General features: G+C 36.0%; 3 protein-coding genes across 6 annotated transcripts in view; 1 reads left to right on the top strand and 2 right to left on the bottom strand.

Annotated features, from left to right (window-relative positions):
* LOC150090693 (ATP-dependent translocase ABCB1-like) overlaps positions 1-143784 on the top strand; it is a 390895-nt gene extending 247111 nt beyond the window's left edge. For all 4 annotated transcript variants that reach the window (XM_090372299.1, XM_090372310.1, XM_090372292.1 and 1 more), the window contains 15 exons: positions 7421-7591; positions 22268-22429; positions 39045-39191; positions 50264-50416; positions 66423-66527; positions 66695-66772; positions 75091-75174; positions 88458-88661; positions 98596-98696; positions 104170-104310; positions 111255-111411; positions 116769-116963; positions 126923-127129; positions 136314-136460; positions 143058-143784. In XM_090372299.1, the coding sequence (XP_090228425.1) occupies positions 7421-7591; positions 22268-22429; positions 39045-39191; positions 50264-50416; positions 66423-66527; positions 66695-66772; positions 75091-75174; positions 88458-88661; positions 98596-98696; positions 104170-104310; positions 111255-111411; positions 116769-116963; positions 126923-127129; positions 136314-136460; positions 143058-143258 (2253 nt within the window). In that variant the 3' untranslated portion in view covers positions 143259-143784. The remainder of the gene's footprint in view (positions 1-7420; positions 7592-22267; positions 22430-39044; positions 39192-50263; positions 50417-66422; positions 66528-66694; positions 66773-75090; positions 75175-88457; positions 88662-98595; positions 98697-104169; positions 104311-111254; positions 111412-116768; positions 116964-126922; positions 127130-136313; positions 136461-143057) is intronic.
* An 11805-nt stretch (positions 143785-155589) lies between these two features.
* Positions 155590-281138, bottom strand: LOC150090691 (ATP-dependent translocase ABCB1-like). The gene is made up of 27 exons (XM_090379448.1): positions 281080-281138; positions 238053-238244; positions 236411-236462; positions 233834-234009; positions 227796-228032; positions 221455-221626; positions 216716-216840; positions 212841-213030; positions 212588-212701; positions 211960-212070; positions 206225-206350; positions 199768-199971; positions 197323-197493; positions 197020-197181; positions 196184-196375; positions 186196-186360; positions 183659-183763; positions 175956-176033; positions 175773-175856; positions 173682-173885; positions 172238-172338; positions 169277-169417; positions 162822-162978; positions 161413-161607; positions 158011-158217; positions 157269-157415; positions 155590-155911 (listed from the first exon to the last, which is right to left on the bottom strand). Exons 2-27 carry the CDS (start codon positions 238223-238225, stop codon positions 155708-155710), a joined length of 3993 nt encoding a protein of 1330 aa, XP_090235574.1. The 5' UTR covers positions 238226-238244; positions 281080-281138; the 3' UTR covers positions 155590-155707.
* On the bottom strand, positions 241330-241779 carry LOC150090692 (general transcription factor II-I repeat domain-containing protein 2-like). Its single transcript, XM_090369058.1, has one exon. The coding sequence runs from the start codon at positions 241777-241779 to the stop codon at positions 241330-241332; it is 450 nt and encodes a 149-aa protein (XP_090225184.1).
* Positions 281139-288358: the final 7220 nt, after the last annotated feature.

The following is a 288358-nucleotide window of genomic DNA, read 5'->3' as shown; positions in this document are numbered from 1 at the left end:
TAGGAGTTTGCTTAGTATGGATAGAAGAGCAATGGGCCGGTATGACTCTAGAAGGTCTTGTGCTTTTGTCGGATTCTTGAGAAGAAGCCTTAATTTTGCAGATCTCCATACTGCTGGAAAATGGCCTGCTTCAAGGTAGTGGTTGAACAGGTTTAAGATCTCATTTGGGATGGTTTCAACAGCCTTCTTTATGATCTTGGGCACCAGTATTTCTTCTCCTGGAGAGTTCTTGTTTTTTATTTTTGCTGCAGCGGTGTCCAGTTTTTCCTTGGTGAAGCGGTCTTCCACTTGGGCCATAGGGTATGTGCTGTTTTCCTCATATAGTAGTATTTGCTGTGGGGTGCTTGGTGGCGTGTGTGGATGGAACATGGCGTCAAGGATGTTATTTATGGCATTAGCATTAGTAGAGGCATATGATGCAAGAAAGAAAGCTTATGCAGCATCAGCCAAAAAAAAAAAAACACTTCCACTTCACCCCTCCATTCGTTTGAAATACCTATCCAGCTGAGCCTTAAATTTATTTAGACTATCAACTTCCACAACAGGGGATGGAAGTCTGTTCCACCAACCAACTACCCGCTGGCTAAAGGCAAATTTCCACACATCTATCCTACATCTGTCTTTCCTCAATTTGAATTTATGCCCTCTCAGGTGATTATTCTGAGCAAGAGGAAGAATCCCATCAGCACTGAACCTGCTCAAACCATTCAAAACTTTATACACCTCTATCAGATCACCTTGCCGGTGCCTAGTCTCCAGACACTGTAATTTGCAAAACTTAAGCCTTTCTTCGTAAGGCTTAAGTTTTGCAAATTGTTCCATTCACTAATCTTATTGCCCTTCTCTGTACTTGTTCCAGCAGCTCTACATCCTTCTTGAAATAAGGCCTCCAGACCTGTATACAGTACTCAAGGTGTGGCCTGACCATTGCCTTATACAAGGGAATAATCACCTCCTTATCCCTGCTAGAAAATTTCATGTATATCATTGACAAGACACTATGGGCTACTCTTGCAGACCATCTGCACTGTTCAGAAAACTTCATATCTGCCTGCACAATTACCCCCAGATCCTTTTCGTTCTCTACCACTGTCAGTGTAGTACCACAGAGTTGATACGTCATGCTGGGGTTGCTGCTTCACCTATGTAGTACTTTACATTTGTCAATGTTAAACTTCATTTGCCACCTCTCAGCCCATCTGCTCAACTTTTCTAGATCCTGTTGCAGCAGCATACTGTCATTAGTGTCCTTAACAACCATGCCAACCTTCATATCGTCTGCAAACTTGGACATTAAGCTTGATATACCATCATCAGTATCATTTATAAATACAAAAACAACAGTGGACCCAATACTGAATCCTGAGGGACTTCACTAATAATATTAGTCCATGGTGAGCAGTGTCCATTGATTACCACTCTGTCTTCTCCCACTCAACCATCCCTTTATCCATAGCAGCAATTTGCCTCCAGTGCCATACTGCTCCAATTTGTTGAGCAGTCTTCCATGTGCAACAGTATCAAAGCCTTTCTAAGATCCAGATATATGATATTAAAGTTATTCCCTGCATCCAGTTCCTTTGTGACCACATTGTAGTATCCAATCAAATTGGTCAGGCAAGACTTTCCCTTAACAAAACCATGCTGTGTCCGAGCTATAACTGAAGTCTTGTCTAGATGATCCTGCAGTGCTTCTTTGACCAGTGCCTCCATTAATTCCTGGAACAGATGTTAAACTCACAGGTCTATAATTACTTGTGTCAGCCTTTGATCCTCCTTTGTGAATTGGGGTCACATTTGCACAACTCCAGTCTATGGGTACCTCCCCCGAGTCCAAAGAAGCTCTCATAATTATGGCTAAGGGTTTGCTTACTTCCTTTGCTGCCTCCTTTACTACAACTGCCTTTCTTGTGTTTATCTTCAACAATTTCTCCTCCACTTTACTCTCAGTTATTACAAGATTATCTAGCTTACTGCCAGAGTTGAATACACCTCTGGCATTCCCCTCGCTGAATAACTCCTCATGTGTGAATGTCGATGCAAAATATTCATTTAGTTTGTTAGCTATCTGAGCAGGATCATCAACAGTTGACCCATCGATATCAATTGGACCAATCTGATTCATCCCCTTCCTTCTAGAGTTTACATAAGTAAAGAACTCTTTGCTGTTTTTCTTCACATCCTTTGCAAAGGATTTCTCGTAATCTGCCTTCGCCTGCCTAACCTCCTTTGTAACTTGGTTACAGATCAACTTGTATCTATCATAGGCTTCTGTGTCACGTGTTAATTTGTATGTATCCCATGCATTTTTATTCTCTGCCATATGTCTCATTAGTTCATCTGACATCCATTTAGGCCTAAACCTTGAACAATATTTCTTAGTTGATTTGGACTGTGTCTTTGTATACTTGCCTTGTGGCATCTTGGTGGCTGGGATGACTTCTCCCCTGGGGAGTTCGTTTGTGATCACTCTGTAGACTATTCCCCAAGGAGCAGAATTTTCAACTGTGGAGACTAGGTGCTCCCAGGAACGCTTGTTCCTTTGTTTAATCAGGGCTATGTATTCATTTCTTGCCGTTCGGTACTGCTGCTTGAGATACTCTACTTCCGCTTCCAGCTATGTCCGCCTTGCACATTGAAAATTGTTTTGTCGGGTGTAAACCTCCCGTCGCAGTTGTTGGAGCTCTGGGCACCACCAACAGCTCCAAGAGAAAGTTTCTTCCTTTTAATAGAGTTAATTGAGCTTTCAGTGACCAGGCTTACAATTGCCTTGTGGTGCTGGTCCGCATCCAGTCCAGTCCAACTGTGCTGAGAGAGTTGGCGGCCATGATCAGTGAATCCTTAAATTGCTGCCAGTTTGCCTTGTCAATTGCAAATCTATGTAGAGTTTGCCTTATCGCAGGTTCGAATCTCGCCTTGGGCTTGGATCAGAGTAAAATGCAAAAACTTCGGGAGGTGCATTATGGCCACAGAAGCCGATGCACCAACAACTAACGGGGGGGGGGAACCACATTAGTGCATAATTTCTGTATATAGCCAACTATATAAGTAGTTATAAATTGGCATCCTTAAGTGTATTTCATATTGTGAATACCTTCACAACGAGTTGCCATGATATTGCACTACCTCGAATAAGTAATGTTTCACCATAGGAGAAAACTATTGTTATTTATTCTCAGTGAATACCATCACCCTTACAGCACCGTTTCGGAGCTTATTGGCTCCTCATCAGTGGGTGGGCAGGTACCCTGGTGTTGCAATGATAACAACCCAGTTGCAAAGTATAACTCCACAATATGAGAGATGCCTGATGGTGTGGGGTAATTTAGATTACAGAGTAGTTTAGGGTTAAAGCCTCTGGTTACAAAAGAAGTTCAACATGATCAGTATCATGACTTAGTTGACCATAATGATTAATTAATCCACATTTTTTGAAACAGTTGTTAATGCAGGTTTGAGAAACTTCATTCCAGACACTCAAATTCACTTTCTTTCTGTTTATTAACTTTTTTTTTTTCAGGTAGTAAAATTTAAAACACAGTAAAAAAACAAAGATAAGCATCGATCAATAACAAAGCATACAGCATATACAAATTGGAACTAACACGACACGTGCAACTTTTTACGGAGTAAAAGGTTGACGAAGTTTAGATATGGGAATGAAGAGCAGATTCTGAAAATTTATTTGTTTTTTATATGATTGAAGATTTCAGTGAAGGGGAAACACATTTCACTATAGTAACATAAAAACACAGAATTCCAGCTATCGGTATTATTGCAAATGCAATAAGATTGAGTTTACTCCCCATTTATAACGGATTGTACAAACAAAAAAGCCCAATAAACTGAAAACTGCAAATTTTTTTATTGTTTTATGATTGTAACCTCTAGAAATGTGATCTCCAGAAATGTGCTTTAGAAAAATATCACACAGGCATTCAAAATTGATTCTTATAACCGAAGATGTGATTCTAATAAACGTTCAAAGTATAGTGCATTTTATTGATTTGAATCGGTTCTTTGATTCTATAAAGCTGCTGATTCTAATAACCAGTGAACACTGTAACTGGCACTTACTGTATATATGACCTGAATAAATTGTCTTTCTTTTGTCATTTATATTTACTTTCTAATCACTAATTTTCTTGTAACCATAATCTGTTACAGTAAGTTTTTCAATGTTCTTAAGTGTCATAACAGACTTCTAATATATCTGCTGTGCATATATACAATGTCCTCCAACATGTATTTGGGACGATAATGAAAAATATATTGTTACAAAAAGAAATTTCTTATATCAAGTATAATCCTTGTATACTTTAATGACATCAGTAACCCTCTGGGCTTAGGCAGGGAAACATTTTGTACAAGATTTTGGTATGGAGACAGGAATCTTGCTTCATTCCTCTCATAAGGCAGTGGCTGCTTCTCTGCTAATCAAATATGAACACCTCTGGGATCTTTTAGAACAACAACTGAGAGCTAGAACAAGATATCCTAATCTTGTTCTATCTCTCAGTTGCTGCGCTAAAAGATCCCAGAGGTGTTCAGTTCGATTTGGATCTGGGTTGCAAGTGACATGTTAACCATATTTTAATCTGCTGTTGCACTGATCATGCTCTGTAACATGGAGAATTATCATGTTGATAGAATTACTGCCCCCTCTCCAAAGAACTGCTAATACAGGCAAGGCAGAATTCATTAGAATTACACAATAGTCTGTTGCATTCATTAGTATTACATATTACACAATAGTCTGTTGCATTCATTAGTATTAGTAGTGGCAGATGATGATGCAAGAAAGCAGTTGTCCAGTAATGGAAGTCAAACTTACCTTTAATAATTTGTCTAATTCTTCCTTAAATTTATTCAAACTACCCACATCCATAACACCAAATGGAAGGTTGTTCCAATAATCAATTACCCTCAGGCTGAAAGCAAATTTCTGCACATTCCTCAGTTTGTGAATTAACCATTGCCTTATACAGTGGAATAATTAACTTTATCTCTGCTGCCAAAATTCCTGTATATGTATGTCATTGACAAGACCCCATGATATGTTCCAAGAGCCTGTATGCACTGCTCAGAGAACTTCACATCTGACTGCATAATTATCCCTTTTTTATTATTATACTACCTTGAGTGTGGTACTACACAATTAGTATGTTATTCTGGATTACTGCTGCCCCCATATGCATTACCTTGCTTTTGTCAATGTTAAACTTCATTTGGCACTTTTCAGCCCATCTGCCTATTTCTGGATTTTGTGCAGTGGCATACTCCGCGTATTGTCATTATACAATCTGCCAGCCTTTATATCATCTGCAAACTTAGATATTAAGTTTGATATGTCTTCATCAATATAAATAATGAATAATGAAAACAACAATGGGCCAGCACTGAACTCTGGAGAACTCCACTAATAACATTAGTCCAAAAGAGCGGTGCCCATTGATAACCACTCTGTCTTCTCCCACTCAACTATCCCTTTATCCATAGTAATAACTTTCCTCATACTGCTCCAATTTGTACAGAAGTCGTTGGTGTGGAACAGCGTTAAAAGCTTTTCTGAAATCGAAGTATATGATATTATTTTTTTGCATCCAGTACTTTTATTACTCCATCATAATATCCAATCATATTGGTTAGACAAGATCATCCCTTAACAAATCCATGCTGTGATTGCTGTATAACTGCATTCCTGTCTAGATGGTTCTTCAATACTTCTATAACCAGTGACTCCATTATTTTTCGTGGAATGGAAATCAAGCTTACAAGTCTGTAATTTCTTGCTTCATCCACTGAGCCCTCTTTGTGAATTGGGAAGGTATTTGCACATCTCCAATCCATAGGGACCTCTTCTGAATCAAAGGATGGATGCATTTATAATTGTGGCTAAAGGTTTGCTTTCCTCTTTTGCTGCTTTTGTTAATATAACTGAATAGATTCCATCTTCCCCAGTTGCCTTAATTACTTTTAGCTCTTTCTCTTCCACTTTATTCTCAGTATTACAAAATCATTTAGTGCCCTGTTAGAATTTGATATATTTCAGGCATACTCATCCCAAAAAATTCTTAACATGTGAATGTAGATGCAAAATATCTATTTAGTTTGCAGCAACCTGAACAGGTTCATCAACAATTATGCCATTCATATATAGTGGATGAGTTACCAATATGACTCATCCCATTCCTTTTGGTGTTAACTTAAGCAGAGAATTTTTTGCATTCTTTGTTAGAGACTTTCATAATCTGCCTTAATTTGCCTAACCCCCTTCGTGACTTGATTGCAGACTAGTAGTTAGTATAGGTTTCTGTATCCCCTAATAATATATTTGCATCCCATATTTTTTTTTCTCTGACACTTCTTATTGGTTCATCTGAAATACATTTAGATCTAAACCTTTAATAGTAAAAAGCCTAGTAGCTTCTTTGAATGTGCCCCATTTAGAATTTTCGGTTCGTAACATCATAATGTTAGTTGTCCCACTGAATACAGTTTAAAATGTATCATATTGAACTTGTTGCTTCTCTAATGTGATGGTATAGAAACATCCAGCAAATCTACAAATGTCTTGCTATTGTGGGAGTGATCAATCTACAAATTCTAGTCAATACCTGGAAAGTTAAAATACTCCATTATAAGACATTGCGATTAACTAGCCCACTCTATTTGTCTGTTTTATCATGTTCCATCATTGACAAGTCTAAACCACACAAAACAAACCCATATCATTACTCTACCACCACCAAACTTCATTGTTCTGCAGCACAATCTGGGTTAAAATCTGGGTCTCTATAGTGTAATTTATTCCACATCATGTTCTGCTGCAGTGCCTGATGCTTCATTTCTCTGCACCAGGATATGGAGTGATAAATATTCCTTGGAGAATGCTTTGCTTAAGAGTAGCTGCACAACCATATTAACCGATTCTATGAAGTTTTTTTTTTTCCCTTTATGATTGTTGATGTCAACTGTCTCTTAAGTCAGATTATTAAGCGAGTGCCTTTGTGATTTCCTGTCGTTTCAACTGTTTTCGGGGGGGGGGGGGGTTAACAGCTATCTGCCTGACTTGAGATGAATGGTTATGCTTCTTTGGGTCTCTCATTAATGTACGATGTTTCCAACGGTTATTTTTCTCTTCTTACTGTCTGTTGAAAGGACATGTCTGCTGTTTGATAACCTACTGTCACATCTCTTGTGAAAGTATCTCAGTCTTTTCTCATCCATCTTGTTCTTTCTACAAATAATGGAATTTATATGCCTTTTATTCCCTACTTTTAACTGCCACTGCCACCTGCCTGTCATAACTGCTGGAATTAACCATTACTTCCATGGGGTGAGGGTCCCACTACATGCTGGATGATAGTTATATAGTCATATAATGAATTTATAACTGATACATTTCATATGATTATAGAAATATGAAACTCTAGTTGGACAGAGAGGTGCACAGCTAAGTGGTGGACAAAAACAAAGGATTGCAATTGCCAGGGCATTAGTACGTAATCCGAAGATATTATTACTCGATGAAGCCACATCAGCTTTAGATACAGAAAGTGAATCAATTGTGCAAGCTGCATTGGATCAGGTTTGTTGATTTTCATTTCACTCTTTATCTGTTGATTATTTAATGAGTTTGTATTACAAAGCATAGAAAGTTTCTTTAATAATATATATAAATTGAATCAAAAGTTGAAGTTAAATGCTAAAACTGTGGTTTTCATTATCATGTTTTCACTCTTAAGGTTTTTTTTTTTTTTTTTTAACAGAAATACAACTTTATAAGATGTCAACAACAGGTGTAATTTCCTAATTTTCTAAATAATTTCAAAAATTATAAATGTTTCTAAGAATTATCTATGCTAAAAAGATATTCTGCCAGGAAAGCAGACATAAGAAGACAGCTACACTATCCATAAAAATGCATAAGTAATAAATGTCAGTGCCAGCGGTAATGACTACATTTGTGTTATGTAGCATCCCATTCCAATTTTGTTGCAACGGGACGGTTATTACCCATGACTAATAACTAGTTATTATATTATATATGATGAATCATCATATATATAATATTACAAAATAGTCACATATTCAGTCTTTAAGAACTTGTTTGCTTCTGTAATTTCAGATTGGTACTGTATTATTCATTTAACAAAATGGTCATAAGTAGGTGTGAATTTGGAAATGATGGCCATTTCTTTTGACTGTAATATCATATCCTCTTAGAGATCAGTATCAAGAGTTGGTGAGATCTTATTTATAGTCTAGAAAAGTCTGAATCTCATAAAGTTGGTGCGTATGGCTCCAATAAATTTGAGGTGGCTGTAGTTAAACTGGCAGTTTGCTTAGCAACATTATTTGTTATAGCAGTCTTCTTTCCCCCTCCTGCAACACAACAAACAAGTGCTGAATTTAACCAGTGACTCATTGCCTCTGTTACACTCCCAGATGAAATCTTTTTAGTCTGTGAGTTTGACATGCTATTGACTGAAGCCAAATCATGCTGGAACATTTTTTTACAATATTTACAACAGTATAATCTGTAACTAATGCTTTCCCTTTCCTTGAAAGATAAAGACAAATGCAAGCTATTGTTAGTTGCCATAAGAAGCAATAAAACAGTAGTAACAATTGTTTCTGAAAGGCAAAAAGATCGTATTTCCTTTCTTCAATGTATATTGCACCTACTAGCAGACATTCAAGGAAATCCATCTATTGGAAGTCACGCTGGAAATGGGAAAAACTGGTGTAAAACTGCAATGTGCATTTGATAAAAACAAAAAAAAAAAAAAAAAAAGTTTGCTCTATTGTAATTATTTTTAGGGAACAATATCTGAACAGCAGTTTCCTGGATTTGATCTTCTAATGAAATAGGTGCCTCCGTAGCCAGGTGAGCAGGAGCAACAGTGCGTAGCACATGCTTCTTGATTAGACTGGGGTTTGAACCCGTGACCACCAAATACGGAGGATGCAGAAAGTTCAGGGAATGACCACCACATATCCCCGGAGCAATATGGCCTTAGTTGCTAATGTTCCTAAAAACGAAAAAACAAAATCTAACGAAATTTCAAGAAAATATTTCTATTTATAACTGCATTATACACTTCGAAAACTTGTGCGCAAAGAAGAGGAAAAAAAAAAAAAAATCATCCGCTATGAATAACGAATTGTGTTTTGAAATGTGTATTGTTCACAAAACTGCAATATTTTCAAATAATACAAAGATAATGGATTATGGCTAATGGGCTGCTCAAAAAGTATTGTAAAAAAATATTTAAATGATTTCCTTGGTATGCTTTGATGCTATCACAAAGGGAGAAATTCTGTTTTAGTACAGAAGCTGAATAAATTCACCCTCCATGGTCATATGCTGTTCTGAGCTGCAATAAAAAGATATACCTACTGAAAAATTGATTTACTCCCTATCTCTTCTTTTGTTTTACTGTGGTTTTTGGCAGATGTGCAATTTCACACAATCAAGCTTGTGACTGCTAAATGCGGTGCAGTTTCTTGTATTCTCTCTCTCTCTCTCTCTCTCTCTCTCTATCTCTATCTTGGGATCTCCTCTGACCATGTGGTCATCCTGGAGTATAAACAGAAATTTTTTTGTTTTTTGGAATGTTGCCCACCAATGGCACCAATTATCAACTCTTTTACTGTCCTTCTAATTTACATTGTGTTCAGATAATTTGCTTTGAGAGAATTCGAAAGTGCTACATCAGTTAGGAGCAAAAACCGTTTCCCCCAACATAACAAATTACTTTAGGTACTATAAAGGACTACTACTGATGATTTTACTGGAAGGAAGTATCCACAATAAAACATCTGTACAAGGCGAAAACATATGGTTACTTGAACTTGAAAGAAAGTAACCGTAGTCATTTGAGTTCAAGGACAAGAAGCTATACAGCAATGTTTGAAATTTATAATGCAATTCACTCCCTAATATTTGCAGAGAGTTTATTGCAAAATATTGTTCCCTAAAACAATTACAGTAAAGCAAAGTGGTTTTTTTATCAAATGCACACCGGACCAAAATCGGACTTATTAGAACTTCGACATCCTTTGTGAAACTAAATGCAATGAAGAAGTAGACTTATTCGAACTTCGGCATCTGTGATGAAAGTTACAGCTTTGAACCTTTGACAATCTCATGGCCTTCTCTCCACCAAAAGAGTTTTTTGTTTTATTTCTGTCTCTCTTTCCCTAGGGTCAGACTCTGTTGAAACATGTTGCTGTTTTCTACAGCAACATGTTCAAGAGGCAACCAGAGGAGGTAATACTCTTGATCTGATTATCAGCAGAAATTATTCATGCATTAAGAATTTGCAGATAAAGGAACCACTGGGTGACAGTGATCACAATGTACTGATGTGGGAATTACTTAAAGATGTAACTACCATCAAGACTAAAGGGAAGGGCTTTGCTTTCGTAAAGGTGACTACAGGGGTCTCAAACAGTTTTTAAGTTCTGTACAGTGGGAGCAACTGATTATTTTACCAATGTTGATTCCTAAATGAGAAGCCTTCAGGGACTTAATTTTGGAGGCTACTAGGCCTTTCATTCCAACTAAGAAATACTGTTCAAGGTTCGGGCCTAAATGGATGTCAGATGAATTAATGAGGCTCGTGGCAGAGAAGAAAAATGTATAGGATGCATATAAAGTATCGGATGACACAGAAGCCTACAACAGATATAAAGTAGTCTGTAATCAAGTCACAAAGGAGGTTAGGCAGGTGAAGACAGATTAAATCCTTGGCAAAGGATGCAAATAAAAACAGCAAAGAGTTCTTTACTTATGTAAACTCTAGAAGAAAAGGGATGAATCGGATTGGACCACTTAACATAGATTGGTTGACTATTGATGATCATGCTCAGGTAACTGATAAACTGAATGAGTATTTTGCATCTACATTACACATGAGCAGTTATTCATTGAGGGGAGTGCCAGAAGTTTATCAAACTCTAACAGGGATCTAAGTGATTTTGTAATAATTATGCCATAATTATGAGAGCTTCCTTGGACTCAGGGGAGGTCCCCATGGACTGGAGGTGTGCAAATGTATCACCAACTCACAAAGGAGGTTCAAAAGGTGACACAAGTAATTATAGACCTGTTAGTTTAACTTGTGTTCCGGGGAAAATAATGGAATCACTGGATAAAGAAGCATTGCAGGATCATCTAGACAAGACTGTAGTAATAGTTAGACACATGAGTTTGTTAAAGGGAGGTCTTGTCTGACCAATTTGACTGGATACTATGATGTGGTCACAAAAGAACTGAATGCCAAAAATAATTTTGATATCATATACTTGGATTTCAGAAAAGCTTTTGATACTGTTGCATATGGAAGCCTGCTGTACAAATTGGAGAGATATGGCATTAAGGGTAAGTTGCTACAATGGTTAAAGGGATGGTTGAGTGGGAGAAGACAGAGAATGGTAATCAGTGGACACTGCTCTTCGTCGACAAATGTTATTAGTGGAGTTCCCCAAGGTTCGGTGTTGGGCCCATTGTTGTTTTGTATATTTATCAATGATATTGACGAAGGTATATCAGGTTTAATGTCTAAGTTTGCCGATGATACAAAAGTTGACAGGGTTGTTAATGACAGTAAAGACAGTGTGCTACTCCAACTGCATCTAGATAAGTTGGGCAAATGGGCTGAGAAGTGGCAACTGAAGTCTAACATTGACAAATAAACCCAGGGGCTCACATCCGGTGAGTATGGGCTTGGCACACCCAGTGTCCTGAGCTGGATATCATCATTCTTCTCTTTCTTGGTGATTCCTTTCTACTTCTGACTCTTTCTCTCTCTCTCTCTCTCTCTCTCTCTCTCTCTCTCTCTCTCTCTCTCTCTCTCTCTCTCTCTCTCAGGGTTTTTTGATTGGTGCAGCATAAGCCTTAGACTTCCTTGCACTATATGGCTTATAATAATTAATAATAAATAATAAATGCAAAGTACTGCATATGGGTAGCAATAGCTGAAGAGAAATGTACCAACTGTGTGGTACTACACTCAGGAAAGTGAAAAAGACCTGGGGGTAATCGTGCAGTCGAATATGAATTTCGCTGAGCAGTACGGACAGGCTGCCAGGGTAGGTCATGGAGTTTTGTCAATGATATATACGAATTTTGCTAGCAGGGACAGGGAGATGATTATCCCATTATACAAGGCAGTGGTCAGGACACACCTAGAGTACTGTGTACAGGTCTGGAGGCCTCAATTTAGGAAGGATTTAGATTTGCTAGAATGAGTACAAAGAAGGGCCTCAAGATTGGTGCAGGGCTCTTACCAAGAAAGGCTTAAACTCTGTTGCAGTGCCCCTGGAGAGTATGCACCCGTGAAGTGATCTGATTGAGGTACATAAAGCCTTGAATGGGCTGAGCAAGCTGAATGCTGATGGGATTCTTCCTCTTGCTGAGATTAAGACCCTGAGAGGGCATATATTCAAATTGAGGAAAGGCAATTGTAGGATAAATGTGTGGAAATTTGTCTTTAGCCAGCGGGTAGTTGATTGGTGGAAGAGACTTTCATCTTTTGTTGTGGAAGTTGATAGCCTAAATAAATTTAAGGCTGAGCTGGACAGGCATTTGGAATGAATGGGGGGAGCTGGTGAAAGGGGTGTTTTTTTTTGCTGATGCTGCATAAGCTTGCTTTCTTGCATCGTATGCCTCTACTAATGCTAATGACAAAACACACAGTACATTTCTTTAGAGCATTTAGAGAAAACTTTAAATTCACATACTAATGAAGGAACGGAATTTAAAAGAAAAATTCAGGTATGTGTTAGTTTCAGGTCTGTGGTTGAGAATTTTTAGAGAACAATTAAGATCCAGGCTACCAGACTACAGTTGAAAATATTTTGGGAAAGTTCAAGAAATTGGGCTGCAACATGATTATCATGGTACATTTTTACACTTCCACATTTGGAAGTCTAAATGAAAAACAGGTGAGAGGTTTAAAGAGGACGTTAAATACATGGAGATGAGGTACCAAGGGAGTGGAAATGTCAACATCAGGGCTGATATGTGCTGGATACTGAAGAGGTACTGTACAGTAAAAGTATCTTCAAGAAAACGAAACAATAATAATGAAAGTTTGACCGAGTTTTTATAGTGAAAGGCAAGTATTTAGTGTACTTTTTAATATTCTGCCCTTTTCAGTAGTATTTTATAGAGATGACAATGAATTGTCCAAAAATTTTCGAGAAAATATCAGACAATAAAAATGACAACACACAAACTACATTTCTTTAGGGCAACTAGAGAAAAACTCTGCGACCAATTGCAAAATTTTCGCAGTGGGTACTGCTAGTAGTATTTATCATCTTCCGTGACCATAAAGTATTCAAATATATTAGACTTTATTCATTATTGAGGGCTTCCAGACAGTTGATATTTCTGAAAAAATAAAATGTGCATTATTCAAAAACCACTCACTGGTTTCGACATTAAAAAAAACATAGTAAACAAAAAGAACAGGGAAATGGAAACTACACCATGAAGCATCAAAGCTGCGACCCTCATGATTATGACTAATTAAGTTAGTTGGAGCCATGGATCCAGTTTTTTTTACTGGCTCCGGCTCCAAGCTCCGACTCCGGCTCTACAGCCATGCTGCTCAAGCAGGAAAATATACATCACTGCCAGATACCACCATGTCTTCAGAAGAATCTCTTAAGACCGCCTGCAGGAGTCCACCTTGTGCCTCCTGACTTGTCTCCTTTTCTGTTCAGACAATCTTGTTCTGTTGATTGAAAGTACTACAAGAGCAGCCCTGGAATCTCAAGCCAAACATGTGCTTACCATACTTGCCTCCTGAGAAAAGTTACACATTGTCCATTTCTACCAAAAGGATGAGGATCTTGATGCTTAAAGGGTCTAAAAAATTAGGATGGTAATGCTGAAAGGGAACTTTGATATGTACTGAGCCTCCCCATCACCACAAATGGTCATATCTCATTAACAACCTATGAATTCTCTGTGAAGTTCTTTGAAGTCCTCCTAAATTACAGATGATCCTTCCTGCCACACATCAGAATGATAATTTTACAATATATGTTGGGGGGGAGGGGAGACAAACCTAGTTTGATGTCTAAATTGGCAAAATTTTGAGAATATCATTTCTCCTTCCTGGTTTCCTTAAATGTATTCAGCAATTCTGCATAAAATTGTAGCCATTGGCAGATCATTTCTTAGTACTGTAAGGATTATCATGATAAAATTCTGATTGTTTGTGGCACAACAGTATTGTTTGTTCAGTGATTGAATCAGTCAGTTGTTTAATGATTTCTGTTTACTTTCTTTCTTTAAAGCTAGAAAAAAGTATATATTTTTTTAATGAGTATAATGCCATATTGGTTAGCACTAATTGGGATCATATAAATTCCAATTCATCACATAAGGATTATTATTATTATTGCTTTTATATTATTTCTCCCTGATTGGGGGTTCCACCTCGTGATGGGTATTGCTACCAAGTACACAGGGTGGTTGTTGTTATGTCTGGTGTTACTGTTGGTCGAGAAACTCTCTGACTATCCTACAGGTGTTCAGTATACCGCTTGTCTATCTTCCTTATTGCCTGCTGGAGTGCTGCTGTGTGTTTCTGGAAGTAATCCTTCAGTTTAACTACCGCTGTCTTCTGTTGCTCAATGAGGTCTACAGGCCCCTTCCTCCTTCTTTTTGGGCAATTGTCAGTCTCTCCGCAGCAGATTTCGGTGGAGTTGGTGGCTCTTGGTCGTCATTGTCCTTGTCTTTCTCATGATATCCTCCAGTCTATGACCCCGAAGGAGTATGTTAGCACTGGAACTGCATTAGTGTTTATGGCTTTAACTGTGTTCCCTCCATTCAGCTTTGCTTCAACAGGCTTCTGAGTCTGATATTTTTTGGTCAGGCACTTCTTGATTTCCTTGTGCTGTAACTTCTGAGCCTGCATCATCCTCAAGTATTTGTAGGCCTCTCCCTCTGCCATGGGTTCGATCTTTTTACCAGGCTGCAGTTTGTCTTGCATTTGTCTACATCAAATTCCATCCTAATATCATTGCTGAATTCTTCGGTGATCTGGAGTAGTTGCTGGAGTTGCTTCTCGGTTCCCACGTAGAACTTGATGTCATCCATGTGCATCAGGTGGGTGTGGGGGGGTGTATCCGTACTTGCTACTGTTGAGCATGGTGGATAGTGGGTTATGTGCTAGACAGAACCACAATGGGCTCGAGGCATCTCCCTGAAAGATTCCTCTCCTGATGGGGATTGGCCTGGTTGTGATGTTGTTGACCTTAATGGTGTACTCCATTTCGGCATCGTTTCTCCTAGGAAGTTTGTCACTATTGGATTGACTGTAGATGTTCAGCGCCTCTATTAGCCAGCTATGAGGCACAAAGTCGAAGGCCTTACGGTAATCGGTGTAGGCTGTGTACATGTTGCGGAACTTCTTGTATGCTTGCTCCATAACCGCAGCATCTATGGTTAATTGCTCCTTGCATCCTTTCTGCTGTTCAGCTATTATGTTCTGACTCTCAAAGTGGTCTGATATTTTCCTGGTTACGCAGCTGGTCAGGATCTTGTACATTGTTGGGAGGCAGGTGATTGGCCTATATTTCTCTGGATTTCTTCTATCTTTAGGCTTCAGATATGTGATTCCTTGAGTAAGAAAATTCAGGATTGTCTCTAGGTGCCTTATCATTCGGGTGAACTGCTCTGCCAGGTGCTTGTTTGTGCAATTGAGCTTCTTGTACCAGTAGTTGTGGACGTTATCTATTCCTGGAGTTCGCCAGTTGTGAGTTCTTGATTGTCTGTTTTAATTATGTCTGCCATGGGCAAAGGTTGATGATGTTGTAGAACAGATATCATCTTTTAAGGGCACAAAAGGTGATATAGTTGTACACATTGGCACTAATGATATTAAGAGTAGGAGACCGGCAGAATTACTTAACAAGTACAGGTCGCTGTTGAAAAAAAGCCATGAGTTAAGGTTGAATTTGAAAGTGTCTGCAATTCTGCCCAGACACGATAGGAGGAAGTATATGATGAGAACCTTGTCGATCAGTTCGGCCGTGGAAAGATTGTGCAAGGCTCGAGGGGTAGATTTTTTTCTGCCTGGTCTGTACTTGTTAACAGGAGAGACTACTTATATAGGGATAGGATACACTTAAATAGAAAGGGTGCAAGAATATTTGCTGATGCTATTGAGGCAGTGTTAGGTGGGTCGGAAAACTGCTAGCTTGGGGGGGATACAAAAACTAATAGATTAACAGTAGCCACTGGCAGAGGTGAAAGTGATTCTTGCACTGCTTCTATTGGAATGAGCAGAAGCCTGGAAAACAAGATGCAGGATGTTTCAGAGACTGCTGGGAGTCATTGTGGTACAAGTAAACACATGGGTTGTGTTAGGGTAGCTAAGAATAGGAACAGGTGCATGTATACTTGGGTGTACACCAATGCTAGGAGTTTGGTAAATAAATTTGATGAATTTGAGGTATTGCTCAAAGCATCAAAGGTGGATAATGTTGGGATATCAGAGATATAAGGAATGCAGAACTGTAATTTGGGGAGTACAACGTCTACAGAAAGGATAGACAGGATAGGAAGAGAGGAGGGGTTATGCTGTTAGTTAAGAAACATAAAATCCAAGTCGACATCAATAGACAGTGCAGTGTCGAGTCAGTGTGACATAAGCATTGGGAGATCAAAATTGAGAGTAGGAGTGTGTTATAGGCCTAATGACTCTGATGAGTATAATAAGAAAATGTACAGGGAAATAGAGTGGACCAGTAAATCAAGAGAGTCTTATAATGGGAGATTTTAATTTCCCAGATATTGACCTGAATTTGTGGGTTGGTTACTCATACTCTAGCAAGGCTTTGGGGATTTATTGGATGATTGTTTTCTACATCAGCATGTTCGGGAAGCAACTAGACTGAGTAATACTCTTGATCTGATTATCAGTAGTGATTCTTCATGCATTAAGATTCTGCAGATAAAGGAACCACTAGATGGCAGTGATCACTCTGTGCTGAAGTGGGATTTACTCAAAGAGGTAACTACCATCAGGGGTAAAGGAAAGGGTAATTGCTTTCGTAAAGGCGACTATGATGGTCTGAGACAATATATAAATTCTATACAGTGGGACCAACTGATGATGTTACCAATAGCAAATTCAGAATAGGAAGCATTCAAAGAACTTGTCTTGGAAGCTAGTACCCCTTACATACCAACTAAGAAATATTGTTCAATGTTTAGGCCTAAATGGATGTCAGATGAACTAATGAGACACATGGCAGAGGAAAAAAATGCATGGGATATGTATAAATTAACACTTGACACAGAAGCCTATGATAGATATAAGCTGGTCTGTAACCAAGTCACAAAGGAGGTTAGGCAGGCAAAGGCAGATTATGAGAAATCTTTGGCAAAGGATGCAAAGAAAAACAGAAAAGTGTTCTTTACTTATGTAAACTCTAGAAGGAAGAGGATGAATCAGATTGGTCCACTTGATATTGATGGTTCAACTGTTGATGATCCTGCTCAGGTAGCTAATAAACAAAATGAATATTTTGCATCGACATTCACGCATGAGGAGTTATTCAGCAAGGGGAATGCCAGAGGTGTATTCAACTCTGGCAGTAAGCTAGATAATCTTGTAATAACTGAGAGTAAAGTGGAGGAGAAATTGTTGAAGATAAACACAAGAAAGGCACCTGGGGTGGATGGGATCTATCCAGTTATATTAAAGGAGGCAGCAAAGGAAGCAAGCAAACTCTTAGCCATAATTATGAGAGCTTCCTTGGACTCAGGGGAGGTACCCATAGACTGGAGATGTGCAAATGTGACCCCAATTCACAAAGGAGGATCAAAGGCTGACACAAGTAATTATAGATCTGTAAGTTTAACTTCTGTTCCAGGAAAATTAATGGAGGCATTGGTTATTTTTTGGTCTCATGTTTGCTGTGGATGCTGTCTCTCTTGAGGGTACTCTTCTCTTTACCAATTAATTTCTTACTCCTATTGCCCTTTTGGCCTATCTTGACTCTTAATTCTTCTACCTTCTGCTGAAGACTTCTTTCCCGAGCTGGTGGTTCCCTCTGTTTTTGGTTCTTCTGCTGCTGCTGCTGGTCTCTCATTTCTCTTCCATTAATCCTTGTGGCTGCTACCGCAGCACAATACACAGCTGTGTGGATGGCCTCCAGTCTTGCACCATTGCTGTCGAGGTAATGTGGTCATCATCATCATCATCATCATCAGCCATTTTCAATCCACTGCAGGATGAAGGCCTCTCCAGCAACTTTCCAGTTCCTTCTGTTTTGAGCACTGGCCATCCATTTACTACCCAAAAACTCATGAATTTCATCTATCCATCTCCGACTTTGTCTTCCAGGTTTTCTTCTAGCTCCTCTTGGATACCATTCTGTTATTTTCTTAGTCCATCTGTCATCATGTCTTCGAGCTATGTGTCCTGCCCAAGACCATTTTAGTTCTTTAGTTTTGATAAGAATGTCCTTTACTTGAGTTTGCTGCCTAATCCATGTGTTTCTCTTCTTATCTAACAGTCTGATTCCCAATATAATTCGTTCCATTCTTCGCTGTGTAGTTCTCAGCTTCTCTTCCATTCTTTTGGTGAGTGCCCAAGTTTCACTTCCATAAGTCATGGTGGGGAGTATACATTGATTCATTATTTTACGTTTCAGACAAACTGGGATATTGCTCTTCAGTATGTGACTATATTTCCTGAATGCTATCCATCCAAAATTTATTCTTCTCTTGACTTCCAGCCATTTATCATTATTACAGCTAATAACTTGTCCCAGATAAGTATATGACTCCACCTTTTCAATTACTGCTCCTTCAATCATTATTTCCCTTTCCGTGGCATACTTGTTCATCATTACTTTTGTTTTAGCCATATTCATCTTTAGTCCAAAATCCTTACTAACTGTGCATAACTGATTAAGATTTTCCTCTAATTCTTTGGGATCGTGGCTTATAACCACAATGTCATCTGCAAATCGTAAATGGTTTAGGTACTCTCCGTTCACATTGACTCCTTTCTGCGACCAGTCTAATCTTCTGAAAGCTTCCTCAAGGGCAGCAGTAAACAGCTTCGGAGATATTGTGTCTCCTTGTCGAACTCCTTTCTCGATTTTAAATTTGCTACTGTCTTTGTCTAGTCTAATAAAGGAGGTAGCACTCTCATATATTTTCTTCAAAATCATAATATATGGGGTATCTATGCCTTGTCTTTCCAGTGCCCGAAACATTGCCTTATGCTGTATGGAGTCAAATGCCTTTTCATAATCCACAAAAGCCAGGCATAATGGTGTTTTATATTCATTTGCTTTCTCCATTAGCTGTGATATTACGTGAAGGTGATCCATAGTTGAGAATCCTGTCCTAAAGCCAGCTTGCTCTTTCGGTTGATTCTCATCAAGTATTCTTTCTAATCTGTTAGTAATGACCCTTGTGAACAACTTGTAGATGTGGGATAACAAGCTAATTGGTCTATAATTTCCAATTTCTGATTTATCTCCTTTCTTATGCAGCAAAACTATGATTGCATTATTCCACTGCTTAGGCGTCACACCTTTTCTAATGCACTTTGTGAAGAGCCTTGCCAGTTTTTGTGTTATGTCTCTTCCTCCTAGTTTTAACAACTCTACAGTAACTTCATCTTCCCCCGGGGCTTTCCGATTCTTCATTTTCTTCAATGCATGTTCTACCTCATCAGGAAGAATATCGGGTATGTCGTATGTGTTGCTACTTTGCAATCCATCTTCCCCAATGCTGGTATCAGACCCTCGCTCCTTGTATAATTCTCTATAGTAGTCTTCTGCTATTTGAATTATGCCTTCTCTGCTGTTTATAAGTACACCATCGCTATTCTTCAATTTCAGTATCATTTGTCTTTCTGTATTACTGCTCATGGCTGCTGATTTAAATCCTTTGTTTTCCCTTAATGCTTGTTCTACTTTTCTTGTGTTAAATCTTCTTATGTCCGCTCTGAGTCTCTTTCTAATGGCTTTGCATAACTCAGTATACTCAATTTTCTCCCTGTCAGTGTTTTTCTTGCTCTTCATTTGTCGTCTTCGGTTCATCATGACAAGCGTTTCTTGACTAATTTTTTCTTCTTTGGATTTCTGTTTCCCTATAGGTTTCTTGGGCTTTATCACTTTCAGAAAGTTGTAATATTCCTCGTCGATATCTTGGTCCTGAGCAGTCTGCAGAAGCTCAAACTTGTTTTTAAGTTCCAGTACATACTGCCTTTTCTCCTCCTCTGTTATCTCAAAGACCTTTGTATTATTTACTCGAGTCAGTTTTTTCCTTTCCTTTCCTACATCTATATCAAGTGTACATCTTACCATTCTGTGATCACTTTCAACATTTACCTTATTCAGGATGGTAACATCATTCACAATATATCTTCTGTTAGTGAGGATGAAGTCGATTTCATTAGTTGTTAATCCATTTGGACTCTTCCATGTCCACTTTCTGTTCACCCTTTTCTTGAAAAAAGTGTTCATTACTGACAGTCCTTGAGATTCTGCAAATTCCACAAGTCTTTCACCTCTTTTATTTCTTTCACCAATTCCAAAATTTCCTATAGTTCCTCTTTCTGCGCTGTTTTGCCTTTTTCCAACCTTAGCATTGAAGTCCCCCATAATAATAGTGTAGTGGGTTTTCTGCTCATCTAGAAGACTCTCAATTTCGGTGTACATTTCTTCAACCTCTTCATCATCATGGCTCGATGTTGGTGCATAAATCATTATAATCTTTAGCTTGTACCTCTTAGAAATCTTGAGTATTAGTCTTGACACCCTTGGTGATGTACTTTTGAATTCCAAAATGTTGTTTTTAAAATCTTTATGGACCAGAAACCCAACTCCACCTTCACTCCTTTCACTGTTTCCATTGGTGTACAGCAGATTTCCACTTGATAAACTTATAAGTGATTCATTTCTTCTTCTTGTTTCAGCCAAACCGATGATATTCCAATTGACATTTTCTAATTCCTTTTCCAGCTCTAATATCCTGTCTTCACCGATGAGTGATCGTACGTTATAACAGGCCAAGTTCATTTTCAATGTGGTATTATGTGCCAATTGAGGTGGTCTGTGACTCTCCAGGTAGTATTCTATTCAGCCTCTGCTTTGGTATCACATGAGGCTTTGTGGGGTACATTCCTTTGAATTCTGTTAGTGCCTTCTTCCGCTCATCCTTTATTCTAGATATCATGACCTCGTCTCTTTCCACTTCATCTGCTGTGGGTTGTATTTCTTCTTGCTCTTCCTCCTCTGGTTCGGTGGTGGTATGTTCTTCCTCCTCTGGTTCCGTATTCTTTATCCTTTGTAGTTGATTGCTGACGTCCTGCTTGACCTTTTCCAAGATTGCAGGAGATATCAGATTCTTCGTGACGATAGTCTTTCTCTGGTCTGCTATTTACTGTTCGGTGACCTGAATATCCAGAATCGTTCCAGCCACTCGGTATGTAGTCTCACCCTATAAGTTGTCATATCGGTCTCCAGCTTTGTAGTATGCTTGCATGATGTAAGTATTCATTTTGATGCTCCACTTCATGTGTTGGCGTTTTCTTCCTTCCTGGGTGGTCACTAGCGCAGTTGCACAGGAAGTACTTCCAGTTGGTGGGGCTGGATGGGCTTGCCCTTCTCTTGTGGTAGCCATACAGGGGACAGCACCACTTTCTCCACTGTCTTCCTTAGGAGACCATCTCAGATTTCTTGAACCGACCCCTCTGCCTAAGGCCTGAAAGTGAGTGACTTTATCCTGCGCCACACTCGATGCAGTATAATTAATATTTCTATGCAACATCATCCATCTATCGAGGTGGACTTGTTTAGCTTTGGCTTATGTCCAGTGGTAGTTCTTTGGAGTGACGCCAGATGGCATCACAATCTGCCTTAGTCACCACTCCAACCTTGGGGTGGGTAGGTTCCTTGGAACAACTTTCACAATGTTTATTTATTTATTAATTTTTTTATTACTATTAATTTATTTATTATTATTGTAATTTATTACTATTATCATACCGGTCACCCAGCAAGATGGAGCTGCATTCACTTCCGCCAAAGCGGTACCCGAACCCGGGTCCATCAGGCTGGTGGTGGTCCAGCGTAACCACTGGGCGATGGCCCAGTGGTTACAACACTTATTATTATTATTATTATTATTATTATTATTCCACGACTGTGTATATATCTGGTGATTATTATATTTTTTTAAATATCTAAAAAAAAACTTTTTTTTTAGGCTAGACAAGGTCGAACAACCTTAGTTGTAGCTCATCGTTTGTCTACCATACAAACAGCTGATAAGATAGTTGTGATTTCCCGTGGTGTGGTACAAGAAACTGGATCACATAGTCAACTGATGCAAAACAAAGAACTTTACTATCAGTTAGTAATTGCCCAGGTATGAGTGCAAGGTTAATTGTTTTACTTGACTTTCTTTCTTTGGTGTATATTTATAATGTAGTATTTTCGTTCAAACTGTTTGGATTTCTTTATTGATTTCTATAGATATTTTCTTATGTTTTTGAATGAATGATTTTCTTTGTGTTAGATCTATTAAGTAAGCTGGTGAAATTACCACCTATATTACAATCTTGATTATAAAGAAATTTTTTTTTCTTTTAAGAATTCTATTTCACTACCAGAATTAGTATTATTAGTGGCAAATGCTGCAAGGAAGCATGCAGCAAAAAAAAAAAAAAAAGCCACCTGTAATTTCTCTCTCACATTTTGCCAAGTCCTTCCTTAACTTTATTCAAATTATCTTCCACAACATTTCATGGAAATTTATTCCATCAATCAGTTACTCTCTGGCTAAAAGCAAATTTTCACTCTATCCTAAAACCATCCATTTTCAATTTAAATTTATGTCCCTTGTGTATGTGGTCTGAGAAAGAGTAATGATTGCATCATCACTTTGTTTATTCAGTGCATTTAAAGCCTTAATACTTTGATCAGGTCTTCTCACAGGTGCCTAGTTTTCAGGTGGCGCAAATTGAGAACTGAAGTCTTTCTTGGTAAGAGCACCCTTTTGTGTCCCTGAATAATCCTGTTGCTCTTATCCCAACAGCTATACAACCTTTCTAAATTGAGGCTTCCAAGCCTATTTGTATTACTCAAGATGTAGCATGATAATTGCCTTATACAGCAGAATATTTACTTCCTTATCCCTGCTGCAGAATTTGTGTATATCATCAAGAGACCCTGTTGAGCTGTCCTAGCAGCATATTGAACACTGCTTAGAGAACTTCATATCCGACTACACAATTACTACAGGTCATTTGTTTTCCACCCCTTGAGTGTGGTACTGCTCAAAGTATGTTATTAGTGCAAAGAAGCCGCAGGTTTTAGCTGCATTGGCCAAAAAAAAAAAAAAAAAAATCCAATAAGAAAATACAAATTATGCAATTCCCTCCTCACGTAGGTATCCCTTGTGGTAGCTATCCAGTTGATCTTTAAATTGTCAGGCTCAACTACCTGCAAAGGAAACTTGTTCCAGTAATCAGCAACTCACTAGCTAAAAGAAAACTTCCTACAATCTAATCTAAACCTCTTCCCCTGTAATTTGAATTTATGATCCCTAGTTCTGGAATTCTTTATAACAGTGAAAATTCTGCATTCATTCATTTTACTAACTCCTCTCAGACTTATAATTCCCATTCAGGTCCCCTCTAAGGTGCTTGGTTGCCAAGCTCTGTAGCCAGCATAATCAAAGTCTTCCTCATATGGTCATCTTTTTGCCAATTTCACCATTTGAGTTGCCATCTTTGGACCCTTTCAGGAAGCTCAGTGTCCTTTTTTTTTTTCCATTTGAGATCACCATACTTGAACACATTTATTCTAAATGTGGTCTTACAATTGCCTTATACACTGGGATAATGACCTTCCTGGCTACCTGCTCAGAAAACTTTATATCTGCTTATATCTCACAGATTCCTTTCTTCCCGTACTGTTTTTAATTCAATCCCCACCAAGTGTATAATTTATTTTGGGTTGCTATTCCTCAAGTGTAAGCCGTTGCATTTTTCTGCATGAAAATATAGTTGCCACTTTTCTGACCATTCTTGAAGCCTGTTCCAATCATCCTGAAGGAGCACTGCTGGACACTGAACATTAATGACTCTCCCATTCTTTATTTCATCTGTTAATTTTGACATAATGTCCTTTATCCCTGTGTCGGTGTTGTTTATGAAAATCAGACACAACAATGGTCCAAGAACTGATCCTTGAGGTTATCCACTTTTGACATTTTGCTGATCTGAAGAATAGTCATTAATCACAATCCTCTGCCTTCTGCAGTCCTGCAGCCACCCTGCAGTCCGTCTTAGAATCATTCCAGTAATCCCAACGTGTTCCAGCTTATACCTCTCATGATGGACTGAGTCAACTACCTTGCTAAAATCCAAATAAACTATGTCAAAATTGTTCTTACCTCCAGTTCATGAGTAATTGTGTCAAAATAGCTTACCAGGTTAGTTAAACATGATTCTGAACAAAACTATGTTGTACATCCTTCAGAATGCTGTTTTTATCTAAATTACCCTGGATTGCGCTCTTAATCATTGTCTTTAAGATTTTCTCTACCACTGAAGTCAACTAACTGGTCTATAGTTATTGACTTCAGTCTTAGAACCACCTTTTTGTGATATGTTGGCACTTCTCCAATCCAAAGGAATCTCTCCTGAGTCCAAAAATGCCCTCGTCATTAACTTCAGTGATCCATTCAATACACTCCCTGGCAACCTCCCTCAAAATTACTGGGTATAAACTTTCAGTTTATACCCAGTAATTTTGTTGAAAGTTTTTCTAATAAACAGTCATCTGTAATTTCAAAATCACTAATTTCATAAGGCTCAGTCTCACTCACGCAGCTTCTCCTCAGCCTAAATGGTGTTTTGTCAGTAAAGAGTGATGCAAAGTACCCATTCAATTCATCAGCAGTATCAGCTGGGTTATTTAAGACTTTCCCCAAACCTAATACACAAGTGTCCAATCTGATTAATTTTCTTTTTCTTTGTATTCATGTATATTAAACTTCTTTTCCCCATGCTCTTCTCTCTTAGCCAGTGCTTTCTCTACTCAGTCTTTGCCTCCTTAACCTTATCTGTGGTATTATTACAGATCAACTTGTAGCTGTTGTAGGCTTCAGTACTTTTCATCACTCTAACTTTCCCATGCTGTCTTTTTTTCTGTTAGACTGGCCAGTGCTGTATTCATCCATTCTAGTATCCTCCTTGTCCTCTGTTTTCTTAATGGTATATATGCATTCATGGCATCTGTGATTATTACTTTGAAGGTGTTCCATGACTCTAATGTATTCACCCTCTGGCATCCTCCTCATATTATATTTTCTTAATGGTATATACAGGGTAAATACAGGGTGATTCAGGAGGAATAGGAAATATTTTGGGAGGTTATAGTACCACTTATTCTGAGTAAAGCCTGTATACAAACCCAACAGTATACAAAGAAAAGGTGAATACAAGAGATATAAACATGTGTCCAATTCTCAATGGATACAGCTGTTTGAAACTGGCATGCACAGCTCCCTGAATCAGATGTGTCCAAGAAGCAGTTATAACCTGATGCTGTTTGGTGTTAGAAGTGTTTGCTGTTAAGAATGCCAAACACCTTCACACATGCGGAATATGCTGGTATAGTGTTTGTCTATGGTTTTTGTGGTGGAAGTGCTACTGCTGCTTGTAGAGAATACCATTTACAGTTTCCTAACTGCAGAATACCAGATTCAAGAGCATTTACTAGTGTTTACACCAAACTGCGTGAGACTGATATTTCTTCTGAACATGCAAATGAACAAAATGTGGATGAAATAGAACACAATTCTTCTGTTGGTAGAATGTAGTCCTACTGTTAGCACACGAAAAATTTCTGCGTATATTGGTGTTCACAGACAAGAGTATGGCACACATTACGGCTTGTATCCATTTCACATACAGCGGGTACAACACCTTCAACCAGGAGATTGGAATTTTGTCAGTGGGTAAATGCTAATCACTGATTAATTCCATTAATACTGTTCAGCGATGAAACTACTTTCACCTGTGATGGTATCAACAATAACTGTAACTCTCATAGGTGGTCAGACAAAAATCCATATGCCACTGTACAGAAAAAAATTTTCAACATCGCTTCTCTGTGGCGTGGCATCATCGACAATCAGTTGATTGGGCCTGTTGTGTTACAAAATCATCTTACAGGGCTCATTTACCTAGAATTCTGCAAAACAAACTTCCACTACTATTGGAGGATGTTGATGTTCCCTTGGCCACAAGGATTGGTATGTGTTTTCAGCATGACAGAGCTCCTGCACTTTATGCCCATTTGGTGGTACAGTATCTAAATTGAACTTTCCCTGAAAAATGGATCGACTGTGGTAGTCCTATTCATTGGCCACCAAGGTCTCCAGACCTCACTCTGTTAGATTTTTGTTTGTCGGGATGGAAGGTGCAGTATACAAAGAAAAGGTGAATACAAGAGACAAATTTCTCGCTTTCATTTTGGATACTTGCTGCCCTCAAAAAAAAAAAAAAGGAATGCCATGACTACCTCAGAAAAACAACACATGTTACCACAAGAGTTGCAAAGTGCATTGAGTTTGGCGGTGGGATTTACAAACATTTATTGTGAACTGTAAAAAAAATATGTCAATTATTTTTGTTTTGTGTCATTCAAAAAAGTCAATAAATACAAACAATAAGTCAGTTATTGTTCTTTAATATCTCATAATGGCTTTGTGTATGCCAGTTTCAAACAACTGTATCTCTGTATCCATTGAGAATTGGACACACGTTTATATGAAATTTTTTAACCAGACTAATTGATACTATAACCTCCCAAAATATTTATTATTCCTCCTGAATCACCCTGTATATGCATTCATGGCTTTTGTGATTATTATTGGTGCCTCTGTAGCCAGGTGGGCAGGAGCAGCAGTGTGTAACACACGCTTCTTGATTAGACCGGGGTTCGAGCCCGTGACCACCAAATACGGAGGATGCGGAAAGGTCAAGGAATGACCACGTATATCCCTGGAGCAATATGGCCTTAGTTGCTAATGCTACTAAAACCAAACAACAACAACAACTGTGATTATTAATTTGAGGGTATTCCACGATTCTAATGTATTTTCCCTTCTTCTGAAATTTGCCCAATTAATAAATGCATTGTAATGCCTTAAACTGCCATAGTCCCTTTTTCTGAAATTAAAACTCGTGCCTTTACCTTTAATTACTGCAACATCTTTCTCATCCTACAACTAATGATTGCGTGGTCACTACCTGCCAATTCTTCTGTTTTAAGCCCTGTGATATCATCTGATTTGTGAGTAATGATGAGGTCAAGAATATTTCTACCCTTAGTATTTTCTCATTTACATGCTGTTACAAATAATAATCATCTGATATGTTTAATTTTGTTCGCTGTGGTAAGCTTCCCTCCCATTTATTCCAATCAATTAGGGACAGATTGGAGTCCCCCATAAAAAGATATCCATACTTGCTTACCCATTTCATCTGCATGTAGAGACTCACATCATATGGTTCACAATCTTCTGGTCTCTAGATTGCTCCCACTCTCATTATATCTTTGCTTCTAATTCATACCACACAGATTCTATGCTGGTGTGCATAACTTCTGACTCAGCAAAAGCTCTTTTCATGTTCAGGCTGCTTTTGGTAAGAAACATAACCCCACCATCCCATCTGTCTTCCTTATCTTTCCTAAATACATTATACATACTGCAGCGAAACTAGTACTCATCATCCCCAATTTCCAGGTGACACTGCTTTTCTGTCGGCCCTATTATGTCAGCATTAGTTGTCCTAACCAGTTTGAATTCACTTATTTTATTGAAAACATTCCTGACATTACTGTAGACAAAGTTAAGACATAGTATTCTTCTATAGTTTACCACTCTGACACACCCCTTGAAGCTTGTTTCCCATTCATTTGGAATTGTTGCCATCCTTAGAATATCTTGTCAACATCAGCTGTTGTAGCAATAAACAAGAATTCTTGAGATATGTACAAGCATTACTTTGCCCCAGATAATCAGATAAATGCATGTCTATATTGCTCTTCTCCCACCCAACAGTTTTCCTGACTCCTTAAGGTATCCTGAGTGATACCTGCAAAAACCTTTGCACTATCTTTCTTCAAGCTAATAATGTCTCTAGAAAATATATTCCTTCTACCTACAAGTGTGGATCATGCTAATAAACCCTCCCACCCAAAAGCCTTGCAGATTCCCTCAAGCCTTGAGTTAATCCACAAGCATTTAATTCCCTCTATTTTATCTGGACAAGATTGCAGATGCATGCACATTCTGACCAAGCTCAAGACATTTTTTTGGCATGCTCCTATATTTATCAAACAAAATGTCAAGTCCTGTTTGTTTAATATCGTTAATCCTTTCACGAATAATAATGCTCTCTTTATCCCCTAAAAATCTGACAATCTGTCGGTAACATCATTAATTGTTGCTCCCAGCAAACACACCCTGCTCTGGTTCACCTGCCTTTATTACAAAAAAAGTTACCCATTTCTCTGACTATAGAATCTTGCAATAAAACTAAATCTCCTTCTACCAGAGCAATATGCACTTGACCAGCAGTTCTCAAATTGTGTACGTTGTGGGATATTTTAAATTTTCGAGAGAAACAGCAATACAGGTGACCTCCGCTTAACATTGCTAATTCGTTCCGGAAAAACAGAACGCTAAGTGAATCCGCTCTAAGCAAATGCCACATTCCCATAAGGTAACATATTTATTTGTGAGTTGCGGTCAGTGCCATAGGATATTTATTTATTTGTGAGTTGCGGTCAGTGCCTAATCAATAATAAATGGTAGTGAAAAGATGCACAAATGTCGGTCAAAATATTTAATATTCAAATATTTGTACATATAAAATATTCTGCATTACATACGTATATAATTATGTGGTAACTATTTACGTATCAAAATTAAACTTAAAATTCCAGTTAAAATCATGAATTTAATTGATCTAAATTGATTTAATTTAATTGATGAATTTAATCATGAAAAATGTGTCGATTTTGGGTTGAACTTGGCCCTCTTCCAAATAAACTAAAAGGGGTATTAATTTTAAATCCCCGCAGCATTACCACCCAACAATAAAGTCAATCGATCCTTCGCCACTTTGAAACCTGGCATGTTTTTTCTTCTTTCAATATGAAACTTCTTTTAGGCATTCGTTTCCATAAAAGTCCTGCTTCATCTATGTTAAAAACTTGTTGAGAAGTATAACACATAATACCCCTCTCCAATAATTTTATCAAGTTCTTTTTTGAAAGTTTTGGCTCCTTGATCTGCACTTGCAGCTTCTCCCTGGATTTTAAATCTATTCAACCAGCTCTTACTAGTTTTAAATGGTTCCACATTTTTTTTTTTTTTAGGTGAGTTTTCTTCAGATCATTATATTGGCTAATCTCTCTCTCTCTCTTTTTTTTTTTTTTTATAATATTTAACTTAACTGAATTGTGCATTGGATATTATCTTCAATAAAATTAGTTAGTCTTTCCATCTCAATCCTAATAGCCGGCCTAGCCCTAGTTGCTTGCAGTGGAACAGCTATCTTTCCCGTTGCTAAAATTAATGCTCAGACGTTGCTTTTTCATTCTTATCGGCCATTATTAACTCTTCGAAAATGTAACTGCATTGGTTGCATTAATTACGATACAATGTTCAAGTAAACTGTTCATTATGCACGATGTCTAATACTGTACTGAGTGATGACTAGACTTTGGATAAATGCATATAACGCAAATATTACAAGCAATATACTTGATTATTTTTTAAAATGTTGATCGCGGAACTACGTAACAAGTCACTGTACTGCAATTAAATTAGCGTGCGATAAAATTTCTCAAGTTGGTGTGGGAAACGTTTTAACTGTATTTTTATATTCGTTTTCAAGCTATCGACTCCATCAAATGAAACGATTTCATTAAATATGCCAAAAATGCAATCGGTAAAAGCGCGTTATAGTGATCTGTGACAGCGTTATAATCAGATACGGGTTATAATATAAGAACAGCGTTATAGCGAATCAGTGTAAAGCAAACCGCGTTATAATGGGGGCCTGCTGTACTTGACATCTGTTGGACACCGCGTGAACTACTAGCTCGAGCTAGTTCGTTCAACATTACTTATTAAGTTGTTCGGACCTAACTACTTAAACAGAACTGTTAGGTATTTCTTTTGGCCTAGGGGCACCGTGAAAAAATTACTGAGACACTAAGGGTGCTGTGAAGTGACAAAGTTTGGGAACCTCTGCACTTGACTTTTTGTGTTTTGGGATCCAAATTGGGGATGCATCACTTGGTGGGTCTTGAGGTACTTGAGTCATTGACAAGCTCCCAGTTACATTTATTTCTAGGGCAGCACCCATTTCTTCAGTTACTCAAATTCTTCTAGTAATGCACCACATTTTAATTTGAGATTGGTAGAGTTTTTACATCAGGTGCAAAGAAAAGAATAAGTCAGTTGAGCTTGGTTTGTTTCGAATACATGCCACGGGCTATACAAGCAATGAACTCACGGTTTACACCTGATATCCTTAGCTATTTCTGTCTATCATGACTTCCTTGTTTGATTTATCGAAAGTGGACCATTATTTAGGTAAAATGTAACTTAAAGGTTACATTTATCGAAAGTGGACCATTATTTAGGTAAAATGTAACTTAAAGGTTGCACAATTTAAATTTACAATGTATTACAGAAATTTAAATGAAGTATTACATAAATTGAACTGTTAACAAAACTTTATCCGATAGTGATGTTAAAATGAATCTACCGAAGTTACCAGGAAAAGGAAATATTTTAGAAAAGTTACAAAATATTGTCAAAATTAATTTCATAAAATTAATGATATAAAATATGCAAAATTGCTGAAATAAGATTTAAAAATTACAGAAATTTAATTTAAACAAATTAAAAAAAAAAAAAAAAATTGTTTTCCAGACACTTGTTAAGCTTAACAGCTTAACAAGAGTTAACCTGTTAAGCTGCCAGAGCCAACTTAAAACCTATCTTGCATAAATGCAAGATAGGTTTTAAATTGATAAGTTTGACTAAAAAATTATTAGCAAATGCTTAAAAAATGGTACTCACCTTGTATAAATCTGCAATAAATTTATTGGAAGATGATGGCTAAATTTAGGTTAGAAGATGCATTAAAAAGAACTAAGGCGGAGGAATTGGGTGAAAATTAGCATTAGTAGAGGCATATGATGCAAGAAAGCAAAAAAAAAAAAAAAAAAAAAAAAAAAACCACTTCCACTTCATCCCTCCATTTGTTCGAAATACCTGTCCAGCTGAGCCTTAAATTTATTTAGGCTATCAACTTCCACGACAAGGGATGGAAGTCTGTTCCACCAACCAACTACCTGCTGGCTAAAGGCAAATTTCTACACGTCTATCCTACATCTGTCTCTCCTCAATTTGAATTTATGCCCTCAGGTGATTATTCTGAGCAAGAGGAAGAATCCCATCAGCATTGAGCATGCTGAAACCATTCAAGGCTTTATACACCTCTATCAGATCACCTCACTGGTACCTAGTCTCCAGACACTGTAATTTGCAAAACTTAAGCCTTTCTTCGTAAGAGTACCCCTTTGTTCCATTCACTAATCTTGTTGCCCTTCTCTGTACTCGTTCCAGCAGTTCTACATCCTTCTTGAAATGAGGCCTCCAGACCTGTATACAGTACTCAAGGTGTGGCCTGACCATTGCCTTATACAAGGGAATAATCACCTCCTTATCCCTGCTAGAAAAATTCCATTATATCATCGACAAGACACCATGAGCTACTCTTGCAGCCCGTCTGCACTGCTCAGAGAACTTCATATCTGCCTGCACAACCACCCCCCAGGTCCTTTTCATTCTCTACCACTGTCAGTATAGTACCACAGAGTTGATACGTTGCTCTGGGGTTGCTGTTTCCCATATGTAGTACTTTACATTTGTCAATGTTAAACTTCATTTGCCACCTCTCGGCCCATCAGCTCAACCTTTCCAGATCCTGTTGCAGCAGCATAGTGTCAGTAGTGTCCTTGACAACTCTGCCAACCTTTGTATCGTCTGCAAACTTGGACATTAAGCTTGATATACCATCATCAGTATCATTTATAAATACAGAAAACAGTAATAGACCCAACACTGAACCCTGAGGGACTCCACTAATAACATTAGTCCATAATGAGCAGTGTCCATTGATTACCACTCTCTGTCTTCTCCCCCCTCAACCATCCCTTTATCCATAGCAGCAATTTGCCTCCAATGCCACACTGCTCCAGTTTGTGCAGCAGTCTTCCATGTGCAACAGTATCAAAAGCCTTTCTAAGATCCAAGTATATAATATCAAAATTATTCCCTACATCCAGTTCTTTTGTGACTGCATCATAGTATCCAATCAAATTGGTCAGGCAAGACTTTCCCATAACAAAACCATGCTGTGTCCAAGCTATAACTGACATTTTAAAAATATTTAAAAATAAATTATTTAATAAATAATTTATTAATAAAATTATTTAATTTTACACAGACTTTAAAATGAGCGCAAGGAAATAGAAGTACAGATCTCCAATCCTTGGTTATCATAAAGAGGTTAAAGGATGGTTTTTTTTTTTTTTTTTTTTTTTATGAAAACCCCAACCACGAAAGGTATCAAAACCTATAGTACTTAGTACCGTGCATGGGTTGAAGGAGAAGTATGGAGGGAGGGGGATGCTGGAAACTTTGCTCTAGAGACTAAACAAGGGTTTCACCACTTCAAGCCTCCAATAAGCAAAGTGGTGGTATTTCACCAGTTGATGAAAGTCATCTACCACCTAAAAAAAAAAAAAGACTGGGGATGCCAATAGTCGTCACGAGGGACGTTCGTTGAATAAACCGTCATCATTTGGCAAATGGGAGAGAAGTGAGTGCGTGTTGTATATAAAGTTTATCTATACTCTCGTGATGCTCTATTTGACATGTGGAAACTTTAGCTGCAAGAGGTTCCAAGCTGGTGAGAGGTTGAAGGGAAGTTTAGCGTTAATAATATTGAGATCGGAATGGTGTCGGTACCATTCGATGGTGAGGGCTTCACATTGAAGAATTCTTTAGCTCGATCTAAGTTTAATAATGGTAATGGCAGAGTCAACAAGGGAGGTGTTGTTGTGGGTCTGAGCGTGGATTGTTAACTCGGTACAGGATTGACTTGTCCTGCAACTGTTGAAGTGGTAGTATGCACAGGTATTGGAAGTTGTGGAGGACCGAATTTGGTGGTAGTGCTGCCAATGTAACAGGTGTCGCAGTTTGGTTGGCATTTTATGAGATATATTATATTATTGAGATTGTTGATGGGATATTTGTGTGTATCTTTATAAGAATTAAATAGGGAACCTAGTTTATTGTAAGTAGAGAAGGTTGAGGGAGATATCGGTATCTTTGAATATATGCCGGAATTGTGCTGCGAGTTCACTGTGATAAGGGAGAACTATGCGCATATTTGTCTTGATACTGTGTCTGGTGGGGTTATTAATACTGTTTTTAACAGTGGATATTATTGTATGTTGGATGAGTGGAGGGGGGGGTAGCTCCTGGCTATGATTTTATCGGTAAGGTATTGAAGTTCATTGTATAGATTGTTTTGTGAAGAGCTGAATTTGATAGCATTGTAGATTTGGTTGTGTAGGACAGCTTTTTTGGTACTAAGGGGATGATGTGAAGTGAAATGTAGATATTTACCGGTGTGTGTGTTTTTTCTGAAAATCTTTGTGTTTAAATTTGTGTCTGTTGTATAAATAGTGAGATTAAGAAAATTAATCTGGTTGTCCGTTGCAATTTCGAGGGTAAGGTTTAGCCTGTCATGTATTGTATTGAATTTTAAAAAGACATTGTCTGTGGTTGTTCTGTTGCCTATTATTAGGGTATCATTGGCGTAGCATATGTATAATTTAATTTCAGAAAGGAAAGGTTGTAAAATTTGATTTTCAATAGTGGTGAGATAAATTTCAGAAAGGGGGATAGAAATGCCTAAACCCATTGGTAAGCCGAATGTGTGTCAAGAAATTTTATTATTAAATCTAAAATATCTAGCGTCTAGTAAAAAAGTGGTGAGTTCAAGGATGTGGTCAACTGAAAGAGAGGTACGTTTCGTTAAAGTGTCATCAGCTGTTAGAAGTATGCATAATGCTTGTAGGGTGAAAGGAATATGCACATTAGTGTATAGGGATATGACGTCGAAAGAAGCTAATATGTCTCTGTCGGATATGGTGGTGTTGCTGATTTTTTGGAAGGCTTGGTTGGTATTATTAATTTTGAATGTGGAGAATCAAGTGAGTGGGGATATAATTTTGACAAGGAAGATGGATAAATTAGCAAAAGCTGATCTACTAAAAGAAACGATAGGTCTTAGTGAGTGGCCAGGTTTGTGTAACTTGGTTATTCTGAACATGTGGGGCAGAATGTTGTTTCGAATACCTGTCTGTTGTAATGTAAAGAGGTTGATTTCTTTGTTCTGTTTGAGTTTTCTAAGAATTGTATCAAGTTTATTTTTGAGTTTTGTAATGTTGCGGTTGCTGTCATTTGTATATGTATCTTGGTTGGTTAAAATTGTTAAGCATTTGCTAATCATTTTTTAGTCAGATTCATCACGGTATTATAAGATTACTATAATTTCACTGTTGATAAATTTATCAATGTTAAACCTCAACTGCCATTTTTCAACCCATCTACTTAATTTTTCTGGGCAGATCTGGTGAGAAGTCTTTTTATAGTAATTGGCAGAGGTTTAACCCTGCCATTAACCCTGCCAACCTTTGTATCAGTGAAAACATCACATTAAGTTTGTTATTATTCAATATTGTTAATATATATGTAAAATATAAAGAAGACCTAGCACTGAACCCTGAGGGACTTTGCAAATAACATTAGTCCAAGAAGAGTACTTATTAATAAGCACCCTGTGATTTTTGCCACTCAACCTTCCCTTCATCCATACAATAACTTTCCCCATGTCACACTGATCCAGTTTTTTTTTAAATAAGATGATCCTATATTACTTTTTCTGACCACTGACTCTATTTTCCCTAGAACAGACACCAAGCTTAGAAGTCTGTAATTATTTACTTTACCCTTTGATTTCCTTTCATGAACAGAAGAGACATTTGCACATCTTTAATTGTAGGGACCTCCTGTGAATTCGAAGATGCTCTCATAATTATAATAAGACATACAGGTAGCTCTCGTTTTGTGCTGCTCTGATTTGTGCTGATCACTGACCACAGTGGCATTTTTATTTATTTATTTTTGAAGGGTTTTTTTTTTTTTGCAATTTTTTTATAAATTGAAAGTTTAAAATCGTCAGACAAAATTTATTGGCATCGTACTGTGCTATGTATCATGCACTGTTCATGTGATTTAGGACAATCTGAGCCAATCAGCAATTAGCGCATCTGTAAAGGGATGTTTTTAAAACTGTATTTTACTTAAGGCTTCTGCCTTTCACTGCATTTCTTAATATAATAATTGAGTAGATTTCTTCCTTCTGAAACTTACCACCCTTTGCTAAAAAACTTCATGCATGAATAACATTGTTATACCATATTTGGCACTACTTCTGTTTTGGTGCAAAGAGGGTTATTTCTTCGGTTATACTATTTCTTCTTCTGCATTCAAAAACTAAGGCTTTCTCTTTATTCAGGTAAAAAATAATGTCAAGTATTATTTTTTACCTGAAGAGATGTGAACTCTACATATCTCAATTTGCCTTACCCTGGAATACTCATGATAGATCTGTGAGGGGGTATTACTGAAAGTTTGCAGTCAGACTTGTTTCAGTGTGTGTGTGTGTGTGTGTGTGTCTCTTTAAAGTTTTAAAAGAAAAGTTATATTTAGTGGGTTATAGTTGACTGTAAGGATGAAAAAGAAAAAAGATGATTGCTAGAAAAGACATATTGAAGATGTAATTCTTATAGAATTGCCTTAAAGTGTGAAGCAGCTTAAGAAGAATGTAATAAAAAGCTATGCAATTAAAATTGAATAAAATGAGAATTGTTAATGAGGTGTAATGGTCTTTGTATAGATTTCCAGCCCTGCTAGAAGTAGAGTTTAGTAAGACAAAATAAGGAAAAAAAAAAAAAAAAAAAAAGTATAAAAGCTTTGAGAAGACGAAAACTTTTTTGAAATTACTGTATTTAAATGTTATTAATACAGTGGACCCTCACTTTTTGATTGGTTCATTGTACAATCAAATCACTTTACAATAGACTCTCCATAAAATACCATTCACAATACGATATGTAGTAAGCACCGGTCATTGTGATCATGTTTGCGAATTGGATTTTAATTCTATTAAGTGGTTCTAATAATCAAAAATAGGAGGAATATTACCCACAGGCTATAAAAGTAAAGATATAAAGCACAAATTTACACTTTATTACCTTACCAATTAACAAAATTAAATGAGATTTAAAAATTGATGTGATATCAGAAAAATAGTTTCCACAGGTTAGCTGAGAACTGCATCGTTTAAGTATATCTTGTACTGTGAATATCTTCACAACGAGTTGCCATGATATTGCACCACTTCAAATAAGTAACGCTTGACCAATGGAGAAAACTACTGTTACTTATTCTCAGCAGATACCACAACCCAGATGGCACCATTTCAAGGCTATTTGGCTTTTCTTCAATGGGTAACCACCAGGTGACCCACCTGGTATGCATCACCAGGGTTCCTACCCACCAATGGAGGAAGGGCCAAATAGCCTTGAAACTGTGCTGTCTGGGTAGTGGTATCTGCTGAGAATAAGTAACAGTAGTTTTCTCCATTGGTCAAGCGTTACTTATAACGCTTGACCAATGGTGGTGCAATATCATGGCAACTTGTTGTGAAGATATTCACAGTATGAGATATACTTAAATGATGCCGTTCTCAGCTATTTTAGAGTTTATTGCATACTAACATGATGCTCTTGAACTAACTTGTATGTACATAGCTTAATTAATACTGTAATATGTACATACTAACTAATTGGTATTTCTGTTCACTGACATTTTTTTGGGGGTTGTAAAATTTTTAAAACAGTAAAAAAGATAAGCATTCAATAATAAAGAACACTGCACACACAAATCTCAACTAACACGATACATGCAAGTGAGATACGGAGTAACAAGTTTACAAAGCTTAAAAATAGGAATGAAAGAAGATTCTGAAAATTTATTTGTTTTTTATATGATTGAAGATTTCATGGATGGGGGAAACATTTCACCTTAATAACATAAAAAACCCACACAATTCCAGCCATCAGTATTATTGCAAATGCAATAAGATAGATAGTTTACTCCCCGTTTAAAATAGATTGCACTAACAGAAAAGCCCAATAAACAGGAAACCAAAAATTGTTTTTATTGTTTTATTGTAGTGACTTCCAGAAATATGCTTTAGAAAAATGTCACAAAGGCATTCAAAACTGATTTTTATAACCAAAGTGTAGTACATTTTAATGATTTGAAATTTAATTTTATAAAGTGGCTGATTCTACTAACCAGTAATCATGTTAACTGATTGTCAGGTTGGTGGAACAGACTTCCATCCCTTGTCGTGGAAGTTGATAGCCTAAATAAATTTAAGGCTGAGCTGGACAGGTACTTGGAACGAACAGAGGGGTGAAATGAGACCCTTTTTTTTTTTTTTTTTTGGCTAATGCTGCACAAGCTTGCTTTCTTGCGTCATATGCCTCTACTAATGCTAATGTTTCTGGAGCGGATTAATATCGTAAAGAGGGGGTTCACTGTAATTTCAAAAAATTTAATTTAAATATTATATTCATTATATTGTTATATTTTATATTATATTCATCATATGTTTTATTAAATGTTATATTAATTTAAATGTTATATACATTTAAAATGAGAATAAAATGCCACTAATGATTTTTTAAGAAAATAGATTAGCTATAAACTTGAAATAAATTGTGGATATTAATAATATCATATGCAAGATATTAAACAGAAGTTTTAATTGTAAAAATCAAAAAGGTTAGGAAAGAATGAGAGATAATATCAATATAAATTGAGTGGATAGATTATTACTGCCACCTGTTCATGGATCCACTGTTGTCACATTCTGTCTGAGACAGCAAGTGTTTTGAACTTTCAACAAATAAAAAGTGCCCTAGCCAACGTATGATATCAAGAAAAATATGGCTTTATATTTTGAAATAGAAACAGCATTAGTATGAAGGGCATTCCCAGTACTTTATTAAGCAATTGTAAATTTTAATTTATGTTATATCTTAGATTAGTTGATTAAATGTAAATATGGTAGATAATGAAACAGACGGAATTTAAAGGTATGGTGAGAAAAGGCAAAGAATATGGTTAGGGCAGCTTTTTCAAAATCATTAAGATAGAAAGTAGATTTACAATTTTCTCTATTTTTATCTGTGAGGAATACAATTTTATGATGTACATTTAATAGGATAATCTAAATTCATTGCATATTAACTCAAAAGCTATTTTGTTCTGGATAAATTTAACTCTGTGGTCCCTTGAAAATGATGGCAATAATAATCTTATTCACCAAATTTGTATTACTACAAATATTTAGGTTATTCCTCCTTTCCTAACCTTTTTTTCCTTGTAAAATTAAAATTTCTATTTAATACCTCCCCTATGGCCTCATTATTAGTATCCATAATTTATTTCTTATTTAATCATTAGCGGTATTTTATTTTTACTTTAAATGTATATAACATATATGTAAGAAAGTTTTCACCTTCCTGAAACTTTTACTACTCATCTTTTCTTATTTATTTTTGCTATCTTCTACTTCTTGTAGGACTGGCAATCTACACATTGACTATTACATCTTATCTATTAATATTTTCTAACTTGAGGATACTTAAATACTTTTAAAAAAATCTTAAGGATTAAAATAGGTCCTTCTCTATTAACAAAATAAATCTGCTTTCTATTGGTATTACAGAAAACAGTAACCGAAGAAGAAGCACAGGAAGACTTGGCTGATGAACAAAAGGATGGACTAGGCAGGCCAACTTTTGAACCCAGTTTGTCCTTTACTTCAAGTGATGCCCTGTCTGGCTACAAAGACGATTCGAAATTCAAACTCCCTGTAAGTTAAATGTGTTTAAATTGTCATGAGTTTTTTATGTTGCATGTATGTGGCCAACATGGCTACATATGTTGGTTACTTTATTTTTTGAGAAGCCGTGTTGCCCACATACGTGTGACGCTATTACGGCATATGTATGACGGTCGTTTGTCATTAGTTTATTGCACACGATAAAACTTTATTGCAGTATAACACTCGATACTGCAATAAAACTAATTACGATAAAATAAACTCTCAAAGATCGCAATAAGTTTTGTCAGTATTGTTAGAGATTTTGTGAAAACAAGTTCTTTAGCTGCTGTATTATCCATCATATTGTGCTGTGTTTTTCCGCAAGTTTGTATAAGTGTGTTGTAAAAAAAAAAAAAATCTAAAAAGGAATGGCTAAAAGAAAATTACTAAGATAAGAAGAACTGAGAGAAATTGCTGGAATTTACAATTAAGGAGAGTTAAACTTCTCACAGGCATACTGCTGTAGAGTTGTTTCAGAAGTTCAACTTTATCTGTTATGGACAATGTATGGTATTTGCCCTCTACACCAAAAGAGGCACTTCCTTTATGCATTGGAACTATGGCTGGGGTTAAATGTGAGCAGGTTATAATAATAAATGCAAAAATACAAGTGGGAATGGCTTGCCAGAGTTTACGAGTTCGTGCCAACAGCTGATGCTGCAGTCAATGCCACCAAAACAGTAGCAGCAGGTTGGTGCGCCGACCCGGGAAATTTGAAATTACGTTCGTGGAAATTATGTCCGAATCAGCGGTGGAACCAGATTACCAGTGGCCGGTTTAGTGATAGCTGACCTGTACTTAATCATCTCAAGCTTAACTTAACTTCCATGCTGGATATTACCTACCCTCTCTCCCTTTTGGAACTTTTAAAGGTGTAAGTTTTATTGCATGCTGTCTATCAGATATAACTGTACTCACTGCACCACACAATTACATGCTGTCTCATATATACCTAAGTGTATTGCAAATAAAAATAAATCATTGGGCATCGCAGTTAACGACATAAGACTTGAGCACAATAACAAACATGGCTGTCATATGTTTTGTTATACAGCAGATGTGTACATCATCCACAGTTGGGATGCACCACACTTTCTTTTACATTTGAAAGGTTGGGAAGCTTTGAGGGAAATAGACAGTTGTCAGGGATGTATGTGAAGGTGAGCCAAGCTCATGTAAATCAGGCAACAGGACATAAAAAAATCATAATTCATATAAAACTGAACTTGCATTGCATCAATATCTTGTAAATTAGGAATTTACAGTATAAGATTCTTAAAATTCTGAAACATAAACTCCATGTGCACAGCACTGACACAAAGCTGCTCTTTGATCCATTAGTCTTTCTTAAATTCTTATAAATATTCTTGTTTTTTACTGTGATGCTAAATTCTGCCTCTATTGAAATACAATATTAAGGTTTATATTATTCATAATTGTGGGAAGTTATTTCAATAAAATTATTTATAAAAATAACTTCTTTCGTCAATAGCATTATTTACTCATGAAAAAAATTCCGTATATGTAACTTTAACTACCATTAAAATATGTAATGTTTTATAGTCTTGTAGATAGATAGAAATTAAAAAAATCTGACATTTGAAAAGTTTAAATTATCAAAAATCCAGTATTTTCTACTAGTTTTCCAAGGATAGTCAACCATACAAGGGCAGAAGGAAAATAGGCTATTCAAACTTAAAAAAAAAAAAAAAAAAAAAACCTGTATATGCCAGATTTATGTATTATGTTTCATTAATAATTTCCAAAGACCAATTTCGTTTCTCTTTTACAAATTTCCTAGACTGTATGTCATTGTTACTGTGTATTTACAATGTATAAAATTATTGATTTTTACAATACATTCAATGCCAGCTTACAGAATAATACTGAATACCAAAGTAGTATGTTAGTTTTTAAGCTGATTTGATTGCTGAAATCATGTTGTTACTACTTATACCTCATTTTAAAAAATATTGGACAATACAATTGCAACTATTGTACTGGAGGCAGCATTCAGACCTGTGACCTTTATTCCTTAGGCAAGTGTATTACCCATTGGACTAATTTGAGAGAGAGAGAGAGAGAGAGAGAGAGAGAGAACATCTTTATTGCAACTAGATTAATACATATATAGATTTAAGTAAAGTTGCAATTGTCCCATCACGGCCAACGGCCAGGGGCTCACATCATTTGGCAGTGTGGGTTAACATTTTGTCTTAATACTGGAAACTGTTGTCCTGTGGAGATCATAGGGATCAGAGCTACTGTATTAGATAATAAAAATAACAAGTTACCTCTGAATACTTAGGCTTTTTGAATAACCTTCAAAAAATGGAATTTTCAAAAATCCAGCATGAGCTGGGTCCCGAGGAGGCCAAATTTATGAGGTTTTACTGGAGTTTAAAAGGCTGCTTGGTAAAGCATACCTTAAATTTCATAAAAATGAGTACTTGAATTTCTCACTTTCCTCCCCAAAAGTTTAAATTATTTATATATTAATGACAGAAGTATTGTAAATAAATTATATGAATTTGAGCTTTTGACTAGGTCAAAATCAAGGCTGATGTAATAGGACCAAAAGAGACATAGTGCCATCTGAGATAGGAGATGAAGAATTTAATTATAGTGAGTACAGTGTGTTCGGGAGGGCTAGGGAGGGGATAAGGTCAAGGTATGCTTGTTTTAATTGCAGTCTCCAAGGTTTCTCTTATATGCCACTGTAGCATCTGAAAAGGCATAAGGCCAAGGCCGACAAGTGTGTCGGCCTTGGCCTTATATAGGTGTGTAGTGTGTTGTTGTGCTGAGTGCCGGCACCTGGCGACTTCACAGCCAGGGACTACTTTTTATCTGAGACTCTTACTGAGGCTATCAGGCAACCCTGGAAGTCCCAAAGTGTTTATAGAAAGGAAGCGGAGATATGAATGTGAGAAGTATGGTATTTGGAAGGGAAGGGAAAGTTGGATAGAAGGTAAGGGGAAGAAGAAATAGACATCCTCTGAAATAGAAGAGAAAAGTATACAATAGTTTATAGAAAAAAAGTGTACAGTGAATACAATTAAACTCTAATCTTAAGTTTCTTAGGCATATTTGATTAGAGCTGCAGTGCAAAGCTAGCAACCAGACAGTATCAAATGAAAATTATTTACAAGTCCACAACCTATAGACAGCAAGTAACATAATAAAACCCGGTCTTGAAAAGAAAATGCTTAACAAGTTTTTGCTACCAATTTATCAATAGCTACTAATTATTTAAACACCAAAACCTTAACAATCTAACCATTCAGTTCTTCCCACCAAGACAATTGATTTCAGCCACATTTTCAAAGAATTAGAAGTGAAAGTTCTAGTGAACAAAAACTTATCTCAATTTACAATTTTAACAGTTACTTACAATGATTTCAGGATATAATTGCAAAACTTTGCAACCCAAACAGTTCAGTTATTTTTAGTTAAGACTGAAGAGCTGGCAGCCAAGAATCAACTTGTTCAACTCCATCCAGGAGAAATCCAAGAACAATTAGCCAACAGAAATCCAGCGATGTGCCTTTCTTGGGCAATCTAGCGATAATAATTTTAACTTTTAGTAAACCTATTTACAAAATATTTTGTTCAGACTTCAAACCAGAATAATAAGTAATATAACAAACTGCCACAATTTGTTTTAAAATAAGTATCTCATCAACACACTTCAACCTTAAGAAGTGAACATGTTAAAATAGAGTTAAATTTTTCTCCAACCTGAGATATCTGGACATCCAATTTTGTTTAGCTCTAACTTAGTCAAAAACTCTTTTGTTTAAGTTTCTACCAAAACCAGTTGTTGTTTGGTTTTTAGGAGCATTAGCAACTAAGGCCATATTGCTCCGGGAATATGTGGTGTTTGCATCCTCCGTATTTGGTGGTGACGGGCTCGAACCCCGGTCTAATCAAGAAGCATGTGCTATGCACTGTTGCTCCTTCCCACCTGGCTATGGAGGTGCCTCCAAAACCAGTGGCAACAGGTTGTTAAGAACAGTACCATCATGCATGAAGTAATCTGGAAGAAATTTAATTGTAGTAAGTTAGGTGTCACAAACAAGGTAATGAATCTCACAATCAGAGTACTGAGTGCCACAATCAAGGTAATGAGAGTGCCACAGTCAATTTGATTCTGGCACATGATGACATATGATAGAGGGAACATGATAGTTTGGTATAAAACTGCAGCCATTATCAATTCACTGCAAGATGGAAGCCTGCTCAACAATTCGTGTTGGTGTAAATTGACCTTAATCTGCCATGCTGATCCAGCACTGGTTGGCTGATTGACCGTATTTAGCAGTCAGGGGCTTGAACCCCAGTCTACTCAAAGAGCTTGTGCTATTGCATCCCACTTCTGACCACTCAGCTATGGAGGCCATAGTTTGGTATACTACAGACCAAATGATTTTGAGGATTTTAACAAATATCTCTATAGGAAACAAAAGTGAGCAGCCAAGTGTGATTGCCTCGTTATGGATGACTTTGATCTACCTCTTATAGACCTGTTAAATAACAATCATCTGGATGGTTGTTATTTAATCCAACATTCAGAGAAAGTACCAAGGATTATAATAACCTCACCAAGGATCCAAACCACAACCAAAATTTGACAATGAAGGAACCAATAATGAATAGTGATCACAATGTCATAAAATGGATAGTATCCAAAGAGATTTCTTTGGTCAAGGGACGATGAGAGGACTTCAATTTCAAGAGAGGCGGCTATAATCGATTAGGGTATTTCTTGGCCTCTGCTACTGGAGAGACAACTGTAAGCTGTTAAATATGAATTCATTTTGGGAAGTATTCAAGGAATTGAGGGGCTATCATTCATTTGTTCTAGTGCAAATTCTTTTGTGAAACTTCTAGCAGAAGTTTCCCAAAAGAAAAATTTTCAAGTGGATGACTAGAGAGGTTAAGGGTTTAATTGAACTAAAGAATAAAGTATGGGTTAGTTACAGACTGTTATGAGATACTGATTTTTACAAGTATTATAGTATTATCAAATATCGGTGTAAATACACCATAGATAGCTAAAAAATAAAAACTACAATGGTAGTGCAAAGGCATTGATTTAATTGTCTCTCATATTGTAACTACCTTCACAACGAGTTACCATGTATTGCACTACCTCGAGTAAGCAACGCTTCACTAATAGAGAAGAGTATTCTTACTTATTCTCAGCGGGCACAACCACCCAGACAGCACCACTTCAAGGCTTGTTGGCCTATCATTGGTGGGTGAGCAGGTACCCTGGCGTACCTGCTCCAATACAAGTATTTGTAAATGCAGATTGTAATAATACAAATACAAGTAGTTGTTGTTGTTGTTGTTGTTGTTATTTGGTTTTTAGGAGCATTAGCAACTAAGGCCATATCTCCGGGGATATGCAGTGGTCATTCCCTGACCTTTCCGCATCCTCCGTATTTGGTGGTTACAGACTCGAACCCCGGTCTAATCAAGAAGCATATGCTACACACTGCCGCTCCTGGCTACGGAGGCGCCACAAATACAAGTATTTATATTGTTACAATCTGCAGTTTCATTACATTCCATTGTTAGGTGCCTAGATGTTTACACATCAGTAATTTTCTGAATAGTGAAAGGGACTGAATGCCACACTATAGCCTTCGTAATTTGAATAAGCGTAATTTGTTCAATGATGCAGAAGTCAAGTGCGGAGAGTGTCGAGCAAGTCAACCTAAGAAAATAAAGATGGAGATAGCAATGAGTGTGCAAGAACAACAAAGGCTTTCAAGATTGTGTAAAAGACAAACAGAAAATCGAGCGTTGGATTTAGCAGTGCCTTCAACCAGAAATGCCACTCCATCTAACAACAATGTATCCAAAGTGAATATTAATTATGTACAGCAGAACAGTTCTCCAATTGCAGAGCAGATGATCAAGCTCCTTTTCTGTATACAGACTACTATTTACATAAGAATGCCCACCGAGAGTTTGAAAAGATATTTATGAAAAATGATTTCTGTTCTGTATGCTACATTTGTTCAAAAATGACACAAAGAAACCAACTGCTAAAGATGTAGTAGTAGTGGCATGTGATGAAAGCAAGTGTATGAGCTTGCAACATCAGCCAAAAAAAAAAAAAAAAAAATCACACCATTCCCTCCAAATGCCTGTCCAGTTCCTCCTTAAATTTATTCAACTTATCAACTTCCACAATGACAGATGGAAGTTTGTTTCAGCAATTAACCACCCGCTGGCTAAAGGCAAATTTCCACATATCTATTCTACATCTGTCCTTTCTTAATTGGAATTTATGCCCCCTTAGGTTCGTAATTTGAATAAGTGGAAGGATCCCATCAGAATTCAGTGTGCTTAACCCATTCAAGGCTTTATACACCTCAATCAGATCACCACGCAGGTGCCTAGTCTCCAGCCACTGCAATTTGCAGAACTTAAGCCTCTCTTGGTAAGAGGATCCCTTCATTCCTCTCACCAATCTTGTTGGCCTTCTCTGTACATGCTCAAGTAAATCTACATCCTTTCTAAAATGAGGCCTCCAGACCTGTACGCAGTACTCAAGACGTGGCCTGACCATTGCCTTATACAGAGGGATAATCACCTCCTTTTCCCTGATAGCAAAATTCCTATATATCATTGACAAAACCCCATGACCTGCCCTGGCAGCCTGTCTGCATTGCTCAGAAAACTTCATATCTGACTGCACAATTACTCCCAGGTCTTTTTCATTTTCTACCACCTTAAGTGTAGTACCACACAGTTGGTACGTTTCTCTGGGGTTACTTCTGCCCATATGCAGTACTTTGCATTTGTCAAGGTTAAACTTCAGTTGCCACTTCTTAGCCCATCTGCCCAAATTATCTAGATCCTGTTGCAGTAGCACACTGCCATGACTGTCATTAACAACCCTGCCAACCTTTGTATCATCTGCAAACTTCAACATTAAGCCTGATATACCTTCATCAATATCATTGATAAATATAAAAAACAACAGTGGAACCAACACTGAACCCTGTGGGACTCCACTAATAACATTAGTCCATGAAGAGCAGCACCCATTGATTACCATCTTCTGTCTTCTCCCACTTAACCATCCTTTTATCCATTGTGGCAACTTACCCTTAATACCATTCTGCTCCAATTTGTACAATAGTCTTTCATGCGCAACCATGTCAAAAGCTTTCCTGAAATCCAAATATATGATATCAAAATTATTTTTTGCATTCAGTTCCTTTGTAGCCACATAATAATATCCTGTCAAATTTGTCAGACAAGACTTTCCCTTAACAAACCCATGCTGTGTCTGAATTATTGCTGCAGTCTTGTCTAAATGATCCTGCAATGCATCTTTAACCAGCGACTCCATTATTTTACCCAGAACAAAAGGTAAACTAACTGGTCTGTAATTATTCATGTCACCCTTCGATCCCCCTTTGTGAACTGGGGATACATTTGCACATCTCCAGTCCATGGGAACCTCCCCTGAGTCCAAGGATGCTCTCATAATTATTGCTAAGGGTTTGCTTAGTTGCTTTGCCGCCTCCTTTAATATAACTGGATAGATCCCATCCACCCCAGGTGCTTTTCTTATGTTTAACTTCAACAATTTCTCCTCCACTTTGCTCTCAGTTATTACAAAATCATTAAGTATCCTGCTAACATTGATGCACACTGCATTTCCCAGTGTTCATGTCAATGGGATTATTGTGTAAGAGAATCACTTGAGAACTACACCATTCCAGTGCTATGTAAGTCGAACGGCTTTGACTACCCAGAAATTCGCATTTACCAAAGTTGGATTTAGTGACAGAGAGGCTTATTTCTTCTTGCTTACCGTTCATGCAAATAAGGTGCCTGAGACATGCATATGGACAATACGGCATTCTGGGTCAAGTGATCAGTATGCCTGTTTCAGTCAATACGATGGTCCACGCTTGCCAAGAGAGACTGATGACTATCATTGTATAAATGTGCATATAAAACGCAAGAAAATACACAAGTCCAGCTATTTGACATAAGCGAAGCAGTTCCAATTGAGGAGAGTCTCATCACCCAACAGCAAACATTGTGGAGCGATGATAAATATCTTTATCATTGCTCCACAATTACGATGAAAGTTAAGATTGTTTTGTTATATGTTTTCTAAACCCTTTACTTTACCCTAAATCTGATTCTCCTGCACCTACTAAGAAAAGGAAAACGATATCTTTGGAATGTAAACTTAACATTATCAAGGATTTTGATAGCAGAATGAAAATTTGTGAATTGGCAAAGAAGTTTGAGCTACCAGAAGCCACAGTAAGAACAATCATAAAAGAAAGAATTCTCGAAGCGGTGAAAAATGCTCAATCCCTGAACTCAAGCATAATTCGTAAACGTCATGGTATTATTGCTGAGATGGAAACAATGCTGAAATTATGGTGTGATAATTAAGTAAAAGTGAAGAATTGTCCAGTTGATCAGAACACTGTGTGCTATCAAGCTAAGCTGATTTTTGAGAGGTTGAAAGAAGAAGCTGGGGAGGCGGGCAAGGATGAAAACTTTGTAGCTAGTAACGGTTGGTTCAACCGATTTAAAACTCGCTGTAATTGGCACAGTATCGCTGAGAGTGGAGAGCCGGCAAGTGCCGATAAAGAAGCTGCGTCTTCTTTTCCTGAGACACTCAAGGCTATTATAGAAGAAGGTGACTATAGCAGTGAAACTGTATTTAACATGGATGAGACTGGCCTGTTCTGGAAGAAGATGCTTAAAAGAACTTTTATCGCTCGTGAAGAAAAAAACTTTCCAGGCTTTAAGGTTTCCAAAGACTGATTGACAGTGATGGTTGGCGGAAATGCAGCTGGTGACTGCAAGTTAAAACCTCTCTTAATTTATCACTCCAAAAACCCAAGAGTTTTAAAAAATATATCTAAAATTAGCTTACCAGTGATTTGGAAGTCAAATCATAAAGCTTGGGTGACAGCTTCCATTTTTGAGGACTGGTTTGGTCACCACTTCATACCCGAAGTCGAACGTTATTGCAAGTCTAAACAGATTCCATTTAAAGTGATGCTTCTTATTGACAATGCACCCGGTCACCCTCCTGCCACCCTAATTAATTTCGACACACGTGTGAAAGTTGTGTTTTTGCCTCCAAACACAACCAGCTTGCTTCAACTGATGGACCAGGGAGTCGTCAAAACATTCAAGGCTTACTACACGAGGCGTTCGTTTGCACATCTGAATGAAGCTATGAGATGAAATAGTGAGATATCTGTTAAAGACTTTTAGAAACAATTCAATGTTTTAGATGCCGTAAGAATCATTGAAGAATCTTGGGATGAAATTCACAAAAAACATTGAATGGTGTCTGGAAGAAACTTTGTCCATTTTTTTTTTTTCAAAACCGAGATGAAAACAGCGCTAGAAACTGATCATGTTGCTCATGTGATAGAAGAAGTTGTTAATCTTGCCAGGAAATTAGATTTGGAAGTCAATGGTGATGATGTCAACGAGCTATTGGATTCACATAGTCAGGAGCTGACAATGAATGAGCTCATAGAGATGTGTGAGCAAAACGTCACTGAAGTATCTGACACTTCAGACCCAGTTCCACCAGAAAAGCACATGACAATTGTAAGCTTGACAGAAGGTCTCAGCTCAATTGAAAAGGGTTTAAAAATTTTAGAAAACATAGATTCCAATGAAGAACATGTTATAGCTACAAAGCAAAGAATAAAAAAAATGATTAGCCTGCTACGAAGAAATTCTGCATGAAAAAAAGAAGGCGCTATGTCATCAGACGAATTTGTTAGATTTTATGAAGCCATCGACATCGAAATAACTTTTTTTACGTAACTCATTTATTTTTTTTAATACATATTTTGTATTAATATGTATAAAGAACTGCAATTTTATTAAATATTTTTCTTCTAAACTAGTGTTTTTGTTAGTCCTTGGTCCCAATTAAACAAAATTTATATGTATTTATATGCAAAGTTGTACCCCGACTTATGCGAATTCGACTTAAGTGATTTTCGTCGGACCCACCTATTGCATAACTTTGGGGTATTACTGTACAAGCAAAACCTCCATTAATAGTATATAGAATGATGTAGGTAGAATGATGAAAGGAAGCAAGCTTACACAACTTCAACCAGATAAAACTATCCACTTCATTTGTCCATCTCTTCTAATAACTTGTATCTTTATTAAATTTATTCAAACTACCCATTTCTGCAACAACAAGATTTTTTTTTTTTTTTTTTTTGTTCCAACACTCAATTACTCTGGCTGAAAGCAAATTTTTGCATATCTATCCTGCAGTCATCCTTTTTAAATTGAATTTATTCCCACTTGTGTGTGTTATTCTAGAATGTTATCAGCATTTAGTCTACTCAATCTATTTAAAGCCTTAAACCCTTAAATTAGGTCTCTTTGCATATGCCTGGTTTCCAGATGCTGCAGTTTACGCAACTCATTTTTTTTTTTTTTTTTTTTTTTTGTAAGAAAATCCTTGTGTCCCTGACCAATCTTTTTGTTCTTATCTGTACATATTTCAAAGTGAAGCTTCCAGACCTTTTTACAGCACTCAGGATGCAACCTGACCATTGTCTTATATAGTGGGATAATTACCTCTTACCTTCTATCAGAATTCCTGTATATTTGACAGAACCTCCTGTGCTATCATGAAGATCACATGCTCAGAGAATTTTGTGTTGAACTATATGATTATATCTAGGTCTTTTTCATTTTGCACCACTTTCAGTGTGGTACTACTCGATTGGTACGTTATCCTGGGATTATTGTACCCATGTGTAGTATCTTGTATTTGTGAATGTTCATCCTTATTTACCACTTTTCAGGCCTACCTATATTCTGGTATTGTTGTAGCAGCATACTTATGATTATTGTTGGTTTCAAATGTACACCTGGTTTCTTTTAAAATTTTAAACTAAGACTACATGGTTTAAAAATATATGTTAAAATAAATTTGTTTAGTGAATAAAATAATCGCCTTGTATATATTTATATATAATAAAAGTCCTATTTTTTTTATTATTTTTGTTGATAAGGAAGAAGAAACTACTGAGGCTAGTCCACCATCACTACGACTTTTAAAGATTGCACTTCCAGAGTGGCCATTTGTTTTAGTTGGTTGTTTTTCTTCTATAATTATGGGACTAACTTTTCCTACTTATGGTGTATTGTTTGGAGAAATCTTAGCTGTAAGTAAGTTCTCTAATACCTTAAAAATACCTTAATTTCAGCGCAAGCAACTAGATTTTAAATAAAGAATAATTTTAGAATAATTACTATATAAAATTTTTGTATTAATAAAGAAATTCAAAAAAATTATGTGCACTGCACTAGGAAACAAGTTCCAAGAAAGTCATTTTTGGAACATCTCTAGTTTCCAGGGTAGGAAGTTTTTCTAGTCATCACAAAGTCCTTATACTTTGTAGTTATTTTGTATATTTCTGTTCATAACTTCAGCATTAGCAGGTGCAGTAAGTTCCAACTAAACTCTCTATGTAACTAATAGTTTCTAGTTAGTATGTGTGCAGTAATGCTTCTGTGTGGTTCTTCATTTATAAGTTATGCTGTTTTAAATAGAAGCAACTTTGAATGTGCAATTTAAACAACAAAACTCCTAAAAATGTTAAATCTGTTTAGTCATTGATGATTATTAAACATGTATAAGAGTTAAACTGTTGATGTCACTGCAGAACTTTCTGTGGCTATAATGCACCTCCCAAAGTTTTTGTATTTTACTGTGATCTAAGCCTGAGGCAGGATTCGAACCCTCGACTTTTGGGTTGCCAGGCAGGCACTTTATCCACCTGGCTAGCCTGGTCGGCACTGCAGAACTGTTCATCAGTTGGTTTTATGAGTGAAAATGTAATGGTGATGTCAACTGACAAAAAAGCACATGAACTTGTTTGTAGTGCTTACTAGATCAAACAACGAGATATTACTTTAACTTTAGGAATTTCTAAAGAACATGTTTGATATGTTTAATCTGCCATTAGTTTTCAGTGATGTACTAATTCATAGTATACTGCTAGCTTTTTTGCTATTTATCTTGTATTTTTTTGGATGTGTTTGCATTTGTATGGCAGTACAAAATGCTGTCATCCCAGGTAGATTATTAAAGCTGCAGCCCCCTGAAGACATTGACAGTGATAATTTGTTTACACTAATTATATCAATAATGATGATGTTATAATTTTTTTAATTTTTTAAAATTTGTTACTGATCTCTTAATTAATTATTTATTTTTATATATATTTCATGTGTATAAAATATGTTTAGATTTCATCTTATTTTAAATTTTACTACTTGTTTACTCTTATTTTTTTTTTAATCTTTTACCGTAGCCTAGCTTTCCAGTCTCATAGGAAACTGTCAAGCTGTGCTTTGCCCATTATGCCCACTTTTTTTATTCATAATTAATTAATTTAAAAAACAAACAATATATATATATAAACAAACAGAAAGGGATCTTCATTTATTTCCTTGTCTTAGTAATAGTATTTGCCACATAGTGTAAGGAAGCCATAGGCATTTCCAGCATTGGACCAAAAAAAAAATATATAAGAAAAATAAGAAACTGTACAGTTGACCTATGGTTTTATTCAAACTGTCAGTCTCAACTACCTGTGAGGGTGACTTGTTCCAACAATCAACAACTTGCTGACTAAAAGAAAATTTCCCACAATCTAATACAACTTCAACCCCTGTAATTTGAATTTATGGCCCCTAGTTCTGAAATTTTTTATAACAGTGAAAATTTTGCCTTCATTAATTTTACTAATCCCACTCAAAGCCTTATAATCCTCAATCAAGTCACCTCTGAGATATCTGGTTGCCAATCTCTGTAACCCACATAATCAGAGTCTTTCCTTATATGGTTGTCCTTCTTCCAATCTCACCATTTGAGTTACCTGTCTTTTGACCCTTTCAAGAAGCTCAATATCTTTTTTTCAGATGAAGTCTCCATAGTTGAACACAGTATTGCAAATGTGGTCTTAAAATTGCCTTATACGGTGGGGATTATGACCTTCCTATCTCTACAGGATAACGTTCAATAAATTATCGAGGCAACATTCCGGCTGCCTGTTTACACTGTTCAGAAAACTTCATATCTGTTTGTATTGTAACTCCCAGATCCTTTTCTTTTTCCACTGTTTTTAATTCAACTCCACCAAGTGAATAATTTATTCTGGGATTGCTATTCCCTAAATGTAAGACCTTACATTTGGCTGCATTAAAACGTAGCTACCACTTCTCTGGCCGTTTTTGAAGTCTGTTCAAGTTATCCTGAAGGAGCATTCCTTGACACTGATCATTTTCATTAATGACTCTGCCAATCTTTACGTTATTTACAAATTTTGATATAAAGCCTTCTATCCCTTCGTCAATGTCATTTACAAAAATAAGAAACAACAGTGGTCCAAGAACTGATCTTTAAGGGACCCCACTCCTGATATTACACCAATCTGAAGAATATCCATTAATCACAACCGTCTGCTTCCTGCCCTACAGCCACCCAACGATCCATCTTAGAGTCTTACCAGTAATCCCAACCTGTTCAAGCTTAGACAGTAACCTCTCATGAGGGATTGAGTCAAATACTTTGCTAAAATCCAAATAAACTCTGTCAAAATTGTTCCCAACATCTAGCTCATGAATAATGGTGTCAAAATAGCTTATTAAATTAGTTAAACATGATTTTTCCTTAACAAAATCATATTGTGGGCCCTTTAGAATGCCACATCTATCTATAGGTTCCTAGATTTCACTCTTAATCATTGCCTCTAAGATTTTTCCTACTGCTGAAGACAGACTAACTGGTCTGTAGTTCCCAACTTCACTCTTACAACAGCTTTTGCAATTGGAGATACATTGGCACTTCTCCAATCCAAAGAAATCTTAGGAATCTTCCCGAGTCCAAAAATGCCCTAATAATTAACCTTAGTGGTTCAGTACACTCTCTGGCAGTCTCCCTCAAAACTACCAGGTATGTGCCATCAACTCCGAGAGTTTTACTTGCCTTTATGCTCAGAAGTTTTTCTAATATACAATCATCTGTAATTACGAGATCACTAATTTCATATTGCTCAGCCTCCCTTGCACAGCCTCTTCTCAGCATGAAGGTCTTTCATCAGTAAAGACTGATGCAAAGTACCTATTTAATTCATCTGCAACATCAGCTGGGTTATCTAAGAATTTCCAACAACCAGTGCACAAGGGTCCAATCTTATTAGCTTTCTTCTTTTTTGTATTCACATACATGAAAAATTCTTTGTCCCCATTATTTGCTCTCTTAGCCAATGCTTTCTCATACACAGCTTTGGCTTCCCTCACCTTATTTGTGGTACAATTACAGATCAATTTGTAGCTATAGGCTTCGGTACTTTTCATTGCTCTGTAACAAGCCCATGCTGTCTTTTTCTTCTCTATTTGACCAGCCAGCTCTACAGTCATCCATTTCAGCATCCTCCTGCAATATTTTCTTAATGGTATGTATGTGTTTATGGCTTCTGTGATTTTTGCTTTAAAAGTGTTCCATATTTCAAATGTATTTGCCTTCCTTGGCAATTCTCCCAATTCCTAGATGCCATAAAACTCTCAAAGTCCCCTCTTCTGAAGTTAAAATCCATGCCTTTACCTTAACTACTGCAACATCTTTCTTCATCTTCCAGTTGATGATAGCATGATCACTTCCTGAGAATGGTTCGTATACTTTAAACCCTGTGATGTCATCTGATTTTTTAGTAATGATGAGGTCAAGAATATTCTCACTCCTAGTACTTTCTCTAATGCTGAAGCCAGTAATAATTATCTAGTTTATTTAAAAAAATAAACTAGATAAGTTATTTTTTCCCATAGTGAATTTCAATCCCAGAATATGGAGCAGATTAAAGTCACCCAGAATAAGACATTCATGGTTACTTGCTCATTCCATCTGCATGTAGAGACTTTTGTCGTGCTCTTCATAATCTTCCAGTCTGTAGATTACTCTCACTCTTGTTATACCTTTTCTTCCAACTATCTTGTGCCACACAGATTCTATGCTGGCAGACATAACTTCAGACTCGGAAAAGCTCTTTTTGTGCTCAGGCTGCTTTTCTTAAGAAGCATTTCTTTGAAGTCACACCTCAAAATGCCTGCAGGCATTTCCGTTTGAATCCTGATGTCCTTTGGATTTTTTTGTATTGTAAGTGGATCTTGTAGCAACCAATTTTTAAGTAAAATTTGAACTTAACAAAGATAATTTATTTTAACTAAATATTTCAGTAATTAAACTGTTGACGAAAATTGAACCACTAAAGAAGTTAAATTTAAGCTACTGAGTGAAAGTTACGAAGTTCGCAACAAAAAAAAAAAAAAAAAAAAAAGGCTATTTGAATATTTTTATTAATTTGGAAAGCTGTAAGCTTTCCAAATTTGCAAGTTTAAACCTACAATATACTGCAGAATTTAAATTAACAAAGTATTACAGAAATTATATTGCTGAAAAAACTTTTAACTACCAACAAAACAAAATTTAATTACTCAACAAAAGTTACAACAGACTTTTCTTTCTAATTCTGTGACAACAGAATTATTGTCTTTCCAATTCTCAACTTACCTATGCTACTAAGGTGTATAGTCCTCAGCAGTATTCCATTAATAAATAAACAGCAGTCTTCATCATTTGCTTTCTTTACTTCTGGTCTTTGTGCGGTACACCTAATTGTTGCTTGTACAATGAATTGATGTTTGCTTTAAATCATCATGAACTGAATTGTCATACACAGACTTGTCTGCACCAAATCCCTTGCATCCATTTGATGTGACAGTATATGAGATACTGGCAGATGATTGTTTGTACAGAGCAGAGCAGAATTTATTGAACTAAAATGTGAATGCAGTACTATCATTAACAAACTGTGGATGAGATTTACACTAATTATTAATATAATTAGTGTAAGTTTAGTGGAAAGTCATTAATATTTAGGAGAGAACCTTATGGTACTCCAGCATCAGTTGAGAAGTTAGGAGACAGAAAGCTCTTTCTGGCTACTGGAAAGTGACTACTAAATTGTAAGAGCAGATAAAAGGATGTCAGCATGTTTAGAAAGGCTGTATTCCAACCTCTGCAAGTCAGGTTGAACATTTTTGGAATAATTTAGCATTAGCATTAGTAGAGGCATTTGATGCAAGAAAGCAAGCTTATGCAGCATCAGCCAAAAAAAAACCAAACCCCCCCCCCACTTCCACTTCACCCCTCTGTTCGTTCGAAATACCTGTCCAGCTGAGCCTTAAACTTATTTAGGCTATCAACTTCCACGACAAGGGATGGAAGTCTGTTCCACCAACCAACCACCCGCTGGCTAAAGGCAAATTTCCACATGTCTATCCTACATCTTCTGTTTTAACTGTCTTCATGGATGGATGGTGAAATGGCAGTTACATTTTAATGCTGATAAATGTAAGATTCTGCATTTAGGAAATAACCTGAGAATAACTTAGACACTAGATGGATAGAACTGTAAATGTACATGCCAACCTTCTTGTACAATCAGCTATGAAGATTAGCAGTTAACATATGGTTAGGAGGGTACCTTATTAATTATTTATCATATGTTTGCATCTAGACAGAATGAGGTTATAGCTCCATTATTAATGAGGGCTGCACCTAAGAAAAGTCATCAAGCTCCTTCAGAGGTTCCAAAATTGGGTGGTTCATCTGTTGAGAATAGCAAAGGGATGCAAATATGAATATGAAGAAAAGACCACACAATGTGGATTACAGAAATTAAAAACTAGGCAGCTCGGGGTAATCTGATTCAGATATAAGGTGTGAAGAAAATATTTTGTGACTGAACCATAATTTGGGAACTTATGAAGCTTACTAGCTATTTGATGGAACAACTCCTTTAAAGTAGTCTCCTTGAAAGTACACGTTGATTCCGCTCCTGTGTCAGCTTCTGAAAGAATTCCCGATAGACTTCTTCTGGAATTGTGAATAATTTCTTGAGTTGTTGCAAATCAGTGATCTTTCAAACCGCAATATAAGGTTAGGAAAAAATGCAGGGGGGCTAAATTGCAAGATTGGAGGAGGACCACAGTGATGGGGTGCTTCGCAAGAAATTCTTGAATGGAAAATGCAATGTATCACAGTCAGTCACGTTCCAAGCAGTAATTCCCCGAGGCCTACTTTTCTGGCTATTTTCTCCAAAGAATATTGCATAATTACCACAGAACTGTTCTGTAGTATCCCTTGTTTATCATTTGACCAGATAGGACAAATTCATAATGAATAATTCTCTGTGAATCAGAAAATAGATAAGCATGATCTTCGCATTTGATTGGGATTGTCATGCATTTCTGGGCCTTGTAGAAGATAGTCTTCCATTGAGAGACTGGACTTTTGTTTCCAGGCCACAGTCATACATCCAAAATTCATCAACAGCAATGATAGAAGAAACGTGGTGTGGGTCTGAAGCAGCAGGAGTACAGCTGCAGCATAACAAAAAGCCTGAGATGCAAGAACTTACTGCTTTTTGCGATGATCATTGAGGATGTGAAGCACAAACTTGGTTGAAACAAGTCACATTTCCAAATCTTGTGTTAAAATTAACTGATGTGTCCCACAAAAAATACTGATTTCACTAGCAACTTTGCAGGTAGCTAAACATTGATCACTTTGATCATATCATAAACAATTGAATCATTGATTTTTGAAGTTGAAGGAGCCAGAGTAGGAACCATTTTCGATGGACAAGCAGAGCAGAGCAGCCCCTCTTTAAACTTTGAAAACCAAAAAGTCTTTGAATAACATGTAACTTCTCCTAAACTGTTTTTAAACTTTTCTTCAGTTTGTGTTACTTTTCCCTAATTTGAAAAATAAAATTTATGCAAATTTGCTGCTCAATAAATTCACTCATTTTAATGTGTAGCAAAACACATCTATTTGATGTGCTCCGAAATTTGGACTGACTATAGATGAACAGGTAATTCTTGCTTTACATGTCAAGTTGAGTCACTGAACATGTTGCAGCAAGTTTTAACTTTCTACAATGCCACAATTTCAAGATAAAAGCCAGTCCCTGAACTTTGATTATACCTTGTATTTATATGGCACTGTGGATTTTAGAAGAGGAAAATTAAATGATGATGTAATTTCACCTTGAAATGAGAACAAGAACCAATATTAGCTGTATGGGGCCTGCCATTTTCTTGATGGAGAAACCACTTCGCACTGGAAAGTTCAATCACATCAAAGGTCATAATATACACCGATGAGCCAAAACATTATGACCAGCTAGACGTTATGCAAATCGAAGCAACTGCAGGTGAACTACAGTGCGTGTGTGGATCAGGACATGGTATAAAAAACACCTGATACATGAGTTCCATTAATCAGTGTTAATTTTGTTCTTCAAATGGGAAAGGTATTGGACTTAAGCGAGTTTGATAAAGGCCAAATTGTAATGGCCAGACGACTGGGTCAGAGCATATCCGAAACGGAATGGCTGGTGGGATGCTCACAGTCAACTGTGGTTAGTACCTACCGAAAGTGGTCCGAGGAGGGAAAATCCATGAACTGATAGTGAGGTGTTGGATGACCATGGCTCATCGATGCTCAAGGTTCTCCCAGATGGTACATGGCAACAGAAGGGTGACTGTGGCACAGCTCGCCAGTAATTGGAATGCTGGTGACAGGAGTAATGTGTCACAACACACAGTACATCGAGCCCTTCTGAAAATGGGGCTGCATAGCCGTAGGCCATTCCGAGTGCCCATGCTAACCATGGTCCACCGATGACAGCGCCTACAATGGGCACGCGAGCATTGAGTGATTGGAAGAAGGTCATCTGGTCTGGTGAACCACATTTCCTGTTGCATCATGTGGATGGCTGGGTACGTGTGTGTCGTTTACCTGGGGAAGTGATGGCATGGCACCTGGATGCACCATGGGACGGAAACAAGCTGGTAGCAGCGGTGTCATGCTTTTGGTGATACCTTGGGCCCAGTCATCCATGTGCCACCTAGCTACCACCTACCTAAACATAATTGCTGACCAGGTATACCCTTTTATGTCAACGGTGATCTCCTCTGGCAGTGAGTGCCATCTTTCACCAGGACAATGCACCATGCCAAACCACCAAGATTGTTCGAGACTGGTTCGCAGAACATGATGAAGACTTACAGGTATTGCCCTAGCCTCTAAATTCCCCAGACATGAATCCCATCGAGCATCTGTGGTTTGTGTTGGAACAGCAACTTCGATCTGCGGTGTCTCAACCACAGACCTTACAGGAGTTAAAAGGATCTGCTGGTTACGTGTTGCTACCAGATATCACAAGACACATTTAGAAATCTTGTATGAGGTATGAGCTGTTTTGGCTGCACGTGGAGGACCAGCATCATATTAGGTAGGTGGTCATAATGTTTTGGCTCAAACGTGTAAACTCGTAGCCAGGTGGGCAGGAGCAGCAGTGCGTAGCACACGCTTCTTGATTAGACCGGGGTTCAAGCCCGTGAGCAACCAAATATGGAGGATGCGGAAAGGTCAGGGAATGACCACCGCATATCCCCGTAGCAATATGGCCTTAGTTGCTAATGCTCCTAAAAACAAGATAACAACAACAACGCTGTAAACTTACCCTTTCATGTCAACAATTCTAAGTAGTAGATCACTCTCATCAACCGGTGCAATACCACCACTTTGCTTATTGGAGGCATGAAGTGGTGGAACCCATGTTTAGTCTCTAGAGCTAAGTTCCAATTAGCCCTTCCCTATTTCTTCCATCATGCAGTATGATTGATGACTTTTGAAGTTACGATGAACATTGTGGTGAGATCCAATATTCCTTATATTTCGAGGATACAGCTCTAAAATGGTGTTTGCAGGCTGACCACTAGTTAGTACACCGGACCGAACCTATTGGTAACTCTCTAGGAGGCTTCCGGATCAGCTAGTGTATAATCTTGCTACCTCTACTCTGCCAGATAGTGACTGGAGGGAGTCCGAGTAGTGTGTATGTGGGGAGCATTGTCGAGGCTACGTTATGTCAAGGATCTGGGTATATTCTTACCATGTGTATGCCATATCCAGAAATTTTATTACTTCGTACAGCATGCCCCACTCACTTTTTCTTACTATTGAATACACCACGAATTGTCAAACTAATAGAGCAAGCTTATCTGTGAAAAGATCTAAACCTCCCAAGCACTTCCTAATTCATTTCACAAATATACGTGGTCTCCATTCTGATCTCAACAATGTCCATTTCCACTTGCAGTCTGCCAAACTCCATGTACTTTTTCTGACAAAATCTCAGTTATCAGTTGAATCAACTACTGCTCATCTGAGACGCCCAAATTATCGCTGTATGATTCCTTTCGCCTCAAATGTGGTACTTGTGCATATGTCCATTCTGATATTCCCTGTCAGAGACTAGGCAATTTGGAATCTCCTCTCTTTGATCTTCTCTGGCTTAAAATCTCTCTACCTCATTGTATCGAATTCATCTGTTGTCTCTACCGTTCTCCCAACTCCACTAATCACTTGGATGGTTGGTTGGTTGTTTTGTTGTTTATTGGCGCATTGACAACAGAGATCATAATGCGCCAATCACTTGGAGCTCTTTGATTTCCTCTCTTTGCAACTTGACTTTCTCCAGTCCAACTTTCCTAACAGTGAGGTAATTTTCCTTGGTGATTTTAATGTTCACAACTCCAGCTGGCTTCCGTTTTCTAGTCACACCGACCAAACTTGTCGAGATGCTGAGGCTTTATAATGACCTTGCACAGATTGTTCATTTACCTACAAGAATACCAGACAATCCTAATCATACAGCCAATACGCTTGATCTTTTTCTCACAAACAACCCTTCTAAGTACACGATCGAAGTGAGAGGTCCTTTAGGCACTTCAGATCACAACTTGGTAATTGTCTCTTCTCCAATGGAACCTTTATCTCATGGCTATTCCCAACCTCATATTGTTTGGCATTATAAGAATGCAAAATGGAATGACTTGCGAGATTTATTTTCTTCTTTTCCTTGGTTGGATTACTGTTTCAAAACCTCTGATGTCAACATTTGCTCAGATCGTGTCAGTGAAATTATTCTTGCAGGAATGGAATCCTTTATCCCACACTCCACTTTAAAATCTCGTCCTTCATCTAAACCTTGGTTTTCCAATAAATGTGCTAAGGCTGTTCAAGAGAAGAACGCTGCATATCATAATTGGCTTGTTTCTAATTCTTCAGTTTCATATTCTGCCTACACCAAAGCTCGCAACAATTGTAAAGCAGTTATTAATCAGTCCAAACTACAGTTTGAACTGGGCTAACAGTAGAAAACTTGCTTCTTGTCCTAATGGTAGCCGAGCATTCTGGTCTCTTGCCAAAGCTATTGGCCACAACTTTTGTCCATCTCTGCTCCCACCTCTGCCCAAACCAGATGGTTCTGTTGTCACTTCAGCCAAGGATAAAGCTGACCTGTTAGCATCCCGTTTTTCTTCCAATTCATGTATTAATGATCTTGGTAAAATACCTCCCACCATTCCCGACACGTTCCATTCAATGCCTCCTGTGGTCTTCCGTCAAAAGGATCTCAGAAGGATTTTGACGAATCTTGATGCTAAGAAAGCTCCAGGTCCTGATGATATTTCTCCACTTGTTCTCAAAACCTGTGCTCCTGAACATACTCCTATTCTTTGCCGCCTTTTTTCACTTTCTTATTCCAAAGGTGTTTTTCCTTCTGTTTGGAAATTTGCTCATATCCAGCCAGTTCCTAAAAAGGGTGACAAATCCCTCCCATCCAATTATCATCCCATTGCAATTACTTCTACTCTTTCTAAAGTAATGGAGAAATCAATTAACCGCCAACTCTTAAACTACCTAGAAACCTTCCATCTGATGAACGCTCGCCACTATGGATTCCGTCAGAGTCGATCCACTGGTGATATTCTGGCTTATGTGTTACCCCTTTATGGACTAATTCAATGGAAAGGTTCGGTGAAACACAAGTAGTTGCTCTTGACATCTCAAAGGCTTTCAATCGTGTTTGACATAAAGGTCTTCTAAACACGCTTCCATCTTATGGTTTGCCAACTGTTTTTAATAATTGGTTATCCAGTTTTCTCTCTGATCGCTCACTGAGGGTGATGGTAGATGGCTCTCTCTCTTCTAACTTCTCCACTAATGCCGGTGTCCCCCAAGGTTCAGTTCTTTTCTCCACTCTTTTCCTCTTATATATTAATGACCTTCTTCCATTGACTGGAAATCCTATCCATAGTTTTGCCGATGATAGCACATTGCATTCCACTTTCCATTTTGAGAAACCTTGTCCTGCTGAATCAGCTTCAACTTCTCGAAAATCTGCTACCAATTCCTTAAATGCCGATCTTCAGGTAATTCTCCAGTGGGGCAAAGATAACTTAGTTGATTTCAACCCTTCTAAAACTCAGTCTTGTCTTATATCTTGCAAAAAGGATTCTTCTGGTCCTATGCTTATCTTTAGTGACACTCCGATTTCTAGGCAAAATGATATATCTCTTTTGGGGATTACCCTGACTTCTAATCTCTCTTGGCACAAGCACATTACAAATATTGCTTCCTCTGCATCTAAAAAACTTGGTTTTCTCTTTCGCTCTTTGCGTTACTTTTCTTCCAAACAGCTGTTCACTCTGTATAAATTGCAAATCCGCGCTGCCATGGAATATTGTTCCCACATCTGGGGTGGTGCCCCCAAAACCTCTCTCGGGCTCCTTGATTCCATTCAGAAGAGGGCAGTTAGGTTAATTAATGATTCATCTCTAACAGAGTCTCTCCACTCGCTTTCTCATAGATGTACTGTTTCTGCTGCATGCCTCTTCTACAGGTACTTCCATGGGCACTGTTCTTCTGAATTGGCTTCTATAATTCCCGCTCTCTCTTTCAAAACAGTCCGAACACGTGCCGCCACCAGCCAGCATCCATTTACTGTCCAACTCCAAACTCACAGAACCAACTTTTCATCTTCCTCATTTATTCATTCAACTGCCGTTTTCTGGAACAACCTTCCTTCATACATATTTCCTGAAAATTACAGTCTACAGAAGTTCAAATCCAATGTCAACAAATATCTTCTTTCGTCTTCTCAACCTCCAACCCAAGCACGGTACTAAGTACTATAGGTTCTAATACCTTTCGTGTTTGGGGTTTACATAAAAAAAAAAAAAAAAAAAAACTATTGGGGAAAACTGATGAACTGGACTTCAGATAATTTACATTTGGTAAGTGTGTTGCCAACTGCCTTCATTCCTGGGTGGCTTGAGGTTGACAATCTAAAGAAGTATAGTTTTTTTTTTTATTATTATTATTTATTTTATGCTGCAAAATGTGCAAGAAAGCCTAGCTTTCTTGCACATTTTGGCCTTAACAAATACTACAAGGGGGGGGGGGGTGATTATTTAATTCACGGATTGGTGCAAGATCTTATCTTAATTGTTATCATCTGAATCTTCTATGAATTTCTCCTTCCCTTTCTCTTTCTTATTTCCCTTGAACTTTACACATTTTCACCACCATCATACCTACGCATTAAATGCTTGCATTTTTTTTTACGAAAGACTATGAAAGGTATTGTTGTGACTCTGCAAGCATCGTTGTGTTTGATGTGAAATGCTTGCCTTTCAGAGCATTTGTCAGACAATGGAAACAGAAAGAAATCATATGGGATTAAGTTCAGTGAATAAGGGGGATGTGGCAGAATCTCGGCACCTGTGGAAGTGATCACTGCCTGCACAATGTTAGCCATATGGGGCCTGGCATTTTCTTGATGGAGAAACCACTTCACATTGGAAAGTTCAGTCACACCAGAATATGGCCATCCTACCAAGACACTCATTACCATAAGCTTCATTCATCTCTTTAACTGTTTCTGATGCATTTAAGACCTGTCTGACACAATAACAAATTACAAATCGCTGTTCAATCTGTATGTCCAACGTGATACTTGCTTCAAAACGATTGTCAGTGACACATGACTAAAAAACACTCTTTGTGCAACACTAGCTCGACAAGCACTGGAGAGCTCATCTAGTGGCAATTATGGAAATTTTGTGCCATAAACATAAAACCTTGTACCAGTCTATGAATTAAATGATCACCCCTCATAAAAAGAGCAACTGCATGAATCCTCTCCCAAACTCTTCCTGGCTTATATCTGTGGAATTTATCCACTGATATGACATAAACCAAGTTCCGTTTGATTAACAAACGGAAGGTTTCAAGATAATGTGAAATCTGTTCTTTAATGGATTTCTCCATTAATTTAGAAAAAGAATATAGAAGTCTAAATGTGTAATTAATTTAATCCATTAAATGCATAATGTCAAAAATGTTTTCACATTTTCATGTGAATAAAAACTCCATTACTATAGCTTTTTTATTCATGTGAAAATATTTTCGGTGTAGATACCTCCAGTATCCTCTGGCAGCAGAGCCAACAACACCAGCAGACAAGTGGCGTCTCCATAGCCAGGTGGGCAGGAGCAGCAGTGCGTAGCACATGCTTCTTGATTAGACTGGGGTTCGAGCTTGTCACCACCAAATACGGAGGATGCGGAAAGGTCGGAATGACCACCGCATATCCCGGAGCAGTATGGCCTTAGTTGCTAATGCTCCTAAAAACCAAATAACAAACAAACCAGCAGACAAGTAGCTACTACAGCTAGCTTTTCTTCCTCAATATTCTCCACAAAAGTTTGGATTCCTGTTCTCAATGGGCTTTTTTGATATGCTATGGGCTATTTTGATAGGCTAGATCCTCTCTGAATCCCCTCTGTAAAATAACAATGAAAATTAAATTGGGTAAATTATGTTGCTGGATCATCCATAATCAAACTATCCAGGATAGTGTTTTATTACTGTGCAGTCAGTCACTTAAATGCTCAAAAAAGTAAATGAAAGACTACAATTGCACTGTGAGATCATACTTATCTTAGTGAAGACAATTCCAAGTTTAATTCCTGATTTGAAAATGAATCAACTTACAGTGAAGATTCCATGGAAGATGACTTTCAATTTCTTTCCAGACTGGGATAAATCCATGAGTGGCGTCAAATTGGAGCTATTTGGCTACAAAATATAAAGCCTTAAAAGAAAGAAACACGTTTCTGATGTTTGTACCTAATGTCATGCAAAAAAGTGTAGGCTTAGCTGTGAAAGGTGCTGAGCCATTATTAATTGAAAAATATAAACCAGGCTTAAAGAAAGTAAATAACCTAGTCACCAAAGGAATAGACGTTATTGAGAAAGCAGCTCCTGAAATTCTGGAACCAATCTGCCAGGTTGTGGCCAAAACAAAATACATACACCTCATCAGTAAGTATGGACCAAAATTTCCTACAGTGGTTTAAAAGCTTCTGGAAAAAACAAGGTATCTAACCTCAGTTGTCATCATCAAGGTATTTGTCTATTTGTCAGTGTCTGGAATACCCTCACAATTGAAATCATTTGTGAAGGATTCCAAACATTGACAAATAGTAGATGACTAATAACCATACTATTAAGAAAGCTTGACCTGGTAATCTCACCCTTAAAAAGCATGCACCCTAAGATACATTGAAAAGCACTGCTCCAGTTTCACAGGGGTTTTGTGCAAGCTATGTTAACACTGATGTAGTATTGAGGTGAAAACATGCCTTAACTGTAAACTAAATTCAGACTTAACTGTAAATTAATAACCTTAAGCTTCCAGGTCACTAAATTAAAATCTTATTACAGAAATTCTAGTCTTCTGACTGGAGTAAATCAACAATTATGTTGATGTTAACTTTAAACTAAGTGGTTGAGAAAGGTGCATTACAAAATTCTTGGGCTTTATACAAAAGCTTGTTATACATGCTGAATGTTTCTGCAGAATGCATTGACTACTTCTTATCAGTTACACTGTTCATGTTATCTTGGGCATCATGAGTTCTTGCAAATTTTTTTAAGTAATCATCTTATAGCTGATTAGTTTGGAGCCATCCAAGATATAAGTTCATTTTGAAAAACAGTTATTAGTTTGGTGAAAATATGTTTGCTATAGGTGCCTCTGTAGCCAGGTGGGAAGGAGCAGCAGTGCGTAGCACACACTTCTTGATTAGATCCGGTTTTGAGCCCGTCACTACCAAATATGGAGGATGCGGAAAGGTCAGGGAATGACCACCGCATATCCCGGAGCAATATGGCCTTAGTTGCTAATGCTAATGCTAAAAACCAAATAACAACAACAACATGTTTGCTATAAATACTGTTGTTCATTCTATACACAATCTTTATTTACTTCTAGTGGCAATATTAATTCTAAGTTGCTGACTGCGTGAAAGATACCCAGATATAGTGCTATATCTGGGTATAAGATAATAAATGGCTTAAGATAATAAATGGTATGACAGTGGTTGTCACTAAGGGCCCTCAGTACACTTCAAATTCAGACATGAATGCTTTTTTCTTGTGAGAGCCTTTTCTTTCCACTTCAGCACTGTTATCTTTTTCTAAATCTTTTATAATAAAGTATTCAATAGTAATATTAAACAATTAGAAATTCAGTAGTATGTATTTCCAGAATTCTCATATGCAGATGGCTGGTCAGCTGTTAATTAGAAATAGCAAAGAGACAAGATTATTGATCTCTTTTAATCCTTTGGATAGGTGAATTTGTTTTATTTAGTAATATTCTTATAATGTTCTTAAACTGCATTGAACCCATTATAGCAACCACAAATGTAATCTCTTGTTAGTGCTAGTCGTAGAAGTTGTGTATGTTGGGGGGGGGGGAAGAGAAGCAGGTGCTAGAATTAGCGTTGGGAAAAAGGGTAGCACAGAGGAGTTCTTTCCTTTAAAGTGGAGGAGGTCCCTCCTTTTAGGGACTTGCAGTCCTTTTCAGTGCCAAGGCCCAGGTGCATTGCTCCTACTGCATTCCCTTAAGAACTTACCGTGTCTCTAGTGATATAATCTGAAATAACTGCATCTAGTTTTTAAAAATATTTGTTTTATTAACTGTAATGCATACCTGTTTGATATCGTATCTTTTTCTACATATATATATGAATTTTTTTAATTTTATCTGTCTCTAGTGATATAATCTGAAATAACTGCATCTATTTTTTAAAAATATTTGTTTTATTAACTGTAATGCATACCTGTTTGATATAGTATCTTTTTCTACATATATCTATGAATTTTTTTTATTTTATCAGAGTCTTGTCTTGCCTGATCCTGATGTTATATTGTCTGAAGTGAGTTTTTATTCCGGAATGTTCATGGTATTGGCAGTAGTTTCAGCATTAGCAGTATTTTTTCAAGTAAGTACTTTAGATTGCATGTATTTCATTTTGCTTCTTATGATTTTGTAAATATTGTAGTATTTAGGAATCGTATAATTTGCTTATATTTGTGTTTTTTATGTTTCGAAGATAAATTTCATGAGTTATATATTTATGCAGGGTATTTCTTTTTTTTATCATTACAGACTATTATGTTTACTATCGCTGGAGAAAGATTAACAATGAGACTACGAAAGTTATCATTTGAAGTTATGCTGAGACAGGTAAGGACAAACTGTGGCTGGTAAATATACATTTCTTGCAACTTTTTAATTATCTGTAAGAAATATATTTGCACCATTTGCATATAGGTTATTAGTAGTGGTAGTGTTTAACCTTAAATAAATTTTACATTAACTGTTATTGTTTAATGTGGATGTGTGTGAATTAGAGAGTAACTTCTTAGTTAATCTGGCTTCTGAAAAGTCAGTGAAACAAATCGGGAGAAAACAAAATAGCTTTGCTACTGCAGAGTTGCTTTAAAGTAATGGTTATCAAACTATGGGGAAAAAATCCATAGGGAGCTGTTATGAGTTCTGAGGGAAGCAAACTATTAGGAATTTAATCCATTTAGCTCTTAACAAGTTTGTTTGCAGCTACCTATATTTGAGGGAGTGCATTCAATGTGCCAAAATTTATGGAACATCATGAAATAATAACATTCTGAAATCCTCAACACTCTAACACAATAATATAAAAATAGTTGAAAAGGAAAAGTCTGGAATTAATAACTAAAAGTGAACATTTACTTTTAGTCTGTCAAATTTTGTCAAAAGTTTATTCCATGTACATAAACTAACCTTAACACAAGCAAAAATACAAATAAAAATGTATCAAGCTTTAAACAAAAATGAACCATTGTACTAATAGCCCAAAGTTAAATCAGTATGCTGAGAGAATTGAGCAATTAATTTCATGTGCCTTTACTTTTACATCACTTGTACATTAACCATAAGAATAACCATAATGTGTTATGGTACAGAATGTGGATGTTTTTTGAATGTGCTCCAATACTTATAAGCATTATGGCACAGTACCTTGTAGTACCATTTAATGCTTATAATGCATCAGACAGTGAACACATTTAAACAGCAAGGAGTAGGGATGTGAACTGACTCACTCAGTTTTAAGGGAGGAGTGAGTACAAAAATCTTGATTCTCAGCTCTACCACCCCTTCCCTTCTCTGAATTATGTAGAAATTAACTGCAACTTTCACTTGATTTTCAGAATTATCAAGAATATATAAAAAGACATGAAAAAGAGTGATACATTGAAATTAATAAGTCAGTTGATCTACAGAATGTATTTTAAAAGATGTGTTTCATTGTTCGGGAAGAATATGTGTGATAACATTTTATAATTCTATTAAATAAATGTTAGCTAAAAATTGAGATCAGACATTGGAACAAGTTTCAAAAATTAGACTTCAAAAAATGAGAACTGGTTAGTTTTTTTTCCATTTTTTTTTTTTTTTATATAAAAACCCCAAGCTCAAGGTATTCTAATTTACTGATCCTCTGTTTGTTTGTTTAGCTATTCATTATACTCATTACAATCATTTGGCCTATAACATACTCCTTCTGTGATTTTTGTTTTGTTAATATATATATATGTCACGCCAATCTGGTTCAGTGTTGTACTGGCCACCCAAATCAGTTGGACACTGCCTTGATTCTGTGTGTTTCTTAACCAAGAGCATTATTTCTCCCCCTCCCTATCTTGTTGTGTCTATCCCTCCTGTACACAATGTACTGACCATATTCAAATTCTGCATCCCTTTTGTCTGCATGACATTATGTCCCTTATATCCATCCAATGTCTACATTAGACAACCTAATGAATACATCATATTCCTCAAATTTGTTTACTCTACTCCTAGCATTAGTGTACAAGCAAGTATATGGGCACCTGTTTTTAATCCTGCTTACCCTAACCCATTCTACATAATCGTTTTTGCCCCATTAGGGCCACCAGCAGGCCCTATAATTTCCCTCACCTTGTTTCCCTGCGCCTCCGTAGCCAGGTGGGAAGGAGCAGCAGTGCGTAGCACACGCTTCTTGATTAGACCGGGGTTCGAGCCCGTCACCACCAAATACGGAGGATGCGGGAAGGTCATGGAATGACCACCGCATATCCCGGAGCAATATGGCCTTAGTTGCTAATGCTCCTAAAAAACCAAATAACAACAACAACCTTGTTTCCCTGTATGTTGTGTGTCTTAGTAGATGCAGTGCAATCAATTGATTTTATCTCTGCCTATGCCGGCTGTAAAACTCTTAGTTTTACAGTCTCTGTGTATCCCCATCCCCTCCCAAGATATCAGTTTTCTAACCAACCTTACATTACTCTGATAGCATCAGCGAAGCAAATATTCTTGCACCACCTCTATTTAAGTATATCCAACTACTGTCAAAAAGTCTCTCCTGTTAACAAGCACAGACCATATTGATAAAAATTCTAAAAATTCTACCCTGTAAGCTTTGCATAATCTCTCCAGGGCCAAATTGATTCACAGGCCTCTCATCATATACTCTCACCTATTGTGTCTGGGTAGAATTGCAGACACTTTCAAATTTAATCCTAACTTGTGACTTTTCATCAACATTGCGCTGTACTTAAGTAAATCCTCAGAGCTTCTACTCCTAATATCATTAGCACCAATGTAATCAACAGTATCACCTTTTATGCCCTTAAAATATGAGAGATGCTCTACAATATCACCAACTTTAGCCTCTGGCAGACATACCCTAGTCTTATTCCACCTATCATTTTTATGAAGCATATTTCCCACTTCTGTGATAACAGTGTCAATGACAATAGTTACTTCATGCGCGAATAGCGCACTCTGCCATTGGAGCATCTTGTGCTACATGAATGTAGTCTCCATTATTGTGCTGGGTGACTGAGTGATTGAAAGGTCCCTCTTTTTAATTTCTTCAAGGGCATTAACGCTGTTCCTCAGTTGCTCATATAAGCCCATCAGAATGCTGACTTGATGCTTAAGCTCCACACTTTCTCTGCAGTGAAAGCACACAAAGACTGCCCCTTTTGTCCCACTACAGATAATTTGCAAAAAGGCAAAAATTAGCACAATGAATGTAGTTGATTTGCAAGAGACCTGCCATCAATGTCTCTCTCTTTTGAGACAAAGCATTCCTGCTACTGCTACTTTGAGTGCTTGCTTCGCTGCTCTTGTTTGAGGCATGATTTAAATTTAATTTAAAATACAACACAAACTAACAGGTAATAGTATAACAAAGCAATGTTGTTACCAGATTTTGTCATGAAATATGTGCTACACTATTATTCTTCTAAATAATGCTAATTACTTTCTAATTTCATAACTAAAAGCAAAAAGTATTTACTGCAATTTAAAACATTATAATTACCACTACGACATTCTTCATTATTAGTTACTAATTAAGATACAATATTTGCAATGACAAGGGCTTTATGAATATTGTCATTATTCTTATTTACCTTAACACAGCCCATGTATTTACTTGTTCTGTGATGACTTCCAGCAGTCTCTGACATCCCTAGCACCTTGCTTTCAAGGCTGCTGCTGCTGTTGCTTCTCATTCTAATAGCAGCAGTGCAAGAATCACTTTCACCTCTGCCTGCAGCTACTGTTAATCTTTTAGTCTGTGAATCCCCCAATCTAGCAGTTTTCTGGCTCACCTAACACAGCTTCGATAGCATCAGCAATTATTCTTGCACCCTTTCTATTTAAATATATCCCATCCCTGTAGAAGCAGTCTCTCCTGTTAACAAGCACAAACCATGCTGAAAAGAATTTTACCCCACGAGCCTTGCACAATCTCTCCAGGGCCGAATTGATCAACAAGGCTCTTATCATATATACCCTCCTATCGTGCCTGGAAAGAATTGTGTACACTTTCAAATTCAACCATAACTTCAACTTTTTTTTCAACATTGACTTGTTGAGTAAATCTGCAGGTCTCGTACTCTTAATGTCATTAGTGCCAACGTGTACAACAATATCATCCTTTGTGCCCTTGTTATTTTATTTATTGTTATTTGGTTTTTTAGGAGCATTAGCAACTAAGGCCATATTGCTCTGGGGATATGCGGTGGTCATTCCCTGACTTTTCTGCATCCTCCATATTTGGTGGTCACGGGCTCGAACCCTGGTCTAATCAAGAAGCGTGTGCTACGCACTGCTGCTCCTGCCCACCTGGCTATGGAGACGCCCTTTGTGCCCTTAAAAGATGATATCTGCTCTACAACGTCATCAGCTTTTGCCCTGGCAGACATACCCTAGTCTTATTCCACCTATCTGATTTGCACAATATATTTCCCATCTCCCTGACAATAGAGAGTCACCGACAATAACTGGCTCCTGTGGGACCAGTGCCTTCTGCTGTGAAGCAATCTTTACGGCAGAATGCACTGATCCCACAGGAGCTAGTTATTGTCAGTGTTGTCAGGGATATATGCTGCTGTGTTTCCTGATGCACAAGAGTGAGCTCTAGCATTGAGTTGGGCAGCTGAGAGAGCTTCATGGGCTTTTATTTTAATTCCTTTGAGTGCATCTGTCATACTCTTCAAACTCTCATAGATGCCCATCAGAATGCTGAGTTTGTGCCTAATTTCTTGGCACTCTCTGCACCTAGCACACACAAAGCATTCTCCTTGGACGTCTTTGTGTGTGCTAGGTGCAGTCCTGTTCCAGAAAGGTCTGCAAACATTTCACAAGTTGCACATTTTTTTAGGCTGTGATGCATTGGAGAATTGCCCTCCTTCGGTTCTCCCCTGAGCCACAACACTACTGCTACTTTATGCCCATTGTTTTGCTGCTCTAGTCTGGGGCATGATTTCCATTTCAATACAATAATTGATTAACAATGAAAATTAATAAGATTAATAAATTTAATTAATCGATTGACAATACTACCCTAATCTAATAGATTCCTAAATGCAGTAATACATACTTTAAGCTATCAAGTTTTACATCATACCTTGCGCTAATAAGTTCAGATTATATGTTACACTGTACCGTAATGATCACAATGTTAATCAGTTATACCATAAGCTAAGGACAAAAGATATATGCCCAACAAGTGTTTTGGAGTTATAATTATAATATACGGCAATACCTCGCTTAGCATGGCTTCAAACAGCACGGGTTTCACTATAACACGGTTTCAATTAAGTTTAAGTCAAATTTACTGTACATATTAAAACTCATTCAATAGTCTAGACAGGTACTATACATATATGCTGTATTGTCATAGCCGGATACTATACAGGTACAATATATACGGCTATCGAATGAGTTTTAATATGTACAGTAAATTTTCGATTTAAACTTAATTGCAGTACAGACTGCAATTAAAGCAGTCTGTTGCACGTTGCAGTACAGACTGCAACGTGCAGTTTGTACTGCTTCAGTATTCTTAATTCCATCCTGACGAGATGAGATGACCTGATAATTTTTCAAAAACTTTTCATTTCAAAATTTATTTTTTAACATTTAAATATGATCGAAAATATATCTGCATCTCTTGGCTAGAAATCACTGCCAACAACATTCTGTTTGGCAGCATGTTTTGCCCCATTTAGTAAATGATTTCACTGGTTTTGAATCGCAAGTTCAGATAATTTCCAAAGACATTGTGAAGGTTGGAAAAGACTTGGGATTTGAAACTTTAGACACTGCCAATGTACGTAACTGCATTGGCTCACATGCAACTTAGATGATGCAACTCTCCTTGAAATTGATCAGCAAGCTGCATATGCAGAAGAAGAAAACAATTCTGAAGTAGATAACACTGAAGTGCCACCAAAACAATTTTCAATAGAACTGGAGAAAGTATTTTGGGGGGTTGACATGGCCTGCGAGGTGATTAAGAATGGAGATCCGAATGTTGAATATAGCATCAAGATACGGCAAATTTTACAAGATGGGATTTGATGCTACAAAGACTTGTATGCCGAGAAAAAGAAGAGACTGCTTCACCAAACTTCATTATTGAAATACCTAAATAAACAACCACTTTTTTAAAGCTTTTTTATCATCTCTCATGATGTTAACCTTTTCATTAACAAAATTTTTGCAATATTTTTTTATATTTCAAATCCTTTTAATTGGTTATCGAGTGCAAATTGTTTATAGATTTATTATAATTTGTTTGTAGACTGTTTCTCTGGTACACATTCAATTAAAACCCATTATAATTATACCTCAATCAGCACGGTTTCACATAACACAGAATAGTTTCAGTACCAATTATCAGTGCCAAGTGGGGTATTGCTGTATAACAGAATTATCCAACTAATTGATTCGAACTTTACAGCTACCTATTTACCACAATCCCGTACCACTCACTCTATACTATAACAATGTGGGGGGGGTAAGATTCGAATGAAACAAAGGTTCTATGTTTATTAATTACTAGCCTACAAAAATCTAAATTAAAAATAAAATAACAAGTGTGACTAGGACTATAAAGCTACTTAACATGACAATTAAGTCAATAAAACAGTAAAAGTTTTCAAAAATTATCCGGTTCATGGATATGGAAATTCCAGGTCTATTGCTTGGATATTCTCGTGAATGGCATTAAGGGTATGTAAGGACAAGTTGCTAGAATGGATAAAAGAATGGTTGGGTGGGAGAAGACAGAGAGTGATAATCAATGGACACTGCTCTTTGTGAACTAATGTTATTAGTGGAGTCCCCCAGGGTTCTGTGTTGAGCCCATTGTTGTTCTGTGGGTTTATCAATGATATTGATGAAGGTATATCAGGCTTATTGTCCAAGTTTACAGATGATTCAAACATTGGCAGGGTTGTTGTTAATGGCAGTGTGCTACTGTAACAGGATCTAGAAAAGTTGGGAAGATGGGCTGAGAAGTGACAAATGAAGTTTAACATTGAAAAATGAAAGTACTGCATAAGGGTATCAGCAACCTCAGAGAAACATACCAACTATATGGTACTAGACTAAGGGTAGTAGAGAATGAAAAAGACCTGGCGGTAATTGTGTAGTCAGATATGAAGTTTTCTGAGCAAATGATATACAGGAATTTTGCTAGTAGGGATAAGGCAGTGATTATCCCTTTGTATAAGGCAATGGTCACACCACACCTTGAGTAGTGCATACAGGTCTGGAGGCCTCATTTTAAGAAGGCGGCAGAGCTACTAGAATGAGTAGAAGAGCAACAAGATTAGTGAATGGAACAAATGATTGCTCTTACAAATAAAGGCTTAAGTTTTTCAAATTATAGTGTATGGAGACTAGGCACCTGTGAGGTGATCTGATTGAGGTGTATAAAGCCTTGAATGGTGTGAGCATGCTCAATGCTGATGGGATTCTTCCTCTTGCTCAGAATAATCACCTGAGAGGGCATAAATTCAAATTGGAGAAAGACAATTGTAGGATAGATGTGTGGAAGTTTGCCTTTTAGGGAGCGTGTAGTTGATTGCAAATTGAAATTGAGGCAGACAATTGTAGGGTAGATGTGTGAAAGTTTGCCTTTTAGCCAGCGGGTAGTTGATTGCTGGAACAAACTTTCATCTGTCATTGTGAAAGTTGATAGTTTAAATAAATTCAAGGAGGAACTAGATAAACTTTTGGAGTGAATGGATGGGTGAAGTGGTGTTTTTTTGGCTGATGCTGTATAAGCTTGCTTTCTTGTGTCATATGGGCTACTAATGCTAATAAATTCAAATTGATGATCAGTTCCTATCTGTGCAAATGCTGCAAGACATACAGTCCTTGGACGGTGACCTCTACAAATTCGCAGTGAACAAGGAATATAGGCAGAAAGTACTCGGTTGACTTCCTTCCCAGGACCACGTCAGAGGACATTAGAACCTGCTCCCAGAGACCTATTCATCACTGCCTTGAATCCATCGTCCCAGTGTTCAAACCTTTCAGGAGTCATAATGCTTTTTTTTTTTTTTTATGTGTGTGTTTATTATGTTGTGTGATTTCTTTTATGTAAATCCCTGGCTTGTAGCCGTGAAGGGAGTTGTATACAGCAATGCGCCTTCTGTATATAATAAACAGTTCTTCTAAATCCCCAACTAATTTGTAAAAGTAAGCTAACAAACATGACTAGGACTATTAAAATTAAATATTCAGTACAATTTATTAAGTTAATTAAGTAAAAAAAAGTGAAAATTTTCCAAAAACTTATGCATTTTTGGGAGTCATAAATTTTCCACTGTGCCTTGAAGCATTCCTCCACCTGAACATAAATAAAAAAATATATGTGAATAACATATTTTAATTTACATAATATATAAATTAATACATAAATACATGAATACATCAATTTTATAACTGAAACAGTGGATTATGCTCTTGTTATATTCTGCTTAAAGAAAGATGAAAATAGTATTTGTGGGCTATGTGATACATTTGTCTACCAGTAAGTCTATGATATACATGTTCATTTTTAGAAAGTGCTTAGTTTATAATTACTTCTGTATGACAGCCAGTTTAGTTTGATATTTATATGAAAGATATATTTTTATTTTTCCTAAATAGCAAAAATTGTTTATTTACAGGATATTAGCTGGTTTGATAACCCCAAAAATAACACAGGTATCTTAAGTTCCAGGCTGGCATCTGATGCTGCAAATGTGCAAGGGGTGAGATATGTTATTTAAAGATAGTATTGAATGATAATGTTGAATTACATTGTTATGTTCGTGCACATGCACACATATGCTTACAGGATTGTGGTGACACATGAGGCAAACCTTAAATTTTGCATCCCTTCTATATATTTTCACTTTTCCCATCTCCCCCTCTGAAAAATGTGCTACTATGAAAGTTGTCTGAAGTGGTTGCCTCATTATTTCATGTATAACTATAATCTTATATCCACTTAAAAATGCTGTACTACCAAAAACACATAAATGCTGGTACAAATATATATGATGTCCTCATATATCATGTTACATTGTGTAAAAATTATCACAAGACATGTAAACAGATTAGTGTTATTAGGTAGTATGACTCACATTTTCAGAAAATTAAAACTTGTGCTGAATGGTGCAAGATCGATTTTACTACCACAACTTCCTATCCATATAACAAACCTTTTATAGAAAAAGCACTCAAGGAATCCTTATGTAATCCTCTCAGAGCTGCAGGACTGGATAGTGTATGTTACATCTTGATGCAACACCTGAATGAAAAAACCTTGAACACCCTACTGCGTTTTTATAACTAGATCTTTAGGAAAACGACTACCTGAATGAAAAAACCTTGAACTCCCTACTGCTTTTTTTATAAGTAGATCTTTAGGAAAGTGACTACCCATTATCTTGGTGTCATTCACTTGTATTAGTCTTTCCAAAGCCAGGAAAAGATTCCTCTTTGCCAGATAACTATAGGCTAATCTTGCTTACTAGCTGCTTAGACAAGACTCTAAAAAAAATGGTACATCAAAGGCTCACATGCATTTTAGAATCACAAAGCATTACGAGTGACCATCAGTATGGTTTCAGGAAAAACAGATCCACTTTAGATGTCCACATCAGAGCTGGGTTTTTTTTTTTTTTTTTTTTTATGTGAACCCCAAACAAGAGAGGTATTAGAACCTATAATACTTAGTACCGTGCTTGGATTGAAGGTTGAGAAGATGAAAGAAGATATTTGTTGACATTGGACTTGAACTTCTGTAGTTTGTAATTTTCAGGAAATACATATGAAGGAAGGTTGTTCCAGAAAACAGCAGTTGAATGAATAAATGAGGAAGATGAAAAGTTGGTTCTGTGGGTTTGAAGTTGGACAGTAAATGGATGTGTTGGCTGGTGGCGGCACATGTTCAGACTGTTTTGAAAGAGAGAGTGAGAATTATAGAAGCCAATTCAGAAGAACAGTGCCCATGGAAGTATCTGTAGAAAAGGCATGCAGCAGAAACAGTAAGTCTATGGGAAAGCGAGTGGAGAAACTCTGTTAGAGATGAATCATTAATTAACCTAACTGCCCTCTTCTGAATGGAATCAAGAAGCCTGAGAGAGGTTTTGGGGGCACCACCCCAGATGTGGGAACAATATTCCATGGCAGCGCGGATTTGCAATTTATACAGAGTGAACAGCTGTTTGGAAGAAAAGTAACGCAAAGAGCGAAAGAGAAAACCAAGTTTTTTAGATGCAGAGGAAGCAATATTTGTAATGTGCTTGTGCCAAGAGAGATTAGAAGTCAGGGTAATCCCCAAAAGTGGCGCTTCCGTAGCCAGGTGGGAAGGAGCAGCAGTGCGTAGCACACGCTTCTTGATTAGACCGGGGTTCGAGCCCGTCACCACCAAATACGGAGGATGTGGAAAGGTCAGGGAATGACCACCACATATCCGCGAGCAATATGGCCTTAGTTGCTAATTCTCCTAAAAACCAAATAACCAAATCCCCAAAAGAGATATATCATTTTGCCTAGAAATCGGAGTGTCACTAAAGATAAGCATAGGAGCAGAAGAATCCTTTTTGTGAGATATAAGACAAGACTGAGTTTTAGAAGGGATGAAATCAACTAAGTTATCTTTGCCCCACTGGAGAATTAACTGAAGATCAGCATTTAAGGAATTGGTAGCAGATTTTTGAGAAGTTGAAGCTGATTGAGCAGGACAAGGTTTCTCAAAATGGAAAGTTGAATGCAATGTGCTATCATTGGCAAAACTATGGATAGGATTTCCAGTCAATGGAAGAAGGTCATTAATATACAAGAGGAAAAGAGTGGGGGAATGAACTGAACCTTGGGGGCACCGGCATTAGTGGAGAATTTAGAAGACAGAGAACCATCTACCATCACCCTCAGTGAGCGATCAGAGAGAAAACTGGATAACCAATTACTAAAAACAGTTGGCAAACCATAAGATGGAAGCTTGTTTAGAAGACCTTTATGCCAAACATGATCAAAAGCCTTTGAGATGTCAAGAGCAACTACTTGTGTTTCACCGAACCTTTCCATTGAATTAGTCCATAAATGGGTAACATAAGCCAGAATATCACCAGTGGATCGACACTGACAGAATCCATACTGGCGATCGTTGATCAGACGGAAGGTTTCTAGGTAGTTTAAGAGTTGGCGGTTTTTTATTGATTTCTCCATTACTTTAGAAAGACTAGAAGTAATTGCAATGGGACGATAATTGGATGGGAGGAATTTGTCACCCTTTTTAGGAACTGGCTGGATATGAGTAAATTTCCAAGCAGAAGGAAAAACACCTTTGGAATAAGAAAGTGAAAAAAGGCGGCAAAGAATAGGAGTAAGTTCAGGAGCACAGGTTTTGAGAACAAGTGGAGAAATACCATCAGGACTTGAAGTTTCTTAGCATCAAGATTCATCAAAATCCTTCTGATATCCTTTTGACGGAAGACCACAGGAGGCATTGAATGGAGCGTGTTGGGAATGGTGGGAGGTGTTTTACCAAGATCATTAATACATGAGCTGGAAAAAAAATGGGATGCTAGCAGGTCAGCTTTATCCTTGGCTGAAGTGACAACAGAACCATCTGATTTGGACAGAGGTGGGAGCAGAGATGGGCAAAAGTTGCGGCCAGTAGCTTTGGCAAGAGACCAGAATGCTCGGCTACCATTAGGGCAAGAAGCAGGTTTTCTACTCTTAGCCTGTTCAAACTCTAGTTTGGACAGATTAATAACTGCTTTACAATTGTTGTGAGCTTTGGTGTAGGCAGAAAATGAAACTGAAGAATTAGAAACAAGCCAATTACGATATGCAACATTCTTCTCTTATAAAACCTTAGCACATTTATTGGAAAACCAAGGTTTAGATGAAGGACGACATTTTAAAGTGGAGTGTGGGATAATGGATTCCATTCCTGCAAGAATAATTTCACTGACACGATCTGAGCAAATGTTGACATCAGAGGTTTTGAAACCGTAATCCGACCAAGGAAAAGAAGAAAATAAATCTCGCAGGTCATTCCATTTTGCATTCTTATAATGCCAAACAATATGAGGTTGGGAATAGCCATGAGATAAAAGCTCCATTGGAGAAGAGACAATCACCCAGTTGTGATCTGAGGTGCCTAAAGGACCTCTCACTTCAACCGTGTACTTAGAAGGGTTGTTTGTGAGAAAAAGATCAAGCGTATTGGCTGTATGATTAGGATTGTCTGGCATTCTTGTAGGTAAATGAACAATCTGTGCTAGGTCATTAGTAATTGCAAAAACCTCAGCATCTCGACCTGCTGGGTCGGTGTGACTAGAAAACGGAAGCCAGCTGGAGTTGTGAACATTAAAATCACCAAGGAAAATTACCTCACTGTTAGGAAAGTTGGACTGGAGAAAGTCAAGTTGCAAAGAGAGGAAGTCAAAGAGCTCCAAGTGATTAGTGGAGTTGGGAGAACGGTAGAGACAACAGATGAATTTGACACAATGAGGTAGAGAGATTTTAATCTAGAGAAGATCAAAGAGAGGAGATTCCAAATTGCCAAGTCTCTGACAGGGAATATCAGAACGGACATATGCACAAGTACCACCTTTGAGGCAAAAGGAATCATACAGCGAATAATTTGGGCATCTGAGATCAGCAGTAGTTGAATCAACGGATAACTGAGATTTTGTCAGAAAAAGTACATGGGGTTTGGCAGACTGCAAGTGGAAATGGACATCGTTGAGATTAGAATTGAGACCACGTATATTTGTGAAATGAATTAGGAAGTCCGAATTAGGTTAACATTCAAAATACTTTTGTAAAGAAACAATATCTGGTAATGGAATCATGGATATTTAGAAAGGCTTTGATACCACATGGAGATCTGGCACACTTCAAGATTTACACAATATAGGCTTAAGAGAAAACTTATCCTGGCTGATCCAAAACTTCCTCCATTATGGAAATTTTCAGGTTCCTTACCAGGGCTCATTTTCTTCTTTGCACATTCTGAGGGCCAAGGTGTAACAAGGGCCTTTTCCCAGTAATATATTATTTGATCTCAGAATAATAGCCTGATACAGGACATCCCAAATATGATGGAGGTATCTGTGTACACAGATAACCCTACTATATCCTGCTCTTCTCAGAACCAACTAGTGATAAGTCGGAAAGCTGGAGCCTACAAAATGGTTATTGAATTTCAAAATAAAATTCATTGCCATATATTTCTGCTAAAGTTGTGTGCAATCATGACTCAGACCAGAGCAGCAAAGCAAAAGGCTCCAGCTAATTGGAGTGCTGTGACTCGGGAGAACTTGAGGGGGACAGGCGCCTCCGTAGCCAGGTGGGAAGGAGCAGCAGTGCGTAGCACACGCTTCTTGATTAGACCGGGGTTCGAGCCCATCACCACCAAATACGGAGGATGCGGAAAGGTCAGGGAATGACCACTGCATATCCCGGAGCAATACGGCCTTAGTTACTAATGCTCCTAAAAACCAAATAACAAACACACAACAAACGAGGGGGACAGTTGTCCTCTGAATCACAGCCGTTTAAGATGTACCGCTTGTTTGATGTTTGTGGAGCAATCAGGGATGGGTCATGATATTGCCAAGGGGAATGTCTTTGTGTGTGTGCACGATGTAAGGAATGTGAGGAAATCAGGCGACAACTCAGTGTTGTTATGGGCCTATATGAGAGCTTGAAGGACAGAGTGGATGCCCTCTAAGGATCTAAATTGAGGGGCCCATCAAGCTTTCAGCTGCCCACATCAATGGCAGAGCTTGCACTTGAACATCATGCAACACAGCAGCAACCCCCGAGGCAGAATTAGGCGCCTGCGTAGCCAGTTGGGCAGGAGCAGCAGTACGTAGCACATGCTTCTTGATTAGACTGGGGTTCGAGCCTGTGCTCACCAAATACGGAGGATGCGGAAAGGTCGAGGAATGATCACTGCATATTCCCGGAGCAATATGGCCTTAGTTGCTAATGCTCCTAAAAACCAAATAACAAACAACCCAAGTCAGAATGCGCTAGTCTCACAGGAACTAGTAGTTGTCAGTGACTCTGTTGTCAGGGAAATGGGGAACGTATTGTGTATAAAGGATAGGTGGAACAGGACCACGGTATGGCTGCCAGGGGCAAAGGTTGATGACGTTGTAGAGCAGATATCATATTTTAAGGGACAAAAGGTGATATTGTTGTACACGTTGGCACTAATGATATTAAGAGTAGGAGACTAGTGGATTTACTTAACAAGTACAGGTCACTGTTGAAAAAAAGCTGTGAATTAGGGTTGAATTTGAAAGTGTCTGCAATTCTGCCCAGACACGATAGGAGGGAGTATATGATAAGACCCTTGTCGATCAATTCAGCCCTGGAGAGATTGTGCATGGCTCAAGGGGTAGAATTTTTCTCAGCCTGGTCTGTGCTTGTTAACAGGAGAGACTGCTTCTACAGTGATGGGATACACTTAAATACAAAGGGTGCAAGGATATTTGCTGATGCTATCCAGGCAGTAGTAGGTGGGTCGGAAAACTGCTAGCTTGGGGGATACACGGTTGGATGCCAGCAGCTACTGTTAATAGATTAACAGTAGCTGCTGGCAGAGGTGAAAGTGATTCTTGCACTGCTTCTATTGGAATCAGCAGCAGCCTGGAAGACAAGATGCAGGGGATTTCAGAGACTAGTGCACAGATACAAGGAATGCAGAAATGGAATTTGGGGACTACAATGTGTACAGGAAGGGAGGAAGGGTTATGCTATTAGTTAAGAAACATAAAATCAAAGGAAGTACAGCCAGTACTTCCAAACTGAAGTTTGGTGTGACAAAAGCACTGGGAAATCAAAATTTAGTGTAGGAGTGTGTTGGTATTTTAAGGAGTCCTTATGTGCTGTGATGTAATGACTAGATCGTAGGTATAGCTTAGCTTAATTTTTCAGCACTCACCTCATAGTAATCCGCTTAGTTGGTGGAAAGTTTTATCACATACTTAGTTTACGGGGATTATTATAAATTTAAAAACTAAGTTATGGGCTTTAAAAATTTTTCTAAGAAAGGAAAGTGCACCTTCCATTCTATGGTTGTCTAATTAAAATAAATTAAATGAAGTGAGAAAAGCTAATAGCCGCGCACGACCGACTTTTGAAATTGTCTTCAGTTAGCTATAATGGGGAGGGAAGAGCATGCGAGTGTGTTATATACGGGTTGCATTCCCGAAATGCGTTTCAGTGCACTTGGAAACTTGCTAAATTCCAAATAGGGGAGAAGTTGGCGGGAATCGTTTTGTTTAATACATTAAGTGATCTGTGGCGCTTAAACCACTCATTGACGAGGGCTTCGTTTGGAAAGATTTTATAGCTGGAATTTAGTTTAACTACTGTAATGGCTGAATCGATGAGTGGGTTATGATTATAAGATTGGACGTGTTGTGTTAGTTCTGTACTTGCTAAATTAGATTTGAAGCTATTAAACTGGTAGTATGCACGTGTGTTAGAAATTTTTGATGTTCCAAATTTTGCTGTTGTACTGCCTATGTAACATGCTTGGCAATCTGATTGGCATCTAATTAAATATATAATGTTGTTATGATCTTGTGTCCCATACTCGTGCGTTGTCTTGTATGAATTGAATTTAGAACTTAATTTGTTATAAGATGTGATTATTAATTTGATATCTGTATTCTTAAAAATCTGTTGAAGTCTTCTAGCATATTGTTGATGATATGGGAGGGCAATAAGAGGTTTATGTATCTTATTCATGTGGTTATTAATTTTGCTTGGGTTATTAGTGTTATTATGGACTTTGGTGATGGTTTCTTTTATTAGTTGTAATGGGTATTTTCTTTCTGTATATTTTGATGCTTAAAGATGTACCTATTTTGTATATAGTGAGGTTTAGAAAATTAATTTTATCATCAGTTTTTACTTCGAGGGTAAATTTGAGTCTTTCATGTGTTGTATTAAACATGTTCAGTTATCGATGGTGGTTCTGTTGCCTATTAAGAGGACATCGGCCGCGTATCTCATATATAGTTTAATCCCTGGGGGAAAGGGTTGGAGTATTTTTTTTTTTTTTTTTTCTTCAATAGAAGCGAGGTAGATTTCGGATATAGGGGCAGAGATATCGAGGCCTGGGAAGGCCGAAAATTTGTTCGTAGATGTTATTTTGGAATTTAAATTGTTTGGTGTCAAGTAACAGTGACGTGAGTTCTAAAATGTCATTAATGTTTAAGTTGGTACGTTTTGTCAAAGTGTCGTCTTTAATTAATAGTTCTTTAAGAGCCAATAGCATGGTTTCGATGTGTAAGTTTGTATATAGGGAGACAACGTCATAGGATGTGAGAATATCGTTTTCAGATATGGCCATGGAAGTTATACGTTTGTGTGCCTGTTTAGTATTGTAGACCCTGAACCGAGAAAATCTCATTAAAGGTGAAATAATTTTGACGTGGAATATGGATAGATTAGTATAGGCGGACTGTTTATAGGAAACGATGGGCCTTAAAGGATAATCTTGTTTATGGAGTTTGACTATTCCAACAATGTGTGGGAGAATATTACTGCGTATGCCTATTTGCTGGAGGGTGTGTAAATTAATTTGTTTGTTGGCTCTGAGTCTTCTTAGGATCCCATCAAGTTTATTTTTAAGTTTGTTAATGTTAAACATGTTGCAAGCTCTGTATGTCGTTGAATCTGACAGGATGTGTAACATTTTCTTTATATATGTATTTTTGTCCATGATTGCGATGGTATTGCCTTTGCCTTTTGTATTATAATGGTCGGGATTTTCATAAAGTCCCATATGTGGGTTCATTGTTGTTGGTGAATATTAGGTTTACTAGTTAATTGGGAGTTAAAAACAGCATTGGTTTCATGTATGATTCGATATTTATCTTGGTGGTTATCAAGTTTAGTTTGTATTTCAATCATGGCGTTTTTAACTGGGTAGTGGTTGCTGTTAATGGCGAAATTGAATCCATATTCTAGACTGGAAAGTTCATTAGGGGAAAATGTTTGTGTAGAGATGTTAACACCCGAGTTGTTGGGGATTTTTTTTGTGTCTCCTGGTGAGTGTATCCCATTTCTTGGAGTGCTTTTGTGTAATCTGATTTAAAGTTGCCTGAATTTGGGTGTTGTTCTGCTGTACAACATATGATGTTACCAACAGCAAATTCAAAATGGGAAGCATTCAAAGAATTAATCTTGGAAGCTACCAGGGTTTTCATACCAACTAAGAAATATTGTTCAAGGTTTAGGATTAAATGGATGTCATGAACTAATGAGACATGTGGCAGAGAAGAAAAATGCATGTAAATTAATGGGTGACACGGAAGCCTATGATAAATATAAGCTGGTCTGTAAACAAGTCACAAAGGAGATTAGGCAGGCAAAGGCAGATTACGAGAAATCTTTGGCAAAGGATGCAAAGAAAAACAGAAAAGAATTCTTTACTTATCTAAATTCTAAAAGAAAGGGGGTAAATCAGATTGGTCCACTGGATATGGATGGTTCAAGTATTGATGATCCTGCTCAGGTAGCAAACAAACTAAATGAGTATTTTGCATCTACATTCACACTTGAGGAGTTATTCAGGGAAGGGAATACCAGAGGTGTATTAAACCCTGTCAGTAAGCTAGATAATCTTGTAATAAATGAGAGTAAAGTGTAGGAGAAATTGTTGAAGATAAACACCTGGGTGGATGAAATCTAACCATTTATATTAAAGGAGGCAGCAAAGGAAGTAATCAAACCCTTAGCCATAATTATGAGAGCTTCCTTGGAGTCAGGGGAGGTACTCATGGACTGGAGATGTGAAAATCAGACCCCAATTCACAAAGGAGGATCAAAGGGCAACACAAGTAATTACAGACCTGTTAGTTTAACTTGTGTTCCAGGGAAATTAATGGAGGCACTGGTTAAAGAAGCACTACAGGATCATCTAGACAAGACTTCAGTTATAGCTCGGACCCAACGTGGTTTTGTTAAGGGGAAGTCTTGTTTGACCAGTTTGTTTGGATATTGTGATGTGGTCACAAAGGAACTGGATGCAAGGAATAACTTTGATATTATATTTTTGGATCTTAGAAAGGCTTTTGATGCTGTTGCACGTGGAAGACTGCTGCATGAATTGGAGCAGTGTCACATTGAAGGCAAATTGCTGCTATGGATAAAGGGATGGTTGAGTGGGAGAAGGCTGAGAGTGGTAATCAATGGACACTGCTCTTTGTAGACCAATGTTATTAGTGGAGTCCCTCAGGGTTCAGTTTTGGGTCCATTGTTGTTTTCTATATTTATTAATGATGGTATATCAGGCTTAATGTCCAAGTTTGCAGAAGAAACAAAGGTTGGCAGGGTTGTTAATGACACTAATGACAGTATGCTCCTGCATCAGGATCTAGAAAAGTTGAGCAGATGGGCTGAGAGTTGGCAACTGAAGTTTAACATTGACAAATGTAAAGTACTGCATATGGGAAGCAGTAACCCCAGAGTAACGTATCAACTGTGTGGTACTACACTGGCACAATCATCATCATCATCATCATCATCATCACTATTCTAACACCTACTTATACCTGTGCTTTCTGAGCAATAAGCTCATCCGCGCTTTATTCCTCTATCCTATCAATTTTAATCTTTTGATCCTTAGTCATATCCTCCCTATGATAAATCAAATGAGGATATGTTACTGCCCCTGCCCCAAAGAGGCAGATGTCCACTATCTTGAGCTCAATTAAACTTTAAACTTCAAAGGCAAACTTCTATAAATTGTGATTCTTCTTCCAGCCACATTAAAACTCTAAACATTTAAAATTCATCAATATATTTTTGTTTTTTATACTTGTTACAACATTTTCTTTTATGCAACTATAAACTCTAAAATCAATATAAAACTCTAAACAATAAAATTCATCAATATATTTTTGTATTTCGTATTTTATACTTTTTTCAACATTACCTTTTTATACAACTATAAGATCAATAAATTCCAATTCTAACTAAATCTCAACTCCATAAAAACACTATTTATATATATACAAATATTTACAATTGTCTAATCCTGCTTACTTCTCTAGTGAACTCAGCAAAAGCTTCGTTCCATTCTCTATTCTTAAACAAGTCACTCCAGTTGTATGAGTCGGAGCCAATCTGCCTAATTAATATATTCCGTGGTATATCATATCTTACACACTGCTGTAAAATATGCTCTGTATCCTCTACCATCCCACAAATACACATTGGATTTTTCTTTAACCCATGTCCAGTTATTTTCTTTTCTTTTCTTTAACCCAGGTACAGTTATTAACATTGTTTGGAACATTCCTAGACCAGATCAAGATGAAATCTCTTTCATAGTTTTTACCCTAGTCAGAAAGGCAAAGGTAACATGACTCTTATCAAAACCACTCCATCTTTCCTGCCATATGCAATCTATATCTTGCTGTAATCTCTTCTTTTCTACTACTTTCAAATCGTGTCTTCCACACTCTCTTCCCTCTTCTCTACAAGATTTTATTTCCATAAGTTCTATTCTCTTATTATTCTTAATTGCATATTCCATTGTCCTTTTAAGTATAATCAGATCCACCAATTCCTTTCCTGCAATAACTCGCAGAGCATCATTTGAAACGGTTCTGCAGGACCACATCATCGCCAGAAGGGCAAATCTGTGCTGAAATAAGACTTCTTTTAACATGGCTATTAGTCACTTTATGACCCCAAGCCCCACATGCATATGTCATAATGGGTAGAAATATACATTTATAGTGGAGGTCTAAGGACTTGCCTTTCACTCCCTATTCTATCCTTGTGACTTTCCTAATTTTTAAATAAATCATTCTCACTTTATCTCTTAATTTCTGCATGTGAGGCAAAAAGGACATCCTTTCATCCACATAAACTCCTAGGTACTTGGACCAAAGGGGCATATGCCATCGATGTACCAAATATTTTTGCAGTTGGCCTTCTTTCACTGAGCTTCCCTTTGAGTAGAACCATGTCAGTTTTTTTTTTTTCATTGACTGTCGGTACTACACTGTATTACACTTTCCACTGTCAGTACTACACTGACACTGATAGAGAATGAAAAGGACCTGGGAGTAATTGTGCAGGCAGATATGAAGTTTTCAGAGCAGTGCAGATGGTCTGCAAGAGTAGCTCATGGTGTCTTGTCAATAATATATAGGAATTTTTCTAGCAGATATAAGGAGGTGATTATCTCTTTGTATAAGGCAATGGTTACACTACACCTTGAGTACTGTATACAGGTTTACAGGCCTCATTTTATGAATTATGTAGAGCTGCTGGAGTGAGTGCAGAGAAGAGCAACAAGATTACTGAATGGAACTATACAAAAAATAATAACCCCTTCAAAAACAACTCATGTAAAATGGTACATATTTATAGAACTAGTGGGAGAGGAAGAACAAGTAGCCGTGAACTATAAACAAACACATAATGTGAAATTTTGTAAAAATGTAATGCATGTTAGCTTCCAGGCCACTTTTAAAGCAAAATAGTTGCAACTGTGGCAGCACATTGAACAAGCGTTCATGTGTTCATTTACTCTGAAGAGAATTTTTATGGCCTTTTTTTTTCAGAAACTATTATGGTAGAAGTTGTCTATATTTAAGTAATAAAAAAAAATCAGATTTTTTAATCATTAGTTACAGGGTAATCCAGTGGTGGTAATGTCCACCAGACATTACCACCACTGGATTAACATATAATTGGTATGTTTTGCTGAAGATTCTTACATTTCTATAAATGTAGTACACATTTCCAGACTGTATTATGTTTCTATTAGGAATTTTATGTAGTAAAATATCCCAAGTAAATAAGTATATGTGTGTATAAACCTCTTATATATGTGTCAAAACCTCATTTGACACATATAATAGCCACATGTCTTTTTGGCTAGTCATTGATATTCTTTTCAATATCATATTTGATATTATAAAAAACAGCGAAACCACAATTCCTGATCCTAGTTCAAACCAACAATAAATAATATAGGTAGAACTTTTCTCTCACCTGAAAGAACTGTATCATTGCAAAGAACTTTTTTATTTTGTTATTAGGTAGACAAATCAATCAATTTTACTATGACCATGTAAACAGCAGAGCATCAGTTATCTGGAATAATTAATGTCAGACCTCCTCCAGATAGCAAAATTTTCCGGATAACCGAACATAAGGCAAAATTAAATAAATTCCATTATAATGTATTAAGGTAAAAGAAAAAGACTTTAAACAGCTTGAAAAAAACAAATTTATTTCATTAAAAATAATAATAATAATAATAATAATAATAACTTGTACATAAAAATTCGCACATCCATATTTGGATAGGTATTTTGCTGAAAATTTTATGTGGAAAAAAATTTAAAGTAATTTTTTAAAATAATGTTCGATCATTTTTTTGTTTCATTTGTTGTGACCTTTTTGTTTTTTCCCTGCTAAATTTCTCAAGTTCCTTAATACAGTAATATCAATTTGATTATATCGCATTCTTGATTTTTTGCCCATTTCAGTGCTGTTTCTTTTTGTTGACATTTTACCGTAAAAATCTGAGAACAATAATAAATCGCACATTTTCGGGCCAATATTACTGTGTTCTTACTGAATCTGGAGTTAAAGTAAACATAATATGAAATGAAGAGAACAAAATATGTCATTGAAAATTGGGTTCATGGAATCGGATGATTGAACTCTGTCACAGTTAATGATGCAAATGCACTAACCAGGTCGAGCTAATTATGCTTCCACCTCTTGCACAGACATTGTCTTTTACATGGTTTCGAAGAAAACCCATTAGTCCTAATCCAACATTTCACCAGATATACAACGTAAAAAAAAACCACAGAAATATTCTTGTAGCATAATAAAAATTTGTCTGAAATACTACCATTAATAAAAAAAAATTAAGAAGAAGAATCAGCCTTTCAAATTATTCCGGATAACCAACGTTCTACTGTATTTATAATTTTTGCAGCATAATGTAATAAAGATAATTTTTTTAATAATTTAGGCAACAGGAACACGGATGTCACTTGTATGCCAAGCTGTTGCTACTCTTATAGCTGCCATAGTAATAGCATTATATTTTCAATGGAAATTGGGACTTGTTGTCCTTGCCTTTGTTCCATTTATTCTTCTGTCAATGTACTTTGAGAGCCGAATGATGAGTGGTCAGATGTTATCTGAGAAAGCTTCGTTGGAAGAATCTACCAAGGTATGTGTTGAATAATTATCTAAAAAATTACTCTTGTGGTGTGTGTGTGTGTGTGTGTGTGTGTGTGTGTGTGTGTGTGTGTGTGTGTGTGTGTGTGTGTGTGTGTGTGTGTGTGTGTGTGTGTGTGTGTGTGTGTATATATATAAATATATACAGTGCTTTTTTTTGTAAAAAAATATGGGCCGGTACTCATTCTTTGCTATCAGGGAAAATTGAAAATTAAAAGTGTAACATTTTTTTCCCCTGATATTGTTACTTTAGTAGTAATGTTTTTGGAATAAGAACAACAAATTTAGTATATTAACACAGTTTATTATTCAAGTATATAAAAAAAAATAAGTAAATAAATCGGTAAATTATTTAGTGCTGGGCACTCAGTCACAAATGGTTGTTAGTGTAGTATCTCAAATAGAGAGCTTTATGGTAAATGAAAAAGTTTCTAGTATTCCGGCTTGGCCTGAAACTGAGGACTAACAAAAACGTTTTCTATTTGAGTCTTTCCAGTTGTTATGAATGACAAGGGTGGGAGAAGCGATTAAAATCTTGGGAGAGAAGCGACTGGCAGGTGAGGGCTGTGCAAAACTCCGTGCAGGTGCCTCCCCACCACCACTGCCTCAACACTGACTCTCTGAGTACCTCCTTGCCGGGACAACTCCAGCTTTGAAAATTGTTAAAAAGTACTTCTCATCGCAAAATTTATGAATGACCTTTATAGAATTATTAACTATTTAGCAACCTTTTTGTGACCAAAAGAAGAGTTACTTAATACAAAGAATCGAAGTGCAATAAAAAATTGGTATTTTAATTTTAACACAAAAAGTAAATGATACATTTCAATCGGAATAGTTTCCCTTGATAAGCATCAAATAACACATAGCTAATGTGATTTTTAAACTTTTATCTCCATTAGCGAAGGAAATAGATGGGGACACGAAAATTACTCAAATTTTCCTGCCTGGCACCGCCATTTTTAATTTTAAAAATATTTTAAACCTACTGGTTGAGCTCTTTACAACAGTGTATAATAAGCTATAGGTTGTCGACATTTTATGACCCCCCCACATTTTACCCCCATTTCTCAGACAAAGTTTTGTCAACAACAATCAATATGCATTATGTTGGCCCACATGATGTACAAACCCATGCAAAATTTCAAATCAATAGGTTGAGTGGTTCCAGAGATACAATGCTGTGACAGACGGACTGACAGACAGATGACCGAATACATTATAAGGGTCCATAGTCTAATGAAGGACCCTAAAAATAATAAGTAAAAATAAATAACAAGTAAAATAATTTAATAATAAATTTTTTTTGTAGAATATTCCAAATTTTTATTAAGTTTCCATCCGACACCCTGTGCCGACTTCTTTTCTTCCTCTTTGTGTATCTCTTGCTGAATGACGTTTCCGAAGCAGCCATGAATCGACATATTTTGCTGGATCGAAGCAGGTCAGCGGTGGACCTGTAATTTTAAGAAACAGTAGTGAAGAAACTGTTTTTGTCATCAACAAAGCTCTGGTTGGGCTGGCGATCAGATTCATTTGTGAAAATCCTCGTTCACATTCACTCGATGAAATTGGTATCATACTCAGAGCGTCCATCAAATGCTTCAATTCTTCCGAAACCATCTTTTCAATTAGGTATTCCCAAAATCCACGAATTGTATCTCTTTCATTTAACTGTAATTTTCTAATTGAATTTTCATTTGGTGAAAACTTTATTTTCACCAAATGCTAATAATTCATGTTTAGAAGGTTTAATACCCTTCATTGTCCTCATTTTCCTTCTCTCGTCATCGGTATTGTCACCAGTTCTTAAATTTTTTTTTTTTTTTTTTGAAACTGTCCAAAATGTCAGTGTCATTTGGATATTCAGGTACTGACCATGTAAACAGATAGGGAAAATTTACGGAAAAATGTGGATAATGCACTTCCGCGAAACAGCAGATGATTATTATTTGTCGGGGTAAAAGAAAATCACTTTTCTAATTCTCAAATGGGGCACTTACAGTTGATTCACAGTGGTGTCCGACCTACGGTCCGCCCGGAAAGTGAACTAAAACAGCATTTTAAATCTTGTTGATTATCAAAAAAAATCTCATTAAATGTTTTGTTCAGTAAATGTAATTGTGTATTGTACTTAATAAAATTTTCGAATATTTTCAATTTTACTTTTACATGCAACAAGATATGGGAAATGTAATACACTAAAGAAATCTAACTTTGAATTTTTTTTGAATATGGCTCCTGTATGGGAAAAGTTTGGATACCACTGCAGTAGAAGGTGGACCATACCCCTTGATCTGCTCACTGTTGACCAGCGCTACTTTGCCGTATGTGGGATAGGTGGTCGGATAGGTGGTCGGATAGGTTTTACCAGGTACCACTAAGTTGTAGAATGCTAATTCCTTTACCTCTCTTAATTTGCGCAGCAGCACTAATTGCCTGAAGGCCAGAAATGCGAACAGGTCGTACAAAGTTAATTCTCTCCTAATCCTATATGAAAATTTTCTTCGCTGAACGGAACGAATTTTAAATGTATCTTCCAAGGGGAATTCAAAATAATTCGCTATAAAAGGACTTCATCAAACAGAGGTCCGACTGACTAATTAAGAATTATAAAAATGGTTATACAGTTTTATATAGAAAATATCTTAACAATAGGCAGTGAAAAATGCAAATTTAGTTAAATAATTTTAAACTTATTTGTATAGTAAGTAAACATGTGAAAAATATTTACGGAATATTACAAATTTCGAAGTGCATTGCATCCAAATGTCACACGTCGCTGTTAATAAAGGTGCCGGTATGCCATACCGTTGCGTACCATCCCAAAAAAAGCACTATATATATATATATATATATATATATATATATATATATATATATATATAAATATAAAATTTAGAATAAGGATTAAAATAAAAATAAAAAAAATAATGCCAGCAGTATGGCAATGCCGTACTGCTGGCATTATTTTATTTTAATTTTAATCCTTATTCTAAATTATATTTCAAGCATCATGTAGAGGAATATGCTTTTTGCTGCCCCTGATGTATGCTGTACCCTCCTGTTTATTTTTATTATGAAATATTCCGTTTTTCCAATTATTTCAAAATTATTTAACTATATATATATATATATATAAATAATAGTGTGTTTCAAAAATGTATACACACTCTGAATATTTCTTTTTATAGTTTCAATTCAGATACATCCAAGTTTTATAATTTAAATTAAAGAGAACAGATGTGGAATTATTGTGAGCTACTGGCTCTCGCAAGTGTTTAAACTGGTAGCCATTCATTTTCTTTGTCTGTGCTTCAAAATGCAAGTAACACTATGCCTATCTCACAAGCTGTTTTCCAAACAGATTTCCTTGGAGAACATTGGTATGTTTCTATTACCATTTTTTTTCTTCTCCTTTTGGACTTGTGGACATCCGTGATCTTCCAGAACAATGCTTGTGGACATCTTGAACAGTTCCTTCTGCTTCAAACTTATCTCTAATGTGAGCAATGGTGAGCCGCATTGGTGGATCTCTTTCAAACTCCCTTCTGAAACATCTTTGCACTTCCACTATGTTCTTGCACTTCCAGTAGTGCTTTAGGATGAATTTCCTTTTTTCAAAGCTTAGTCTCGTTTCAGCCATAATTTTTAATTCGTTACAGCTAAAAAAGAAAATATTTATTTATTTTTGGGCTGTAAAAGAGTGTATACATTTTTTTGAGACTCTGTGTGTGTGTGTGTGTGTGTGTGTGTGTGTGTGTGTGTGTGTGTGTGTGTGTGTGTGTGTGTGTGTGTGTGTGTGTGTGTGTGTGTACACACACATATACATATATATATATACGGTTTTTCCGGGGTAGATGGTAAAAAAAATATTCCCGGATAATAATTGATTTCCCAGTTAATCCAAAAATACAGAAATTCCCCGACATACGTAAGAGATACGTTCCAAGACTTATTATATAAGTCGAGGATTGCATAACTCAGGAATGACTAATAAAATATTGCTGCTATATCCCTGATTTGCCCAAATTACAAAAACCACATAATATCCTCAGAAGAATGAAGATAATAGTTATATATTTTTAATTAGTTCAATTAAAAACTTTATCTAGGGACAGCGGTGAAGTAGCCAGAGGGGCACATAAGAAAAGAAAACATAAAAGGAAGAAAAACGCATGTTATTGTACTGTAAAAACTGGTATGTATTTCATATCCTGCCTTTCTCCTTTATTGCGTTCACCGTTGCCACTGACAAATCTGAATTCCGCATGATGCTTGTTGATGTTTGGCCATTTTCATTCATTCTTATTATTTTTTTTAGTTTTCTAATCCAACTCGTTCTCTTTCCTTTTCTTGATAAATTTACTAGTATCGCTGTTACTTATTCTCTTAGTTGGCACCATGATAACAATCAAAAACACATGATAACAATCAAAAACACATGCTTCTTGATTAGACCGGGGTTCGAGCCCGTCACCACCAAATATGGAAGATGCGGAAAGGTCAGGGAATGACCACCGCATATCCCGGAGCAATATGGCCTTAGTTGCTAATGCTCCTAAAAACCAAATAACAAACAACAAACTACAATAAAAATTAAATTTTCTAAAAAGAAATTCACAGGGTTTCAGATTCCTTGCATGCGCTCTCTCTCTCTCTCTCTCTCTCTCTCTCTCTCTCTCTCTCTCTCTCTCTCTCTCTCTCTTGTCCACTACTATTTTTTGTTTCTTTGAATAGTTTATTCATTGTTGCTAGATTTGTTCATATATTTCTTTGTTATTAATCTTTTCCTGCCATCTTATTTTCAGTATTTTCTTATGTTATTTAAACACAAATATCTCAACTTATTTTAAAGCTTTTTAGTGCTGTTTCAAGTTTCTTCCCCATTAAAAAAGTATACTGATTTTACATTTGAATTAAATAGGTGTGATCATAAAGTTTTAAGATTGAACTAATTAGGAAACTGTTTAAAATCTGGCACATTAGAGATTGAGAGGTGCCAAATTTTTGATAGGTATACCTAGTAGTTGAGCACCTTTTGGGAAATACAATTCTATCAATGTTAAGTACCAATGACTGAATGTTATTAGTGCTTAACATTCAGTTATTTAGCCATTATAAATGTTTACATCTGTAAATATTTATAATAGCTAAAATATAGTACTAACAATTAAAATGTAAATAACAGTTCAATTTGTTAAATGGAAACAAATAACAATGAACATAGTCATAGAAAATGAAAATTACTTGTGGGCCCTGGGGTCCAGTGCAAAACTTTTATGGGGTGTTTTTGTAATAATAGTGATTTTTTTTTTTTTTTTTTTTTTTTCAAATTTTACAGTAACTAAGAAATAATTGAATAATTTTATATTATACTGAACAAAAATTTTAAATATGAATAATATTTAATACATGAATCAACAATATTGTTTACAATTGCAGTCATCTCATAAAAATAGGAACACGAATAAATAATAATAGGAACCAATAAACACACATTTGCATATTATTAATGCAATTATTGCACACAAACATTGTTTTAGATAATTATAAAATATTTCTAGCCCTTTTGATTGCAAAGTCATTAATGATGTTGTTATAACCAATTTTTTTTGGATGTCATTTTTGATGGAAATAACTGATAGTGAAGTTTGTCTTTAGCATTAGTATTTTTAGCATTAGTAGAGGCATATGATGCAAGAAAGCATCAGCCAAAAAAAAACAAAAAAAAAAACAAAAACACTCCCATTTCACCCCTCCGTTCATTCCAAATACCTGTCCAGATCAGCCTTAAATTTATTTAGGCTATCAACTTCCACAACAAAAGATGGAAGTCTGTTCCACCAGTCAACTACCCACTGGCTAAAGGCAAACTTCCATACATCTATCCTACAACTGTCTTTCCTCAATTTGAATTTATGCCCTCTCATGAGGGCATAAATTCAAATTGAGGAAATTGATGGGATTCTTCCTCTGAGCAAGAGGAAAAATCCCATTGCCATCGAGCCTGCTCAAACCATTCAAGGCTTTATACACCTCAATCACATCACATTGTAGGAGCCTAGTCTCCAGACACTGTAATCTGCAAAACTTAAGCTTTCTTCATAAGAGCAATCCTTCATTCCATTCACTAATCTTGTTGCCCTTCTCTGTACTCGTTCCAACAGCATTACATGCTTCTTAAAATGAGGCCTCCAGACCTGTACCCATAGAGTACTCAAGGTGTGGCCTGACCATTACCTTATACAAGGGAATAATCACCTCCTTATCCCTGCCAAAAAAAATTCCTGTATATCATTGACAAGACACCATGAGCTACTTTTGCAGATTGTCTGCACTGCTCAGAAAAAATTCATATCTGCCTGCACAATTACAACCAGGTGCTTTTCATTCTCTACCACTGTCATTGTAGTAACACAGAATTGATACGTTACTGCTTCCCATATCTAGTACTTTACATTTGTCAATGTGAAACTTCGTTTGCCACCTCTCAGCCTAGCTGCTCAACTTTTCTAGATCCTGTTGCAGCAGCAGCGTACTGTCATTATCAACCCTGCCACGTATCGTCTGTAAACTTGGACATTAAGCCTGATATACCATCATCATCAATATCATTTATAAATACAGAAAACAACAATGGACCCAAAACTGAACCCTGAGGGTCTCCACTAATAACATTAGTCCATGAAGAGCAGTGTCCATTGATTACCACTCTGTCTTCTCCCACTCAACCATCCCTTTATCCAAAGCAGCAATTTGCCTCCAATGCCACACTGCTCCAATTTGTGCAGCAGTCTTCCATGTACCACAATATCAAAAGCCTTTCTAAGATCGAAATATATGCTATCAAAGTTATTCCCTGCATCTAGTTCCTTTGTGGCCACATCACAGTATCCAATTAAATTGGTCAGACAAGACTTCCCCTTAACAAAACCATGCGCTATCTGAGCTATAACTGAAGTCTTGTATAGATGATCATACAGTGCTTCTTTAACTAGTGCCTCCATTAATTTCCCTGGAACAGAAGTTAAACTAACAGGTCTATAATTACTTGTGTCGCCCTTTAATCCTGTTTTGTGAATTGGGGTCACATTTGCGCTTCTCCAGTCCATGGGTACCTCCACTGAGTCCAAGGACACTCTCATAATTATGGCTAAGGATTTGCTTACTTCCTTTGCTGCCTCCTTTAATATAACAGGATAGATCCCATCCACCCAGGGTGCCTTTTTTATGTTTATCTTCAACAATTTCTGCTCCACTTTCCTCTCAGTTTTTACAAAATCATCCAGCTCACTGCCAGAGTTTTATTCACTTCTGAAATTCCCCTCCCTGAATAACTCCTCATGTGTGAATGTAGATGCAAAATAATCATTTAGCCACCTGAGCAGGATCATCAACAGTTGAACCATCAATATCCAGTGGACCAATCTGATTCATCCCTTTCCCTCTATAGTTTACATAAGTAAAGAACTCTTTGCTGTTTTTCTTTGCATCCTTTGCAAAAGATTTCTCGTAATCTACCTTCGCCTGCCTAACCTCCTTTGTAACTTAGTTACAGACCAGCTTATATCTATCATAGGCTTCAATGTCACCCATTAATTTATATGTATCCCATGTATTTTTCTATTTTTCTTCTCTGCCACATTTCTAATTAGTTCATCTGACATCCATTTAGGCCTAAACCTTCAATAGTATTTCTTAGTTGGTATGTAAAGCCTAGTAGCTTCCAAGATTAATACTTTGAATGCCACCCATTTTGAATTTGCTGTTAGTAATATCATCAATTGGTCCCACCGTATAGAATTTAAATACTGTCTCAGACCACCGTAGTTGCCTTTATGAAAGCAAAAACTCTTCCCTCTACCCCTGATGGTAGTTACCTCTGTGAGAAATCCCAATTCAGCAAACTGTTATCAGTGCAACCTAGTGGTTCCTTTATCTGCAGATTCTTAATGCATGAAGAATCTCTACTGATAATCAGATCATGAGTATTACTCCATCAGTTGCCTCCCGGACATGCTGATAGAAAACAATCATCCAGTAAATCCACAAAAGCCTTGTTAGTGTGTGAGTGACCAACCCACAAATTCCAGTCAATATCCGAGAAATTAAAATCCCCCATTATAAGACTCTCTGATTTACTGGCCCATTCTATTTCCCTGTACAGTTGTTTATTATACTCATCAGAGTCATTAGGCCTATAACACACTCCTACTCTCAATTTTGATCTCCCAGTACTTATGTCACACCGAACTGACTCAACACTGCACTGTTCATTGATGTCGACTGGCTGCACTTCCTTGGAGTTTGTGTTTCTTAACTAATAGCATAACCCCTCCTCCCTTCCTATCCTGTCTATCCTTCCTGTACACATTGTACTCCCCAAATTCCAGTTCTGTATTCCTTATATCTGTGTGACACCACGTCTCTGATATCCCAACAGTATCTGCCTTTGATGTTTTGACCAACACTCAAATTCATCAAATTCATTTACCAAATTCCTAGCATTGGTGTATACGCAAGAATACATGCACCTGATACGTGTTTACTTTTACCGCAGTGACTCCAAGCAGTCTCTGAAATACTCTGCATCTTAGGGCGCCTCCGTAGCCGGGTGGGAAGGAGCAGTAGTGCGTATTACATGCTTCTTGATTAGACTGGGGTTCGAGCCTGTTACCACCAAATACGGAAGATGCAGAAAGGTCAGGGAATGACCACTGCATATCCCGGAGCAAAATGGCCTTAGTTGCTAATGCTCCTAAAAACCAAAACAACAACAACAACTCTCCACCTTGTTTTCCAGGCTGTGACCCACCTAACACTGCTTTGATGGCATCAGCAAATATTCTTGCACTCTTTCTATTTAAGTGTATCCAATCCATGTAGAAGCAGTCTTTCCTTTTAACAAGTACAGACCAGGCTGAAAAAAATTCTACCCCTTGAGCCTTGTACAATCTTTCCAGGGCCGAATTGATTGACAGGGCTCTCATCATATACTCCCTCCTATCGTGTCTAGGAAATTTGAAATTGTTCAAATTCAAATTTGAATTTCAACTTTCAAATTCAATCCTAATTCAAGGCTTTTTTTTCTACAGTGACCTGTACTTGTTAAATAATTCTGCCGGTCTCCTACTCTTAATATCATTAGTGCCAACGTATACAACAATATCACCTTTTGTGCCCTTAAAAGATGATATCTGCTCTACAACATCATCAACCTTTGCCCCTGTCAGACATACCCTGGTCCTGTTCCACCTATCCTTTTTACATACCATGTTCCCTGTTTCCCTGACAATAGGGTCACCGACAACTACTAGTTCTTCCTGTGGACCAGCGCATTCTGCCTTGGTGGTTGCCACTGTGTTGCGTGATAATGAAGTGCAAGCTCTGGCGTTGATGTGGGCAGTTGAGAACTTGATGGGCCCCTGAATTTAGATCCTTCGAGGGCATCCACCCTGTCCTTCAAACTCTCTTATATGCCCATAACAATGCTGAGTTGTCGCCTGATTTCCTCACACTCCTTGCATCACGCGCACAACAGGACATTCCTCTTGGCAATATCATGTCCTGTACCTGATTGCTACACAAACATCAAACAAGCAGTGCATTTTAAAAGGCTGTGATTCAGAGGGCAACTGCCCCCCTCAGTTCTTCCCTGAGCCACAGCACTCCCATTAGCTTGACCCTTTTGCTTTTTTCTATGAGTTGTCAATGTATTGTAAGATAGTTGAGGTAGTAACAATTTAGAGATCAGGATTAGGAGTGTTGCAGGGACACTTTTTCTGTGTTTATATTAAGAATTCACGGAGTGAGAACAAAGTTTTGAATGTTCACTTGTATTATAATTTCAAAAAATGAATATGTAAGTAGCTTTCAAATTTTGTTTTGTTCTTAGTTTTCTTTACACTTTTATATATTTCTAGATTGCAGTTGAGACTATTGAAAACATTCGTACTGTAGCTTCCCTTCATCAGGAACAAAGATTTTATGCAGATTATGTTGCAGTTCTGAATGCACCTCGAAGGTATTGTAAGATTCATTTTAGAGATTTTGTTTTCTTAAATTCATGTTTTTTTTTTTTTTTTTTTTTGTTGAGAAAATTTGAGTGTACTTGGCTTTCATAAAACTAAATATGTTGCATAGCATTTTAATATCGTTAGTCCCCATATGAATAATAATGCTCTCTTTACCTCCCTTAAAATCTGACAGTTGGTTGGTAATATCATCAATTGTTGCTCCTGGCAAAACACACTCTGGTTCTGGACCACCTATCTTTATTACAAAAAATGTTACCCATTTCCTTAATAATAGTCTCCAAATAAAACTAGATCACCTTTCTCCAGAGCAGTCTGCACTTGACTATTCTTTTCTGGAACCCAAATCGGGGGTGCATCATTTGGCAAGTCATAAGATACTTGAGGTCTTGACAAGTTCCCAGTTACATTTGTTTCTAGGGAAAGCACTTGTTTCTTCAGTGACTCAAATTCTTCTTTGAGATCAAAGAAGAATTTCAGTCACTGAGATCAGTACACTTTTTACACCAGTTGCAAAGAAAAGAATCGTCAGTTGAGCTAGGTCTGTCTACTAGACCAACCTTAAAATATGTGCTACAGGCTATACAAACGATGAAGTTACAACTCACATCAGAAATGTCCAAAGGCATTTCTCTCTGAGTCCCAATGTCCTTGGACTTTGTATTGTAAGTGGAGCTTGTATTAGTGTCTTACTTTTCTTCTAACCCTTGTATCAGTGATCTTGGCAAATTATCCCTTATAATACCAAATACTCTCCATTGAATGCCTCCTGTGATCTTCCAGCAGTTATCATCCCATTGCACTTCTCTCTACTCTTTCCAAAGTAATGAGGGGGAAATCCATCAACTGCCAACTATTAAGCTGCCATGAAATCTTTCATCTGATCAGTGTTCACTAAATATGGATTCTGTTAATATTGATCCACTGGTGATATATTGGCTTATATTGCTAATCTTGGAACAGTTTCAGTGGAGCAAATTCAGTGAAGCTCAGGCAGTTTCTCTTGGATTTCCCAATGTATTTGATTGTGTTTGGCCTAAAGGTCTTTTTTTTTTTTTTTTTTTTTGCAGTTCAGTTGCCAGTTTTATCTCTGACTGCATGTGATGGTAGATAATTCTCTGTCTTCCATTTTCTCAGCTAATGCTGATGTCATACAAGGTTCAGTGCTTTTCCCACTCATTTCCTTAGGTAGAAAAGAGTGGGAGACCTTTCACTAACTGGAAATCTCTTTGATAGTTAACTTCTACCCTCAGGTTTAGGAAACTTTACCCTACACAAACAGTTTCAGTTTATTGAATATCCACCACTAATCATTTGATGCTGATCTCTAAGTTATTCACCAATTGGGTGAAGAAAAAGTGAACTTCAGCCCTTCTAAAACTCAATCTGTGTTATTTCTTTCAAAAAAGAGTCTATTGCCCCGTATTCATCTTTGATGACACAGATCTCTAGATAAGATTGCATATCCTCTGTTGAGGATTATCCTGACATTGAATGGCTCTTGGCATAAGCACATCTCAAATATTGCTTCTTCTGCATCAATAAAACTGGGTTCTTTGGAACAAGCTTCCTTCACATGTATTTTCCAAAAATTACAGTCTACAGAAATTTTAATTTAATATCTACACGTATCTTCTGTTTACTCAGCCTTCAACCCATGTATGATACTAAGTACTATAGATTCTGATATATTTTGTGTCTGTGAGTTTTCTTAAAAAAAAAAGAAAAACGAAGGCAACCTGCATATATAATACATATGGTACAGACACAAACAGCAAGGAAACCTTTAATGTCACTCACTCTTTCTTTAAGTTCAAATTTGTATACCACTTAAATTCTTTTAACTCAGTATTATATGTGAAATTGGATTAGTTACTTTACTTGAATTCCACTGACGTGTTATAAACTGTTTTTTTCTTTTAATTGACTTTGCTCAACTCAACCAAAACTTATACATTTAAATTTTTTTTTCTCGATTCAAGCTCTTATGATACTTGTAATTCTCATGGAACACATTCAGTTAAGTTATCTCTCTTACTGTAATTACCTTCTTTCTTCAACTTTACCTTATAATTCATCCCTTATTTAGCTTCATCCTTAATATTTATCATTTACTTATCCCATTTCTTAAAATTCTCTCTCTTTCTCTCTCTCTCTCTACCTTAAAACCATAATGCATGTACACATATTTGTTATGCTAAATGAAATCTAAAAGATCTAGCCTGATAAATAAGTGAGTTTACCTCAAAAGTCACTCTCTTTTCAAAACATTAACTTTAATGCAAACTTTTCTCTTCTGTATAATTTTATATCAGTTCTTACACATTATTTTGTTTAATGATGGTTCTGTTTGATTAACTTTTCTTTGCAGTATCTTCTTCTCTCCTTGTAAATCTCACTGTAGATATCTTCTTGATTTTACTCTTTTAAGTGCGCCTCCGTAGCCAGGTGGGAAGGAGCAGCAGTGCATAGCACACGCTTCTTGATTAGACCAGGGTTCGAGCCCGTCACCACCAAATATGGAGGATGCGGAAAGGTCAGGGAATGACCACCGCATATTCCCGGAGCAATATGGCCTTTGTTGCTAATGCTCCTAAAAACCAAACAACAACTCTTTTAAGTACAGGAAAGCTTTTCTTTTATCATCCTTGGCAAATTATCCAATCCAATGCTGGATTGGAGATAATTTGCACTAAATTTTGCACTACATTGTCTAAATTATCACTAGACAATGTAGAATCTAGTAAATTGAAATTTCCAGTTACAGCTATAATATATCTCACTACCCTATATATGATATATAGGGTAGTGAGATATATTGTAGATTCAACCTGTGATCTTCAAGAATTTAAATTGATTTTAATTCTTGAAGAGTTGAGTTTGAATCAACTCTTTCATGGGAAAATTTGATTGAAATTTTCACACTGTTTCTTTCAAATCACACACTGTCTTTCAAGATAAAGACAGAAAGAAATTATGTGATTACAAAGAAATATAGTGCACAATTTATTTCCCTCTACTCTGCTGCTATTAATTAAATAATTATTTTTAAAGCCAGAAGTCTTACGCTGCCGTCAAGCCTTAGGCTTATGCTTATGCTTGCATTAGTATTAGTAATGGCCGCATGGTGCAAGAAAGCCTATGGCTTATGCTGCACCAGCCAAAAAAAAAAAAAAAAATTAAACCTATCATCCTATGCACTTCCCTCACCTGAAGGTACTATCCAGATGACCTTTGAATTTCCCCAAACTGTCAGCCTCTACTACCCATGTAGGCAACTTATTCTAGTAATTTATAACTCGTTAGCTAAAATAAAACTTCCTGCAGTCCAATCTAAACACCTCCCCCTGTAATTTGAATTTATGTCCCCTAGTTCTAGCATCATTTATAATCTTGAAAATTTTGTCCTCATTCATTTTACTGATGCCTCTCAGAGCCTTAAACACCTCGATCAAATCTCCTCTAAGGTGCCTAGTTTCCAAACTCTGCAACCCACATATTCAAAGTCTTTCTTCATAAGGACGGCATTACAGATGTTAACATCAGTCCTAAGGCATTCTCAGATGTAAATTGAATGCAGAGGTTTGCACAACTTTCAGATTATTTTGTTACCTGGAAAACAACTTTCAAATTATTTAAATGCTAACACTGGATCAGTGTTAGCATTGAAGGGGAACTAACTTTTGTTATGTGTTTAGTTGACAGTTTTGCTTCAATGCCTGGCTTATTTACTTAGATTCAGCATTATTTGCAGACCATCATAAATTTGTTAATCAGGGCTTTGCGTCATCTGATGAGAGTACTGGAAACATTTGTTGTGATGGTGCCCAAATTTTAAAAAATTACTGGATTTGTCTTTTGGCAGCCATTGTTTAAAATGATATTATCAGCCTGTGAATAACAGTGTCATTGCTAATGTGGGTGTAAGCCCAAACCTTGATGGCTATATTTTGGCCTCTATCACTGGAAGGACCAAAGCTTCCTCAAATTTAATTTAAGTTAAATTATTGATTGTTATTAAATTACTATTAAAATTATGGCGAAGGTAACGAAAGCCAACATGAGAACGACGAGAAACGTTGGATAACTTACGCGGAAAATTAGTTTCCTGATACGGCACTCTAGCACTGCTCGCTTGGTTAACAGACAGTAGCTGTTATCGGTCTGGAGCAGAAGTCGAGAACGATATATTGGTGTGTGAACACAACACACAATAACATCAGTTTAGTATCACTTTAGTAGCACTCAGAAGCACTAATGGTCACTTGTCTCAATGGTAACGTGCCCTAATTGCACATGCCCTAATGAACACTTTCCATAATGGTGAAAAAAGGTCAGGTTGCCTGCACTTGAATCCCATGGGAACTTGAACCCCTCCTGAAATGGAGGGAGCAACCTAACCTTTTTTCTTTAGAATCATGGGTGGACTAGCGTATAAATTGTTTATTAACAAAATATTAATTTTTTATTACTGTACTTTTATTTTTAAAGACACTCATGCAGATACACATGTATCATGATGTCAATCAACACCTTAATTGCTATTCACTATATATATCTATATATATATATAAATAAAGAATCCTTCTTTCTTTTCCTATTATTTCCTAACCTAATGTTTAAGGTTAGGTTATGAAATATAACGAAAAATAAAGAAACCTTTTCCTTTTTTCGTAACCAAACCTAAATCAACAATATAGCAAAAACACTCATGAACTCCAAATATTTCCTTTTAATAATGAGAAAAAAACAGTGAAGAACATAAAATGATTGGAACGAAACTTTTATTAATTTAGTTTTCATCAAAAAATCAACCAATGTTTTATTTTCCTTACAAATTTCTTCCACCTTTAAAAAATTCATTGCTACTATTACCTGTTTACTGTTCATCACAAAACTATTATGCACTGTTCTTTATTCATAAATACTCATCATAATCCCAACCAATGACTACACAATAGCTTGTCTTCTGTTGCACCGACCACCAATCATTTCATCGTTTGTCATGCCAACCTGTCAATCAATATATCCTTTTCGATTTCGGCTCCAGACTGATAACACCTGCCTTCTGTTTACTGAGCAAGCAGTGCTAGAGTCCGGTGTCAGCTAACTAATTTTCTGCATAAGTTAGCCGACGTTTCTCGTCGTTCTCGTGCTGGCTTTCTTTACCTTAGCCAAAATTATTTCAGTTTAAATAATTAATGATCAAATTTAAATATAATTTTAATATTAGAATTAAGGGGTATTATAAGAATAACTCAGAAGAATTGAGCCAGTTAAATAAAAAGCTATTCAAAAGAGTAAATAATGTAATTTCAACATTAATAATTATGTAATACAGTTTTAAATACTAGATGTTTTTTTTAAACTAATCAGTCACAACCTGCATGTTATATAATGAAATGTTAAAGTGCTATTATTGATTATCATAAATTTGATTTATGGTAAAATTGTTTTTAATAGAGTAGCCAGGAAAAAATCCCACTATAGAGGCTTCACTTTTGGCTTTGCTCAGTGTGTTCCAACTCTCTCATATGCTACAGCTATGTATTATGGAAGCAAGCTGGTAATAAATGAAGAACTGGAATTTGATAATTTATTCAAGTAAGTAAAAATAATATATATCCTATTTTATATATATACTTACCATGCAGCTATTTAATATTCAAAGAAGTATTTACCACGTAAAAGTTGCCCTAATGTATTTGTGATATAAAATGCACATAGTTCCTAATATACCTGTAAAGTGCATTTCACAGTACAATAAACAATTATCCAGGCAAATGGGACAAGGAAACATGCTTAATCTCTGATGCATGAAAACTCATCAGGGTTTTTCTTAATTATTTATTTTTGTAATATATGTTACATTTGCTATATATTTATTTATAACCTATTATTTATTATATATTTTTATTTAAATATATTCATTTATGTTTAGTTATTTATTTTTAATTAATAAGTTACCCCATTATAACCTACATTATCTATAATATCAGTAAAAAGCATGCATGAAAATAACATTGAATATTCTTCTCATTGAATACTCTTCTGTGGTGTGGGACAGGATCTACAAGCCTTTGTGTTTATTCCTCCTTGCTGGATATCCTCTCCTCTTTATTCAGGTATAGGCAAAAGTATCCTGTGTAGTATTTGTACTTCTGTTAACATTTTTATCCCCATTTCATTATTTATTTTCAAAATAAATGCTCAAGTGTCTTGCTTTTAAATTTTGTCAGTATCTCGGGGGATAAAAGAATGGATACATGTCGTCTTGTTACAGCAGTCCTTAAGGATTCCCTCAAACCTTCCTTATGTCACTATGTTGAGTATCTCTGTAAACCTGATCATGTATGTTGGGGTAAAAGAACAAATAAGAATAAAATGTAGTTACTAAAGTTAATAAAAAAAGTAATTAATCGTATGACCCCAGAAATCTCTTTGGATACTGCCCATTTTTATGAAATTGTGGTCATTTGCTATTGGTTCTTGTACTATAGAATTTTGGATGCAGTTTGGATTCTCAATGAGACCCAAGTCAAGAATATTAGAACCCTTTGTACAAAGTGTTCCATGGAGGCTAGAGACTGTCATAATGGTTAAAAGATTTTGGCATGCATTATTAGTTTTCCTGTAAATAAAGGTTATTTGCAGATATGCAAGTGCCCAAATATTAAAGTTAGGACAGTGTATATTCCCATCTGTCATATCTGAGCAGGTGCCTCCGTAGCCAGGTGGGCAGGAGCAGCAGTGCATAGCACATGCTTCTTGATTAGACCTGGGTTCAAGCCCGTGACCACCAAATACGGAGGATGCGGAAAGGTCAGGGAATGACCACCGCATAACCCCGGAGCAATATGGCCTTAGTTGCTAATGCTCCTGAAAACCAAATAACAACAACAACATATCTGAGCAGAATTACACAACAAGAATATTTTGTTCTTCTTTATAATTGTTCCAGTATGACCTTATTTATATTTCTTTACCAAATCATTAGTTTGTTTTAAGTCATTAGTATCTACATGGATTACCATATACCCTTTGGTACTTTTAAAAACTGATAGCTTTACTAGTCACATCATTAATTTTTGCCCCTGGCAGGCATATTCTGGTTTTGTTTCATTTGTGTTTATTACAGAATTATTTTAGTTTCCCTTACAATTGAACCCACCAGCAAAACTACCTCCTGTGCAACCAGAAAATTTTGCATTAAAAGATCCAGTCCTAGGGTCTGACTTATAAGAGTATTACTTGACATGGAATAAGACACAGTCTCTGCTGAACCCCCAATTTTATTTTTATCTATGGCATCAACTTGTGTGTTTAGAGGCTCAAATCTTGCCTAATGGTAGACCAATTTGTAACTTAACCTGGTTCCAGTCATGATGGACCTGTCAAGTCCCTTGCAAAAAAAATTTTGCTTGTTAGTGCACAAGCGTAATGACAAACTTTTTTTACCTTCTTAAATATAAACTCAGTTTTACTTGTTGTTTTTTTGAAGGCAATATTTTATGTTTCCATAGAGGAATTATGTGAAAGTGTATTGCAGGACCTCGTAGGTCTGAGGAATTAGCTGAAAAAACATAATTGAAAAAACAAGTGAGAACTCTTAAACAGATTGTACATTGCAACCTTTCTTGTAATAATTTTTATGTAAAGCTTTGTGAAGTGAATGAATAATAAGTGCTTTAGTTTTAATTTTTTTTAATATTAAACTACTCAATCTTTTGATATTAAAGTACAGGTAGCCCTCTATTTATGTTGGGGTTAGGTTCCTGGGGAGACAGGCACAAATGGAATTGGCGCAGATAGACCCCTTTATATAATGGAGTCAATCGGAAATCACAGGGTTAGGTTCCAGGCACCAAAAATTTTACCTACCACTTTGCATCGATTTTTATATTTTATTAGCATTCTTCATAGTTGTAGTAATAGTCGTTGGAGGCATAGCCCTACACATATTAGGGCGGCTTTCATCAGATTCTATGCTCTGAATATTGCACTAGGATTCAATTAACTACTTTTACCAGACATGGTGTGTCTTTATTCTATTAAATTAAAAACTTTATAACATGATTTATTAATAGGATAATTAATAAAAAAATGTTAGCATAATAAATTTCCAACACGTGTAAATAGCATAAGTAACAACCAACTGAATGCTTCACCGCATGGACCTTTGCTACCCGCATCCACAAGTGGTTACTTTGAGGGTGGGAATCTTTCTCGTCTCTGATACGAATGCGCTAATTGCTGATTGGCTTAGATTGTCCTAAATCACGTGAACAGTGCATGATACATAGCACAGTATGATGCTGATAAATTTTGTCTGATGATTTTAAACTTTCAATTTATAAAAAAATTTCAAAAATAAAAATTGCGTTATGGTTAGTGATTGGCGCTATTGCGAATGGGCTCAAATTGGACCAGCGCAAAACGAGGGCTACCTGTATATTGAATTAATAAATATTGCTGAATAATATTGAAGTTCATAGATGTCTGTTAGTAGTATACCAATTGGAATTCTAAGTGGAAAAAACTGTACATGCATAATTTTCAAATTTTGCACTCTTAACAGTTTTCTGCATTAGAAAATGGAAGTACCAACTGGTTTTGTGTTTATTTAGTTTTTTTTTTTTTTTTTTTCATTTTCAGTAGAATTAATAAAAGTTTCCACAAATTTCTGTTTCCTGTATATATAATATATAATCATACTTAATATATAAGTATGAGTTGGGGAATGCTGACCTGTCACATGTAGTTACAATGGAAAAATTAAATATCATAATGTGATGTCTTCTCTGGAGCAACTGTCTTTTTTTTTTTCTTTTGATTTTAAGGTAATTAATTGGCATTAATAGATGCATATGATGCAAGAAAGCAAGCTTATGCAGCATCAGCCAAAAAAAACCGCTCCCATTTCACCTCTCTGTTCGTTCCAAGTACTGTCCAGCTCAGCCTTAAATTTATTTAGGCTGTCGACTTTCACAACAAAGAATGGAAGTCTGTTCCATCAACCAACTATCTGCTGGCTAAAGGAAAACTTCTGCACATCTATCCTATATCTGTCTTTCCTCAATTTGAATTTATTCCCTCTCAGATGATTATTCTGAGCAAGAGGAAGAATTCCATCAGCATTGAGCATGCTCAAACCATTCAAGGCTTTATATACCTCAATCAGATCACCTCGCTGGTGCCTAGTCTCCAGACACTGTAATTTGCAAAACTTAAGGCTTTCTTCATAAGAGCAACCCTTTGTTCCATTCACTAATCTTGTTACCCTTCTCTGTACTCGTTCCAGACTTGCATTCAGTACTCAAGGTGTGGCCTGACCATTACCTTATACAAGGGGATAATCACATGCTTATTCCTAGAAAAATCCCTAGAAAGGGTAGCTCATAGTGACTTTTACAAGATGAGCTACCCTTGCAGACCATCTGCACTGCTCAGAAAACTTCATATCTGCCTGCACAATTACCCCCAGGTCCTTTTCGTTCTCTACCGCTGTCAGTGTATTACCACAGAGTTGATACATCACTCTGTGGTTGCTGCTTCCCATATGAAGTATTTTACAATTGTCAATGTAAAACTTCATTTTCCACCTCTCAGCCGATCTGCTCAACTTTTCTAGATCCTGTTGCAGCAGCGTACTGTCATTAGTGTCCTTAACAACCCTGCCAACCTTCGTATTGTCTGCAAATTTGGACATTAAGCCTGATATGCCATCATCAGTATCATTTATCACAGAAAATAACAATGGACCCAACACTGAACCCTGGGGGACTCCGCTAATAACATTAGTCCACGATGAGCAGTGTCCATTGATTACCACTCTCTGTCTTCTCCCAGTTAACCATCCCTTTATCTATAGCAGCAATTTGCATCCAATGCCACACTATTCCAATTTGTGCAGCAGTCTTCCATGTGCAACAGTATCAAATGCATTTCTAAGATCCAAATATATGATATCAAAGTTATTACTTGCATTCAGTTCCTTTGTGATTACATCATAGTATCCAATCAAATTGGTCAAGCAAGACTGTCCCTTAACAAAACCATACTGTGTGCAAGCTATAACTGAAGTCTTTTCTAGATGATCTTGCAATGCTTCTTTAACCAGTGCCTCCATTAATTTCCCTGGAACAGAAGTTCACCTAACTGTAATTACTTGTTTCCCCCTTTGATCCTCCTTTGCAGATTGGGGTCCCATTTGCACATCTCCAGTCCATGAGTACCTCCCTTGGCTCCAAGGAAGCTCTCATAATTATGGTTAAGGGTTTGCTTACTTCCTTTGCTGCCTCCTTTAATATAACTGGATAGATTTCTTCCACCCAGGTGTTTATCTTCAAAAATTTCTCCTCCACTTTACTCTCAGTTATTACAAGATTATCTAGCTTACTGACAGGGTTTAATACACCTCTGGTATTCCCCTCCCTGAATAACTCCTCATGTGTGAATGTAGATGCAAAATACTCATTTAGTTTATTTGCTACCTGAGCAGAATCATCAATACTTGAACCATCGATATCCAGTGGACCAATCTGATTTATCCCCTTCCTTCTAGAATTTACATAAGTAAAGAATTCTTTTCTGTTTTTCTTTGCATCCTTTGCCAAAGATTTCTCGTAATCTGCATTTGCCTGCCTAATCTCCTTTGTGACTTGGTTACAGACCAGCTTATATCTATCATAGGCTTACGTTTCACCCATTAATTTATATGTATCCCATACATTTTTCTTCTCTGCCAGTTGTCTAATTAATTCATCTGATATCCATTTAGGCCTAGTAGCTCCCAAGATTATTTCTTTGAATGCTTACCATTTTGAATTTGCTGTTGGTAACATCATCAGTTGGTCCCACCATATAGAATTTAAATACTGTCTGAGACCACCGTAGTCACCTTTCCAAAACAAAAATCCTTCCCTTTACCCGTGATGGTAGTTACCTCTTTCAGTAAATCCCACTTCAGCACAATGTGATCACTGCCACCTAGTGGTTCCTTTATCTGCAGATTCTTAATGCATGAAGAATCATTACTGATAATCAGAACAAGAATATTACTCCCTCTAGTTGCCTCCCAAACATGCTGCTGTAGAAAACAATCATTCAATAAATCCACAAAAGCCTTGCTTAGTGTGTGTGTGTGTGACCAACCCACAAATTCTAGTCAATCTCTGGAAAATTAAAATCCCCCATTATAAGACACTCTGATTTACTGGCCCACTCTATTTCTCTGCACGATTGCTCATTATACTCATCAGATTGATTAGGCCTATTACACACATCTACTCATTTTTCCTTTCCCAGCTTATGCCACACCAAACAGATTCAACATTGCATTGTCCACCAACATCAATTGGATGCAGTTCCTTTGATTTTATGTGTTTCTTAACTAACAGCATAACCCCTCCTTCCTTCCTGTCCTGTCTATCCTTTCTGTGCACATTGTACTCCCCAGATTCCAATTCTGCACTGCTTACTTCTGTGCGACACCATGTCTCTGATATCCCAACAATATCATCTGCCTTTGATGTCTTGACTAGCACTCCGAGCTCATCACATTTATTAACTATACTCCTAGCATTGGTGTACACACAAATATAGATGCACTTGTTTCTACTCTTAATTACCCTAACACAGCCCATGTATTTACTTGTTCCACTATGACTCCCAGCAGTCCTGGAAATCCCGATTTCCTTACTTTCCAGGCTGCTGCTCAATTGAATTTCAATAGAAGTGCAAGAATCACTTTCACCTCTGCCAGCGGCTACTGTTAGTCTATTAGTCCGTGTATCCCCCCCTTCTAGATAGCAGTTTTCCGAAAAAGTTTTCCAAATATTCTTGCACTCTTTCTATTTAAGTGTATCCCCTCCCTGTAGAAGCAAACTCTCCTGTTAATAAGCACAGAGCATGCTGAGAAAAATTCTTCCCCATGAGTCCTGAACAATCTCTCCAGAGCCAAATTGATTGACAATGCTCTCATCATTGCAGGATTGCAGACACCTTCAAATTTAACCCTAAGTCACGACTTTTTTTTCAGCATTGACCTGTACTTGCTTAGTAAATCTGCAGATCTCCTACATTTAATATTATTAGTGCCAACATGTACAACAATCTCACCTTTTGTAGGCGCCTCCATAGCCAGGTGGGAAGGAGCAGCAGTGCGTAGTACATGCTTCTTGATTAGACCGGGGTTCGAGCCCATCACCACCAAATACAGAGGATGCAGAAAGGTCAGGGAATGACCACCGCATATTCCCAGAGCAATATGGCCTTAGTTGCTAATGCTCCTAAAAACCAAATAACAACAACAAGAATAACTCACCTTTTGTAGGAAGTGTGGTAAACATTTACTATGAAAGGTAAACTTTTGTAGTAAACATATAGCAAATGTAGTGCAGAATATTTTTCAGAAGAATTAAATATATCAAAGTGTTTTAATTACTGTTTGTCATTTTTACTTTAATTTAGCCTTAAATATTTTGAAGGTCTTTTGAATACCATGTAGTGTTTATGAAAACTTAACTTAAAATGGGTGTGTTTTTCAGAATAGCAGAAGCTGTTATAATGGGAACCTTCATGTTTGCACAAGCTGTAGCATTCGCCCCAGATTATAGTACTGCTAAGGTGGCTGCTGTTCGCATTTTTAAGTTGCTTGACTTGAAGACCAATATTGATTCCTTTAGTGATAAAGGAATTAAACCGGTATGTTCATTCTGTTTTTAAATATTTAGATACTCAGTTTTAAGGTTTATTGAAAGCAGTGCAATTGTTTAATTCCATTTACAGTTATATGAACTAGCAATGAAGTTTCATTTTTGTATGTAGCTTAGAAAGCAAACTTAATTGCAAAATTTTTGAAGCAAAATTTGTTTTTTTAAATGTGTACAGAAATGCTATTTTAGCATTACTTATATTAAATTGTTATATAGCTTCCACAGCTTGAATTTGCTCTCTATTTATACACACCTTGAATTTGCTCTCTATTTATACACACCTTGAATTTGCTCTCTATTTATACACACCTTGATCATCTGTCTGTTGGTGTTTTTCATATGGAAATTAATCATTTTTTGGTGCCAGATTGTGTACTGCTGATGCCTATCCACCCACCAATGAAGACACAGTAATCTCTGAAATGGCCATCTGGATAATAGCAATCATCACAAATATATAGCAATATATTTCTCTTTGTGGGAGTTGCCCTTTATTTATAGTGTAGGACTGTGACGATTCATGGTAATTTTTTTTTTCACAAAGTAAGATGTTTTTCTTCTTTGTGACAAACTGTTTAGCAATACAGAAATGATGCTTTAGCACTATTTGTATATAATTTATATGTAATTTTTTTAGTTTGAAGCATTATTCGCTCTAATGCTGAAAGATCTCTCTCTCTCTCTCTCTCTCTCTCTCTCTCTCTCTCTCTCTCTCTCTCTCTCTCTCTCTCTCTCTCAATGTTAACCCAAGTACGAAAGGATTTTGGCCTGTATATTACATTAATCTAGTACTTGCATGATTTAAGAAGAAAGCAAATACTTATTGACATTGAACTTGAATTTCTGGAGATTGTAATTTTTGGGAAATACATAAGAACAAAGATTGTTCCAAATCTTTCCAAAGTTATTTCTAAGAAATTGGAATAAATTCGGAAGCAAAATAGATAAAAAGAAGAGGAAAAGTTAGTTTGTGCATGTGCGGTTGAATATGAAGCTTAATACTTGAATATTGTGTACTCCAAATGTGTCAGACACCTACTGCGGAATGAAAAATTCTTTGGTTTCATAGTATGTACAATAGGATGCTTTGAACACAGGAATTTCATCATAATAATACACTTAATAATAATTAGCATATCATTGCATTGCAGAGATATATATGCCTTTTTTCATGAGATTGCTATAAGAAGAGGCGCCTCCGTGGGTAGGAGCAGCAGTGCGTAGCACACGCTTCTTGATTAGACCGGGGTTCGAGACACCTACTGCGGAATGAAAAATTCTTTGGTTTCATAGTATGTACAATAGGATGCTTTGAACACAGGAATTTCATCATAATAATACACTTAATAATAATTAGCATATCATTGCATTGCATTGCAAAGATATATGCCTTTTTTCATGAGATTGCTATAAGAAGAGGCTCCTCCGTGGGCAGGAGCAGCAGTGCGTATCACACGCTTCTTGATTAGACCGGGGTTCGAGACACCTACTGCGGAATGAAAAATTCTTTGGTTTAATAGTATGTACAATAGGATGCTTTGAACACAGGAATTTCATCATAATAATACACTTAATAATAATTAGCAGATCATTGCATTGCAGAGATATATGCCTTTTTTTCATGAGATTGCTATAAGAAGAGGTGCCTCCATGGGCAGGAGCAGCAGTGTGTAGTACATGCTTCTTGATTAGACTAGGGTTCGAGCCCGTGACCACCAAATACAGAGGATGCAGAAAGGTCAGGGAATGACTACCACATATCCCTGTAGCAATATGGCCTTAGTTGCTAATGCTCCTAAAAACCAAAACAACAACAGCTATAAGAAGAGATTTTATAGTTTTATACAAATAACAAGAATAAATATATATACAACAGTGTGCAAAAATATGGAATCCTTTTACTTTTATGCTATAGTGAAACAGATACGAATTGATTGAATGGTTATTATATATTTAAGTATGTATCTGTTTATAATTAAATTATGTATCACATTAGTGATCTTATGTAGTTATGGAAAAAATTTAGTACAACTTCCAATTAGCATCTCCTTCAAGCAAAGGCTATAGAAATGTTTACAGAAAAATAATATCTACAACTTTTATTATCGACACCATCTGAAATTCTCCTTGGCACAAAATGAAGTAAAGTTCTTCAGAAAGATAATCTAGGTTCTCCATAAAAATTTAATTTTTTTCTTGTAATCCTTGAACTGAATGCACCAGTGATTTTGACAGTTAACAGTTGACAAATAGTTGCTATTGGATTGAGGCCATGTGATGCAGCCATTCACTCTATATATATAATTTTATGATTATTAAACTGCTAAATCTTTTTTATTATCTACTTATAAGCCAATTTGTCTTTTTTGCTTAATTTGACCCCTTCTCCATCTCACCATCATAACCTAGTTTCCTTGGGCTTTTTCAAAAAAAAAAAAAAAAAAAAAAAAAAACAAGTACTAAAATTATGTTAAAATCTGATTGTAATCAGCTTTTAATATAATTTTACTTTTAACATTTTTTTTTTAAATTCTGAAAATTTTTGCTTATTTTTGTTAATGAATGAGCCATCAGGTGTGAGTTGTATTTGTATGGTACGAAGCTAATTATTCAGTAATATTCAAAAGAAATATGACAAAATTTCAGAAGACATGCATGACACACAGGATGGCAGTTGAAGAGAGCAAACATGTTTTAAGTTGGCTTCACTGAATTAATTGAATGGGATTAAGATCAGGTTTCTAGTAGACAAATCTTGTTAAAAATTTGTTTAAATTTCCTTTCTGTAATTTTGTAAATTTAATTCTTAACTTTGAAGCATTTCTGCTAGGTTACATTCTTTCTGGTAACTTTGATAGGTTAATTTTAACTTCACTAGTGAATAAAGTTGTGGTAACAGTTTAATTTCTGTAATACTTTGTTAATTTAAATTCTGTAATATATCGTAACTAAAATTTTGTAACCTTTAAGTTCAATTTTACCTAAATAATGGTTTTTACAAGGTCCACTTTGATACGTTAAACAAGGAAATCATGACTCAGATGGAAATATTGGGTTTGAGTCATGGAGTCATTGCTTGTATAGCCTGTGGCATGCATTCTAAAGTCAATCTCTAAACAAACCAGCTCACTGACTATTCTTTTCTTTGCACCTGATGTAAGGAGTCTACCAATCAGAAATTAAAATGCGAAGAATTACTAGAAGAATTTGAGTCACTGAAGAAATGTGTGCTTGCCCTCGAAACAAATGTAACTGGGTGCTCATCCGATGCAACCCTAATTTAGGTCCCAAAACACAATAGTCAAGTGCTTACTGTTCTGGTTGAAGATAGATTCTATTATCAGGGAAATGGGTGACATTTTTTAATAAAGACAGGTAGACCAGAGCCAGGGTGTGTTTGCTTGGTGCAACAATTGATGATGTTGACAACAGATTGTCAAATTTTAAGGGGGTAAAGAGAGTATTATTATTCTCTTGGTGATTAACAATATTAAAAGAACACGACCTGACGATTTGTTGGATAAATATAGGACCATGCCGGAAAAATGACATGAATTATATGTTGAAAGCCTTGTGGATTAACTCAAGACTTGAGGTACTCAGCAAGGCTTTTGTGGGGGGGGGATTTTTATAAGCATGGCCCACACTTGTAGGTAGAAGGATTTTATTTTGTAGAGATGTTATTCATTTGAAGAGAATACCTTAATGGTTCAGGGAAACTGCTAGTTCAGGGGAAGGAGGAAGAAGGATAATGTAGACATGTTTATCTGATGGTATGGGTCAAAGTAATGTTTGTACATGTCTGAAGAATTCTTGTTTGTTCCCTCAATAGCCAGTATTGGCATGGTATTCTGATGGTGGCCACATTCCAAATGAGTGGGAAGATAAAACTATGGAAAACAAGAGTAAATAATTTCAAGTTTCAACTATCTACGGTAATGTCAGGAGTGTTATTAATAAAATGAGTGAATTCAAACTCCTGGTTAGGACAACTAATGCTGTCTTAATATGACTGACAGAAATGTGGTGTCACCCAAAAAATTGAGGATGATGAGTTTCACTGTGGTATGTACAATGTATTTAGGAAGGATTGGGAAGATGGGAAGGAGGATGGTGGGGTAATGCTTCTTGTCAAAAGCAGGTTGAGATTTTGCTGAGTCAGAATTTATGCCTGTCAACATAGAATGTGTGTGGTAAGTTAGTTTGAAGCAAAGGTATAATGAGAGAGAGAGAGAGAGAGAGAGAGAGAGAGAGAGAGTAAGAGTAAGAGTAATCTGGAGACCAGAAGAATATGAAGAGTACGATGAGTGTCTCTACATGCAGAATAGGTAAGCAAGTGTAACTGTCTTATTATGGGTGATTTTAATTTATCCCTCATTGATTGCAATAAGTGGGAGAGAAGCTTACCATAGGAAACAAAATAATTTTTAAATAAACTAGATGATTATTATTTGTACAGCATGTAATTGAGAGAATACTAGGGGTAAGAATATTCTAGACTTCATTATTACTCATGAATCACAGGGTTTATATTACAGGACCATTGGCAGGTAGTGATCACACAATTGTTAATTTGAAGATGAAGAAAGATGTTGCAGTAGTTAAAGGTAAGGACATGGGTTTGATTTCATAAAAAAAAAATACTATGACAGTTTAAGATGCTCATGGCATCTATGAATTGGGCAGATTGCAGTTGGGGGTGCAAATATATTAGAAGCAATAATCACAGAAGCAATGAATCCATATATATCGTTAAAAAAATGTAGCACGAGGAGGATGCCAAGATGGCAAAAAACTGATATTCAGAGCTGTTTGTAATGCATCTTGTTTGACATCTAAGATTTATTTAATCAGATTTAAACTGAAAATAATTTTTTTTTATATTACTTCCAAGAGAAAGTTTGTTTGTTATTTGGTTTTTAGGACCATTAGCAGCTAAGGCCATATTGCTCCGGAAATATGCGGTGGTCATTTCCTGACCTTTCCGCATCCTCCATATTTGGTGGTGATGGGCTCGAACCCTGGTCTAATCAAGAAGCGTGTGTTATGCACTGCTGCTCCTTCCCACCTAGCTACGGAGGCGCCAACCAAGAGAAAATGAGAGGAAACACACCCATAGTCAATATTTAAAAAAATACTTTATGGATTATTAAGAGTGATCATATTTTTCTGTTTTCATTAGGTGTAAGATTTCATGTAAAATCTTAGTTTTTTAATTTGCTTTGAACTTTAACTAGTATATAGTATATTTTTGATGGATTTATGTTTATGAAGGTTAAGAGGAGATCTCCACTTTTTTTTTGAAAAGTTATTAGTTTCTAACTACTCAGTTTATCTAATCTCTAGGATCTACATGGAGATATAGCTTTCACTGGTGTGCGCTTCAGTTATCCAAATCGTCCTGGAGTGAAAGTCTTGAGATCTTTAAATGTGAAAGTATCAAGTGGAAAAACAGTTGCTCTAGTTGGAGGTAGTGGCTGTGGAAAAAGTACTAGTATTCAGTTACTGGAACGGTTTTATGATTGTTCTGATGGAACAGTGGTAAGTACAGATTAAGAAAATTACAGGGTTAATATGATTACATTTAGTTATATACTAATTTGTTTTTGAACTGCTAGAAGTACTGAATTATTTATTTATGTTTTTGAATTCTTTACAGCCTTAAATAGAATCTTGCTATTTTATATTTATTTTAATCATTCTATTCCAATCCAGTGATATGAGGAAAAAAATTGGGTAACTTAATTCCAATTCTTTCCTGTAGTGTTGCAACATTGCTTAGTACAGTTTTGAAAATCTGACAAATTTGTTCTTTAAAAATTCACCAGCAAATAAGTTCTAAACATGTTATTAAAAAAAAACTGAAAATTGTGATAAAAATAGGAGAATGTGCATTGTTAATGTGCAGTGGTGATAAAGATTAATATGAAGTCATAATACCATTCATTAAAAAATGATGTAGAGTTTAAGTAGTAAGAGCTTGAGAAGATGGAGGATTTAAAATCTTATTCAGATAACAAAGCTTGTGCTTAATATATAACATTTTTGTTTGTTGGAAGAATTTAAAATACATTTCTGTACAGTGCTTGATAATTAGACCTCACACTAAAGTGCATTTCATAATTCTCAAATGCACTTTTTGTGCTTTCCAATTTCTAAAAGGTAGCAGTATTGCTTGGCTATAAATTTCTTAGCCAATGGTGTTTTTAATGTAGTGTGATTGCTTAAGGGAAAGATATTCTAATTAGAAAAACCATTAACTTTGGACTTTGTTGCTTTATGTATTTACTGATGGACTAAGTGAAATTATCTCCATATGCTGAAACAACAGGGTGATTCTTCTTTGTAATAGAAACAATGGTTTCCCAATATAAACTAATATTTCAATTATTCCTTTGTTTACACACACTTAAAATCCAATTTGATTTCAAATTCTTCACAAAATTAGTATATTTCCATCATATCAAAAAATATGTGGTTGAATATGCCAATGTTTAAACAAAGTTATGGTCATAATTCTTCTTTTCCTATGTTTAGATGTAATAGTTACTTAAAGAACTTACGTCCACGTTATGTAACTTTGGACTTATGTAATTTTTTTTTTATTAATTTTTTTTTTTTTTAGGATTGTAAAATTTAAAACAGTAAAAAAAATAATAAAATAAAAAAAAAATAAGCAATCATTAATGACAAACATGACACGCACACATTGCACAAGTGAGATACGGTGTAACAAGCTTAAAAAATAGAAATGAAGAGAAGATTCTGATGCCATATTTTTGTAGGAGTCAGAAAAGAATTTGTCCACAATAAATCACTTTCTTCTATTAACACACTCGAAAAAGTCTGTTTACACTAACACTGCAAAACAGTAGATTTTTCACATTTGTAAGCATATCAGTTTATAAATTGATAAATTTATTCAATTTATAAGCATATAAATTAAAAGCAAACAACAAAACCTTCCATGACAAGTGCATAGCACATACTGAACAAGAATTAGCGAGAAACATCCACGCTTGCAATTTTGTCACCCCTCTCCCCCCACCCACTGAGCGCTATTTTGACCGGGAAAGATGATTTTAACCATGCCCATGTTTTTTTATGGCGGAAAATGTTCACGGCGATTTAAAATTCGCATTTTTTTAGGTTTCATTTTATATTAAATCAGCGACCGCGAATACAGATACCGCAAATAGCAGGGGTTTACTGTGCCCTGTACTGCAGGCCAGGGGAGGATATAACCCTCGCAACTAGATATCTTCAGACCCTCTTAGACACATTGCCTAATCAAAGGATCATCATAGGGCAGATGTAAACTGCCGCTCCCCGGCCTGGCACAGCATGACCCAGACAGGAGACCACGAGAAATGGCCAGATCCTTGAAGATCACCTGGCAAACACTACATTTGAGATCTTCAACTTGCCACACCAACTGCCAACTTTCTGTAACTCTGTGGGAGGCCACAATAGATGTATCACTCGCAACTGCGAACGTCGCCCGATATATTAAACACTGGACGGTCCAAGACTCCTGGACCACGTCTGACCACAGAGTGATTACATACCAGATACAGAACCAACTCAGTAGAACCCCGATGACAAAAAATCACTAAACCGCTTCGCAGTTAATAAGGCAAATTGGGAAACTTTCAAGGAAAAACTCACTGCTGAGGTTGGGGAGCACTACCAGACTGCGAGCCGACCCAGAGAAGCAAATGACCTGCAAAGAAAAGTAACTGAAATCATCATAAAAGCTAGCGAACAGGCAATGAAAAGGAAAATCCCAAAGCCAGGCGCCATGCCCTGGTGGACCCCCGACATTGAAAACCTGAGAAATGAAGTAATGAGATGACGAAAGGACTTCCAACGGGCCCGGCGATCTTGGCTGGTCGCTGAGGTCGCGGCCATGAGGGATAGGTATAAAGACGCAAGGAATCGATACACAAAATTAATAAAGGACACAGGCGCCTCCGTAGCCAGGTGGGAAGGAGCAGCAGTGCGTAGCACACGCTTCTTGATTAGACCGGGGTTCGAGCCCGTCACCACCAAATACGGAGGATGCAGAAAGGTCAGGGAATGACCACCGCATATCCCGGAGCAATATGGCCTTAGTTGCTAATGCTCCTAAAAACCAAATAACAACAACAACAATAAAGGACACCAAGCGCAAAACTTGGGAAAATCTTGTTTCCACAGCAGGGAACGCTAACCCCTGGGGAGTGGTCTATAAAGTAGCCACTAACAGACACTCCAGAGGAGAAGTCGCAGAAGCAACAATGACCCCGCTGGGTACCCTGAACACTACGTGGGATGACTCGGTGACCAATATTCTAAACACCATCTTCCTGGAACAGGTAACTCCTACCCTCCCAGAACAACTGCGGATCTGTCAAGAAAATGATTCATACTTCACTGACCAACAAGAAACACCCTTCACTGTGGATGAGCTGCATGCGGCCGCCATGCAAATCAGAAGCAAAAAATGCCCTGGCCCAGACCTAATTGAACCGGAAATTGTGAAGAAAACGGTGGAATACACCCCGGATCTGTTACTGATGCTATATAACACCTGCCTCCAAGAAGGAACCTTTCCTAACGACTGGAAAATTGCCAACATCAAACTTAAATTGAAAAATCCATCAAAGCAGCCAGAAAAACCAGAGTCCTACCGTCCGATCGCCTTACTCCCAGTTGTAAGTAAACTATTCGAGAGAATGCTGCACAAGAGGCTACTCCACTATTACGAAGGGGAAAACCTAACAAACACAATGCAATTTGGATTCAAACCTGGCCTATCCACGATCGAAGCTCTCAAGACACTGCTGGATAAAGTAGAAGCCTGTACTACCATATATTTTCTTGTTATCAGTATTGACTTCGCGGGGGTGTTTGACGCCATCTGGTGGCCGAGTGTCCTCGCGAGACTTAGGCGGGCTGGAGTGCCCCTAAACCTGTATAACACAATCAGGAGTTACCTAACACAGAGAACGATCGAAGTACATGCACCGTATAGGAAGCTAACTAGACAAATCCACAGGGGGTGCCCGCAGGGCTCTGTCCTAGGACCCCTGTTATGGAATATGATTTTAGATGAATTCCTGGCCCTTGATATTGGCGACATCGGCGCCCAGGCCTTCGCCGATGATTTGATAATAACTGTTTCTGCTGATTCACGAGCGCAGATCGAAGAAAAAGCCAACCACGCGATACGAATTTTGCAAAACTGGGCTACAATCCATTGCCTGCGGATTTCTCCAAGTAAGACCTGCTCGGTACTCCTGAAGGGCAGACTCGACCTTGCCAGACCACCGCAAGTGAAAATCCAAGGCACCACAATAAAACTTGCTACAGAAATAAAATACCTCGGAATCATCATTGACAAAACTCTGTCTTTTCAGCCCCATCTAAAGTACATTAAACAAAAGATACGGAAATATTCTGCATTGGTCGCAAGAGTGACCAGGAGAGACTGGGGGCTAAGCAAGCGGACCTTTTCCCTCTACTACAAATCTACCTTCATCCCAGTCATCACATATGCTTCACCAGTTTGGTACAAAAAGTAACCACAGTGGTAAATAGAAGAACCTTGGACAGCATCCAGCGGTCAATAATTCTGACAATCACACGAGCTGTCTTCACAGTCAGCACGCACGCACTCGAAGTTCTGGCCGGAGTCCTCCCGTTGGACTTGGAAATCATCAGATGCGCCCTGACATATAATATGGCAAAAGAAATACCGTGCACTTTCCTGAACTTCACGTTGGATCTCACCAACAACAGGAAGCTTGAAAAAACCAGATTGCTCGACCACCTCTGACAGGAATGGCAGGATCGGTGGACAGAATCCACTAAAGGGGAAATCACCAAGAAGTTCCTCCCTAGCGTAAACAGAGTCTTTCCAAAACTCCCAAGTTGGTTCCAACCAGGGCTCCACGTCACCTTTCTGCTCACAGGGCACGGGCCATTTAATGCAAAACTATCTAGCTTCCGAATCACTGAGGATCCCCGTTGCCTCTGTGGCCACGAGGAAACATGGCAACATCTCATGTATGACTGCGACCAGTATGAGGACCTGCGATGCAGGCTCACCACTGCTATCACCTACTTCCCGCAGAACATGGAACAGCATCTTCTCGACTCGGAACAAGAATACAAAGCCCTTACCATTTTTGCACAGAAACTCTTTGCTAGAAGGCGAGCACTTATAGCAAACCACCATGCACAGCACCCAGAAGCTGATGATGAATCCCAAAACCAGGACTAGAGAAAACCGGAATACACACAAGAAAACTGTACCCACAACTACGAACATGACCATCATTTAGCCTTGTTCACGAGGGAACTGACAAGTAGGAAGACCTACGTCTGAACCAGAGACAACCTGACACAGGACTTGATTCATGTATGACCCTGCGACTGGGATCTGACTCCTAACATTGAAAAAGAACACCAAAGAAGATCCAGTTCAGATCGCTTGGACACGCACGTGCTCACAACTGTCAATGCCTGATGGCGATCTGTACCGGGCTCCCTTGCCTGGTACCTTTACTCCCTTTCCCCTGGTGGGGAGGAGGAGACAGTCTTGTCTCCTCTCCACCCCTGCCAACCCTGATTCTTCTCCTGATGGGGCTTGGGCCTGCCTCAGTGAAAATCCTGGGGTCGCCTTCTCTATCGTCCCCATACTTCTGTCTTTTCCCCCAGCCTTCAGTCTCCCCCCTACTCTGCCTAATACGCCAGCGTATAACCCCACACAAACTGCAAAAACTTAACTTCGTCCAAATTAAACCGCATAGACCTCAATTGGCTTTTCTAATTCCAGAGTTCACCCCTACCGAGTATATATATATATATATATATATATATATATATTTTTTTTTTTTTTTTTTTTTTTAGTCCCTAGTCACTGAAATCTCAGGAAACTAGATGGCAGGGCCTGCCAGAGTAAAACTTCATTCTGTGTACCTGGTCTGCCTCCACGAGGCCAAGTGTGGACAACGTTGGGCCTCAGTAGGGGTCCAGCGGCTAAATGGCCAGATGAACAACGATACACAACACTACACATATACAAAATCCACACACTTTTAAATCTCTGGCCTTCCCAGTGAACTGGTACACCTACAATGAAAGCAACGCGGAGATGGGGGAAACCCCTGGTGCCGTTAGACATCAATACACTTTACACTTTACACTGTACTTTGCATTTGTCAATGTTAAACTTCAATTACTTTTTCTCAGCCCATCTGCCTAATTTTTGTAGATATTGCAATAGCTTGCTTACTGTCATTAACCACCCTGCCAACTTTTGTATCATCTACAAACTTAAACATTAAGCCTGTTCTGTAGCCGAGTGGGCAGGAGCGGGAGTGCAGTAGCACACGCTCTTTGAGTAGACCGGGGTTCAAGCCCCTGACTGCTGAATATGGTCGATCTGCCAACCCGCACTGGACCAGTATGGCAGATTATGGTCCATTCCCCTCAACATGAATTGTTGAGGAGGCTTCCATCCTGCAGTGTGTTGATAATGGCTGCACTTTACTTTTTCTTTTTACCTTCATCAGTATCATTAATAATGTTTGTCAACGTCAGAAGAAAATCTGTTGCACTAACATCTTATCTGACAGGATTAGTGCTTGAAAATCCATCAACTTGCAGAAGAGCTGAACATTTCAGTGTCTATGACCCACTTGGATGTAGTAATGTATCACAACAGGTTTTAAAACGGTTGACTAAGCAGCACATAAGCATATGTATATAGAACTCTCTGGAGCAGCTTCTCCAGTTTGAGATAACCAGTGGAATACTCTTGAAAAAAAAGTTTACTGGTGATGAGACACCTCAATCCATTGTGTCATACCAGAATAAGTTGTGACTCCACAAACTGAAAGCACGCCACCTTCCCACCAAAAAAGAGAGAGAGAGAAAAGTCCCATTAACAAAAAAAAAAAAAAAAGTGACAGCCACTAGTATGCACAAAAGGTGGCCTTTTTGTGGGTTTTCTCTCAAAGGATGAGACAATCAATACAACCTCGTACTGTGGCATATTGATTTGCTAAAAGAGGAAAAGATGACACGTATCATGCCCTGTGACTGTACACACACACACACACACACACACACACACACACACACACACACACACACACACACACACACACACACACACACTGTGACAGACTCAGTGAATATTTCAAGAGTATGGGCTGGTATTCAGCACTGTATACAGTCCTTACTTAGAACCTCAGACTTTCATCTCTTTGGACCTTTCAAATGACATTTACTGAGTCTACACAGTCTGTGAGTAATATCGTAAGGGTAGTGTCATGATTATGGTTGCTTGACTTTAATTTTTTTGAGGAGGGCTTCAGTGCAGTTTTTTTCCACTGGGGAAACCAATGCAATGAAGTGCCATAAACAGGAGTCTATCTTCATGCCTCATCGGTTTATTTCTGTTTAAAAAAAAAAAAAAAAAACCACCTCTTGCTTAGCATCTTCTAACTGATATCAGGGTATTGTGCATAAAGGTTTTTTTTTTTTTTAACCATAGAATAAATTACTGTTATACCTCTTGTGAAGTAATTTAAGCATTGAGAATCCGCAAAAAAATATATGAATTATATATAAGACATTCTGCTATCAAAGTATAATCTGTTCTGAAATTTATTAATGCATTTTATATACTCTCTCAGAGCCTTATAAACCTCAATCAGGTTCCCTCAAAGGTGCCTAGTTGCCAAGCTCTGTAACCCACATAATCGGAGTCTTTCCTTGTATAGTCATCCTTTTGCCAATCTCACCATGAGAGGTGCCCATCTTTAGGCCCTTTCAAGAAGCTCAATGTCTTTTTTTTAGATGAGGTCTCCATACTTACACAGTATTCCAAATACAGTCTTACGATTTGCCTTATATAATGGGATTGTGACCTCCCTATCTGTACAGGATAACGTTCGATAAATCATCAATAAGACACCATGGGCTTTCGGGGTGCTTGTTTACACTGATAAGAAAACTTTGTATCTGCCTGTATCATAACTCCTAGATCTCTCTCTCTTCCTCTATAGTTTTTAATTCTGTCCCACCAAGTGTATAATTATTTTGTGTGTTGCTATTCAAGTGTAAGACCTTGTATTTTGCTGCATTAAAACATAGCTTCCACTTTTCTGACCATTCTTGAACCTGAAAAGGCTGTTTAAGCATTGTAATGCATCTCCATCATTTCTACTACCCAGGTAGTATGCATGCATCATTTTATTATATCTCATATTGTGAATCCCTTCACAATGAGTTGCCTAGGTATTGCACTACTTCGAATAACACTTCTCTGGTAGAGAAGACTACTGTTACTTTTCTCAGATGGGCACCACGGAAAGAGTGTTCTCTGCCACACTATTCACCCCAGCCCTTGATCCTTTCCTCTCAAACTGCAATGTAATAACATCCTAGCCTATGTGGAAGACCTGAAAATGTTCTTCTCATCCAGCAATAATGATAGTGAGCATAACGTTGCTCTACAAGCCACACATCAGGTGGTGCCCATCTGAGAATAAGTAGTCTTCTCTACCAGAGAAGCGTTACTTATTCGAAGCAGTGCAATACCTAGGCAATTCATCATGAAGGTATTCACAATATAAGATATAATAAAATGATGCATGCATACTACCTGGGTAGTAGAAATAATGGAGATGCATTACCCATTCTTAAACAGCCTTTTCATACTCTTTGACATTTAGTCAAGAAATATATTTAGGTTATTCTTGAATCTGTTCAAGTCATCCTGAAGGAGCACTGCTTGGCACTGGTCATTAACGACTCTCCCAATCTTTGTTTTTCGCAAATTTAAACATCACTGCACTTCTGATGTTTCACCAATCTGAAAAATATCCATTGAACAACATCCTCTGCCTTTTGCCCTGCAGCCACCTTGCAGTCCATCTTACAGTCTTTTCAGTAATCTCAACATGTTCTAGCTTATACAGTAACCTCTCGTGAGGGACTGAGTAAAATGCTCTGTTAAAATCCAAATAAACTATTTTGAAATTGCTCCCTACATCCAGTTAATGAGTAACTGCATCAAAATAATTTACTAGGTTAGCTAAACATGATTTTCCCTTAACAAAGCCATGTTGTGTATTCTTCATATTGCCATATCTTTCTAAATATTCCTCGATTGCATTCTTAATTATAACTTCTAAGACTTTCCCTTACCACTGAAGTCAGACTAATCAGTCTGTAGTTACTAATTTCGGCCTTAAAACCACCTTTATGTATTGTCATACTACTCTCATTATGACAGACTAGTTTGAGGATGTGAGCATGGAAATGTTGGACCCAGAGCTCTGGCCTGTCCTGCAGAGAACCTCTGGGATGAATTGGATTGTCAGATGCATATGAGAAGAAACTGCTCAAAAAAACAGAGCAGAACTGGTTGCTGCTTTGAAGGCCAAATGACAGAAACTATGGAAAGACATCTACAAAAAACTTGTGGAGAGTGTTTCATGGAGACTAGTGGCTGTCATAAAGGTTACTGTTATTAGCTTTCCTCTAATAAAGGTTATTTATTTATTTATTATTGTTCAGTTTTTTTTTTAAATTTCATTCATTTCTAATTCTCCTAACCTACTTTTTTCTTTAGCCCATGATCATCTTTGTCAATTTTGTTTATTGAATTGAAACTGTATACAAGGTTATCTGATTTCATTAAGTACTTTTTCCGCCAAATGACTTTTAATTACAAGCACATACAGCTGCTAAAATCATAAAGTAACACCTTGATTGAGCAGATGAGTCATTTTCATATATTTATTTTTGGATTCTGGTATATTTTTACTATTCCAAATTAATAATTAAAGTTAATTTAAAATTTCATTTGCTAGAAGTTTTAATGAAATAAAAGCACTGTTATACCATGTGAGAATTTGTTTTAAGATGTTTAGTGAAATGTCATCACATCAATCTATGTTTAATACAGTCTGGCTACATTTAAAGTTTTTGTTAAACCCTGTCTTCGGCCCCTCTGATGAGGCATAGTAAAAGAAACAAATTATAAAATAAATTATGATAACATAACAAATAAAATTGATATATATGTGTACTAATCAATCTTACTCTTTATATTAACATGATTTGTTCTGTAATTTGTTTCTTTTGTTGTGCCTGATATACCTCTAAATGCCTGAAGGCTGAATTGACGTGGTAACAATTCAATAAATATCTTAAAACAAGTTCTCATGTGGTATAACAGTGTCTTTTGTTTCACTTTGTCTTTGACTTCTTACAGTGTCTTTTGACTTCTAATAATAACAAGCCATATATTGGTAATTTATTATAGTCTCTTCACTGTTGTTTCAGTTACCAAATAGATTGTAATCTGGCTTAAGGTTATCTTCATATTTAAGTTGGTGGAGATGATGCGATTTAAAAACTTAAGATGTTTATGAATTTATGTGAATTATTTACTGTATGTTATTGTTATTTTAATGTATTATTATATTTTCTTATAGTCAATAAATGGTAATAATATACGGGACATCAATGTTGCATATTTAAGGTCCCAAATTGGAATTGTATCACAAGAACCAGTTTTATTCAGCTATAGCATAGCAGAAAATATATCTTATGGGGACAATTCTCGTATTGTGCCAATGGAAGAAATTATTGAAGCTGCTCAGAATGCCAACATTCACAATTTTATTATATCCTTGCCAGGGGTATGTATTTTTAATGCATTGATTTTTTAAATTAAAAGCTTTTGAAAGTATACTTAATATATAAATATAATGAAGAGATAGTGGTGTGGTGTGGTCAGAAAGTTTTTGGAGATTTAATTAATATTTGAGAATGATGAAGCTTACTAGCTATTCAGCTGGATCTCCTTTGAACCATTCTATGTGAACACTGTATAGACTGATTCCAACACTTCAGCAACCTCTGGGAGCAATCTATACAGTGTTCATAGAGAATAGTTCATTGGTAATAATATAAATTGGTAGTAATCAATTCTTTTAGCATTGCCAATAGTTCCTGTGTTGTGTTGTGTTCTGAATAATTTCCTCCAGTCATTGCATATCTTGAAGGGGATCTTTAAGCTTGGGAAACAAAAATAAAATTGTAGCAGGCTAAATCCAGTGAGTGTGGCAAATGGGGGACCAAGTGTGATGGCCTGCTTGACAAGGAATTCTTAATGTAAAGCACTGAGTGTGTAGAGATACTGTTGTGATGCAAGTGCAAATTTCCCAAAGCCCACTTTTTTTTACCATTTTCTCTTAACAGCATGCACATTTTCCATAAAACTGTTTTGTGATATTACTGGTTCACTCTTTGATTGTGTGGAGACAATTTTATGATGGACACGAATAATATCCTGTGAATCAAATAATACAATTAGCATGACCTTCACATTTGATTGAGATTATCTTGCAATTTTGGACCTTGAAGAAGACAATCTTCCATTGATAGGAACAGGCCTTTGTTTCTGGGTCATAACCAAACACGAATGATTGATTCATCACCAGTAATGATGGAAGAAACAAAGTGTGGATCATCAGCAGTGTGTCCAAGAAAGTGACGTGAGAACTCATCACTCTCTGTGATTGTCAGTGAGGATGCGAGTCACAAACATGGATGAAACTTATTGCATTCCCAAATCGTGTGTTAAAATTTGTTATATATCCCAAATGTTACTTTCATGTGGGACATATCACTAGCAACTTTGCAGATAGTTAACCATCAATCAGTCCTGATCAGATCACAAATGTGAGCAATTGAATCAATTTTATGAAGTTGAAGGGAGAGAAGATCATCTTCAATGCACTAGTAGCCCTATTAAACTTTGCAAACCTCTGAAAAATCTTCAAATGATACATAGCACCCTCTCCAAAAGTTGTTTTTTAACATTTATTAGGTTTCCTTACGGGGACAATATTATATTTTAATAAATAGCAGAAGAGCTTTTTAGTAATACTGTTTTTAAGTCAAGTCAGTTTTTCCTTTATTTATTGTAGATCTATAAATTGAAATTTTTAATATTATATAAAGTAAGAACTGTATGATATAGTGTTTTTTTTTCAACTGTCACTCATTTGGAGGCATCTGCATTTGAATAAAGTTAGGGAGACTGGAGAAATTCTTAAAATACCTCTTCAGTTAGGGATATAGTTAGCTGATTTCAGGTGGAAGGTGTATGAACCCCCCACCTGGATTGGTGGGAAATGGCATGGGCCATTTCCCACTAATCCAGGAATCGTTATTAAATTTCATGTGAATACCAGTCTGCTTTATTTGTTCAGTAATTGATCCTAGGTATTGAAGGTTTTGTAGAGAAGATTGTGGATAAGGTGTTGCACTGCACTGGGTTCGTTGGATGGTCCGAGAGTTTGTCATCACTTCCCAGATGTCGGTTGAATCCATTCGGCCACAAAGGAGTTGAGTCAACGTGTGCAGGTTCCTCTTCTTGATGATGGTTTCAGGCTGAGGTTTGCAGAGAACGCTCTGAGAGATGGTAAATTGCCCTGAAGTTTTGATTTATAAGATCAATACACAGAGTCTGCAAGAGAAAGCAGAATACCATTTACTAAACTGTAGAATATTTACCTCTCATCCAACGTGTTTACTTGTCATTTTCTTGGCCATTAATTGGACACATCTGTGCAACAAAGTTTCAGACTAGTTGTCTGGAATTTATATCAAGATGACTGATGGTCCTCTTCAAGTAATAATTGTAGTAATAGTTATCAGTTGTACTAACTGCAAATATTAATAAGTGTAAACCCATACCCCGCCCTCCACACACAACCACCAGAGTCCCTCTTTCATAATGCTCCTGGTGACAAGATTGGTACAGCCATCAGTGCTGCTTTCCTGGACCATCACTCTGCTCAGTAAACCAATGCCATTTCTACAAAAGGGAATGGTTGTTGTATATTCCACATTCATGCCAGATGCGGCTTATCTGATGATCAGTTGTAAAATTGATTTTTTCATTGTAAAAATTTATATAAATATAACAAAGAACTATTGATATTATGCCATTTGGCTGTCAGAATGAGTACATATGATAAAATTTAATACAATTAGACTTGCCAGCTCATGCTTAAGTACTTGGTTCAGTGATGCTTTTCAGATCCTGAGATGGTGTGTAAGGACTGGTAACACAATCCATTGTTCAGCAGATATAAAGTACTCTTTGGGGAAGATGATTTTGTCTCATTTGAGTTGATACTTGTCTTCCCATGGTCACAGAGAACTTATGTTGTAGTTACATAGCATTCAGCTATTGGTTATAGATGCTAAAACTCCAGTAATGGTTATCATTTTGATGCTGATGGCCTTTTATATGTCATACTGTTCCAGTTTTCAGTATTCACTGTGAATTCAAATAAATCACATTAAGGAGACAATTTTCAACAATAAACTCTAAAGACAGTGTGCAAGTGAGATAAAGGTAGCATGTTTTATTCTCCATAGTCACATTAATGAAGGATATCCTTTGCTGAATGGCTAGTTCAGCAAACATTATTTTTCAAGTACCCATCATTCATTGTAAAAATTTATATAAATATAACAAAGAACTATTGATATTATGCCATTTGGCTGTCAGAATGAGTACGTATGATCAAATTTAATACATTAGACTTGCCATTTTAATACTATAAGATAACTCCATAAATGTGTTTAATCCATTTAACTAACTGGATTAAACATCAGTTTTGTTGTTATTAATAACTGCAGATTTCCAATTAAAAAATTGATAAGTACAGCAGGGCCTGCCTTATGGCAGGTTAGGTTAGGTTCCAGGACCCCGCAGAAAGGCAAAAATTGTCGAAAAGTGGAACATAGCTTTTTTTCATTTGCGAATGCATATAAAAGCCTAATAACATGTTTACACTATCATATGCTATAAATAGACCGAATCACCGACAATAAAATGACACCCTTTTTGGACTCTGCTGCTTAGCACGTCATGCCAAAAAAACGGAACAAGCACCGAACATAATGAACGTGGATATAATTGGTTAAAGGGCTCAATTACTGATAATAATTAATAATAATTATCAATTATTAATTATTCAAGCATTTCCAAATTTGATATTTATCATGAGTCATTATTTCAAAAATATATTCTTTCAAACGTAATCCTGAATTTCTCAAAATATATATATAAAAAAATAAATAAAAAAGAAAATGAACAATTTGTTTTAGCAAAAAGGCATTGTGCATTGAGAATAAGCATACTGAAATAACTCTCACAGCTACTGACAAAACGTAAGAAATATGAAACTTTATTTAAGAAAATATTAAAAAAAATAAAGTACAGTATAGTATAACAAACTTTATAAAAAGTAGAATTTGATAGTATGAACCAGAGCTATAATGCTCAATATGTTCTACATTGATATCAATATTTGTAAAAGAATAAGAGAAGTTTACCTCAATATGATACGTAGAACACTTCCATATGACACACTCCAGAAATTAAAACAAAAACAATTAAAAAATTGAAAATCTCATATTACAGTAAGAAATAATTAAAGATCAAATGAACACAATTAAGAATTAATTAAAAAATTAAATTAACAAAAAAAATATATTGATATAAATGTAGAACGTATTGAGCATTATAGCTCTGGTTCATACAATCAAATTCATTAGGAAGGAAAATCGTTTTGCAAATTTTTTCATTAAATTAATTGTTTACTTAATTTTTAATTGTGTTGAATTGATTTTAAGCTACGCTATACTTATGATCTAATTAAATTGATTTTTAATTATTGTTAATTATTTCTATAAAGTGTTTTGTAAAGTCTATACACATCATACACCATCAGGCATCTCTCATATTGTGGAGTTATACTTCATAACTGTTTTGCCATCATTGCATCATTCGGGTACCTACCTACCTACCCACCCACTGAAGAAGGGCCAAATAGCCCTGAAACGGTACTGTCTGGGTGGTAGTATCCATCTGAGAATAAGTAACATTAGTCTTCTCCTCAGGTGAAGCATTACTTATTTGAAGTAATGCAATATCACGGCAACTTGTTGTGAAGGTATTCACAATATGAGATATAACTTAAAACGATGTCGTTTTGCTAACATTCTGTTAATTCAGATTTGGCTATGTATTATTGATGCTTTCGCACTATACTTATAAATATTAATTATTTCTTACTGTAATGTAAGATTTTCAATTTTTTAATTGTTTTCATTTTAATTTCTGGAGAGTATCATATGGAAGTGTTCTACGTATCATATTGAGGTAAACTTCTCTTATTCTTTTACAAATATAGAAATAAAATATATAGAGATGAATACTAAAAGCAAGAAGTACTACAATCATTAGCATTAGCATTAGTAGAGGCATTTGATGCAAGAAAGCAAGCTTATGCAGCATCAGCCAAAAAAATTAAAGTAAAATAAATAAATAAAAAATAACCACTTCCACTTCACCCCTCTGTTCGTTCGAAATACCTGTCCAGCCGAGCCTTAAACTTATTTAGGCTATCAACTTCCACCCACGACAAGGGATGGAAGTCTGTTCCACCTACCAACCACCCGCTGGCTAAAGACAAATTTCCACACATCTATCCTACATCTGTCTTTCCTCAATTTGAATTTATGCCCTCTCAGGTGATTATTCTGAGCAAGAGGAAGAATCCTATCAGCATTGAGCATGCTCAAACCATTCAAGGCTTTGTGCACCTCTATCAGATCACCTCGCTGCTGCCTAGTCTCCAGACACTGTAATTCGCAAAACTTAAGCCTTTCTTCGTAAGAGCACCCCTTTGTTCCATTCACTAATCTTGTTGCCCTTCTCTGTACTCGTTCCAGCAGTTCTACATCCTTCTTGAAATGAGGTCTCCAGGCCTGTATACAGTACTCTAGGTGTGGCCTGACCATTGCCTTATACAAGGAAATAATCACCTCCTTATCCCTGCTAGAAAAATTCCTATATATCATTGACAATACACCATGAGCTACTCTTGCAGCCCGTCTGCACTGCTCAGAGAACTTCATATCTGCCTGCACAACCACCCCCCAGGTCCCTTTCATTCTCTACCACTGTCGGTGTAGTACCACAGAGTTGATATGTTGCTCTGGGGTTGCTGTTTCCCATATGTAGTACTTTACATTTGTCAATGTTAAACTTCATTTGCCACCTCTCAGCCCATTCTGCTGAACCTTTCTAGATCCTGTTGCAGCAGCATAGTGTGTCAGTAGTGTCCTTGACAACCCTGCCAACCTTCGTATCGTCTGCAAACTTGGACATTAAGCTTGATATACCATCATCAATATCATTTATAAATACAGAAAACAATAAAGGACCCAATACTGAACCCTGAGGGACTCCACTAATAACATTAGTCCTCGGTGAGCAGTGTCCATTGATTACCACTCTTTGTCTTCTCCCCCTCAACCACCCTTTATCCATAGCAGCAATTTGCCTCCAAAGCCACACTGCTCCTTATCCAATTTGTGCAGCAGTCTTCCATGTGCAACAGTATCAAAAGCCTTTCTAAGATCCAAGTATATAATATCAAAGTTATTCCCTGCATCCAGTTCTTTTGTGACTGCATCATAGTATCCAATCAAATTGGTCAGGCAAGACTTCCCCTTAACAAAACCATGCTGTGTCTGATCTATAACTGAAGTCTTGTCTAGATGATCCTGCAGTGCTTCTTTAACCAGTGCCTCCATTAATTTTCCGGGAACAGAAGTTAAACTCACAGGTCTATAATTACTTGTGTCAGCCTTTGATCCTCCTTTGTGAATTGGGGTCACATTTGCACATCTCCAGTCCATGGGTACCTCCCCTGAGTCCAAGGAAGCTCTCATAATTATGGCTAAGGGTTTGCATACTTCCATTGCTGCCTCCTTTAATATAACTAGATAGATTCCATCCACCCCAGGTGTCTTTCTTGTGTTTATCTTCAACAATTTCTCCTCCACTTTACTCTCCATTATTACAAGATTATCTAGCTTACTTCCAGAGTTGAATACACCTCTGGCATTCCCCTCGCTGAATAACTCCTCATGTGTGAATGTCGATGCAAAATATTCATTTAGTTTGTTAGCTATCTGAGCAGGATCATCAACAGTTGACCCATCGATATCAATTGGACCAATCTGATTCATCCCCTTCCTTCTAGAGTTTACATAAGTAAAGAACTCTTTGCTGTTTTTCTTCGCATCCTTTGCAAAGGATTTCTCGTAATCTGCCTTCGCCTGCCTAACCTCCTTTGTAACTTGGTTACAGATCAACTTGTATCTATCATAGGCTTCTGTGTCACGTGTTAATTTGTATGTATCCCATGCATTTTTCTTCTCTGCCATATGCCTCATTAGTTCATCTGACATCCATTTAGGCCTAAACCTTGAACAATATTTCTTAGTTGGTATGTAAAGCCTAGTAGCTTCCAAGATACGTTCTTTGAATGCTTCCCATTTTGAATTTGCTGTTGGTAACATTATCAGTTGAACCCACTGTATAGAATTTAAATACTGTCTCAGTCCACCGTAGTCGCCTTTACGAAAGCAATACCCCTTCCCTTTACCCCTAATGGTAGTTACCTCTTTGAGTAAATCCCACTTCAGAACACTGTGATCACTGCCACCCAGTGGTTCATTTATCTGCAGATTCTTAATGCATGAAGAATCACTACTGATAATCAAATCAAGAGTATTACTCCCTCTAGTGGCCTCCCGAACATACTGATGTAGAAAACAATCATCCAATACATCCACAAAAACCTTGCTAGTGTGTGAGTGACCAGCCCCCAAATTCCAGTCAATATCTGGGAAATTAAAATCCCCCATGATTTACTGGCCCACTCTATTTCTCTGTACAGTTTCTTATTATACTCATCAGAGTCATTAGGCCTATAGTAGCACACTCCTACTCTCAATTTTGATCTCCCAATGCTTATGTCACACCAAACTGACTTGACACTGCACTGTCCAGCGATGTCGACTGGCTTCACTTCCTTGGATTTTGTGTGTTTCTTAACTAATAGCATAACCCCTCCTCCCTTCCTATCCTTTCTGTAGACATTGTACTCCCCAAATTCCAGTTCTGCATTCCTTATATCTGTGTGACACCACGTCTCTGAAATCCCAACAATATCTGCCTTTGATGTTTTGAGCAATACCTCAAATTCATCAAATTTATTTACTAGACTCCTAGCATTGGTGTACATGCAAGTATACATGCACCTGCTCTTCCTCTTAGCCACCCTAACACAACCCATGTGTTTATTTGTACCCCAGTGATTCCCAGCAGTCTCTGAAATATCCTGCATCTTATTTTCCAGGCTGCTGCTCATTCCAATAGAAGCAGAGCAAGAATCACTTTCTCCTCTGCCAGTGGTTACTGTTAATCTATTAGTCCTTGTATCCCCCCAATCTAGCAGTTTTCCGACCCTCCTAACACTGCCTTGATAGCATCAGCAAACATTCTTGCACCCTTTCTATTTAAGTGTATCCCATCCCTGTAGAAGCAGTCTCTCCTGTTAACAAGTACAGACCAGGCTGAAAAAAATTCTACCCCTTGAGCTCTGCACAATCTTTCCAGGGCCGAATTGATCGACAGGGCTCTCATCATATACTCCCTCCTATCGTGTCTGGGCAGAATTGCAGACACTTTCAAATTCAAATCTTGAAACTTATGTTTCTCCTCCTTATATAAGTAACTATCCAGCTGTCTTTTGATTTTTTTCCCCCAAGCTGTCAGCCTAAAACTACTCTTGCAACTTGCTGACTAAAGAAAACTTGCTACAGTCTAGTCTAAATATCTTTCACCATAATTTGAATATATGGCCCCTAGTTGTGGAATCATTTATAAAAGTGAAAATTTCACCTTCATTCATTTTACTATCCCTCTCAGCACTTTATTAACTGTAAACAGCTCTCCAAGGTGTCTGGTTGCCAAGCTCTGTAGCCTGCATTATATAATTATCTGGTGAACATGGTTTTGAATATTTTATCTATATAAGTAAAAGCTTAAAAGTGAATTTTTCAGCTTTTATGAATTTAGGTTTGTGTTAGCTTTTATATATATATGTTTTTGGCTAAGATAAAGAAAGCCAACACGAGAACCATGGGAAACTTTACTGGGCAAACTCATTTTTCGCTACTGCAGTTTCTCTCTGCATTTTTAGTACAGGTGTTGCATGTTATTGGTAGTGGCAGTACAAGTCAATAACAATGTATTGATTAGTTTTTTCTTAAAAGCAGATTATTGGAGTTCATGAGTGGGCTGAATTTACTTATGGGTACACTTCTCTAGACTGCCTCAGTCTTAGGGTGTTTATCCGACTCCCCCTCCCACTGTTTTAAAATAGGAAAACAACTTCTACTGCCACTACTGATAACATGCACCATCTGTAGAAGTTGTTTTCCTATTTTAAAACAGCGGGAAGGGGGGATAAATACCCTAAGACTGAGGCAGCCTGAAGGGTATACCCATAAGTAAATTTAAGCCGCAAAGGCATTACACTCATTAATTCCAATAATCTGCTTTTTAATAAGGATAAAAAACTAATCAATACATTGTTATCAACTTCTACTGCCACTACTGATAAAATGCACCATCTGTTTATTGAGAATACAGGAAGAAACTGCAGTAGAGAAAAACAAGTTTGCCCGATAAGTTTTCCAGAGGTTTCCTTTGGTTCTCATGTTGGCTTTCTTTACCTTTGCCATATATTTTTGTTATTATTTATTATTTATTATTTTATTTTTATTTTTTTTTAGTTTTCAAATTTAACATGTTTCATCATTCCCCCCCCCCTCCCCCAGTGCAGACACATGTGCACGCACACACATACACAACTTCTCTTTCAGAACTTTTCTGAATATCACAAAAAGATTATTAATGATATTAATTTTTTATTTAAGGGTTATGACACAAATGTTGGTGAAAAGGGAACTCAGCTTAGTGGAGGACAAAAACAGCGCATTGCCATAGCCCGAGCTCTTGTGCGAAATCCCAAAGTCCTTCTTCTTGATGAAGCAACATCAGCATTAGACACAGAAAGTGAAAAGGTAAAATCAGTAATATGAAACAGGACTGTTGTTCCATAATGTAAAAGTAATAATACTTATCTGCCTTGTTACTAACTAAATGTTACAAAACTGATATGATATTACCTTCAGTTACAAACTAATTCAACTCTCCATCACATGGACGTTCAGTTTTGTTCCATGCTTTTCCAACACATATTTTCGTGACTATTGTTCTTCCAAAATCAAACCAATCTGAACACGCTCCTCAACTAGCCAATATCCATTCAGAGTTCAAGCTCACATAATAGCTTTTTCTCATTTATCCTTTTATTTCTGTTCTTTGGATCAATCTTATTTATTTCCCAAAAAGTTACAACCTACAGAAATTCAAATCCAGCATTAACAAATGTGTTTAATCCATTTAGCTAACTGTTTTAAACGTCAGTATTGTTGTTATTAATAATTGCATATTTCCAATTAAAAAATTTATAAATATAAATGCTGTTCCTGCATCATATTTCCGTTAATTTATATTACAGCGATTTCCAATGTTTCAAATTATAAAAAAAATTTGAAATTGAGAAAGCAAGATACCTTTTGTTTTTTCAATCCTGAACTCACACATGATACTAGTTGTAAATCAACTACCTTTTGTGTAGAGTTACCGTAAATAAACAAAAGCAACAGTCTCTAATGATAGGGGTCAGATACTAGAGGAGTTAATTGCTGCCTCTGGGTTAGAGGTGGTTAATGTTTCAGGGCATGGACCTACCTATTCGTCAACGCATGGACAGTCATTTATTGATTTGACGATGGCGACTTATTCGGTCGTGCATAAAATTAAGGATTGGAAGGTGATCGAGAACTTAACTACTAGTGACCACAATGGCATTTCTTTTGTTATTGAAAGTATTGATAATGTGAGAAAATGTTATGATATAGATAGATTTAAGATAAACAGTGCGACATGGACCAGATTTGACACTGAATTTGAACAGAATGTTATACAGGTGGACTGGACTCAATTATCATCGGAAGAAATGGTTAAAAGTTTAACTGAAATGTTACAAAAGTGTTGTAATAGGTGTTTGAAGAAAAGGAAGGGTGTAAATAGGCCTGTGTTCTGGTGGACAATGGAGTTGACTCAGAAAAGGAAAATAGTGTTTAAGAAAAGGCGCCAATTTCAAAGACTTAGGAGATCTGGTGATATTGAAATGTGTGAAATCGTAAAAGATCAGTATAGAGTTCTTAGACGTGACTACGTTCATGCCATCAACAAAACTAAGATTGAGAAATGGAGAAAATATGTATGTGAGCAAGGATCTAAGGATCCGTGGAATTCTGTTTTTAAATTAATCAATAATAAACGGCAAATTTTAGATGTTTCCTGTTCTATAGGAGTAGCGGAAGATGAGACTTTGACATGGGAAAGGTCTGTAGACCGGATCCTGGATGACCTCTTTCCGGATGACCTAGAAGAAGAAAATGATTTGCATAGGCAGATTACTGAAGCAAATAGAAGGTATAATTCGCTTACATTAGAAGAACCTTTCACAAATGAGGAGGTTGGGAATGCCGTGTCCCTTGCAAGGGATGGCAAATCGCCGGGCCTGGATAAAATTGAAGTTGTTGTAATAAAAAGAACTTATGAAAAATTTCCTGAAGTTTATACAATAATGTATAATAAATGTTTAGATGAGGGAGCTTTCCCGTCGTGCTGGAGAAGGGCACAAGTTAAATTATTGATCAAAAATATGGATAAAATGTTAAATGAGACCAGTTCATATCGTCCCATTGCTCTCCTTTCGGTCATGGCAAAAATTTATGAACGGTTATGTATAAACCGATTGATGATTAGTTATAATAATAAAGGCGTAGCATCTAGTAAACAATATGGTTTCAAGAAAGGTCTTTCGACTGAAGATGCGGCCTATAAATTGGTCCAGATTGTGGAGAGCTGTGGGAAGAGATATGCGCTGGGTATTTTTGTTGATTTTAAAGGTGCCTTCGACAGATTATGGTGGGGGAGCGTCCTTAATAGGATTAGTAGAACAGATTGTTCCAATAAAATATATTCTGTGTTTAAGGATTATTTTAGTGAACGACAAGTTGTTGTTAAAACAAGATTTAGTGAGGTGAGCAGGAAAATATATCGAGGTTGTCCTCAGGGCTCGGTGATAGGCCCTTTTGCTTGGAACATGGTATTCGATGAATTTTTGAATGAGGAAATATCAGATGTGGAAAGTATTGCCTATGCAGATGATTTGGTTATGATTGTCTCTGGAAATGCCAGATCACAAGTTGAAAGTAAGGCTGATGAGGCTTTAAGAAAGTTAGCAGACTGGTCCAAAAAACATAAGTTGTTAATATCTAATGAAAAGACTGTCCAAATGTTATTAAAAGGAAAACTGAGTATGAATCGGGCTCCTACTGTGAGGCTTCTGGGTGATGCAGTTCGTTACGTGAGAGTAACTAAATATCTTGGACTCAAAATAGAAGAACGGTTGTATTTTACCGAACATGTTAAGTATTTAAAAGAAAAAATTCGGACACTGTATGCTAAGCTCCGGAGGTTGGTGCGTACTGAATGGGGGATAAAGGGTAGAGCCATAAATCTATTATATGAATGTTTGTTCCTTCCAATTATAACGTACGCCTCTGGGGCTTGGGTGCACAGGATATCAATCATAATAATTCAAAAACATTTGATCCAAGCGCAAAGATTCGCATTATTAGGAATAACTCGAGCATGTCGAACTGTCTCCTCAGAGGCCTTGCAGGTGGTCTCGGGCAAGGTCCCTGTTCAGTCAATGGTTTTGTTGGCAGGTCTGCTGTTCCTAACAAAAAGAAATATAAATAGAACATATTTAGGTATAACATCTTGTCCTGATTATACAAGGACTTATTCTAAATTAGATGTAAAATTGGAAAAGAAAAGGATTATGAAAGAAATTTTAATTAAATGGCAGGAAAATTGGGATATGTCCGATAAAGGACGACAGACCTATGAGTTCTTTCCGAGTGTAGAAATTGTGGATATGAAGAAGAAACCATGGCTACAGTTTGGATTGAACTCGATGTTTCTATTGACTGGACATGGACTCGCCTTGAGGCTAAATCAGTTGGGGCTGGTGGACAGTGGACTTTGTCATTGTGGTAGTCCAGAGACATCATTGCATATTATGTTTGAATGCATAATATATGCTGATTTGAGGCATGAATTAGAGATGTCTCTTGGAAGTCTGGAGAGGGGTGGTCTGTGGATCATGTTTATGAATAAGTGTTTCTTCTCGTATTTTAATAAATTTGTAGTTATGGTATTTACTCGAAGGAAAAGGATACGGGAAGATAGTAGTGGCCCGTCTCCTCATGGAAGGGACGGGAACTCCCATAACTGAGATAAATGGATTAATCAAGATTAATCTTTCTTATGGGAAGCCTAGTGGCCGATTTAAAGTTTTTAATTAATTTGTGTTGAGTTGTGTTATATTATTTTGATTAACAAAATATTTTAAATTAGACTAGCAAAAATTACCATTTTCATGACATTAACCATGGATGGACTTCGGTCCAGGGAATGGTCGTCTGAAAACGGGAACTTAATGGAATGGAATAATGGAAAGTACCTTGTGATGAATCACCTGCGGGAGATAAGACATTCCTGTTAATAACTCGGGAACCAAGCATTTCCGGAACTGTGTTGATATAAAATATTTTTATTGTCTACTTATGCGGAACTCATTCTTGAAGTTATGCCGTGTATTTTTGAGACACCCTGTATATATCAAAATTATTTTTTGCATCCAGTTCTTTTGTGACCACATAATAGTGTCAGACAAGATTTCCCATTAACAAATCCATTCTGTGTCTGAACTATAACCACATCTCCAGTTCGTGGGGACCTTCTCTGAATCCAAGGATGCTCATAATTATGGCAAGGGTTTGCTTACTTCCTTTGATACCTTCCTTTAATATAACTGGATAGACCCCCCCCCCCAGTTACCTTTCTTAAGTTTTTTAACTTCAACAACTTATTCTCCACTTTGCTCTCAGTAATTATAAAATCATTTAGCTCCTTATTAGAGTTTGATAAAATTCTAGCCTTCACTTCCCTACAGAATTCCTCATGTGTGAATGTAGATGCAAAATACCCATTCAGTTTGTTTTTTTTTTTTTTTTGTTTTGAGCAGGATTATCAACAGTCGAACTATCGACATCAAATGGACCAATCTGATTCATCCCCTTCCTTTAGAATTTATATCAAGGAAAGAAGTCTTTGCTGTTTTTCTTTGCCAAAGATTTCTTGTAATCTGCCTTTGCTTGCCTAACCTTTGTGACTTGATTACAGACTAGCTTATATCTGTTGTAGGTTTCTGTGTCGCATGATAATTTATATGCATCCCATGCATATAAATTGGCGCTTCCGTAGCCGGGTGGACAGGAGCAGCAGTGCGTAGCATATGCTTCTTGATTAGACCAGGGTTTGAGCCCATGACCACCAAATATGGAGAATGTGGAAAGGTCAGGGAATGACCACTGTATATCCCCGGAGCAATATGGCCTTAAAAAACCTGTATAGTATTATGAGATGGAATAAATTACATTTACCATACCTTAACGTTATTTTCTCATTTATGTTCTAAAATTACTTTTTTTTTTTTTTTTTTTTTGTTTTGTTCAATTGCATGATGTATGCTCTATGCCAAAAACTACATACAATGTGTATAATGAAGAGATATACAGACAAATAAGAGTGAATAAGAAAGTCTTATAATGGGGGATTTTTAAATTAGCAGATATTGATTGGAATTTTTGGGTATATAGGTACATAGCTTTTCTGGGTCTATTGGATGATTGTTTTCTACACCATATTAAAGAGGCAACAAGAGAAAGTAATACTCTTTATCTGATTATCAACAGTGACTCTTTATGCATTGGTATCTGCAAATAAAAGAACCACTAAGTGGCACTGAATATAGTGTATTGATATGAGATTTACTTAAGGATGTAACTATTGCCAAGGACAAAAAGAAGAGCTTTTTCTTTTGTAAAGATAACTACAGTAGTCCCAGATAGTTTTTAAATTCTGTACGGTGGGACCAACTGAAATTCCTGAAATTCTAAATGGGAAGCATCCAATGATGTTATTGTAGAAACTACGTCTTTTTATACAAATGCAGAGTACTGAATATGGTAGCAGTAATCCTAGATTAATATACCATCTGTGTTGTACTACACCCAGGGTAGTGGAAAATGAAAATGACTGGAGGTAATTATTATGAAGTTCTCTGAACAGTTCTAGCAGCTCATCAGGTTTTTTCAATGATATACAGCAGGAATAAGGGGGAGGTGATTATCTCATTGTATTAGGCCATTCAGGATGTGGATCTGTTGGAATGGGTGCAAAGAGAGCAGTGAGATTAGCAAGTGGCAACAAAAGAGTGATCTTACCAGGAAAGGATTCATTTCTGCAAATTGCAGCACATGGAGGATAGGCACCTGCAAGATCTGATTGAGATGTTTATGGCTTTAAATAGATTTAGTAAGTTGAATGATGGTGGTGTCCTGCCTCTTGCACTGACTACACACACACACACACACACACACACACACACACACACACACACACACACACACACACACACACACACACACACACACACACACACACACACACACGAGGTAGCATAAATTCAAATTGAAGGATGGTTGCAAGATAGGTGTGTTTGAAATTTTTCTCTGGCCAGTGTATGTGTTTGATTGTTGGAACAGACTTCCATCTGGCGTCAAGTAGTTATTGATGGAGTATATAGTGCATAAAATGGCCGAATACTAGGATTTCATATGCCATCAACATAAAGACTATCTTTTGCCCATTTCTCACAACACTCAAACTGAGCTTAAAATGCTTGGTACCTGCATCTCCAGTTTTTCCTAGTCCTAATTTCATATTACCTATTCATTTATTTATTCTCTATACTGTGATATGGGAAGTGTATTTTTTTTTGGACTGATGTTATATAAGCTTGTTTTCGCACATCATTTGCCACTATTAATACTAATACCGATATTGGCAATTGAAAATATTTGCATTTCAATATGTAATTCGTATCTCAGATTATGCTGCTGCCTTCTCTTGTATATCACTTTTGAAAAAATAAACCGCATTATTTGTCTTGGAATATACAGTACATATGCAGTGAATGTTTCACACATTGAAATGTGATTTTTCTTGGCATATTCATAAGCAGACAGATATCAGTCAAATTTATGCTATTATGGCATATACTCTGAGTGAGGTCCATGTCTTAAACAAATTCTACTAAACCATAAAATACAGACCTATTCTATAAATTTTACAGGTAAACCACAAAAGTTGGTTGGTATGCCTTGATATAACATAAGTGAATCATATCAAATTAATAGTTATGTTGATTTGGCATAATGGTATATTTAGCATATTGGATTAGGATTTTATATCCTTTGTGTGAATATTAATTTATATTTATTGGAATCGTGCATTGGCAGCTGGATTTTTTTTTTTAGTCATGTGAATGTAGGAATGGTAAAAATCTTTATTGTAATTTGTTCATTATTTTTATGATGTATGTATGTTTATTTTTCTTTTATTAATAGATTGTACAAGAAGCTTTAGACAGAGCCAGTGAAGGCAGGACATGTATAGTTATAGCACATAGGCTTTCAACTGTTCAGAACTCTGATGAAATTTGTGTTATTCGCAATGGAAAAACTGTGGAAAGAGGAACTCATCAAGAATTAGTATCTAAAAAGGGTTACTACTATAGGCTTTGTACTGCACAAAGGACGGCTGAGTAGTACTTAATTTTTAAAAAAATGCAAATTACCGATGTGTGAGAGTGTTCATCGTGTATTTATTTAGTCATGCTCCTTCCAAGAAAACAAAATCTGTAAGATAACATCATTTGGCTCAAAGACCTGCATGGAATCTGTATTCTAAAATATGCCATTGACATATCTAGAAACTGGCATTTCTGTGAAGTAGTTATTGGTGTTGGAGTATATGGTGCATAAAATTGCCGAACCCCAGGATTTCATATCATATTGAAATTTAAAAGCCATCAACATAGAATACTAGCAGACTATCTTTTGCCCATTTCTCGCAACACTCAAACTGAGCTTAAAATGCTTGGTGTCTGAATCTCCAGTTTCTCCTAGTCTCAATTTCATGTTAACTATTCATTCTCTATACTGAACATAACTGCTGTTACAATAAGTAAAATGTAAATATACATGTCTTATTTTATTTCACTTGTGTGTATGTGTTGTGTATGTGTAATTTTGTACATGCATGTATGTGCCCAACTTACTGCTGTTTAATACTTATTTTATCAGAATAAACATTTCTGTGATTTTTTTTTTTTTTTTTTGTAGTATGAGAATACTTCAGGTTACTGAAGTGCAAATTTATACTTTGTTGCAATGCATAAAAAAAAAAAGTAGTGATATTATTTTTCTTGTCTGTATATATGTAATGGTCTAATATCTGAAAAATTTACATTTTAATGAAACCATATAATAGAGCTGATTAATTTTCGAAAAAAATATTTCTTAGGGTTATTAAAACATTGTCAAAATTAGGAATGCATATTGAGTGCTCGAAAATCTGTTCGAATAATCTTTTTTTTTATTTGAAAAATTTACTTACTGTGAATATTAGTGCCTTATATGTAACATATTAAGTAAGTGCTAAGTCACCAAATACTGTGATATTCTCTTTATGTAAAAGAAAGACTGACTGACTTGCCTTTACTTCTGTGATGTGGTGCCTTAAGATGTGTGGTGTCTTAACTATTATATATGAGATGTAAAATGCATAATACTCATTCATGTCACATTGAAGAATGTTGAAAGTGGATGATTTGAATCTGTTAATTTAGCATCTAAATTATTTGAATAATTTAGATTACATAATATTAAAAATATATAAAGCGGTATATATGTAGTAGTGTTGTTATAGAGAACTGTTATAACCAAAGTAGCAATATGAGAATCACGCATTAAAATTTACTTCAGGCTATTGTGGTTTTTTTTTTTTTTTTTGTTTAACTATCTGAACACAATTCTTTTGAAATTTTAATTTAAAATAATCTTCTGTTTTTACCAAAAAAGGAAGATAAAATCAGTAAATTGCTATAAACTAGTGAAAATCAGAACTGATTTTTGTAGGTCTTCACTTTTCCATCATAAATTTATATCTGAAACCCTGAATCAGCCACAATAATATTCACAGCTACACAAAGCAAAAAACAATAAAAAATAAATCAAGCAATTGCTTTTATTTTTGAAGATGCTTACACTACTTCAGAAAAAAAAATGCTGTGAGCTGCTCGAAATACCTCAGATGAGGTCCGAAACATTTGAAGGTTTAATAAGATTGCAACTTCCAACTCAAATTTTACACTAATCTCTAAATAAAAAAAAAAAAAAATAATAATAATAAAGTTTTTTCGTACTTTATGAAGTAATTATAACTGTTCAAACTTGTAGTTCCAAATTGGTTGGAATAAACCATACATTAATGCAGTTTGTGTTTGTGGAGTTAAAGCAACATAGCTTAAGTATACATCCTTTTCTCTGACAAAAAGCTATGTAATTAATGCATAATTAATGCTATAGCTGTGAGTTTTAGATACTAATTCATGTAAAGATTGTTCTAAAAGTAATAGTTATTTCTTTTGGCACCAAGTGTAGCAGAAGTATATTTCTCAAAGGTAAAATAAAGTAATTTAGTTTGAGTACCAAAGCTCAGGGAATCTTACCAAACTGTGTATTAGATATTATTGCAAAAATCAAGTCATTATAATATTCTACTGCCATGAGTGCACAAAGCTTTGCTATTTCTGAGATATAATAGGGATATTTGCTATCCCTATTATATCTTGTAATACTGGGAGCAAATTAAACTGTTTTAATGTTGCCATATTGGAGTCACATACCAAAGTATCTGTGGCGGCTAAAAATATTTTCTGTAACGGTAAGAATAACAAGTGAACAAGAATGAAGTTAAAAAATTAGATTAATACTTTTTTAACAAAAGACATTATTCCTTCAATAATGCTCTTGTATGTGCTGTTAAAATGCATCCATTTCTGCACATTTTAATCATTAAGCGTAATTTGTACAAACCAAAAACTTTGTATTCTCTGTTTGTCAATATACGTGTTATGGAGCCCGTAAACAACATTTTTCTGTGATGGACTATGTATTAAACTCGACATGTGTATATAGAATCAGAAGAGATGAGGTGCCAATAAAGTTTTACAATTTTTTCTCTGTGTTTTCTAATAATGGGTTTGCTAATTTTCTAATCATAATTAACCTTTATTGGAATATTTTGCAAGAAACAAAACATTTTCTAAGAAAGTATATATATATATCATATTGATGCCGGACTGGAACAAGATTTTTTTGTTTTTGTTTCCATATTATGTTAAGAAACCAAAAGTAATTTAAAAGACACTTAAAGGTAGGTGGATATTAGAATTAGAAAAACAGAATCTGTTCTTTAAAATCTGACACACACACACATATATATATATATGTATATGCAGGTGAAAGACATGTATATGCAGGCGCCTCCGTGGGCAGGAGCAGCAGTGCGTAGCACACGCTTCTTGATTAGACCGGGATTCGAGCCTGTGACCACCAGATGCGGAAAGGTCAGGGAATGACCACCGCATATCCCCAGAGCAATACAGCCTTAGTTGCTAATGCTCCTAAAAATCAAACAACATGTATATGCAGACATGTAAATGAATAAAAGTTAAGGAGTGCATGTGAATGAATGAATAATAATATACAGTTGTAAAGAACTGCTATCTAACCTCAAAGGTTCGATAGCAGCAAACATCACCTGTACCAGAATGATTTTTGTGAAGTAAACAAATTGTACCATAAATGATTTCTAGAATTTAGTCTCCATTATTCTGGAAAGGGAATTTAGTCCCTTTCCCAGAATCAAATAACAAGAGTAAGAAATAAACCTGGTTATTTCTGGGTTTATTCCTTAAAAAAGTGATAAGCAGGAAAGCGTTTTAAACTGGAGCACTATGGACATTAAAAAATACATTGGTATTGCATAGGATTGACTATGGGACTAAAGAAAAGAGCAGAAAAAGAAGGATAATGTTATAATGGGAGTTTCCTTTATATTTTTATACTCTCCCCCACCATAGAATATCAGTTCTAGTGAATTAAGTACAGTAACATTTTTAACAAGATTTCACAAAATTAGAAAATTAAACTGAACTGTTGACTTGCCTTTGATTATTGAAAATGATCGAGATTATTTACACTGAGAACTGATTGATCTGCAGAGATAGAGACCTAAAAGAGAAGTTCAATCTGTGACAAGTGTGTTTTTTGGCACTGTTAGGCAGTTCCATACAGAGCTATTCCAGACTTTGGATATATGCTATAAATTTTTACATTACTTCTATGAACATTTTTCCCATAATGAAAGTAGAACAAATCAGACATAAGAGGACAGATGAATATCCAATTACACTTTTCTATATTGCAATGTATATATTTACATTGCAATATAGGAAACTTTTTGTCAATGTTTGTAAAAAAATTTTCAAACATTGGAAAAGACATCATTAACTGTAAGCAGCCCCATCTGATGGGGCTGCTTACAGTAAATGCCAATAAATTAATAAAAATAATTTTATAAAATACCATCCCGTTACAGTCTTTAATGAAGTCAATTGCAAACTGGAACCACTTTAATGAAACTGGTTCATTAAAATGTTTGATTCAATATTCCCATTATTTAAAAAATATATACTGTTGTTACAATTTTATTTATTTTTTCATTAACATGTTTGGTTTTGGTTTTTAGGAGCATTAGCAACTAAGGGCATATTGCTCCGGGATATGCGGTGGTCATTCCCTGACCTTTCTGCATCTTCCATATTTGGTGGTGATGGGCTTGAACCCCGGTCTAATCAAGCATGTGCTACGCACTGCTGCTCCTTCCCACCTGGCTACGGAGGCGCCTCATTAACATGTTTACTGTGAATTAATCTATGTGCGTGAAGGTGTTTTTAATCCACCTGGATGAAAAACACCTGCCTTCAAGAATCATTTTCTTCCAATTTGCTCAAACAAAACCCAGCTATTTTTGTGAAACAACCTTTGCTAGTGGCTGGCTATGTCAAACACAGTGAGAAGAAAGCTCAAAAATGTCTTTGTTCTCCCCAATCCAGATTGACTCAATCCTGTGATTTTTGAATTTGGTTCATTTAGGTCATAGGTTTAGCCAGCAGCAAACATTTTATTTTATTTTATTTATTGTTATCAATATATTCTGCAGTCTGCTACATTTTTAAAAGAGCTAGTTCAGCTGGACTGGTGTGAACGGCTTGTTTAAAAAAAATAATAATAAAATAAAATAACTTAAATATTCTTTTTGGAGATAAATAAGAAAATACTAGTAAATACAATACATTCTAAATTCCAATGAAATTATGGAAGTACACTATGTAATACTAAAATTACTGTGTGCTCAAAAACAGGCATTGAAGCGACAAAGAAGTCATTACTGATTTTAGTGCAGTTCTTACACATAAATTGAAAATATATAAAACATTTCAACGTTTTTTTCCACAATATATTCACAATGTTTTCATTATATCTACACTTTAGACAGACATTTAGAGTAATCATTTTCTCAATCTTATTTACAACTTTCTTGTATCAATTATCACAGAATATTATTTTAAACTCTCTCTCTTTACATTTTTTGGCCATTAGGAATATCAAGGCCTGAAAATTTGCAGAAAATAAGCGAAATCTAAATAAAATTAAGGCACCATTAGCTAATGAAAAGGACAGCTTGCACAGTCAATACAACAATACAGATTTAATAATTAACTATCACAGATAAGTCGGAAAAAAACTACTATAACTTAACATGAATTATATAACACTTGAGGTAACAGTACATTGTAGAATTAGCATTCCATAACAAAACAAGCAAGATCATGTTTATATGACACCTTCCATATTTTACTTTTAAGCATGAGGAGTGACACAAGAGTTGGATCACAGAGTGCAACCAATTTTGATTCACTAGATCTGAGCCATGAAACGGATGATTTAAGTACATTTTGATCATCTGGATATGATCCAAATGTGCATGAAAATAATATTTAAATCAGACTTTATATAAGAATCATCATGGCCAACATTTTTTTTCCCTTTATATATCTTCTGTGGAAGTGTCAACAAAGCAAATTCACGACACCATTATGAAATATTGTTTATACTTTCTATAACAATGCTATATTAATCATCCTTAATATACTAAATGTATTTGACAGTCATATTGTTTTGCTATGATAAAGGCACATTGAAGAACAAATCTAAACATGTATCAAATATATTCAGTGCAGATGCAATGTATAAAAATGAGAAACAATTATCAAGTTATAAAAGAGGCATTTAGGACTCAGAATTTAGTACTGCCACAGCAAAGTTAGAATCTAAAAATGAAGTTTGAGAAAAGAATGACAGGTGAAATTTTTTTGAAATAAAAGAAACATGAAGCTGTACAAAGAGAAGATAGGGTGGTGGTGGGTTTTTTTTTTTGGACAAAAAAAGATAATCAGCAAAAAAAAAAAATAAATAAACACCTTAAACCCACAACACAGCTAAGGATGCCATAATGACAACTTCCTGAATTTCTCCCTTAATGCTGGTCCTCTAAATTGTATATTACTTATCTGGAGAGACTTGGGCAAAGGCAAAAGAAATTGGTCCCAGAGAGATTCTTGATCCCCCCAACCTTGCCAAAGTAGATATAGTTCAGTCTAGGGCAAACTCCTCAGGCTATCAAAGATGCAGTGGATGATCTCACTCAGAAGGAACTTCATGCCATTGACAATGCTGTCAATAATAGCATATTAAAATGCAGTTAGCAACATCCTAAGCTATTATTTGGAAAATAGTTTGGGCTTGAAAACTTTTATAAACATCTTAACTTACAAACATGAAATACAGATGTTCAGACTATCAAGTTTGACACAGAAGAAACAGAAACTTTTTTTAAGTATTCGCCAGACAAAACATTCATGTTCAAAAGTGGGCAATATACTGGAGAAAAAGAGCGAATAAAGAGAGACAGCTTGGGAGCTAATGTGAACAGGCCCTGGAAAACTTACAGTACTCATTATTAGTAGATCAGCAAAGCCAAGGTGTTTTCAAAGATGTTAAATCTTTACCAATGGATAAAAATTTAACATCTTTGAAAACAGATTTGATTTTAACTTATATATATAAAAAAATGTATAAATGTCCATACCCTCCCCCTTTTCCATACCCGAATGGTCAAGTGCGGGGTACAAAAGTGCACGTGGTTCAAGCCTGCGTGACTACCAAATATGGTATAATGTATTATTATCTTGTGAACTCCTCTGACTTTATGCAGTCATCCCAGAGTATAAACAGAATTTTTTTTTTTTTTATTTACTTCTTGCATACAAATAATTTCTAGTCCCTAACAATTCAATGTCACATAACTTCAGACTGTATCACATATATTTCACCATATCTGGCCTCAAAAATGGAATAATCGTAATTACTTAAACTTTGTTATAAATGTATCAAGAAGCTATGAGGTTTGCTAATATATAATATGCCAAAAAAAATAGGAATTTAAAATAAGAAAGGATTGCGTAGACTATATATTATAAATTCTCTAAAATAGCATTTGTAATGGCACTTTGGGCTCATTGGGGATGGATAAATATCACCAACTATACTAAAGGCAGCCTTTAGATTAAATTTACTAAATTTATTTCTAAAGCAGCTTCCGCTACATTAAGATACTTGAAATGTAACCTTGCATTTCATACATTGTCATACGAGGTCTGTTCAAAAAATATCTGAACTGCTGTGATATGGCGACAACAAGCATTCTTGTGGAGGCGACTTAATTCTCTTTGAAATAATGTCCTTCTGAATCGACGTACTCAGCCCAAAGATTTTCCACTCTTGGATGCACTTGTGGGAAACTAATTTCAAAATTAGTGAAAGCTGAGCTATCACATTACTCTTTTTTTGCATGTCATCAAATTGATGTCCTATCAGGATTTTTTTTTTTTTTTTTTTCATTCTAGGAAACAAAAAACAGTCATGTGGAGCCATATCTAGTGAATATGGAGGTTGGACTTATTTGGACTAATTTGAAACCAAAATTTAACACACACAACATCACACAGGACATTCCAACATTTTGAAATATGACAAAATGTGAAAACATGTCTTCGTGGAGGTAAAGGAGAAGACATGTTTAAACACATTATGCTCTCTCTCTCAACCTTGACCAACAAGTATGATTTGGATACTTTTTTGGCTCGTAAATATGGATGGATAAACAGATGTCATTTTAATAAAAACTGATAAGAACATATAAAATATCACCAAAATCAATTATCAAATATGATGGTGAAACATTACTTTGGGCAAGGGGGATCAGAACAGAACAACACCTACTCAAGCAGAATGCAATCCTTAATGAGAAATATAAGATTGCATCGAAAGATAGAAATAAAATTATATGAAAAAAAAAAAACGAAGGTGGATTTCACAAAGGGAATGATTACATGTATGAGGAAATGGAAGGGCACTGTGAAATGAATGCACACCAAGATATAACTTAGAACTGCTCTGGACTATAAGCCGAGAGCTGCTCAAAAGATAGAGGAATTTGAGGCTGGTACAAAATGGTTTGCTGTGTAATCATCAAAAAAGACGAGTTTAGGCAAAACCCATTTGGAAAAGTAAAACAATCCAATCACAGTAACCTAAAAGTATGCTAAGTGGCCTTAAGAGTTGATTGCTGCTTTTCTGAATTAATCACTTGATTAAAAAATGTTTAAAATCTTAAGTAAGGAATTTTTTTCTATTATATTTTAACAATTTCAATGAAATCCATCATGGCATATACAGTTGAATGTGTTTAATTCGAGACAAACATTTCAGGAATCACCTGTCGGTTAAAAAACCGTTATAATAATACATTGCTTTGGCTTTGATATAATTATTATTACATTATAACAACTTATAATAATCTGATGTACACTAAGTTAGAATATGAGTATTAGAATATGGAATTACTTTGGTTTACTTATTGTGCACAAAACATTTCAGAACTGTATTAATAACAGTAAAGATTATTTTGTAATTTAATGAAATATGAGGTAAATTAACATTCTGAAGATATGCACAGATATGAAATCCTGCATGGCAGTACATTTATCTGAATTTTGCATAAGTCGTGTTTGAGACTGCATTTTGATATACGATGGCAGTTAAAATATGCAGCTGCATACCTCGACAAACAGTCAGATGTAAGATTATAAAGAATTATTAAAAATATTTTTCAAATAAAATCATTCCATAATTCTTTAAAATGGTGGCTAGTGATATTAAATCTAGACTACAATAGCACAACTGCAAATATCATATAAAGAGGTATATTTATTTTTCACAACACACACGTATATAGTCGTTATAAATAGTTTTGGCAATATAAACACACAAAGACAACATGATTTACAATTACCTAATAAATAATGAAAAACATACTTAAAGCACATCTTAACAAAAACCGGGCTGCTTTTGGGACAAAAAAAATGCAATCTTTGGAATGCCTAGTGTAAATTTAAAAATTTTTATGACATACTTATATTAATCTTCAGAATTTATAAAAATAATTCTTCTTCTCTCTCTCTCTCTCTCTCTCTCTCTCGACTAGAAGTAATTCAAGGCATTCTTTCAATTCAACATGACACTGCTCTGACAGTTGTTGTTATCTTTGGAGCATTAGCAACTAAGGCCATATTGCTCCGGGATATGCGGTGGTCATTCCCTAACCTTTCCACACTCTCCGTATTTGGTGGTCATGGGCTCTGACAGTAAACCTCTACATAAATAATGTCATTATTTTCCCTTATTTAAATCCCCCACATCAATAAACTTATATAAAGAATCACCCATTCTATGCGTGATGTCTGCTATGCCAAACACTACCCTTTTCATGTTAAGTTCACTTTATATTGACTATTTTAATTATAATTTTAATTAATTATAAATTAAAACCCAAAATTTTGGATTTAAGAAAACATCTTATGGCCATCCATCATGAAAAGCATGCTTGACTAATTTATTAAGTTTGCAAATTTATTTTTAAAATAATCATGCTGAAAAATTATGGCTTACTGACTAATACTGCTTTCAAATAAAAATTATAAAAGACATAATATCAATTACAGACATAAAAAGGCCTTTTCTTTTTAACTTAACTAACATTCATAGGTCTATGCCATTCATATTTCTGTATAGAATCTTTCATTCCCACCCCACTACATTCAGGGTGTGGCAATTTCGTAAAAAAATATATCTGAAAGAGAGGTTCCACAAGGAATACAAATCTTTTTTTTTTTTTTTTAATTTTAATTTGAAAACAAATATTGTTGAATGTATCCAGCTTGGTTACATCAACAATGGCATAACCCTGAGATCTGAAGAGCCTGTGGGCCAGATATGTGATTATTGTCACTATATCATAAAGGTATGGATAGGGTCACAAAATACATATTTTTTTTGTGGTGGCATTCAATGCATTTGAATGCCACCAGTTGTGTAGTGTTTTTTTTTATCAGAAAATTTCTAAATGTCTTATTGCCATTAAATAAATAATATAGTAAAATACGTATTTCTCTTGTGAATTATAGTTAATTCAGTTGGGAAAGAAACTCGGCCCAAATAATTCAACACCAGTACTCTAGCACAGTGGTTCCCAATCTTTTGTCACAAAAGTTGAAAAGGGTCATGGCACACCAGTTGGGAACCACTTCTCTAGAAAATAGTCCTAGGTCTAAATTTGTTTTAAAACATAATGCCTATGAATGTTAGCTAGATATATAAAAAAGATATCTGCCTATCTTCCTTTGTTCATTATCCTTCGTTTTTATCATGTTTACTCTAATAATCTTATCAACAAGTAAAGCACCTTTTTATTTCTTACTGACATAATCTAAAGTTTATCTGTACCAAACAGGTTTAATGCTGTCGATATAATTAAGGTAAAAAAATCTGTTTAACACGTTAACTGCACATTGACACATATGTGCGTGAAGGGATACTTAATCCACTTTAATGAAAAACCATCTGACTTTATGAACCCTTTTTTTCCATCTTGCTAGAAGATAAACCAAATATTGTTGTCAAGTGAACTTCACCAGCGGCAAACACATTAAAGTTTTTTTTTTATTCAAAACTACTTTTAATATAGTCTGAGCACCACTTTCAGACTTCTCATCAGTAAACTCGTACAAAACGTTAATTATTTATATGCAAAATTTGAATATGCTTACATATACATTGTAAAATCACTATCAGTTATACTTTCTTCAGCTGAGACTTTCAAAGTATGTAACCTTTAATTATGAATTTCATTTAGGTCTTAAAAAGGAATAAGATATTTTTCCTGTTAATAAGACAATGAATTACAAGGATATAAAATGTTTATATGTAAAATAAGGATCTAATGATTTTTAAGAAAATTATATTTTCACTCAAAACGATATAATAAAATCATTCTGTAATTAATAAAAAACTTATGTCTATAAATAAAAAAAGTGTCAATACTTTGTTATTTCAAAGGCATAATAAGACTATAATATGCATAAGAAATTCACTCTTTAACAGAACACATCTGAAATTTAAGCTTTGTGAGCTCTTCTATTGATAATTTTTATTAATAAATAGAAAAGGCTCGAATCATTTTTATATTAAAATCTCTAACCATAGAGTCCATTAAAGGAAACTAAAAAAATAAATAATAATTAGGCAATATGATTTCAGTGCCAAATTCAGATCACTCCAACTACATAATTGCTTTACGCTAACAAAAGATACCACTCAACACATTTTTGTGTCAAATATTTTCTATAAATGTATTCAACTTATAATTATAAAACTAAAGTGTACGTTAAAAATTTAATAAAAGATAAAGAATGATTTTTCATGTAGTTTTTGCTTATTTGAAAAAGCGAATAATAAAAGAAAAATCTATACTATACAGTATTAAAAGTAATATAATAATATTAACTATCCAATTTTATTTGTCCTGAAAGAGACTCTGATGAAATTAAATCCAACATCAGATTCATCGTGATAGCATTATATATATATATATATATATTGTGTGTAACTAAAAAAAATAAATTTAAATTTGTTCTTAGTATTAAGTAATCATAAGCTCGTCATTTGAGAATACTCTTATTTTAATTTAGAATTTTATTTACAATATTTGCTTACTAAATGATCTATCTCATAACTATAAACCAGTACTCGGCTTAAACAGGGAAGCACGAGAGAGATGTAGTTTTGATTACTGCACAACCACCACTAATCAAAAATATGACTGGTCTCATCTATCCCTTTAAGATGTTAAGTAGTTTTAAGTTGTAACCTTGGTTTTGCCTTAAAAATACTTGTCCTTGAAGTGTTTATATTATAATAATTATTATTATTTTAAACTATCTTTTGTCGATCCAATTATAACGTAAACAAAAATATATACGTTACTTTTCCTATTATGCTATCTTTTGTTCATTTTTTTTTTTTACAATACTGTAAACTTCTAATATAAAAACTTTATATTATACAACTCGGCATCTTTTCGGTTAGAAAAATTCTATACCAAAGTAAACTGAAATAAAAGTTGAATACAAAATATAAATCTCATAACTTCATATCCCATGATCTAGGGCTTCAAATGTATGAAATGATATCAAAATTGAACTTAATTAGTACAATTAATAATAATAATAAAAAAAGTTCGTATTCTAACATTTTTTGGAGTAATATTATTTACACTAAAATGGTTTTCAGTTAATTGCTGAACTTCTAAAACTGTACGTTCTACCATAAACTAATCTTAAGCAGCAACATTCAAAGGTATACTTAATTGAAAAAGCACGGATGCCAACAGTTCAATTAGCCAAAACTCAAATATCAACTATACAATCCCACAGTTCCTCTACTCCCCCCCCCCCACAATATGTAAACCAATTCCAAAATGGAATTATAATCCACAAAAATATTGCCATCGACAAAATAATTATTCTGCTAAATTATCCTGTACATTAACAGAGGTTATAAATACTGTCCCTTCAGAGCTAACAGATCTTGATGCTGTCTCATTTTCACCACTTGAAAATTCTGATGAATTATTCTGAAACATTACCCTGTACATTGCAAAGATTATAATAATGTCCCTTCAGGGTCAAAAGCTCTTGATGTCTTCCCATCTCCACCACTCTTCCATTCTGAATGACAACAATTTTGTCTGCATTTTGAATTGTGGAAAGTCTATGGGCTATTACGATACAAGTTCTACCTTCACTGGCTTTATCTAATGCTTCTTGAACAACCTATGAAGCAGTAAAAACAAGATTAGTCATGTAAATTAATAATAATAATATATATATAAAATAATTCAGTATTATTTTCATGTCCAAATGACTCATTATGTATCTATTAGTACTATTTTGAATTTTTCTATTAGTACTATTTTTCATGCAGTACATTAGAACTGCACGAAAAAAGAACTAAAAGGACCTTGGCCACCAAAGTCCTTTTAGAATATATTAAATGATACAAGAAAAAAATATATATATAAATATATATCTTTATTCAAATTAAAAAATATATATAAATAAACAAAACAAACTTCTATACAGATATGGATACCCCAGAAATTGGCAATCTTTTTTTGCAGAGTAAACAAAACTCAAAATTTCTTTTGTTGGCCTCTCTAACATGCTGGTGTAGGAACAGTCATCCAATAAATCAAAAAAAAAAAAAAAAAAGTCTTGCTATTGTGTGAGTGACCAACCCACAAGTTCCAGTCATTATCTGGAAAGATAAATCCCCATTATATGACAATCTGATTTACTGGCCCACTGTATTTGTCTATACAGTTGTTTGTTATACTCATCACAGTCATTAGGCCTATAACATATTCCTACTCTCATTTTTTGTTTTACCAGTTTATGTCACACCAAAATGGCTCAGCGTTACACTGGCCACCCACATCAACTTGGTGCCATGCCTTAGATTCTACATGCTTCTTAACCAAGAGCATAACTCTCCATTCCTAGCTTCACTTCCTCAGACTGGATAATATTATATGGAAACCTTAATAGGTTTTAAGATCTTTCAGTTTAAGCTAAGTATACTGTGCATCTACGTTTCCGATCTGATCGATGTTTTGAACTCACTGAATGTCTCCCCCCCTGTTTTTTGCAAACCAGGTAGGATGACACCTGGACCAAGGCATGGGATTAGTTTGTAATTCATTAACCCTGCACTGGGCAAAATAGGAGAAAGGTCCTATTAGGAATGGCAGAATGAGGATTCTTAAGCAAACCCTGGCCTGGCTCCACATTAATGGATAATCTGCCATCACAGGATATACCAGAAAATATAAAAACAGTAATAAAAAAACATAAAGAAGACTGCTTTTAAGCCCTTACAATGAACTTTGCGTAAGGAAATTATGTAATTATCTTAAACTCCCCTAAAAAGACATGAATGCTAAGGTTACGGTTCATGTGTAGGAAGATAAATAAGTGTGTGAAATGGTCACTAGATTGTGTTTTACATAAATTATATTTAAATTACATTCAAATTATTAAGCACACACCTGAACATGCAAGTAATGAAAGTATTATCCCTGTTTGTCGCAAATTATTAAAATTAATATTTTTTATTTTTTGTCCAAATTACCTTTTCACTTTCACTATCTAATGCTGAGGTAGCTTCATCTAATAGAAGAATTCTGGGATTGCGTACTAGAGCACGGGCAATAGCTATTCGTTGTTTCTGTCCTCCACTAAGCTGTGTTCCTCTATCACCAACATTTGTTTCATACCCCTATAAAAAAGTGTTTTTACTCATTACTGTTATCTCATTGAGGGCATAACTGAAATTCTCAACACATAAACCAATGGAAATCTTTTACAAAAAAAATTCAAATTAATCCATGATGTTGTAGAAAGTATATATTTGCTTGCAACCGAACAAAGCTGCTTGCCATTGGGTTAGTCTATATGATTTCATTTCCTTAAAATAAAAAAATATAATTTGTCATAATTAATTTTTCTTTTGAGTTCAATCATGTGGTAAAATATAATAATACCTTTTTTCCACCAGAAAAATACTTTTAATAGCCCTAAATGGCCCATTCAGAAAGAGTTTGCCACTTGGGAGCTGAACTATCAAACATTCTGCTTATGAATTACTTGATTTAAAAAAAAAGGATATAGCCCAAGAATATAGTACTTTTTAATATTTTTTTGTTTGTTTGTTCTTTCAGAAAGAAGAGAGAAGAATAAAATTAAGAAATCATGTCAAAAAATTTCATTTTAATTTTCATTTCATGAAAATTTTTGACATTAAAACAAGGCACATAGCAGCTTATATATGTTACAAAAAAAAAAAAAAAGTAAAAATCTCAGAAAATACTCACCTCTGGAAGAGATGTCACAAAATTGTGTATATTAGATTGGCGAGCGGCATCGATTATTTCGTGCATAGGTACTCGGCGAGAATTGTCACCATATGCTATATTTTCAGCTATACTATATCCAAAGAGCACTGGTTCTTGTGATACAATACCAATTTGTGATCTAACACATGATACATTGTAGTCTTGAACGTTTTTATCATCAATGAGCTGAAAAAAAATTATAACAATAAAAAAATATATCTTTGAATATACTGAGTGGTTATAAAATAAGTTTCCCTATTCAGGAGACCCCAGTGTCAAAACGGTTATACCAGGTAAAAGACAGTAAAAATAATTATAGAATTAAATGTTTATTGCATAAAATACATAATGAAGAAACTAACTACTTGCTAAGGAAATATTTGAACACAGTCGTTTGAACAGTTTTCACTTTATTTTTTTCATCATACAATTTCTGAAAGCCGACAACAAGCTTCTCTAGGCCCTGGCGACATAACATGCTTCTTTTTATGTTAGGATCAACATCCATTACCTTTTGTTTAAGGTTCTCTGTGATACTAAAGATTTCACCTATTTCTTTTACCGTTATCTCTTTTGGCTCACACTCTTTTTCTTCAGCTTCTTTGTATTATGCATGCTGTTCCTCTATTTGAAAGAGATCGTTGTCACTTAACTGTTCTGAATGCAAATTTAGTGATTCTCGAACGTTAGCCATATCCAAGCCTTTGAAACCAATGTCATTACCAATATTAGTTATGTCTTCAATAACTTTTTGAACTACACCTTTGAAGCCAGTAAAATCGTTTGCGGAATGGGGTAAAAGATGCTTCCAAACTGCTCTCGTATTGCTGGCTGTCACTTCTTCCCATGATGCATGAATGTTTTCAATGGCCACTCGTATTATATTTTATCCAAAATTCTGGTACAGAAATTGCATTGTCTCCTGTTGTAGCTTCAAGTGCCTGTGCAAGTGTTCTAGAGAGATAGTAAGCCTTGAAAGTTGCAATTGTCCCTTGGTCCATGGGTTGCAATAACGAAGTCGTATTCGCCAGTAAAAAAAAAAACAACTTTCACATTTTCATTTAAGTAACCAAGTGCAGAAGGATGTCCAGGTGCATTATCTAAAAGCAACAAAGCTTTAAAAGTAAGATTATAAGATTAACTTTATAAGTAAGATTAACTTTAAAAGTAAGTTTTCCAAAATAGGCCAGTTTTGTCTACATTAAATATTTGCAGATCATCGTATTCACCATCCTGAATGATTTTTTGGAAGTCTGCAGGAAATTTGGCTACAGCATTTTCATCAACACTAGCAGCTTCCCCTGTTACTTTAACATTATGCAGTCTTGCTCAATCAATTTTTAAAACGTTCAAACCACCCTGAACTAGCAACAAATGTTTTCAGTCTCCCCTTGAGCTTAGTAAAAATGTTAATAGCTTTGCTCTGAATATTGTCCTTAGATAGTGGAATTTTTCTTTGATTGAAATCAAAGTGATAAAAGACTTTCCATTTCAATCATTATTGGAGGTTCTGTTTCTGGTATTTTGTAAAACAAAAGAAGTTGATGAAACTTTACCTTTCTCTTTATATTCATCCTTATGGCTCAAGATAGTTCGTATGGTAGACTCACTGTATCCTAGATCTCTTACAATTTTTGCATGGTTTGCACCACTTTCATGTTTTTTTAATAACTTCAAGTTTTTCAGCTAAAGTAGTAACTTTTTTTTTTTTTATTGCAATCATGTTATTTTTCACTCTTTCTTTTATCCATAATTAACGGGAGAAGAAAATTAGAAATTTTAAATGCATCTGCATGTGACTTTATTAGCAGTAGACAAAAAAGTAACACATCTATTTCTGATGGTTGATGGAATACACTGAGGCGGGAAGTGGGCAAATGCTTGTTTATTGGCTGTCAGATGTTTAGTGCGTGATTCGAATCTTTTTCAACTATCACATAAAAAAAAAGATCACGTTAATTGGAAATTTGCATTGTGTAAAGAAAAAAAGTGGTATAATTTTTTCAAATCATGGTACCTGAAAAATGCATTAATCAAACTTGTGTTATGCGAGGCCTGGCTGTATTTCGTGATAAACGTGGCAAGAAATAAGGAATTGTGTGTTGAAAAAAAGAAGTGCTATTATAACTCTATACTCTGTATAAATAAAGTTATTCCATTAGAAGCATTGACAAAAAACTAGGTGTTTCATTTAAAGGGAGTACAAACTACTATTTGATGATTCAAGGAGACTGGCAGTTTAAAGGGCAAACCACGATTAGGAAGACTGCAAATAACGATGGAAGCACAAGGTAAGACCATTAAAAGAGACTCTTAACATTGATTTATAAACACAATTGATGACTTACTTTGCCTGAAATTCAAGCTAAGTTCAATAGGAATAAACTCCTTTTACGTCCATGTAAAAGTTTGTCTTAAACAAGCAGGACTTCACCATCATGCAGCAGTCCAAAAAACCTTATTAAAACCAGAAAATCAAAAGGAAACAGTTGGCTTGGGATAAGAGCCATCAACATTGGATAATTGAAGAATAGAAAAATGCACTGTATACAAATAAATCCAAATTTGAAATTTTTGCGTCCAAGCGTAGGATTTATGTGAGACGATCAACTGAAGAAAAAAATGGTGCCACATTGTTTAGTGCTTACAGTCAAGCATGGGGGTGGTTCCTTCATGATCTGGAGTTGCTTCTGTTTTTCTGGAGTGGTGACATTGTTGGAATTGAAAGAATTTTGAGGGAAAACAAAAAGGCTACAAAAATATTCTTGAACATAATGGATCTCTCTTGACTTTGTGGAAGAAATTTTATATTACAACAAGACAATGACCCGAAGTATAGCTCTAAGCTGTGCAGGGACTTTCTAGCAACCAAACAACAGGAGAGGGTATTGCAAATTATGGTGTGGCCATCCCAATTGCCTGACTTAAACCCAATAGAGCTAGTCTGTGAGGTCTTTCCAGCTTCACAAAATTTATGGGGAACCTTGCAGATCACTTGGAATAATGTTAGTCAAGACACTATTATAAAATTAATCACCAGAAAGTCATGTCTGAGTAAGGCAGTGATAAAATCTCATGGAGATTTTGATGAAAAATCAGTATAATTGTTAATATTAATCGCTTAAATTTTTTTATGTAAATTTTTCAATTCTTAATAAAAAATTCTTAAAATACTTTGTAGTATGTTTATAGTCTTTATATATATATTAAACCTTACATTGTCATAGCTAATTTCAAAAAAAAATTAGCGAAAACTGTTGTCACATGCTGTGATTCCAAACTTTTGGGCAGGAGTGTATGTATAGAGTAATTACTATACATGGTAATATTAAAACTTCAGGGATATCACAATAAATGGAAAAGAATTTCTGCAATGCTTACCACTTCACCTTTAGCACAATCATAAAATCTTTCCAACAACTGGATGCAGGTACTCTTTCCACACCCACTATGACCAACCAGTGCTACTGTCTGTCCATTTGACACTTTTAACTTCAAACCTCTCAACACTTTTACTTCTTGGCGGGTAGGATACTGGAAGTATACTCGATTAAAGTTAATGTTGCCTTCAATTTTCTGGAAAAAAAATTGAATTATTTAAAAAATTAAACTATTTTTAGTATGCAACCAATATATATATATATATATATATATATATATATATATATATACAAAACAATATACAGCATTGTAGTCTTAACAATTTTTGTATTAACTGAAGATGAACAGACAAGATTAGAATAGAATATCAATTTGCCAGAATTCCTGCTAAGGTATGGTCTTCAGTCTAACTCTTTTCAAGTGCTTTTATTTGTTTGTTATTTGGTTTTTAGGAGCATTAGCAACTAAGGCCATATTGCTCCGGGATATGCGGTGGTCATTCCTTGACCTTTCGGCATACTCCGTATTTGGGTGACGGGCTTGAACCCCGGTCTAATCAAGAAGCATGTGCTACGCACTGCTGCTCCTTCCCACCTGGCTACGGAGGCGCCCCAAGTGCTTTTATGCATTGTTATCTACTATTTAAGGATTCTTAATTCTAGCTTTCTTTAAATTTAAATTATTATGACAATATAATTTTGTATATGTATTAATTTCTTTTTTTTTTTTTTTTTTTGTTGTCTGAAGACAGTTCAAATAATCTTAATTTCAGCACTTTCCAAATTTTTTTTTTTTTTCAATTTGCCAATTTTTATTAGCTCTCTCATAAGTCATGGAATTATTACAGAAGAATTTAAATTCTTCATTTCTTTCATTGTTCACTTTTTTGTACTGTGTACTACATAATCAAGGGACCAGCAAAAATCATCTCAACATAATAATTATTATTGTGTGGTAATATGTAAAAATATTATTTACAGAATAAATTGATTATTATTATCAGAGCATACTGTGTATATTAGTCAGCATACTAGGACTGAAACCCATAAAAAAGAAGATTAATGACCATTCTATCAAGAATGTTATATGTCTTTCTTTTTTTTATTTATTTTATCATAAATTTTCACGTCTAAAGTTATAAACCTCAGTATTAGAAATAAACCACATTGCTTTGTTCATGCCTCTGCTTTCACTGCCAGCAACCAATTATATTTTTAAGAAAGAGTTTAGTAGGTGATATAGATGTATCGCACTTTACCAAATATAAAAATTAAAGAGGCTCATAGTAATTATAAGAAGAAACAGAATAAAATAGCAACTTATGTACTTCAATTAGTTTTATTGAGTTGCAGCATATTAATTTGAAATGTAAAGGTTAATGTGCAATGGTACTCATACACAATATATACCTGTTTTATTCCTTCTTTACTAAAGGCATCAACACGTGGTACTAAATCTAGCAATTTGAATATTCGATAGGCAGCAATTCTGGCTTTCTGATAATCTGGGGCAAAGGCAACGGCCTGCCCAATCATTGTTGCACCCAGAATGATAGCTTCAGCAACCCTAAAGAAATAAAAAAAAAAAAACTGAATACAGTGTAACTAGTATACATGTATACTCATGGCTCCTTTGCTTGATAGGCAATATTAGGTTTTAAAACGTCATAATTTAAATAAATTTTTTGTAAGTAAAATTTAAATATTGACATCTTATATAACAATAATAGACAATATATTTCCAAAATATCTTTCTAACCAACATATAAGGTGTTCTAAAATAAATATATTTAAATGCAGAGCTGTTGGAATAACAGAGTAAGTGTTATGCATCCCTGTCCCAGAACTTGTACATGCAGTGGTGTTACGCTCCCATTATGTTTATGACTTTTTGGCCTCACAAAATGTATTTTTTCTTTGGCTCTGCACATATTTAATATGCTGCGATGGCTGAAAATAAAATTAATTTCAACAGCCTTTTCTGATAGTGTGGAGTTAATTGAAGCAGATCAGGTTGCTTATAAAAAAAAGATGTGCTTTTTATTATTTGAAGCACTAGAAAACTCCTGATATTTGTCAGAGAAAGAAGTTTTGGTAAATAATGCTTGGCAGTTATACTTAAATGCAGTGGTTTTTCCATCATGTTGGACCAGGGTATGTCAGCCAGGGGCGAAGGTTAATGACACTGTAGAGTGGATATCATCTTTTAAGGGCAAAAATGGTCACATTGTTATATCACCATGTTATATTGGCACTAATGATATTAAGAGTAGGAGACCGGTGGAATTACTTAACAGGTACAGGTCACTGTTGAAAAAAGGCCGTGAAATTAGGGTTGAATTTGAAAGTGTCTGCAATTCTGCCCAGACACAATAGGAGGGAGTATATGATGAGAGCCCTGTCAATCAACTCGGCCCTGGACAGACTGTGCAAGGCTCAAGGGGTAGAATTTTTTTCAGACTGGACTGTACTTGTTAACAGGAGAGATTGCTTCTACAGGGATGGGATACACTTAAATAGAAAAGGTTCAAGAATATTTGCTGGTGCTATCGAGGCAGTGTTAGTAGGTTGGAAAACTGCTAGCTTGGGAGGGATACAAGAAATAATAGATTAACAGTAGCCACTGGCAGAGGTGAAAGTGATTCCTGCACTGCTTCTATTGGAATGAGCAGCAGCCTGGAAAACAAGATGCAGGGTATTTTAGAGACTGCTGGGAGTCATTGTGGTACAAGTAAACACATGGGTTTGTGTTAGGGTAGCTAAGAAGAGGAACAGGTGCATGTATACTTGCGTATGCACCATTCCTAGGAGTTCGGTAAATAAATTTGATGAATTTGAGGTATTGCTCAAAACATCAAAGGCAGATATTGTTGGGATATCAGAGATGTGGTGTCACACAGATATAAGGAATGCAGAACTGGAATTTGGGGAGTACAATGTGTACAGAAAGGACAGACAAGATAGGAAGGAAGGGAGGAGGGGTTATACTCTTAGTTAAGAAACACACAAAACCAGTAGTCGACATTGCTGGACAGTGCAGTGTCGGGTCAGTTTGGTGTGACATAAGTATTGGGAGATCAAAATTGAGAGTAGGAGTGTGTTATAGGCCTAATGACTCTGATGAGTATAATTAGAAACTGTACAGGGAAATAGAGTGGGCCAGTAAATCAGAGAGTCTTATATGGGGGATTTTAATTTCCCAGATATTGACTGGAATTTGTGGGTTGGTCAATCACACACTAGCAAGGCTTTTTTGGATTTATTGGATGATTGTTTTCTACATCATCATGTTCGGGAGGCAACTAGAGGGAGTTATACTCTTGATCTGATTATCAGGAGTGATTCTTCATGCATTAAGAATCTGCAGATAAAGGAACCACTAGGTGGCAGTGATCACAATGTGCTGAACGGGGATTTACTCAAAGAGGTAATTACCATCAGTGGTAAAGGGAAGGTTTTTGGCTTTCGTAAAGGCGACTATGGTGGTCTGAGACAGTATTTAAATTCTATACGGTGGGACCGACTGATGATATTATCAACAGCAAATTCAAAATGGGAAGCATTCAAAGAATTTATCTTGGAAGCTACTAGGCTTTACATACCAACTAAGAAATACTGTTCAAGGTTTAGGCCTAAATGGATTCAGATGAACTAATGAGACATGTGGCAGAGAAGAAAAATGTATGGAATATATATAAATTAATGGGTGACATGGAAGCCTATGATAGATATAAGCTGGTCTGTAATCAAGTCACAAAGGAGGTTAGGCAGGCTAAGGCAGATTATGAGAAAAATATTGGGCAAAGGATGCAAAGAAAAACAGCAAAGAGTTCTTTACCTATGTAAACTCTAGAAGGAAGGGGATGAATCAGATTGGTCCACTGGATATTGATGGTTCAACTGTTGATGATCCTGCTCAGGTGGCTAACAAACTAAATGAGTATTTTGCATCTACATTCACACATGAGGAGTTATTTAGGGAGGGGAATACCAGAGGTGAATTGAACTCTGGCAGTGAGCTAGATGATTTTGTAATAACTAAGAGGAAAGTGGAGGAGAAATTGTTGAAGATAAACATAAAAAAGGCACCTGGTGTGGATGGGATCTAACCAGTTATATTAAAGGAGGCAGCAAAGGAAGTAAGCAAACCCTTAGCCATAATTACGAGAGCTTCTTTGGACTCAGGGGAGGTACCCATGGACTGGAGATGTGCTAATGTGACCCCAAATCACAAAGGAGGATCAAAGGGTGACACAAGTAATTATAGACCCGTTAGTTTAACTTCTGTTCCAGGAAAATTAATTGAGACAATGGTAAAAGAAGCACTGCAGGATCATCTAGACAAGACTTCAGTTATAGCTCAGACACAGCATGGTTTTGTTAAGGGAAAGTCTTGCCTGACCAATTTGATTGGATACTATGATGTGGTCACAAAGGAAATGGATGCAGGGAATAACTTTGATATCATATATCTGGATCTTAGGAAGGCTTTTGATACTGTTGCACATGGAAGATTGCTGAACAAATTGTAGCAGTGTGGAACTGGTGGCAAATTGTTGCTATGGATAAAGGGATGGTTGAGTGGGAGAAGACAGAGAGTGGTAATCAATGGTTACTGCTCATCGTGGACTAATGTTATTAGTGGAGTCCCTCAGGGTCCAGTATTGGGTCCATTGTTGTTTTCTGTATTTATAAATGTATATCAAGCTTAATGTCCAAATTTGAAGATGATACGAAGGTTGGCAGGGTTGTTAAAGACACTAATGACAGTAAGCTGCTGCAACAGGATCTAGAAAAGTTGAGCAGATGGGCTGAGAGGTGGCAAATAAAGTTTAACATTGACAAATGTAAAGTACTACATTTGGGAAGCAGTAACTCCAGAGTTAATGTGTCAACTCTGTGGTACTACAATGACAGTGGTAAAGAACGAAAAGGACCTAGGGGTCATTGTGCTGACAGATATGAAGTTTTCTGAGCTGTGCAGATGGTCTGCAAGATTAGCTCATGGTGTCTTGTCAATGATATACAGGAATTTTTCTAGCAGGGATAAGGAGGTGATTATCCCCTTGTATAAGGCAATGGTCAGGAGGCCTCATTTTAAGAAGAATGTAGGGCTGTTGGAACGAGTATAGAGAAGGGCAACAAGATTAGTGAATGGAACAAAGGGTTGCTCTTACGAAGAAAGGCTTAAATTTTGCAAATTAGTGTCTGTTGACTAGGCACCTGCAAGGTGATCTGATTGAGATGTATTATAAAGCCTTGAATGGTTTGAGCATGCTCAATGCTGATGGGATTCTTCCTCTTGCTCAGAATAATCACCTGAGAGGGCATAAATTCAAATTGAGGAAAGACAGATGTAGGATAGATGTGCGGAAGTTTGCCTTTAGCCAGTGGGTAGTTGGTGGAACAGACTTCCATTCTTTGTTGTTTAAGTTGAAAGCCTAAATAAATTTAATGCTGGGCTGGACTGGTATTTGGAATGAATGGAGGGGTGAAAGGGAGAGTTTTTTTTTTTTTTTTTTATTTTGGCTGATGCTGCATAAGCTTGATTTCTTGCATCATGTGCCTCTACTAATGCTAATGGTTAAGTATTTTGTTTGGCAACTGAAAAAAAAAACACTACTGACTTGCTAAGCATTTTGAACATATTTTCAAATTAAATATTTCCAGTGTGCTGGACATAAAAGTGGACCCATATAATGGTATACTGCTTCACCAATTTAACTATCCATAATCAACTGGAGGGCTTTTTGAAAATAAAAGTCTAACATTAGAAAACAAAGGGATTCTGTTTAATAGCTGAAATTTTTTTGTCTCAAGAGGGATCCAAATTTGATTCAGACATTTGGGTAGACAGAAAGCAGCATGACAATACAAGAAATGTTCAACATAGTCCTTTTATCAGACAAAGCTGTTGGTGTGTGAATGTATCTTGATGTTAGTTACAAAGAATTCTATAGATTGACTTGGAATCATTCATACGTTTGTTTTCAGGATATGGTGTTCTTTTGGAATTGAATATATTCAAGTAGCAATAAATTTGCACCCCTCTCCAAGTCTGTCTCTGCATAGAAATTTAATAATGGTGACGAACTGACTTTTGTACATCTGTAATGGCCATTTCAGACTTTTTTTTCCTTAATTTATTCCACAAGGGGCCCTCTCTAATGCATGTCCTCAGTCTTTCTAATTCTCTATCAATGTTTCATAGTGCCTTTGATGGTGTGTTCTACCATAGCTTAATTGTGACCCAATGTTTGTCTGGATCAAATTTAAATAATTCTTGTCTGTTATTGTCTTATTCATCCCTAATGAGCTGTCAGAATTTTTTTGTTATCAGATTAAAAACAATTATAATTAATGACAGATTTTCATTCATTTAATTAAATGAGAGGGAGATGCAGCTCCTAATGTCTCTGTGACCTGGTGATAAACTGTCTCCCTGGGCACCGCAGCAAAGGCTGCTGGAATTCAAGTTTGCTGGTCATGGACAGGGTTTTATTTTCTCTAACTCCATTTTTATCATGCCCCCTGAAATATCAGCCTATAGGTTTTATAATTGTTACCAGCAGGTAATTTGATCTTCTGATGCTTGCTTCCCTGGCTGTAAAGCTGTATTTTGCCATCTATATTTTACTCCTCCACTTCCTCTATGCCTGCTAATCTAGTCATTTCATCTCAAAATCTGCCCTTCAGCCTATCACATCAGCTAAATAATTTCTCATCACGTGGTTAAATGCTAAGTTTGGACTTCCTATTGTGGTATCTCAATACACTGGGAATATATATTAGTTGCTGGGAGCTCCTTTCACTAGCAAAGAAGAGAAAATACTACTATTAGAAGTGCACAGCTTCAAACCTTATTTGATATTTAGCAATATTTTTATAAGGATTTTTCCCTAGTCTATAGTACTGTATTACAATAATACTAAATGGCTGTGAAGAGGATTTTTGTTATCCCCTAACACTGAAATGTGACATGAAATATGAATTGAGACCTTACTTTCATTAATAATCTGAACACCATCCAGAAATATTTTGCCATCTATATTTTACTCCTCCACTTCCTCTATGCCTGCTAATCTAGTCATTTCATCTCAAAATCTGCCCTTCAGCCTATCACATCAGCTAAATAATTTCTCATCACGTGGTTAAATGCTAAGTTTGGACTTCCTATTGTGGTATCTCAACGTAAAATTTACAAATAAATTTAAATCATGCCTGTTACTTTTTAATTCATACCTGTTATTTAAACTATGCCTGTGGTAATTCAAATCTGTCCAATGTCTTCTATCCATCATTGCCAGCTAAAGCAACTTCCTAAACATTCGGGATCTCCTTCAACAGTGAATTCCACTGAAAACTGCCAGGGCCACTCTGTCCCTCTGGTTTAAACTTTACAGATTTAACAGATTGCTTGACTCTTTATTCTTCAATATGGTTAAACTGGTCACCCATTTTGACCTTAACCCTGATATATGGCTTCATAACAAGGTTTACAGAAAAAAAAAAAAAAAATTTGACTTGCTCATTTTAAACTATTAACTTCAAAAGACTGTGTTTCCAGTTTCAACAATATCTTTAGAGCTTTGTGCTTATTTATGTTGTTGTTTGTTTGTTATCATAATTTGATGTTTATCAATCCCTCTAGTTTGCCTGAACTGGTGTACCACCGATTTTATTTATTGACAATAAATCATTTTATATATATATATATATATATATATATATATATATATATATATATATATTATAAGCGCCATTAATCCTATGATGGCACTCACTAAACCAACTTATGTAAAAAAAAAAAAAAGAGAGAAAGGTCCATTTAAATAAGAAAGTCAAACTACTAATTTTTTACTTACTTGAAAAGGTTTGCAAATGTTAACTCTTTCTGTGAAACTAAATGGCTGCCATAATACATAGCTGCAGCATAGGCAAAAGGTGGAACACTTTGTGCAAAACCAAATGTTAAACCACGAAAATGAGATTTCTTTTTAGAAAATCTGAAAATAAAAAAAATAATAAAAATTATAAATACATTTTAAAATATAATTTAACTCATCAACATGTGTCAAGTTTTATATGAAGTGAGCATAATGAAACCTATCTTTACATTGTTTAATGATCAGGAAATCATTGCAGAGTATTTTAGAATATACAAGTACAAACATACTCAAATAAAACACGTTGATTATGGTCCAACCAAAATCTTTTTTCAAATGCACAACACTCATTCAACAAGATGGATTGAAGCTGAATCAATTACAGTGGGCAACAACTGTAATCAAGTCCATTACATTCCTTCCCAGAGATACTCCAAGGGGTTTGCAAAATATTCCAAAAGTTATTATATATATTTAAAAATTAGTAAAATTAATATCATAAAATAATTTTTGTGCAATAAAAACAAAATTACACTAAATTTTATTTATGCACTTTACTTGTGCAATGAAACCTCCTTGATAATCCAAGATGAATAGGACAAAGACCGCCTCAGATAATAGAAATCTTGAATAACAGAAACACAAATTTTTTGCCTTTTTTAATAGGAGTTTGGATCTCATTTATTACTATAGAATGTTTATTACATAGAATAATTGCAATAAAAAGTAAATGTGTACAAATTAATCTTAAGAAGTTTGTGTAAAATGCTAATAAATTTGTAATTTTACTCTTTCCTATGGTAAGAGTAGAATACAAAAATTAATAAAATTGTTTAAAAACAAAGTTTGAAATCACCAGGTGATGCCTGGTAGTGATTATTTACTTTTTTTAAATTAAGCAATGATTTTCAGTTGTTACACTTCCTAAGCACTTTCCAAAATGCTATGACTATCACTGCCAATTACAGGTCTGAGCAAGTTCTTAATCAATTATGCATTCAAACGTCAAATCCCACAAGAATTAGTTTATAATATACTGTCCTACTAAAATATCAGAGAACATATCTAGCAGCATATAGATCCACCTTTAGTAGGGATGAGAGCAGCAATTCCATATGGCAAGAATTCAACTAGATACACACAGGTGTCCCTGGTGATGTTACTGCAGTCCTGTCAAGAAGGCCTTTAAATCCTTCAGCTTCACTTGTTGCTAAAGTCTATCTTAAGTACATAATTCTGGATAATCCCGCAGATTCTCAATAGAATTCACATCTGGCAACTATATGGGTCATAGATACTGCATACCATTTCTTCGAAATTCTTATCCTGTGTCCATCACTATCAAGATACATCAGCATTACAGGATAAACCTGATCCACAAGCATGCTTAGATGTACTCTCCAGATGACAGGATCCTCCATAATAATGGAAGGATACATGCCATACTGAAAATAGTTCTGGACAGAAAAACGCCATCACGGCATGCATAGACAGCAGAATGCATTAAGGAGTCATTGCTTTGTGCAGCTTTCTCCACACAGCTTTGTGCAGCTGCTCTGGTCTGAACCATGATTTAGTTCAAATTCAATATAATTAAAAATACTACCTTAAACTAATATAACTAATGCAGTAATAACACTATGCACTGGTTATGTTATGAAGTTTACGTTATTGATTTTATATATATATTTTGCAATATCGAGCTTATGGTATATGTATTTTGTATCTCCTATCACTTGATAGGAGATACAAAATACATATACCATAAGCTCGATTACCATAAGCTACATATACCATAAACGCTATACCATTACATTTGTCAGTTCTAAGTAATTATAATAGATAATTTATCTAACTAGCACCAACCTATGTGATTTGAACTTTTGAGCTAGGACACTATGGGCTCTATGGACACTATGGGCTCTCCTGGCTGCCTGTTCACACTGTTCAGAAAACTTCATATCTGCCTGTATTGTAACTCCCAGATCCATTTCCTCCTCCACTGTTTATAATTCAACCCCTCCAAGTGTATAATCTATTTGCCACTATTAAAATACCAGTATTCTCCTACCCTAACTATAACCCCAGGGGCTCACATCTGGTGAGTATGGGCTTGGCACACCCAGGGTCCTGAGCTGGATATCATCATTCTTCTCTTTCTTGGTGATTCCCTTTTACTTCTCTCTCTCTCTCTCTCTCTCTCTCTCTCTTAGGGTAACTCGGGAATTTTTTTGGCTGGTGCAGCATAAGCCTCAGGCATCCCTACACCATATAGCTAATAATAATAATAGTATATTTATGTGTTGTATAAACTTTGTCTTTAAAAAATGTATTTAATCTTGTTTATGTTAAAACATTTCCAATTCAAGCATAATTTTAGGGTAATTTGGTAATATACACTATCCCATGTTCCAGCATACATAATTACAAGACTTGTGCTGTTGACTGGTGCAAAATATTATGCTAACCTTTAGCTCATTCATGCATTCTTTGAACAGTTTGCATCGAAACAACTTTTTTTTTTTTTTTTTTTTTTTGGCTTGGACAGCTGATATAATATAAAATAATGATATAAAAGAATTTCTTAAGTTTAGGAAAGGAAGGGGGTGAAAAATGACTTTTATATTTCTGCATTATAAAATAATGCAATGTTATAGAGCAGAAATGTGCTTATCTTAAATGAGTTTATCAAAAAAATGAAATAAGAGAAAATCGCACATTGCACCTATTTTAAATAAAATTATTTCAATCTTACTATGAGACATTTCCAAATTACTAATAAAATCGCACATTACACCTATTTTAATTGCACATTTAAAATTTCATTTCAATCTTACTATGAGACATTTCCAAATTACTATTACTACAATCTTACTATGATACATTTCCAAATTAGGTTTTTCATTTTTATAATATTAAAGTAAATAAACAGTTTCTTACTTCTGAGGTTCAGCTTGAGCAGTAACATAATTAGTGTAGAAAATCATCTCTTGATGAAGAGACGCTACAGTTCGGATATTTTCAATAGCCTCCACTGCAATCTGTAAAGTAAAAAAAAAAAGAAAAAGAAAAAAAAGTGAGTTGAATTTAATAATAAAAGCAAAAAAAATTCACACTTCTCAGAAATACTATAAAGCAAAAACAAAAAAATTATTTATTGCAGAAAATTAAATTTAAGTGAGTACTTGTAAATGATTAATTTCTATGCACGTGCAGGATGATATGGCACTAGGCAGTCACCTATTAAAACAGTAATAGTATTCACCATATTTTGCAAGGAAGCCACAGGCTTTTCTGTGCTGAAAAAAAAAAAAAAAACCCATGTAGATAAGAAAATACAAATTATATGCTTCCCTCCTCACACAGATAACTATCCAGTTGATCTTGGAATTTATTCAAACTGTCAGCCTCAACTACCTGCAAGGGCAACTTGTTCCAGCAATCAGCAACTCGCTGGCTAAAAGAAAACTTCCTACAATCTAATCTAAACCTCAACTCCTAGTTCTGGAATTCTTTATAACACTGAGAATTCCATCTTCTTTCATGTTAATAATCCCTCTAAGAGCCTTATAAATTTCAATCAGGTCACCTCTGAGATGCCCGGTTGCCAAGCTCTGTAGCCCATATAATCAGTCTTTCCTCATACGAGTTGCTCATCTTTGAACCCTTTCGAGAAGCTGATGTTTTTTTCCAAATGAGTTCTCCATACTTGAACACGGTGTTCCAAATGTGGTCTTACAATTGCCTTGGGCGTCTCCGTAGCCAGGTGGGAAGGAGCAGCAGTGCGTAGTACACGCTTCTTGATTAGACCGGGGTTCGAGCCCGTCACCACCAAATACGGAGGATGTGGAAAGGTCAGGGAATGACCACAGCATATCCCGGAGCAATATGGCCTTAGTTGCTAATGCTCCTAAAAACCAAATAACAAACAAACAACAAACAGTTGCCTTACACAGTGGGATTATGACCTCCCTATTTCTACAGTATAGTATTCAATAAATCATCGATAGGACACTATGGGCTCTCCTGGCTGCCTGTTTACACTGTTCAGAAAACTTCATATCTGCCTGTATTGTAACTCCCAGATCCATTTCCTCCTCCACTGTTTATAATTCAACCCCTCCAAGTGTATAATTTATTTGTGGGTTGCTATTCCCCAATAGTAAAACCTTCATGGTGTGAAAATTCAAGAAAAAAGAAGGTATATGTTATGGTGTTATTGCTAATTAATTTTAAACATTAAGTTAAATTATTATTATAATTAATCTAAAGTAAAAATTACACTATGTTTGCTAAAGTGATCCAGTTTTACTGTGTACTTTTATTTTGTGCACCTGCTAGTTAAAATGAGGAACAAAGTATTCAGTATAAACATTAAGCATACCTTAGTAGCTTTTTCACCTGCAGACTTCTCTGATAAAAGTTGACCACTAATTATACGGCTTTCAAAGTATGTTGCTACTAATACAAGAGGCACAAAACTAAGGACTACTAATCCCAACTTCCAGTTAAAATAAAGACCAAGAATAATTGAAGCTATGAGGGTAGAAATTGCTTGACATATAGCTGACATACGAGATCCTGTGGCCTGCAATATTAAAAAACAAAAACTCATAAATAACAATGGGCATACACGATAAATCCATAATTAAAAATATAATTAGCCAATAACATCAAAGGGACTGATTTAATGAAGATAAAGAAAAACAAATTCTTTGCTTGTTTAATTAGAATTAAAACTGAATTTAAATGATATGTTGGTTATTTTTGCTGGACAATTAGCTTTGTTAACATAGTGCAGTTCATATAGTATGCCATGCATTATGTCTCTAAAAGGTTTTGTCCGTGTGCTGATATACAGATTATGCAGGCCCAAAAACCCAGAAATATCTCTGCTCCGCCCCCACCATTGGCTGCAAAAAAATTATTTTTTAATTTTTTTTGTTTAAGTATCCTCTTTACAGCTAACCCAGGACTTTCGTGAGTGCACATGCACTTGCATGTTGTTTTTAGGTGCATCAGCAACTTTGGCCACATTACAATGTCTTTATGTCTTATTACAATGTATTATGTCTGTACAAGTATATGCTCACAGGCATCAGCAACTTTGTACATATTGCAGCATAATGTATTATGTATGTAGAAGTATATTAAAAAGTAAGAGATTACCTCAATCTTTTTCATGGAATGCTTCCAGTCTCTCATATGTGACGAATAAAATAAGATGAAAAAAGGTGAAAAAAAAGGAATTAATGAATTCCCTCACTCATAGAGATATGACCAAATCCGATGCGCAATGGAATCGAAAGCCGAGAGCCCCAACTTGACCCCGAAACGCATCAAACCACCGCAGCAAGCCATGAGTACGAGAAGACATTGTGTTATAATAAATAGTTAAAACTGCTACCGATAATAAATAATTAAAATCACAATTAAAAAGATCGAAAACTATTAAAATTAAATGGATTAAAAGTTACGATTTGAATGAATACTCAATTTAAACGAAATGCACAGCTGTTTTCCTTCCTCCCTTCCTTAAGCAGACCACATTTTTCGGTTGATCGTCGTGTTCGCAGAATGGGAATATCGCAAAGTGTTTGTGTGTGTATTTGACTCTGAAATATAGAGAGATTATTTTTATTGGCACATGCGCAAAAAAGACCAGAAATCCAAAATTAGATAAGGCCATCGCACATTGATAGAATTTTCGTGCAGTTTCATTTCAAGCATTTCAGCAATCAATAATTTTATGTAATTGTGTTGTATATTTAAAATGACCACTTTATTGAACAGGAATGCGTGACCATCATTGACCGCATGAAAGGCCAACTCCGTCGCATTTGTGCGCGACATGCGGATGGAAGCAGCATGTTGCTTGACACGTAACTAACATGCAACGAGTGGAACCCTCGTACGATTAATCACACTGACTACATGAAATCTTGTACACAAGATCATTTATCTGTGCCAAGCAAGAAGGAAGAATTGTGATTTTTTTTAATATATTATGGAGCTTCTGCATGGGACTGGCTATAATTTTGAATTCAGTATTTCTAAGAGTTTATTAAGCTGCCTGTCGATTCTGTTGCGCATCAGATTTGGTCATATCTCTATGAGTGAGGGAATTCATTAATTCATTTTCATCTTATTTTATTCGTCACATATGAGAGAGAATTGACTGGAATCTTACTTTTTAATATATTAAAAAATCGTGAAAGTTATTGAGCCCTGTAGCTCTGAATTTTTTACTAATTCATTATGTAGAAGTATGTGTTCCTACATCAGAGAAGTGGATTTGCTTGTGCAATGTTGGGACTAATGCCAATAGTGATTTTGTATATTTTATTTTGTAACAAAGTAAAATATATACATTTTCTGTTTTATCTGAACAGTCTTATATTGATATCACTAAAAAATAAACTAATTTGAAGGGAGCTAAAAAAAACAGAAGAGTAAATAAACTTGTGGTACTTACTCCCTGCATACTTGTAGCATCTGATGATAACCTAGAACATAAGGCACCAGTACTATTTTTTGAGTCATCAAACCACGCAATATCCTGTGTGGATTTTAAGAAAAAAAAACATTATAAACATAATTTAAAAAATATAGTTTACCTCAAATATCAAATGGGAGCATAAAAACTATACCCACTTACTTGACTAATCATACATGAAAATACCATTTTCCGTATCTTCATAGTTATTCGCTCTCCAGCAACACTGAACATGAAAGTCTAAATGAATAAAAGTACAGACTGAAAATAGTTTTTGATACCTTCATGATCACACATATAACATTTATTAATATAAAAGTTAACAGGATATCAAGCTTTAGACCAGAAGTGCACCGTGTAGCACACATGCCATTTGTGGCACCTGTAGCTTTTGTCAGTGGAAAAATAATGTAAAAAAAAAAATTATACAACTGATTTTAAAAATTAGAAATGAAGATAAATATATATACAGTGGTTAAATTCCACTTTTACTATCAGAATTTATAACACAAGTTTCAATGTGATGGGAACCTATGGTTGTATTTACTGCCTTTTAGCATTAATTTAGTGTAGGTAGGTAGGTAGAGATATTGGCAAACTCCTCATGGCATCAATTTTGTGAGTATGAACATTTATTTGTTAACTTATTTTAAATTTATATTATAAACAAAGTTGTTTTAATTTTTTATTATTTCAAGTGCTTAGTACAAAGTTCCTTTGTTAATAGGGGAGAGTGGTACTGATTCTCTTTAAGAATATGATGTCTTGTATGGAATTTTCTTTTAGAAAGGTAGCAACCAAATAAAATCTTAAGCAGTGTGCAACATGTGTTTTGTTTCCCTACTCTCTTTTGAAAAAATTGATTTGCCTTGGGTGGCAATTATCCTTGGTGGCTTGTGAGAGATTTCCAAAATAATATGTTGCATACTGCAGAAAAAAAGATTGCCCACCACTACTTTAGCCTATGGACTACTGGTGTTTCAAGAATAATAGTACACAAAATAAAGTTTGTTAACACAATACCTGTATTACTATTTAATTTGTTTAAGTTTATGAATTAATCATACAGCTCAAAATAGAAACCATTAACACATTCACTGCTTCCGGAATGCAAATATGTGACTTTGGATTTTAATCCACTGGAAGGCAAGCCTAGGTTTAGAACTTTTTTCTTCCAATTTGACAGAAGTAAAACCAGATAATTCTGTCAAAGAACCTTCACTGGAGGCTGATTAATTCAGTCACAGTGAGAAGAAAGCCCAAAAATGTTTCTGCTCTTTCCAATCTAGATTGACTCAATCCCAGGTCAAAAATGTCATCAGAAAAACCAGCAGCAAAAGTGTTAACTCTCTTGAGTCACATATTTTACATTATGTAGTGAATTATAATTGTTAATGGTATTTGTTTTGAAAAGCCATGGATGCATAATGCCAGAAATTTAGTTGTTCCATTAGCAACAAATTCTGTAGTTCAGTTATTCAAATTTCTAACAACAAATAGTCAATATTATGTGACTCAGTTACCTAAAGCTGAACAGATAAAATGCAGTTATTTTGTATTTAAAAAAAGAATTTTTTTTTAAAAATGCAATTCATCATTTCTTCATATGAAAACTTGAAAGTAGAGGAAAAAATATTTTTTCATGTATAATGAAAGGTAATCAAAGTTTTTGCCATTCTTGTTTAGATGTATGGGGGGGAGGTGGAGGAAATCTAGAAATGCTTTATTGGAAACCTGATTACAACAATGAAATCTCATTAATGGACTACCAAAATGAACCAGGAAATGTGTCTCAAAAAAAAAAAAAAAAAAGCTATCAAGTACATTTTTTTTAAATTAGTGAATTTGTATCCAAGATTACTGAAGCAGATAACCTGATTTGTCCTGCTCAAATGTAATTTGCTTGTTTATGCAAAATGTACTCTTAGTTACACATATCCTGGAGGGAAAAAAATCAGGACTTGAGTAAAAAGGTTTCCCATTTACAAAGTAATAATCTGAAATGTATGTTGCAGACTAATATGTACACATATTCTTCCAATATATACACTATATTCCAGTTATTTGGGACACATTGGGACTAATGCATTTTGGCCTGATTAAGCGGCTGCCCCAATTATGCGAAGTTTGACGTAAATAGTTAAAAATACAGTATCAATCATTACGGGTGATTCTCTGTACGATCAAATAATGTTACGATGGACTCACCACAGCAAAGTACTGTTCGCTATATGATATGGAGTAAGCGCCGGTCATTGTGATCATGTTTGTGAATTGAATTTTAATTCTAATAAGTGAAAATAGGAGGAATATTATCCACAGACAATAAAAGTAAAGATATATTAAGCACAAATTTACACTTTATTACCTTACCAATTAAAAAATTAAATGATACGTGAAAATTGGAAGAATATTTTCCACAGATTAGCAAAATAAAAATAAATTTATTCTTATGTGCATAGCTTATTTAATACGTACATACTAACTAGTTGATATGTCTGTTCACTAACATTTTGGGAGGGGGGAGGGGGGGTTTAAAATTTAAAACAGTAAAAATGATAAGCAATCCATAACAAAGAACATGGCACACACACAAATTGTAACTAACACGATACGTACAAGTGAGATATGGAGTAACAAGTTAAGAAGTTTAAAAAATAGGAATGAAGAGAAGATTCTGAAAATTTGTTTTTTATGTGATTGAAGATTTCATGGAAGAGGAAACACATTTCACCATAATAACGTAAAAACCCACGGTATTATCACAAATTCAATAAGATCGAGTTTTCTATCAGTTTATGATAGATTGCACTAACAGAAAAGCCCAATAAACCGGAAATTGCTAATTGCTTTTATTGTTTTATGGTTGTGATCTTCAGAAATTCAACCAGACCACGTGGTATGGTCGGAGACAATCATAGGGTAATCTCGAGTGCTGTGATCTCCTGCCCCGATTAAACAGCATATTATCCCAAATAAGTGAAGAAAACGCTGGCTATTTTCTTGATTTGGTTCTGTTCTTTAAGATTGGTCCCAAATAAATGGCTGCCCCAATTAACCGGTGTCCCAAATAACCAGAATCGCTTTCACCTCTGCCAGTGGCTACTGTTAATCTATTAGTCCTTGTATCCCCCCAAACTAGCAGTTTTCCAACCCACCTAACACTGCCCCCATAGCATCAGCAAATATTCTTGCACCCTTTCTATTTAAGTGTATCCCATCCCTGTAGAAGCTGTCTCTCCTGTTAACAAGGAGAGACTGCTTCTACAGGAGAGACTCTCTCCTGTTAACAAGGAGAGACTGCTTCTCTCCTTGTTAACAACTCTCTCTCTCTCTCTCTCTCTCTCTCTCTCTCTCTCTCTCTCTCTCTCTCTCTCTCTCTCTCTCTCTCTCTCTCTCTTCTACAGGAGAGACAGCTTCTACAGGGATGGGATACACTTAAATAGAAAGGTTGCAAGAATATTTGCTGATGCTATGGGGGCAGTGTTAGGTGGGTTGGAAAACTGCTAGTTTGGGGGGGATACAAGGACTAATAGATTAACAGTAGCTACTGGCAGAGGTGAAAGTGATTCTTGCACTGCTTCTATTGGAATGAGCAGCAGCCTGGAAAACAAGATGCAAGATATTTCAGAGACTGTTGGGAGTCATTGCAGTACAAGTAAACACATGGATTGTGTTAGGCTAGCTAAGAATAGGAACAGGTGCATGTATACTTGCGTGTACACCAATGCTAGGAGTTTGGTAAATAAATATAATGAATTTGAGGTATTGCTCAAAACAACAAAGGCAGATATTGTTGGGATATCAGAGACGTAGTTTCACACAGATATAAGGAATGCAGAACTGGAATTTGGGGAGTACAATGTGTACTCCCCAATCATATAAAAAGAACAGAACAGAAAGGATAGACAGGATAGGAAGGGAGGAGGGGTTATGCTATTAGTTAAGAAACACATAAAATCTAAGGAAGTGAAGCCAGTCGACATCGCTGGACAGTGCAGTGTCTAGTCAGTTTGGTGTGACATAAGCATTGGGAGATCAAAATTGAGAGTAGGAGTGTGCTATAGGCCTAATGACTCTGATGAGAATAATAAGAAACTGTACAGAAACTGTACTCTTTGCAAAGAAAAACAGCAAAGAGTTCTTTACTTATGTAAACTCTACAAGGAAGGGGATGAATCAGATTGGTCCACTTGATATCGATGGTTCAACTGTTGATGCTCCTGCTCAGCTAGCTAACAAACTAATTGAATATTTTGCATTGACATTCAAACATGAGGAGTTATTCAGCGAGGGGAATGCCAGAGGTGTATTCAACTCTGGAAGTAAGCTAGATAATCTTGTAATAACGGAGAGTAAAGTGGAGGAGAAATTGTTGAAGATAAACACAAGAAAGGCACCTGGGGTGGATGGGATCTATCCAGTTATATTAAAAGAGGCAGCAAAGTAAGTAAGCAAACCCCTTAGCCATAATTATGAGAGATTCCTTAGACTCAGGGGAGGTACCCATAGACTGGAGATGTGCAAATGTGACCCCAATTCATAAAGGAGGATCAAAGGCTGACACAAGTAATTATAGACCTGTGAGTTTAACTTCTGTTTCAGGAAAATTAATGGAGGAACTGGTTAAAGAAGCACTGCAGGATCATCTAGACAAGACAAGACTTCAGTTATAGCTCGGACACAGCATGGTTTAGTTAAGGGAAAGTCTTGCCTGACCAGTTTGATTGGATACTATGATGCAGTCACAAAAGAACTGGATGCAGGGAATAACTTTGATATTATATATTTGGATCTTAGAAAGGCTTTTGATACTGTTGCACATGGAAAACTGCTGCACAAATTGGAGCAGTGTGGCATTGGAGGCAAATTGCTGCTATGGATAAAGGGGTGGTTGAGGGGGAGAAGACAGAGAGTGGTAATCAATGGACACTGCTCATCGTGGACTAATGTTATTAGTGGAGTCTCTCAGGGTTCAGTGTTGGGTCTATTATTGTTTTCTGTATTTATAAATGATACTGATGATGGTATATCAAGCTTAATGTCTAAGTTTGCAGACGATACGAAGATTGGCAGGGTGTTAAGGCCACTACTGACACTATGCTGCTGCAACAGGATCTGGAAAGGTTGAGCAGATGGGCTGAGAGGTGGCAAATGAAGTTTAACATTGGCAAATGTAAAGTACTACATATGGGAAACAGCAACCCCAGAGCAACGTATCAACTCTGTGGTACTGCGCTGACAGTAGTAGAGAATGAAAAGGACCTGGGGGTGGTTGTGCAGGCAGATATGAAGTTCTCTGAGTAGTGCAGACGGGCTGCAAGAGTAGCTCATGGTGTCTTGTCAATGATATACAGGAATTTTTGTAGCAGGGATAAGGAGGTGATTATCCCCTTGTATAAGGCAATGGTCAGGCCACACCTTGAGTACTGTATACAGGTCTGGAGGCCTCATTTCAAGAAGGATGTAGAGCTCCTGGAACGAGTACAGAGAAGGGCAACAGGATTAGTGAATGGAACAAAGGGTTTCTCTTACAAAGAAAGGCTTAAGTTTTGCAAATTACAGTGTCTAGAGACTAGGCACCGGCGAGGTGATCTGATAGAGGTGTATAAAGTCTTGAATGGTTTCAGCATGCTCAATGCTGATGTGATACTGCCTCTTGCTCAGAATAATCACCTGAGAGGGCATAAATTCAAATTGAGGAAAGATGGATGTAGGATAGATGTGCGGAAATTGGCCTTTAGCCAGCGGGTGGTTGGTTGGTGGAACAGACTTCCATCCCTTGTTGCGGAAGTTGATAGCCTAAATAAATTTAAGGCTGAGCTGGACAGGTATTTCAAAAGAACGGAGTGGTTAAGTTGAAGTGTTTTTTTTTTTTTTTGGCTGATGCTGCATAAGCTTGCTTTCTTGAATCATATGCCTCTACTAATGCTAATGCTAATGAATCCACTGTATATATATACACATATAGGGTGTTATTGAGGAAGAATAGTAAATATTTTGGGAGGTTATAGAATTGATTATTCTGAATGAAAAAGTTCATATAAAAATTTGTCCAATTCTCAATGAATATGGAGATACATCTGTTTGAAACTGGCATGCACAGCTCCCCGAAGCAGATGTGACCAAGAAGCAGTTATAACCTGATGCTGTTTGATGTTAAAAGTGTTGTTAAGAATGCCACACATCTTCACACATGCTGAATATGCAGATATGGTGTTTGTCTACGGTTTTTATGGTGGAAGTGCTACTGCTGCTTGTAGAGAATACCGTTGACAGTTTCCTAACCACAGCATACCAGATTCAAGAGTGTTTACACCAAACTGCATGAGACTGGTACAGTTCTCAGCGCTCATATTTCTTCTGAATATGCAAATGAACAAAATGTGAATGAAATAGAACACATTCTTCAGTCAGCAGAATGTAGTCCTACTATTAGCACATGAAGAATTTCTATGCATATTGGTGTTCACAGACAAGAGTATGGGGCACATTACAGCTTGTATCCATTTCACATACAGTGGGTGCAACACCTTCAACCAGGAGACGACACCCAGCGATTGGAATTTTGTCAGTGGGTAAATGCTAATTGCCAATTAATTCCATTAATACTGTTCAGCGACGAAGCTACTTTCACCCATGATGGTACCAACAACACCCATAACTCTTATAAGTGGTCAGATTAAAATCCATATGCTACTGTACAGAAACAAATTTTCAACATTGCTTCTGTGTAAACATGTGGTGCGGTATCACCGGCAATCAGTTGATTGGGTCTGTTGTGTTACAGAATCATCTTACAGAGCCCATTTATCTAGAATTTCTGAAAATGAACTTCCACTACTATTAGAGGATGTTCCCTTGGCTACAAGGATTGGTATGTACTTTCAGCATGAATGATGGAGCTCCTGCACATTATACCCATCTGGTGATACAATATCTAAATCGAATTTTCCCTGAAGGATGGATCAGCCGTGATGGTCCCATTCACTGGCCACTAAGGTCTCCAGACCTCACTCCATTAGATTTTTGCTTGTGGGGATGGATGAAAAGCACAGTATACAAACAAAAGAATACAAGAGACGAATTGCTCACTCGCATTTTGGATATTGCTGTCCTCATAAAGGAACGGCAAGACGACCTTAGAAGGACAACACGTCATATTACCACAAGAGTTGCAAAGTGCCTTGAGGTTGGCGGTGGGATTTTTGAACATTTATTGTGAACTGTAAAAGATTTTTCAATTATTTGTGTTTTGTATCATTTAAAAAGTCAATAAATACAAACAATAAGTCATTTATCATTCTTTAATACCTCACATAATGGCTTTGTGAGTGCCATGTCAAACAGCTGTATTTCCATATCCACTGAGAATTGGACACATGTTTATATGAACTGTTTTACTCAGAATATAACCTCCCAAAATATTTACTATTCCTCCTGAACCACCCTGTATATAGGTTAGGTTTAAACAGATCTAAACTAATCAGTTTTTTTTTACTGAACAATCTCCTAGTATTAAGATCTGTTTTATTTAATTTACTTGGAGAAATTTTGAGATATTCACTAAAATAAAAAGTAAATAATAAAAAAATATAAAAAATTCTGATGATTCTACACAATTAAAAATAATGTGGTGAAATCTGCTTACCAAACATTAAATACTCTGAAAATTTAAAAAAAAAAAAAAAAAAAAAAGTATAATTTATGATATGTATTAAGACATTACAATTAGCCATTTAATAATAATATTAATACTAACATTACAACTGTTTCAAACAGTAATGTCGAAAATGAACCTTATTTCACAAGTAAAAAATTAACTTCGTGTAATTATTATAAATAAAAAATGTTTAAAATATTACCTGAAAAAAACATGCAAGTCCAGATAAAATTCCCATCAAAAGAAATAATGAAGAATATAATGCTACCTCTTCTTGTATTTTTTTCTCATCAGTTATAGCTAATGTCTGAAAAATAGAGAAAACAAAGCAAATTCAAAATTTATAAAAATGGATATAATATATTGAATTGAGTTGAGTCATTTAATTTGTAAATATTATGAAAATTGCTGTTCTTCACATGGAATTAACAAATATAATGAATTTATTGATCACTAAATACAGGAAGCAGGCCTCTGTAGCTAAAATGGTCAGGGCCAGGAGTAAAATAAGCATACACTCTTTGAGTAGATCTGGGTATCAAAAAAGCCCTTGACTGATAAATACAGTCAACATGCCAACCTGCACTGCACTGGACCATTTGGCAGATTATGGTCCATTTCCCCAACATGATTTGCTGAGCAGGCCTCCATTCTGTAGTAGATTGACAATGGCTGCAGATTTATTATTTTATTTTATTATTAAATACAGGAAGCAGTTTCCCACTAAACTCTTCTGGATATACCAAATTAATCTGATATTTGCTGATAATTTTGAACCAACTTTGATATTCTTTTTTAAATCTGATGAAATAAAAGTGACAAACATAATGACAAATGAATGATGTTCATTTCTCATCGTGCTCCACTTGAAATCAGTCTCATTCTCATCAGACTTGAAAACAGAATCCAAAGTAGGCTCAAAAACATCATCAGAAAATAACAAATAAATTTATCGTAGTGAGTGTGCTGGTGTTAGAGACTGTTTCCGTTATTTAGAAATTGATAATAATTTTTGTTAAATCCACATAGTGTATGGCATTGTGAGAAGGACATTACATGGTATTTCTTAAAGAGTTATGTTAAAAAGAAGAAACACTAGTAAACCTTAATTCTGATGTATTAAAAAGTTGATAATAAGGATAAGAATGATTTTTAAGAAAAGAAGGTCTGCAATTTCAGGTATGGATTTCATTTTTGGAATGTTAGATTGTATGCTGATAATTGGAATTTCAGGGTCCCATCCTAGGTGAAATGCACCTGGGTACCACTCAGTCCCAGCAGAGGACTGGGTAGTCCTAACATTAATTCTTGTACCAGGACCACCCCCACCCTGAACTCTAGGACCAGTCCTGCCTAAAGAAAGCTTTACTAAAAGCATTTTCAATATCTTGTAAGGAGGATAATTCCTGCCCATTCCAGATGAGAGTTTAGTGATCAAGCATCTCAGCAGGGTTTGGAACATAAGATCATATGCAACAGTTCAGTATCCAGCTTTAAATGTTGATGGAAGAGCTGACAGAAAATGTGAGATTAACATTGCATATGAGTACAAGGTCACCATGTTTTCTGATTTTTATTGTCTTAGCTTGTATAACTCTTTATTCTTGTAGTTCTAGGATTAGTTCTTTTTCAGAGACTTTAGCAAGTCCTGTTCGGATAGAGCACATCTCTTGAAATATTTAGTGTAACACGAGGAGTAACTTTGGTGGGAATACCTGCAATGTTTGAAATCTGAGTAACGATTTAGTGCCTGTAATTCATATCTGCAATATCTACCTACAATTGTAGATCTTGTAGATACTAATCGCCTCTCTTCATCTAAAATGGCAAAAAGAACAGTGTCTTTTTCACTATTTGAGATAGTCCATAGGCATTTTTAAGATATTTATGACTTGTAGCAACTGTTCTCTCTTTTCGGTATTTTGTAAAATAAATGACTTCTATGGAAGAAGACATATAGGACAACATGAATAACAGAACAATAAGCTATTTTCTCAGATAAAAAAAATTCTAAGACCAAACTCTTTCTTGCATAAAAAAAGAAAAAACATTTGATTTTTAATTTTTTCATCATACATACATAAATGCTAAATATCTAAATGTTTTTAGATATTTATCATTTCAAAAAAAATTTCAAAATCACTAATTTCATATGGCTCAACCTCGCTTGCACAGCCTCTCCTCAGCACAAATGGTCTTTCAACAGTAAAAACTGATTGATGTAGCTATTCTATTCATCGGGAACATCAGCTGGGTTATTTAAGACTTTCCCACAGTACACAAGGGTATGATCCAATTCATTTTCTTCTTCTTCATATCCATGTACACGAAAAATTTGTTGTCTTCCTTCTTTGCTCTCTTAGCATAAGAGAGCAAAGAAGGAAGACAACAAATATCTGTTGTTCTATTATAGATCAAATTGTAGCTGTCATAAGCTTCAATACTTTTCATCACTCTGGGGTCCAAGCTGTCTTTTTCTCCACTATTGGACTGGTTAGCTCTGTAATCATCCATCCCGGCATCCTCCTGATGCTATATATGCATTCATAGCTTACACGATTATTGCTCTGAAGGCATCCCATGATTCTAATGTATTCACCCTCCTTCTGAAATCTGCCTAAATTATGGTATAGTTATAAACAATATCAAATTATATTGGTAGCAAAATAAAGGAAACAATATAAGATAAAAATCTAATCTTTTGATCACAGCACAATGTAAATATGTTGTAATACTAACCCCCAAAATTTCTCCAAAAATGACACCATAAATAGGTATAGAAAGCCCCATTAGAAAAGCACAAATACATCCAGTGACCATATATGGCCATTCTGAAGCTGCTAGCTTCAAAAGACGCATTTGAGATGGATTTACATTCTCTTCCTCCTCATCATCTTCATCTTCCTGTTTAAAAAAAAAAAAAAAACACTTATAAATTATTTTAAGATAGTATAAAATTCCATTACAACAAGATTCATGCATCCCAAGAAAATGTTACTGGGGTGGGGGGGGGCACATAAAATCATTTCATTCTATTGAATTTGCTGAAAATTATTTAAAAATAACTATTATTTGTATAAATAAATCATGTGCCTCAAGTAGAAAATTTTATTTTATTTAAATGCCAACTTTAAAATCAATGATAAAAAAATAAAATGAAATACGGGCACTACAAAAGTAAAGACACATTCAGAGTGTCATTTGGAAAGAATACTTTATTATAAGAAATAATACCATAATTTAGAAAATTATTGTTACTTTTTAAATATTAATATATCAATTTTGTTGTTTCAGCTTTTTCTCCTCCCTGCAATAATATGAAAGTTCAACTTTGGTGCAATCCAAAAGACTTGGGCACCTTATGGATAAACAAAAAAAAAATAATAATAATAATAATAAAAAAAAAAAAAAAGATAATCAAAAAGGGTGAAAAATGAAGTAGTAAAGGGTGTGATATTGAATTCTTTTGAAGAAACTCCCCCCCCTCCCAAGCAAATGTTTGTTCGTTTGTTTGTTTGTTAGTTATTTGGTTTTTAGGAGCATTAGCAATGAAGGCCATATTGCTCCGGGATATGCGGTGGTCATTCCCTGACCTTTCCGCATCCTCCGTATTTGGTGGTGACAGGCTCGAACCCCGGTCTAATCAAGAAGTGTGTGCTACGCACTGCTGCTCCTTCCCACCTGGCTATGGAGGCGCCCAAGCAAATGTTTCCATAACAGTATTTACAATATGCGCTACATAACTGATTTTAAAGAATTGGAATCTGGGGAGTACAATGTGTATAGAAAGGATAGATAGAGTAGGATGAGCGGAGGGGTTAATGTTGTTAGTCAAGAAACACATAAAATCTAAGGAAGTGCATCCAGTTGACATGGGTGGACAGTGCAATGTTGAGTCAGTTTGGTGTAATATAAACACTGGGAAAGGGAAAATGAGAGTAGGAGTGTGTTATAGGCCTAATGACTCTGATGAGTACAATGAACAATTGTGCAGAGAAATAGAGTGGGCCAGTAAATCAGAATGTCTTGTAATGGGGGATTTTAACTTTCCAGATATTGACTGAAACTTGTGGGTTGGTCACTTGCACACTATCAAGACTTTTGTGGATTTATTGGAGGATTGTTTTCTACAGCAGCATGTTTGAGGGGCAACCAGAGGGGGTAATACTATTGATCTGATTATCAGCAGTGATTATGCATGCATTAGGAATTTGTAGATAAAGGAACCACTAGGTGACAGTGATCACAGTCTACTGATGTGGGATTTACTTAAAGATGTAACTACCATCAAGGTTAAAGGGAAGGGTTTTTGTTTTCATAAAGGTGACTACAGTGGTCTCAGACAGTTTGAATTTTTTGAATTCTATACAGTGGGATAAACTGATGATGTTAAAAACAGTGAATTCTAAATGGGAGGCCTTCAGAGAATTAATCTTGGAAGCTACTAGGCTTTTCATACCAACTAAGAAATACTGTTCAAGATTTAGGCCTAAATGGATGTCAGATGAACTAATGAGGCTCGTGGCAGATAACAAAAATGCGTGGAGTGCATATAAATTAGCAGGTGACACAGAAGCCTACAGCAGATATAAGCTAGTCTGTAATCAAGTCACAAAGGAAGTTAGGCAAGCAAAGGCTGATTACGAGAAATCCTTGGCAAAGGATGCAAAGAAAAACAACAGACTTCTTTACTTATGTAAATTCTAGAAGGAAGGGGATGAATCAGATTGGTCCATGATATTGGTGGTTCTACTGTTGATGATCCTGCTCAGATAGCTGACAAACTGAATGAGTATTTTGCATCTACATTCACACATGAGGAATTCTGTAAGGAAGGGGAAGACAGAAGTTCACTAAACTCTAACAGGAAGCTAAATGATTTTGTAATAACGGAGAGCAAAGTGTATGAGAAATTGTTGAAGTTAAACATAAAAAAGGCACCTGGGGCAGATGTAACCTATCCAGTTATATTGAAGGAGGCTGCGAGGGAAGTAAGCAAACCCTCGGCCATAATTATGAGAGCATCCAAAGAATCAAGAGAGGTCCTCTTGGACTGGAAATGTGCAAATCTATCCACAATTGTTCTGTTCTGGGGAAAATAATGGAGTCACTGGTTAAAGAAGTGATGCAGGATCACCTAGACAAGACTAGGTTTGTTAAAGGGAAGTCTTGTCTGACCAATTTGATGGATACTACGATGTGGTCACAAAGGAACTGGATGCAAAAAACAATTTTGATATAATATATACTTGGATTTCAGGAAAGCTTTTGATACTGTTGCACATGGAAACTGCTGTACAAATTGGAGCAGCATGGCATTAAGGGCAAATTGCTGCAATGGATAAAGGAATGGTTGAGTGGGAGACAGCAGAGAGTGATAATCAATGGACATTGCTCTACATGGACTAATGTTATTAGTGGAGAACCCCAGGGTTCGGTGATGGGCCCATTATTGTTTTGTGTATTTATTAATAACATCGATGAAGGTATATCAGGCTTAATGTCCAAAGTTTGCAGATGATACAAAGGTTGGCAAGGTTCTTAATGATAATAAAGACAGTATGCTACTGCAACAGGATCTATAAAAGTTAGGTAGATGGGTTGAGAAGTGGCAACTGAAGTTTAATATTGACAAATACAAAGTACTGCATATGGGTAGCAGTAACCCAAGAGAAACGTACCAACTGTGTGGTACTACACTCAGGGAGGTAGAGAATGAAAAAGACCTGGGGGTAATTGTGAAGTCAGATATGAAGTTCTCTGAGCAGTGCAGATGGGCTACCAGAGCAGGTCATGGAGTTTTGTCAATGATTTGCTAGCAGAGACAAGGACATGATTATACCTTTGTATAAGGCAATGGTCAGTCCACACCTTGGGTATTGTGTACAGGTCTGGAGGCCTCATTTTAGGAAGGATGTAGAATTGCTAGAATGAGTACAGAGAAGGGAAACAAGATTGGTGAGAGGAACAAAGGGGTTCTCTTACCAGGAGAGGCTTAAATTCTGTCAGTTTCAGCATCTGATTGAGGTGTACAAGGCCTTAAATGGTTTGAGCAGGCTCAATGCTGATGGGATACTTTCACTTGCTGAGATTAAGAACCTGAGGGGGCATAGATTGAAATTGAGGAAAGACAGTTGTAGAATAGATGTGTGGAAGTTTGCCTTTAGCCAGCAGGTAGTTGATTGCTGGAACAGACGTCCATCTGTTGTTGTGGAAGTTGATAACTTAAATAAATTTAAGCTATCAACTTAACAAACATTTGGAGTGACAGGATGGGTGAAATGGAAAGGGTTTTTTTTTTTTTTTTTTTTTGGCCAATGCTCTATAAGCTTGCTTTCTTGCACAATATGCCTCAACTAATGCTAATAACAACCATTCATACTTTTCTAATAAAGGTTTTCATACATTGTAAACCAAAACATTTTCAGGAATAGGTGAACTTTCAAAATAATTCATTATACCGAATTTTTCAGTTAAAACTATTTCATTAAAAAATATTTTAAATGATGCGTTTTTAAATTTTGTGTGAGGAATTTATTGTAGCTTAAACACAGAGCGTACAGATAAAGCAGAAATATATGAGCTTTCGGCTATATGGTAGCCTTCGTCAGAATTAAAATACATGAATGGCAGTTGGAATGAAGATGTGCACTGCCAGGTGCGTGAGGCGCGAGGTTTAATTGTTTGTTGACGTCTGTGGCTGTGACGCATGATGACGTGGCCAGCGCTTGTCCAATGACAGAACTACTGACTCTGTGATCGGGTTGACTTGGTAACCACTGTTCCTGTTTAAGGATTTATCCGAAGATTTTATATTTAATGATTCCAACCAGGTACGCTTTAGGTAATGGTGGGATCTGTCTACCACCACGACATCGCGGTGTGGGTCGATGTCGTGGTGGGTTGTCCAGACATGTTCGGCGATAGCTGAGTGTTCTATATCCGCTAAACGGATCGCTCTTTTGTGCTCCGAGAGACGTTTCTCGAGTCGACGTCCAGTCTCTCCGAAGTAGCAGCTGGTGCAGTCACGGCAAGAGATGCGGTAGACTAAACCGCTCTGCAGAAGGGTGGGGACAGGTGTTTTCACGTTGGAAATGAAAGAACGCAGTTTCCTGCCTGGGAGCTGGATGCACTTTATTCCGTGCGTTCTCAGGATTCTGCCGATCTGTTGTGACAGGTTGGGGTAGTATGGGATGAATGCCCTTGTGGATGGCTCGTCACTGTTGGTGTTGTAGCTGGTCGTCACGATGTCACGTGTCTGTAGATCACACCTGTCGAGGACGTCAATGGGGTAGCCACACCTCGTAAGGTCTACTTTGACCCTAGTGACCTCTTTGCGTCTTTCATCAGCGGAGCTGGAGTGTGTCCAGGCGCGAGTAAGCAAGGTTCGGGCCGTGGAGAGGAGGTGGCCTCGCGCGTGTGCTGACCGGAAGTTGGTAAACTGGCCAGCACACATGGGCTTACGATAAACTGTAGTCCTCAGGTATGTGCCTTCACGTCGGACAAGTGTGTCTAAGTATGGTAAAGAGTTGTTCGACTCCAGCTCAATCGTGAATTTTATGAAGGGCGATAGTGAGTTGAGGTATGATAGAAGTCGCTGACCTGAGTCTCTAGGGATGACCACGAACACATCGTCAACATAGCGACACCAAAAGGCGATGTGATCAGGTGCGTGTGCAAACGCACGTCCCTCTAACTCCTCCATCACGATGTTTGCTGTGACTGAGCTGACCGGGGAACCCATGGCCGTGCCATGTATCTGCTGGTAGACTGAGTCATTAAATATGATCGCACCCCCTGTTAAGCACAGCCTGAGGGCGGTGGAAATGTCATCGGGTGTGAGACCAGTTCTTTCGTTGAGGGTTCTATCATTGTCCAAGAGTTGTTTTGCACAAGAAATGGCAAGTTCCACAGGGATGGAGGTAAAGAGCGATATGACGTCGAACGATGCCATAACTTGATTCTGCGAGATGGATACAGTGCGAATCCTCTTTATGAATTCAACACTGTTGGAAACGGTGTGGGTGGTCTTGCCAACCAGAGGAGAAAGAAGTCTCGAGACAAATTTAGACAACTCGTAAGTCGGTGATCCACAGCAGGATACAATTGGCCTCAGTGGTGTGTCTTCTTTGTGCACTTTCGGTAGGCCGTAAAACCGTGGGATCTGACATCCGGAAGCACGGAGGTGATTACGGGTTGACTGTGTGATCTTCCCTTGTTTCAGCCAACTGTTGACGAGGATATTCACCTCTGATTCCCATCGTTCTAAAACTCTGTTGGGGTTGATGGTCAGGGGTTTGTATACAGTAGTATCCCGTAAAAGTAGTAGCGCTTTCGCCATGTAATCAGTGTGATCCATTACAACCGTACGGCGGCCTTTGTCTGCCGGTAGAATGACGATGGACGAATCCTGTTTCAATGCCTTGAGGGCAGAGAACTGTGTACGGTTGAGGTTAGAAGAGACGGGGCGAGCACGGTGTAGAACTGCTGCAGTCTTCAAGCGGATTGTGTTGGCTACATCTTCTGGGAGGCGTGATAAGCTGGCTTCCACACCTAAGGCGATGTCGGTGATCGGCGGGTGCTTAGGAAGAACGGCAAACGTCATGCCAAGAGTCAATAAGTTTACTTGGTCCGCAGATAACTGTTTGCTGCTTAGGTTCAATACGAAGTCCGTGGAATTAGTGAGAGGGGTATTACATTGGCTGCGCAATTGACGGGATTCATTAATCAAATTACAAAACTTACGTTTCTGTCGGGTACAATAAAGATCTGATTCTCTGATGGCCTGGTGACATAAAGTGTTGACCACATCGGTGTAAACGGGATCGGGAATCAGAGTCTTAAGGTCGGCTAGTAGGGTTGCCTTGCTCGCTGAAGCACGTTGTATGTCATGATGGAGGCAGCCGATCCATATACGTAGGGTTTTGAGGCCGAAGTTCCGACAGGCACGTCTCATGCGCTCATTAGAAAACGGTTGTTTGTAGCGAAACCCTTTCGGTATAATCTCGTTAGCTTTGCACCTATGCACAAACCTCAGGTGTTGTCTACTACGGGCTATGAAGATAAAATCTTTCTGTAGTCTCACGACCATGTCGTATGCTGGTTGGCCAAGAATAGTACGAACATAACGAAACAGGCCTACGCGCTCTGGATTCATTGAGGAATTTATTGTAGCTTAAACACAGAGCGTACAGATAAAGCAGAAATATATGAGCTTTCGGCTATATGGTAGCCTTCGTCAGAATTAAAATACATGAATGGCAGTTGGAATGAAGATGTGCACTGCCAGGTGCGTGAGACGCGAGGTTTAATTGTTTGTTGACGTCTGTGGCTGTGACGCATGATGACGTGGCCAGCGCTTGTCCAATGACAGAACTACTGACTCTGTGATCGGGTTGACTTGGTAACCACTGTTCCTGTTTAAGGATTTTATCCGAAGATTTTATATTTAATGATTCCAACCAGGTACGCTTTAGGTAATGGTGGGATCTGTCTACCACCACGACATCGCGGTGTGGGTCGATGTCGTGGTGGGTTGTCCAGACATGTTCGGCGATAGCTGAGTGTTCTATATCCGCTAAACGGATCGCTCTTTTGTGCTCCGAGAGAGAAAACTAGATTCCCAATTTTAAAAAAATCAGTCGACAGTCCAGAAGATGGATCCTTATTTAGAATACCTTTATGCGAAACACGATCAAAAGCCGTTGAAATGTTAAGAACAACCGCTTTTGTTTCACCAAAATTTTCACCAAAGCTAACGAGATTATACCGAAAGGGTTTCGCTACAAACAACCGTTTTCTAATGAGCGCATGAGACGTGCCTGTCGGAACTTCGGCCTCAAAACCCTACGTATATGGATCGGCTGCCTCCATCATGACATACAACGTGCTTCAGCGAGCAAGGCAACCCTACTAGCCGACCTTAAGACTCTGATTCCCGATCCCGTTTACACCGATGTGGTCAACACTTTATGTCACCAGGCCATCAGAGAATCAGTTCTTTATTGTACCCGACAGAAACGTAAGTTTTGTAATTTGATTAATGAATCCCGTCAATTGCGCAGCCAATGTAATACCCCTCTCACTAATTCCACGGACTTCGTATTGAACCTAAGCAGCAAACAGTTATCTGCGGACCAAGTAAACTTATTGACTCTTGGCATGACGTTTGCCGTTCTTCCTAAGCACCCGCCGATCACCGACATCGCCTTAGGTGTGGAAGCCAGCTTATCACGCCTCCCAGAAGATGTAGCCAACACAATCCGCTTGAAGACTGCAGCAGTTCTACACCGTGCTCGCCCCGTCTCTTCTAACCTCAACCGTACACAGTTCTCTGCCCTCAAGGCATTGAAACAGGATTCGTCCATCGTCATTCTACCGGCAGACAAAGGCCGCCGTACGGTTGTAATGGATCACACTGATTACATGGCGAAAGCGCTACTACTTTTACGGGATACTACTGTATACAAACCCCTGACCATCAACCCCAACAGAGTTTTAGAACGATGGGAATCAGAGGTGAATATCCTCGTCAACAGTTGACTGAAACAAGGGAAGATCACACAGTCAACCCGTAATCACCTCCGTGCTTCCGGATGTCAGATCCCACGGTTTTACGGCCTACCGAAAGTGCACAAAGAAGACACACCACTGAGGCCAATTGTATCCTGCTGTGGATCACCGACTTACGAGTTGTCTAAATTTGTCTCGAGACTTCTTTCTCCTCTGGTTGGCAAGACCACCCACACCGTTTCCAACAGTGTTGAATTCATAAAGAGGATTCGCACTGTATCCATCTCGCAGAATCAAGTTATGGCATCGTTCGACGTCATATCGCTCTTTACCTCCATCCCTGTGGAACTTGCCATTTCTTGTGCAAAACAACTCTTGGACAATGATAGAACCCTCAACGAAAGAACTGGTCTCACACCCGATGACATTTCCACCGCCCTCAGGCTGTGCTTAACAGGGGGTGCGATCATATTTAATGACTCAGTCTACCAGCAGATACATGGCACGGCCATGGGTTCCCCGGTCAGCTCAGTCACAGCAAACATCGTGATGGAGGAGTTAGAGGGACGTGCGTTTGCACACGCACCTGATCACATCGCCTTTTGGTGTCGCTATGTTGACGATGTGTTCGTGGTCATCCCTAGAGACTCAGGTCAGCGACTTCTATCATACCTCAACTCACTATCGCCCTTCATAAAATTCACGATTGAGCTGGAGTCGAACAACTCTTTACCATACTTAGACACACTTGTCCGACGTGAAGGCACATACCTGAGGACTACAGTTTATCGTAAGCCCATGTGTGCTGGCCAGTTTACCAACTTCCGGTCAGCACACGCGCGAGGCCACCTCCTCTCCACGGCCCGAACCTTGCTTACTCGCGCCTGGACACACTCCAGCTCCGCTGATGAAAGACGCAAAGAGGTCACTAGGGTCAAAGTAGACCTTACGAGGTGTGGCTACCCCATTGACGTCCTCGACAGGTGTGATCTACAGACACGTGACATCGTGACGACCAGCTACAACACCAACAGTGACGAGCCATCCACAAGGGCATTCATCCCATACTACCCCAACCTGTCACAACAGATCGGCAGAATCCTGAGAACGCACGGAATAAAGTGCATCCAGCTCCCAGGCAGGAAACTGCGTTCTTTCATTTCCAACGTGAAAACACCTGTCCCCACCCTTCTGCAGAGCGGTTTAGTCTACCGCATCTCTTGCCGTGACTGCACCAGCTGCTACTTCGGAGAGACTGGACGTCGACTCGAGAAACGTCTCTCGGAGCACAAAAGAGCGATCCGTTTAGCGGATATAGAACACTCAGCTATCGCCGAACATGTCTGGACAACCCACCACGACATCGACCCACACCGCGATGTCGTGGTGGTAGACAGATCCCACCATTACCTAAAGCGTACCTGGTTGGAATCATTAAATATAAAATCTTCGGATAAATCCTTAAACAGGAACAGTGGTTACCAAGTCAACCCGATCACAGAGTCAGTAGTTCTGTCATTGGACAAGCGCTGGCCACGTCATCATGCGTCACAGCCACAGACGTCAACAAACAATTAAACCTCGCGTCTCACGCACCTGGCAGTGCACATCTTCATTCCAACTGCCATTCATGTATTTTAATTCTGACGAAGGCTACCATATAGCCGAAAGCTCATATATTTCTGCTTTATCTGTACGCTCTGTGTTTAAGCTACAATAAATTCCTCAATGAATCCAGAGCGCGTAGGCCTGTTTCGTTATGTTAAATTTTGTGTGCTTCAATATTTTAGAAATTCTAGAAAACAAAAATGTTTGAAATATACCATAAGTACATTAGAGAAAAAAGTTTGACTGATATTCTGTTATTTATTCTTATTTTTAATTTAGCCAATTAATTCTTATTTGCTAATATAAAAAAGTATATTCACAATGAACATAAATCTTTTTAACTATATCCATTCTTGTTTCTTACTACTCATACCACAAATTTCTAGTCTAAAAAAAAGTCCCAAGTTATGATTACTACATCAAAAAAAAAGAAAAAAATTTATGATTTTTTAAATGCTACAAAATAATCATTGGTATTGCCTTAAAAATGCAGCATTGGAAAGAACACTTAATCAACACAAACCCAAACACATGAAAACTGCTATACACAACATATTCCCATTTTTGTGTTTAAACTCAATGTTAAACAAATGGAGTATAAACTTACAGGTGTTTGAATCTTTACTTTGGTAAAAGAAAATGTTTGGCCTGCACTCTCTCTTAATGATGATGGAATATCATCTGAACAAACTGAACCAGTGCTAATGATGCTAAGTTGCCGTCTAACATCTGTTTTTTCTAAGCTAGGCGGTACCTTATTGCCATCTTCATCATCATCGTCATTTTTCTGCTCAGCTTGCTAAATAAATCACGAAATTAAAAAATATATACTATTAAGACATTAACAAAAATATTTCAATTGAGATGTATCAGTTATTACATAATTACATATCATCATTACTTAAAAAAGCCTCATATGCAATTCACAGTTATCAGAAAGACAGCAAAGAAAAAGAAACGAAAAATATCTAACCAAATCAGTTTAACTTCCAAAAAAAATCATATTCTATCACTCTTTCATATTCATGCTATTCATATTCTACAATATTAAATAACAGTGAGAAGTAACAGAAGGTAGTTCATATATCTGAAACCGATAACGATGAAATGGGAAGGTATGGCAGAACCAACTGAAGGCAATGAGAATCCTAACTGTGTGAAATGGGCAGACTGGGTTTGTTTAGGAAAGTGGGGGAGGGGGAGGGAGGGAGGGAGGGAGAGAGAGAGAGAGAGAGAGAGAGAGAGAGAGAGAGAGCTAACAATTATAACATTTTCATGTGGGAGAGGGGAAAGAACCCCTGAAATTTTACATTAAACTATTAGGAAGTACTAAATTAAGTAAAGGGTATCACCTCTATTCATAATCCTTGAACTGATAGCCTAATCAAATAATGTAAGGGTGGTGATCAAAGCCGAAATTTGGTTAAAGAATTACTACATTACCTGGGCTTCTACTAGCTGGAAATAAAGTCCTTTTTTCTCCATTAGGTCATTATGAGTTCCACTCTCTTTCACAGTGCCCTCAGACATTACAACTATTTTGTCTGCTGTCCGAATAGTAGACAAACGATGGGCTACTACAACAGTTGTTCGACCTTCCCTAGCCTAGAAATAAAAATAGAAGAAAATTTTTTAAATTCTAATTAGTTTCTTAGAATTATTCTGGGCTTCACTTAATAAAGAACTAAATATTGAAATTATAAATGCAAGTTATTTTAAATAATGGGACTACTCAATGTTACTTACTTCATCTAAAGCAGCCTGTACAACAGCCTCACTTTCTGTATCTAAAGCCGAAGTTGCTTCATCTAATAATAAGATTTTTGGATTTCGAACTAAAGCTCTGGCAATAGCTATCCTTTGCTTCTGTCCTCCACTTAACTGTGTACCTCTTTCACCAACTACTGTATCAAATTTCTAAAGCAAAAAGGTAGTTTGTATATAAGTTAAAAAAATTATCCATCCATTAAATTTTCTTTTACTAGTGTATTCATGAGCATAAAGAAAGATAGTAAAATTAATGAAACAGCATAGGAGCCATTTTAGAGATAAAATAAATCTAAATGTATAATTTAAACATATTATTAAAATTCTATATTCATATTCTATAAATATATAACTTAAAAAACTCTATCAGATGTAGTAATTATTGTTAAAAGCCCAATGGAAAAATTTTTATAACCAAAAGAATGGTATATCCTCATATTATCTGATTACAAATTTGGAATTATAGTAAAGTATAAAGCAAGTTCAAGCAAGTTCAATATAACAGATTTTTCATTATATAATACATTTAATGTATATAAAAGTGTACATGAAGGGTTATAAATGCAGAAATTACAACAATGTGTATTTTGCTGGATTACAATAAATTAAAAGGAATATTTTGGAAAGAACTTATGAAAGTACACAATGCATCCTAGGACTGACTTCTCAAGAGTAAATAAAATAGTGAGATTAGCACTGAATGAAAAAAAATTCATTCGGTGCTAACCTCACCCACTCCATCTGCTCATATATTTATTTATAGTGCTAAAGAATCTTGCCAGCATTAGAAACACCCAGCTTGTGCTTGGTTATGTCACTTCAGCAGTTAATCCTTTATTTTAGAGACTATATTTAGATTTCAATGGAATCTTCTAAATATAATATGCCAGTGCCAAACTATATTGCATCCAAACTATACTACACTGTAAGCTTTTGAGAAGTGTGCTATTCTTGATTCAAACTTCCCTTTGATAATGTTCATTGCCTCTTACCTTGTAAAACAATCTCAGGCCTTTCAGCTTTAGCATTCTAACTAGATGATTACTAAATAATTCCTAGGTTTCACATGTCTTTTATTTATTTTATTATTATTTTTTTTTCAATTTAAGAATCATTTCCAGCACATTGGAACTGAAATAATGTAATATTACGTCACTTCACTGATCCCACTCAGTGAAGTATATGTTGTTTATGTTGTTTTATGAAATTTTAACTTTTGTGTAATATCATGCTAGGGAGTATTTACAAAGCACAATGCTACAGGGAGTTTTTTTTTGGAATTTTTTAAAGAAAAAACTAGTAAATTAATTTAGTATTTATTATCCATTTCTCATTTAAGTACTATCCAAAGTAAGGTTGCAAATGTACCAACAATTAAGAAGAACAGACAAAATTAATTAATATTGTCACTTTCCCTTCTAAACTTGACATAAGATAATATTCTTATCATATATAAATGTCAAACTGTAAGACTGAAAAACAAGGTTGGTGTCAAAGCTATTGCTTTTACACCAACTTTGCTGTTCAGATTACTGATGAAGATCAATAAAGAATATGAATTTTAAATGGTATTCATTGTCTGCACATCAAACTTATTCCACACATTTGATTTAGGTCAGCATGCTGAGAGATTGCATTAAATTTTTCAATTTTTTTGATAAATACAGTTTAACATCCATACTTCTAATTCAAGCCTTATACATTTCATTCATAACAGCAATTTAAATTAGCTGTTATGAATATTTAAATTATCTGTCATTTACAAGTAACTAAAATTTGAAATTATATCAATATGTCATATTGATACACAGTAATTTATTTGTGGTTATAAAACAATTATCAATGTCACATCAATTCATAGCTCCAAGACCATAAAAATTAGGGACATAAAACACAAATACTAAGGGTGAGCATTTGGGTGTTATTTTTAAAGGCATTTAGATGAAAGTGTTATCACAGAGTGACAGAAGTCATATAGTAAATATTTCTCTCAAATGAAACTGTTTGAACACATTGAGATTTTACTGCTGTGACCAGCACAAAGATGGGCACCACAGCTAGTTATGGATATAAAAAAACACCTTGACAGTGAATGTATTTACTTGGTATATTGTACCAAGAAATGTTTTAGCAATACATTTAAATTTTAGTTAAAGTTCACCAAACACATTGCCAACATAAAGCATTTAAATCTTGCTTACAAAAATAACAAGTTTAATTAAAAGTTGTGAAACCTAGATTTAAGTTTTTCCTGTGCAGCCCAAATAAAAAAATAAAATTAAAACAATTAAATATCCAAAACCAAATAATATATATATTTTTTTTCCAATTTATTTGAAGATTTAATCAGAAATTTATAATGCATCATTTCACCAATTGGTGACTTGACATGAAAACAGAACAACAGAAGCAATCTATACTTACTTTTGGCAGGTTTGCAATAAAATCATATGCATTTGCCGCCCTGGCAGCTCTTTCTATGTCTTCTTGAGTAGCAGCCGCATTACCATAACGAATATTTTCAGCAATAGATGTAGCAAACAGAATAGGTTCCTGTCCTACTACTCCAATATGATCCCTCAACCAGCCAACGTTTAAATCTGTTATATCTTCCCCATCTATACATATCTAAGAATAATTCATAATTTATATATTTAAATGGATCTGCAAGCATGCCTAAATATAAACATAAAAATTCACATTCAGATATGATATTTTTCCATAAAATCTGAATTAATATACAGTATACATCCTCAATAATAATGCAGTTGTCCAGGACAACTTTAACACCCATGTTATAAGTGAAGCACATTATAGCTGAAAATAAAGTTTAACCAGCATGCATTTTTATATAAGCAAATTTCATTTGCATGTATTTGGGCATCAGTACACAAAATGGATTAAACATTTTAAATGGCAAATGCACTATTACCGTAGTTTTGTTTAAAATGCTGTGTTTTAAAAATGTTAAGCAGTAATGCTTCATACAATTAAAAAATAAATAAAATTTCACAACTGTCAATTTTTTATAACAATTCCACGATTAAGGTATTTATTTCTGAAAATCACTTTCCATAGAAAATAGTGTAATTTGGCTGGATTATATTCTGGATCAGATCAGACCATAAGACTCCGTACTCCCACACTCTCAAGGATACTAATTTGGGTTTTAAACAACATAAGTAAACTTTACAGTATTGTAAATATAATTATGGAGAACGCTTAACTGCAGACAGTTGCAACAATTTATAAAAATACACTTTTTAACTTTTTCATCAATTTGTGCACATTTTGCACTATGCCTTTAGCAGTTTTTGCTGTTCTGCATGTGATTTCACATGTAGAATGGAAATTGACATGCAATTTCCTTGTAAATGACAATATCACATATTGTCATTTACAACAATTTTTAAATTTCTAAATATATCTCAACTAACAAAATGGCAACTGGTTCTCCTCTCAGAGAAAAACGTTTAGTTTTGCAAGTGTCCCATGTGCAATTAACATTGTGTTGATGTATTTTTTATTTCATCTCTAATTGAAGTGAGACAGGGGAGAAACTTAACTGCTGTTCTTTATAAAGATATGATCATCTCGTTGAGCAATACACAAAAGAGAATAGAACAGCTCAGTGGTCCACACTTTGGAAATCATTGCAGTAGTTGGTTCCCATCTGTGAGGTACAGAGTTTGCTTACATTATATCCGAAACTTTGATATGAACAAGTGCTGTACATCAAGGCTGCACTGTATATTTTTTTCTTGGATATAAAAATAAAAGAGATTAAGCAACCTCAAGCACAGAAAATGTTTTAAGAACATTAATCTTTTCACGAGTGTGCTTTTCATGTGTGGGCTTCGTGGAGTAAGTACATGTATATATTAAGTAAATATATTGTAGGCATTCTCTTTTTCTCTCTGCTAAAGTCTATTGCTAAAAATTTAGCTAGCTAAAGCCAATATTTCCTACTTTAATCAGTGTTTGATTTAGGGCCTCTGACTGCTAATGGAAGTTCCAAATCTGGTTAGAAAACTAAGTCGGGTGACACAACTCACTCCAGACACTAGTAATGGTTAAGGAATTTTTAATAAAACATTCATTACACAATTTACACTAATGGAGTTTCACAATATAAATTTCAATGAAGTACTAGTTCTATATATGCTAATCATACTAAAATTATACAAGCAATTATTCATAGTAAATCCAAGCTACTATTCATCACACAACAAAATTTCTATTCATTTATGGTCTAGGGACTGCCCTTGCAATCACCATAAAGTACCTTTCTTCCTAGAGTTTACTCATTCCATTTTTAATTACTATTTTGTACAAAGTCAAGGGTTTTTAGGAACACCGATTGCCTCTTAAGGGGCTCTTTTTTTGCAAATTATTATTATTCCTCAGGACAATAGTTCGAGGAATGTCCTTTAGAAAAATTTCTACTTACAGTTCCCTTCTTTGTTTGTCAGGATAGACCAGTTTGCTAAGCACAGTATTTCTTCCATTTCAAATCTTCTTGAGCCTCTTATGCTTTTTCCCTTCTTATCTCCGGATCTCCAACCCTTTCTCTTATTCCTGAAGCTTCCAAAATGTTCCTCATAACTTTATGAAAACTTTCTTTTGGACCCGACATTCACCCACATTTCGAAAGTTGATCCACTCTTTTCCCTCTAACTTAACTTCAACCCACATCACTAGCTAAGACCATGGCTCTAAAATTCTCTGCAGCTGCTCCTACATGCGACTACACTTCTCCATATCCCATTTGACTTCCACAACTCCCTAAAAACATCACTTCAAATTCACCTAAAATTGCCCTATTTTCCCGCTTCTACAAAATATTGTAGAAGCGGGAAAAACCTTATATCTCAAAAACCTTATATCTCAAAAATGTTCTCCCATTTCTCCTCCCCTTTTTCTTGTTTAATCCTCTTTAATCCGATCCTTGACCATCTAAAACCCTTTCTGTTTGTTTCACCGTATAATTCCTGGCTTGACCATTTCCAGGAAAACGGCCTTTTCGAGGAATCGATCCTTGACCTTTTGCGCACCTTCTTAAAACATTTATTGCCCGCTTCTGTTTTATTCGAATAAATAACTGCTAAATTTAGCTAACCTAGTTTTTTTTTTTTTTTTTGTATAATATCCCAGAATTTTATTTATTATTATTTTTTTTTCCATTATTGGTAAACCAAGGCTTACAATATATATAATATATACACCTAAGCAGTATATAATATATACTGCTTCAAATAATGTGTTCAGTATATATTATATACTGCTTAGGTGTATATATTATATATATTGTAAGCCTTGGTTTACCAATAATGGAAAAAAAAATTTGAAGTTGTCTCAACATACAAGTTGTCTCAAAATCTTCCAGTGTGCACTGCCATCTCTTATCTGTTTTCATGTACTTACAGACACAATTTATAATAAGCAGCAGTAAAAATAAATAGCTTAGAAAATCTGAGGAGAAAATTGCACATGTCGGTATCAGTTGCCTGTTTTGGGCTTATAAAAGTCGAAGTTTAAATCCATAAATTGATGATAGTGAACTGACTAATAAATAAATAGATACAGAGTATATTAATTTCATCAAAAAAAAACAAATAAAAATACGATTTTTACCAAATTTATTTTGTGATTTTTTTTTAAATTCTGATTTGATTTTTAACAGTTTCATTCTAATTTTGGACAACCCAGTCAAAATAAGAGCAAATTAGTATTTAAAAGCATTCATGTATAAAGAATTAATAACATCAGGAATTTTGTCCTTTTTGTTACATGAAAATAATATAAAACTAAACTGTACTAACACAATTTTTTCTATAATTGCCCAAATTTCCTGACGAGGCTTGGCATCCTAGATTCTGACAGCCACCAGGAAGTGTACTGAACCACTGAAGTTAATTATGAGGGCATCTTTGGACTCAAGAGAGATTCCTTTGGATTGGGGAAGTGCCAACATATCACCAATACATAAAGGCAGTTCTAAGAATGAAGTTGGTAGCTGCAGACCAGTTAGTCCAACTTCGGTAGTAGGGAAAATCTTAGAAACAATGATTGAGTGCAATTCAGGGACATTCACATAGATATGGCATTCTGAATAACACACAACATGGTTTTGTTAAGAAAAAATCATGTTTACTAAGTTTAAGTTCCTACATCATGATCTGGATGTAGGAACAATTTTGACATAGTTTATTTGGATTTTAGCAAGGCATATGACTCAGTCCCTCGTGAGAGGTTACTGTATAAGCTGGAACATGTTGGGATTATGGGAAAAATTCTAAGATGGGCTGCTGGCTGGCTGCAAAACAGAAAGCAGAGGGTTGTGACTAATGGATATTCTTCAGCCTCGTGTAAAGTCAGATGTGAGATCTGCTAGGGATTGGTTCTTAGACCACTGTTGTTTCCAATTTTCATAAATTACATCGACGATGGGATAGAAGGCTTGATGTCAAAATTTGCAGACAACATAAAGATTGGTATAGTAATTAATGATCAATACCAAGCACCACTCCTTCAGGATGACTTAACAGGCTGCAAGAATGGTTGGAAAAGTGGAAGATATTTTAATGCAGCAAAATGCAAGGTGAATAGCACTTGGTGAATAGCAACCCCAAAATAAATTACACACTTGGTGGGGTTGAATTAAAAACAGTAGAGAAAGAAAGGAATCTGGGAGTTATAATACAGGCAGTTATGAAGTTCACTGATCAGTGTAAACAAGCAGCCAGGAAAGCACATGGTGTTCTATCAGTGATTTATCAAACTTTTTTTTTTTTTTTTTTTTTGGCTGATGCTGCATAAGCTTGCTTTCTTGCATCGTATGCATCTACTAATGCTAATGCTAATTATCCTGTAGAAATAGGGAGGTAGAAATTCAAATTACTGGGGAAGAGGTTTAGACTAAATTGTAGAAAGCACGTCGTTCATTGCTGGAACAAGTTGCCTATGCAGGTAGTCGTGGGTGACATTTTGAATAAATTCAAAGACCAACTGGATAGTTATCTATGTGAGGAGCGAAGCAAATAATTTGTATTTTCTTATCTACTGTTTTTTTTTTTTTCCAGTCATTAGAACAAAAGTCTCTGACTCCCTTGCACTATATGGCTATTACTGTATACTTTGTTACATAACAAGCTGAAAATATCACTATCTTGTCAACAAGAGAACTTGCAGAGCTCCTTCAACCAGATATACAGTATGTTGCAAAAGTGTATTCTGATAGCTTATATGGCTGTAAGAATCTAGGACATCAGCCTCTACTGATCTCTCATATTACCCTGCAAATAAAAGGCATTTTATTTGCAGGGTAATATATATTTATCTACCCCTAATAACAGGTATACAAAACACAATAACAGTGCATCAGGTGTTTGTGTTTTACACCTCATGTGGGTCGATTGGGTATTGTACTTTGTAAGCCTGTTACTAGTCAACCGGCTCAGAAGGAGCAAAGTGGCTTTTGAAATGTTAGCTTTACCTCCTCGCTGCCTCCTTTTAAATAGACAAGAGTTACTGGTGTGCCATTTCACAGAATTATACATGGATGAGAATAACCAATGTCTGTTATACATAAGAAGGAAATATCCAGAATAACACCAGATAATCTATTGTTAACAGCCAAAAAAAAAAATTCTCACCATATAAAGAAGGATTATGAAGAGAACTGCTGTGGAAGAATTAACTGGTACTAAGAAGTTATGGAGAAGAGTGTTTAAGAAAGCTAGATGTGCATAACTGGTGCAAGATGTTACAGACTTATGGCACGCAATATTTTACTCAATATTAATAAAGTATCAAATAATTTCTCAACCACACAGTTCTTAGGGGATGAGTCATCATTATATTTAAATGAATCAAGCACAAAACACAAATATTCAGTAGAAACATCCATCCACCACATCACCAAGGGAGTCCTCCATAACATACAGTATGCAGATAAAGTGAGACTGATATTTAAATTTTATAGTAAAGCTCACTATTGACTGAATTTCAACAATATAATGAAAAAGCTCTAAGATATTGCAACACATGGCACATTTAAAGTAGTCAATAAAATCAAGGCCTTCTGCCCAAAAAGGCTGCCCTTTGCATAATAATTCGTATCTCCTCCCCCACAAAACATATATACTATCATCCTTATGGAGAAAACCTTAAAAATCGGTTCTGATGAGCAGCACTTTACAGTCTCTTTATATTCCTGATGAGAGATACAGGAACAGTCTCTTTACAGGTCTGACTTTTCCACTTATAAGGTTCCATTGGGACAAAGATGAGAAATATGTGATCAATCAATTCTTTTGGCAGAAGCCACAATCATATTTTCATATAATTTTTCATCTGAGCAACCCTTTATCTGCAATATGAGAGATACCAAATCATCATAAAACCTAAAAAGGTTAAAGACTCCATGCCTAGGGGAAGCTTAAGAAGATTAATAATAGCATGATTTATGTCCCTATGTTGCACCAGACCGAAAACAAAGCAAAATTTATATTAAGATAAAATTTGTTTTGCCAAACATGTCCAGGGTTCTTCTTATGAGATGGCAATACCACTGATAAAGATGTAAGGGTAGTTATACCGTATTGCTGACAAAAGGGTAACATTAATCTTAGGGGGAAAAAAAAGTGCTTTTTTTTTTTTTTTTAGTTTTATAGTCAGGGCTTTATTAGAGGCATCATCACAAATCTATATAAAGAATTTTTAGCATTTAATATTTCATATGAAGTTACTTATACAACTGTAAGGAAATTTACAATAAGAAGCCAAAAATATTTAGGACCAGATGATTATTTATTTAAACCATTATTTTTTAATAATTAAAAAAAAAAAAAAAAAAGATTTACTGGAAATGCCCATATACCTTTCCTTCGTAAGGGTCATAAAATCTTTGAATTAACTGAATTACAGTGCTTTTCCCACATCCACTAGTACCAACAAGTGCTACAGTTTCTCCAGGATTAACCTGCAATGTTAAACCTTGCAAAATCTAAAAGAGAAGTACAGAAAACAATATCAAAATACAACAATCAATAAAATTCTAACAAAATTGCAATTAAATTAATAAACATATAATACTGATATATTTATGGTTTTACAATAAATATATGCACATAACTTTATCCACTCATCAAATAGTACAGTTTTTTTATGGTTCTACCACTTTCACCTAACACCTATTAGAAGAACAAACACATATTATCCAAATACCACACCTACTCATGGTTAAAGACCAAACTCATCAATTAATAATTAATTTTATTTCCATTCTGTTTATTGTCTAGAAAGAATAACTGAACAGGATGAGAAAAGTAGCTCAGTAAGTTTGAAGATGAACCAATGCTGACTATTCACTGCAATTCTATTACTTTAGCTTAGAACATGGAGCCCTGAATATAGTTAGGATCCAAACTTTGTATAGCTGGGGGCCAGCTTTTTTCAGTACTTTGTTTTGTGCCTCAAAAATATACACTCACAAAAAATAAATAAATAAATAAATAAAACAAAATTTCATTTTTTATTTATTAAATCATATAACAATCAGTCACTTGTCTTAGTGTTCACTTTAGAGATTTTAAGTAACTAGGAATAGAACTAATGTTGTTTAATCACATAGCAATTTTAGTATTAGTTGCATGGGGCAAGGAAACTCTGGACTTTTGCTATACCAAGCAAAAAAATATATAAATAAATAGACCACCTACTTGAATTCCTCCTCACACAGGTATCTATCCAGCTAAGCTTTGAATTTTCACTTATTCCAATAATTAATTTGCTAACTACATGAAAACATTCTGCAATCCAGTCTAAATCTCTCCCCCATAATTTGGATTTATGGCCTACACTTTATACACCTCAATCAAATTTCCTCTAAGTTTGTTGGAACAAACTTCCGTCTGCTGTTGTGGAAGCTGATAGTTTAAATAAATTCAAAGAAGAACTAGGCAAACTAGTGGAGGGAATGAATAGGTGAAATGGGAGGTGACGTGTTTTTTTTTTTTTTGGCTGATGCTTATAAGCTTGCTTTCTTGCATCATTTGCCACTGCTAATGCTAACAAGTTTCACATTTATAAGTGCAAAACTAGTTCTTGTGACTTGCTGCATTCATGACTGCTGTGTGACAATAATAGGATCACGTTATTATTTGTATATTTTCTAATGACCTCCCTGCCCTCCCAAAAAAAAAATAAATAATAAATAAAAATAATCAGTACCAGGGTGCAGATCACACTTTTGAGAAATGCTGATTTAGAAGCAAGTAGCTGAAATATGTTTCATAATCCTCCTCTCATTAACTTGTTCTAACCCTTGCATTGCAAGAGTTAGAATGAGTTTATGAAAGGAAGAGGATGCCGAAATAGTAATAACAGATCTAAAATATTAAGCTCTTCATGCCTAGAAAATTTTGCGAGCATTAAGGACATTACTATACCAGATTAGCTCGAACACTCTCTTTTGAAGAGATATGAATTTTTAGAGAGATTTTAGGGATATATTTCCATGTGTAAAAATAATATTCTGAGGCAGAGCACATAATTCTGTGATTTAGATATGTTTATTAATTATTCAAAAGAAATATAATGATGGCAGCAAAAGATGAAACCTAGTTTTGGAATTATTAATTGTATGCAGCAAATTATACATATTCAAAAATTACTTTTACAATAAGCATTATAAAAATGCAGTGAGCTATAATGATGTGGTGATCCATGATCACTGAATTGTGACCACCTACCTAATACTGTGTTGGGCCACCATTCACATGGATTGACTCCACTAGATATCTGAAAACATCCATAGGGATCTGGAAAGTGGAGAGACTCTGTTAGAGATGAATCATTAATTAACCTAACTGCTGAACGGAATCAAGTAGCCTGACAGAGGTTTTGGGGGCACCATCCCAGATGTGGGAACAATATTCCATGGTAGGGTGGATTTGCGATTTGTATAGAGTGAACAGTTGTTTGGAAGAAAAGTAATGCCAAGAACGAAAGAGAAAACCAAGTTTTTTAAATGCAGAGGAAGCAATATTTGTAACATGCTTGTGCCAAGAGAGATTAGAAGTCAGGGTATTCCCCAAAAGAGATATATCATTTTGCCAAGAAATTGGAGTGTTACCAAAGATAAGCATAAGCATCTTTTTTGCGAGATATAAGACAAGACTGAGTTTTAGAAGGATTGAAATCAACCAAGTTGTCTTTGACCCACTGGAGAATTACCTGGCGATCGGCATTTAAGGAATTGGTAGCAGATTTTCGAGAAGAAGCTAATTCAGCAGGACAAGGTTTCTCAAAATGGAAAGTGGAATGCAATGTGCTATCATTGGCAAAACTTGGATAGGATTTCCAGTCAATGGAAGAAGGTCATTAATATACAAGAGGAAAAGAGTGGGGAAAAGAACTGAACCTTTGGGGACACTGGCATTAGTGGAGAAGTTAGAAGACAAGAGCCACCTACCATCACCCTCAATGAGCGATCAGAGAGAAAACTGGATAAACAATTACAAAAAACAGTTGGAAAACCATAAGATGGAAGCTTGTTTAGAAGACCTTTATGCCAAACACGATCGAAAGCGTTTGAGATGTCAAGAGCAACTGCTTGTGTTTCACCAAACTTTTCCATTGAATTAGTCCATAAATAGGTAACATAACCCAGAATATCACCAGTGGATCGACACTGACGGAATCCATACTGGCGATCGTTGATCAGACGGAAGGTTTCTAGGTAGTTTAAGAGTTGTTGGTTAATTGATTTCTCCATTACTTTAGAAAGAGTAGAAGTAATTGCAATGGGACGATAATTGGATGGGAGGGATTTGTCACCCTTTTTAGGAACTGGCTGGATGTTAGCAAATTTCCAAGCAGAAGGAAAAACACCTTTGGAATAACAAAGTGAAAAAAGGTGGCAAAGAACAGAAGTTCAGGAGCACAGGTTTTGAGAACAAGTGGAGATTTACCATCAGGACCTGGAGCTTTCTTAGCATCAAGATTCTTCAAAATCCTTCTAACATCCTTTTGACAGAAGACCACAGGAGGCATTGAATGGAGCATGGTGGGAGGTGTTTTATCAAAATCATTATTACATGAGTTGGAAGAAAAATGGGATGCTAGCAGGTCAGCTTTATCCTTGGCTGAAGGGACAACAGAACCATCTGGTTTGGACAGAGGTGAGAGCAGAGATGGGAAAAAGTTGCGGCCAATAGCTTTGGCAAGAGACCAGAATGCTCGGCTACCATTAGGGCAAGAAGCAAGTTTTCTACTCTTAGCCTGTTCAAACTCTAGTTTGGACTGATTAATAATTGCTTTATAATTGTTGCGAGCTTTGGTATAGACACAAAATGAAACTGAAGATTTGGAAACAAGCCAATTACGATATGCGATGTTCTTCTCTTGAACAGCCTTAGCACATTTATTGGAAAACCAAGGTTTAGATAAGGGACGAGATTTTAAAGTGGAGTGTAGGATAAAGGATTCCATTGCTGCAAGAATAATTTCACTGACACGATCTGAGCAAACGTTAACATCGGAAGTTTTGAAACAGTAATCCGACCAAGGAAAAGAAATCTCACAGGTCATCCCATTTTGCATTCTTGTAATGCCAAACAATATGAGGTTGGGAACAGCCATGATATAAAAGCTCCATTGGAGAAGAGACAATCATCCAGTTGTGATCTGAGGTGCCTAAAGGACCTCTTACTTCGACTGTGTGCTTAGAAGGGTTGTTTGTGAGAAAAGAGCAAGCATGTTGGCTGTATGGTTAGGATTGTCTGGTATTCTTGTAGGTAAATGAACAATCTGTGCAAGGTCATTAGTAATTGCAAAAGCCTCAGAATCTCGACCAGCTGGGCCAGTGTGACTAGAAAACGGAAGCCAGCTGGAGTTGTGAACATTAAAATCACCAAGAAAAATTACCTCACTGTTAAGAAAGTTGGACTGGAGAAAGTCAAGTTGCAAAGAGAGGAAGTCAAAGAGCTCCAAGTGATTAGTGGAGATGGGAGAACAGTAGAGACAACAGATGAATTTGACACAGTGAGGTAGAGAGATTTAGGGCAAGAAGAAAGTTTTCTACTCTTAGCCTGTTCAAACTCTAGTTTGGACTGATTAATAATTGCTTTATAATTGTTGCAGGCTTTGGTGTAGACAGAAAATATCAAAAGCCAGAGAAGATCGAAGAGAGGAGATTCCAAATTACCAAGTCTCTGACGGGGAATATCGGAATGGACATACGCACAAGTACCACCTTTGAGGCAAAAGGAATTATACAGCGAATAACAGCGAATAATTTGGGCAATTGAGATGAGCAGTAATTGAATCAACCAATAACTAAGATTCTGTCAGAAAAAGTACGTGGGGTTTGGCAGACTGCAAGTGGAAATGGACATCATTGAGATTAGAATTGAGACCACGTATATTTGAGAAATATATTTGTGAAATGAATTAGGAAGTGTTTGTGAGGTTTAGATCTTTTCGCAGACAAGCTTACTCTATTAGTTTGACAATTCATGGTGTATTCAACGGTAAGAAAAAGTGAGTGGGACATGCTGTATGAAGTAATGAAATTTTTGGATATGGCATACACATGGTAAGAATATACCCAGATCCTTGACATAACGTGGCCTCGACAATGCTACCCCCCCCCCGCATGCACACTACTCGGACTCCCTCCAGTCACTATCTAGCAGATTATACCAGAAGCCTCCTAGAGAGTTACTTACCAATAGGTTCGGTCTGGTGTACTAACTAGCAGCCAGCCTGCGAACACCGTTTTAGAGCTGTACCCTCGAAATGTAAGGAAAATTGGATCTCGCCACGATGTTCATTATAACCTCAAAATCATCAATCATACTGCATGATGGAAGAGATGGGGAAGGGTTGACCAGAACTTAGCTCTGGAGACTGAACATGGGTTCCACCACTTCAAGCCTCCAATAAGCAAAATGGTGGTATTGCACCAGTTGATGACAGTCATCTACCACCTAGTACTGCCTGACAACACAGAGGGGTGACATTCCTCCATGTGGTGTGGGCGACACACCTCGACCCCTACTTATGTTGGTTCACACCTGGGTGGTCACCCACTGTGTGTTTGTGCATGGAGGTTACACCCAGGATTACTAACAGTCCCACCATCGCAAAGGTGCAAGCAGGGGATTTGGCTGTCACAGACTGTCCGGACTTCGCCGAAATTGGGTCCGCTTGACTTGAGTGTCACCCGAATATCAGTTCCATCAGCGTTTTAGACTCCCAGGTAGCAAGTACAGCTTGTCTGGCATAACAGAGAGAATGTCTGTGACAACCTCAAGGACCTCAATATTGTTTTATATGTGTAAAACTGCATCAATGTTTCCTGATTTCTTTTTTAATCATGACTTAAAGTTATAAAGGCAATTTGTAAACATCCAGTATGTTACCACAAAATCAGTTTTTTATGATTTTATATAATAAACTGATTCTAGTTGTAATTTTCTTACTCTAAATGTTTAAAATTTTCATTTCAAATTATTTCATTGCTTGATTTTTATATTTCTTACAGTTTATAAATAAATTTTTGCTTTAAATATTAACTCAATGGAGAGAGAGAGAGAAAATACTTCTTACTTTGACATCTTGCCTGGCAGGATAATTAAAATGAACATTGGTAAATTCAATTGTTCCTTCTAATGAAAGAGGTTTCCTTCCAACTTCTGAACTACTGTCTATTTGTGGTACCTATTTACAATAAATGTTCAAAATTACATTGAATATTTTGCTAATTTAAAATTAGACAGATTCCACTAAACATAAGTTACATATTAAAAAAATCTCTGAATGCATAAAATCTGTAGCAAAGTGTTTTAGGAATGCTACTCCTTCAAATACAAAAAAAAAAAAAAAAAATTGCTACATCTGTGGGTTAAAAGGATTTTAACCCACAATTGCTAGCAGGTTAATAAGCCTTCCATTAAATGAACCAAAGTACTATTACAACAGCATCACATTAATATACTGAAGTAAGTACATATTAAGCAAACAGCCAATACTCTTTGCATAAAAACTACCTGCCATGCTTTCACTTCTTCCCATTTATTCATACATCTATACCATACCAAATAAGAGATAATTATGTTTCTCTAGAATAATGACACTATTGTTTCAACACCTTTTAAATGGTTTTTAGCTATTACTTGATACAAAAATTGTATCATAGTAAGCCTGTATATACTGGTAGGTCAAACACAACACTTACCCTAGCAATTACTTCAAATATTTTTCCTGCAGCTCCCCTAGCCAGTGAAAAAGCTTCAAAATATGGAGACGTCTGTCCCAGATTCATAGCACCCATAACAACATTGAAAAATACCTGTATAAAAATAAAAACAAATGAGGAGGAGGATGATGATGATGCCAGTCAATTTATTTAATTCTGCTTGTGTAAATGTCCATTCCATTAAAATAAACTTATAATGCTAAAAATGAAGAGCAATACAATGAATACTCACAATAACTAAACTGCTTGCAGTATATTCTGGTGTTTCATCATCCTTAGATTCTATTATCAACTTCACACCATACCAAAATGCAAGAGCATAACTTCCATAAATGCAGAACCAAACCAAACCTACTCCTATACTTGTAACCAGACCTCTTTTTACACCACTTTTTTTTGCAAAAACAAGACTCTTCTCATACCTAGGGAAGACATAAATTCAAAATATTACAGTAAAAGAAATCGACAACTCATATATGAATCTCACCAATACAGGAAAATTAATATTACTAATATAAGCCATGTATGTGTCGGAACATGGCTTGTATCAGTGATATGTCAAACTGCTGTCTCATGTGAAGCAACTTCACATGAACTAAACATTCACTAAATTCACTAAGAATTCACTAAACAATATGAATAAAAGCTATTTCAGGCTGTCATTTACTCTCTTCTTCATTTATTAAACTTGAAAACTAAGGGGAAAAGAAAAAAAAAATTTTTTGTAATGGCATGGATTTCTAATAAAGAGAACTGTTTGTTATTAGGTTTTCAGGAGCATTAGCAACTAAGGCCATATTGCTCCGGGATATGTGGTGGTCATTCCCTGACCTTTCCAAATCCTCCGTATTTGATGATGACAGGCTCGAACCCCGGTCTAATCAAGAAGCGTGTGCTACACACTGCTCCTCCTTCCCACCTGGCTATGGAGGTGCAATAAAGAGAACTCCTATCTTCATAATGAGTTGCCATAGTACTGACTAGTTCAAATAAACAGTACTTCTATACTGAAAATAACAACATGCTTTATTAGAAAAAGAAAGAATTTTGATAATGCAAGGGCTGAGCAACTGACTGCATTTATTATATATTAAATTGAAATTTTTTATATAAATTTATTTAATTCTTTTGCTCCTTGCTACTTACATCTTGCATACAGTTTTTTGATTTTTTTTATTATCTTAGATGTAGGTTACCAAATGTCCTCCATTGTTCAATATACTTTTTTTAAAATTATTCAACTTGCAAAGTTTTTGACTTAAGTATAGCTCATCCTGCTGCAATGCATCATCTTACATGTGTTTCAAGTTATGAACACATTTATTTGAAAACTTGTCATCCATTATGTGCATGTATCCTTATCAGTAACACAGTTGATGTAATCACTGTCCTTCCCACAGCAGGCGGAAAATACCTCGGTTCAAATCCCGTCAATGATGGAAAGAATTTTTATGGGCTTTTTACAATATGACTGGGTTAGTTAGGCTCAGGCAAGTGTAGTACAGTTTTTTCCTCCTAGAAACTCAGGTTTTTCATCCATCAACCAGGCAAACTGACCACAACACAAGCAATTTTCAGACATGCAGGATGTAGACCATCATGGCATGTGGACCACTTCAGGGATGGATTTAGGACCTAAAAACATTAAAAAAAAACATTCATTTAAACATAGGCCTGATTTTTCTTTGTTTGCAGGTTACATCCACTTCTGCATTCCAGCAACTATCTGCTTACATTTACAGGAAATGATCAAAATGACCACTGCACAATTGAATACAAGCCTGCAAATGCCTCATCATAGACCTCCTCACCTGCTCAAAAGTTTCAGGTGTCTGTCAGATTTATTAGCAGTCTTGTTTCACACACTGGTGGAATTATCAATTGGTGTGGAATAAACAATGGCTTTCAAATGGCTCCACAAGTAAAAATCAAGCAGAGTCAGGTCCAGGGAACATGCATGCCAGTCAATGGGTCCTGCACGATATATCCATTTATTATGGAATCGCTCATCCAAAAAGTTTCTAGTGGCTAAAATGAAGCAGAGCCATTGTGCATAAACCACATGTGATGAATGACATCAAGTGTAACTTTTTCTAACAACTCATTTAAATGTTTTCTTAAAAATTTCAGTAGGATGCTCCAATTAATCTCCAAGGCAGAACAGTAGGCCCCAATTAAATTGCTGCCATTTATTCCTGCCCACACATCCAAGTTGAATTGTACTGGTGTCTTGATTGAACAATGGCAAGGGGGGGGGGGATTTTCTTCAGCCCATTGATAAGCATTATAAAAATTGGCCACACCATCCCTAGTAAATCCAGCTTCTGATATCACTAAACAATAAAGCAGATAGGAAATGCTGATCATGAGCACACATCTGTAGAAACCAAGTTCAAAAAGTTTCTCGTGCTGGCAAGTCAGCTTCAGTAAGTCCTTGTACTCTCTAAAGATGATATGGATAAAGCTGTTGGTCCCATAAAATTCTCCACATGATCATATGTCCCACATTCTCTGCTGTTGCTATCCTTCAAGTGATGTTATCATCATTTTTTTCAATGTGATTGAGGGTCCATTCTTTCAAAATCAACAGATCAAATGCTGATGTGTCTACCACTGTCTGAAACTTGTTTTCTAAATGAACCAGTTTCTGCAAAGCATTCATGTATTTTCAGAAAGATCTTATTTGATGATTAAGGAAGCTTTCTGCCATCAGAAAACAGACATCTTTCCTCAGCTGCAATGCATCTAGCAAGTCCATACATGAGATGCATTTCTGCCATCTCTCAATTTGATTAGGCATTATCCATTATCATAGCAAATGCACCATACCAAAATGTTAATAACAAGCTTCAAATTTAGTGCCTTTGTCAGGTGAACTAACCAAAATCACTCAAAGAACACTACAGGATCTTGTTTACATCGATAAATGACAAGAGCAAGGCCTTCTATGAGATATGAGATATTGAGCAGTTTGTAAACAGTTGAATGGAGCCATCTATGCTAACAGCAACTGTGGAAAGAATTACTAGAACATAAAAATGGCTGGAACTCAGAAAACAAGGTGAAATCAGACCTATGTTCACGTGAGCTTTTTTTTTATTGGTTTTTTTTTTTTTTTTTTAGGTGAAAAATCTATCCCTGAAGTTCTGCGTGTTATGATACACCCTGTATATATGGCACAAAATGGCCTGTCACTGGCCATATTGTGCTAGTGATATGCACACAACAATATGCACACTAATATTCACAGTTACATGCATGAAATCCATGCAATGCTCTTTTACATTCTTTCTCACTAGTGTCATTTCAGTTTATGGTTGCCTATAAGTCCATTGTGCATATTTTGATTTGTTATAAATTTTTCACATAAAATTTTATATACAGCTCCTCTATATACATGTCCTTACTACGTTTACAGTAAACAAGGCATGCAAAAAAAAGAGAGAAAAGATAACGGCATTTCAAAAAAATGGAACGCATAAAAATGGACATTTTAAAGTTTTGGTGAAAATGGTTTTCAAAGTGAATCCAGACTTCAGAGAAAGCTGAACTGCACATTCAAAATAAAATTGAATGGTCTGATGAGTGGTTACAGATTTATTTTAAAAGAGAAAAGAAAGAAAGCTAGGCAACTGACCTTGCATTCATTCTTTAAAAAAAAAAATTGGCCAACACAAGATTGAAAAATTATGCTTTCATGTACGCTTTCTTTCAAAAAAATATTATTTAATAACCTTTGAGTTATGTAAAAAATAATTTTATCAATACATGTATACACTGTTTTTTGGAATGTACGTTGTGCAATATAATAGGATGACATGTATAATGAAATTGCTCAAAATTTTCTGCTTCAGCTAAATTCTTAAACACTTGTTTCACTACATCTATTTCAGAGGTGAACAAGCATACAAATGGAATTATAATTCTGTTTATTTTCCCATATGGATCAGCATGACTGCCTAAAAGTATTTTTCCCCAACTAGATAGCAAAATTAGATTAACAAGCCAGTATTACAAAGGTTCTACTAATTATAAAAACTCATTAGATTCATTCTTTCAAAATGACAAGATCAACATTTCTTTCAATAGCATACTCAGGGTACTTACCTTTCAATTTCCTTCTTTTCTCCCCCAAAGGCCACTACAGTTCTAATTGAAGAAATCACTTCCTCTGCCACTGCTGCAGCTTTTCCATAAGACTTAAGTTCATTTGTTGACATAGCTGCTTGAACCTTAAAGAGAGAAAAACACAAGAAAAATAAATTTAAACTTATTAATATGAAGGAATTATATGGATGCAGCATGAAGAGATAACAGTAAAATCTAGGAGTCTAGTTGAGCATTTCCATTTCATAAGACATGGATTCATACATCCAAGCCTATGAATTTAAATAACCCTTTCACTGCCATTACTCTTATCTCAAATTACTGATAAACTTCATAATCTTTGAACTTTTTTGAAAACTCTTACTACAACACAATGAGATGAATATAAAAATTAGTAATAAATAAACCGAATAGAAACAATTAAAAATATGTAAAAATATAATAGATTGACTCAAATATCTTTATCAATAAATCAAATGAAAAACAGGAGCTATGTATTTAAAGAAAATACCATGTGTACGACTGAGAATAAATCTAAATCACTCATAGCACTGTCGCAGGATATACAACAAAAAAAGCAGCATGTACTTGTTGAAACTGCTGGTTGTGTACGATAAGATTATGATCAGATGGTTGTGTATCAGATGCAAAAATTATCTAGGCAAGGGACCAGTTGATCTCATGACACTAATCTTGATCCTGTTGGATTATGGGGAATTTGAAAATGGATTTATATGGGGCTCACCATACCCATTTTAAGTTATGTGAGCTAGTCTAAATATGGAGGAAGTTTAGCTTAGCTGTCCTTTATATGTAAATATGCTCATAGGCAGGTATATCACTACTGCAGAACCTCAGAAGTTCTTAGTATAGATAGTAATGTTATATCTTGGCATTTCCTTTTAGTCTGGCTTATATAACTGCTCCCATGATACATGCAAACTTCAGACAGCTTATCTCTCACAGCAGCACAAATTTATTTAAAATACATAGTAAAAACTCAACATCACTTCAACACTTCACTGCATTGCTCAGCTGTAAGCTTTTTGATTCTACTGCACTGTATGCCAAATTTTTACCAACAACAAGGCATTTATAAAATAAAAGGCTTTTAAACTTGTATTTGTTTAACTTGTATTCCTATATATGATGCAGCAGAAACAGAAACACTGAAATGAAGAAAAATTATCTTTTTGAGCATTTTTTTCCTTCATTTCTTCAATCAACTTTTTAAGCATCTTTTTCTTCATTTGACAACGAAATCACCTGCCACCATGGGAAATGGGAGGGGGCTGACAAATCAGAGAATACAATATAAGAAAAGCAAGCAGAATCAGAATAAAAATGGTAATAATAGGCTAATATACTAAAGTTGCAAGATTATGTAAATCACAGCCTATCGAGAAACATTAGTCTTTCACAGCACTGGCACAGTTCATTATTAATAGTGCCTGGAGTGCTTGCATTGCAATGATGTGTGAGTATAAGATTTACTACTTTTTTTTTTTTTTTTTTGAAATTACAGATAATGTTTATTAGAAAAACTTTCAAGCATAAAGGCAAGTAAGGCTCCTGGAGTTGATGACATATACCCAGTAATTTTGAGGGAGGCCACCAGGGAGTTTATAGAACCATTGAAGTTATTATGAGGGCATCTTTGGACTCAGTAGAGATTCCTTTGAATTCAAGAAGTGCCAACATATTACCAATACATAAAGGCAGTTCTAAGAGCAAAGTTAGTAACTACAGACTGGTTAGTCTAACTTCAGTGGTAGGGAATATCTTAGAAACAGTGACTGAGTGAAATCCAGGGACATTTAGATAGATATGGCATTCTGAATAACACACAACATGGTTTTTTTAAGGGAAAATCATGTTTAATTAACTTAGTAAGCTATTTTGATACAGTTACTCATGAGCTGGATGTAGGGGGGGGGAACAATTTCAACATAGTTTATTTGGATTTTAGAAAGACATTTGACACACCTCATGAGAGGTTACTGTATAAGCTGAAACATGTTGAAAAATTCTAAGGTGAATTACTGGGTAGCTGCAGAGCAGAAGGCAGACAGTTGTGATTAGTGGATATTCTTCAGATTGGTGTAAAGTCAGAAGTGGTGTCCCCCAAGGATCGGGGATTCCTTGAATTCTGCTTGCAGTATATCAGTATATATATTTTCTGGATTGATTTCCAAACTTTACCAAAATTTTTTCAATAAGAAAAATATTTATAAATGCTGTGTTCTTTACACATATTATTAAAAAAAAAAAAACACATTAATTCTACTTTACACATTTGACTCAAGTCCTAGATTACTGCATTTTCACTTCTACTGAAGGCAAAAAAAAACAGGTTATAACCATAAAATATTTATCAATTTTGTTCATACACATATATTTCTGCTTATATATTATTTTTGGATAAGAAATATGCAGCAACTTTTAATAATTTTGTTTAAAATTAAAAAAAAACATTACAGTCAAAATATAAACATGAAAGTATTAGGTAGTTCAATTTTAGAGCCAATAAAATCATTCAGCAGCATGCAAAAATTCAAATTTACACATGCACATATATTTCTTCTTTGTAATCATGATTGTGGGCTTTTTTCCACTTTGTATTCTGATTGGAAGATAGTATCCATAATACATATTTATGAAATAAATAAGTGATAAAGAAAAATCATTTTATGTACAAAAGGAAATATAAAATGATTAGAATCTAACTTACTGAATAAAAAAATTCTTTTTCATCAACTGAAATGCTCTAAACAAAAATAATTACAATGATTGCAGCAAAAGAACAAACCTTTTCATAGTTCTCACTTGTTTTCATGTAAAATGGGAAATGGGAAAATAAATTTCATTGGAAAAGACTTAAAATATTCCTTCCACGGATGAGAAGACTATGCTTTATTTAGCAATTTAGGAGTTCAGGAAAGGTTAGAGCAGAGCGTGATTGACACGTTTCCTTGAAATAGAAATGCATGGACACTACTTTTTTTTTTTTCTTCACACTGTACCTGACAGGTACAGTGTGACCACTCAAGAGTTAATAAGAAAAGTAGGCTTTCAATATTATTTTCTTTTAAATAATATAGTATTAATAATTATCTAATAATATTAGATAAAAGCCTTTCTTTTAAATACATATTTCAATTCTAATAAATCTGAACAATGTATTTTGTAAACAAGATCTTCAAGTCAAGGTCAAGAAATAGTAAAGATGTTGTAGGGATTTAAACTGTGGCTTTGGAGAAGACATTTAATATCAAACTCCAACCAAACCAAAGATTATTTCCTAATGAATTTTTGGGAAGACTAGTTATGTTTGGTTTTTTTTTTTTTTTTTTTTTGGGGCATTAGCAACTAAGGCCATATTACTCCGGGATATACGGTGGTCATTCCCTGACCTTTCCGCATCCTCCGTATTTGGTGGTGACGGGCTCGAACCCCGGTCTAATCAAGAAGCATGTACTACGCACTGCTCCTTCCCACCTGGCTACGGAGGCACCTAAGACTAGTTATGCTCTGATGGAAATGAGATGGCACTGCATCTGGTTGAATATGTTTTGTAAGGATGCCTCATTCACCTAATTCAGGGGGGAAAAATGACTGACAACACCTGGCACACCTTTCCCCAGCTACTATAACAGTTCAAATATTTGCAGTGTAAAGCCACCCATGAAGATTACAGTGAACTGTTCTGTTCATTGAACTGACTACTGAAGTCAAAACAACAAGTCTTGTAAATGAAGAAAATATTATAATATTCTGTTTGTCTTGAAACTCAGCATGGTTTGATAGCAGTAAATTCTGTTCCCATAATCTATAGGTTTAAAGTATGAATATGAAGAAGTTTATATGAAAATTAATGGAGATTCTCATGCAAGATTCTCCTCTTACACTTGTCTTCTAATAATTCTATCATGGATTTTTAGGGTTTTGTTGTTGTAACACTTAACATTGCAACTATTCTAGAGTCTGATTTCAGAGTTGAAAACTTCTTGTCACCCAGAATTGCAGGTGTGAAATCCTTGTCATCAGAACTGCAATTATGAACTCCTTATCATGCAAAATTGCAGCTGCATGTTAGAAATAAACTGTGACACACAACTTAAATTCTGGATTACAAGAAACTTCATGCTTTTTTAATGATATAACAGTCTACAACATTGTGTTTACAAAATAAAAGCTCATCTGTTAAACAAAAAATTTATAATTAACAAGCAATTCATAAACATAAAAGTACTACATCAAACTGTACTTTATCGTTCTGAAATAATTTCGGGATTGCAAAGCTGATATTTATAAATCATGTTACTTATATTCTTCTTAACATACTGTTTTTCTCTTTCTACAGGATCAGAATCTCTCTGAACTAGCCAAGTAAATATGTTGTAAGCGAATAAAAACCTTCAGGAACACAAAACTTTTCTCATCTTTGCTTCCTTTTGTTCATTTACAATTTTCAATTGGAAAATTCCGAAACTAGTGATCCTACAGAGCAACACACATCCCCCTCATGCTAAGGAACATATCTGCTACATACTGAATTACTCACTCCAGTAATTCCACCAGAAAGATTAAATTATGCCTGTGAAAAACCATATTTTAAACAAAACTTTTAGTTTCTAACTGTTTGCACTTCAAGCACTAATTGTGAAAAACTGAAAATAAATTATTAAAGTGTTACTTCTTATAATTATGAAAATAGTTGGTATAATAAAATACGTTACCTTAGCTATGATTCCACTTGCTATAATAAGGATGGGCATAACAGACAAAATAACAAGAGTTAATTTCCACCCATAAATAAGAGCACAGATCAAGGATAATATAGTGGAAGACATGAAGTAAATACACATTGCAACTTTCTCTCCAATGCCATCCTGAATACGTGCTAAATCCCTGGAAAAAGAAACAAAGTTAGTTTTATTAATAGAAATATATAAGACTAACACAAAATCAAAATAGTAGCAGTTATCAACCAATGCAATAGACAGATAGAATGAAATGATTCAGTTTAACAATGAGATGGTACTGTTGCAATGCAGTATAAAAAAAAAAAAAAAAGTTCCTATTATTCGATACAAACCAAGGAGTGAAATTCTCAAATACAATGTATTATCATTGATTTCAAAATGAATTTCCTTCAATATTGACTCAATCTGTCTTATTATCTTCTCTCTAATGTGATAACTGATATAGTTTGCATTTATTGTAAGGATTTCATATATATTTTGTATTTATCACAAGGGCAAAATAAGAGTTAATTTTAATTAATTAATGAAGGCAAAAATAAAGGAAGGTATAATAGCAGGTAAAATAATTTTAAAAAACTGCACGCCGCCTCTGTAGTCAGGTAGGTAGGAGCAGCAGTGCGTAGCACACGCTTCTTGATTAGACTGGGGTTCGAGCCCATGACCACCAAATACGGAGGATGCAGAAAGGTCAGGGAATAATCACTGCATATCCCCGGAGCAATATGGCCTTAGTTGCTAATGCTCCTTAAAAACAAATAACAAACAAACAACAAACAAAAAACTGCAATACAATTTAGTAGAGTAAGCTCTCTAAAATCTCTAAAATTGAAAGATGCCAAATTTTAAAATTTTATGGATTTTAGAGACGTATTGTGCAGTTTTAGAGGATCATATTTCAATAAATATTAAGTAAAACCGATTTAATATTTATTGTACTCATATACATCTGTAAATATTTATAATGACTATCTTGTCCTTTCATCTGTTTTAGTGGGCAGAAGGTTTTAAACTGCATGGATAATGCTATGGTCTTAATTCTCACAGCAGAATAAACTTTCCTTTACAACTAGATGCCTTGGTATTGCACTAATTTCTACAGATAGCTTTAGCTACATTACAACTTTGAAAGCCAATTTTGTATACTGCATGGCAGCTTGTATCAATCAACTTCTCTACAACTATTTCGTCTTTGTGTTGTCAATAAAGATAATCTGCTATCTGATAAGGTACCAGTTAGTCCTAAAGCAGATTCTCACAGCACAGCAGTCTTCTCATCTTTTAAATAAATGCCCAATTAACTTTTTGGTGAGGCAATCTGTCTGAAAGTATCACAATAGCAGGGTAGCTCATTACACAGGCAAGTTTGTTAGCAGTGAGACTTCAGACTATTGCATTATCTATGCAGGTTAAATCCTGATGTAAGCAAAAACAGATTAAAGGACAAGATAGTCTGCAAACATCTTATCAGAGAGAAATGTCACTCTTTTTTTTGCATGCATTCTTAAAGAACAATGTGATTATTGACACTAGAGCTGGATTGCTTTTGGGATATTTCAGAATTGCAAATTTTTTTTTTTGCCAAACCTCCTGCCTCAGTCACCTTTGGCAGGTAATTCATACCAAAGATCTACAACAAGCTGTCTAAAATGCAAAGTTCATGAAATTCAGACCTCATTATTCTCCAAGAATTTATATTTGTTCCATACAGTTCTTGTCTCTCCTACCAGTGAGAATATACCCTCCTTATTCATTTTACTGATCTCCTTCAGAGCCTTACATGCCTCAATCAGGTATCTAGGGTGTCTAGTTGCAAAGTGTTGCACTCCAAGCCTTCTAAGCATTTTTCATAGGTACAATTAGTGCTACTCACCAATCAGAGCATCCTCTCTACAATTTCTGTTTTATTTTTAAGTGCAGCTTCCAGACCTGAATAGAATATTCCAAGTGCAGTTTCATTGTCATCTTATACAGAGGAATAATGACAATTCTACCCTATATGCAAAGATAAGATAAATCATTGATAGGATGCCATGTACTTTCTTGACCACCTATTTACAATGCATGGTAAACTTCATGTCTGATTGTTTCATAATCCCTAAATATATCTCCCCTGAATGAGGAGGTATATTTTCACTGGTACAACCGAGAAGAACCGGGGCAAAAATACAAAATTTTGGGGAGGAACAGAAGGCTGGATCTCATGAAGTTTACTTTTAGCAACATGTTGTAGATCACTGTAATAAAGTGCCTGCCACAGTGGTAGAGAGATAGAGAGTCTGTTAAAGTACAAAGTGGAACTGGATGACCGCTTTTTGGTGATGGAGAGGATGTGAGTGATAGAGAATTTTGTTTTTGGCAGATGCAGAAAAGGTCCAAATCCTTGCATCATTTTAGTTATTATAACGGTAGTAACCCCTAAATCTTTTTCATCCCGAACCACTTTAACACTTCCAATCAGTTTAAGTTACCCTAATGTACAAGTTAGTGCATTTGCATCATTTCTGTACATAGCCAACTACATAAGTAGTTATAAATTGGCATCATTAAGTGCCCGTCACCACCAAATACGGAGGATGCGGAAAGCTCAGGGAACGACCACCGCATATTCTCGGAGTAATATGGCCTTAGTTGCTAATGCTCCTAAAAACGAAATAACAAATAACAGCATCATTAGGTATATCTCATATTCACAACGAGTTGCCATGGTATTGCACCACCTCGAATAAGTAACACTTCACCATAGGAGAAGACTATTGTTACTTATTCTCAGCAGATACCATCACCCATATGGCACTGTTTCGGAGCCTATTGGCTCCTCATCAGTGAGTGGGAAGATACCCTGGTGTTGCAATTTTATAACTACTTATGTAGTTGGCTATATAAAGAAATGATGTAAATGCACTAACTTGTATATTAATTAAACTATTTATGTAACCTATGGCTTTAGCCCTAAACGATACCATAATTTAAGTTACCCATAAGTCCCTGTTCCTTCTTATATTTAGTAACATTAAACATTAACTACCATTTGGCACACCACGTCCATAAACAGCCCAAATCATTCTGAAACAACACAGCCTGGTTCTGATTATTATCCCCCTTTTCCAATCTTAGCTCTTGATATACCTAATTATCTTCCCTATAATTCCAATTTTGACCAGTTTATACCAGTAGTACACAAACTGTGGTCCGTGGACTGCCAAGGAGTTTGCAAACAAATCCCTGAAGGGATCCCTGATAAGGTGGACACTGAGCATTGTGTATCATGAATGAGTTACATGGCCAAAAAAAAAAAAAAAAAAAAAAAAAACATGCTTTTTCAACATTAATTCTGAAAGATAAGTTGTTAGAGAGGGTTCTGTCCCCCCCCCAACATTTCTGGAAGCCAAGATATAAGTAACTGTGTACAAAGAGAGAGAGAGAGAGAGAGAGAGAGAGAGAGAGAGAGAGAGAGAGAGAGAAAGAGAGAGAGAGAGATAGATGGATAGACTTTTAGTTTTATATTTTAAATCTTCATATTTTGAAAACTGGAAAGAGTTGGGTTAGAATTCTGCTTATCGACAAATTTTATTACTGAACACATTACTCAAAATAAAATATTTGAAAGCTTGCCTTTCTTTGCTGTTCAAGGTGCTACTTATTTCTAAAACTAATATACTTGAAAATAACTTTCAAATCTAGGAATTTTGGAACATAAAAGTACTTCCTCCCATTCTATAATATAAATTGCTTAAGTTGCCATACATCATTTAACATTGAAAATGACCCATGCTGAAAAGTTCAATTTTGAACTTTTGCTAAAAATTGTTCTTGTTCTTCAATTAATTATAGCAAATTTAAAGTAAATTACATATCCTTCATACTTTTGATGTTTGAGGCAGATATGTTCCCAGTTATTATGTCATCTTTTAGAGAAGCCAAGTTTAAAGTGTTGGATTTCATTAGAAGAGTTTAAAAGCTTGCAAACATTTTGAATAATATTCAAAATTCAAGGTACATTAGGCCTTTAAATTCTCTTCCTATTAATGACAGTAACATTAATTATCAGTAAATTATCAAAAGAAATAAAACACTATTTTGAATATATAATATTACAGACAGAACTTGGGCTTAGGTTTTTTAGAAATGATTACATTTATCCATGGGTTGACCTAATGTAACTAGTATCGTTACTTAACATTATCTTAATGTAACTAGTGCATAATCAAAATCAAATAGCATCACCCAATGAGTGAATCCATTATCCATTAAGTCCAAGTGACATCACTGTCACAGGAGAAACAATATGATCTCCAGGCAGTAATGGCATAAAAACATAATGCAGTATATTGTTAATTTCTCAAACTACATCACTACCTGCATTGAAATAGTATCATGATATTTACTTAAAATTATCTTTGGGCTGTGGGCTGGTAAACCAAATGGGGTCCAGAGTTGAAAAAGTCTCTGTGACACTGGTTTATACAATAACTCCCCATGACACCTGTATCAAAAGTTTTACTAAAATCTGGATGTGACAGATGCCACTGATTTTAAATTCTCGTTTTGTAACATTTGACAATTAGGAGTTGTAGCAATAGAGTTCCAGGACTGGTGCAACAAAAAGAACACAAAGTGAAGGAGCTCAAAAATGGTTTAATTTTTATTCAAAGTAATCACCACCTGATTGAATGCACTTATTATAACATTCTAAACGTTTCTGAAAAAGAGTCAGCAAAAGTGTCCAAAGAGATGATATTGAGTTCAGCAGTCATTTTGGGAAAGAGGATGAAGTCTACTGGTACAAGATTGGGAGAGTAGGGTGGATGGTTGATCTGTACAATGCCACATTTTGTTAGAAATGCTTTCACAACAACTGCAGAATAAGTGTGGACATTGTAATGTTACAATAATCAGCTGTCTTTCTCTCAAAATTGCAGCCTCACTTGGGAAATGTGCTTCAATACTCTTTGAAACACCTGTATGTAGAACTCAGCATTAACTCTCTCCCCTTCATGAACAAATTCCTTATGAATCACACCGTTTGTTGAAAAACATGATCAGTATCATCTTGTTCCTGGACTTCTGTAAACAAAACTTTCTGGGTCTTGGTGATGATTTTGAGGTCCACTGCATGCTCTGAAACTTCATCTCTGGGTCATACTAAAACACCCAATGCTCATCCCCAGTGAGACTGTCTTGAAAAGCCTGGATGTAATGTTTACACGATGACACTCTTTGCTGCTTCTGCACATCCACAAAGCTATGCAGAACAAATTTTGCACAGACCTTCCTTTTCCCTAAATCTTCATGCAGAATTTGACAAATCTTCTCATTCACATTCAACTCATCAGCCAACATTCTCAGTCAAATGATGATCTCTTGCTACAATTTCCCAAACTTTTGCAAATCTGTCCTCATTTCAAGAGATTGACAGGTGCCCACTTCTTGGGTTGTCCCAAACATCCTCATGTTCATCTTTGAACTGCTCATAACATTCAAAAAAACACACTGGTATAACTTAATAAACATTAAGTTTCATCACTATAAACAGTTTTTAACATTTCATACATTTCTGTTGCAGATTTTCTCAATTTAAAAAAAAAAAAAAAAAAATGTGATATACATTTGTTGCTCCATTGCAAAATTGGGACATAGAATTTTAATGATACTAATGAAACTAGTTGTTACTTGCAATTTGTCAGTGTACTGTACCACCATCTGTTGGAGGAAGTTTGAACTACAACATACCACTTTCATTTATTTTCAAACTCATCACACATGACCACAACAGCACCAGTCTGGGAACTTTACTGCCACACCTCGTATGTGCTAGAATAAGCTTAACAAAGCCTAAACAACCATTTTATTTGATTTTTTTATGGCCAAATTTCTTCAACAACAAAGCAATTAATGATACAGAAGAGAAATCAAACCAATAATGAAGGAAAAACTAAAACTGATATCACTTTAACAGCTATTTCAATTTTTAAATTTAAGTCATTTTGGTGGCCAAAAGCATGCCTGAAAGATGGTTACACTGTTTCATCAGAAATTAAAATGTTATGCCATGACAGTGACTGCACAACTATTTTTATCTGAGTTAACCACATATTATTTACAGCTGTGAACCATATGTTTCATAGAAGCAGATCTTGGCAGAGAATGAAAATGAGGAAAAAAAGCTTTTAGAGCTATGAAAAGTCTGGAAATGTGAATCATTCTGGTAAGATTTTACTCCCTCTTTTTTTTTATCCTCTGCCTCATTCTTCTCTCTTTTCCTTATTTATTAAATTTATAAAAAAAATTCATAAGTAAAACAAATTGATACTCACGCTGTAATTCGACTTGCAAAATCTCCAGTTTGATTAGTGTCAAACCAACTAATATCTTGCCTTAGAACAGCTTGCATGAATTTACATTTAATTCTGTGTGCTTGATTTGATGCTGCCATACTCAAGCAGCTAACCATAATATAACCAAGAAAGAAGAGGAATATTCCTACAGTTAACATTCCAATATTCATCTTTTCAGAGTCATCCAAAAACTTTTCAGTATAATTTTCTGCAGTCCTAATTAATGAACAATAAAAAATTACAAAAGAATAGAACTGATACAGTAAGACATTTATATAATGCTTATAATGAAGCAGACTGAAATTAAATAAAAATAATAATAAAAAAAGCAACAGTAGGTGACATCTTTTTATCAATTCTCTATTCGACACCAATCTCTAATCATAATGTGGGCATTCTTAAATGATAATTTTTATTAAAACTCACCACAATACAGTACAAAATATCTGTAGGTTGGTGCAAATGCATCATTTTAACATAGCTATCTACCAAAGTAGTTAAATTAATTAATTAAATTAGCATCGTTTTGGTTATATCTCATATTGTGACTGCCTTTACAACGAGTTGCCATGGTATTGTACTACCTCGAATAAATAACCCTTCACCAGTGGAGAAGACTATTGTTATTTATTCTCAGTGGATAACCACCACCCAGACGACACCGTTTCAAAGCTAGTTGGCTTCTTTTTGGTGGGTGGGCAGGTATCCTGGTGTTGCAATAGTGACAACCCAGTTATGAAGTATAACTTCACAATATGAGAGATGCCTGATGGTGCATAGTGATATAGACTATAAAGTATTTAAGGGCAAAGGCCACATGCTACGAGGTAGAATGACTAATATGTAGGTTAGTGCAAATGCATCATTTTAAATTAATTAATTAAATCGGCATCGTTTTGGTTATATCTCATATTGTGACAGCCTTCAATACCATGGCAACTCGTTGTGAAGGCAGTCACAATATGAGATATAACCAAAATGATGCCAATTTAATTAATTAATTTAACTACTTTGGTAGATAGCTATATTAAAATGATGCATTTGCACTAACCTACATATTAGTCATTCTACCTCGTAGCATGAGGCCTTTGCCCTTAAATACTTTTATAGTCTATATCACTACGCACCATCAGGCATCTCTCATATTGTGAAGTTATACTTCATAAGTGGGTTGTCACTATTGCAACACCAGGGTACCTGCCCACCCCACCGAGAAGAAAAAAAAAAAAAAAAAAGCACCTGGGTTTTTTTTTCGTTTATTACAAAATTCAGTTTTCTTGATCTCTTAGGCTCTCATCAAAACAGTTCCATGATATTGGTTTAAATTTTATAACTCATTTGTTTGGTTTAATATATCTGGTCCAATGGGTTATTTTTCACATTAAATTCACAAATAGCTTTGAAATGATCGTCTGAATTAAGATTTTTCATGATTTAGGTTTGGATTTTATAATTCATTTGTTTGGTTTAATAGATCTGGTCCAATGGGTTTTTTTTCACATTAAATTCAAACTTGATTTGAAACGGTGCCGTCTGGGTGGTGGTATCCGCTGAGAATAAATTACAATAGTCTTCTCCACTGCTGAAGTGTTATTTATTCGAGGTAGTAAAATACCACGGCAACTCATTGTGAAGGCAGTCACAATATGAGATATAACCAAAACGATGCCAATTTAATTAATTAATTTAACTACTTTGGTAGATAACTATGTTAAAATGATGCATTTGCACTAACCTACATATTAGTCATTCTACCTCGTAGCACAAGGCCTTTGCCCTTAAATACTTTATAGTACAAAATATACTAAATCTTTCAATGCAGTAAAAAATTAAAACATCAAAGACCAGAAATATATAACAATACCTCGCATAGCACTGATAATTGGTACCGAAACTGTTCCATGTTATATGAAACCGTGCTGATTGAGGTATAATTATAGTGGGTTTTAATTGAATGCATACCAGAGAAACAGTTTATAAACAAATTATAATAAATATATAAACAATTTGCACATGATAGCTAAAGGGATTTGAAATTTTTAAAAAAAATTTTAAAAATTTTATTAATGAAATGGTAAAATCATGAGAGATGAGAAAAAAGCTTTATTGTTTATTTAGATATTTCAATAATAAAGTCTGGTGAAGTCGTCTCCTCTTTTCCTCAGTGTACAAGTCTTTGTAGCATCAAATCCCATCTTCTAAAATTTGCCGTATCTTGATGTTCAGCATTCGGATCGCCATTCACAATCGCCTCGCAGGCCATACCAATCGATCCCTCTTTACCAAGACCACTTAATGCTCTTAATAGAAGTAACAATCTTATTGGGCCAATCCAGAATGATTCTCTAGCGTTGAATGTTTTACCTTATAATTCTGGAATTAATTTTTCTTGTGCCAACAGCCTGGTTCATGCCCATGCTACACAAGCTTTGCACCATCCATCAATGCTATAAATATTCTTGGTGCAAATAAAGAGTCTTACACTTTGATCATAATTATCCTACAACAGAGAACATTCTCAAGGAACCAAGTCATTAAAACAAAATATCCCAATATCCTTTTATTATACTCACCTCAGAGAATGCTTCAAAGACTCTATACTCTCCTTCAGAGATGATGGAGTCGCTTTGTCACCCCCACCCCACCATCTCAGCATTCAAATAGTTCTCAATCTCATACTGTTTCTATGGTTATCATCGATAAGAAATCGCCTTCCATGGAGAATCTCACTTGCCTTGTGAATGTGTTCTGAGTACTGACAGTTATTCAAAATTCCAAGCCATTTCTGCTCAAGCCAAAACATTCATTAATAGACTCAAGCCTTCAACCACTGCTGAGGATATTCAGAAGTACTTGAATAATGATGTGGGCCACCATTTGTAAACTCACATCACAATTCCCATCTTATGCTTCATTTCTGATTGCCAGTAGCATCCAGGAACAGAGCTCTGTTTTGAACACTGCTGTTTGGCAAGTGGGATCTCTCATCAAGCCCTTTGCTTACTCTGTTGCTTTGTCTCAAAGAAGAGAACTGTTAATGCAACCTAGCTATCAAGGGTTTTTAGCTAAGTTTCTAATTCACCTTTGTTATTTCTTTACTATGCTAATTGTGGAAGATTAAGGATATTAGTTCTTTTTACTCATTTTTGGGATGTCAATTCTTTTTCTACAGAAATATTTCTAACATACTGACTGTAATTTAGGGGTGAAGGAACTGTAGTGCTCCTTAATAAAAAGTCAATGTTCTTTCTTTCAGGCACTTCTTAATCTCAGAAAATATATCCCTGCTCCTGATATAAATTTTTCATAATATTATTCTATCTGCCTTCTCTTGTTGACTTGGCTCTGCAGTCATTTTGGATGATGTTATTGATCAAGCTGTATTAATGAGGCCAAACAAAGCTATCCCCATTATTATCGTGATTTACTATTTCTGGTGCTTTTGATTCTGTATGCCAACCTACATTGACTGCTATTCAGTTTCACTAAATTTGACTAAGCAATAACTGAACTCAGATTTTTCTATTTCCCCTACCAGGAATAGTTCTCACCTTGACTTAGTTTTTAAACGGATTCTAATATATCACAGGAAGATGTGGTCATCCTGTCTGACCATATCCAATCTTACTGGATTTAGTTCTTGATAATACTGACTAAAATGTATTAGAAAAATTGTCCCACTGTTTAAAATCAGCAGACTGGACATCTCTTAGCAGATTTTTCTCCGATTCTGACAGGCAGAACATATCTGATTTTGATTCAACTGACTGTTACATTGATTATTTTTACAACAAGCTCTATAATGGGATTCAGTTGTTTATTCTTTAAAAATCTAATTCAAAGTGGGAAGACTTTCCCCATTTGACGTCTATTTGGCTTATAACTATAATCCATTCCAAGAATCTCTTACATGAGTATTTTATTAAGAATCATACCCAGTTATTGCATGCAGCTTTCTCAGATATCAGATAAGAGGTTAAAAAATTAACCAATTCTCAGTATCATCAATAGCTCAGATACACTGAATTCGCTTCACACAACTCAATCTTTTCTGTGGTTTTGTCAAAAATTTAACTATTTGGCCTTATTTCCGCACTTCACACATGTGAATATGGATAAGGGTCATCAGATTGATTGTCTATTCTTAGACACTGCCAAAACTTTGACTCTGTTCATCCGAAAGTGCTTAAGTGTTACCACCTTTACTTGACTATGTAATTTGGTCATTAAACAAGAGGTTAGAAATGGTCATTCTCGAAAGGGCTCCATCCTTCACTGTTTTTAACTCTTGTGGAATGCCTCATCTGGGACTTACTGTTCATATATTTCAATGACCTCATAACAACACTCCTCCAAACTTTTGATGTCAAATATCAAATTTTTGCTGATGAGCTTAAAGTATATAAGGTTATAGATTCAATCTCCGATGCTCATATTTTACAGCCTCATATTAAATTCATCTCAGTGAAAACAATATGTCTTTAAACACAATTAAGTGCAAGCTTTTTCAGTTTTACCCTCAGATGTTGGCTTAAACCTTAAATACTACTGAATTATCATATTGATCAGTAAGAGATTGGGGCTAAGGTAAAGAAAGCCAACACGAGAATCATGGTAAACTTTGGGAAACTTATCGGACAAACTGGTTTCCCGCTACTGCAGTTGCTCCTTACATTCTCAGTAAATAGATGGTGCATGTTATAGGCTGTAGCAGTAAAAGTTGATAACAATGTATGATTAGTTTTTTTCTCATTATTAAAAACATATTATTGGAGTTCGTGAGTGTTTTCAGTTGAAATTTACTTACAGGCACACCTTCCAGACTGCCTCAGTCTTGGGGTGTTTATCACCCCCTTCCCGCTGTTTTAAAATAGGAAAACGATTTCTACTGCCATTACCAATAACATGCGCCATTTGTAGAAGTTGTTTCCTACTTTAAAACAGTGGGAAGGGGGGATAAACACCCTAAGACTGAGGCAGTCTGGAAGGTGTACCCATAAGCAAATTTCAGATGTGAAGGCATTACACTCGTGAACTCCAATAATTTGCTTTTAATAATGAGAAAAAAACTAATCAATACATTGTTATTGACTTCTACTGCCACTACTGATAACACACACCATCTGTTTACCAAGAATGTAAGGGGAGAAACTGAAGTAGTGGGAAACCAGTTTGTCCAGTAAGTTTCCTGAAGTTTGCTGTGGTTCTCGTATTGGCTTTCTTTACCTTTGTCGAAATTGGAATTGATCACTTTAGCCATCTTGGTGTCACCATATACTGTGATCTTCATCCATTGGCTCATATAAATAACAATGTTTCCAAAGATTTTCAGCTTCTTGGTCTTGTTAAATGCAATACCTCGGCTATTAATAGTGAGGTTACTGTTGTGACCCTTTTCAAGCAACTAGTTTTACCTGTCCTTGACTAAGGCATTATTTAGACCCTGCCATATTCAACCTACTACAACCAACCTACTAGATTGTGCTTCAGTTCAAATTTATTCATTTCCATCATTTCACGAAATTCATCAAGTTCGATCATAGAAATTATGATGCTCCATGCAACAAGTTTTATTTAATTCCTCTCAATTTACAATTTGACTTTTAGTGTCATTTATAATTTAGCTCATAATTTTAATGATTCTCCTGCTCTTCTAACTCTTATTCGCTGGGCTGGAATGTTCCGTAACCAAATTCCTGTCATCAATACATATTCTCCTTGCCTCTTCTTAGAACAGATTATTCATCTATGAGTCTGGTATTTCACAGTATGAAACTAATTAATTCTCACAAGACTGACATTTTTGTTCCCAAAAATTAATTCAGGAAGCTGACTACTAGTGTGCTAAAGTAATTTTTTTTTTTAATTATATGTTGTTCATAGCTGTAAATTGTTGCATATTGCTGCTTATTGTAGATTCGTGTTAATTCTTATTTTGTATTTTTGCATACACGTTAATTAGTATTTAAGCACTGTAATGCATGCATCATTCCAAATAAATAAATAAATAAACTTACATTCCAGTGAGATTTGTGTTCAAATCGACATTTTGTTCAAAGACATCATACTTAACAAATGAATCTAGAAGATTACCTAAAAAAACAACTAAAATTGGCATTGCAGAACCACATATTGTAGCAGACACACATCCAACTGCAATTAGTAATTTATCTAAACCTGAGGAAAACCGGAACTGTAAAAAAATAAAAATTAATTTTTATTTAAAAAATAAATTAATTAATAATAAATCATATACAGAAATGAAATTTGAAATATAATGTTTATTGAGGAAGGAGAAGAGAAATACAAAAAAGATGTTATACTTGACAAAATAATGCATATTAAGCAAGAAGTTCATGAAAATACATTCAGTGTGATCATACCTTAGGAAGTCAAAATGAATGATTTGCAGAAAACTTCTTTATAAATACTACCTCCTACTTTTAATCACTAAATTAAATAATAATAATAATAATAATAAAGTTTATACTCTGACATGATCACTAGGTCAGAGGACTTCACAATTAATCACTTCAATAATAAATAAAATCATTAACTGTATTTAGCAGTCAATGTGGGCCTGAACCATATGGTTCAGTGTAATTTGTGTGAATTTGAACTTTATGGCACTCTCAGAAACTATAAATATTTCATGAAAGTCTCCTTGAAAGCCTGTATATCTTTATTATCGAGACATATAGTCATAGATATATGGCTATAAGATGCATGCAATCCAAACCGAAGTAAATAATATGCATTATTTAATGTCCAAGTTTTGAGATGATACAAAAGTTGGCAGGGTTGTTAAAGACAGTAAAGGCAGTATGCTACTCCAACTGGATCTAGATAAGTTGGGCAAATGGGTTGAGAAGTAGCAACTGAAGTTTAACATTGACAAATGCAAAGTACTGAATATGGGTAGCACTAACCGAAGAGAAACGCACCAACTGTGTGGTACTACACTCAGGGAAGTGGAAAAGACCTGGGGGTAATTGTGCAGTCAAATATGAAGTTTGCTGAGCAGTGCAGACAGGCTGCCACGGCAGGTCATGGAGTCTTGTCAATGATATATAGGAATTTTGCTAGCAGGGAAAAGGAGGTGATTATCCCATTGTACAAGGCAATGGTAAGGCAATACCTAGAGTACTGTGTACAGGTCTGGAGGCCTCATTTTAGGAAGGATGTAGAGTTGCTAGAATGTTGCTAGAAGGGCAACAAGATTGGTGAGGGGAACCAAGGGGTGCTCTTACCAAGAAAGGCTTAAGTTCTACAAATTTCAATGCCTGGAGAGTAGGCACCTGTGAGGTGATCTGATTGAGGTGTATAAGGCCTTGAATGGGGTGAGCAAGCTGGATGCTGATGGGATTCTTCCTCTTGCTCAGGTTGGCTGATGCTGCATAAGCTTGCTTTCTTGTATCGTATGCCTCTACTAATGCTAATGCTAAATGTTTATATCTTCTTGGTCTATTTGAAAATTTAAGCCTGTTCAGATGCAATTTGAAATTCTCAGTATTAATTTCAAAATAAGCATAAAACAAACTAACAAAATTCAAATTGTTGAATTTTGTTTTTCTTAAAACAAAAAGAGAAGCCTTTCAGAAATAGTCATAATTCTGTTTTGCATTACACAGAGAGGGAAACAGTGTTTAATAATTATCATTGCATAATAAGAGAAGGGATTATTGTCACCAGAATTTATGTATATTTGACAAATTTATTGCTTAATTTTAATAAAACAACATACATCTTATGACATGGTTATATTACTATTCAACATAATCATCAAGATCATTCAGGGCTATTTGTGATAACAAAGAATTGTCTTTATGATGTAAGTTTGCATCCTTCAATGAAAATTAGTCTTTGATGGCTTATATTGCCAATTTAGAGCTGTATGTTAAGTGAGAATGAGCTAATAAAGGAGCATTCTGCTAAAATAGCTGCCTGACATTTTATTTTGATTTTAATGCTTTTATTAGTTTTTATTTTATTTTTCATTTTAATCTACCTTGTATTCTATTTATACCTATCAAATCATTATTTATTTTATTAAAGTTTTGGTTTTAACCCCTGTGTTTAGTCTGTTGTTGAAAAATCTTTTGAAAGGTAAGATGAGATTTCCTCCCTGAACTCATACAGGTTTTTCATGACAATAAATGTTGTCATGTAAAAGAATCCTTCTTATATTAAGCAACTCAGGTACCTTCTTGCATATTATCACCTTTAAATTTTCTAATGATTTGCAGCATTGTGTGTAATTTATTACAGGCAAAGACAGTCCTAGAGTTCAGGTGTCGTGGGTATGTATGCTCACCAGAGGACTATAAGTCATCACAAATATATAATGTACAGCATTAAGACATACTAAATGTGAACTATAATTAAGTTATTTATATTACTAACAGTTCTTGGCATGGATAATTCACAGGAATGAGGTTGTATTTCTTTAATCATAATGTACTATTTTTTCACATTATAGTAAACAAATTTTTATTGTGTATGCATTTTCAAAATTAATTCTACAATTAGAAAAAAGAATTGTATTCTGTTATGCTCTAATGCTGAAAAAAATAAGCTACTAAAAACTTCCTTACCAGTTTAAAGAATGGTACTGAAGGCACATCATTTACATCACCTTTCTTTTTTCTAGAAAAGTGAAAGAAAGAATGTTAATTCCCTACCCAAAAATACCTTGGTATTTGAATTTGTTCTAAGTCTTTAAAATGTCAATTCCTAAACATATAAATAATTAAAAAGTATAGTGGACCCTGCTTTATGATGGTAATCCATTCCAGAGACCCACCACATAATGGAAATATTGTAATGTGAAACTAACAATACATTGTTTTTTTGTTTTTTTTTTTCAAGACCTGGGAAGTTGAAATTTTCATTAACCACATAACTCAGCAATTTCTCTTTCTAAAAGGTGATTTTTACAATGGAAATATGTATTAGTTTCACACAGAATATTAAATAAATAAATACTAAAACATTTAAAAAACTTGAAAAAAGATAAAAAATTATAAAAAGTGATGATGAAGTTACTTTTTTACTTACTTTTTTAAACTCAAAATATTGTTTTGATAAATACAGGTTATAAACATTAAAAACAACAGATGGCTCTGGTTCCTGAAGTCTCTTCAAAGTACTTGGAAAACATCTTCTTCGTGTATATCTTTTTAAAGGAGGCAATTGCTAGATCATCAGCTGAAGCAGAAGGGTGGCATTAGGTGGGAGAAATTTGACTGCAATGAAGTCAAATTGCACTTCCAGAGATCAGCAAAGTTCAGGATCATGGCCTGGCACATTACCCAGGCCATGAAGGACAAAATACATCAACAGCCCATTCACTGATGAAGGGTCTTGTCACCCAGGCCTTCTTGTTACACTACCAGAAGAAACCTACCCTGCTTTTGACGATCGTCTGCTGTTTAAACACTCTTGGGGTTTCTGAGTGGTACACCAGCATTGGCTTAAGCTTAAAATTTCCAGAGGTGTTGGCACTGAACAACAGAGTAAGTCTATCCTTCATAGGCTTATGCCCAGGCAAAGAGGCCTCTTCCTTTGTAATGTATGTTCACCTGGGCATTCTTTTCCAGTGAGGCCCATGTTGTCTACATTGAAGCCTTTTTGGGGATGATAACCCTCCTTCTCAATGAGTCTTGAAACTCCACCTTAAAGGCTTCAGCTACTTCTTGATTAGCACTGGCAGTTTCTCTATGTCTTATGACACTTGGCCTAAAGTGGCTGAACCAACCTTTGCTGGATTTAAAGTCATCACACAGTTCATTGCTGGTTGAGAATGCTTTTGCCTTTAAGTCATCAAAAATCTGTTTTGCACATTTGCAAATACAGTGTGTTTCAAAAGTGATGGTCAATAATTTAAAGGTGAACTGTACAGACTACAATATGCAAAAAAAGCCTAGTAAACATGGGTCCTTAAGTGAATCGTTTTCGAGATATTGCACAAAAATTAAAACTAAGAAAGGGTAATTGAAGAACAGATGTGTGAGAATCTGCCTTTAGTCAAAAGGTAACTGACTGTCATAGTAAATTTTCTCAGTCTTGCATATAGAGAAAATTTATCTAAATTTAAAGAGGAATTGGACAAATACTTGGAAAAATAAGTTAATGAAGTGATTGAAGGTAACATGACCATTTTTTTTTTTAGTTAAAGCTATATACGCTTGCTTTCTTCTTCTTTTTCCAATATTAACAACAAATTTGCATACTTACTCTGTTTTGGAATCTGGACTATCTAAAGTTTTTGGTATATCGGCTAGAGGAAGATCAATCTTACTCTCAGGTTTCACAATCTGAACAGAATGATTAAGTTCATTCATAATGTTATTCTGTTCATTAAAATGTTCAGACATCATAACATCATCTTCTTTATTTAGTCTTTTCATCTCTGTATGCAACTTTCAACTATAAATGAAAAAAGCACGTTGGATAAACAAAACATTCAAAACCCAAGTTTATCTTAAATACTGAATATAAATTTTTAGAATTATACAAATAATTTGAAAGTAGAACTCTACCTTTATGTTAACATTTGAAAATAAGGTATTTTATTTCCATAATTAAAACCTAGAAAATGATAAGGGACAAGGGATAAGGTATTCTTGTATTGATTGCGGCCTCCAGGGTTACCCCTATATACCGCTGTAGCATCTGTAGGTTATTTATAGCCGGCAAGTGTGTGTAAGTGTGTGTGTGTGTAAGTATATATGTGTGTTGTGATGGTTGTTGTTTGCTGGCCCTGGAGTCTTAGCAGCCGGGAGGCAGGGAGCAAGCTACCTGCGTCCCGACTCCCGTCCCTAGCCACGTGGAGGCGCTCCAGGAACTATCTAAATTACACTTAGTGGGATTCCAACAATAGAAAATGATAAGAGAGGAATTCAATATGATATTTGATAATACAAATATCATACTTAAATTAATCCTCTAGCTGGCATACCAAATTCAAATACATCAGCAGGTGCCAGTGAATTTTATACACCACCCAGTTTTTTGAGAAGGAAAAGGCAATATATAGTATAAAATAGGAAACTTAAAATTTATTCTTAATTTTGACACCATACTGGTCAACAGACAAAAGAAAACTTCATTAGAAATAACAGTCTTGATTATCTAGTGTTTTTTTTTATGACTATACTTTTCCAATTAAAAAATAGTTAATGATGCAGATTTGAAATGAATACCATACTGCAGTAATACTAAAATTCATAAATTTTATATTTTATAAAATTCACAGATAACATTTTTTATATTAATGTAATTTTATTATATATTTCACTATTTAAGATTTTCTTTTTTGTGTAAAAAAGACACCACAGTAATGGATAATGGATTAAAGTTTAAGTTTAAGGAAACAGAAATACAGTACTTGTAAATAACACATCCACTGGCGCCATTAAAACCCTTCAATTTCTGACTGTATTCTTCAAGGCCTAAAGAAATGAGCAAAGCAGCTTTGAGGCAGCCAACAAATCCCTGCGGCAGGAGAGGATATATATATATATACATACAATTCACTGGATATATACGATTCAGATTCTCTCAAAGCAAATGGCTATAAATGCCTAATGAAATTCTAGTGGATAATTTTTAAATGCAGTAATCGCTTCATCTCATTCAAGTAGAATTTTAATAAAACATCTTAGCTCTGATTTGTGAACCTATTAGCTCAGATCCATCCAGTCATCCACATATAACAACTCCCAAGATTGAAATCAGACAAACAGAAACTTTTTTTTACCCCCAAACATATCTCAAGTAATCCATATACAACTAGCCAAAGTACTAGAAACTATTTGTGACAGTTTACCCATTGGAGGAATAAATTAACAATAGTAGATGATAAAAAAAAAAAATCTTAGTTCCAAGAACCATGTATGCACTCTTCAAAAGCAGCCACTGCTTTTTGTTATTAATTTATTACAAAATAAATAATGAATAATTACCATTTGTTTATTCTATTAATTACAGATAATCCACAAAAAACACATATTTCAGTTTGATTAAAAAAAGGGGGAAGTAAGTACTTTTTATATACAGTATTAATTAGAAGAGGTTTACTTTTCACTTTGATTAATCATAGAAAACAGAAATTTTTTTTAAAAATTAAACCTGCCTGAATGTAATGCAATGCGATTGTTACCTAACTTGCTAGAAATTAATGTATGTCAGAAATTAATTGATTTCTGATTAAAGAATTAACATATTCCACCAAATTATTTATGAGGAAATTGGCACAAATCACTCAGGAAGATTATAGAATGGCTTAACTAGTCAACTGAATGAAGTAGAGTGAAAAGCATATTAAAATGATAAATTTTCTTATCTGTAAAGATATCCAAGATTTATGTTCAGCAGCAAAAATGCTATTCTTTTAAGAGTATGCCAAATTAGGGCTGGATTATGGCCTAGGATCCATGTCTGTATACAAGGTCCATAAATTTTGCCTACAGTAAACTATTTAAAAATCAGCATCCTGATTTTTAAGAGTGCAGAATAAAGAGATTGAAAGATGCCAATTTTAAAATTTTCCAGATTTTAGAGAGGGGATAACCTATTGGTTGAACAATTTTGGAAGAGAGTACTTTTCAATGAATGTTACATGCAACAACTCATCTTATATCTGTAAACATTTATAATAACTAAAAGGTGGTGCTAGTAGTTAAAAATGTAAATAACTTTACAATTTATCAAACGTAAACAAATGACAATAGACAAACCTTGTTCTGTACTATAATGTCAATTTTAAATGCATGCCTATTACCGAGAAAATACAAATGAATATGCCTCATAGAAAAATACTTCCCCTGAGGATAAAAAAAAAAACTGTTTTTCATAGGGAATAATTATAATGAAGTATGTGCAATCTTTGTCAATTTACATGACATTTTTATTTTAATAATGTATTGTGGAGAAATTTCTTGCGTGTAATAACAAAGATTGCCAAGTTTTGGCTGTTGCTGCATCAGTGAATAATGTTTAGAACAGGCATGGGCAACCTTTCCTAGTTCAGAGGCCAAATTATCATTCTGTCTCCAAGTCAAGGGCCGGACCAAATTATTAAATAAAATAAAATTAATATTAAATGAATTAAAACAAGTTGAAACTTCATATTTCATTTATTTATAATATAATGCTTTGGTATAAAGCTCTACATAAATTTTATAATACAATGAACAACATAACAATTTAATGTGAAGATTGGCCTTGTACTTGAACTAAGAGACTATCAATATTGACATTAATATTACTTAAGGATAATTGCATAGGATTTTCAAGGTTTTCGTCCATTATTCTTGTCTGAATTTTTGATTTATTGTATTTCATCCTCGAAAAAAACTGTTCGCATATATATGTGCTGCTGAAAAGACAAATGATTTTTCTTGAAAAGGTGCGTAAATTTGTATATTTTTCTTCCACCAAATAAAATTTATAAAAATTCGTCAAAACAATATTGTTAAATTGTGATTTTAGCATTAAATCTGCCTGAAGCTCAATGTTCCATCTGTAAGTTTTCTGGCACATTATTTACATCAGCATCCATCGGACGAGCAAATATAGTGAATGTGGAGTCTTTGTTTTGGAAGTCGGCAAACCTTGTATCAAATTGCTCTATTAGTGCCTTCAGTTCTTCTCCATAACAATTATAAGGGATATTTTTATGAGTTGTTAGAGTAGGAAAATTATAACAATTTTTAGCTCTTATCTGACTTTCCAACAATCTTAGTTTATTACAAAAAGCTTTGACATGTCCATGCAGTTCATGAACCAATTGTCCTTGTTTTTGCAATTTGAGATTCAGTTTGTTTAGGTATCCGGTGACATCTACAAGAAATGCTAAATCACACACCCACTCATCATCTTTTACTTGGTTAATTGTGTTTCCTTTTATGTCCATAAAATCTGCAATGTCTTGTCTCAGATCATAAAATCGTTTTAACATTTTACCTTTACTCAACCACCTCACTTCACAATAATAGGACAATAATAATCTGAAAATAGGTCTGCCAAATACAAACTGGCAGTGATTAAGTGCACGTGACTTAATAAAGTTAATATTGGCTACCACAACTTCCATAACATTTGTGAATTTAATCGATTTTGCACACAGATTTTGTTGGTGGATAATGCAGTGAAAATTTGTTAAATTTTCCTGATGGATCTGTAGTTCAATTGCTCTTTCATGAACTATTCCAATAAATCCCTTCCATGCACCAACTATTGCAGGGGCTCCATCAGTGCATAGGCCAGATAATGAACTCCATTTAAGCCCAAATCTCTCGAAGTCTGTGTTGATTGTTTCAAATATATCTTCACCGGTTCCTTTTAACGGCTGAAGCGCCAATAATTCTTCTGTGATGTTGAAATCTGCATCGACTCCTCGAAGAAATATTGCAAGTTGTACTGTATCGGAGGCATCAGTGCTGTCATCCAAAGCAATTGAAAATGCTTTCAATCTAGCAATCTTCTCTTTTAAACTTTTTTTGATATCATCAGCCATAATTTCTATCTGTCGTACAACAGTACGTCTCGACAAACGAATATTCTCGAAGTCTTTTTTCTTTTCAGGACATTATACTTACAACATCCAGCAGACATTCTTTGATAAATTCTCCTTCACCAAATGACTTAGAATGCTTAGCGATTTTTTTGCTTACCACAAAGCTGGCTTTGACAATGCTGTGGTGCTGCGTTCTTTGCTTGTTGAACATTTGCTGCTGGGTATCCAAGTTCTTCTTCAACTTCTGTATTTCATCTTTTTGTAGTTGTCCATCAATTTTTTGGTGATCTGCACATCTTGAAGTAAAGTGTCTCTTCAGGAAATCCTTTATTCAGAATAAAATAATAATCCTCCGTCCAGTTGTCTTGAAATTGACAATTCTCTTCATCTACTTGTCTTTTTTTTGACATAACCCCTGACATTGTCTCAAATTTATAAGCGATATTTAGAACTGTCAAACAAACTGTCTTCTACACCGCAGGCACTGAACAGAACACAACATCAACTCAGGCATTGAACAGAACACAACATCAATGCAGGCACCGAACTGACATGTTCACACAAATTGCTGGTCAAAGTGAGAAAGCGACCTTGGTGGGAGAAAACATGGTGTGTTTTGTGAAGGTCATATGATGTCAGCTTAATGTGAGTTAGTAGAACACACCATGTTTTCTCCCACCATGAATCAGACAAACTTCGCTGAAATTGATTAGGGCTGGATCAAAAGAAGTTCGTTATTTGTTTGTTATTTGGCTTTTAGGAGCATTAGCAACTAAGGCCATATTGATCCGGGATATGCGGTGGTCATTCCCTGACCTTTCCGCATCCTCCGTATTTGGTGGTGATGGGCTCGAACCCTGGTCTAATCAAGAAGCGTGTACTACGCACTGCTGCTGCTCCTTCCCACTTGGCTACAGAGGTGCCTCAAAAGAAGTAGGGGGCCAGATACGGCCTGTGGGCCGGGGATTGCCCGTGTGGTTTGGAACATATTTAGATATACAAATATAGAACATATTTATTATACAAATATATCATTTAAAATAAGGGTGATATCAATTATAGACATACAATGAAAATATACCTTGAAAATACTGAAAATAATTTGTCCTGCAGCTGACAAGGTACTGATATGACTAGTTATAATGGAAGCAAAACCTTCATTGAGTGGAATTAAATCTATTTGTGCTTATCAGTTAAGTTGCTGTTTATGGAAAAGGTTAACCATAGATTTAAAAAAGCATACAATTTTCCAGTGCACCCACACTGGGCATTTCTCTCTCTCACTTTTCACTCTCAGCTGTTCCTGTTGTAGAGTTTTAAGCACATCAGCAAATTTAGACAATATTATGCTATTATGTCTATACAAGTACATAGACAAACAAACACACACTATACAAGTGTGTGTTTGTTTGTTATTATGTTTTTAGGAGCATTAGCAACTAAGGCCGTATTGCTCCGGGAATATGCGGTGGTCATTCCCTGACCTTCCACATCCTCTGTATTTGGTGGTCACGGGCTCAAACCCCGGTCTAATCAAGAAGCGTGTGCTACATACTACTGCTCCTGCCCACCTGGCTACAGAGATGCCACCAAGTGTGTGTGTGTGTGTGTGTGTTCATGGGCCGATATGCCCAGGTACTCACATCTGGTATGGGCTTGGCACACCTGGGTCCTGAGCTGGATATTATCATTCTTCTCTTTCTTGGTGATTCCCATCTACTTTTGACTCTCTCTCTCTCTATCAGGGTAACTCGGGGAATTTTTTTTTTTTTTTTGTATATTATACAGGCTGAAAAACACAGAATAATTTAAGGGAACCTCTACCTCCTCTGTCTGAGATTGACTAACTATGGCCCTGATTGAACAAGTCATTACAATTTCTTCCAATCTACAATGGAGCCGAAATCCAGACCTCTCAAAATGAGTGGTCTGGATTTGGGCTCCATACCTAGCAAGGTGAACTCTGCTATTATAAAGTGATATATTTTTTTTTTTTGTCCTCGCTTTTTTCCATTATATATGGGGTCAGCGTTTTTTTATTGTTTTGGCATGCAATTTTTATGGCCGGATGCCCTTCCTGACGCCAACCCTCACCCTTTATCCGGGCTGGGGATATGCAGTGGTCATTCCCTGACCTTCCACATCCTCTGTATTTGGTGATCACGGGCTCGAACCCTGGTCTAATCAAGAAGCGTGTGCTACACACTACTGCTCCTGCCCACCTGGCTACGGAGGTGCCCCTGTTATAAAGTGATATAAAACTAGTAACTGGCTTATGCAAGCACTGTATAGTGAGCCATGTTTCTGTAATTTTTAAGAGCAGTTTATGTTAAATTACAAAGTTTATGGAATAAGCTTTGTAACTTAGCACTAAAAGAGAGAAATGTCTTTTTTTTTTTTTGCATATGATGATTCTTACATGCAACTGATCTGATGGTTGATATGAGTGCCAGTTGTCTCAAATTTTCTAGCTTGTAAAATGTGCCAGATTTTAAACAATTCCAAAGCACCAAATTTTAGTTTCCTATAAAAGAATTTTTTAAAATGTTTATCATTTGAAATTAAAATAAACATTTTACTAAATGCATTTATTACTTTTTTCTTAAAGACAACCAGGTAACCACAATATCAAGAATATAACTCATGCAATTGCTTCTTTTATCACCACAAGTTATCTATTCCCTGTTGTTGTGCAACAATTCTTCAAATTTATATATGGGGGAACCTTCCTCTCCACTACCGATCCTCCTAAATATAACTACAGTACTTTTTTTTATATTTTAACATATAATTATTATTATTATTATTATTATATTATTTCTCCCTGATTGGGGGTTCCACCTTGTGACGGGTATTGCTACCAAGTACACAGGGTAGTTATTGTTATGTCTGGTGTTACTGCTGGTCGAGGAACTCTCTGACTATCCTACAGGTGTTCAGGATTGCTACTTTCCGGGGTTCCTTGTAGGTGTTTGCTGGGAGACCTATTGCTGCTAGGCTGTTATGTAGGGTCTTTGGCACCATACCTGTGGCTGACACGATGATTGGGATGGTCATTATTATTATTAGTGGCAATGACGCAAGCTTATACAGCATTAGACAAAAAAATACATATGTATATATATATAAACACTACCCACCTCACTGTCCACCACTCTAATAATATGTCTAATTCCTCCTTAAATTTATTCAAACTATCCACTTCCAAAATGGCATATGGTAATTTTTTCCAAGAATCAATCACTCTCTGGCTAAAAACAAACTTTCGCACATCTATCCTGCAGCCATTCTTTTTCAATTTAAGTTTACTCAATCCATTTGAAGCCTTAAACACTTCAATGAGGTCTCCTTGCATGGGCCTCATTGTTGCAATTTGCAAAACTGAAGTTGTTTTTTGGTGATTACATGGTGATTTGTACAGGCTTAGTCCCAATGAATAAATTTTAAATTATAGCCAGATAAAATGTTAAGTATTTACACTATGCTGTAACATAGGCAAACAATCAGCTGACTGTTAGAACTAAGAACGTTCCAACTGTCAAATACACGCATATCTATAAGTAGTTGAATACTACCTGATATGGTGCAAAAACACTCAACCCTAACTACAATGCAACTCGTTAACAAGGTGATCACTAAGAAAAATCAAATAACTCTTCTTAATATCACTGCCTTATACAATGGGATAATCACTTTCTTGTCACTGCTGGCAAAGTTTTTACTGTTTTTACAGCCTATCTCCATTGCTTAGAGAACTTTAGATGGAACTGTACAATTAGCATGTTATTCTGCAATTACTGCTGTCCATATGTAGTACCATGCATTTACCAATGTTAAATCTCAATTTCCACTTCTCAGTGCCAACCGGGCTAGCCGGGTGGGTAAAGTGCCTGCCTGGCAACCCAAAGGTCGTGGGTTCGAATCCCGCCTCAGGCTTGGATCAAAGTACTGCAAAAACCTTGGGAGGTGCATTATGGACACAGAAGCCGATGCGCCAACAACTACAAAAAAAAAAAAAAAACTTCTCAGCCTACTTAATTTTTCTAGGTCTTACTGCCGTAGCATGCTTTGATTTCTGTTATTAACCACACTGCCTTTATGTTATCTGCAAACATAAACAATAAGCTTGATGTGCCTTCATCAATATCATTAATAAATATTATAAACAGTAAAGGCCCAGCACTGAACCCTTGCAGACTCCACTAATATAATAACAGTCTAACAAGAGCAAAGCCCATTTATAACCATTCCATTCTCTTTCATCGGCCGCTCAACCAGCCCATTATTCAAAGCAGTAACTCTCTAATCTGATTGGTCACACAGGATCCCCTTTAACAAACTCATGCTGTTTTCTGCATAATTCCATTCCAGTTAAATTGAACCTGCACTACTTCTCCACTGATTCCATTATTTTTCCTAGAACAGATGTCAAGCTTAGAAGTCTATAATTGCTTATGTCACCCTCTGATCCTCTTTATGAATAGGAGATATATTTGCACACCCCAATCTATAGGAAACTCCCCTAAATCCAAGGATATTCTCATAATTATGGCCAAAGGTTTGCTTACCTCTTTTGCTGCTTCTTTTAATATAAATGTATAGATCCTATTAGCCCGAGGTGCCTCAATTACTTTTATATTCAGCAATTTCTCTTCCTATGTTTATCTAATATTTTTACATATTTATATACAAAGCAAAATACCAACTAAATACCAGTTACACACGCTTTGAATCCAATGTCTCAAAAGATAAAACAATCAGAATTCCCATCATAAACTTCTAAAAACAGGAAAATGAATAATCCACAATAAAGGTCACGGTTCACGTTTTGGTGCTTGCACGCTAGTCAGTGCAGTAGCTGAGTGATCCAATGGTTGAGAACCAGTAATATACGAGTCAGTGACTCGTATATTACTTGTTCAAGCCAAGGGGCTCACATGTGGTGAGTACGGGCTTGGCACACCCAGGGTCCTGAGCTGGATATCATCATTCTTCTCTTTTTTGGTGATTCCTTTCTACTTCTGACTTGCTGTTTGTTATTTGGTTTTTAGGAGCATTAGCAACTAAGGCCATATTGCTCCGGGATATGCGGTGATCATTCCCTGACCTTTCCGCATCCTCCGTATTTGGTGGTGACGGGCTCGAACCCCGGTCTAATCCAGAAGCGTGTGCTATGCACTGCTGCTCCTGCCCACCTGGCTACGGATGCGCCTCTTCTGACTTGCACTCTCTCTCAGAGTATTTGAAATTTTTTTGACAGGTACAAGCCTCAGGCTTCCTTGCATCATATGGCTAATAATAAAAAGGCTCCAGCGATGCTATATACAGTGTCCTTGTACATCCCCTGTCTTATGAACTCCTGCCTGGCCATCTAGAAATAAGAAAATTTTAATTTATTATTCACTACCCAGAACTAAATCAGTAGTACTGTTCCTCGACAGGCCGACGTCTGGACTTACCAGTCTTAGCTGACGTATTCATAAGCAAAGCATGGTTTACATCTGGATTTTCTGGTATAGTATATAAAACGATACCTGCGATGATGCAATGAACTTGAAAAAACCGAAGGATGATTCATTCTTCTTTTCTTTTTTTGAGTGTGTGGGTGCATCAGTTTTAGTCCGAGTGTCGAAAAACGATATTACGAATCGGAACGTTAGTTAATAAATAATTTTATTTTTAATCAAGAAAAAAAAAGGGGGGGTCCACGATTTCATGTTTTATTTTTGTTTCTTCCAAGAATTTATCTAAATCTAGAATCCCTCCTTAACCTTCATATTCTACAAGACTATGCGTCGGCTGTTCCAATATATTGATAATTCGAACTAAAAGTAGGCTCGACTTGTAAAATTTTAACGACCAGAAAGAATATATTTAGTAACAAAAACAAGATTATACTGTTTTTTTTTATTTATCCAACGTGTGCATATATTACACACCAGTCCTCACTGATTATGATATTAAGCCTAAACTAGGAACGTGCTCTAACTTGTAATCCCCAATAATCATCGTAATATTCTGAAAAACCTTTTTTTTTTTTTTTTTTTTGAAAATTTAATAACTGTAACTCTTTGTGCTCATTAAAAAATAACATAATAAATAAATAAATAAATATAAATAAAGTAAACATGTCGATCGGAACAGCGTTACTGCATTAAAAAGCAAATTATTATTATTATTAGCCATATGGTGCAAGGAAGCCTTATGAGGCTTATGCTGCACACCAGCCAAAAAAATTTCTGAGTTACCTTGACAGAGAGAGAGAGGGTCAGAAGCAGAAGGGAATCACCAAGAAAGAGAAGAATAATGATATCCAGCTCAGGTTCCTGGGTGTGTATTTTACTAATTTTTAGGGAATAAAACACAATTTCAACATAAAAAGGACAAAAATGAGGAGGCACGCTTGATACACATAAACAAAGCTGCCCGCGTGTAGCGACTGAATAAACAAAGCAGCAAAGACAGAAACACTGTTATCCCTCACGCTAGCTCACATTTTACTAAAACACATTTTTGGAGATCACTACCATAAAACAATAAAAACAATTTCCAGTTGCGTTCCTGCTGGTGAAATCTGTTATAAACGAGTAATAAACTAGATCTAATTGCATTTGCGATAATACCGATAGCTGCAATTGTGGGTCTTTATATGTTATTATGGCGAAATGTGTTTCAACTTCACTGAAATCTTCAATCGTATGAAAAACATACATTTTCAGAAACTTCTCTTCTTTGTGTTTGGGTGATTCCTGAGTTCGACTGCCATTTCTTGTAAACACAAAGGTGAATCGTGCACAAGCGAATTCGGTTCGTGTTATATACGACATCGTTCCCCTATTTATAAATCGTATATGATCGAATACGTGTAGTGTAAATGCGTGTTATACGAGGACTGACCATACTATATACTGTACTGTATTTTAATTTTTTTTCTCAGGGTAAGTATTTTTTGTGCTACCATGCGCAACTTCTTTGTTAGCATATTCTTATAGCTTCATTTCTTTATACGATTTCAGTTTTTTAGCATTGGTTATAAATATCACGAAACTTACTCCTAATCCGTATGGTTAAAATATAATGAAGAAATTAAAAAATATAAAAAAATTCCCCGAGGAGAAAAAAGTGCGCTCTTTTCCGCTTGGATCGTCATACATAAAAATTAACGATTATGAAACTAAGAAAGAGAAGAACCAATAGTCCTAACGTTGGACTTTTCAGTTTCCATCATCAGTTGGTTCGGGAAAGAAATTTTAAGTGTTATAAAGGTTAACTCTAGCCCCCGTGGTGCATGGTTAGCGCGTGCGCCGGAAATTTTTCATGTTATCCTGCGAGGTTGAGTCGGAAAATCACACAATGGCTAAAGCTTCGTGTATTAATAATAGTTTATAACTGGAATTCAGTTTTGTTAATATTATTGCAGAATCTGTTTGAATGTTATAATCATGTGAATGCGAATGTTGACTGAGTTCTGTGGCTGTATTAGCATTAATAGAAGCATTGTGGCTGTATTAGCATTAATAGAAGCATATGATGCAAGAAATTCCGAACATCTGTTCTACGACTGTTCTTCCTCAATTTTAATTTATCCCCCCCCCTCAGGTTCGTAATCTGAGCAAGAGGAAGAATCCCATCAGTACTGAGCCTGCTCGACCCATTCAAGGCCTTATACATCTCAATCAGATCACCTACGAGGTGATCTGATTGTGGTGTATCCAAACGCTGCAATTTGCAGAATTTAAGTTTTTTTGTTAAGAGCATCCCTTTGTTCCCATCACCAATCTTGTTGCCCTTCTCTATACTAGTCCTAGCAACTCTATATCCTTCTTAAAATGAGGTCTCCAGTCTTTTATGCAGTACTCAAGGCATGGCCTGACCATTGCCTTATACAAAGGAACGATCACCTCCTTCTCCCTACTAGCAAAATTCCTGTATATCATAGAAATACCCCATGACCTGCTCTGGCAGCCTGTCTGCACTGCTCAGAAAACTTCATATCTAATTGCACAATTAACGCCAGGTCTTTTTCATTCTCTACCACCCTGAGTGTAGTACCACACAGTTGGTATGTTTCTCTGGGGTTACTTCTACCCATATGCAGTACATTGCATTTGTCAATGTTAAACCTCAGTTCCCATTTCTCATCTCATCTGCCCAACTTTTCTAGATTCTGTTGCAGTAGCATACTGTCATTAACAACCCTGCTAACCTTTGTATCATCTGCAAAGTCAGATTGATAAATATACAAAACAACAATGGGCCCAATACTGAACCCTGGGGAACTCCACTAATAGCATTGGCCCACAAACAGCAGTGTCCATTGATTACCACTCTCTCTCCTCCCCCCACCCAACCATCCCCCTATTTATTGTAGCAACTTGCCCTTAATGCTATACTGCTCCAATTTGTACAGTAGTCTTCTATGTATAATAGTATTAAAAGCTTTCCAAAAATCCAAGTATACGATATCAAAACCATTTTCTGCATCTAGTTCCCTTGTAACCACATCTCAGTATCTAATGAAACCGGTCAGACAAGACTTCCCCTTAACAAACCCATGCTGGCTGAATTATTGCTGCAGTCTTGTATAGATGACCTGCAGTGCTTCTTTAACTAGGATTCCAAGGGTTACTGAGAGTCATCATAGAATAGGTAAATGCATGGCTGTGTTAGGGTTACTAACAGTAAGAACAGGTTTGATTTAGTGTTTCTTGTCAAGCAGCACCAAAAAAAAAATACTCTGTGTCGCAATACAAACTCTGTAAATGCCAGAAATAGTGTGTGTTGGTGTAGTCTGTGTAGGATAGTATGGAGTTGTGCTGGTACCTTGTTCCTCCGGGTCTTCGGCTGCGGGCCCCTAATGGAACCCCCCCATTGCTTGTCTTCTACCACAAGGAAGTAGGCAGATGTAGGGTACAGGTAAAGGTTCTGGTAGGGAAACCAGAACCTTTACCTGTACATTGCTCGAGATTGCCAGGGAATGTCTGGGGGGGGCAAGAACATGAAGGTTTTTATTGGAAAGGGTGTGTGTGTGTGTGTGTGGATGATAGGTGAGCGTTGGGGAATGTGGGGGGATGAAGATAAAGAACGTGAATTATAGGAAGTTAAAGGGATAGAGAGGGACCCTTGTGGGAAGAACCCTTCCTCCACATGGTGGGAGGGGACTGTTAAGAGCAATAAAAAAGGTTCAGTGTGGTAAGAGTCCACCAGATGAAAAGTTTGGGGGGGAGAGGATACTGGTATTAAGGGGAGGTCAAGTCATAGGGTCAGAATGCCCTATGTGGACAGGGAGGTCACACTGTGGACACACACACACAGTACTTCTCTGTTACAAACCCCACATTGGCCAAACCAGCTGAAGCCAGTGTTAGTAGGTCCCATGCAAGAGCAATGAACATAGAATAATTAGCATGGAGGCTGGTTTGGTGATATAAGCTCTGTTATTTGCAGTTTTAGTGGATCCAAATTTGGCGGTAATACTGCCAATTTCGTATGCATTAGGGTAGGTACCCTAATGCATACGAAATTGGCAGTATTACCGCCAAAACAGACGCTCCGGCTTGCCTGCACAGGCCAAGTTTGTGCAGTCAAACCGGAGCGTTTGTATGTAGTGCAGGTTGCCTGAATGGCCATCTGGCCCGGTCTGTGTATATTTGAACGACGACAGATACTGCCCTGAACAGCATGTAGATGTGGTTTTCCCAAATATGGCGCGCGCACACACACACACACACACGAAGAACCGTGTGAGGCGCACTCAACACCGTAAAAAAATTCCCTACTTGATAAAATTGTTCTATAATTATTAGCTTCGCAAATTCTGATTGTAATTGGGCCTCTGATGTCGGTAATTTCCACATTGTGTGTTATGAGAGTGAGCAAACAGCAGGTTAGACAAAAAACCAAACACAGTGAACGAAACAAATAATTCATATTTAATGCACCTTTAAATTCTTCTTCACAACCCTTAAAGATAATACTGTATTACTCCATCTGAATTGTTACAATATATTTTTTTTAAAAACGATTTTACAGGTACTTTTCCAAATGTAGCAGTTGCACTAAGAATTTTTCTAACTTTACCTGTTTCAGCTGTCTCAGGTAAACGGAGTTTTTTAAAATTAAAATTAATCAAAAAATATTTACGATCGACAATGTGTGAACAACGACTTTCTAATTTGGCAATAATTTCAATAGAAAATAATCTTTTGGAAAAAATAAACATAAATCAAATAATTAATAAATTCGCATTTCTTAAAGCAAGGAAACATAAATTTGTATAATTTTTTAAAAAATTATATAATTTTCCTTTTATTTTATCATTGTGATAGAATACGATTACTATGATTTAGAATTTAAAGTTTAATTCCAGAATTTCAGAATGATTCTGTTATTTTTGCTTGTTGTTTCATTATATTATATGTGAGATATTTTGTAATTATTATCTCTTTTAATAAATGAATGCTATTTCATTTACGCCTTATTTTATTTTTTAATTCAAATATTTTGGGGCGGCACATAGGGTCGCGGTAGCCCTGGTGCCAAGCCCAATTATCTTAAGTTCAGCCTACAATTATCCTTCCCTCAAGCACGTCTCAATATTTATTTCCAGACACTGTAACTTGCAGAGCTGGAGTATTTTCTTGTACGACTATCCCTTTGAATCCGCAATGTGACTTGTTGCAAATTCCTGAGCTGGATATCATCATTCTTTTCTTTCTTGGTAATTCCCTTCTATTTCTCTCTCCCTCTCAAGGTAATTCAAATTTTTTTTTTTTTTTTTTTTTTTTTTGCTGGTGCAGCATAAGCCACAGGCTTTCTTGCACCATATGGCTAATGATAATAATAACAATAATAATAAATAGCCTTTACTGTTCTCCCTTATTAATTAACTGTACTATTTTTATCCTATTTTATATTATATTATCTCATAAAATTTTCAGCTTGTCAGCTAGATTAATTTTACGAGGATTTTATTCATTTTTGAGAAGGTTATGCAGTAAAAATACAAGGAAATTCAAAATATGTAATGACTATATAATATACGCAGTAATGCGTGTAATATACTTAATAAGGAATACACGAAAATAGTAAGAACGAAGAACAATTTTTGTAGTTGTAAAAAAAAATTTATTGCGATACGCAGCACTGTATTTGTTGACACGCAGTACGATTGGAGATGAAGCATCTTTGCTCCAACTTCTAGTTGTTGTGTTGCCATAGCAACAAAACATTTTAAAAGGGGGCGCTGACAACAACTTACCGATTGCTGTTATGGTAACTTAATTATAACGAAAGAATTTTGCTCACAAACAAAAATAGCCCATTAAATACGTTTTATACAATGACATTTCTCTTTATTTCAGTACTGTAATTAGGTGATTATGTTTATGCTTATCAACAAAGAGTACCAGAATGCGAATGACATCTTATAGTTTACTAGTCTCCAGCCACTGCAATTTGCAGTGGCTGGAGACTAGGCACCTGCGAGGCGATATGATTGAGGTATATGAGGCCTTGAATGGGTTGAGCACGCTGAATTCTGATGGGATTCTTCCATTTGTTCAGATTACGAACCTAAGGGGGCATAAATTCAAATTGAGGAAAGACAGATGTAGAATAGATGTGCGAAAATTTGCCTTTAGCCAGAGGGTGGTTAATTGCTGAAACAAACTTCCATCTGTCGTTGTGGAAGTTGATAGGTTAAATAAATTTAAGGAAGAACTGGACAAACATTTAGAGGGAATTGTTTTGTAATTTTTTTTTTCTTTTTTGGCTGATGCTGCATAAGCTCATACACTTGCTTTCTTGCATCACATGCCATTGCTTCTACTACTACTACTACCTATTTTAATTCATCGCCTCTAATGTAATTTTATATGTAACTTAATATAGACCTACATAATCAAATTATTTTTATCTGTCTCTAACATAATATCAACCCAATATCGATCGACGCTTTTATATTTAACGATTTTGTATAAAATCGTCGGCAAAAAAACTTTGTTTAGGAGAGTGGTATACCCTATATACATGAACATTAAATTAAAGGTCTTTTTTGTGGATAATTCGAAAAACACAAATGGAAAAATTATTATTTTTCCAGAGAAAAAAAATCTCAAAACCTAAGATTGACGCTTTAACAAAGTCTATTGTTGAGTATTAGCTGGGAATATCGACGGCGGAAAGGCAATATAGTAGTAATGGAGGCATGTTTTTTTTTTTTTTTTATGAAATCCCCAAACACGAAAGGTATCAAAACCTATAGTACTTAGTACCATGCATGGGTTGAAGGAGAAGTATGGGAGGGACGCCGGAAACTGCTCTAGAGACTAAACATGGTTTTCACCACTTCAAGCCTCCAATAAGCAAAGTGGTGGTATTGCACGCGATGCAAAAAAAAAAACTTAAACAAAAAACGAACGTAGCATCAGCCAAATAAAACCCATTCCACACATTCATTTCCTCTAAAAGTTTTTCCAGTTCCTCCTTGAATTTATTTAAGCTATCAACTTCCAAAACGACAGATGGAAGTTTGTTCCAGCAATCAACTATCCGCTGGCTGAAGGCAAATTTCCGCACATCTATTCTACAACTGTGTTTCCTCAATTTTAATTTATGCTCTCTCAGGTTTGTAATCTGAGCATGAGGAAGAATCCCATCATCATTCAGCCTGCTCAAACCATTGAGGCCTTATACGCCTCAATCAGATCACCTCGCAGGTGCCTAGTTTCCAGACAATGCAATTTGCAGAACTTACGCCTTTCTTGGTAAGAGGACCCCTTCGTTCCCCTCACCAATCTTGTAGCCCTTCTCTGTACTCGCTCAAGCAACTCTACATCCTTTCTAAACCTAAAATAAAGCCTCCAGATCTGTACGCAGTACTCAAGACATGCCCTGATCACTGCCTTATACAAAGGGATAATCACCTCCTTTTCTAGTAGGAAAATTATTTAATTTCCCCATTATTTAATACAATCGGATTTAAACATGCGTTCATTTCACTCAACTGCGTTGGTTTAATTATAACCTGTCAATTTATTAATCTAAACTGTCAAAATTCTCGCCTTAATATAACTGTGATTGTACGATAAAATAAAACCTTTCTTCTTCTTCTTTTATTATTATTTTTTTTTATTTTAAATCTTATTATCAAACTAAACACCAGCTAGACATTCATGATACTCCATTCCCGCCAGATTTGAAAAGAAGGCCCCTGCTTGATTCGCAGAAGTAGCAACCATTTGAAATCATAAAAAATATAATAATATATAAATAAGTAAATATTTTTATAATAATAAATAAATAAAGAAAGAAGCGTCAGTGCAAAGAACTATTTGTGACTTCCTGTAGATAGCTTCCCTGAAATATGGGTTATTTCCGTCTGAACAGTCATGAGTTTCTCGATGTCATTTCCTATTCCGTTTTATTTCCGGACTACTTATATGGTGATTTATTATTATTATTATTATTTCAACAAAGTCAAAATTTCCAAGCCTTTTTTTTCCTTTTTTTTAATGTTCCGTATAATTTCGTACTAGAGAGCTCAAATTTCCATGTGAATTAATGATGATTAATTATCTTAAGATTTTTACCTGTACGGAGGTATGACATCACGCCAGGGTCATCAAGTTGTGCATGGTATTAAAGAAGCACATAAGTAAACGCATAATGGGGTCTGTTTCTTTCCCTACAAAAAGGGGAAGGGAAGAAGAAGAAATCAACCTCCCCTTGAGACTAACTCAAAACCAAAGCCAACAGAAATTTTCTGTTTATACTCCACGACCACACACGGTCAGAGGAGCTCACAAGATAGAGAATACAAGAAACAACACCTATTTAGCAGTCACGGACTCGAACCCTTATGCACCCATGCTTGACCACTCGGCTACGGCGACCTTGATCTTTACTTGTTTCACTTTAAAATGAAATATTATATGATTTAATTGATCAAGTTTCATCTCCTCGAAACGACTTCTTTCATTTTTAATGTCAGCTACAGTACTTCCATTTTAATGCTCCTTCCGCTGCACTATTGTCTGCGGAAGGATATAGATTATAGGGGTTTGTACAATGATGTACTGGATCAGAAACGGCAACCATGACTTCTTTAGTGACAACAAAATTAAAAATTAAGACAGTTTCCTTATGAATTACATGATTATACAAAAAAAAAAAATATATATATTAATTTTATTCTCTAATATATAAACAAAGTTGTCAGCTATCTTAATTTTAGTATTTACTTTAATTAACCCAAACAAATTTGTCAAAAGTATTTAAAGAGTTAACACTAAGGTTAAAGCCACTTTGAATCTTGCTACTACGCCTTCATAAAAATTGCGATTTAGCCACATGGACAACAAGAACTCCATAATTTCCATAAGTTCACCAATAGCCTCCTCCTTCAAATAAATTTTTAGATTTAAATTTAAAAATACAAGGTGATACCTTACTAAGGTATCTCCTCCTTGTATAGAAAACGAACAGACACAGGGAAGGATCTACACTACATAACATTCAAATAAAAGTAATTATCAGATTTTCAGGAACCAAGAAAATAAAAAAAACCTCCTTCCATTTCTCCAAAATATAGAACTCTTGCGACCAAACTCTCCCTTTCACAAATTATAGTGCTGGAGTTGTGATAACCACCCACAAGAATAAACGAAGACCATGATCAGAAATAGCCAATTACGGATCGGAACACGCCTTCCAAGCATGGACTGAGGAACGGCGTTGGAAATTTCCCCAAACCTCAAATTTAGCAGATAGATTCAATAACAGATTGTAATATGAAAATCATCTTATAATTTTATTATTAATTTTTAGTTTTACAATCACTGAAAAAGAGGATCAAAAAACAACTGTGAGACGTATGGATTTTTTCCTATTAGTAATAAACAAAGTTTACACAGGTGACGTGCTTCCATTTTCAGTGTCACTGTGATAAAACCGGAAGTCAGGATGGAAAGTCTCATCGAGGTTACCTGTTTCTAAATTTCCTATGATTTTATCTTACTTTATTGTTTGTAATAATCTAATTCATCTCTGTAATTATGTAATATATTGACAAATTGCACCAGAAGCCTAGACACTCAGGATTTTGGTGTGAACCCTGTAGCCTTTTTTCGGTTTTCGATGAAAAACCCCTGGCTACTGACTGTGAAGGGTCGTATTATTGCAATGCAATAAAGATTTTAATTAATTAATTTTCATCTGATCGAAGCGAATTTGTTTTAAGGTCTATCGGCTACATCTGGTGGCGAAAACCACAACTACACTTTTGTGTGCAGAACAGAAACTTTAAAGTACTGTAACTTTCAAGTATTCATATGTACACTTGGAGTTTACTGAATTATGACCACCTACTTAATACCATGTTGGGTCACCGTACGCACAGATAACAGCTGCTATTTGCATTGACTCGACTCCATGTCTGTAGGGATCTGCACTATGCTGCCTGAAAGGCTTTCCACAGTGTCGGAATAGATGAGACGGTTGCGTGTCCAAACGCCTCACTTCCCGTTCCAAAACATTCCACGGTTGTTCAACTGAATTGAGGTCAGGATAATTCGGAGGGCAATCAAGATGCGTGATATCTTCACTCTGTTCCTCGAACCACTTGTGCACAGTGGGAGCCTGAAGGCATGGCGCATTACCGTCTTGGAAGATCCCGTTTTTTCTCGGGGAAAGAATGCAACATGGAAAAGTGCACATGATCTGCTAAGAGCTGCCGATACACTTCACCAATGAAACGCTGGTCCAAACACCATGGGGTCCTAGCTCTTTCCAGAATTCTTTTTTTTTTTTTTTTTTTTTACACATCACCAATGACACGCTGGTCCAAACACACCATGGGGTCCTAGTTCTTGCCAGAAAAACATACCCCATATTAAGCAAGCACCGCCACCTGTCTGGATAGTTGTTCGGCTTTTTATACTGCGAGCTATGCGACATTGTCCATTACGGATGGGGTAGTTATAGTTCACTGATCGTCATCTGAGATACTATTCTGCATTCCCCCATACTGCATTGCGATGTTAACTGTCACAGAGTGTCCAGTGTCGTATGATGTATTTATCTCTGAAATCTCGGCGCATGTCTCAACCTTCAAAAATTCATTTTACCTTTTCTGTTTATTTTAAATGAGGACAATTTTATAAAGTTTTCCCCGTTTTCATCTTTACTTCTCTCCAGTAATAACAAGGTACGATAGTGAAATAACCACGTGAGCAGCCTACGTATACCGTTTTTCTTTCAAGGCTGTTACCATGATATATTAGAGAGAAAAATAAGGAAAAGACTGGAAATGCATTTATTATTGTTATCATTATTTTTAATTTTTAGTTTGTTCTGAATGATGTCATTCAACATTTATTTATTCGACTCTACATGTGACAACTTTCTCGTTGATTTTATGTTCAGCACGCAATTGTAGAGGCAGCTAAGACGCAGGAAAGCTGAACTTCGTATTCTTTTCTTTTTTAGGTGTCATCTTCATGTATGAATACTGACAATTCCATACCATAATTTTTGAAATGACCTCGACTGATCACCCTGGAACAGGATGCCAAAACCAGCATATCGTGTGTATGTTCATAAATGCAAAGGTCGGCTTGTCTGCTTTTGGTCCTCCATGAAAGACCAGTACAGGGGCGTTCAATCTTTTTTTGGCTAAAGGCCAAAATAAATAAAGTGCTAAATGCTCCTCGTGGGACGCGAAAACAGTTCATTACCACGAATTATTCATTTTTCAAAATAGGATTTCATTTCTGTTGATCAACATTTATATCTTTATAGTTTAATTATTTATTTATTAATATTTAATAATTACATACAAAAATCTAAAATTATTATTACAAGAAACATGGTTGTAATAATGTTAAAAAGTTACATATCAGAAAGCAATACAGAAAAATCGAATATATTACTATGAACGGATATTTTCAAACAGAAATTCAATTTCGTGGTTTTAAAACTGTTCAGCTTCAAACTCAACGAATTAACTCTTTTTTTTTCTTTCTCTTTTTCATTTATTCCATCTACACTGGTGTTGAAAAGCTAAGAAACAAATACAAAAACGCGAATGCATTTTTAAATACAAATAAAAACAGAACCAAATATTCGTCATTTACGAAACAAAACAATTTTTGTCTGACCTCTTAACCTGTTACAACATGCAAATCGATTAACCAGATTAGCAAAACTACAAATTCTGGAACGCCTCCGTGAAAGAAAGAAAAAAAAAAAAAAGATTAAACTGGTACCGACTGTACCTGGGAGCTATGGGCCATACTCTATATATAGTACACTTCACTGATGAATCGAGACGAGATACTGTCTTCAATTGGATATTCGATGCACTCCGATTAGAGGAAGTCAGAGTCCATCAAGCCAAACATTGCAGAAAGAGACACATTTGGAGGTAGAGAACGGCCCGCCACAAGTCCCATTCTCCCAACTCCATTGAGTTTGCATCATTTGCATAACGATGTAACTTTAGATCAAAATGTGTTGCCTTTGTGCATTATTAATTATTATAAGAAATTTTAAATATTTTATAAGGCATTGTAATATTTTATTTTTAATTTCTGTCCTTAACTTTTCAACATTTGTGTGCATCGTTCTGGAGTACAACCTTCTATATATATTTCCTAAAAGTTAGCCTATAAAATTTAAAGTGCAATATAAACAAATATCTTTATGCTTCCCAATCCTCAACTCATTCATGTAACTAGAGTACTACAAGCATCAACAGTCTCCCATAAAAATAAAAAAAATATATAAAATAAAACATTAACCTTCATTTACTTTCTCTACTTCTTTCACTTCTGGCTTTCCACTTCACTGCCGATCATTTATTAGTTAATGGCGGCCTCCGTAGTGGAGGAGTGCAGCAGACACGCTCTTTGAGTAGACCGGGGTTCAAGCCCTTGAATGGTAAACACGGTCGATCTGCCAACCCACACTGGACCAACGTGGCAGATTATAATCCATTTCCATCAACAGAATCGTTGAGGATGCTTCCACCCTGCAGTGGATTAATAATGGCTGCAATTTACCTTTTTTTTTTAATCTTATGATTAAAAAATTCATGGATCGAGAACACGCGAATATTCCAATTAACATAGGTTTATTAGAACATATACAGTATATTAATTGGAATATTAATATGCAGTAATAAGATCTTGTCATAAACATTAAAATATTATCAAGTTGATATTTCTCTGTGATAATCATAATCTTCCACAAGAAAGATTGTAGAAGAGGCATTCATAAATTAACCAATTCCTTTTTACACCATCATATTCCAAAAATAAACGCAAAAACTGTGAGTTCATTTGTCGTCTGTTAACAAGCGAGCTTCGTCTGCACGTTGGACGAAGACAGAATTTTCATGAAGCGGAATAATTCGTCTGATGTCACGTGCAGCTATCGCGTTTTCCTCCCGTCAGTTCCGTTAACGAAATAGAATCGGTATCGAACTGGAAAGCCAGGCACGTAGTGATTTGTACAATAAAAATATTATGTAATAAAAAAAATTCCACGTCTAGAACTGTCAACTCAACGAGGAGGAATACGGTTGCAACATTCCTTGACAGCAAAAAATCCATCAATTTAAAGTCAATCCTCAATCCTACACCATTTTTAAAGATCAATCATTCAGTGGTACCCCACATATTTCATAAGAATACAGCATACAAAAAAAGGGGTCACCTTTTCTTGGTTTTGTTCCTCATTTTCTGTAGAAAACGCAACATAATTAGACTTTATGGAAGTTTATTCTTCGGCTTTCCAAGAACTTCACTGTGCCAATGGAAATGGGAATTACCGAGAGAGGGAGAAAGAAAAAAAAAAAACATCTTTTGTAACGAAAGGTCACATAGTAATCAACTTCATGCACAAGATCTAACTGACAATGTTGTGATAGACCGTCAGGTGGTGTTTCTGTGTCGCTATTGATTTTAGGGTACATGTTTATCGACCTACTGGGAGGGCGTGACACCAGCACGTGATGAATGACATTGAAACAACCAAGGAGCGTTTCCAAGGTCGCCATCATCATCATTACAAGTTTAATGTTTTATTTTTAAATAGGTTTTTCTTCTTTTTTTCCCCTCGGAATATTCACCTCAGTAACGCGATTAGGTTGCATTTTCTACTCGTCCAACTGATCTTTCCTAAACAGGTTAATCTTCCATTACAGGTGACCCAGATGATGTTAGAAGATTAATTAAAGAGGGCGGTGTCAAAGTTTTCCTAGAGCCGCACTCACTAGAACTTGCTGAGTTGTTTTACGTTGGGTGGAGGGTGCAGGACAGTATTGCATCCGTGCTCGGCAGTTATCGGTACTTTACATGAGCAACCCATCGAACTCACAATTGCTTATCGGGACTAAATTTCTCCAGACAAGGTATTTGCTGTTCTTTCCGAATCAGCAAGAAAAGTTACTTGGGAAACACTGAGTTTATTTTTTTTAATATAAGTGGTGTAATGAATTCAGTCATAAAAAAGTAATGGAGGTGAGGGTTGTTTGATAAGATGAATCTCAAGCCATGGGGCGTAAGCTGCATCTAAAAGTTCCAGGATTAACCTATGAACCTCCTCACCAATAAATTCAAGCAGTATTTGTTAACAATAGTGTAATGTAGTTTAAAGATGTTACAACATGTACAGACAAGTTATAACACGGACCACGTTTTTCTTGTTACCCATATGCTCCGTAAGGTCTTTTAACCACTCAGTTGTTGTTGTTGTTTTTTTGTCCCCGATAAATAATTCTCTGCATAAAACGATCATCTTTAACCAATAAATTTTGCTCTGAATAACTACATATATTTTGCTATGTCCATGCATCACACCAGTGACGTTATCGTCAATCAATGACCTGGTAACCTCGCAACAGATGACAGAAAATTCATTGATCCGTATTTAACGATTCTGAGTTTGGCTTTTTCCCTCACTATGTTAAAGGTACAAGAAAGTTCATGGCACAGCCAAGCCATGGAGATAAAAAAAAACATAATTTGGGAGTCCTGTTTAGATCAAACTGTGTCTATTTGTGATTTATTTGCTATACATTTTTAAATGGTATGACTAATTATAATAGTAATATACACTTCAAGCAGAAAAATAGTTCATCGACAGTTGCATCATTTCCAAGAGATTATGACAGAGCTAAAGGTTCTTGAAGTTGGATACACACCTAAGGTTTCGGACACTCTACAGGAGTCGGTTATCAGAAACTCTAGTTTACCCACGTCAGATGGCCTGAACATTCGGATGTTCGACAGGAATCCAGTTTCCGAATATTGAAGGCATCTGCATTTAGGAGAGTTTTCACCCACAGTAGATGGGAATGACATTATAGTCTCACCAGACTAATACAGATTGTATTCCTTTACTGTTTGGTAGGCATGCATTCCTGATTTAACTGTGCCAAACCTGAGTTTCCGGGGGGGACACGTGTAGCCCTTTCCTGACACCGACTAACTCAGCCACGTTTTGAAAAAGCCCAGAAAGGATCCTCACGTCATTTACGGAATTTGAACTTAGGCCTTTTCCACCACGTGTGGGAAGAAGGTGAATATAACCACGGTGCTCCTGCGAGGCTATCAACTGTTAGAACTATGATAATGGATTCAGTAATATCTATAAGCTGCAGTTGGCCCACACAATATACAGTTGCTAGGGTATATATTATATTGATTAAAATGATTATTACTTCTGTAGAGTCTACTAAGCCTATATATAGTATAGTTTTTAAACTTTTGGAGACCATATGTGTTTAGATATGTTTCTTGCAGGCATATCCTTTCTGGAGTATAGGTCATGTACATCGTCGATGACATTATTAATTTTAAGTTCATACTGAACTTAAAATTAATAGTTCTTTTTCGAAGTGGGTTGTATGTGTCGATCTATCTGAAAAATATGGGAAATCGGGGTCCATTCTGTGGTTCATGAGGTGTGTTGGATTTCTTTTAATTTGAAAGTATGAATCGGACCCAAATGTTAATAGTAGAGAAACTGACAAAGCTGTGTGACATATGTGTGCTTTGAAACTGTTTGAATACTTGGTTTTCTACTTTAGTTTTTGAATTTATTACCCTTCCACAGTTAACATGTTCTGCAGTAGGTCAGCTAGCTGCCCTTCCAGGTGGGGCAATGTCGCAGTATAATCAGCTTCACAAGCACCGTAAATCGACAAGTGGAACATACCGCACCACCTCGCATGCTGTCTGTGGCCGTATTTGTGTACTTAAAACATCTAATGGGATTGAAATATCCGGTCAGATACAAATTTAACAGTCTGCTTCGACAGATGTCGGTAATTATAGGGGAAAAAACTACTCAAATTAGCATCACCGACGACACACCCTTATCCACCCAAGTGTATTATGTTCATAAATTGTGTGCGTTCTCCGGTCGGTTTGCCTGTGTTGCTGGCTGAAAAACCCGGTGGTTTTTTGGCCAAGGTTTCCTGAAAAGAAACCTTGCTCTCCTCGCCTGAGACCGACTAATCAGTCACAGAGTAGCCGACTTAGTCGATTTCAAAAACACATAAAAGTTCCTCGCGTCATTGACGGGATTCGAACCCGAGCCCTTTCCATCCGGTGTGGGGAGGATGGCGGTTATAACCACTATGCTATACACGAAGACCGAAAGTTTGGGAAACTGGATGTTATATTATACGTATCGGGATCAGATTACTGCTTTTTCGGGTCATGATTCCTTTTGTCTACCTAACTCTGATCACGCAGTTCTGGAGCAGTTAACAGATCCCAGTATATTATTACTCCTTTGCTTGTGTTTAGGGGTTTTGAGAATAATTCTAACTGGAAGTCCACCAAAGGCTGTCCGCTTTAGTAGCTGCTTTTTATACATGGCGTAGAAGAGTCATAACCACTACGCTACCACGAAGGTCCAGATTAACGCTTCCGCAATGCCTTATTTAAAAATAATACAATACCAAGGCAACTCTATGTATAACGAAGCCAGTTACAGCTGTAAGTATTAAGACTATTAGGTTTACTAGTCAGTTTAAACCTGGCGGCCAGAAAACCAAAAGCAACTCATGTTTATTATTGGATGGGATCTCATTTGCAATGCGCTCAGCTGGTGTAAAAAAAATAAATAAAATAATAAACAAAACAGCTGTCCATGGAAAAAAGGGCAGTAGTAATTAAATATTCATTGTCACTGTCCAAACACCTTCATGCAAAGCATAAAAAAACAAAGTAATATGTATATGACACCACACAGCACACATACTAATGATAACGGGCCTGCTGACTTTTCGTGGAACGCCATATATAGTAATTACTTGCACAGATGCACGCAAAGCTCTCCAAGGATAGTCACTTATCAGTTAGTTTGCCGAAAGAATATCGCTATGCACTACAATGAAAGAGGGGCATCAACAGCCAAATAGGAAAGGATCGGATCTGGCAGGTTATGTGCTTTGCTCGCCTTTGTTATCATTTTCCATTTAATTATCTTACATTTTTCCCTAGCGCTCTACAAAAAAGCAACTAAGGCTATAAGGCGTTAATATACTGTCCGTAATTGTGTGATTCTGCAGTCAGTTTAATGGACGAAAAATCTGGGTTTCTGGGATAAAACCTATGCAATCTGGGACAAACCAAAAACGAGGAACTTTAATGGTCTTTTTTCACTCCGTGACTGATTTAGTTGGTCTCCGGCGTAGATAGCAAGGTTTCCCCCCCGGAAACCGGAGTTTTTCGTCCAGCAAAGCAGGAAAATCGACCAGAGAACACACCCAATTTACAGACACAATACACATGGGTAGTTGAAAGTATCTTTCCAGGTGACTTATAATAGTTAAGTTATTACTATTTTTTGTTTATTTCTAAATATTAATTATTACTTCTATTTCTAAAATAATAATAATACCGTTTTACAAGTACGAACCCCAGTCAATACTAGAGACTCCAACCACAATCTGTACTGGGACCGCGCCATAATAACGGACAAGACAATTCCGCACAACAGACTGGACATAACCCTTGTCGACAAGAAGGAAAAAGGCTACTTATCTGATTGACATAGCGGTGCCCAACACTGGCAACCTCCAGAAAACCAATGAGGAAAAAAATAGAAAGTACACGACAGGAGACCAAAGAGATGTGGCATATGCAACAAATAACGACCATCTCCATCATCGTGTCAACAACCGGTATGGTGCCAAAGACCTTACATAACAAAACACCTACAAGTAACTCCAGAAAGTAGCAATTCTGAACACCTGTAGGATGGTCAGAGAGTTCCTCGACCAACAGTAACACCAGACATAAAACCACCCTGTGTATTTGGCAGCAATACCCATCACGGGATGGAACTCCCCCCAGTCAGGGAGAAATAAGTGCAACAACAATCATAACACAATATAATATTTCACAATAATAATAATGCATATTTCTTATAAAATAATAATAATAAAATTTTAGTCTCAAAACCCTTTAAAACTCCCAGATGGCGCAACTAGCGATGCCCATGTTGCAAATAATCATAAGTGCTTTCTGATCAGTTTAGCACGACTGCTTCGTATCCATACAGTTTATAGACATGCGCAATCAAAGCAAACAGTACAGATTCTGCTGCTTTGTACAACCGGAAATCTCTTTTCCTATGGAGTTGATTAAAGTAAATTGGGAGAACAAAAGACGTAACACTCCACGAAGTCACTACATCAGGACCAATTCCTTAAACGATACTATACGCCACTGAACATTAGCAGTCAGCAATAGTGTTTCACAACTTAAATTCCATTACTCACTTACGTCCATTTAATCTGCCGGTTGGCTGGGATAACAAACGCCTGTGACGTCAGAAGGTATGTGAGAATGGCTGTGATAACTAATTTTCTTATAAAGATAAAGTAGAAAGGAAGTTTTTTATGGCAATGATGGTGTCCTTCAGCAGACATATTCTTTTCTGCAATCAGACATTCCAGTAAATATTCATAGATTTCGGCGTACATGCAACACGACACACATGACAGTCATTCCTAATTTCACGAATAACATCCATCTTCAATTAATATAACCTAATTTTTTTAACTCTAAAGATTGCGCATAAAAATAGAATATTACGCATGCGTAGTTTTATCATTCATCCCAACGTTTGTGATAGATGATAAAACTACGCATGCGTGATTCAAACAGTAATGTTGGAAGTAATTTGCACTTATAGAAAAAGATTATTTATGTATTTTTTACTTTAATGGAACACGATTCGCCTTTACAACGAGTAGCCCCGGTATTGCACCGCCTCAAATAAATAAACTAAGATTTCTTTTACAAAACAAAAACTATTAATGAAAAAAGACCAACAGGATTATCTCCATCAAAATTGACGAGTCTGGGGTCAACACAACTACTCAATATAAACAAGAAAAGAACTGTGTGTGTTGCAACATATACTGGTATGGGCATTGTCCTATGGACAAACCATTGTGTTCCATCCGCCCAATCACCATGCATTTCTAAGCGGATGGAAGAATGTTTTAAGCGAACTTTAATTATGTTTATTGTTCACTAATGATAATGTAGGATCCATTAAATCGTGATAATGTCTGTAATGGTTATTTGGAAAACGAGTGACATTCAAACAAAAGTTTTAATACTAGGGCGAAGCAATAATTTATTCTGCATTTTTTTCCTACTCTACACGTTTAGTCCAGCAAATAACAAGCTTTATGATTCAAAGAAAAAACGCGTTTATTAATGAAGATGGCCAATTTACAGCATGTTTCATAACATGTGAGCCGTACTTTCAGGATCGATTTAGAACCTGAAAACAATGATAAAAAAATTAATATTAATGATAATAAAATTTAATGTAAAGATGAAACTCACTGCTTTCTAATGAGCTTGTGTTTTTTGTTATCAGTTTATTAAATTACTTCAATGGCAGCAGGATACGTGCTCTGGTTTATTCAGACAATGCTTGAGAACAGGACTATTATTGTTCGCGATTGCAGTCTGCGCTACACCAGGACTATTACAGCTGGAGTCCCACAAGGGGGGGGGGGTTCTGTCTGAAATCTTGTTCTCAGCTGTTTGTGATGGGCCAAACTGATATCATCACCTTTGCTGATGACATAAAACTGTTCACTCCCATCAACCCTGCTGACTACATCAATGTCTTAATCCTTCAGAAACTCCGGAACCTTGAGGCCTTCACATCAATAGTTGATTTTCTCGCTTAAACGGAATCCAACGATAGTGCAATCCATTTTAAAAGAATCTGCTGTCCAACAACATGCCGATTTGAGCGTTATTTTTGACCAATAGCTCTCCTTTCTAACGCACATAGACTACCTGCAAATAAAGTTCTGTCGACTTTGGTGGATGCTTAAACAACAACTTATGCACGTCCGTGGCCAGGCTGTTGGGTGCAGATACATTAAGATGTGTACATCTGGTCATACTCTATGGCGCCGAAGTCGGACTTCAATTGCTATGATGCATCTTAAACGGATTTTCGCGGGGGAATTCTGGCTATTGAAGTCGGCCATATGGAAATTTCAGCTTCCCCCTGCACCAAGGACCACCCAGATGGCGGCAGCTCTCAGCATCAGACATCTTCTTGCCATCATTCACGAGAGAAGACTCGTCTTTGCCGTCAAAATGATGTTTGGCATTACTTTCAAACCAGATTTCTGGGCTAACTGTGGATGGAGGATCCCGGTCCTAAGCCTCAGGGCCAGTACAATCCTTCAAGCCACTCCAAACCGGTTAATGTTATCCGATCGGTTCTTACCCGTGCAAATGCTCCAGAGGTCTCCCTGTACGGAGTCCTCTATAAGTTTGCAGTCTATAAGAAATATAGGCAGAACTTACTCCATCGACTTCCTTCTCAGGATTGCATCATAGGACATTAGAACCTGCTCAGGAGGACCTGCCCATCACTGCCGTGGATCCATCACTCGTGTTCAAACCTTTCTTTAGTCATAATGCTGGTTTTTTTTTTTTTTTATTCTTCTCATCTTTGTTTATAATGTTGTGTTATTCCTTTTATGTAAACCTCTGGCTTGCAGCCGTGAAGGGTACTGTGTACAGCAATGTGCCTTCTGTACACAATAAAGAGTTCTGCTTCTTCTAAATATATAAATCACAAATTATTACTATTCGCTCAAAATCATAGCAGGCACGAAATGTGTGTTACATTTCAAATGCTATTAAAATACTGGAGGAGATAAGTAAAGTTCATTATGAAAGTGTTGGCGGCATACTGCAATCTGAGGTACTATATGTGAAATACATATTTTATTTCAATTTTCATTGGAATCCCGAAGGAAATAAGTACATTACAAAAAGTTGAGTGGCTATTATGTTTTGGTTGTGCAGTGAAATGAAAACAATTACGTACTTTTATGTATTATCGGTTAATTAATTTCTAATTAATATAGAAATTAAATAAATAAATTACTAATTGACTAATATATTAATTAAATTGTTTTCTGGTCCTGAATCAACTCTAAAAGTGCGGTCCACATGTTATGAAAGACTTTATATGTATAGTACATTCAACAAAGTTACCAGAATCGCATTCTGGTATTTAAATGTTTTCGCTACCGCCGTAAGGCTTTTTGAGGCGTTGACGTTGACCATGGCGAGCAAGCACACCAAGTGGGAACTGGTTCGACCACTTCACCCATGTTTCACAGTTGACTGATTGCAGAATATCGCAGTTTTGAACAGTGCGCTAACATCAAGTTCTTCTTTAAACTTGGGAAAAGTGCTACAGAGATGGGGCAAGCATTACAGAAAGTTTATGGAGATGATGCTTTGAAGAACGCAGCAATTTACCGGTTGTTTAATCGGTCAAAAATGGACGGAAAACACTGGAAGATGAACCTTGCAATGGACGCCCTTCGACATAACGAAACAACGAAAATGTTAAGAAATTGAAAGAACTTGTGCGAAATGATCGGCGAATGACTGTTATTGAGATTGCTCATGAAGTTGGACTGTCTATAGGCTCAGTGCACACAATCCTGAAGCAAGATTTAGGGATGCGTCGGGGATGTGCAAAGTTTGTACCATGCGCTGTCGGATGATCAAATGGAAGGTAGGAAATTCATCGCAGGTGATTTGTTCGAAAAATATACGTAGGATCCGAGCTTTCTAAGAAAAGAAGTCATTGTGGACGAGAGTTGGGTGTTCGCCTACGACCCCGAGACCATGTTGGAACCATCCGAATATCACACAAAAATGTCCCCAAGACCCAAAACCCAAGACTGTGCAACAAAATCCAACATCAAAATCATGCTAGCCGTTTTTTCTAGGGCTATGTGGCACATTTGCGTGAGAATGTGAGCTGATGACCTGAAAAATGGAAGGATGGATGGATCCTGCACTATGACAATGCACCCAGTCATACGGCGATGGAGTTCACCGGGATTGGATTTTAAATTGAAAATATAGTAGTTGTAATGATAATTGTGTTTGTTAAGTATTATAGATGAAATGGCAGTCCATGAGAGCTAGAATGGTAGACATTAACGTTATAGATTTGGTTGAATTCAACTTCACTGATTTGGTTGAATTCAACTCCACTGATTTGAGAATTATAATTGTGATTGAATGAAGTGCGCTGTAGCGTTGATTAAGAGAATTTTAAATGAGTGAAAGAAAGTATAGCATAACATAATGGAAATTTAAATGAAGATGATAATTTATTAGTACTGTAATGGTTTCCCTTTACGTTAATACGGGTAAATAGCCTTGTTGCATCATAAATGTTTTGTTACTCTACTGCCTCAAAGACAAATAGGAAAGGTAGTAAAGGAAGCTCAAAGACAAATAGGAAAAGGTAATGAAGGAAGAGATATCACAAATAAAATTATAAAGAACATTTCTTTAAAATATGCCCTCTGACGGGTTCATAGCAAGTACAACTATCGATTGCAATCCACTAGATGACATCCATTCAAAGAGTCAAATACATAGGGCGCCAGTCGGCATGAGGCTTTCTACAAAAAATGATAAGAAAATAGGGCCTGTCAAGTACAAAGAGAGTCGGTAATAACTTACTTGGGGAATGCGATTTTTCACAGGAAAACAAACTTAAAACCGCTCAGTTATTTTTCAACTGTCCAAAACCAGACAGAACTCGTCCAACCAAACAAAACAGGAAAACAAACTTAAAATCACTCCGTTATTTTTTCAACTGTCCAAAAACGATGTCCAACCAAACAAAACGTGTTTGTTCCTATTTCAATGTTCGCTGGAAAGCGAATTTCTAACCTCAGGGGATCTACGCCAAGTTGAGAATATGTGATGTAGATCATTGTTTCTACAATTTTTTTTTTTGGACCACCCGCCGCCATCGTAAAATAGCTCACTTGAGTGTAGCGCTGTGGATCAGTAACTTGGATTTTGAAGAATGATAACTCCAAGGCTTTGAACTGCTAAACTCTATTGTCAGGGAAACGGGGAACATGCTTTGTAAAAAGGATAGGTGGAATAGGACCAGGGTATGTCTGCCAGGGGCAAAGGTTGATGACGTTGTAGAGCGGATATCATCTTTTAAGGGCACAAAAGGTGATATAGTTGTACACGTTGGCACTAATGATATTAAGAGTAGGAGACCGGCGGAATTACTTAACAAGTACAGGTCACTGTTGAAAAAAAGCCGTGAATTAGGGTTGAACTTGAAAGTGTCTGCAATTCTGCCCAGACACGATAGGAGGGAGTATATGATGAGAGCCTTGTCGATCAATTCGGCCCTGGAGGGATTGTGCAAGGCTCAAGGGGTAGAATTTTTTTCAGCCTGGACTGTACTTGTTAACAGGAGAGATTGCTTCTACAGGGATGGGATACACTTAAATAGAAGGGTGCAAGAATTTTTGCTGATGCTGTCGAGGCAGTGTTAGGTGGGTCGGAAAACTGCTAGTTGGGGGGGATACAAGGACTAATAGATTAACAGTAGCCACTGGCAGAGGTGGAAGTGATTCTTGCACTGCTTCTATTCAAATGAGCAGAAGTCTGAAAAACAAGATGCAGGATATTTCAGAGACTGCTGGTAGTCATTACGTTACAAGTAAACACATGGGTTGTGTTAGGGTAGCTAAGAATAGAAACAGGTGCATGTATACCTGCGTGTACACCAATGCTAGGAGTTTGGTAAATAAATTTGATGAATTTGAGGTATTGCTAAAAACATCAAAGGCAGATATTGTTGGGATATCAGAGACGTGGTGTCACACAGATATAAGTAATGCGGAACTGGAATTTGGGGAATACAATGTATATAGAAAGGATAGACAGGACAGGAGGGGAGGAGGGGTTATGCTATTAATTAAGAAACACATAAAGTCAAAGGAAGTGAAGCCAGTTGACATCGATGGACAGGGCAGTGTCGAGTCAGTTTGGTGTGACATAAGCATAGGGAAATCAAAATTGAGAGTAGGAGTGTGCTATAGGCCTAATGACTCTGATGAGTATAATAATATATTGTACAGGGAAATAGAGTGGGCCAGTAAATCAGAGAGTCTTATAATGGGGGATTTTAATTTCCCAGATATTGACTGGAATTTGTGGATTGGTCACTCGCACACTAGCAAGGCTTTTGTGGATTTATTGGATGATTGTTTTCTACATCAGCATGTTCGTGAGGCAACAAGAGGGAGCAATACTCTTGATCTGATTATCAGTAGTGATTCTTCATGCATTAAGAACCTGCAGATAAATGAACCACTAGGTGGCAGTGATCACAGTGTGTTGAAGTGGGATTTACTCAAGGAGGTAACTACCATCAGAGGTAAAGGGAAGGGTTTTTGTTTTCGTAAAGGTGACTATGATGGTCTGAGACAGTATTTAAATTCTATACAGTGGGACCAACTGATGATGTTACCAACAGCAAACTCAAAATGGGAAGCATTCAAGGAACTAATCTTGGTGGCTACCAGGCTTTACATACCAACTAAGAAATATTGTTCAAGGTTTAGGCCTAAATGGTTGTCAGATGGACTAATGAGACATGTGGCAGAGAAGAAAAATGCATGGGATACATACAAATTAATGGGTGACATGGAAGCCTATGATAGATATAAGTTGGTCTGTAACCAAGTCACAAAGGAGATTAGGCAGGCAAAGGCAGACTACGAAAAATCCTTGGCAAAGGATGCAAAGAAAAACAGAAAGGAGTTCTTTACATACTTGAACTCGAGAAGGAAAGGGATGAATCAGATTGGTCCACTGGATATTGATGGTTCAACAGTTGAGGATCCTGCTCAGGTGGCTAACAATCTAAACGAGTATTTTGCATCTACATTCACGCATGAGGAGTTATTCAGGAAGGAGAATGATGTAGGTAAAGTAAACATTGGCAGTGAGCTGGATGATTTTGTAATAACTGAGAAGAAAGTGGAGGAGAGATTGTTGAGGATAAACATAAAAAAGGCACCTGGGGTGGATGGGATCTATTCAGTTATATTAAAGGAGGCAGCAAAGGAAGTATGCAAACCCCTAGCCATAATTATGAGAGCTTCTTTGGACTCAGGGGAGGTACCCATAGACTGGAGATGTGCAAATGTAACCCCAATTCACAAAGGAGGATCAAAGGCTGACACAAGTAATTATAGACCTGTTAGTTTAACTTCTGTTCCAGGTAAATTAATGGAGGCACTGGTTAAAGAAGCACTGCAGGATCATCTAGACAAGAATTCAGTTATAGCTCAGACGCAGCATGGTTTTGTTAAGGGCAGGTCTTGCCTGACCAATTTGATTGGATACTATGATGTAGTCACAAAAGAACTGGATGCAGGGAATAACTTTGATATTATATATTTGGATCTTAGAAAGGCTTTTGATACTGTTGCACATGGAAGACTGCTGCACAAATTGGAGCAGTGTGGCATTGGAGGCAAATTGCTGCTATGGATAAGGGGATGGTTGAGTGGCAGAAGACAGAGAGTGGTAATCAATGGACACTGCTCAACGTGGACTAATGTTATTAGTGGAGTTCCTCAAGGTTCAGTGTTGGGTCCGTTGTTGTTTTCGGTGTTTATGAATGATATTGATGATGGGATATCAAGTTTAATGTCTAAGTTTGCAGATGATACAAAGGTTGGCAGGGTCGTTAAGGACACTACTGACGCTATGCTGCTGCAACAGGATCTGGAAAGGTTGAACAGATGGGCTGAGAGGTGGCAAATGAAGTTTAACATTGACAAATGTAAAGTACTACATATGGGTAACAGTAACCCCAGAGCAATGTATCAACTCTGCGGTACTACACTGACAGTGGTGGAGAATGAAAAGGACCTGGGGGTAATTGTGCAGGCAGATATGAAGTTCTCTGAGCAGTGCAGACGAGCTGCAAGAGTAGCTCATGGTGTCTTGTCAATGATATACAGGAATTTTTCTAGCAGGGATAAGGAGATGATTATTCCCTTGTATAAGGCAATGGTTAGGCCACATCTTGAGTACTGTATACAGGTCGGGAGGCCTCATTTCAAGAAGGATGTAGAGCTGCTGGAACGGGTACAGAGAAGGGCAACAAGATTAGTAAATGGAACAAAGGGTTGCTCTTACGATGAAAGGCTTAAGTTTTGCAAATTACAGAGTCTGGAGACTAGGCACCGGTGAGGTGATCTGATAGAGGTGTATAAGGCTTTGAATGGTTTGAGCATGCTCAATGCCAATGGGATTCTTCATCTTTCTCAGAATAATCACCTCAGAGGGCATAAATTCTAATTGAGGAAGGACGGATGTCGGATAGATGTGCGGAAATTTGCCTTTGGCCAGCGGGTGGTTGGTTGGTGGAACCGACTTCCATCACTTGTTGTTGAAGTTGATAGCCTAAACAAATTTAAAGCTCAACTGGACAGGTATTTCGAACGAACGGAGGGGTGAAATGGGAGAGGGTTTTTTTTTTTTTTTTTTTTGGCTGATGCTGAATAAGCTTGCTTTCTTGCATCATATGCCTCTACTAATGCTAATGCTAATGCTAATGCTAATGCTAAATAAATTATCTCAGATCTTTATTCTCAAGCGGATTTTCGATGGATTGGATGGATATCATCTTTAATAACAGAGCGTATTGGAACTTTTAATGCTTAGGTAATGGTAAGTTTTACAATTGCAAACTTTCCTGCGCAAGGCGCGTTGGATAACATAAAATAGGAAATTTGTTATAACAATATATGAGATGAAAAGAATGATAAGTTTATTAATATTCTAAATTACAATAACCAATGTCATAAACTAACTGGAAAAAATAACTGTGCTCAATCTGAAATATTCCAAATGGGGAATCTATGTAAACTGTACTTTTGGCATAGTGAGCTACTTGCTACCAGTTCGAAATATTATTTCGATTTTAATCCAATTCTTTTGTTTCTTTTTAAATACAAATGTTAATTTATAATGCATTTATTTATTTTTTCCCTTGCAAAAGATGGCTGATAGTCATTAATGGCACAAAAGCGACATCTATTGTTATTTATTATAAAGGTCGTGTTTGTGCCATTAATAATTTCTGAAGACAGATGTCGCTTTTGTGGCATTATTGATTTCTGCAGATAGATGTCGCTTTTGTGCCATTAATGATTCTGTTTTTTGAAATATTCAGAATGTTTCAAAAAACAGGAAATTGGATAAAAATATACATATAGATTTTCCCACCGTGGAATATAAACAGATGTCCACGTAGGATGGTCAGGCAGGGATTTTATTTTTATGGCATATTGTAACGACAATTGCTGACGTCGAAGCATCAATGGTGGTTCATTGGCTTCAACGGATGGACTTTGGACGGGCGAAGTACGAAATGCACCTGTGGCAATCCGGATGGCTTTATGGTGGATTGTGTCAAGCCATCGGAGTACAGAATTTCTAGCAGAAAAATAAGCTTGTGAACCATAATCAAGTTTAGAGCGAACGAGTGCTCGATATAAACGCAATAATGTGCTTCTATCTGCTCCCCAAAAGTTGGAGGAGATAGCACTGAGTATGTTCAAACCACTCATGCATTTTGCTCTAAGCTTACGGATTTGGTGTAGGAATGTGAGCTTTTGATCAAAGATGAGTCCCAAAAATTTGTTTCTGCTACCACAGGAATTGGATTCTGTTCAAGTCTGAGTTCTGGGTCAGGATGTAGAGAGCGTTAATGCAGACTGCCTGCAGTTTCACGGGTAATTCATGCGTTACCACATCTAGATAAATGACTAAACATGTTGCGACAAGTCACAACTTGCTATGACACCGCAATTTCAAAATACGAAATCAGTCCCCGAACTTTTTCATCACACCTCTTAATACTTAAAATATATATTATTAATAACTTTTAAGACTGAAATATTGAATTTTTGGGTACGGGCGCACTTAAAATGAAAAAAATATATGCGTTACTGTCATTATTTGTCTGTAATACAAATACATGGGTATCGTAAAAGAACACCGATATTGCAAGATTGCGATTGAAAGAGAAGGCATGTGATGCTGAAGTTTGTCGTGAAATGTGAACTTCCGTAATTGAATGAATAAAACACACACTGAAAGGAAACAGTTTAATAAAATAGTGAGTCATTAATCATCGTGTTGTAATATAGGATGTTAAAAATCATTTACGGTTTCTCAATACACAAGATAAATCATCTGGGATATGGAGCTTGTGTTTATTTTGCTAATGATAGCAGGACTCAACAAAATATCTCCAGATAAGTCTAAGCCAGGGCTTCGCAATCTTTTTCATGTAGTGATAGATCTAGTCGTTATCTCAGACTGACCAGCACACTTTCCACATGTCCTAACTTGTTGAAATTTTCCACTTAAGCCAGACCCAAGTAATGCATCCATTTCCCACAACCGACTTCAGAAGATTTAACAATCTTATAGTTAGTAAATTTCATATTTAGAGAAATCGTCCAACCTAAGTTAATCACATCACTGCTTGTAAATGTCTTAGAAGAGCCATCTCAGAAAAGAAAACGTTGTCTGAATAAATTTCGTTTAAAAACTGTTAAAATTAAGAAAGTAAACTAGGTGATTTCATTATTCGCAATTAACTTACAAAATCAAACTTTTTTTTTAATAATAATAATAAAAAAAAAAAGTCATTATCCGGAAAACGTCGGAAGCTATACTTCTCATTAAAGATAAACTTTGAGGACAGATTATTCCAGGTGTAATCTGTCGATTTTATTATCATTGTGAAAGTGGAGCGCCACCTATGATTAAGGTTTTGTATATTAGGTGATGAATATACAAATAAAATAAATGAATGAATCATAGTGGCGTAAAAGGTTTCAAGTGTCCGGGTGGTCACTTAGAGTGCAGCAGCACACGCGTTGAAATTGATCGTGGTTCGAGCTCAAGTGACTACTAAATATCTGCACAACCTCCTAGCCCACTGGCTGTTCAGGGGGTTAACCTACGGCGAATAAACAGTTTATAATAACAATAAATATGGTAATAACCACACTGACAATAACAAATATGGTGACCATATTGACAATAACAAATATGGTGGGCTGCACACCCCTTATAATACCTACTTGATGAACGCTCTTGAACAGACTCTAGAAACACAACGAGCAGATGCATTTTAGATAAAATTCATTCTCGAACAGATTTTTCTGACGTAATAAGTACGTCATCTGTCTGACGTCAGAATCTAAGTCAGATTAACCTACAGTACCTCAATCTCTATTAATATATTAGGATGTCTGTAGGTCAACTAGGTTAAACTCTTAAATACTTCCGCTTGACCTAGAAGGTTAAATTGTAGATACTGAATGTTTCCCATATTTATCGAAGAGAAAATTTTAACCACTCTTTTTATTTATTATTTATTTTTTTTCAGTTAGCAACTCAGTTCCCAAACAGGGACTCACATCTGGTGAGTATGGACTTGGCACACCCAGGGTCCTCAGCTGGATATCCTCATTCTTATCTTTCTTGGCGATTCTCTTCTACTTCTGACTCTTGTTCTCTCTCTCTTTCGTTCACACACAGGGTAACTCAGATTTTTTTTTTTTTTTTTTTTGGGTGGTGCAGCAAAAGCCTTAGCTTTTGCACAATATGGCTAATTATAATAATAATACGTGTAATACTATTGAATGATTGTATGTGTAATAATATTATATATAATCATACTATTATATATTAAAATATATAAAATTTTATATAAAAAGCTAAAATATATTTAGTTATTTAGACTATACTGTATTGAGATCATTAAACACTGGTACGTGAAAAGCATACGATCAGTAGAGCATTCTTTGTCGTTATTCGCTAATGAGCGTCACGTGATATTACGTCACGTTTATCTTTTGAAAATGGAACGTATAGTGTTTAAGGATTACAAATTTCGATCCGCAAGCATAAAAACAGAAGGATAGTATAAAAATTTAATGCAATTCTCAAGATTGATTTATTAATTAACATTTCATAAAAATAATAATTAATTTAAAATAAATTTAATTAATTAATGCTAACTTATCCAGCGAGAATGTTTCTGAACCACGTTTGAAATGTGTTTTTTTTTTTTAAACAAAATCTGAATGTACGAATGCTTTTTCGTATACATCGAAGCTCAAATACTATAACATTGCATACAACTCCCTTAATGCATTTTAGATAAAGAGTATGGCAGAGTAGATAATAAAAATATAAATTAAAACGTGAATGAACTGACATTTGTCATTTAAGGAATCCCTTGTCGTTTTTAATTGCTTCATACAAAAGCATCAGATCTAATCTAATGACCGTAATTTTACAGGACAATAAAGTTGGTCTCTGATAAAGAAAAGTAAACATACCAAAAGGGTTTTTTGTAACATACCTTTTCAAGGCCACCCAACAGATCCCTAATAACAATGATGGTGATTATCACAGATGTCAAACTTATGTCCTCTTGTTATCACAATCTTTATAATCTGGTTGCATTTTTTCCAAAGAATAAAATTTTTTCCAAGACTAAAATATACTTTGGAAGAAGCGCTTTTTCTTATGCTTTTACAATAAAGCATAACCTGAAGATTTAAGCAAGTTTTTCTGCAATTACATTATTATCCACACAAGCATCGGTTTTTATTTAAAAATTTATTCGACATGTCTGTGGCCAACGGGAGAGTATAGAACGTAGTACACGCATTTGAGCTGACCGTATTTCGAACTCACGCAACCCCTAAATCCAGAGAATGAAGAAAACGTTTAAGACTTAACATACCCAAACGTCTTTTGTCCATCTGTAGCAATTTGGCTAACTAATCCTTTCTTAAATTTGTTTAAATTATCCACTTCCACAACACCAGCTGGTAGTTTGTTCCCACACAGCAATCAGTCAGTGTAGTGTCATGCATTTATCAATGTTAAACCTGAATTGGCACTTCTCAGTCCATCTGTCCAATTTTTCCTAGACCTTGCTGCAGTAGTATGCCTTTGTTCCTGTCATTAAATACCCTACCAACCTTTCTTATCAGCAAACTTACACATTAAGCCTTCACGAATACAATTAATAACCATTGAAAATAAAGCTGTCTTTTTTATTTGGTTTTACAATTTATGTTCACAAATTAGAGTGTGCAAATCATAAAATAATTTGAAAATACCGCTGTTTTTCATCCCTTCTAAACTTGAACCACTTATATTTAATTTATGGTGGATATAATTTCGACATCTCTCTTTCTTCCGTCATTATGACATCTTCCTCTTGACTTAAGGGAAGTGAATAAAAATCGTATCCAACTTCTACCTTTCCGCAACAAACACGTGATTGCCACGTGTAAGCATTCTCTGAAACAGCAGATATTAAAAGTGCCAATTTTCGATCGATTTCCCGAAGAGCAGACGCCTTTCTGAATCGTCTGCTATCTGTACAATATTTCCTTCATTAAAGCAATTAGACTCAAATGCACATAACGTAAAATCTCTCATATAAATAAATATCAGTGAATAATCTCAATTTTGTAAAATAAATAATACGCATTATTTAAAAATATACAAATTATCAACGAATATAACAAATGGCCTCTTCTGCAAAATGATGTATACAGAAAGATCAATATTGATGACATTTAAAAGTTCAAAAACATCAGACTGCTTACTCCATACTCACGCCAGACATTCAGCTCAAATAATTTCCTCGTTCTGGTAGAGTAGATCTGTTAAGCACATGTAGGTTTATAGAGTGTCTGTGTATTGTGCTATTGATAATTCTCTGAATAAAACGGAAGTTGACACAACGTCTGCAGAGGGCGAAGATTTGTGATACAAGATCTTCCCTTAATCAAAATCATGCTGTGATTCTCGTAATATTATCTACACTCGAGGCCAACCTGTACTGTCTCCATAATCGTGGGATGCAAAATTTTTCGTCTTAAGTCTTTTCAGATCAGTCTTAGAATCGCCGTTGTGTATATAAGAGAGACGTTTGCTCATGTCCAGACTTCTGGCACTTCACCCAAGTCTAATGATTCCATCTGTATTATAGCTAAGGGTTTAGTGACCTCTTTAGTAGCTTCTTTTATAACCGATCGATATCGTTGGTTTTTGCTAAATCTACAGTAATTTTGAACTCTGGATGAATTGTAAATAAAATTTTTGAACAGTCCTTCTAGTGGTTAGCGTGCTGCCAAAGAACTCTACATGTTCCAGTGAAACTATGCAACTCTTTGCATAAAATGCCAAATTTTATATTCCTTTCGATCTGCATAACTTTCCCGGGATGAAAAAAAAAAATAATAATAAATAAATAAGGATTTATTTTTAAATATATTATTTTAACTTTATAATATAAAATATTGATAAAATAATTCGATATTTCATCGTGGGCAGCTAATATTTGCAAAATTTATTAATATAACCAGTTAATTTTTATAATAGTCCATTCATTTTATAACCAGTCTCCTTCTTATGCGATAAATACATCTTTTATTTTCAGAAAAAACAAAAAAATAAATAATTATTATTAATTTTTATAGATATTATATTAAATAGATATTATATTAGATATTATATTAAATAGATATTATATTAAATATAATATTATATATATTATATTAAATATAATATTATGTATATTATATTAATTTCTTAAATTTAACAAAATGCCATTTTCGCTTCGTTTATGAAATATTTTTCATCTAAAAGAAAAAATGAAAAATTTAAACCGGAGTTTTGAAATTGCATTATGCTTTCGTTTAATTAATACCACACAAAATCTCTAAATAACACTTTCAGACTAAAGGGGGGAGGGGGGATAATTATAAATAATTATATATAAACATTTAAAGTCATTTTATTACAAATTTATTCGTAATCCATCAACATGACTTAATTTAGATGATCTTACGACACAAATATGAAAGAATGTGAAAAAAAAATGATAAAAACCTTAATATTTAAAACAAAATGGATTAGAAAGAATTAAAATTCAATAATAAGCAAATAATACAATTTTAAAATAACTGAGTTAAACGTTAATTAAAAATTTAATTACTCGGATCTACACATTCTCTCTCCATTCGTATTATCTTTCTAATTCTCATCAGAATTAGCAAACTTTAGTGAAGTCCAAATTAGTGAGTTTTTATAATAGTTTACTTCTCACTATATCTGAGTGAACGTTGGTGTCATTTGGATATTTTTTTCCTCCATTTCTTTTTCTCCTTCGTACCATAATTAACAAAAATACGAAAATAAACGTTTACGTATAATTACCATCTAACGTATATTTTCTCTCAATTGAAATTAAGGCGCTTACCTGTAAACCGCTAATCCAATTCAAGAAACCAAATGAAACACTCCTCGTGCACCGAACACGCTCTCCGATGACACTAAAGCCCGCTCACGGCGTTTTAAACCGATGTACGAAGCGAGTTACGGAATATTATGCAACTCATGTACGGTTAGTTTCGCAGTGCCATCAAGCGGGAAAAAGCAGAACTATCACTGAATAGAAGTAGTTTTGATTTCGTTGAGTTCGTTTGTATAGTGGGGAGTTATTGGGGGATGGGCAAGAATTTCACCACTAGTAAACACGTATTTGTCAAGTGATGTACCTTTGCACTTATTTCGTTAAAATTTTGTTTGTCACTTCAATAAACTTACGTGCGGTTTGTTTACAGTTACGAAATTAGCAGACGACAGTTGTGAATGGCGTTCTGAGTTATGGCAAAAAAATAAATAAATAAAATAAATAAATAAATAAAAAACGCAATTAGAATTGCATAAGCTTATGCAGTTTTCCAACGTTATGTCATAAGAAAATTGTACCTGTTAATATTACTGCTCTACAAGTAATATTGTCATGAGATTTTTAAAAAATTTAATTAAAATATCGCAACTTGCTCTTGTTAGGCCTAGATAATTATTTCTACATACAGTCATTGACAAAAAAAAAAAATATATATATATATATATATATATATAGTACAAACACAAAAATAATAATAAATAAAATAAATAAAGTGTGCAAATTCATGCAAAAGATCGTCCTGCAGTACGAATTGCATGTTTACATTGGCGAATTCGGTACTGTTTACTAGAGGATAAATACCTTTAATTAATTTTGCACGAAAATTCTACTGGGAGTTGTTTGGCTACGTGTTTACGTGATGTCTTTCAGTAATCATATTAGATTTTACTGCTTTTTTTTTTTTTTGTTTTCTGTATCATACAAATGTGATTTGTTCTAGGTCAAAGATTAGTTGAACAACATAATGTTTCATGTTTTTAAGTGGCGTGCTAACAGTCCTGATCTCAATCATATTGAAAACTTTTGGATGTAATGAGGGAAGAGAATGCGTAGAAACATCCCCGAACAAAAATTTAGAACTTTTTGAGCCTCTTGTACGTGATTGGTGTAAGGTAATTGAAACTCCATAACTTGACCTCTCTAAAATCAGAGCTCAGATTTCCTGTATGACATTATGATTATTAGCTGTTATACAGGAAAAAGGTGACCACACCAAGGATGGATCTTATCCTCTCGAAAGCATGTTCTGCTTCTGCTTAGTATTCAGGAAGCTTTAAAAGTCGAATTTTAAAATACTATTAAAGTGATTTCTTCAAAATCTCAAATAGCGAAAGTCATTTGTTAAGAATTTATGCACTACCTTACCAAATTATTAGAGACAACTCAATATGCAAGTGTCTTTAGAAATTTCAATGGAACAGCCAATCACTCAGTAATATGTGGAAATGTGATTACATTTTAATAGAATTGCATAACCTCGTTGATGACTTCAATGCTTTTCCATAAAAATATGATTTAGTGATATGAAGACATCATTGCAATGCCGATTCGGGAAATAGTATAAATAATTCTTGTATCGCTAAAAACTCATAAGCTACCAGCTAAAAGACCCAATCCTCGCGTGTATCACAGTGGGTAGAATCGCTGCCCTCCCCCACAGAAGAAAAGACCTGGGTTCGAATCTTGTCGTAGAAACATTTTATGGGCCTTTTTCATAACGTAGCTGAGTTAGTCGGTCTCAGGCGAGAACAGCATGATTTTTTCTCCTGGAAACTCAGGTTTTTAAAACAGGCAAATGGACCATAGAACATACGCAATTTACATACAATATATACGTCACAATATGGCTTATGTCCACGAAACTCCTAAAATCCTAAACTAGAAACCCCATAACAACGCAAGGAAATCTCGAAGAGGGTAGTCCACAAGTAGGCCAGGCGGGATTTTTCTTGGAATGTCAATTGTTGAACAAAAAATATCCAAAACTAGAACGGCACGTTGGGATTTAGGTGCAGTAGGGCTGTTTTGCAGCTTGTAAGAATCTTATGACTAAACGGAACACTTACATCCATAAACGGCGACAGTGGTCCTTTGAAAAATTTTTTGTTTTTGTGACAAAGCGATTAAGGCTATGAGGCCTTACTATGGTCAGTTTGTCTATTTTCCTGAATGAAAAACCCGAATGTCCGAGGAAGAAGTCAGTTCCACCCTGACCCGAGACGGACTATCTAAAATTACTTTGTAGGTAATTATATAAATCGTAATTTATAAATAAAATATTAGTGAATGTTAATAAAATTAATATTAACAATGTAATTATAATTCAGCATGTGCATGTATATTAGCCATGCCTACTATTTTCACGAAATGGAGCGTTCCTTCAGTAACAACTTCACATGTTGGTACCATGCGATACAAAGCAGGTGGGAAGACACACGTAGGAACGAGGAAGGAGAAAGATTTAAGACAAGACGAAAGATTTACGCTACTTTGAACGTGGCATAACAGTCAATGCCAGACGCGCAAGTATGAATATCTCGAAAACTGCTGTCATGAGGGGATTTTTTACGCATAACTGTCTCGAATGTATTCAGATTGGTCCAATAACCAAATAACATCCAGCCAACGACGATGTTGTGGTCATAAACAGTTCTATGATGCGAGGGCCCAACGGAGGACGATAGGATTTGTGCAGGATAACAGTTAGGTTACAGTCAGTTAATAACAACACAGACGACAGTGTTAAGAGGAATTTCGTGGTATTTTGTCACGAATGGGGTATCGGAGCCGGGTTCGACTCCTATCAGCAAAAACCAAGAAGGTAAGGTTACAATGAGTTCAGGAACACAAACACTAGATAGCTGAGATTGAAAAATGTTGCCAGGCCTGACGAATCCTGGTTTCTGCTGTTTCACGCTAATGGGAGGACCAGAATACCAGGTGTCTGGTTGTGTCGGTATAACGGTGTAGGAAAAGATTTCATAGTGCATATTGGGCAGCATTTGGATACCCTCGCCGGTAACAGTTATTAGATCGTCGTTCTCCCCACACCGGCTAGAAAAGACATGAGTCCGAATTCCGTCGATGATATGAGGAAATTTTATGGGCCTTTTTCACAACATGGCTAAGTTATTCGGTATCAGTCAAGGGCCATATGGTTTTTTCTCCCAGAAACTGGGATTTTTGTCCGGAAACAGAAAATCGACCACAGAGCACACAATTTACAGTTTGTGTGTCGATATTTGTGGAACCTTATATTTACCATGTAACTATAAGGTTCCATATGGCCTGAGTTCTGATGTGCTAAAACTCCACAACAAACAAGGATTTGAATGTCATAGTTTATCTGGAAATCGAACGCAACCCTTCATGACTGTATTATGTCCATCTGAGAATATGTTCTGCAACAAGATAATGCGCTATGTCACAAGGCCGGAATTGTTCCGAACTGGTTCCAGGAACAGGAGAGTAAATTCAGCATACTGTGTAGCTTCCCCAGATTATTAGATCTCAATAACCTGTGATGAGGTGGAACTAGGAACTCTCTTCGGAGTTAAAGATCGGCAACCATCCAACTTACAACTATAGACACAATTTACGCTGTGGACCACCATAACTTTGGCACTCTTTTGATACCTTGTTAAGTTCATACACAACAAATCCAGGCTGTTCTGAGAGCTAAATGGGGACCTACTCACTTCTACGTAGATGTAGCTAATAAAATGGCCACTCACTGTAAGTCTGAACTTAATTTATCTGCAAGATTTTTATGATGGACTATAAAAAATATTTATACCTGTACAGATTAGTCACTTAAAACTAAGAAAAGGCTGTAAATTGAATGACTGGCTGAATATAATATCAAATAGTATACTGGTGTGTAAAACTTAAGTACCAACTATTTCTAAAGGTTACAACCACAAAATCTTTACTTAAGATAATCTTTACTGATGAGAGTAGATTCAGTCTCAGAAGCGATTCTGGACGTCAGCTAATCTGGCGAGAGGTTGGCACACGGCATCACCCCGCAAACATCACTGAAAGGGATCGATATGGCGGTCGAGGTGTTCTCGTCTGGGGAGGCGTTATCTTGGATGGACGTACACAACTTATAGATAACTAGACATTTAAACTAACGTACTTCAAAGCGTTGGAAACCATGCTCTAGACACAGTGAACGACTTTCCTACTCCGATCAATCTCTGATTAAGAACGACATAAACATCTCAAGAATGGCTTTCGATATTCAATAAACTAATACTGTGATACATTTTATATTGCCTTTCCTGTCTTATATCTCACAAAAAGGATTATCCATCTGCTCCTGTGCTTTACTGCGACGACACTGAGATTTCTACACATCATAAATCTCTATTAGGGACTACCCCAACTCCTAATCTCTGTTAGCATATGCACATCACAAATATTTTCTTCCTCTGCATCTAAAAACTGAGTTTTCTCTTTCGCTCTCTTTGTTGAGATACAATACAATACAATTGCGAGCATTTCTCTTCTTTCTCATGTTATGTTATAGGGTGGTGTCCCTATAACCTCTCTAAGGCTTCTAGCCTCCATTCAAAAGAAGGCCATTAGGTTAATTAATGATCCATCTCTTAGAAAATCTCTTCATTCTCTGTCTCAATGACGTTCTGTTTCTGCTGCATGCGTTTTCTATAGATGTTTCCACCTGCACTGTTCTTCTGAATTGGCTTCTGTAATTACCCCTCTCTCTTTCAAACCAGTCCAAATAGGTCGCAGACAATCAGCATCCTTTACAGCTTCATACTCAGAGAACCAACTTTTCTTTTTCCTGAAAATTACAATTTACAGAAATTCAAGTCTAATGTCAACAAATATCTTCTTTTATCTTCTCAACTTCAAACCCATGCACGGTACAAAGTACAATAGGTTCTGGTACTTTTCGTGTTGGGGGGGCTTTCATAAATAAAAAATATATATTTATATATTATAACAAATAAAATTTTAACTGTTTTATTGTCAAATTTTATTTCTAATTTCTTAAAAATATGGAAATATTTTCAAAGTTTTAAGAAATTAGATTATAAAGAAACGCAAGTTCGAAAATATTATCAAAGTAAATTCTATCTTTTATCATAAAAGATAGAATTTTCCTGAATCCTGAGGAACTGTTGTGGCCACCAACAAATTCCTCCAACTGCATCGATCGTGTGTTATACGAGTAGCATCGCCAAGTGTCATGCCAGATCTCATCCTTCCACCTAGTTGCAGGTCTTCCTCTACACCTCTTCCCCTTGGTTTTTTCTTCCATTATATCCTTCAACAGAAAGTTTTCCCTTCTTACTATAATGACCAAAAAACTTCAGTTTTCTTTTGTTGTTGCTACGAAGAAGAATTTTAGGCCTGCCAATTTTATTCAATACCCACTCATTTGTTCGTCGATCCAAGTAAGATTTACGCAATATTCTCCTGTTACACCACATTTCAAATGCCTCAATTTTCTTCCTGTCAACTCTTTTCAGATTCCATCCTTCATATCCATAAGAGCCAACTGGAAAAAATAACGAATCAATGATTCCCGGTTTCGTTTTTAGGGGCAGATCATGATCTCTCCATAATTTTATCAGATCAGTGACCAACGTTTTAGCAATTGCCTGTGGTCTCTTTACATCGTTTGAGCAATCACTATTTTTATTTATTCTTGATCCTAAGTAATCAAATTCATCAACTTCTTCGATATCTTGCCCATTAACCTTCACTTTACTGGAACCAAGATTATCGCTAATCACCACATTTTAGTTTTACACACATATGCTTCACATACTCTCCTCAGAGTTTCTTTAAGATGATCTTTAGAATTACAAATTAGCACAGTATCATCTGCATAACGAAGGTTGTTTATCTTCAGTCCTCCAATTTTGATGCCAGTCTCTAAATCTTCCAAAGCTTCACGCATGATATCTTCGGCTTAAAGTTTAAAAAGGTGATGCGACAAAATACAGCACTGCTTGACACCATTACCTATTGTGAAAAAGTCCGTGTTTCCCATGTTCGTTCTCACAGGAGTCCTCTTCCTGGGTACAGTAGCTTAATCAGCTGAATTATGTGGATTGGAAAACCCATAATAGTCATTGTTTCCCATAGTTTCTCATGTTGAACACAATCAAATGCTTTTGCATAATCTATAAAACACAAAACGACTGTAACATTAAATTCTTTGCATTCTTCAATAATCAGTCTTAGACTTAAGATCAGATCTCCAGTTCCTCTATCCCTTCTGAAACCTACTTGCTCTTCTGGCATTTCTTCTTCAAGTTTTCTTGAGATTCTGTTCAATATGATTTTAAGAAGAATCTTGCTAGCGTGAGAAATTAAGGCTAATCTGTAATTTCAGCAAATTTTCAGATCTCCTTTTTTTGGTAAAGGGATGAAAATTGATTTCTTCCAATCTGATGGCCACCGTCCCGTTTCCTAAATTTTTACAATCATTTTATGAAAAAACTCGGCGCCCTTCACACCTGTAGCTTTAATCAATTCCGCTGGGATTTCATCAATTTCAGGTGACTTGCCACACGTTAGTTCTCTGATGGCTTTTTCGACTTCTTCCTTCAGTGGTACTGGTTCATGATCACGCTCTTGAAAAGGGGGTGGCAGATCATTAGTGCCAGCAAGTGCTCGGAAGAGTTGCTCACAGTATTCTTTCCACCTTCCTTTGATCGTGTTCACCTCTGTTAAATTTTTCCCTTTGGAGTCCTTAATTATATTACGTTTTGGTCGGAACTTTTGTCTTATGGACTTAATTACATCACACATCTTTTTAATGTTGTTTCGTTTGTTGTGGTATTCGATTTCTTTACACTTTCAATTGATATAATCCTGTTTGTTCCTAGCTTAAACAGCGCTTGATGACTTTTCTTAGTTCCTGATACTCTTCGTTTTCTTGTACACCCTGGGCTTTTGCAGTTCTTCTCTGTTCAATAAGTTTAAAAGTGGCTTCTGTAATCCAAGGCTTCCTGGTCTTTGACCTTTCTCTAATGTGTCTATTTGCTGAATCCTTAATAATGCTTTTTGTATTTTCTCACATTTCCTCAGGCAGTATATCGTCATCTAGTTCTAATAGAGCTTGAAAACGATTTCCTGTTTCAAGAATATAACGTTTGGAATACTTTCTACATCCAGGGAAAACCTTATTTATGATCTTTTTCAATTTCAACTTGAGAACGATGTGGAGTAGCTGATGATCACTGCCACAATCTATTTCAGGAAATGTTTTTGCTATGATTACACTGGAACGCCACCTTTGCTG

Source organism: Mastigoproctus giganteus, chromosome 1, assembly GCF_048544385.1.
Source record: "Mastigoproctus giganteus isolate SK-2022 chromosome 1, ASM4854438v1, whole genome shotgun sequence".
Lineage (NCBI taxonomy): Eukaryota > Metazoa > Arthropoda > Arachnida > Uropygi > Thelyphonidae > Mastigoproctus > Mastigoproctus giganteus.
Note: the sequence above shows the minus strand (reverse complement) of the source record. Positions and strands in the feature narration are given on the sequence as shown.

Bases quoted from the DNA above. Each gene is read 5' to 3' on its own strand.
- LOC150090692 (XM_090369058.1), bottom strand. From the start codon at position 241,779: ATGTTAAAACGATTTTATGATCTGAGACAAGACATTGCAGATTTTATG.
- LOC150090691 (XM_090379448.1), bottom strand. From the start codon at position 238,225: ATGAAAAGACTAAATAAAGAAGATGATGTTATGATGTCTGAACATTTT. The intron at 206,351-211,959 runs GTAAGAAGTATT...CTTCTCTTTTAG, and splicing joins CTGCCAGGCAAGATGTCAAA to ATTTTGCAAGGTTTAACATT. The intron at 186,361-196,183 runs GTAAGTTTATAC...TTTTTTAAACAG, and splicing joins AAGTAAAGATTCAAACACCT to GAAGATGAAGATGATGAGGA.